The following is a 272,306-nucleotide window of genomic DNA, read 5'->3' as shown; positions in this document are numbered from 1 at the left end:
TGTCTCCATGCTGCCTTTGCCCATTTGTAAAAAGTGGGCAATAACATTTCCTCTCCCGCTCTCTGACTGTGTCATGCCATTTCCCGTGCGTGGTGACTGGGACGCAGCCAGAGGGTAATGAGTTTGCTATGCCTTTCAGAAGCAGACGGGGGTGTTGCTTAACTCAGGCAGTAGGGGCTCTTCCATGTTGATTCCTGGAATCATCACTCTTGCGGATACCCACAGAGATATCACTGCAAGCATTTTCGCTTGTTCTCCAGTCTGACCCCTTGTGCTGGGAAGATGAGCCCTATGAATGTCTGCAAAGCTAGCTCATTATCCTCCCTCAAAGCCTTCCCTTAGATCTGTCCTCTGCCCTGAGTCCTGCAAAAAAAATCTGAGCAACAGCTAGGCTGCTGGTGTGCTCAAACTACTGTCTCCTTGTATGCCTCCGTCCACCAGTCTCCCTCTTGTTTTAGGCTCCTTGTGTGGGGGGTAGAGACTTATTTTTGTTTTGAGTTTTAACAACACCTCAGTCCTGGTCCTTGGTTAGGACACTCAGAGCTACAGTAACGCAACTAATAAATAATTATAATGTCGATCAGAGGGGTAGCCGAGTTACAGACAGATGCCATGTTCCTCTCCAAATGCTGACAGGTAGCCGTCATAGCTTGGTGTTCACTACTACACATTAACCGCCGATAATGGGCCACATCCACCCTGACTGAATAGACCTTGTCTGCTCTGGCCGTCCCCTTGACTTGACTCTTTAAATCCTCCTCTGAACTCCCCCCACCCACCCCATGCATTTTACGAAGTGCATCTTTGCCCATGAAAACTTACGCTCCAAAATATCTGTTAGTCTGTAAGGTGCCACTGGACTTCATTTTGCTTATAATGTCTATGTAGATGGCAGGGCCTGCTGATCAGGGGCTTCTTTTGCCAAGTACAGCACTTCGCGTTCCAGTCCCAGTTTGGCTTGTAAGTGCTACTGCCAGAATACCACCAGCAGTAATAGTAAACCAGCTCATAGTCTGGAGTTCACACCAGATCCACTCTTTGGCACTCCAGCTTTGGTGTTTGTTCTGAGCTCATCACTATGAAAACCAGAGATGGCTGTAGAATGGATCTGCCTGGGTGGATATTTACTTTGTCACCTCTATGAACAATCCGTTCTTCCAGCTGAGGAATATCTCTGTCATTAGCAAACTTGATCCTCGAGCCATATGGTTGGGGCGGGGAGTTCCCATCCACCCTCCCTCCTTCCCTTTGGAGAGAAACAAATGTTCCATCCGACCGGATTAATATAAGCAATGTATGCAGCTCAAGTCCCCCAAAATCCTTCATTAACAACCTTGTTACAATACAAGACCCGGGGGGGGGGGGGGGGTGCGCAGGGAGAGAGATCCTGGAGGGTTTTTAATAAACATGCCAGCCCCAGGCTCCTTAATCAAACCAGAGGGTAAATGAGAGACAACGGCACTTCAATATTGATGCAGGCAGTTAAATACGAGCCCTTCTGGCTCAGAGTGGTGAGAATGCTGATATTTCACCTCCAACAGACACAGATTGTAATTTATATGCAGGGAGAAGTGCATACACTGCTGGGTTTGTAAACTCATTAATTAGAGATGTCAAAGGCTGTGTTGCTGGCGGGACAAGCAGGGCACTGCACTGCTCATTAAAAGTTCAAAGGAAGCTATGGCTTAAAGTGATGGAGCTGATTAAATAATCATCCCACACCAGGGTCCCTAATTGGTGTCCAGTAGTAACAAGCTGCCTGATTCAGGGACCGTCAATGGCTGTTAGCCAAGATGTTCAGGGACGCAACACTGGTAGAGAGACCAAAGATTCAGCTTTGACTTTTGACACTGACTTTTCTAAGGCAGCTGGACACCAACGGACCCTGTGGTCCACCTGTAACCAAACAGATGGCTTGAGAATCAAGTTTGCCAATGACAGAGATAGTCCTCAGCTGGAAGAATGGATTGCTCGTATAGGTAACAAAGTAAATATCCACCCAGGCAGGGCCATTCTACAGCCATCTCTGGTTTTCTTAGAGATGAGCTCAGAACAAACACCAAAGCTGGAGTGCCAAAGAGTGGGAGAAGATGGCTCTGGATCTGGTGTGAACTCCAGACTCTGAGCTGGTTTATTATTACTGGTGGTGCCTGTACTACCCAACGGCCCTTTAAATCCTGGCCTGCATTATGGATGAGACTGCAGGCTGCACTTTGGGGACACAGTCACCCAGCTTTCCTCAGTGCAACCGCTCTGAAAAGCTCTGTTGGGGAACGGCCACCATGGCTCCCTCCCTGGAGCACCACCCAGGAACCAAAAGACCCACCCGAAGGTGTAGAACTAGAAAAGGAGCCGCTTTTCTCGTGGGGTTGGAGGACAAGGGAACTTTGAGCTGGCTGTGCCTAGCAGAATCCAGCTGGGAAAAGGAGACAGAACTGGGAACCTCTCACAGAGCCAGGCGTCACATTGGAGCCGCACTGGCCTGTGGAACACGAAATCGCTTCAAAGCACCTGCCGTTCTTGGCCCTGGGTATTTCCATACAAGAGGGTTACATACTTGGCCTACCAGAGGCTTCTGCAACCCACAGAACATTACTCTTTCCACCGGGTTTACGCCGGTCCCACTGTCATCCTTGCTGCTTCCCTGGGGATAGATCTGCAAAACAAAGTGCCCCAGTGTCACAGCCATTACCAAGGCCTGTACTCTGCTGCTTCATCGAATCCTCAGGCTGGAAGGGACTTCAGGAGGTCATCAAGTCCAGACCCCTGCTTCAAACAGGATCAATTCCATCTACGTCATCCCAGCCCGGACTTTGTCAAGCCAGGATTTAAAAACCTCTACGGCTGGAGATTCCACCACCTCTCTAGGCAACACATTCCAGTGCTTCACCACCCTCCTGGAGAAGTAGTTTTTCCTAATATCCAACCTCCAGGTACCAACTTCTCCAGACTCCACTGCACCCCAGCTCTGCTCTCCAACATACCTACACCCACGGCTAGCACAAGAAGGCACAGAGACAAATGGAGGAAAGAGTTTAGGGTGCAAAGAGAATTTATCCCTGAGGGAATGCGTCCTTGCCCTTCAACCCTTTCAGTTTCTTAGATCTCTTGAAAACGCCTTCCTGACCACAGCAAAAGGATTTTGCTGACACCCCAGTCAGAGTGGCTTCAGGGGAGCAAATTTTTCCAAATTAAAAACTATCTTCAGCCACGTTCCGCCTCATGTTTCCCCACCTGTGTGTGATTCCTTCTGCCCATATGTGGACTATTTTTTTCTCTGCAACTAGGCATGTGAGAATGTGCACCACTAGCAGAAACAAAAAAACCTACGGGTGGGTGTCCGTTAATCGGCTGGGAGGCACCTTAATAGCTCGAGAGCAGCCACACAAGCGCATGGCTTGCAGGAAACATAGCCTAGGGCCCAAGAGAAGCCGGGTGGACTTACCCTTCTGTGCATTTAGAAACCAGTAGCATCAAACCTGGATTTCCATTATGGTAGCAGAGTTTGCTGCAAGGAAGTCAAGGAAGATGGATTTCGGAATGTAAGTGAGGCTTTTGTTTTGTTTTGTTTTGTTTTGTTTTGCTTTGTGTAAATTGGCTTTCATGCTGACATGCTGTACATGGACCAGGAGGCGAGAGAGGGTGTTTACTATGAGAATATAATGGAGGAAGCTGAAGTTCCATCTCACAGGAAAGCCAAATAGCACATCTTTTGTATTGGTCCTGGATGGGAGCTGCGGGCGGGGGGCGGGGGGCGGGATCAAAGTCGCAAAAATGTTCAGGGACTGAAACAATCCAAAAGAATTGCTGTTTGGAAAATTTACAAGGAAAAAAGTCAATATTTTCCATCAGAAGGACTTTAGCTCATGCAGATCCTTTGCTGATCATTAGGAGAAAGTAACTGGCTGGGTTTCTTTTTTTTTTTCCCCTAACCAGTCACATGACGATGGCTAGGGAGGAAAGCATCTGTGTTGACAAGGACATCATACAAATCATTAGCTTTTCCTCTAACATTCTGCAGTGCCACCCTCAGATGGCTGAGAAAGTGAGGGGGGTCGGGGGGCAGGTCTGGCAATTTTACACAGTTGTAACTTGTCCTTGCAAGTGGCGTATTAGTTTTTCTAAAATAACTGGCTAAGTCAAGACTGGTCCCCAGACCCTCTTCTGTAGGCAGAGGCAGGAGCAGCCCAAGAATTCCTGGCTCCATCTGCAGATCTTTGTATCTTCGTATAGACCTTTTTGCTTGTCCATAGTCATAACTGAAATTCAGCGGCGAAGTAGTAGTGTCATTTCTATGTCATCATTTTTATTTCCCACTATGCCAGTCCTGGTCTTCCCACATTCAACTGTGCGACTCTTTGATGGGGTTCAGGGGGTCCCCAAGCACTGCATCCTGCCCATGAGAAGGCGTGACAGCAGGTAGACAAGGAAGTTTATTAGTCGACAGAGACACAGCTCAGTACAGAGTCAAAACAAAAAGCAGTCACGTAGCACTTTAAAGACTAGCAAAATAATTTATTAGGTGAGCTTGCGTGGGACAGACCCACTTCTTCAGCCCATCGCCATACCAGAACAGACTCAATATATAAGGCACAGAGAACCATGGTTTGTGGAGCTCGAGTGTGTTTTGTGCCCATTAACCCTTTGTCTAAGTGAGGCAGACGTCTGTCCACTATACAAAGCATCTGGGCATTGTTGGCACATGATGGTATATATGGTGTTAGTAGAGGAGCATGAGAAAGGCCCATGATTCTGTGAATAACCTGGTTAGGGCCAGTGATGGTATTTCCAGAGCAGATACGTGGACAAAGTTGGCAGTGGGCTTTGTCGCAAGGAAAGGGTCCAGGACTAGTATTCCTGTGGTGTAGACTGTGGCTGTTTATGAGGATCCTCATAAGGTTGGTAGGTTGTCTGTAGGAGAGAACAGGCATGTCACCCAGGGCCTTCTGGACTGTAGAATCCTGATGAAGGAAAGGTTGTAGGTCTTTAATAATTCGTTTCCGTGGTTTGAGTTGGGGGCTGTTGGTGATGACCAGTGGTGTGCTGTTTTTGGCTTTTTTTAGGCCGATCTCGGAGTAGCTGGTCTCTGGGTATTCGTCTGGCCCTGTAGATTTGTTTTTCTACTTCTCCTGGTGGGTAATTCAGACTTAGGAATATTTGGTAAAGATCTTGAAGTTTTTGGTATCTGTCAGTTGGCTCAGAGCAAATGCGAGTGTATCTGAGAACTTCACTGTAAATGGATCTACTTATGGATGCAGGATGGAAGCTAGAGGAGTGTAGGTAAGTATACAGCAACGAAGGGTCCTGTGGCACCTTATAGATGAACAGAAAAGTTTTGAGCATGAGCTTTCTTGAGCACAGACTCACTTCATCAGATGCATTGAAGTGAGTCTGTGCTCACGAAAGCTCATGCTCAAAACTTTTCTGTTAGTCTATAAGGCGCCACAGGACCCTTCGCTGCTGTTACAGATCCAGACTAACACGGCTACCCCTCCAATACTAGGTAAATATAGCGATCAGTAGGTTGTACCAACTCAAACAGCCACAGTCTATACCCCAGGAATACCAGTCCTGGACCCTTTCCTTGCCAGCTTTGTCCGAATATTTTCTCTGGAAATATCATCACTGGACCTAACCAGGTTACTCACAGACTCACGGGCACCTTCTCATGCTCCTCTACTAACATCATATATGCCATCATGTGCCAACAATGCCCAGATGCTTTGTATATTGGACAGACTTCTAACTCCCTTAGACAAAGGGTTAATGGGCACAAAACAGACATCAAAACACTCCAGATCCACAAACCAGTTCGTCAACAATTTAATGGAATGGGGCATTCTGTCAATGACCTAAAGGTATATGTATTACTGAAAAAGAACTTTCCCACCGTTCTTCAAAGAGAAACAGCTGAATTGGCTTTTATATTCAAATTCGGCACAGTAACACGTAGTTTGAACTGGGATGTGAACGTTCTGAGGCACTACAGGGGGCTTATCTGCATACTTGGCTTAATCTAATTCTTGACCTTCCCCCTCCCCACCCCTCCACTCTCTGATTTGCTCACCTTGATTTTTTTTTTCTGATTTGTCCTCCTTGCTTACTGTTTTTGGTTCTCTGTGCCTTAAATATTGAGTCTGTTCTGGTCTGGCTATGGTCTGAAGAAGTGGGTCTGTCCCACGAAAGCTCGCCTAATAAACTATTTTGCTAGTCTTTAAAGTGCTACTTAACTGCTTTTTGTTTTCATAGTGTTTTCATAGCACGGCTTCCTCTCTGTTTCTACACAGTACAGAGGTGTCAGTGCAGCAGGCAGAGACAGTCATTCCAATCCATCCTGGGGACAGGAGCCCGAGGTGGTGTCCCATCAGGGCTGGAGCTTCCACCTCAGGCCAGGCTGGCTGCCTTCTCTCTCTCTCTCCCAGCTTCTAACTGCCACCTCCAATTCAGACCACAGCTCGGCTCCTCCCTGGTCTTTGTTCAGGTCAGAGGTGTTACCTGCCAGCTTAGGTTACAGCCCCGGGGGGCAGGGGGTCATCCTTAGCCACTGAGCTGCTCCGCCTGTCACACACACAAACACACTCACACACAGCTTGACTGTCACACACGCACTCCCCAACTCCATCACAACCTGGCCTCAGATTTACCCTGCAGCCATTTAGCTGTTCCCACCTGGGCTCCCCCAGAGTTTGGTCAATGCCTTATAGGCCCATCCTCCAGAGTCCCACCCCTAAGAAGCAGACATTTCCAGGAACTCAGCTGTTTGCAGAGCCTTTTAGTGCTTCAAACCCAAGAAAACGAAGCCAAGCGCGCGAACAACGGCCAGTGCATTTTCTCCTTTAGGCACCTGGGGTCAGGCATAATCAGAGAAGCCCTATGACGGAGCATACTGGGCCCAGAAGCCCCCTGCTGGAGACTCGTGGCTTTGCCACACCCGGTCCCAGTAATCGTAGAAAAGTCCAAGAGAGATGCTAGAACAGCCACTGGAGAACGTAGCCAATCACAGGCCAGGGAAGTCCTGGATGAAGAACTGCAGGATAAGAATCCACTCAGTGCAGTGGAAGTCCTGAAAAAGGAGAGGTCTCCCAGGACCAGCTGCGAGAGTTGAAGCAGCAACTTGGGGAGGTCACTGTGACGAGGTGGTGAGACTATAGAGCTAATGATGAGTGTTGGTAGACTGTGGGTACAGCCCTAATCCGACTCTGCCTCTGGGGGGGAAGATCTGGAGGCACTGCTCCTTGCTCAAGTGGAGAACGGACTGTGGTGGGACCTTAGTGAGGGCACCATAACAGATCCCTGTTAAACAGTTACCCCTGGAGGGACGGGGGGAGTTGCTGTACATCTGCGTGAGGGCTGCGGTGTCTAATAGGTATCTAATCCTACACTTTCCTATAGAGCTCCTTAGCTGGCAAGCATGACCAGGACTCCCCTTTCCCCACACACAAACTGCTAGCTCGCAATTCCAGCAAGGGCCTCAATGCATCACATGACGCTGTAATCACAACTACAACAGCCACACGCTTTCCTGCAGGCCCATGCCTTCTCAAGACAGGTGACTTCCCTCTGAACCTTTTACTTTGCAAGACGTGATCATACACAAATGTCCTTTGCAAACACAATGTGCTCTTTTGTCCTATCTTATGATACAGTTTCATATTAATAGCCTAGTTCAATTCCGGTAAAAAAATAATTGCAATTTAAATGCGAATAGTGATATAGTGAAAATGCAACAGAATAGTCTAAATCATCCTGCTCCTTTCTCCCTCTGGTTAATAAGTCTTCAGAATTTAAATGTATATCTTACTTATAATGTTTCAGCATATAAATGTGTTTCTTCTTTTCTGAAACAATGCAGAATGCCCAGGGATGAGATTAGTGAAGCAGGCTTTAAATCTACATACACTTCATAAATGAACAAGTATCTTATTCACAGATAAGGCTGTATGCCAAAATGGCTGTGAAAGGCCAAGAGCATCAGGAGACTTAGCAGAAAACAGGCACTGAAGCTGGACTGAAATTCTACGCTTTGGCTGGAGACTCTACTTAGTGCGGGAAACCGTCTGTCCTGCCAGGGGAAGTCAGGGTTGCTGCAGCTGATACGGGACCCAACTCCCGCTCTTCGAGACAGGCACCACCCACAGGCAAAAGCTTGAATGTATACTCAATTCTGGCCAATATATCCTGTAGCACCATAGCGACTAACAAGCTTTCATGGGTTAAAACCCACTTCTTCAGCTGAATTGAGTAGAAAAACAAGATCTAGGACATTTGGCCTTTTGACGGCTAGGTACAGTCTGAGTGCCGGTGATACTTCTAAAAGTCGCTCATAGTCCACCTTACGACAGCTTCATTCATAAATATATTCAAATGCAGCGCTTTACCATGTAAGTGGTGGCTGGGAGCATTAGCTGGGCTTTTCTTAATCCACAGATGCTGTGGTTTTGAGCAAGCTCCTGGCTGCATGGGGGAGGAGAAGCAGGGCTGAATTCCCACCACACATGCCAGAGAAAAGCGGCTTGCATGCCACGTGCTGGGGGTTGCTCACCCCAAGCTAGGGTTTTATATAGCAGGGCGGGGAGGGGTGAGAAGGGTGAAGGAAGTCAATAACAAAAAAAAACGTTACCTGGCACTACTTGAAAGCCTAAGTTCAGTTCGGCCAGGTGCGCCCTTCGCATCAGAAGAGATCAGAAAGCAGGACAGGCCCAAACTGGTCTCTACTGAAACACATTCATTACCCTCCGGTTTTTCCCTCCCAACTCACACACACACTCAAATCCTTAGTGAAATTCATTAGGTGGTGCACAAAGCAAGATGGGGTTGATCCTGCTTGGGGCAGGGGCTGGCCTCTATGACCTCCTGAGGTCCCTCCTAGGTCTGTGATTCTATCTGCAATACCTGACCAGTGAGATAAGCTAGACCCGTCCCATGGCTGCTGTACCTGACATGAGGGCCAGCACAGAATCAAAAAGCATGGCAATGCTCCTCTCTGCCTTAGCCCAGAAGAACGCAGCAGCTGTGCTTGATTAAAGAAGTGTCACACTCGAGTTGCCTTATTGCGTCTGAGCGGATTAACTGGCCATTTCCACTCGTGTAACAGCAGTATCTGGGCCTTGGCAGGGGAGTTTGTCTGGCGCCATTTCATCATTATCATCATCATCATCATCATTAACTGTGGGCTCAGTGGCCATTGGTGTCTGATGCCTCTCTCACTATGGCCTTCCATCTTTCCCTGTCCAGCGTGGAGTGGCTTAGTTTCTGTAGATTAGCTCCGCACCAATCTACTACATCATCTATCCATTCTCTGTGGGTGTCTGCCTCTCCTATTCGAACCATCCATTATGCCGAATACCAGGGTCTTAATTTTTCGTTGGTTGTTAATGCTGCAAATATGCCCAGATAGTTGTAGCTTCCATTGTATAACCTTCTGCAGCAGGTTCTCTTCTGGCTGTGTCTTTCTATATAATTCCTCATTCGTGACCTTCTGCATCCATCCTATTCTCAGACTCTTTCCAGAAGAACGCCTTTCGAGTGCCAATATTCTGGAGTCATTTGCCTCCTGGCTTTTAAGGCAGTGTGGCGCAGGATGTGAGTGAGCAGGCAGGACATGTGGCAGTGGCAAGGTTTGTTCCTTGTTGTATACAGAGAAGAATTGCAGGTCTGGCTTCCTGGGACACAGGGCACTGTGCTGAAATGCCAAACTGTGCAGAGTTTGGCTTGACATTTGGCTGCTCGATGTTGTCTGGTGCCTAGGAATATAACACAGGGAGCTGGGCGCCAATAGCATCCTTTCACTGCACACATTAAATTCCAGCATGTCCCAGCTCCCACTCGTGGCATTGGTAATGCCTTGGAGGCAACGCCAGTTTTAACCCATTACGCCACATTTCTAAAGGTGAAGCTAAAAACCTTGTTGAAAAATGGTCAGTAGAGATCCCATCGCGAGGGATGTATGTATCCTCATGCAGCTCATACTTGGATATGTCTCCAGTGTTCTCTGCGAGCTAAGTGCTTGGCAGGCCAACCAAGAGAGACTCAAATGCTACCCAGCTAATTAGCTAAGTGCCCGCTGTGGCCAGCGTGTGTTTCTACTGGTGGTGCACAAGCCTTAAGGTGTGTAACAAAATTTATTCTGCATGTGGATGGAAAAAATTACAGGGAACATTGTAGCTGCATCTACACGTGCACGCTACTTCGAAGTAGCGGCACTAACTTCGAAATAGCGCCCGTCACGTCTACACGCGTCGGGCGCTATTTCGAAGTTAACTTCGACGTTAGGCGGCGAGACGTCGAAGTCGCTAACCTCATGAGGAGATAGGAATAGCGCCCTACTTCGACGTTCAACGTCGAAGTAGGGACAGTGTAGACGATCCGCGTCCCGCAACGTCGAAATTGACGGGACCTCCATGGCGGCCATCAGCTGAGGGGTTGAGAGACGCTCTCTCCAGCCCCGCAGCTCACTGGTGGCCGCGTGGAGCGGCCCCTTAAAGGTCCCCTCCCCCGCCCTGACTGCAGGAGGCTGAGGCAACGTGCAGGCTCCTGCCTGCACACGCGGCGGCGAGCCTGCACAGCCCTCAGCCCCTGACAGCAGCCATGGCTGCCCAGCAGCCCCCCCAGCGCCCCCAGGGGACCCCCCCCAAGAGGAGCCACAGCAGCCAGGGCAGCCAGAGGGCCACGCAGTCTGGGAAGCGGCAGCGGGGCCCCTCTTGGACGGAGGCCGAGCTGCGGGACCTGCTGGGGCTCTGGAGCGAGGAGGAGGTGCTCCAGGTAATGGGGAGCAAGAGGCGGAACGCGGATGCGTTCGCTCGGCTGGCCGATGGCCTGGCTGCCCGGGGTCACCCTGCCCGCACTCCGGACCATGTCCGGAGTAAGGTCAAGGAGCTGCGGCAGGGTTACGCCCGGGCCCGGGATGCGGCCAGCCGATCTGGGGCCGCCCCCGTCACTTGCCCCTTTTACAGGGAGCTCAGGGACATCCTGGGCTCCCGGCACACCTCCTCCCCTCCGGCCACCCTTGACACCTCGGCTGACGAGCCCCAGCAGGCCCTGCAGCCGGGCTCCGCCCCGTAGGTAAGCCCCGCACCCCGGGGGCCCCCCCCGGAGGCCATCCCCAGCACATCGCGGCAGGAGGAGGAGGAGGAGGAGGAGGGGGGCTCCTCCTCCACCGATTCCAGCCTGCAGATCCTCCTCCTGCCATCCCGGAGCAGCAGCAGGGCCTCCGACCCCCGGGGATCTCCGGACCGTGGGAGCGGACCCACAGGTAGGTACCCCTCTCTGGTGGACACCCCGGGGCTTCAGGGGCGGGGGGAACAGAGATGTGTCCAGGGCCCCCCACACGCTCACATGGCCATGGCCCCAAGGACACCAGGGCCATGGCCCTCACAGCACTGCAGCCATCAGCCCCTGCCCCCCGCCACCCTGCATGACAGTGCCATGCCCCATCCCCGGGCCAGGGGGGAGCGGAACCTCAAGGGGCCCCTGGGAGGAGGGGGTGGGACACCCCGCAGCAGCAGCATGCGATGGAGTGGGGGGAGTGCCAAAGGGAGACTCAGGCTACATATGAGCCACCCGAGCCGAGGAGCTCCCAGGGCCAAAGGAGGATCCTGGCGCTACAGCTGGCAGGTGACACCTCTGCCCTGAACAAACAGGAGGGAGGAGCCGAGCTGGCTTGGAATTGGGGGGCGAGGGCGGGGGCCACAGGTAGAGGCTAGGGGAAGGGAGAGCTGGTAGGCAGCCAGCCAGAGGAGGGGGAAAGCTGCATCCCAGAGGGGCCCCCCTTGGGGTCTTCTCCCCAGGACGGGTTGGAAGGACTGTCTCTTCCGACAGCTGGTGCTGTCACTCCTGCCAGAAACTGGCCATCTGTGGCCTAAGAAACCTCTCCTGCTCTCAGACCCTGCGGGGTGAAGTGAGAGTCGCTCCCACCAGGGGACGGGCTGCAGGGCAGGGGGACCCCTGAACCCCATCCATCACAGCAGCATCTCCCGGGGACGGGGATGGGGAACCTGCAGCACAGGGCGGGGGGGACAAAGGCCACGGCTCGGGGCCCACACTAACGCCTGTCTCCATTCTTCTTTCCCCCCTCCTCTCCTGTGTCCTGCACCTGCACCTGCACCATCCGAAGGACCGGAAGAGAGCGCCGGCGAGGCATCGGTCGTCCCGGAGACCCCTCCGGGACCCTCGCTCCAGGGCAGCCCCTCGGCCGAGGAACCACCGGCCCCACGGAGGGCCAGACGGCGGACCCCGCGCCTGCTACCGGCAGTGGCCACAGACCCCCAGCTGCTGGCCATCCTCCGCCGGCAGCTGGAGGTCTCGGAGCAGCACCTCCGGCTGCAGGAGCAGGCACTGGCCTGGCGCAGAGAGGCATGGGGGGCCTTTCTGGATACCATCAATCGGCTGATTGATTCCCTAGCCCCCCCATGCCGCGCCGGCCGCGCCACTGCCCGCCATGCCCGCTCCTGCAGCCCCACCACCGGCTGCTCCAGCCGTCGCCGGGCAGTCCGCCGTTGCCCCACCACCTCCCCGCGAGGGCCACCACGCCGAGGGACCCCTGGAGCCACCCAAGACTCGCTGGCGCCGCTACCTTCCGGTGGAGCCCACTCCCACCCAGCCGCGCACCAGACTGCAGGCCCAGCGGAGCTCCCGGCCGGCCACGCCCACTGCTGGGCTGTAGGGGCGAGGGGCCCGGGACGTGGCCCCCCCCTTGTTGGACAGACTTTGGGGACTGGGTGGGTGGTGTGGGTGTTTCCCCTGTTTGCCCCGTCCCCCCCTGTACATAGTTCTCCCCATTCTCCTCCCTGCTTTTTGTTTTTCTTTTGATGGCGCACAGTGCTTTCATTTTTATTGTTGTACATAGTTTTATTTGTGCCCATCTTGGTTTTGTTGAATGTTTGTCCCTCCTTTTTGGTTTCTGTTTCACATATATATATTTTTTTATTTAAAAAAAAAAAAAAATTCGTGAGGACAAAAAAAACATTTACGTTCACCCACAAGTTCGTGCTGTCATTTCTCCTGGACAAGTGGCGGGGGGGCGGTGGGGTGCTCCATGGTGTGGGCGTTGGGGCAGGAGTGTGGGGGAGGAAGGGGCGGGCAGTAGGGGGCCTGGGCACAGTTCACCCCGCGGCCTGGTCGTCGAAGTGGGCCCGCAGGGCCTCCCGGACCCGGGTCCCCTCTGGGTCCACCTGCCGACTGGGGGCAGCAGGTGGCTGGAGGTGTGCCCTGCCGGCCTCGGCGGCCCAGCCCTGAAGAAAGCTCTCCCCCTTGCTCTCCACGAGGTTGTGCAGGGCGCAGCAGGCACCCACAATCTGGGGGATGTTGTTGGGGCTGGCATCCAGGTGGGTGAGGAGACATCGCCATCGTCCCTTGAGGCGGCCAAATGAGCGCTCCACCACCTGGCGCGCACGGTTCAGGCGCTCGTTGAAGCGCTCCTGGCTGGCGGAGAGGTGGCCCGTGTAGGGGCGCATGAGCCACGGCCGGAGGGGGTAGGCCGCATCCGCGATGATGCAGAAGGGCATGGTGGTGTCCCCCAGAGGGATCTCCCGCTGGGGGATGTAGGTCCCCGCCTCCAGCCGGCGGCACAGGCCTGAGTTGCGGAACACCCGGGCGTCGTGGGTGCTGCCAGGCCAGCCCACGTAAATGTCCTGGAACCGTCCCCGGCTGTCCACCAAGGCCTGCAGGACGACTGAATGGTAGCCCTTCCGGTTGAGGTATCGGCCTCCACTGTGGTCCGGGGCGCGGATGGGGATGTGAGTCCCATCCAGAGCCCCGAAGCAGTTGGGGAAGCCCAGGGTGGCAAAGGCGGCGACAGTGGCACGTGGGTCCCCCAGCCTCACGAGCCTGTGCAGGAGCATGGAGTTGATGGCACGCACGACCTGCAGAGAAAGCACATGGGACAGCCCCAATGAGGGGTGAGCAGGGTGTGCATGGCCCTGCCCTGCCCTGCCCTGGCCCCCCTGCCCTGCTCTGCCCTGGCCCCCCTGGCCTGCCCTGCCCTGGCCCCCCTGCCCTGGCCCCCCTGCCCTGCTCTGCCCTGCCCTGCCCTGCCCTGCCCTGCCCTGCCCTGGCCCCCCTGCTCTGCTCTGGCCCCCCTGCCCTGGCCTGGCCTCCCCCTGTGGGTTCTCTTACCTCCATGAAGACAGCCCCGACGGTGGCCTTTCCAACGCCAAACTGCTGCCCCACGGATCGGTAGCTGTCCGGAGTGGCCAGCTTCCAGACAGCGATGCCGACCCGTTTCTCCACAGAGAGGGCACGCCGCATGGCAGTGTCCCGGTGCCTGAGTGCGGGGCTGAGCCACTGGCACAGCTCCAGGAATGTCTGTCGGGTCATCCTGAAGTGGCGGACCCAGTGGTCATCGTCCCACTCCCCAAGCACCAGCCGCTCCCACCAGTCGGTGCTGGTGGGGTAGCTCCACAGCCGCCGGCGTGTGAGGCGGGGGGGGTGGAGCGGGGTGCTGCAGGGGGAGGGGCTGAGCCCTGCTGCCCTGGGGGCATGTCCTCCCCTGGGGCAAGAAGGTGCTCAGCTGCCCCCAACATGACAAGAGCCAGGGCAAGCCCTGTTCCTGCCGGGAGGGCTGGGTGGACCTCTAGCTGCTGCTGCTGCTGCTGCTGCTGCTGCTGGGGGGTCCATGACTGCGGCGCTCGGGGTCTGTGTGCCTATATGGCTCGTCAGACCGCGTGCTGTGCAGGCTGAGTGTATGTGGGAGGGGCCCTTTAAGGGAGCAGCTAGCTGTTGCCCCGGAAGCGCTAGTCCACCCGTTGACCCTGTCTGCAGCTGTGCCTGGCATCCCTATTTCGATGTGTGCTACTTTGACGTGTAGACGTTCCCTCGCTGCGCCTATTTCGATGTCGGGCTGCACAACGTCGAAGTTGAACATCGACGTTGCCGGCCCTGGAGGACGTGTAGACGTTATTCATCGAAATAGCCTATTTCGATGTCGCAACATCGAAATAAGCTACTTCGATGTAGGGTGCACGTGTAGACGTAGCCTGTGTGTGTCATCTGCTGTTTAACTTCTGAATCTCAGAGCGGCTGTATTTTCCCACCACAGCCTCCAATGCTGCAAAACCATTTTGCATTTTGCTCCATCAGCTTGTGGCCTCCTGTCAAACTGAACTATTGCAGCTGGCACCTTTCTGAAAGAGACACCTCCATGGCAAAAAACTAATGTGCATCCCAGCACAGCTACGTCATGCTTGGAGGACAGGCCCATCAGTGGCTGTTAGCCGAGGTGGCCAGGTACAGACCGCACCCCCGCCCCCGACCCTAGGTGTCCCTGACCCTTTGACTTCTAGAAACTCAGCCTGAATGACAACAGATGGCTCGCTCGATAAATTGTCCTGTCCCGTGCCTGAGCTATATTGGCCCATTGGTCTCATCCAGGGTGGCTGTCATGGCCTTCTGTGCTTGGGCAGCTGGATCCCTGCATTTGTAACAGTTCCTTTCACGTGGTTCAATTACGTAGCCTTTTTGGTCCATTCAGATCACAAACTATTCGCCCTTCAGCTTTCACCGCAGCGACTATCATGTGCTGCAGGGAAGAGCATTAGCCAGGGTGTGGGGAGGCTCAGGTTCCCCCAGGCTCCATTACTTACATGCTACCCTGGGCTGATGTATTCATCCAGCACACCCAGGCTCACCAATTATGTCAGGGCCCAATGCACTTACAGGGGCCCAGGGCTGCCACCACCACCACAGCTGCTGTTGCCCTGCCCTGGCTGTATTAAACAGCGCTGCTTTAGCAGCGAGGTAGGCCCGCAGGGCACTCCAGAGCTGGGCTCCATGGAGCTGCAGGGCGGCAGGGACCCCCCGGAACTTGTAACCGTGGGAGTGAGTGGGGGCAGAGAGCCGGACAGGGAACAAGGGGGATGGGCAGCCAGCTGGGAAGAGAAGGAGGGAGCTGAGTTGTGGTGTGGAAACTTGTGGGCGAGCAGGGAGTAAGGGCTGAGTTAAGGTGATGGAGGGAGAGGACCTGGGCTGGGACGGGTAAAGAGGGGGCAGCGGCAGGTGGGGATGGCTGGGAGAAAGGATCTGGGGGCACAGAACAGCTGGGGACAAACGTGGGCTGGAGAGGAAGGTGGGTTAGCTGGCACAGGACATCTGGGGGGAGAGCCGAGCTGGGTACAGGGGTAGAGCTGGGCAGGGGTGACAGTGGTGCAGAAAGTGGAAGGGGCACCCTCAGGATGCAATGGGTCAGGAAGTCCTCTGCTTGATGGGCGGTGCTCAGGGTTTGCCTGGGTGGGAAGTGGTTGTGGCACCGTCTGTGGGAGGGATCATGCTGCCTCAGGGCCCAGACTTCCTGTCAGCACCACCTAGTTCCAGCTAAGGTCACCCCCGGCTTCAAACAAAGCAACAGGGGACAGACACTTGCCCCCAAGCCCTTCCTTGGTTTAGGGCTTAGCCAAGGACACCGCTGAGCTCGATCAAACTTTCTGCCCTGCACACCCAGCCTGTGTTCCTCAACCATCCGGAAAACCACTTTGCTCCCAGGGAGTCCTCTAGAAGTGTGCCGGGCAGCTGGTGTGCAGAGGCCAACGCCAGAATGCAGCCCAATAGTCTCCCATTGTTCCCCTTCCACTGCCCACCAGCCTGTCCGTTGTCTCTTATAACTGGCTTGTTTGAACTGGGGGGGGGCGGGGTGGACCATAGCTTTGGGAACTGTGTCTGTGACGTGCCTGGCACAATGGGGGTGCTGGTGCGCCTCTGAGATCCCTGGAAACTACCGTAATGCACCCAAGAGCACCACAGATGCACTGCACCAACCGCAATGGGGACCTGGTCCATGATGGGGCACTCTGGCATTATGGTACACGTTGAACTTCTCTACTCCAGCACCCTCAGGACCTGACCAGTGGCAGAGGTCAGTATTGTCTAAGCAGCATTTCCAACACTTCCACGGCTTACGGGTCTCATGGAAGACATTGAGGGGTAAATTACAGCTAAATACTAGCACCCTGGGCTCTGAGAGTCTGGCCATTCTGCTCTGCCTTTTTAGAGTGTTGGAAACAAAATCAGGACACCGTGTATGACGCAAGCAGGAGGGTTTATCACAAACAGTGCTGGTGGATGCCACTTTGCCAATCAGGATTCAGTGGAGCACTGCCAGGCAATAGGTTACAATTGATTATATAGGTTATTGACGGGGGGGGGGTGAGGGGGCGGCTACTGCAGGGGTGCAACCAAAGCCTGGATAGATCCTGGCAGCACAACAAAATGAGCACAACAAACCAATAATCTGCAAAAGAGTACAGAGTGTCCCCACCCCTGGCTTACAGTACATCTTATCTCTAATACAGGTGTTTTTCCAAACAAGTTATTAGAACAAAACAGATAGACAATAACGTATTTATGTCGGATATGATAGATGAGGCGTCTACAAGGGTAATGATGGCGCCTCCATACCTGCACTTTCAGAGGTGCTTATCTAGAGGAATGAAGCAAAAGACGTTAACAGCATAAAGCACTGATATATTTGTTTTGAGTAGCACTCTGGGGTGGCAGAGGAGAAAACAGCATATTCAGGGTCTCATATACAGGACCTCTCTGTGGCATGTGGTTACTGAGGCAACTATCCCTCTCTTCAAACTCCACAGTCCTGACAAAGCTGGGACAACCTTCCCTGGGTCTGGTGAGTGGGGGGGCGGGGACGGGGGGGGAGCAAGGGATCACTCAATATATGTCGGTTTCTGAACTATAGGATTATAGGCCTACTCCAGACTAGGATTCGAATAGGGGGTCTTAGCAGAACACCATACCCTGACACAGAAATTTCCATCCTACAAGAGGGTGCCAGAATCATGCCTCCATAATGGTCAAGTTGCAGCCCTGTATTCACTACAAGGAAGGGGTTAGCTAGGCGGAAGTTTGTTAGACAGGCCTGCGTCCAGTGTTTTGGCAGGGGAACACCTACTGGATATTAGGAAAGATATCAGCTTGTAAATGCTGCTGAGCAAGAGCAGAATGTCTGCATTGTCTCCAGCCCAGTTCATGAATAAGTCTCTGGGTCACTCCAGTAAACAGCTGAGGAGGTGGCCTTAGGGGCTTGTGACTGGGGAAAACCCACACTTTGCATTAGATGGCCATTGGTTGGCTGCTGCCAGAGAGCAAATGTAAGCACCAAATTCAAAGGCCTTGTTCTAAAAATCAGCACCCATGTGTAGTCCGCTGGAGGTAGGCTGAGCACAATTTCTGATTGGATTGAGGCGAGCAGGGAGTGCGTAGCTAGGGTGGGGATATGAGCTGACAATGTACTGGAAACTAAAAAAGTAAAAAAAACTGTTCTCCATAACACAGGGGAAACAAGGCTGCTTAACATGACCTTAAGAAAGGAGTCAGTGGGTATGTGGGCACACAGTGAGAACTGAATTTAGAAAGCTGCTTTAGACCAAACCCAGAGTGCCAGTGGTTGATCCACCCTCCAGTGTTCCTGGTATCTGGCCTGTGATGACTTGTAGTAGTAGTAGTAGCATCCTTCAGTCTACGTGGACTATGGATCATGCCCTACATAGTTCCATTTGGGATCATCATTTGCAGCGTCGACTGTGACTGGTGAAGGCCCAAATGAGAGTGACAGTCCTTGCTGCATCTCTAAAGGGTGTCTGGCAGGTCCTTACTGTGCTTTCTGTGGGCTCACTTCTCCTCTGCTAGCTGTCTGATCCTCATCTCACCCTTCTGAAGGCCCTTATGTCGTTCCTGCCTCCATCTGCTGTGATTGTCTGCCAGCTCCTCCCAACTGGCTGGCTTGATGTCGCCCCCCCACCCCCCGAGGTCCCTCTTGCAAACATTTTTGTAGCACAGCTGGGGGCGTCCGGGAGGTCTTTTGCCAGAGGCTAGCTCGTCATACAGGATGTCTTTTGGGATCCTTCCATCATTCATCCTGTGGACGTGGCCAAGCCAGCGGACCCGCCGCTGCCTGAGGAGGGTGTGCATGGTTGGGAGTCCAGCTTGCTCAAGTGCGTCAGCGTTGAACTCTCTCTGTCCTTCCATGATATTCCAAGGATGCGCCTGAGGCAGTGCAAGTGGAAGATGTTCAGCCTCTTTTCCTGGCGGGCATACAGGGTCCAAGACTCGCTGCTGTAAAGGAGGGTGCTGAGGAAGCAGGCTCTGTAAACTTGCATTTTGGTGTGGGTGTACAACTTCATGTTCCACACTCTCTTGCTAAGTCTGGACAGAGTTGTGGCTGCTTTTCCGATCCTCCTATTTAGCTCAGTCTCCAACAACAGGGTATCAGTGATGGTGGACCTGAGGTAAACGAACTCGTGGACGACCTCTAACGAATAGTTGTCAATGCTGATTGATGGAGGGCCAGCAACGTCCTGAGCAAGTACATTTGTCTTCTTTAGGCTGATGGAAAGCCCGAAGTCCTTGCGTGCTTTGGAGAACGGATCCAGCAGTTTCTGAAGCTGGTCTTCTGTGTGTGACACGGCAGCAGTGTCATCTGCGAACAGCATGTCTCTGATGAGGACTTTCTGCACCTTAGATTTAGCTTTCAGCCTTGCAAGATTAAACAGTTTCCCATCAGATCTTGTGTTCAAAAAGATGCCCTCTGGTGAAGATCGAAAGGCATGCTTCAGGAGGAGCTTGAAGAAGATCCCGAACAATGTCGAAGCAAGGACGCATCCTTGTTCGACGCCGCTCCTGATGCTGAAAACATCCGATAATGGGCTGTCATATTGGATGGTTCCTCTCATGTCTTCGTGGAAAGACTGGATTGTCTTGAGTAACAGTGGCAAACAGCCTATCTTGAGCAGCGGTTTGAACAGTCCATCCCTGCTGACCAAGTCGAAGGCCTTGGTCAGGTCGACGAAGGCAATATAGAGTGGCTTCCTCTGCTCCATGCATTTCTCCTGCAGCTGCCTCAGAGAGAAGACCATGTCAACGGTAAATCTCTCTGCGCGGAATCCGCACTGTGATTCAGGATACACCCTCTCAGCAGTCTTCTGGAGTCTGCCGAGGATGACGCGAGCGAACAGTTTACCCGTGGCATTTGGGAGGGAGATTCCACGGTAATTGTTGCAGTCGCTTCTGTCTCCTTTGTTCTTATACAAGGTTACGATGTTAGTGTCACGCATATCTTGCGGAACCTCTCCCTCTCTCTCTAGCACAGGCACAGTAGCTCATGTAGGGGTTCCAGGAGCGTGTCTGTGACGCACTTGATTACCTCTGGTGGTATACCATCTTCGCCCGTAGCCTTTCCTACCCCAATGCTGTTGATGGCTTTCTTCAGTTCATCCACAGTTGGGTCCTGGTCCATTTTGTCCATTACTGGTAGGAGCTCGACGGCATCGAGGGCTGCGTCAACCACAACATTCTCGCGTGAGTACAGCTCAGAGTAATGCTCGACCCAGCGCTCCATCTGTTTGGCTTTGTCAGTGTTGACTTCACCAGATTTGGATTTCAGAGGTGCCATCTTGTTCTGGGTGGGTCCTAATGCTTTCTTGATACCTGTGTACATTCCCCAAAGATTACCAAAGTCAGCACAGGTCTGGATACTGCTGCATAGCTCACGCCAGTAGTTGTTGGCACAGCGCCTGGCCATCTGCTGTACTGTTTTTCTGGCCGCTCTGCTGTACTGTTTTTTGGCGAGCGTTTGTACTCCAGGATTGCAGCACGCTTCTTTTCGATGGCTGGAATCATCTCATCAGTGTTAGCTTCGAACCAGTCATTTGTGTTTCTGGCTCTTCTTCCAAACACCAACAAGGCCAAATTGTAAATTGTATCCCTCAGATGCTGCCATCTGGCTGTCACATCGGCACCCCCAGGGCTGCTGCACAGATTCTCCTCAAGGGTCTCTCTGAACTTTTCGGCTCTTTCTGAATTTGTCGTCTTTCTGGCATCGATGCGGGGCCTTCCAGTTGGTTTAGAGTGGTACAGCTTCTTAGGAATCACCTTGCGTTTGGTGCAAACTAGCGAGTGAGCTTTATCGCAGTTTGCACTATGATAGCTGCGTGTCAGAAGGACATTTTTGAGGTTATCACGTCTAGCGATGACCACGTCTAGTTGGATGCCAGTGTTTTGAGCGTGGGTGTCTCCATGACACTCTGTGCTGTGGCTTGGTTTGGAAAAATGTGTTTGTGATGCACAGATTGTAGTACGTGGAAAGGTCGAGAAGACGCTGTCTGTTTTTATTCATTTTTCCCACACCAAAGTGGCCTAAGCAGGAAGGCCATGAGTTACAATCAGCTCCAGCTCTTGCACTGAAGTCACACAAAATGTACAGTTGTTCGCGAGCAGGTATTTGCGCTATGGCAGCACTTAGCACATCATAGAACTTGTCTTTTACTTCCTGTGTGGCGTACAGGGTTGGAGCGTAAGCGCTGATCAGGTGGACAGGACCAGCGCAAGTTTGAAGTATGACCTGAAGGAGTCTTTCTGATCTGCCCATGACTAATTCCACCATCTGTAGAAGGGTGTTTCTGATGGTGAAGCCAACACCCTGCTCCCTGGGTTCTTCTTGGGCTTTACCCTGCCAGAAAAAGGTGTAGTCCCTTTCCTTTAGAGATCCCGAATCTGCAAGTCGCTTCTCTTGCAGCGCAGCAATGTCAACTTGGAGCCTCTTCAGTTTCTCATTGATGACAGCGGTGTTTCGGGTATCGCTGATGTCCTGAAGATCTTCAGTCAAACCAGTCAGCATGGTCCGCACATTCCAGCAAGCGAGCTTAAAACTTTGATGGTTTTCTTTTTTTGTTGATTTTCTTATTGGTTTGCCTGGTGACGACTTGACCACCCCAGCATCCCTGTGAGATAGGGACGGAGCATGATCCTCATTTTCCAAAGAGGGGAAACTGAGGCACAGAGCATAAGGTGGGATCCACAAAGGGAACATAGATTCAGTGTTGCAATGCCTAGCATTCTGGAACCCTCATGCTGTATTCCTCACTGTGTTAGGGGGCCAGTGCTGTACAATGCATGGAGTGAGTTCAGCACTGGAGACAGAGGCTCACATAAGCCAGCACGCTCAGCAGGGAGCACCTTATGCCAGGCAATAGGAAATGCCAATGAGGGGGTGTGGCCTAAGCCCCACCCCTCAACAGAAGGGTAGGGACTTACCCCTGAATCAGCAGGAGGTACCTGCAGCTGCCTGGGAACTGCAGCTGTGGAAGTTCTCCTGGAGTTAAGTGCCGAAGCTGTCTTCTGAAAAGTACTGAGAACGAGGTGCCGTATGCAGAGGCAGCTGCTTAGTGTCATTCAGGGGCAGCAAATTTTAAATGGCTACAAGGAAAGCTTTTCACACAACATCCAGCCAGTCAGTGGTCTCATGCTATAGGGCAGGCCAAACACTCATCAGTATTCAGACCTGGACATAGCCATGTTTTGGAAGAGAGACAAATTCCTGATGTTTCACAATGATGCACATTGGAAGACATTATCCTAGCGATACGTGTAAACTCATGGGGTGTTAATCAGCTGTTGCTACTCAAGAGACTGCTCTGGGAGGCATTGGCGAGAGTTCTCTGAAACCACCCACTCCATGTGCAGTGGCAATCAAATAAACAAACAGAATATTGGGCATCATTAAGAAAGGCATCACCAAAACATAAATCTATATGTGACTCTATGGTACGCTCACCTCTTGAATACTGTGTGCAACCATGATCACCCCATCTATTAAAAAAAACAGATAAATTTGAACGGGAAAAGGTTCAGTGAAAGGCAGCACAAGTTATGACAACAAGAGTCCTGTGGCACCTTATAGAGCACCAGATATTTTGGAAAATAATCTTTTGCAGGCAAAGACCTGCTTTGTCAGATGTATGAAATAGCTTCTTGTTTTTGAAGGTACTGTACAGACTAAATCAGCTACTCCCTGATACTAATTATAAGAGGTATGACAAACTTTCCGTATGAGAAGTTAATAAGAGTAGGGCTTTTCAGCTTGGAAAAGTGACAACTAAGGAGTGAAATGATAGGGAGCTATAAAATCATGATGGTGTGGAGAAAGTAAATAAGGACGTGTTATTTACTCCTTCTCAGAACACAAGAACTAAGGGTTACCACATGAAAATAATAAACAGGAGGTTTACAAGAAACAAAATGAAGTATTTCGTCACACAATGCATGGTCAACCTGTGGAACGCCTCACCAGAGGATGTTGTGAAGGCCAGATTTTAACAAGCGTCAAAAAAGAGTTAAATACATTCATGGAGAATAGATCCATCAACAGCTAGGGATGGATGGTGTCCCTGGCTTGGTTTGTCAGAAGTTAGAATTCGATGACAGGGGAGGGATCACTTGATGATCACCTGTTCTGTTCATTTCCTCTGGGAAATCTGGATTTGGCCACAGTCAGCAGATAGGATAGATGGGCCTTTGGTCGAACCCACTCATGGTTGACTTATGTTCTTATAATGCTTCGCCTATGTATCTTAAAGCACTTTTTTAAACACTAAGGAAAACTTCCCAATCCTCTCCTTGTGACACAGTCAAGTATCAATGATACCAGTCTTGTGAGAGCTGTGAAGCCAGTTCCTAACCCAGTGCGTTTTTGCTGGAGGCAAGTCAGATGCCAGGAAGACAAAATAAGTGGGGAATCCCAGAGGTGAATCCCAACTGGTCATGAGAAGGCTGGACTCACCCAGCTAGACTGCTGTAAAACATTGGTGCCTCTCCTCCACTGGGAGAGTGAGTGTCATGCAAACCACACCTAGCCACGATTTCAGTGCCAGGAGGTGAGGCAGGGGCCTGGGTGTGGGTGTGAAGTGGGGGGGGGTGGGGAACGGGACGACGACAAGGGAGGCTGGTGCTACAGTTATTGCAGGAGGCTATGATGGGCAGCTCAGAAAATGCCGGCCAGAGCCAGGGTGCACGGGCAGAACTAGAATCAAGTTGCAGGTTGGATATGAGGAAAACTTCTTCACCAGGAGGGTGGTGAGGCACTGGAATGTGTTGCCTACAGTGATAGAATCTCCATCCATAGAGGTTTTTAAGTCCCAGCTTGACAAGGTCCTGGTTGGAATGACTTAGTTGGGGTCGTTTCATTTTGAAGCAGGGGGCTGGACTTGATGACCTCCTGAGGTCATTTCTAGCTCTTCGATTCTATGAGTCTATGCCTTAGGGAAGTGTTGGAGTCTCTGTTTCTTGGAAAGTATCGGAGGGGTAGCCATGTTAGTCTGGATCTGTAACAGCAACAAAGGGTCCTGTGGCACCTTATAGACTAACAGAAAAGTTTTGAGCATGAGCTTTCGTGAGCACAGACTCTGATGAAGCATCTGATGAAGTGAGTCTGTGCTCATGAAAGCTCATGATCAAAACTTTTCTGTTAGTCTATAAAGTGCCACAGGACCCTTTGTTGCTGTTTCTTGGAAATGTGTCTATTTACAGCAAGATCAATGCCCTGGAGGTCAAGCTTCCAGGTTCGACCAAATGTTGAGGGGGTCTCCCATCAATTCCATTACTCGCAGTGAGGCCTCACAGTTTCTACCATTGACCACCTGGAGTGGGATTGGCCCACGAATTCGACGTATGGTACATCAACTCCAGGACTGCAATTCTCACAGTTGGAGTTGAGTATATTCAGTCAAATGTCTTTTGTGGTGTAGATCTTCAATGTCTTCAGATTTGGGTGGCTTGCTGGAAGGGATGCTTTTGCCGGCCACAAGTCCTTGGCCAGCCTAACCTCTTGAATGTAATGCGAACTGCTGGAACTGTCAATTAGGGTCATATGAAGGGGGGGAAAAAAGCCCTTTTGGCACATATACAGAAGTAAGTGTGTAGAATATAAACACGTTATATAAATGTGAACACACAGACATAAAAACAGTCACATAGAACAGCATTTTTAATGAAATAGACAAAAATGCAGCCCAGCAGGTGATTGTGCTGCCCCCCCGGCCTTACAGAATTTAACGCCCCACCCCCCAGAGGAGCCCATCCTCTGTTTCGAACACCCCTGTAATCCCATATGGCTATGGGAAGATGGCTCATCATTACCCGGAGGGCGGCAGGTGGGCTGGGACCTATGCGGCTCTGTTTTCAAACCGTGACTTCGATAATTATTCCAGATGAATGCCTGCCGGAATTGCAAATCAATGCATGCCAGAATCTAAAAGACCTACACTTAGAGCAGTTCTTAAGGAAAGTTAATCCACCACAAGGACACCTGGTCAACTTGCCCTAGTTGTAGCTGACAGAGCGGTGAGGGCCACGACCATGGCAGTTGTCTTGCGCCACACTTCTTACCTACAAGCCAGGGCAATACCTAAAGAACTGCCTTGAGAACCTGCCATTCCATTCATCTCCACCCCAACTGCAATGCAACCCATCCATCCACCTTTGGGGACCCCCCTCTCACGAAAACATGCTAATGCGAGGAGGAAGAAGATCATCTCCTTTCTATAGGAGCAGTGGAATGAGTTCCCCATGACTTCAGAGGCAAAGGGTGCTGCTCTCACTACTTCCTTGTGCAAAAGAAAAGTGGTGGTTGGAGGCCAATACTGGATTTATGCGTGTTGAACTGGTATGTGCACAACCAATGCTTCAAAATGGTGATGCTGGCCTCAATAATTCCAAACAGAGACCTGCTCTCCACCGCCAAGCCACCTAACTTCCATATCACTATTCACCCTGAGCACACACAGTTCTACGATTTACAGTGGGGACAGATCATTTCGAAGGCCCCGTCCTCCTCTGCGGACTCTCAACAGCCCCCAGGGCGTTCTCCAAAACCATTGCGCCCCACTTGCCTCGTCAAGGGATCATGATATTGCATTGTCTCCACGACTGCTTCATAAATGTTCCTTCTCCTATGGAGACCGCATACCACAGAGTTGGCCTTTCACTCCCTAGGCTTTCTTATAAATGAGAAAAAGTCAACCCTTCAATCTAGAATTCATTGGGGTTTAATTTGATGTGACCATGGTGAGACCACATTTGTCCAGCCACTGGTTCCAGGCGATCCAGGACCTTGTTGCGCTCCTCAGGGGCAGCCCCACCATAGAAGTGGTAGTATATCTTAGACTCAAGGGCCATGTAGCGGCAACTGCCTTTGTGGTACAGCACGCCAAACTCCATTTTCACACATGACAACACAGGCTGACTTCTGCACACAACAACACTCACCGCGGGCTTCGGCACTCTGCCTGATGTCCTCACAGCTCTACTCTGGCAGCAGAGCAGGGAGAACCTTATCTGCAGGGTCCCCTTTCACCCCAAACAACCATCCCATCTTATTTCCAGGGACGGCTCCCTTCTAGGGTGGGGAGCCCACATGGACACTTTCGCCAATCAAGGGTGAGGGTTGTCCAAGCGCGCCTCTTATATACCAACCTTCTGGGACTCAGAACCGTTCTCCAGGCCTGTCAGCACTTGGGCCACCATGGTGAAAATACTAACAGACAACATTTTGACAACGTATCACAAAAGCGCGAGGGAGGAGCCCATTCACATCCTCTCTGTGCAGAGCAAATCTGACCATGGAATTGCTGCATTCGCAACAACATCACCCTTGTGGCGTCTTACTGACCTGGACTCGGCAATGTACCTACAGACTCTTTGAGCAGACACTTTGCACCGGATCACGAGTGGGAACTCCACAGTGGAGCAGTCCGCGCCCTTCCCGCGCTGGGGCACATCCCCCATCCGAGCTTTTCTCCACCTGTTGCAACAAAAACTGTCTCCTTTATTGCTGCAGGATGGGAGTGGAGCAGGGATTGTTAGACGATGCATTCTGAAGGTTGTGGAAGAGCCTTCTTTTGTACGCCTGTCCCCCCTATGGTTCTCGTTCCCAAAGTAATTCAGAAAAAATCAGAGCAGATGGGGGTACCTTGATCTTAGTGGCCTCAGCGTGGGCACAACAAGGGTTGCCATCATACCCTCCATTACCCCCACCACCTTACCAGACCTGCTGACACAGGAACAGAGAACCCTACAGCAACCTCAGAGACACACGCTACATGTACGACTTGATTCCCAGCTGGGTCAATAAGTCTGAGCTCCTTTGTTCCACCCCAGTCGGGAACATTTTTAGAACACTGCCAAAAGAAAGCTACTAAAACTACTTATGTCTCCAAGTGTGGCGCAGCTTTGCCAGGTGGTGTTCAGTACAATTGGAACCAGTATTGTCTCCCCTTAATGCAATTCTAGACGATATCTTCACCTAAGAGGCTTGGGTTTCACGCTGACCTCCCTAAGAGTGCACCTTTCAGCAATTACAGCATTTAAGAATCACATTGAGGGGTTCTCAGTGTTTGCTCACCCAATTATTAAGAGCTTCCTTATGGGGCTCATAAATAAGTATCCCCCACCCCCAGACCACCTTCTTCCCCATGGCATCTTGATCTAGTTCTATGGGAATTGACGAGACCACCATTTGAACCCCTGGCTGCTAAGCTCTCAAGTTACTTACCATGAAGGACAAGCTTATACTTCAAAACATCTGTTAGTCTATAAGGTGCCACAGGACTTCTTGTTGTTTTTGCAGACACAGACTAACTCGGCTACCCTCTCTGATGCTGAATATCAAAATATCAGCAAAATATCAGCCTTCATGGCAGGGCCAATGTACATGAGCTTCACCAAGGACGGAGTAACCCTCAGATACCATCCAGCTTTTCTTCCTGAAGACTCCTCTGACTTCCATGTCAATGAACCTATAGTCTTACCTGCCTTTTATCCTAAACCACATTCATTGCTGCAGGAAGCAACACTGCACACTCTGGATGTCCGCAGGGTGTTTGCTTTTTATATCAACAGGATAAAAACCTCACGCAAAACAGAACGCTTGTTGGTCTCATTGTCAGGGTGCTCCATCACCGTCTGCATCACCCAGTGCGAGTTTGCCAGCCAGACACCTCTCCCAATGCAAACATGAGCGCATTCCATGAGAGCAGTGGCTACCTCGACAGCCTTCCTTAAGAGATATCTGCAGAGGGGCCACCTGATCATCCCACGATAACTTCGTGAGACACTATGCTATCTGGGACAGATTGGCCGCAGACACTTGGCTAGCCACAGCAATCCTTTCAGCTCCATTGATATAGCGACTCCTATTTACTGGGGGCTCTAAACCAACTGGAAGGCCCCGCATTAATGCCAGAAAGACAGCAAACTCAGAAAGAGCCGAAAAGTTTAGAGAGAGACTCTCAAGGAGAATCTGCTCAGTAGCCCTGGGGGTGCCGATGTAACAGCTAGATGGCAGCATCTGAGGGATACAATTTACAACTCAGCCTTGTCAGTGTTTGGAAGAAGAGCCAGAAACACAAATGACTGGTTCGAAGCTAACGCCGATGAGATGATTCCAGCCATCAAAAAGACGCGCGCTGCAATCCTGGAGTACAAACGCTCGCCGAGCCAGAGTACCCTGCAAGCACTCAGAATGGCCAGAAAAACAGTACAGCAGATGGCCAGGCGCTGTGCCAACAACTACTGGCACAAGCTATGCAGCAGCATCCAGACCAGTGCTGACTTTGGTAATCTCAGGGGAATGTACAAGGGTATCAAGAAGGCATTAGGACCCACCCAGAATAAGATGGCACCTCTGAAATCCAAATCTGGTGAAGTCATCGCTGACAAAGCCACACAGATGGAGCACTGGGTCGAGCACTACTCCGAGCTGTACTCGCGAGAGGGGTGAGATGAGGATCAGACAGCTAGCAGAGGAGAAGTGAGCCCACAGAAAGCACATTAAGAAACTGCCAGACACCCATTACGCATGCAACAGATGCCTCCTCAGGCCAGTCACTCTCGTGTGGGCTTTCACAGTCACAGTCGACGCTGCAAATGATGATCCCAAATGGAACTACGAAGGGCGCGATCCATAGTCTACGTCAGGCGTGCCCAACCCACGGGCCGCATGTGGCCCTGGACAGCTAGTAATGCGGCCCCACAAGATCGTAAACTTTTAACAATAGTATGTGATTTATATACGTTAACTGCATTATATATTTTATATGCGGCTCAAGACAATTCCTCTTCATTCAATGAGGCCCAGGCAAGCCAAAAGGTTGGACACCCATGGTCTACATAGACTGAAGGGTGCTACTACTATTTTTTGGGTAACTGCTAGAAGGTCACCTATAGCCGAGCACCCACGCGGACGTCCCTGGAAGAAGAAAGTGAAGTTACTCATCCATCTCCCTGCTTTGGAGTCTGCCTCTTCTGTCTGGTCTTTTTCACAGATTCCGGATCGATTTTGAGGAACAGGCTCAAGCTGGTCCACGCACGTGATTAAAAGAGCGCGAACGGAGAGACGTGGCAGCAGCGCATGCACAGATGGGCTAGACACCGCTATGATGAGTCTCCAATCTGTGGCAACAGGATGGGGTCAGCACCCACAGTGGAGCAGCCACAGGGACCCACATCTCAAAGAAGGACGATTGCCGCACCAAGGTGCGTAACTTCGCTTTCTCTGCACGTGGGCCATTTTCACGCCACGGAAGAAATGACTGGAGACTTGGTGGCTGGAAATTCACCCCTGCATACAAAAGCCTACACAAGCCAGCAATACATCGCCATACCTGGCAAGAGATTCCAGTCACTCGCTCTCCACCTCAAGGGCCCCTGGCTGATGCTCAGTGACCCTCAGCTGGGTAATTTCTAACTGTGGCTTGCCATGTTGCATGGCTCCAGCCTTCCCAAGCCTTGGATTGGGCAAACATCCCAAACCAAATTTCTAATTTTTCACATAGTCCCCTTGTGCTGTATGGAAGCAGTTTCCCAGCTTCAAATGCTTATTAGATTTTCATGAGAGCCTGGAGGGCTTCTCCACCCACGCAGCCATTTCCACACACACACCCCCGCCCCCTGCAAGGCAGCAGTGTAGCTAAACTTTGGCTGGCAGGAATTTTTATAGTGAACACATTACATGATGATTAAACATCCCCAGCAAATGCCATCAGTTGAAAAATCGGGGGGCGGGGGGCAGGGAGGAAGGATAAATTAGGTTTATTAGATAAAGCAGGCAATGACATAAGCAACAAATCATTAAGGATGGTAATTATTCTCTACATTATACGCCCCTCTAGGAGGACATGAAACTACTGTGATTATGCACACAGTTAAATTATTTTCATTTCTGGGCTGAGGCGGTTTCCAGTGGCTTTGTGAGTGGCCCCTCCCCCAATTTTTATTTTACTGGTTTCGCCCTACAAACACAAGAAGGGCTTTCTGCCTACTTGACCAGATTCAGCACAGACTGGAAGCTCAATAGGTCAGATGGGGTGAACTGGTGCTGCCCCACTGAAGCCATGGGGCCACTCCCATGCTTCAAGCTCAGCTCTGAGTGCTTTGCTGGAGTGGGGCTAGAGCACTGCATATGCTGGACTCTGGGAAGTTTGGGGGGGTGAAGCTAGGGGGGCAGTACATGAAGGAGGAGGTAGAGGTGTTGCCCCTTGTCAATCCAAGATGCCAGTCAAAGTTCCGGGCCCCATTGGCATTCCAGCTGGGAGTGGAATGGATGGACGTTCTGCTTGTGGGAGGCAATCGGAACAGTGAGGTGGGGGCGTGGTGAGCCTCTTCAGCCAACCACAAAACCCAGCAACAGGCTCTCTCGTTCTTCCAGGGGCACACACCGGCCCCATAGGCTGCTGCCTTGATTTCTTTGTTCCTCTGCCAGTCTCTCTCTGCTGTGTGTTCTGCCTTCACGATCGTCCCACCCTCATGCAACCAAACAGTACTCAGGCTACAGCAGCCACGATGCGGCTGTGCCACCATAACGCTGCATGCAGCGGCAACACACCCTGCAGTGACGTTCTTCCACTGCTATAGCTATTACACCTTCCCAGAGGTGGGCACTAGATGGACAGATGAATATCATCTTCTCGCTATTCTGGGGTTCAGTGTAACACAAGTCCGCCTCTTGGGAGGGCCAGGTTTTCTCCTGCAGGCTGAAAGGCCTTGCAATGCCAGTAAAAACCTGGCCTTAGCAAAGCTCTTTAGGCATACATGGCAGCTTGAAATTGATTTACCCTTATAGTTATCTTAATTAAGGTCTCGATTTGTGTCCTCAACAGGTGGAAGTGAACATAGGACCTCTGCAGCTTAGTGCAGTAGACTCTACAGTTTGAGCTACAAGCTGACTGGCTCTCAGCTAAGGCTGTGGAGGAGAGTCATTCTTTCTCTCTGTAGGTGGTTTGAGTGCCACTACATCAGAGGGGGTAAGCCCCCACTTTTCGTCACTGCAAGTAGCAGGGCCTCCCCAACCTGTCGAAGGAAATATAAAACCAAGGAAATTTTTGTTATATTCATATTAAAAAAAAACGCTTTGGACATGTATAAGAAAATAAGTCTGGAATGTGAAAACTTTATTAATTTGCATATAAATGCATTTAACCAGTAACAGATTTCCACATTTTAATGAGATGGCTGAGCCTGAGATCCGGCAGCCTGTCACGCATGTACACACTTTAATCATCATCAGCATCAATCAATAACCGTGGGCTCAGCGCCTGTTGGTGTTTGATGCCTCTCTCACTATTTCCTTTCATCATTCCCTATCCAGTGCAGAGTGGCTTAGTGTCTGTAGGAAAGTTCCGCACCAATCTCCTACAGGTGTGCCTCTTCTATTTAAACCAACCACTATGCTGCATACCAGGGTCTTGATTTTTCATTCGTTATTCATTCTGCAAATATGTCCAAGTAGTTATGGCTTCCGTTTTATAACCTTCTGCCGCAGGCTCTCTATGAGCTGTATCTTCCTATATAATTACTCATTGGTGACCTTCTGCATCCAGCCTAGTCTCAGAATCTTTCTATCACAAGTCCTTTTGAATGTCAATATTCTTCTTTTCGAATCTTTCTTTATCACCCATGTCTCACACATGTAAACATGCTTCTGACTACACACGTTTCAAGACGCTCAGCTTCGTTCTTAAGTTAGTTGCTTTGCCTTTCCAGATCTTGTCCATCACCTTCAAACTCACTCTGACTTTTGCTAGTATAGTCGCTATTTCCCTCTTACAATCTAGATCATACTTTATGTTGCTCCCCAGATATGTGAACTTCTCTACATTCTCTAGTTCAATACCATGAACACTGATCTTTTTTTTTTTTTTGCACACCACTAATGTGAGACAGTGACCCACAGCTACACTACTAGTTATTCCAAAAAAAATCAGTTATTTGGAATTAACTGAACTGCAAAAGAATCATAGAATCAGAGAGCTGGAAGGGACCTCACGAGGTCATCGAGTCCAGCCCCTTGCCCCGAGCAGGAACAACCCCAACTATGTCATCCCAGCTATGACTATGTCAAGACAGGACTTAAAAACTTCTAGGGTTGGAGATTCCGCCACCTCTCTAAGCAACGCATTCCAGTGCTTCACTATCCTCCTGGTGAAGTAGTTTTTACTGGTATCCAGCCTATGCCTCTCCTGCTGTACCCCTTGCTCTGCCTCCTGTCACCACTGCGAACAGTTTCTCTCCATCCCTTTTACAACACCCCTTAAGGAAGTTGAAGGGTGCTATTAAATTAGCTGCTACATTATTACAAAATTGATAACCCTGAAAGGCTATGTCTACAGTAGAGAGTTTTGTTGACCTCAAAATCCATGGAGTGTCCAGATTCCCATGACAGTAAGCGGACAGACCTCACTTCTTTTCTTGACAGCTATACTCTGCTCCCCATGAGGAAGAACGCCTCTGTCCTGTCGACAGAGAGCTGTCAATTTCTTTCCTGTGTCAGCAGTTTACACCTGGGAAGCTGCAGGGAAGTCATCCATCCATTGCCAGCTGTGGTTATAGACAGAGGGCTAGAAAAGCCCCAGGCCTCACGTATTACACATCCTGGATCCGATCCACATGCTGCTTTCAGTCTTGTTGGAGGTAAAAAGTGCATGCAGTTTGTCATCTGGGTAAATAGTCTGCTAAAAAAATGTGCATGCATGTGTGTCTTCCCAGTCAGTCGCTGACTTTCATTGCATCTTTAGTACCTCAGTGCCCAGCTGACTTCATCGGCCGTTAAAAAGCTTCATTAAGTCCTTGCGCGCCAAACCTCCCATCCGCTACTTATCTAGCTTTTAGCTTACAGAAAAAGTCGCTGGGAACACGTGATTTCTGGGCTTCTGGAATCTGAGGGAGGATGAACGCTCATGTTGTGAGTCTCTGTTGTCTGGAGACTAAAAGCATTTTGTGCAATGTTTGAATGAGAGGTTTTTGGGAGCAAGAGGAACTCAACAGGCATTTTTCTGAAGGATCTGCAGAAAAAAAAAATCACGTTGTGCTGTAAAAAGCCTGATTTGGGAATTGCTGGCCAGGTACTTTATTTCCTGCAATGAACTGAAACCCCTGCTTAATTTTTCACGCATTCCTTTTGGCAATTTTGTCTGGTCTTGAGGAAAATCTCCAGGCTTGGAAAATCAAAGATTTAATTGAGTGCTGTGAAACGAGGCTAGCTGCAGAGTCACAGTATAAATTTCCTACCAAATACTGAGGCAAGAAATATAAGTTCATAGGCTCATGCTAATGGGATTCAAGTCAAATTCCAGCATGAAGCCTATGCGTCAACTAAACCCACAGAGGAACGGTGAGTGAGTCATGAGGTATAAAAGTGTAGAGAGTAGCCTAGTTTTCCCAAGCATCCTACTCAATGAACTGTGTGTGGCTGAGTTATGGATTCCAAAAAATGTCTTTGTGTGTAAAGACTGAATGGCGGCTCAGGAGACCGTCTCACGTCTATCCAAGCCTCCGATGTCACCTTAGGTAAGCCACTTCATCATTCAGGGCGCAGTTTGCTCCGCCTTTGTCTGGCCCGCCTGTTTAGATTATTACTCAGGCTATGGGTTTTGTCATAGAATCATAGAATGCTAGTACTGGAAGGGACCTTGAGAGCTTATCGAGTCCAGCTGCCTGCCCTCATGGCAGGACCAAGTGCTGGCTAGACCATCCCTGATAGACATTTATCTGTCCTGGTCTTAAATATCTCCAGAGATGGAGATTCCACAACCTCCCTAGGCAATTTATTCCAGTGTTTGACCACCCTGACACTTTTTCGTCATGTCCAGCCTAAACCTCCCTTGCTGCAGTTTAAGCCTCTATCCTCAGAGGCCAAAAAGAACAGGTTTTTCTCCCTTCTCCTTATGACACCCTTTTAGATACTTGAAAACCACTATCATATCCGCCTTAATCTTCTTTTTTCCAAACTAAACAAGCCCAATTCTTTCAGCCTTTCTTCATTGGACATGTTCTCTAAACCTTTAATCATCCTTGTTGCTCTTTTCTTAACCCTTTCCAATTTCTCCACATCTTTCTTGAAATGTGGCACCCAGAACTGGACAAAATACTGCAGCTGAGGCCTAACCAGTTCAGAGTAGAGAGGAAGAATGACTTCTCTTGTCTTGTTCGCAGCACATCTGTTAATGCATCCCAGAATCATGTTTTGGTTTTTTTTTGCAACAGGATCACACTATTGACTCATATTTAACCTGTGGGCCACTATAACTCCTAGATCCCTTTCAGCCTTGCTCCTTCCTGGACAGTCACTTCCCACACTGTAGCTGTGTCTACACATGCACGCTACTTCGAAGTAGTGGCACTAACTTCGAAATAGCGCCCGTCGCGGCTACACGCGTCGGGCGCTATTTCGAAGTTAACTTCGACATTAGGCGGCGAGACGTCGAAGTCGCTAACCTCATGAGGGGATCGGAATAGCGCCCTAGTTCGACGTTCAACGTCGAAGTAGGGACCGTGTAGACGATCCGCGTCCCGCAACGTCGAAATTGCCAGGTCCTCCATGGCAGCCATCAGCTGGGGGGTTGAGAGATGCTCTCTCTCCAGCCCCTGCAGGGCTCTATGGTCACCGTGGGCAGCAGCCCTTAGCCCAGGGCTTCTGGCTGCTGCTGCGGCAGCTGGGGATCCATGCTGCAGGCATGGGGTCTGCAACCAGTTGTCGGCTCTGTGTATCTTGTGTTGTTTAGTGCAACTGTGTCTGGGAGGGGCCCTTTAAGGGAGCGGCTTGCTGTTGAGTCCGCCCTGTGACCTTGTCTGCAGCTGTGCCTGGCACCCTTATTTCGATGTGTGCTACTTTGGCGTGTAGACGTTCCCTCACTGCGCCTATTTCGATGTGGTGCCGCGCAACGTCGAAGTTGAACATCGACATTGCCAGCCCTGGAGGACGTGTAGACGTTATTTGTTGCTACATCGAAATAAGCTATTTCGATGTTGGCTTCACGTGTAGACGTAGCCTGTATGTGTGAAACTGATTGTTCCTTCCTAAGTGGAGCACTTTGTATTTGTCTTTTATTAAACTTCATCTTGTTTACTTCAGACCATTTCTCCAATTTGTCCAGATCATTTTGAATTTTGACCCCATCCTCCAAAGCAGTTGAAACTCCTCCTAGATTGGTGTCATCTGCAAACTAAATGTGTGCAGAGTCCCGAGGGCATTCTGGCAGCAGTAAGGTGAGACGGTTACACTACAGCAATCTGGCGACAGAAGGGTCTGGCACAACAGCTGTGCCAACAAAACTTCCCTCTTGTGCCTGATGTTTTGCCCAAGGCCCATGCAACTGGCTGTAGTTAGGGAAACCAGTGCACCAATATGGGTGCAGGTGGCTCCTGGTTCAGAGAAGCTACCGTTATACTAGGGCACTCTGTCAACAGAAGCCACAGTCGGAAGCGATTTCCTGACAAAACCTCCATTGACAGAGTGCTATCACGTACAAAAGCAAATCAGGAGAGCGTGCCACTCTGTCTGCCTGCTCTCTTGACAAAACAGGCACCGGGAAACACAGCAAACAGGGCTGCCTATGGTCATGGATCCCCGGTCTTTCAAGAGAAGCCTCCTGGCGGGGGGGGCATTTGCGCACTTGAGCTGTCAATAGAAATTTGTCAACAGCAGCGTTACGCCTCGAAGTTTTGAGGCTGACCAATGCCGGTGAAAGAACTGAGTTTTTGCCAACACGCTGGCGACGTCTACCCTTAGAGAAAACTTTGAAATGGCCATTAGAATGTGTCATTTGAAGCACCAGCCGTGGCACTTCAAAATTCCACATTTTGCTCCCACGTGACTCGTCCAGACAGGGGTCCTTTTCAAAAGCCCCACCCCGCCCCCAACTTCGAAATCCCCTTATTCCTATCTGCTGCTCAGCAAAGCTATTTCAAACGGTTCTCGCAAGTGTAGACGTAACCAGTGTGTTCGCAAAAACATTATTTTTGCTGGCAGATAGGAATAAGGGGATTTCAAAGTTGGTGGGGTCTTTTCAAAAAGTACCCCTGCCTGAAGGAGCCACGCAGGAGCAAAAAACAGCAATTTCGAAGTGCCTCGGTGGGCAACATGCTAATGAGGTGCTGAATATTCATTTCAGAATCTCTTTAGTATTCTTCAACATGGCCATTGGCATGGCTAGTTCGAAGTGTTCTCTAAGGGTAGACCCAGCCAATGTTGACAAAAACCCATTGTGTTCCACCGGCTTTGCCGACATAGCTCTCTAGTGTAACGGTAGCCAGAGAGGCTCTGACCCAGCATTAGTGAACTAGCTGGGGCGGGGGGAGGGGGCCCTGCAGTTCCCCTTGACTCTGGAGCGTCAGTGGTGTGAGCCCACCACTGACATGCTTCCTAGAAGTAAGCTGTGCGTTATTGTTTCATAGTCAGATCAGTTCTCCTCCAGCCCTCTCACAGACTGTCTCTGGTAGGACGGCCCCCTGATACAGGTCTCTGGCTTGGCTGTTGTTTGTGTTGACCCAAGATTTAGCAATGACATTTTCCAGAAAAACATACATTAAGCTGAAACAGCACTGACCCATACAGCGAGCTCCCTCATCACTTTGCACTGATGTAAGTGACCACATAAGCTGGCGGGCAGGGGCGGATCAGGTCTTCCAAGGCTTGGCGTTATTTTTCAAGCATGTTTTAAAGCTGCTCAATCCCTTTCTCAGTGACCATGCAACTTCCTCCTGTCTGACTGCAGGCCTCAGACTTCTTAATCCTGCCTCTTAAAAACTTCATGTCAATTCTGCAAAGCTGTTCTTTACTATCTTGCGTTTGTATTTCTTGCGACATCAGCAGCTAACCCGGCTCTTCCTATTAACCGCGATACTTCTATGCTCTGGCTGAGAAGGCGCTAACTCCTGGATTATGAAATAGTCAATGTAAATCAGGAATCTCTCTGAATCATGCTTAGCTATATTTAGCTGTATCTAGTGCACGACAGATATCTTGGGCGATTTGACCGGTAGAACTATAAGCAGTATAATTATATACCAAAGCAGAGTTTAATAATGTATTTGTATCGTACAGTATAACTATGCTAGACATAAGGGCACTTTTATTCTGTCTCTTCTGTACAGGCTGTGGTGCCACAATCATCTCCATAGTATCTGAACTTCTAATAAGGCAATAAGCAATGCGATTCTATGCATCTCTCACATGTTATCTGTTCAGCACATCCTGCGGAGGAGAAACCTGTGGAATAGAATGTCTTCACAGGGAGTTAAATCAGCATAGTTACAGCTGTAATAACACTGCAATATAATGACACTGCTATAATTTGGATGGTCAATTTTCTCCATGTAAACCAAGTATGTAAAAAATCTCTCCTGAGCACAAAAATGCTGTGGCATACAATTGCAACAACCACATTGTCATGTGATGACCCAACAGGTGTGGCATGGGGTGTTTGGGCACCTTTGCTTTCGGAAGCATGAAATAATTGTAGCAGCTACAGGCTAGCGAAATAGCCAGTCATGCAGAACACCTCTCTGTGAGCAAAGCCACAGTAATTATCAGTTTTTCTGAGAGCCAGAATATATTTCAGGCTCCTCTGGAGAGGAGGAGATTTGCCTGAGCCATCACCAGGGAATCCAGAGCTACCCATTTACATAACTGTAATTATGAAGTCAGTCTAGACTTGAGAGTCAGACAAAGGAACAGCTGGTTGTATAATTAATTGCATGTTTAAGAATGAAGACTGTTTCATTAGGGTTCGCTAGCCAGTGGCTTAATTAAAAAAATAATTCACAAATTATCTGCAAAAGCAGAGTCGATCTACACTATGATCACTATACACAAAAGTATACCTAGGTCTATGCACAGCTATGATATGTCTCTGTATGAAAGTTGCAGCTAATGTGCACCATTTGCAAATTCGCTTAGGGTGACCACCATGCCTTACAGCAAATACAGGACACTGCCCTCCAGGCATGGGGGGTGTCTGTGCCATATCACGGCTCCTCAGTCTTTGGGAGCAGTTGCCCCACCGTGAGCACCAGGGATGGGTGGGGCTCTGCAGCCTCCTGATGGGGGTGGGGGGGTGAGGATGGGGGCTCCACAACATCTGGGCGGGGGGGGCCACCAAAGAATGCAGAGGGCACCCCGTGGCAGAGTTCACCTGGAATCATCGAGTCCAGCCCCTTGCTTCAAGCAGGATCAACCCCCAGTAGATCATCCCAGCGAGGGCTTTGTCAAGCCACGACTTAAAAACCTGCAAAGGATGGGGATTCCACCACCTCTCTAGGCAACGCATTCCAGTGCTTCACCACCATCCTGGGGAAGTAGTTTTTACTAATATCCAACCTACTCCTCTTCCTCTGTAACTTCAGACCATTGCTCCTTGTTCTGCCATCTGACACCGAGACCAGTTTCTGTGCATCCTCTTTAGAGCAGACCCTTCAAGAGTGTTGCTATTAAATCACCCCTCAGTCTTCTCTGCTTCAAAGTAAACAAGTCTAAATCCCTCAGCTTCGCCTCATAGAGCATGTGCTCCAGCCCCTTAATCATTTTCATTGCTCTCTGTTGAACCTGCTCCAGCACATCCCCATTCTTTCTATACTGGGAAGCCCAAAATGGGACACAATATTCCAGGTGTGGCCTCACCACTGCCAAATATAGGGCAACAACAACCTCGCTAGATCTGCTCCAAATGGTCCGCCTAATGCACCCGCAATAGGCCGTTGTCCTTCTTGGCTACAAGGGCACACTGTTTACTCATATCCAGCCTTTCATCCACTATAACCCCTAGGTTGTACTGATGCTTAGCCAGTTGGTCCCAGGCTATAACAATGCTTGGAATTCTTCCATCCCAAGCGCAGGACTCTACACTTCTCCTCGTTGACCCGCATCAGATTTCTTTTGGCCCAATCCTCCAATTTATCCAGGTCACTCTGGATCCTCTCTCTACCCTTCAGCTCCTCTACCTCTCCCCCTAGCCTGGTGTCATCCACAAACTTGCTGAGGGTGCAATCAAGTCCCTCATCCAGGTCATCAATAAAGATGTTGAACAACACCACCCTAGAACCAAGCCTTGCAGCACTCCGCTTGAAACCGACCGCCATCCCGGTATTTGGCCATGGACTACTACCCCTTGGTCTCAGTCATCAAGCCTGCTTTCTAGCCATCTTATAGTCCATGGATCGAATCCAGACTTCCTTAACTTATGGGCAAGAATATTGTGAGATACTGTATCAAAAGCTTTGGTGAAGTCAAGGTATATCACATCCACTGACTTCCCCATGTCCCCAGAGCCTGTTACCTCGTCATAGAAGCCAATTAGATTTGTCAGGCAGGACTTGCCCCTGGTAACGCCATGTTGGGTACTTTTGATCACTTTCCCCTCTTCCAAGTGCTCCAGAATGGATTCCCTGAGGATCCCCTCCATTATTTTCCCAGGGACTCGGTCTACAGCTAATGGTAGCTTCTGCTTTTTTATTCTATGGCAGAAAGCACTAGGACTGTCAATGTGGTTGTAGGAAAAAACGTCTTTGTTACACTGTGTCTAGCCAACTTACATAGAGAAAGAATGGGTCTCTCCACCCCCACGTTACCTAAGAGGCAGCTGTATTTTAGCTCAAGCTGTTGGGGGCTCGTACACTAAGTTCCAGAGTTCCCAGATTCAAGTTCCCCTGTGGGCAGTCACACTGGCATTAGACATAAACAGATTAAGCACTCGCTGGGGAGAAGAGCTGAGGAAATGGCACAGAGAGCTCACATTCACATGTCCAGCATCCCTGCCCCTACTGCATCGGTACATCAGTAGCAAGTATTCCAGACCTCAGAGCTCCCACAAAGGAATAGACCAGCCTCACAAGAAAAGAAGCGAGACAGGAACATGGATCCCACAAGTGAACGTACCCTGCCCAGAGATGGGTGGAGTGAGTTCTGTCCAGACCCACATTAAAGTAGCCTCATGTTGCTATTGAATGCGCAGCTGTCAGCATCCCAGTGGTTGCTAGGAGCAGAGAGAAAACCCAGCCACTGGTAAGAAGCTGGGGAATACATTCTATAGTTCTCTTACATCAGAGATTTTTCAAAAAGAGGCTGTGTTGCAGTCTGGCTCGGACATCTTCGACACAGCAAATCCTGCACCTTGTCAGGGGTTAGCCTGTCTCCAGATGAAATCATACCCCTGGGCGTATGAAATCACTCTTTAGGGGGTACTCAAGAAAAATCCTGTAGTGCTGGACAGGGCAATTAATTCAGCAAGACTTGAAAGTGTAATCAGAGGCACATTATGACCTTATCACAGCTGGGGCGTGGGGAGCACATGAAGTAAACGACATTTTTTTTTTGGCAAGGGGTATGCAGCTTAACAAGGCTGAGAACCACTAGCCTGGAGTCCCTACATATCCCTTATAACCTTATCTATGCTCCCTCAATTCTCGGGGGTTGATGGTATTTTACCGAGTGGCAGCACAGCTGGGTCAGAGCTGATACCCCGTTAACAAGCAAGAGGCGTGCTAATGAGCTCCAGAAGCCAGACAGCCCCCTCCGTGCTGCAGCACACTATTGTTTTAATAAGCTAAATAGAGATTGTAACAGTCATTTATTTTTAAGGGGATTTTAATTAAATTTTGCATTCTAAAGGACATTTCACTCTCTTAAAACAGGAAGAGAAAACTCTAACAGACTAAGATACTACCTCAAGCAAGAAAACTAGTGATTGACCATGCAGATCACTGCCCTTCTCTTTTAGACAGTACATTCTCCACTTCCTGTATTTCTCCACAGAAACCACTACTGCGTCTCATAGTTGAAAGCTGTGCTACCTTTGAAAAAGGCACAGAATGATTTAGGGGGAAATAACCTTTAATCAGCATAACTTCATACCACACACCATGGAATTATCCGGCTTCCTCTGCTGCAGTGCTCAGCAGCGGCAGTAGCCGGAGCAGCGGGAAGAGCGGGAAGGTTTCCCATTGTCATCGCAGAACTGGAAGATGGGCCAAAAGGCGCTTCTGTTTTCCAGTCAGCCTTGGCAGGAGGAAAGGGGCTACCGCCACCCTCAATCAAATACAATCGCATTCATTCCCCTGGCATTCCTGAACAGCTGCAGTAAGTGCATGCTGGGCTGGTGAGGACAGAAATAAAAAATCACATATTTGGGAATGAAATACCCTGAACTACAGCCGGTTCCTTTGCTGCCTACGGCTTTGAGCTTATCGATTCACAAAACTTTAGGCCCAGAAAGGAGCACTGTGCTCTTCCAGTCTGACCTCCTGCTTAACGCAGGCCAGAGAAACCCTGGAAATTCCTGCATCAAGCCCATCAAGCCCTTTCTGCCTGAGTTAGAAAGGAGATTTTATCGAACGACCGGGAGCAAAGATAAGTGGGTCCAGAGTTTAATGGAAATAGCAGCAGTACCTGTCGCCATAGAAGGGGTACCAGAAACGTCAGAATAGGCACTTATTTCCAAGGTCAGTCCTGTGTGCATGGCACCAAGTTCAAAACCAGTTAGCTAGAGGGAGGGACAGTACAGTGGTTTGAAAATTGCTTTGCTAAGCCCAGGCTTGTGAGCTCAGCCCTTGAGGGGGGCCATTTAGGGTTCTGGGGCAAATGGATTTTAAAAAAAAAGAAGTCAGGACCAGGGGACTGGTTTCAATGACATTCGCAGGCCCCTTCTAGCTCTATGAGCTACATATTTCTCCATAAATTGAACAATTTGCATAATACAAATTGCTCAAGTTAATTGACGCTACAGCGTAACAATAACTTTAGTGTTTAGCAGCATTATTTCAAACTAGCTCTTCCAGAATAGGTTATTTCAGAATGAGGATGTTGTGCGCTACGATGAAAAGAGAAAGCCCCCATCCCCCACCCCACCCCCCCGCGAGGTGATGGCTCTGGGCCAGATGTTATTTTTAAGACAGTTGTCAGGCTGCCTGGGAAAAGCCATACAGGTGGGGAGGGGAGTCCTTTGATTCCAGCACTTCCATGCCAGACCAAACCCAGAAAATGAAAGCGGTTGAAGACCGTGCAATAACAGAGAGGCAGCAAATGCTCTTGTAACTCAAAAGAATCCCCATTTTACACAAGCTGGGTCCAGGTCTATATTTACCGGAAGATCAACACACTGACATTCAATTTTCCAGTGGGAAGAGTGAGGATGGCACTGTCAACCCTGATACTCCGCCGAGCTGCATCTTGTAAATCAATTATTTTTTTCCCCCCAGTGTAGACATGTATCAAGACTAGCCCATGCATGCAGGAGGAAGGAAGGAGAGCAGGCGGGAGAGAATTTTATCCCTGCTGTTGAACTATAAGGGATTGCCCATTAAAATCGTACAGCAAAGGTTAGATGCTTTCTGAAATTGGCTAGGGAGCTTGGGTGCCCAGCTCCAGTCCTTAAAGAGGTACCTCAGAAGCTCTGAAGATCAGGCCAGATTAGCACAGATTCAAAAACAACGACACAAAATATCTTGATCTCATGCCCTGGAAGTTTTTAATAATCATTTCTATAAAACTCCTTTGAGGTCCTCCCTACGACATATTCTAGGACAGGACTGAGGGGGTGGGGAGAACAGTAGGCTGCATCCACACAAGTGACTATGGGAAGATGTCACCAAAGTGCAGGAGTTGGGGGATTCAACTCGAGACAGGGCGGGCAGCATGGATTCAGATGCCAGCAGAACTGCGGGCGGGGGCTGCAGGCTAACTTGCTGAGCCATTTATAATCCGTGATTTTAGGTTTCCACCTGTTTGTATAGTGGCTAAATAGCAGCTCAAGGGGGAGACGCACCAGAATTATCTCCACAGTGCATCATGATCCTACGGGAGGGATCTGAAGGCCCTCGATAAAGAGATCAATTCTATGCTTGCAGCTGGGCAGCTGCTGGCACCGCTCCTGGACTGTGCAGGTTCACCCCAGAGTACTTGCAGAAGCAGAAAGAGCCTGGTGCTGGTGAGGCTATAGGATCATTTTATTAGCCATGAACTGGCCACATGTAGCAAAGTGTAAAAGCAGTTGTCAGGAGGCATGTGCCCAAACCCACTGAAACAGAACAAGACCAGGGCGGTTGGCATGCCAGCCATTGGCTAGACTGGGGTTCGGGGGGGTGGGGAGGGCACGCTCAGTATGGCCAAACCTTTTGGCATAGACGATTAAGATGGGAGAAGTCACAGGCAGGAGAACAGTTACTCCCAAGCTGGCGCCGTCCATGTTTCTCATTGCAAAGCAACCCCCGATAGTAACATGCTATAGAAGCCACGATAGTGAAAGTGGCTCTGTGACATCCAGAGTTGCACCACTATGCGAGAAGAAACCAAAGAAAATAATGCAGATAGCAAACAATGTGGTCCCGTATTGTAAAGGGCTCCCAGACCTTGGCTAGTTTGTAGCCTGAAGCATGAGGCTTGGGAATCACAGAAGTTTTACCTTTGAGGAGCATCACTGGTGTCACTACCATGGGTTTGGTCCTGCTTAGAGCAAGGGGGTGGACTTGATGGCTTTTCTTCGGTCTCTTTCCAGCTCTAGTGTTCTATGATTCAACTAGTGGAGGGAGAGGCTCCTTTGCCTCAAATAGCACTTCTGCTGCTAGGTTAAGAAGCCATACCATTAGTTCAAACAAAAAAGCATCAGGGGGTTTGGGTTGAGAACCCATTGTCTGCACAGAGTAGCAATCAGGGCAACTACTACAACAGTTCCTTTTGGGACCTGCCCAAACAATAGTAAAACGTTCCATTATCCTGCATGACTGAGCTCCACGCGGTAACTGTGCTGTGTTTTCAAGAGCTCAGTTTTCTGTGCTCTGTCCTAAATCTGCTCTGAGTGGCCTCCTTATCTGGTACCAGTGCTGGGCCCACAAGACAGTGAAACCATCCCTGGCCATAATCCCATTCAGCCCGCTGTCAGATGACGTAGTACTGTCCTTTTTAGCTTCCTTACTAGGGGAAGCCACCATGAGCATGAGCCTTGGAGGTGGGGTGAGGCCAGTGATACGGTGTGTCAGCTCACGATGGAACATTTGCTGCACGCTTGAGAACCATTCTGTGCCCATAGCTGACACACAGCAGTGAGAGCAGCCTTCTGCTGCAACCAGTGACTGGAGTTACTCCTTTACTTTGACAGCTGTATTGAGGTGCCAGAGATGCAAAATTTAAACCCTCTTAACAAATTTTGGCTGTAGCCTGAGTGTGTTGTTCCAGTCACAGATTGCCAACAAAACACCGTCCTCTCCCATGCTAGATAAGGGACTGTGATGCAGTGGCTGTAAGGGGAGGGTCTTTAACGCGGTTCATGAACACAGGCAGAGCCTGGGCTACTGTCTGTCTACCACAGCCCATCCCTGCATGTGGGTGACCATATGCAGGGATACGAAGCAGTATGGGCTGTTATCGGGCTTATCTGAGCCCAACGCACTGGTAATCGATTTCTGTTGTTCAGGATGTATCAGGAAATCAATCAGCGGCGGGGGCACACCACCTCTATCTCCTGGGGTGGGATAGGCCACTGCTCCATGGAGTGGCATTTAGACCACTTACAGGGGGATAAAAAACAACTCTCCTTGACAGCCTTAGCTGGGAGGGCCCTGGCTTTCAGCTCAGCCTGGAGAGGCTCCTGCACTAAGCTCCAGAGACCCCAGGTTCAAGTTCCGCTGTGGGTGTTTACGCTTGTACTTAAAAATCCTTCTTTCTATTTAGTACAAAGCACGTAACAAAATTAGCAACAGCGTAGGTGCACCCCATTGTTTTCAATTTATTTATCCAAAGTTTAAAGTCATACGCAAGGTCCCAGAGACCAGCCTCATTCCTAGACAATGGGGAACCTGGAGCCAGCCTCCTCGTTCACAGAAAATCCAACATCCGCCTGCAAAGCTCTTCAAAACTCTTTAATATGTCCCTCAAAACAAACCACGCATAGGAACTTCTAACAGGCTGCCGTTTCCCTAGCAACAGCAAAAAATTCCTAATTTCGCCTTATCTGCAAAGCAGCTAATAACACACAACCAAAGGCGCCCAGACTGAAGGTTAATTTTTCATATGCCTCCCTCCCTTGCCACGAATTGCCGCTTGCTAGGAACATGCTTCAGCTGTATCTACCTACGTGAGGTCCTGAGGTTTGTGGCGGTCTCACTCCTACCTTACGGGGGCGAACGGCACAAGATGGCCACAAAGTGCATGCATTCCAGCTCGCTCACAACCGTCTTGATTGCTCACCTAGGATGGAGCTAGAGGTGGCTCTCCCCTCCAGGTAGGGTGACCACGTTGCCCCATGGCATATATGGGACACCAGCCTCTGGGGATGAGGGCGGCTGTTGGACTGTGTCAGGGCTCCTCTGCGATAGGGGCTGCTGTCCCACAGCGAGGCACCAGCAATGCGGTTCTGCAGCCTCCTGAGGTGGGGGTCAGAGAATGAGGGCTCCACAAACTTTCGGTGAGGGGGGGGTGCTGAGAGTAGGCACTTTTCAGCCTCCAGCGGGGGGGGGGGGGGGCAGTGGACAGCTGCACTGTGGCAGGGGGACAGGTGTGCCAGGGAATGGGCAGCTGCCTCACAGATGAGCTTCACTTCAGTAGCAGCTGCCTCCCCAAAGTGTGGGGCGCTGGGGAATGAGGCATCTGGCCCATGGCAGTGCTCGCCGGCAGCAAGGGCTGCCACATTGGGGTGCCAGGGAATGGGGCAGCTGCTCCACAGAGGAAGGCCCCAGCAGTGGTGGCTGCTGCCTTGACACAACGTGCCGGAGGCCTGCAAAATAGGGGACAATTTGCTCATTTCCTTAAAAAGTTGGGGACTTCTGTAAAACAGCTTAAATAAGCGACTGTCCCAGTAAAAACCCCTTTGCCCCTCCTCCTGCACCCACACAACACATCACCCAAACTCTCTGCCCTTCCTTCTGCACCTCACCTCAAACCCCAGTCCCCTGCCACAGGTCACAGCCAAAATCCTTGCACCCACCGCCCCAGCTCATAAACATCCTCTTTCACCCCAACCCCCCGCCCCCGCCCCGTGCCTCCTGCACCCAGCCTCCATCCCAGACTCTATTAATAACACGGACGGGTGCAGCCCTTGACCACTTTCCAGATTCTTGGACTGGCCCCTCAGCAAAAGTTATTGCCCACCCCGGCTTAGCGCCAATGGGTCGATCCTGCCTGGGAAAGTTGCTGTGGCCATCAATGGAGACCAGGGGACAGCTACAGAGAAGCGTTGGGTCCCCCCCGTGAGTGAGCCACAGTGTGTGCTTTGGTTTTTGCTGTCCATGAGGTGGAGGGGGCCTGGGTTCCCCCCAGCTTACAAGGAACCTGAGCATCCCCTCGCTGCACAGTCTGCAGCAGCCTCACATTAAACTGAGCTGTTGTTCCCCCCGACGGAGACCATAAAGTAACAGGCCCCCCCCCCCCCCCAGTTCTCATCCAAAACCCAGTGAAGGCAAAGATTGCAACTGCCCTCAGCATAGTGTATGTGGACCTGTGGCTGCAAAACCTGAAGCCAAGAGCCATACAACCAATAGGCACCTCTTCAATCAGAGCTGCTGCATCACGTCCCCCACTGGTGCGTGCTCCCACGTCAATTCTCGTCCCACTGCCAAAGTACCAACTGCTACCTGCCAGCCTGATAAAGAGGAGCCTCCCCTGCTCACCGCCGCTAGCTCTCTGAGCAGCTGCAGCCTCCAGTCTGAGAGGCAGGCCAAGGCTGGTAACAGTTCTGGTGAGCTGTTTTGTTTCCCAGCAGTCAGTGACCAGCCAGGAACTGCTGCACATTCAGAAAGGGCAGCGCTTTGAAAAGGCAAGCACAGATCTAATTGCCTTGTTACAGGTCCCTGCTGGCTGACTCTGTGCTAATTAATTATTAGGGAATTAACCCAAGTGCAAGAGGGTTTCAGCCTTCAATCAACACAAAAGACTCGCACCCGCAGTGAGTTGGCAGAGGTGGATAAAGTACCACAGAAGTTACTTGAGTACAAGGACAACTACTTCTGGAGGGGTGTACTTAAGTACCAGCACCCATGGCTCTCTGGAAAACTACCTAAGTACACACATACTCTTGTACATACAACACAGTTTGATTGTAGTCAATAAACAGACGTGAAAGCCACTCAAGTAACTTTTGGGTGCTTTTCCACGTTTGCACCTATGGTGATGGTCACACCTCCACATTAGCTGCTGCTAAGGGACCACATCTCCCCACTTGACTTGATTTCTCCTCTCTTGATGTTCACAACTCCACATGAACTGCTGATAACGGGCCACACCCACCCTGCCTGAATAGACTTGGTCAACTCTTCCTCCCATTGACTGAGCCTCCCTCTTTAAAGCCTCCACTGAAACCGCTCCACTCACGCCTCTGATGCAGCGGGTCTTTGCCCATGAAACCTTATGCTCCAAAATATCCATTGGTCTCTAAGCTGCCACAGGACTTCTTGTTGTTTTTGAAGATACAGACTAACTCAGCTACCTCGCTGATTATTTTCCACCTCTGTTAGTCAAGCCCAGAAATGGCACCAAGGCTCAGATGCACAAGGGCAGTGAGCTGCCTAATTCCCACAGGCAATGGGCTTTTGATTGATGAGATACCACAAGCATCACTTACTACCTTAAGCATCATAACCAGTGGTCCCAGCCACTGAGCATTTCTTGCACACCTGCTGAAAGTCCCTTTGTGTGCAGGCACATGAGGTTTTTCGATGGGATTCGCTCAGCCAAGGCGGGTGCAGTTTTCAAAGGGCTGCGTTAAAAATCCCAAGTTAAAATTCTTTCCAAACGCAGGCTTGTTCAAGGAAAAAGTCTTATTTGCTGGGTTAAAACTAATTCAGGGCCCTCTCTTTCAGCTGAGTCCCAGAGTGTATCCACCGTGACACAGCACACCAGCGGCACAGGGGGAACAGAAGCACAGTATCCTGAATGCCTCTGTGCAGCGATACTACGTCGGCCTATCACAATCAGAAGTGAAGGTCCTGTCCAAGGAGTGACATGGCCCAGTCAGAGAAAGGGACTGGGGGACTTGCCACTTCCTGCTCCCCATCTGTGCAATGGGGCACAAATTCCACCATCATAAGTGCAGTGGTGCAGAAACTGTCGCTGACAATTGGCACGTACAGCTCCCAGCAAACCTGAGCCCTGAGCTCATAGAATCATAGAACACTAGAACTGGAAGGGACCCTCTAGAGGTCCTTGAGTCCAGTCCCCTGCTGTCACAGCAGGCCCAAGCACCATCTAGAGCCATAGGTTTCAGCCAGTGTGCCGTGGCGCACTGGTGTGCCATGTGATCTGTCCGAGAGTGCCAGGAAATTTCCTCAATTTCCTCTCTCTGTGCCTCTTTGCAGAGCCACCATGGGGGCGGGGGGGGGGCGGGAATTGAATAGCCCCATGCCAGCTGAGACTCCAGCAGCAAGGCTACCAGAGTCTCATCTGGTACGGCAGGGATTTGTCATTTCAATCTGGAGGCAGCTGAAATGTTGCTTCTCGGCCCGAATGAGCTGGCAGGGAACCCACCTCCACTCCTTGCTGTGGCAAAGGAGAAGGAAGTACAGCGAATGCCTATTGTAACTTGCAGACAAGCTAAATGCCTGTCCTGGTGCAAATGGGCTGATGGGCAGGGGAGCCTGCTTTCAATGGTTGTTCCTTTCCTCAACATCCCTGGTATGGTGTTCATCAGATTTGACAACGTGGCTGTGCTAGGTGTATGCTGTGGTGGATTTAAAACATTAACACATTTGATCCTTTTTTAGCTTGTTGCATGCAAAATTACCTTGCAAACCTCTCTCGTAAGGCTGCAATGATAGTAAACAGAAGTAAATGTGATGTTTATGAACATTCACTTCAGCTGAAAAAAGGGGGTGTGCCGTGGGATTGTTTGTCTCACTGAAGTGTGCCGTGTTACTGAAAAAGTTGGGGAGCACTGATTTAGACTGAGAGAAAACTAAGATGGTACGGCCAGTCATGATTGCTGACCTGGAATGGAGTAGTAATGGAGCTAGGTCAGCAACTCAGCCATCCTGTGTCAGACCAATAGCTGGTCTATCCCAGAATCCTGTGGCTGACCTTGACCAGAGCCAGTTGCTTCAGAGGGCAGCGTGTATGACAATCCCTTGTCCTCCAGGCACAGATTCTTGGCAGCTCATCTGGCAGCCTGCAACCCACTCCCCTCTCTCTCTGCACAACAAAGTTAAAAACAGATGTATTTCGCTCCCCCCACACCCCTCCCCGAGCAAGGATGGCAGCCTTCACCATATCAGATCCCTGATAGCCCTGATCTCACTGCTGGAGGGTGACCAGAAGTAGAAGGACTCCCCAGCAGAGAGACAGCCAGGTTGGTCACTGGTTTTGTAAGCTAAACTGACCAAGAACATGCCTCACCCGTTCCATCATCATCTAGTGGATGTGTCAGCCTCATAGAGCAACAGCCTAGCCCCAACAAAGCCAGCGGCAAGCCTTCATTGTTTTCAATGGGCCACAATTTCTCCCAAAGATACGTAGGCCAGTTGGGAACCCTATTGACTATCTGTTCTGACCTCCCACATGGCATAGGTCACAGAACTATGTCATGAAACCTCCACGCTCAGGAGGGTCACGCTAGGCCAGAGAAGCAGCTGCTCTCTTCATTTCCATTCACTCCATGAAGCCATCAGGCTCTTCAGCAAAATGTTAGAATCATAGAATCCGAGGGCTGGAAGGGACCTCAGGAGGTCATCTAATCCAGCCCCCCCCGCCTGCCCAAACCAGGATCAACCCCCTCCTAAGTCATCCTAGCCAGGACTTTGTCAAGCTAGGACTTAAAAAACCTCTAGGAATGGCAGAGCCACCACCTCTCTAGGCAACGCATTCCAGTGCTTCACCACCCTCCTGGGGCAGTAGTTCTTCCCAAAAATCCAACCTGCTCCTCACCCTTGTAACTTCAGCCCATTGCTCCTTGTTCTGCCGCCTGTCCCCACCAAGAACAGTTTCTCTCCATCCTCTCTGGCGCCCCCTTCAGGAAGCTGAAGGCTGCAAGTAAATCACCCCCTCAGTCTTCTCTCCTGCAAACTAAACAAGGCCAAATCCTTCACCCTACCCTCATTGGTCTTGTGCTCCAGCCCATTAATCATTCTTGCTACCCTCCACTGAACCTGCCCCAGCACATCTACATCTTTTCTACACTGGGGGGGGGGGGGCAGAACTGTACCCAATACTCCAGGTTGCCATGACAGAAATCAGTGGCTGGGTGCATTTCATGTTTCCAGCTACACTTGCACACAGGCCAGTTCAAGGCCAGATCTGTAATGAGGTAACAGCTTCCCTGTGTGCTATGATCTCCTGCACCAGGACAGGCGCCTGCACTCTGGGTGCCTCCCCCCAGAGCCCCTTGTACTGGAGCAGGAGCTTGTGGGAGATCTCAGAAGGCTGCTGTGTAAGAGACTTGCTGCCCAGAGGCTAGTGCAGGGCAAGAACCCAGTCAAGGGCAATGGCAGTGGTTGGTTCCAGCGAGTGCTGTGCTTTAGACACCTCCCCCGCTGGCTTTGGAGATGGGCCTTGCTACGAGCAGCCCTTTCGGGGCATAGCCAGGGCGTTGAGCCAGCCTGGACCAGCCCTCTCCCAACACACCTCCCACTCCTTATAGGCCCCTCTGCACATAGGAGCTTCTGCCTGTTACTGGGAAGAGCCGGTGCGCTGCAACACGGCTCTAGAGACAAGTCTCATGCAGGCACTGGTGAGCTGGGCAGGAAGCTGCAAGCAGCTGGGAGAAAGGAGGAAATGGAAGTTTTCAGTTCCACCCTGCGAGCTTTGTGCTGCGTGACTGGATCCAGCCATTCTCTCCACCCACCTCCAGCTGGGGCTCACTGGGAGCTCCTCACACACCCAGCTGTTGCCTTCTTGTATATCCCCCCCACCCCGGAATGGGCTGGAGGAGGACCCAACCCTGATTCACAACCATGGTGGCTCTTCCCACAGGCAGCAGAGTCAGGTGGCAGGGGAGTCTGTGTGAGTGCTAAGGCACCATCAGTCCAGCTGGGCCAGGAGTGGGCAGCCAGCTTCCCCAGGACTCTCTTTTTTCCCCTCATTTCAGCAGTTCTTTTGTTGGGTGTCACACTGGAATCCATTCTAGTCTTGCATCTTGCCAATGACATCTGCCTTATATATGCCCTTCCCCTTGCCAGCCTGGTGAGGTTGGTTTTTGCATTACCAGCTCTTTTGGTAGCCTTTGCCTTGTGTTAGCTTAGCACTATGGCTCCACTGCAGGCGGTTTCCGAAATACTTTTTTGGGAGATGTTCTAACATCAAAATAAGTTATGCCGGAAAAAAGCGTTCGCACAGCACGAGCACCTGCAAATGGAGTGTTCACACTAGCCCGCCCACTTTCAAAATGACAGCAACAACGGGAGGCCTCCCTGGAGCCCAATTAAGTGATAATTATCTCTGCTTAGTACACACGGAGTCTGTTTTGAAATTGCAAGGGGGCGGGTGGTCGTTCGCTTTGGTGCAATTACTAGTTTGAGTTAAAGTCCCTGTTATGCCAGAATAACAAGCTGTGCAATGTGGACAAAGGGGTGTAGACAAGCATGTAGTAATCACCATCTTGCTGGGATGGATTCCAACACAGACTGCTGGGATGTTGGCATGCTCCCACCATGTGTGTTTGATGTAGGTAGTGTATTTTTTCCTGTTCACCCAGACTACCTTGCCCATCTGCTGGCCCTTGTAAAGTCCCTGGATGACCTGGACTTCATCTCGAGCGTATGTCGGCGGTCTGGCTTAGCTCCTTGGCAGGCAAAGACCTGATTTCCCTGGAACGTGAGAAGGGGCATTGAGGTGGTTCTTGCTGTGCTCTGAAGTCACATGGGTTGAACGCCCTTATGGCCCCGCCGCCCTTGCAGAGACTGATGGCACCTGGAGCAGGTCAAGCCCGAGGTGGGGGGGACAGAATTCGGGTGCTGTCCATCCTTCTTGCTCCCCAGTAGGCACAGCACTCTGCACGTAGGGCTGAGCAGGGTGATCCCACTGGCCTCGTGCACAGGCTGAAGAAGGGACCCGCCAGCCCTCAGCCACCTTCGTTTTCTCTGGCTGGAGGACTTTGTCGGCAGTAATCTCTCTGGGTAGACCTGGAGCTGTGGCAAAGGAACAGGGGGCAGTACGCAAAGGGGCTCCCTCCCATGGCACAACACCCCCCAGACTTGTCTCGTGCAATTCGAGCAACCTCCGCACCCTAACCCAGCCTTCCACCAAAGGGATCTCTCTGCCTTTGCATCCCTCCAGCTCCTTGCTTTCGTCCTGCCACTTGCCACGGCTCTCTCCCTGCTTCGCGCTAACCAGTGCTGATCTGTTTGTACAACAGTGGCACCTAGCGGCTCCTGATGAGTGCCAGGCATTCTACGCCCAGAGTGAGAGACAGACCCTGCCTGAAACAGACATGACAGACAAGGGGTGGGAAACTTGAGGCACAGGCAAGGCTGTGACCTGGCCAAGCTCTGTGGATAAACTCAAGCCCATATCTCCTGAGTCCCTGTCCTCCAGCTGGCTCCTTTTGTGCAATTCTGCCCATTAATTCTCCCTTGATAACCTGGGCAAGTTTCTTCCCAATACATTAACATCTCTGGGCCATCTGAGGGCCAGTTTCTGCCACTTACCACGCTGTGTGGCACCCGCTCAGCTGACAGTCAGCGGCTGTTCCACTTGCACACACAATATCAACCTAGGATGGTGTCTGGACTCCTGCTCCTCCTCCTTGGGGCTCTGGGTCCACCACTCACTTAGCAGCACACCAGCTATGGCTGGAGCCGAGAACTGGGGCGGATCAGTGGCCGGCTGCAGTGGGCTCCCCCTTCGCCAGGCTGCGTCCCTCTGGGAAGTGGCTGGTGCTGCTCCATTTGTTTACAAAGAAATCTAGGACGAGCTCGGTGGGGGAGGGGGGGCAAGCCCAGCCAGACTCAGCATGCAGCGCGTGGAGCCTATAAAATATCTGCAGCCAGCTCCTGCTACCATGACTCCATTGCCCTGCATGGCCTCCATCGGTATAAAGCAGTCGCACAGCCCCTGCTCCTAAAGCCAGGCTCCTGCAGAATCACCTGTCCAAAGCAGAGCCTGAGCCACAGGAGGAATTCTTCACTGCGCCGGACGTTACCTTCCCGCACCTGCACTCCCAGGACCAGTCTGCGTCTGGGGACGTGCAGCTCGGATAGCTCAGGCCCTGTCCCCAGCCACGTAGCTGCCCGACCCTCTTTCACAACATTGCTAACATTTAGTCATGGCAGGTGAGCTGAGCTGTGCATGCAGCTGACAACAACCAGACCGAACAGCTCCAATACCCTGGTGCTGCAGTCTGTACAATTCAGTGACTTACTGCCAGGGCTGCTGACCATCGAAGTGCAGGGGACATGGGTGAATCGCAGGGTCCCCAGTAATTTTTTCCATCCTGGGTGGACTAAATTTTATGTGCCCCAAGGCATGTGCAGATGTACACCAATGGAACCACACACTGCCGGCTGCAGGCTCTCTGCTGGGCAGCATCTGACTCTCTCCTGGGCAGCCGCCCAAATGCTCCAGGGAACCCTAGTGGAGGGGAGACACGATGCAAGCGGAGACCCCCTGCACCCTGCCTCCTCACCAAGAGCCTTCTCTGGACCCTGGGCAAGCCTGACCCTGCCTCTTTCGTGACAGGCATCCTGAGTGCCTGCTTAGAAGAGGCAGAGGGTTCCCAACAACGACCCCAGCGGAGGCCAACCCATTGCCCATGCCTCCTTCCTTCCAAACACACCCCTCCCAGGAGGGGGCGTCCCAAAGCTAATTCCTGCCGGCTGGACTGAAGCTAAGAGGCACCCGCTGCCGGGGAGAGCCTGGATGGCGCAGGGGCCTTTGCACCGGTGGCAGAATTGGGGCCTCTTGGGGGGGCGGTCAGGCATGGCTCCCAGATTCCACCAGTCACACTGCCCCTCCCTCTACACGCTGCGCCACCACCTTTGTAGAGCCCCCCCACCCCCCAGTGCCATGGGTGTGTGTTGCTGCAGCTCCATCTACCTGGGCCATTTTCTAAGGCAAAACCTCTTGCGTTCTAGCAGATCCAGCTTGGGCAGGAAGCACAGCAAATCTCTCAGCGAAGCCTGGGGCTGCCCCTTTTCCCCTGTGGGCTCATGTGCCTCTTGCTCTATTAATGTCCTAAAGCTCCTTGAACTGCTGGGTGAAAGCAGCAAATTGCTGGCTCCAGGTGCTGGGCTTGGGACTCTTCTCTGCTTTTTGGTGCCTTTGTGTGGCCACACCCCAGAACTGCATGTGAAGAGTCTTACCCCCCACCCCCCCCCCGGCCTCCCAAAGGAGCACCGGGGAAATTTTTGGCCGCACAGACCATGGAGGGCTGGAGACAGCAGAAGCTGAAGTGACTGACTGAGTGGCTGCTGCTGAGCCAGAAGAGGGTTCATACCAAACCTGGGAAAGCCCAGACAGACTTAGCAGCAGCAACACCCTCTGCCAGCCTGAATCTTCCAAGTCTGGCTCCTCAACAGTGGAAAGAAACTGCAGGTGCAGACCCCACTGCTGCAAGAGCCACGCTGATTTCCACAGCTGCAAATCCAGCCCCACCTCTTTCAAGATGAAGCACCTGCCCCTCGTCAATACTTACCACAGCATCTCTACTCCTTGCTCCAACTGCTGCTAAGCCCAGTGAGACTGGCGCTCAGTCAGCCACAGTGGGGCAGGAGGCCCTGAGAAGCTGGCCTGCTCCTGCCAGGATTGCTGGCAATGCCGTAGCCTGGGTGTTTGCATGGGGGTGGGGGGTCAGGTCTAAACCGGTGCCAGAAGCCACTCAGAGAAGCTGCTAATCTCCACTTTCCCCCTTTCAAGAGGAGCCAAGGGCAGGACCAGGCGATTGCTCCATTAGGCCCCCACTGCTTTAAGAGCATGCCCCCCGCATCTAAGAAGGGGAGAGGCGGGGGGGGTCTGCCACCCCTTCAATGCTTTGAGATCCCAGGTGACAGGTGCTGAGGATGGCAGCTGGTTTTGTGGGGTAAGCCAGCCAGCCAGCCAGACGCTTCCCCAGCACCGCGCAACCCAAAGCAAATCACATCTGCTTTGCGGCTGGGCTGTCATCACTGGGGAGAACAGGCCTGCGGCAGCTCCCTCAGCCTGACTCCTTTCCCCAGTGGAAAGGCCCCAGCTGGGGGGGCGGGAAGAGAAGTGGAGACAAGCCAGGCTGCCCCAGGAGAGGCACCACGTAGTGTAAAAACCTAGACATGAATGCAGCAGCCATTAAACGGCTTGAAAACAGGCAAAATAATAGGCCTCAAAATTCAACCAGATCCAGGACTTGTCCTCCAGGGCCAAATGTGGGAGGGGGAGGGCTCACTCCTGGAAGGGGCCAGGTATTCTTCTGAAACCCATTTAAAAATAAGACTCCCCAGCATCCCATCTGCTTGTGGCAGGAAATCAATTTCTTACACCTACTGTTGGGCTGGGACACCAGCATTAGGCTCATGCTTGGGAAAGGTGCTTTGCTCTCAACAAGATAGGATGGGGTGTGTTGTCTCCTGAGTGCTGGCATGCGGGAGAACCTCCCGCCTGAGGAGGAAGGGGCATTTACTGGAGTAAAAGGCAGGGCAGGCTGTGGCCACAAAATTGGCCTCTCCTTAGTCAAGTCACTCACGTTTCCCAGTCTGAGGCAATCTAGAGTGAAATGCAGAGAACAGCCCTAGGCTCTCCTGCCGCTCTGGGAGGCAGGGACAGATGGATTACTACAGGTGTAGATCACGGGAGTGGGGTGCAGGGGATGACAGATTACCCAAGGCGGGTGTTAAACCTGTCAGCCCCATACCGCAAACTCCATCCTGACTCTGGGTCTGTGCAGCACCTGCTACGAGATCCTGATCCATCACTGACGTGCCTCAGCATCATTGTCATATCCAACCAACCCCAGAGCATGTGGGACCCAGGACTGGTGGCTCCCAAGCCCCACCCTCTCCTCTAGGATGCATTGCTGCTCAAAATGGGGCAGGGTGTTCTCAGAGCAGGACCATTTCAGTCAGACCAGCTAGGAAAGAGCTGTCGCTGGCTTGGTTTGCGGCTGAAGGAACTGGAAGCCATTCCGGTTCTAAGGCTGTTCGTGCAAAGAACCTGCTCCAGCAAAGATTTCATGGGACGATGCCCAGACACTGATGCCCAGTGATGGGCAAGCCTAAAGAGCCCCACCGAAGAGAGAACACCAGGAGGGTATTAGCCTGTGCTACCTTTTCCAGTCAATATTTCAAAGGCGGACGCCCAGGGAAGTAAAAGCCAATGGCTCAGCATTAGCTCTGCCATGCTAAGAACCCAAGAGTTAAACCAGCCCCATCTCTCCTCTTCAATCATGAACGAGACCAGGTGTTATCAAAACTCGATTTATTCCAAATGTTAAAAGTTTCCTGTTTCTGTCTCTCTTCCCCACTCGACCCGCAAAATATTTTTAAATTCTTTTTTCTTAAAAAAAAAACCAAACATACCTATTTTATGAGCCACTGTACAATTTCCCACTCTCCCTCCTCCCCGGATATTGCTAGAACAGGTAAAACAGTTCCGTGAAGGACGGCAGTTCTCGCTCATGGTGTTTGGACTACAGCAGAAGAAGACAAGGTGGGAGCAGGGTAGGAGTCAGGCTGGCGAGACTTACACACACAACACTCAGCCAGGGTTGTAAATCAGGCTGGTTACTTGGAGGGATCTGATGCATAGTTGGAACTGGGGTGTCTTCCTCCTTCCTCTCAGGGCCTACATAGCAAATTAAAACCCTTACGAGGTGGCCCTCACCAAACGTGGGCCCTTGCGGCAGGTTCCCAAAGCCAGTGGAGACAGGAAGTCAAGGCAGTTGGTTGAAATTTAAAAAGCAAGTGTAGAAGAGATGGAGCCAAGTGATGCAAACATGCAGCTCTTCCAAGAGCTCGTCTGCATGTGCCGGGGAACCTGAACAATCTGATTTTCTCTTAACTTCACTCTCTTGAAGGGTGTCCAGGATTAGTCTTTGACAGGTAGCCTGATCCTCAAGGCCTTGAGTGCTCCTGGTTCCCAAGGGAAGTCAAGATTGTCTCACCTCTCTGACGCTCTAAATGAGGCCAGCGACTTTGGAACTCGTTGGGGTTTTGGGACGCTGGCCCAAGTCCCACCTCCAGTTATTGCCTCTGGGAGATGATTAGAAAACCTCTCTCAAGAAACCAGAACTCTCCCTCACACCTCTCTGCCCTACGCCACCAGCCAGCTCAGACCCTCTGCCTCGCGGACGCTGGATCGTGGTGCAGGTCCGCGGTGAGCAATTCACACGGAAAGCCGAGGGAGGGGGAGCCTCAGATGGCTACACTAAAAAGAGACTCGGCCAAACCGAGACATAAAAATGACTCAAATCACATGGGAGAGTTCCGAAGAAACAGGAAGTGGGGAAGGCAGGGGGCTGGGTTCTGGGTGCGGTGGCCTTAAAAAGCTTAACAGCCCCAAGGCCAGCGGTGTATAAAGGGGAGTGCCAGCTTGGCTGGATCCAGAATCCATTAAAACGGGGAGGGCCCTGCGTCACCCCCGTGCTGGAAAAAATCAGGGTTGGGAGTGCCTGAGCGAGGCTGAGGGGGAGGAAGGAGGAGGCTGAGCCCTGAGCTGGCCAGCAAAGCCACAGGCATCCAAGATGGGAGCCGAGCCCCTGAAAAGCCGCACTCCAGCCATGCAGATGCTGCCTTGAGGATTAGAGGAACAGGCAGTGGGGTGACAGCTCCCCCCCAAGGGCCCCCGCCACTCAGGTCTCTGGAGAGTGCCAGAAGCCCTCTCCCAACCCCTCCCCTGAGCCGCATGGGGGCTGGCGCCCGGCTACTGCTGTGCAATGCCCCAGCATCAACTCTGCTCATTGTCTTTGACCAGCAAGACGGTGTGCTGCCCCCCACTGGACACGGCCAGCACGACGCGATTCTCCAGCTGCTTGCCGGTCATCTCCACAGGGCTCCAGACGTCCTCCTCTTCCCCCGTGCCCAGCTGGTAGTTGGTGCCCATGCCCCAGGCAAAGGCTTGCCCTGGGAACAGAGAGGGGAAGAAGCTGATTGCTTGCCCAAGGCAGGGGGCTGCACGCGCTTGGCACAGATCTGAGCAGGCCCCCAGCTCAGACAGGGAAGGGGGTTTTGAACCCAGAGCTCAAGCACGGATGCAGGGTTCACTTCCTATGGGCAGCCAGGCTGGCGAGGCACAGCCTTGCCACTGCTCCAGGAGGCTTGGACTCCAGCTGCAGACAGGCTGCTCTGCGCCCGAAGGCAGCATTAAAGGTGGTTTAATATCTGGTTAATCAATTGCCGGAGGAGCCACGAGATGCTCAGGGTGGACAGTGTCAATGCCCCCAGCCCCTTACAAACAGCACCTTCACAGCAAGGCACTTCAGCAGCATTTGTGCAGCCTGACCCAGGTGCATGCAGTACCAGGACACCCCCAGCCAACGGGGGGTTGTGCAGGGAGGCTGCATCAGTCACAGCCTATGGAGCCTTTCCCACTAGCTTGGTGCTTCTAAAGCCAGGCCAGGGAGCACAGGGTTGTTAGGACCTTTGCTGGCAGATGGCTGGGGAGCAGGAGGCACAGAGCAATTCAACTGTCTCAGCTCCCAGCTACTCGAGTGCACAGATCTGCCTCGTCCCCCCTCAGTGCAACTGGTCCGGATTGCCTGCAACTGCCGGAGGAGTCGGCCACTCACTCTCCTGGGGGCTCTGCAGATCAAGGCAGGGCCACAACAGATGGGCACGAAAGCCCAGAGCTTCCCTGGCTGGGGTCCGCTCACTGGCCAGGGACCGGCACATGTTAGTTGAATTCCTGGCATCCGAATGGAAGCACCAGCGGACCAGTCTGTGCTGTCGCACACCCTCTGCTGGGAGATCCCCAGAGCACGAGGCCATGCACGGCCACTGCAGCGGTCTCTCCACACCAGGGGCTGGTTCACACTTGCTCCCCATGGGGGTGGCAAGACACCGAGCGCAGGGGCTGCCAGCCCACCAGAAACACCCTCGTGAGCTCAGCCCCCCGCTTACCTTCCTGGGTGACAGCATAGCCCACGGAGGCTCCGCAGGCGACGGAGGAGATGCTCGGCAGCCCCGCGATGGGGGTGGGCACGCTCTTCTCTTCTGCCCCTTCTCCAAGGCCCAGCCGGCCGTACTCCGCCCGGCCCAGGCTGTAGGCTTTCCCTGGCACAGGCCGGACACAAGAGACACGTCACTCCTCAGGTGCAGAGTTAGACTCCTCAGTCCCCCTGCACCCCCCGCCAGGCAGACCGGGCTAACCCCAGGCACAAGTCCTTCCCTGCCTGGTGCCAAGCAGCTGCAGAGCACCTCAGGCCATCACATACACACTGAGCCATCACCAGAGGACACCAGATGGAGACCAACGTGCCCACTGAGACACCAGGGTCCAAAGCTCCTAATTCCCATTATCTGCTCACCCCCATCCCATCCCCACTGCCTGCCGAGGAGAGACAAGCTGTGTTCCTGGATCAACCCCAACTAAACTGTACCAGTCCGGACCTTGTCAAGCCAGCACTTAAAAACCTCGAGGCACAGAGATCCCACCACATCTCTAGGCAACGCATTTCAGTACTTCAACACCCTCCTGGGGAAGTAGTTTTTCCTAATACCCAACCCACTCCTCTCCTTCTGTAACTTCAGACTATTGCTCCTTGTTCTACCATCTGACACCACTGAGAACAGCCTCTCTCCATCCTCTTTAGAGCCTCCACTTCAGGACGTTGAAGGCTGCTATTAAATCACCCCTCAGCCTTCTCTTCTGTAAACTAAATAAGCCCCAATCTCTCAGCCTCTCCTCATAGGTCATGTGCTCCAGCCCCTTCATCATTTTTGTTACCCTCTGTTGAACCTGCTCCAGCACATCCACATCCTTTTTGTACTGGGAGGCCCAAAACTGGACACAATATTCCAGATGTGGCCTCACCAGTGCCAAACAGAGGGGAATAACGTCTCCAGATCTGCTCCAAATGCTTCTCCTAATGCACCCTCGTGTGCCGTTCGCCTTGTTGGCTACAAGGGCACAATCTTGACTCATATTCAGCCTTTCATCCGCCATAATCCCTAGGTCCCTTTCCACTGCACTGCTGCTGAGCTCCCCAGCCTGTGACAGCGCTTGGGATTCTTCCGTCCCAAGTGCAAGACTCTGCACTTCTCCTTGTTGAACCACATCAGATTTCTTTAGGCCCAATACTTCAATGTATCCAGGTCACTCTGAATTCTCTCTACCCTCCAACATATCTGCCTCTCTCCCTAGCTTAGTGTCATCTGCAAACTTGCTGAGGGTGCAATCCAGTCCCTCATCCAGGTCATTAATAAAGATGTTGAACAACACCAGCCTCAGAACCAAGCCTTGGGGCACTCCACTTGAAACCAACCACCATCCAGATACTGAGCGACTGACCACTACCTGTCAGGCCCGACTGTCAAGCCAGCTTTCTGTGCATCTTGTAGTCCATGCACCCAATCCAGACTTCCTCAACTTATGGGCAAGAATGTTGTGGGAAACTGTATCAAAAGCTTTGCTGAAGTCAAGGTATATCCTATCTACTGACTTCCCCATGTCCCCAGGTTCCTGGATTCTGCATTCAGTGGAGACAGACTTGTGTCTGCAGCATGATGTTCTCTCATTTCCCAGAGGAAGTGTGATCTAGTGGCTTCCTAGCTCTGCCCCAGCCTGCTGGGTGACCTTGAGCAAGTCTCGCCCGCTCCGTGCCTCAGTTTCCCCATCTGTAAAATGGGGATACCACCACTGCACTCCTTTGTATGGCACTTGAGCGCTAGATGTGAAAAACATGACAGACAAGCCAGGCGTGACTCCACAACTCTGGTAGGCAGGAGACCGAAAAGTCCCTCTTGTACTCCCATTTGGGGATTGCGACGAGCACCCCAGCCGTCCAGTGCAAAGGGACGCAACAGCAGCCATGCCCCATGTGCCAGCTCAGTGCAGAGAGCTGTCCGGCAGCGAGGGAGCTGAAGTGCCCGCACCACCCAGCGCAGGGCCCAGGAAGCTGCAGCTGCCAGCAGCGCTGTTTGCATCAGTCCTTGTGCAGTGTCGGAGGTAGGGACCCCACAAGGACCTTTGCAAATTTAATATCCAACTAGAGCCCTGAGTTTTTCCGCAACTGCGCAAAGACATGGAATCAAACCAGAAATAACGACGGCAAACAGAATAAAACAAATAACCGGCTCTTGTACCACACGGCTTGGCCAGGGCTGCATCGCAACCCACTGCACAGGGTCTCCCTGCCGCTCACGTTCGTCTTCACCGCCCGTCGGACAGAGGGGCGGAAAGGCCCCAGTCTAAGCAGCGCTGCTGTGGCAGGCCCAGACCCACAGGGTAGGAAATAGTGCTGCAAGCTAGGCTCACTCTGCAACCTACTAGGTAGGGCCTCGTACCGCCTTCAGGCAAGACCTGGCCCTGCCCCTGCTCCCAAACCCTTCCCTTTCCAGAGGCAGAACCAAACCCGACAAGAGGGTAATAAAAATATGGATCAAATGAGAAATTCCGAGGGGAAAAGCCCCTGAACCATTATAAAAAAAAGATGTACAGTCCCAGTTCTTTCCATCTAACCTCCAGAACACCAACGACCTGGGACTCAACCCTGAGCTCGCAGCCAGCGGGCCCAGAAACAAATGACGGCAAGACCCCTGTCCCGCTCACCTTCCGAGTCCAGGCACACAGTGTGGTGCTGGCCGCCCGAAAAGCCCACCCAGGACTTGGTGGAGTTCTTGAAGGACGTCAGGTTCTGGGGAGCGAAGCAGGGCTCGGTGCCCTGCGTCCCTGCAGGGGGGACAGTGAAAGCCAAGGAAGTCAGAGACAGGCAGGCAGACGGCCCCCAGCCCGCTGCAGGAGAACGGCTGCCCTAGCGCAGGAGACCGATCCCAGGACACTTAGCTGGGACAGGGAGCCTCAGGAGTTGGTTTAAGAACGTCCCACATGTTCTGCAGCACCCTGCAGCTGTTATTACTCCCACAGGCCTGTTCCCTGCAAACTCTCTGCTAAAAGCTTTTCGGGTGTCCTTGGGAGGAAGAAGGGGCTGGGCCAGAGCCTGGCACAGCCAGAAATAGGCACAGTCTCCTCCATTGCTTCCAAATACGCCTTCCTGCAGGGCCAAGGAGCCGAGAGCGTCGGTGCCCAGCGGTAACTGGCCATGGGGGAGTTTGCAACACCGGAAGCAACAGCACAACAGCTGCTCAGGAGCCCCCTCACCGCCCCGGCTGTGCCTGCAGCCACTTCCCAGCCAGCCAGGGAGCAGGGTGCAGGCGCCTTGCCTTAATGGCAGCGTTTGCCCGCTGCTGTGACCAGCTGCGCATAGCTGGACAGAGCGCTTAGCCGGGCAGCAGCACAGGGCCCACCGACACCACGGGACAGCCCCAGCAGGCGCCTTCCCACTGGGAGTTCAGCGGCAGCTGTGGGACAGCCAGCACATTCAGCACCTTTCCAGGGTACACGTCCCTGGCGGTCCCCTCACTGCAAGGGGAGGGTATATGACCCAGCGGCCTGGCCCATGCAGCTTGCGGTGGCTGGGCTAGTTATCTCGGCATTTTCCTTCACCGGCTGGACTCAATGCTCAGACCTCAGCACGACAGACAAGGGCCAGGCTGGCTGGGGATCACGCCGCTGGATGGGGCTGAGAGCCAGACTCTACTATACACTTAGGCATGTCATTCTGTCTCCCTGCCCCTCCTGTTTCCGTCGGTCAGACGTGCCTAAGCACCCGCCTCCTCCCTCTCCAGAGGCTCTCATGGAGACTGGCTCGCTCGGCAAACATACAGCACCTAGCACAGGGCACATACAACACCTCACCCAGCTGGTGGTAGTTGGAGAGACCGAAGCCATAGACGTGGCCCTCGTGGGTGACGGCGAAGGTGAAGTAAGCCCCGCAAAAGGCGTCCTGGAAGCGCACCCGGCCCTTGCCGCCTCTCCCCTTGAGAGGGACGCGCTGAGGCACAAGCAGGCGCTCTGGATGGGAGACAAGACGGCAGCTGTGGTGAGGACAGCCAGGGACAGGTGCCGCTGTCCACCCGCCACACACTCACTGGGTACATCTGGGGGCGGCGGCACCTGCCTGGCTGGCCCCTCTCATGCTTCAGTCAAAGCCCAGCAGAGCTCCCAGCTGGCCAGGGCTCCTCTTATAAGGGGGCCTTATTCTCTCAGCGCGCTGTGGGTGGAAGCCCCTGCCTCAGGACGCAGACTGAATAACTGGAGCCGTTCCTCTAAAAAGAGCCCTGGGGCAATCACGCTAAGGCGCTCAGCAGAGCCAGCGAGGGGCTGCCCAGTGCCCTCTGCTCGCGCCCCGCCCGCCCCACAGCCCTGCCTCTGCTGGATCATCGGCAGCCAGGGCTCACCTCGGCCGCCTGCACCAAGCATGGCCCCGGTACGTGGGGGGATGCAGCGGCCCAGGCAGGAGGGATGGTCAGCCCCAGGCACAGCATGTTCCCAGGCCAGGCAGGAAGAGCCAGTGTGGCGGCCCTGGAGACGGCTGGCACCACACCCCGCAGCCGGTCAGCACGTGTGCCTCCGCCTCCCTGCCCATGCCCCGGTCTGGCCCGTGGGAGGACATCAGTATCTCTAAGCCCCCCGCCCGGAGCTCTCAGCAGGTTCCAGCACCGCCGCCACGCCCCACCAAGGCATCCAGAGCGACTCACGTAACCCCTTCCGTCCTCCCCGGTTGGCGAAGAGCTCCGGCACTCTGCCCAGCTGGCCCTGCTCGCCACAGCCACACGTGTACAAGTCCCCGTCCACCGTCAGCAGCACCAAGTGATCGTTCCCTGGTGGGACACGGACAGCGCTAGCAGCAGGCTGGGGCTCCCAGCTCCTTGCCGCCTGCCCCACTCCAGAAGCAGCAGCACGGCTGGGGCCCGGGGGGAGATTAAAGCCTTGAAACGTACGAATGAGGCAAGACCCCCAGGAGTTTTCCTCCCTCACTCTGGGCCAGCCAGAGGACCGTTCCTGTCGGTCTCTAACACGGGGGCTAAACTGCAGCTCGTCAGCCACATGCGGCTCTCAGAGCCCTGCCAGTTTCCACCTCGCAGACTGCTGGGGGCCACTTTGGGACTCCTGCCCTGTGGGAAGGCGGGCGGTCTCAGCGCTCCAGCCCCACAGGAGAATCCTGGGGGCATCTGGGAATTCAGTGGCTGAAGCCTGGAAGACACGCCCCGGATCTCAAACTTCTGAAGAGTGTTGCATGTGTCTTGGCCTCCGAGGACAGGACAAGGAGCAACGGGCTTAAACTGCAGCAAAGGAGACTTAGGTTGGACATTAGGAAAAACTTCCTACCTGTCAGGGTGGGTAAACACTGGAATAAATTGCTTAGGGAGGTCGTGGAATCTCCATCGCTGGAGATATTTAAGAGCAGGTTAGACAGACACCTATCAGGGCTGGTCTAGATGGTGCTTGGTCCTGCCAGGAGGGCAGGGAACTGGACTCGATGACCTCTTGAGGTCCCTTCCAGTTCTAGTGTTCTATGATTCTATGCAGCTCAGGGGGTCAGTACGTCTGGCTTCCCTGGGGTATGAGGCTTATTGCCTCTAGCTACTATACCAATAACTGCCTCCACCTTGACTTAAGCCGAGTTCTTCCCACCCAAAAGGGACGTACCAGGAACCTTAAGGCCAGAGTCACTGATAACGCCCCATCTCTGCTGGGGGCAAGTCCCTTGCCTGCCCTGCCTATCTTCCTACCAGAGAGGGATAATATTGCTACTGGGCAAGGCTGCGAGGATTCGTTAGTTCATACGTGCAAAATACTTGCAGAGAAGTAGCACCGAGAACTATTACGACTAATGACCCGAGGCGAGCGCTGGGCTCTCAGGGTCTGGCTACACAGCAGCCTTATTCTGAAATAAGCTATTCCAGAAGAGACTATTTTGAAATAACTCTGCTGCACACAAAAGGCATTTCGAAACAGCCCTGAGCTATTCTGAAATACACTGGCTAAACACAGAGCCCCTATTTCAAAGCAGAGCCTCTGCACACACAAGGGCTTATGTCGAAATTGGCACTATCCCTCGGCTTCAAGCTGACTGTTGTTTCAAGTAAAACCCCCATTATCTGACACACTCAGGACCAACCGACCAGATAACCGAAAGAGTTGGATAAATGGGGGGAGGGGGAAGGAGGCCCTTCCGCAGGACAGGCTGCCAGTTGTGCAGGGCTGGTGGAGATTATCTGAACCTTGGTTATCCAACATTCGGTTTTATCCCACCCTGCCTGGGACGGTGTAGGATAAAACAGAGGGCTGGATAATTGGGGGTTTACTGTATTTCGAAATTGCGGTTACATTGTGCAGCCGCTGGCATATTTTTCTCCTCAGAGGCGGAGGGCAGCTGATAGAAGAGGGCTAAATCATCCGTCTATTCTGGGCCCGTTCGTTCCGACTGCAGGAGCAGGTTGGGGTATGTCTGAGACCTCGCTTACCTGAGACAATTTTAAGGACAGGCACATCTAATGGGACTGGCACGGGCACTGCACTCTTCTTCATGGGCTCCAGCAAACCGATGACTCCATTGTTATCCTGCAGAGAGAGAGAGCAGCAGAAGTTTAGTGGCAACGTCCAGGAAGACACAGCCGAGCTCCCTGGTCCAGCACAGACCACGTACCCGGAAGGAGCCCCAGAGGAAGACCCTGCCATCTTCTGTCAGTGCCGCTGTGTGACTGTCCCCCGCAGACACCTGCACCACCTTCTCCTGCAGCTCCACCAGCCCTGGGGTGGTTTCTGAGCCCTCCTCAGAGGTGTCGCGTCCCAGGGCACCTTCATCGTTGCAGCCAAAGGAGTAGATCTGGAAATAGAAACATCTCACTGTGGGAAAGGTGCCCGGACAAGGACAAACCCAGTGCTGGAGAAGCCACGTGGCTCTAACAACCACCTGTGTACAGCAGCTGGCACGAGGCTCAGCCACCAGCATTAGACTCAGGAGCTGCTGTTGCAAGGTGAGGGAAGTTGCCCCTTTTGGCTCAAGGCACTTTACAAGCGAGAGACTCACAGTGCTGAGGAACCAGTCACTGCAGCGGGAATCGGACACGCCACAGCGTACCGGTGAGGAAAGGGGAACTTGGGACATGCACCCCTTCTCCTACAAGGCACCAACGGATCTTTAGTGTCCCTGCAGGGCAGAAAAGATCTTGGTGTTGCCACCATCCCACGCAAAACATCTGCTTGGGAAGCACGAGAGACAGTTCCCGTTGGATGCTGTCTGAAGCAGAGGTGTCACGTACAGAACCATCTCTGTCACACAGCAGTTGACCGCCGGTCCCTTGTGGCACCCGAGTAACCGGGAACAGCCCATCGCTGCCTTCAGAGCAGGAGCCCCACATGAGCTGGGACAGATTCCCACCCAGCCCTGAATCCAAGGTTCATCTGAGTCAGTCAAGGGCAACTCAGGCAGCAATGGAACCAGAGAGGGGGGGCCCATGACAAAGTGGTTGTGTGTCCTGCAGCTTGGTTTACTGCCGGGCAGCGTTAACTGCAGGCGTCCCAGAGCAGCCGCATCCCCTGCATGGATGTTTGAACCAGAATTGTTACCAGTTCCCAGAGACCGTGCTGCATGCTCCCAGCTGCTGCTCCCAGCGAGGGCCCCCTGGACAGCCCCCTTGCGCCACCCCACATGTGCCGGCTCTGCTACAGAAGCTCAGAAGGCTGCAGAGTGCACAACCGGAATAATTAAGACTGTGCTCACAGTCCAACGCCTGTGTCCCTGTACTCACCGCGGCACCTGAATAAGCCCTCCCATCCCCCCATTCGAGCTCATGCCCTTGCGCCTTCCCCGCCAGCGGGTCGAGGGGCTGCGGACTCACTTGGCCTGTCTCGCTGAGGCAGACGGTGTGCATCCCCCCTGCCTCTGCCTGGACGATCCTCTCGGGCAGCTGCACCAGAGCTGGCTTCTTCCTCTCCATCACGTCCTCCCCCAGGCCCAGCTGCCCGACATCCCCTTGTCCCAGTGTCAGCACCAGTCCGGGCTCTGTTCGGTGCGATGAATGGCAGACTAGAGCACAGGAGACAGAGGGGGGAAACGGTCACTCAGCAAGATGCCAGAGGCACCCTCCCGCAGTATCTTTCTAAATGCTCCCAGGCCAAGAGGCGGGCTAAGCAGAGAGAGTACACCTGGGCTGAGCTCACAAGTGAAGGAGACCGACAGTCCCAGTTGAGCCACACACGGGGCTCCAACAAGCACCGACAGGAACAGCAGCGGGTCAGAAGTGAGGGAACGCCAGCTCTGAGCTGTGCACCAGGAAAACAAGCATGGTTCCTCACACAAATCCCAGGGGAGGTATCATATTGAACAGCAAACAAATCTGAACTCCTGGGATCTGCTGTATGTCATTCTTGGAAAGACCATGGGCAAATGAGCCCAGGCCCTGTCTTGCTTCAGACACACCATCTGTATACGGGGAATACTGCTTCAAATCGGGGTGGGATGGTTTCAGGCCCTCAGGGGATAGGTGTGAGAGAAGCACTTGGGTTCTCTACTGTCTACCCAAGATCTCACAACCTTTTCAGGCTAACAACAGCTTATCCAACATCAACATTTTTCACAGCTCTCCTCCCCGCGCGGCTTATATTTACTATTAGAGTGAGAGTGAAAAACCCCAGCAATGCCAAGTCTATATTGTTTATTGGCGTATAAATGAGGTGCGGACAGAGCAGGCTCAATTTTGAAGAGGAAGGGTTGTGGGGGTTGGGAGGAGTGAAGTGATCTTTGCTTTAGATTAAAAGCAGTAGAAATGCAGCACTTTAGAAACTAACAAAACGATTTATTGGGTTATGAGCTTTCGTGTGACAGACCCATTTCATCAGATCAATTTCATTCCCAATACAGATTGATCTGAAGAAGTGGCTCTGTCCCACGAAAGCTCATCACTGAATAAGTCATTTTGTTAGGCTTAAAAGTGCTACGTTTCTGCTGCTTTGTTTTGTTGGAGTACAGACTAACATGGTGACCCCTCTGTTACTATTTTGCTTTAGATTGTTATACAATGTTTGACACTTGGCAATCCCCAACTGCCTTTTGGGAACACCACCACCCCAGGTTGCAACCTACAGGCTGACATACAATGAGTTAGTCTATTGCGTGCTTGGATGCAATTAAAAATGTAAATAAAAAGTAAAAGCTGCTCACGCATCATTGGAGGAAAGCATAATGAAATCTATCAGCTTGGGGTGGCATCTCCTCCCCACAACCCCACATTCTCTCCTAGGGACACTGGGATAACTGAGTAAACTGAACTAACCTACCAAAAAGTCACAAACTCCAGAGCCAGAGCCTTGTAAGGCACAGTCAGAAGAAACTTCTCATCAACACAAACCTCCTATACAGTGTTCTCTGCAAGCCAAGTGCTTGGTCAGCCACCCAGGAGAGAGTCAAATGCCATCCAGCTGATTAGCAAAGTGCCTACAGCCATCAGCATGCATTTCTATGGTAGTGCACATCCGCACAGGCCTTGGTGCAAATAAAATTTATTCTGCACATATGAGGAAAAAATTAGAGGGAACACTGTTCCCAAGCATGAACTGAAAATTGAACCTTGAAAAAATAGTAAAGTACCCCGATGTATGGCGGAATTACACAGCGTAACCAGCCGTTAAGTCATCTTCCCCGCTAAGCTTGCACTCAGTACGAAACAGAGCTCAACCCACGGTGGATGAGAGCTCTAGGAAAAGTGCGGTGTACATTGGGCAACACTTCTGGAAGATGCATTTCTGATGCTGAGCAGCAGTGAGCACCCAGTGAATGACAGGGAGCAATCAGAAACACAGCAACTGCAGTCCAGGGAGCGGACAAGTCCCTCTGGCCTTCTTCCCAATGGGATTTGCTCCAGTTGCTACATCTGTTCACACTCAAACACAGACCGAAAAAGCCACAATCTACAGCCATGGAGCACAGACCTTGGTTCCAAGCGAGGATAAACTGTACTGGCACATAATGCGATTTGAAACTGTCTACCCAAGAGCTCACACCCCAGTGCAGACACACATTGGCTGAAATCTGCGCAAACCCTCAATGTAGACAAGAGCACGACAGAACCATGAGATAGGATCCTGGACCACAGATCTGATCCAGTTTGTGACACCAGCCAGCAACAGCTGTTTCAGAGGAAAGTGCAAGAAATCCTGTAAAAAAGACATTTTACCTTTAATCTTCTTCCTTTCGGGAGACCCTTCTTCTGGTGTTGGGCTTTTCTTGGCTGTGCGCTTTCCCGGCATATTGCTATGGAACTAAACAATTGAGAACACTCCATGTTAAGGCATTTACTAACCCACAGTGTGGGAGAAAAAGCAGGAAAACTGCAAAAGACAAACTTCTGGAGTGACACCATCCAGTCCTGCCCAGCCCCCTTTTCCTTAACAAATCATTGACACTGGGTTTTGTAAGATGTTTATGGGAGATAACATTAAAAGGGAAATTGGGTCTCTAACTACCTCCTCTTTTCCCCTAGTACAATCCCACTGTTGCACTAAAACCACCTGGAATTTTTAGAATCTAATTTACTTTTTGCTATTCCGCCCACTAATCCACCTCGGGTGCAATCATGAATTCCCATTCGTTCATCTTCCTGCCAAGGCCTCTGCTGGTAGACTTGAGCTGGTGAAATCAATCCATATGGTGACTCCCAAACCCCGATTCCCCACTCTCAACCCTCAACAAAGTGCTCAACTTGTTTTCAGAGGATAACCAAAAGGCATTAGAAAGTCTAAGCACCTAATGGACTCATGGCTCTATTTTCCCAAAACACTGCTTTCTGGAATGTTGTTACAAGAAATGTCAGGGACATAAATAGACCTAAGTCCTAAAAATACCCATTAACCCATTACAACAGATCATGACATGTGAAAACCTATACCTGAAAGCTTAAGAGGAAGATTCAGGAGTAAGGTGATGTTAAACAAACAGCACACTACTCCACTTCTGCTCTCTAGAATCATATTTATTGTTATTATTTTCTGGCCTGATCCTACAATCCTATCTGAGGCAGTGTGGTAACACTCACAGAAGCAAAGGCTCTAAGAAGGAATCTTGGACTTTGACACCTTAAGAAAAGTTTAAAGTGACAAGTCAGGATTTAGGCCCAACATTCAGGGTGCATTTGGAGCATTTTCCAAAGCTGCACTTAAAAAAAAACAAAAACAAAACCACTTTTTAAAAAACATAGTTGCTGTTTAAAGGACCCAGGCAGAGCAGACAACTCAACTACTGCAATATTGTGCAAGCAGTAAGAGAAAACATGAAACTGACTAGAAATTCAAGTGCGATCAAATCCTCAAGTTTTCATTGCCCAAGCTAAGGTAAAAGTTAAATCAATCAATCAATCAATGGTGAAATGGAGATTCAGATTTTCCAGTATTCTGTTTTAACAAATTAAGAAGTTATTAACAATGCAGGTGAAACATATGAGGTTTCAATATAATCATTTCTATATTGCATCCCCCTTAATGTTTGTATAATGCTTTGAGATCCGCCCATAAGATGATACATGCAAAACGATACACTCCAAAGCACCCGCATCACACTATAACCCAGCACAATTTTAGCTTATTTGGTGTCTTCCATATAAAATCTGCACTCCTCAGTTTTACTAACAGGAGTTCCATAGGCTACACAAATCACGCCAGCCACTTCTGAAATGCAGCTATATCTAGGGAGTAACACCTTCTCCCCCCTGACAATTTGAGGCCATAACACTTTCTCCTCATGACAATTTGCAAACCGTTGTGCAAAAACAGGCAGTTCTGAGGATACCTAGAAAGGCAGGAGCAATCCAACAGGTCAAGAGGTCGGAAGAGCAATGCAACAGGCAAACCCTCCCACCTTTGTCCACGTGTGGCCTCATTGCTGGATGGAAGGACTAGGTGGGAGAGGCAGTATCGTTTACTGGCCCTCACGCACCCTGTCTAACAGCCCCATAGCCACAACAATGCAGGCTGCAGGCAACCCTGACAACGCTCTCGGGAAGCCACCAGAGAATGACCCCCACCTCCAGCCTGCGCCCCATCGCACTCCTGGAGAGGACGTAAGGAATGCTTTGCAATCACCCCCCCCAACACGCTGCCCCCACCAGCACCCGTTCATCAGAGCCCCCCAAGGCCTCCCCCACCCGCTGCCCCTCCTCCCGCGCCAGGCCAAGGACTGGGATTTGAAATTCCCGCGCTGGCCCGCGACCTCTCCGCTGCATACGGCCGCTGCCCCGCGCTCGGGGAACTGGGCGGCGGGGGGCGGGGAGCGGCCCGAGCAGCTCCCGGGGAACATTCGGGGCGCGCCAGGTGACACTCAACGTTCCACGCGTGGAACCTTCGGACACAGCCGCGCGGCGGCCACGTGGGGCCGGCCCAGGCCGCCGCCGAGCCCGGGGGCGGGGATCGGCTCCCCAGTCCGGAACCCCGCGTTCACCCGCTGAGAGGGGCTCGGCCGCTGCATCGGGGCTCTCACCTCCCGGCCGCTCCGCCACCGCTCTTGCCCGCTCGCTCCTCTCTGCACCCCCACCCCTCAGCCGCCGGAGCATGCGCGGGAGCCCCAGCTCCAGCCGGACCCCTCGGCGAGCGGCAGAAAACGGTGCTAGCGACCCCTGCTGGCCACCGCGCGGAAAGGCGCCGGGGTGGGACTATGAGGTGGGGGCGGAGAAATCGGGGTGAGAATGGGGGCTAGTGCAACGTGCGCGCTAAAGACCTCGATCCAGCCGGCGCTCAGCCCCGAGCGCAGCGCTGGGGCATCACAAGCAATGGCCGGGAGTGCTCCTCCGCGCCGCCGGCTTTGCAGGATCTGGCTGCGGGTGTCCGCAGTTCTGCAACTGCACCAGCGCACAGAACGCGGTGGAGACCCGCTGACACCAGCGAGCGTCCACCCCAGACGGTGGCAGGATCTGCAGGGGGTCTGTTTTGCGCAGATGCAGTTGCAGCAGCGGACGAGGGGTAACTTTATACGAGTCCATGGACTCGTACGTGCGCCGGCGCTGACAGAATCGGGGCCTATGCATGTAACCACTCACAGTATTGCAGAACAACTTACATTGTTCACGGAACTGAGAATTACAAATTTAAAACTTAAGAATAAAGATGTTTTAAAAATTAAATTTAAAACTTTAAGAATTAAATGTCTGCTTACACGTTTTGCTAAGATTTTGAATTTCAGGCTGGGCAGTGAGTCAGCTTCTAAGCAATGTCATTTGCCCAAGCCCAATGCTGCAGCCCACTACACTGAAAAAGAAGATTTATTAAAAAAAAAAAATCCTGCTGCTGGAGATTTGAAACATTTACATAACTTACACAAGTCCCTGCAGCAGCCATGGCAATTGCCCGTTGAGTTCCCTCAAGATTAACTATAGTGCTGCACTGATTTTGTATGGTACGGCACGCAGGCAAGCCTCTTCCACTCCTACATCTCAGAGCATAGGCCACTAACCACCATTTGCCAGTGTCCCCTGTCCTGGGAGATCTTTTCCAGTTCTAACCAGGTGTATCCCCAATTTTAGTGTCTGCCTGTATGAGAAAGGAAGAGGGTTGGGTGCAGGGCTAACACCTATACCTCATAAAACAATCCCAGCTACAGAAACATTGACAACAGTTGTACTGTGTATACTGATGCCTATTGCTCAGAATTCAAAACCACTAGGTGTAAACTAGCCATAAATAAATTTGGATTGGAAATGTTAATGTCCTACTATCAGAGAGGAGTGAGGCTCTAGCCTAGAGCAACCTTGTAATAGTAGAAACGGGGCAAACAGCCTAATTAGTTTCAAGCTAGACCTTGACAAACATAGGGATTATGACAGGATGAAAATTGAACTAATTGACTCTGGAGATCCTTTCCAGTCCCATTGTTCTTGAGTCAAAACTCCTAACCCTGATGATTATTGGGACATTGGGCAAGTGATTTCTATGTCTGACTTCCATGTCTTTGAAAAAGTGGGGACTTACGCATCAGTCTCAGGGGAGTGCTGTCAGATGAACCAACTCTGGTAAAATGCTCTGAGGCCTTTGATAGAACAGCCTCATATCATGTTATTAGTCATAATTCAGCAGAAACTGTACGTTCAAAAACTTAGAACAAACACTGAGGCAAAGACTGTCCAAAGAGCGGTGTAGGCAACAGAGTTTCATAACCCATTACACACATCACTGCATATGACTGCTGAGTCATGCTTCATTTTCGGGCTGTGTTCATCGGTCTTATCCAAAATACCTTCCTTACTTAACAGGAAGCCATTTAATGCTTTGGTTGCATGGCAAACGTTGAGGAAATGTGCTACAATTATGACATCTTTGAAGCAAATAAGAGCAGCATGTCAAATGCATTAAGGAGACACATTCTAGAGCAACAACTTGGTTATAAAGTATCATACAACTGCCTGTTTAAACAAAGATTTTGTAAAGTCGATGAATTGTCAGAACAATTGAAAACCACTTTACCCTACTCAAGCATGTTAAACTTGAAGCCCACAGGCTGCTTGTAGCCTGATCAAACTTTTTTGCAGCCCTGGGGCTGGGAGCCGGCCTGGACACAGAGCCCCACTGGCAGCTCCAGCCCTGGGCACCCAGCCAGGCCCGGGGGGACCCTGGCAGCCCTGGGGCTGGGAGCTGGCCAGGGCACAGCAGTACCTTAAATTTATATGTAAATTAAAAATTATTTTATATGAGCAAATAATTTCACACATCACATTTGATGAGCTATTAATAAAATTATAAAACATTACAATTAAGTACTAAATTCTCAATTAAATTTATTCTATTATATACAGACAGGAACTGAAAAAAATATAAAATATATCTAAAACATAATTTATAATAATAAATAAATACAACTTTCCTATAGAAGTACATTTTCTTGGTGGTCCTGAAACCTATCAGTTTTCATTTGTGGCCCTCACTAGGCTTTGAGTTTGACACGCCTGATTGAAAGACAGCTACATGGCAAAGAGGAAATATTGTGAGAAATGTTTCCTAGCCTAGGAAGAGAAAACCAAAGGTAAACTGTCTAGGGAAGAAATAATCTTTGTTAAGTCCATCTTTGTACAGCACCTTGTGGTACAAATACAAAATCATATGCATGGAAGGAAACAGGTTTGAGAGACCAGTCTAAACGAGAACACAACGAACAGCCTGCTGCACTGAAGTGGTCTTCAACAATTTCAGGTGTCTCCTAACAGTTCAGGTCGGCAAGCAGTCAAGGCCTTTTAGCCATGTCTTTAAGTTCCAAACCATCGCTCATCAAAGTAGAGAACATCCTCCTCACCTCCCACCCCAGCAGTTAACTGTTGAGCTTAGTCCATGCCCTGGAGGTTTAAAATACAGGTTGGTTGAGTTTTGTACTACCACGTTGGGATGCCATCTCAAAGTCTATTCCCCATCACACATGAGCTAGGTAGTGGGCACCTTTGGGACATCCAGAAGGAAATGAATGCTCAGACCACATCACCCCTGGTTCAAGCCAATGCTTTTAGTTTTTCTTCACCTTATAAAAGTCATCCCTCAGAGTATTAGAGGTAGTACAACAAACCAGCAGTCATGTAGCACTTTAAAGACTAACAAAATAATTTATTAGGTGATGAACTTTTGTGGGACAGACCCACTTCTTCAGACAAAAAAGACAAAAGCCCTGTTTTTTTTCTTACCCACACCTCTAAAATTTCAAGCTATTAAAACTTATTTTAAAGATCCAGCTTCCCCCAGTTTCATGTCATAACTAGTCCTGGCACTCATGGGGTGGATAAAAATTACTTTTGATAGCTCATACAATGTTTCAATGATTAGGTTACTCATACAGCCCGGGAATCTTCAAACTCTCACCCAAACCAATTTAATTAAAGTCACATAATGCCACAGGTAGTCATGAGAGACAAGATGCATGAGGTAATATATTTTATTGGACCAATTTCTGTTGGTAAAAGATGTTTTTGAGCAACACAGAGCTATTCTTTTTCATTCTTTTCCATTTTACAGAGAAAGAAAAATGTAGAAAATTAACAGAGAGGTAGCCATGTCTATATACTATCAAAACAAAAAAGCAGACCAGTAGCACTTTAAAGACTAACAAAATCATTTATTAGGTGGTGAGCTTTCATGGGATAGACCCACTTCTTCAGACCATAGCCATACCAGAACAGACACAATATTTAAGGCACACAGGACCAAAACTAACTACTGTTTTGGTATGGCTATGGTCTGAAGAAGTGGGTCTATCCCACGAAAACTCACCTAATAAAGTATTTTGTTAGTCTTTAAAGTGCTACTGGATGGCTTTTTTGTTTTGAAAGAAAAATGCTGATGTCCGTTGCAGTATTAGCAGAAGTATTTTCATTAAGCTATTTCAAATGCTGTTTTAGAGTAAAAAGTGGAAAACCATACACTTTGGGTCAACTAATAACCTGTAAAAAGAAAGTTGCCAAGAAAGACTGCATCAGAAACACAACCACCACATCTGCTGGAATTTCTACCAGGAAATTTGGCATCAGAGAAGCCTCAAGCTGATCCACCAGTTACTCCTGAAGAGTTGATACCATTCGAGATTAGAGGATTAATCCCCAGACACCCAAGACAGGGAGAGCCCCAGGGCATACAGCTATTATGAGAAGCAATCAAATGTCCCTGAGTTTCAATCTGAGTCAATGGAACTTATTTAACTAGCCCCATCACTGAATGACAGCTCAAGAGTCAACCATCACTGTTGAAAAGCAAACCTTTACAATTAGTATCTCTATGTTTTAGCATTCATCTGTCTGCACTGTTTGTTCAAGAACTTGTAAAGCACTCTGACCACAAAATTTGGTATGCAGCTTCCTCTCATGCTATCTTAAACCAAGGTCATGCCTGGAAAGTGGGAAACACCACAAAGCCCAGGATTTCTCATGGAATGGGAGGGGGCAGAAGGAGTGAGGCAAAAGGGAGGAGCACAAGACAGGAGGGACACGATACGGAGAGTGGCCGCTTGGGGCACCTACAGCACCAAAAGAGAGGCCAGCAGGGCTAAAGTGCCACCCTCTTGCCCATCAAAGACCGGATAAGTAACTCCCCTGTCCCAATCCCAGAGCCTGCCCTCCTGTGAACAGCAGAGGCCACTGGAGGGAGGTGCTGGAAGCCAGGGGCACCATCTGGACCCTCACCCCACCCAGACAGCCTGCAGGCAGTGGGTGGGAAGCCATTGCAGCCTGGACCTCCCCAGACAACCTGCAGACCATGTGGAAGTAATTGTAAGGCAGGCAGTTGCAGAAGGGGCAGCCTTCAGACAACCTCTAGAAGGGGAGCATGCCAGGGAACATGGCCCTACCCCCACAGCCTGCAGGCCACAGGGAGGCAATTGGAGGTGGGGAAATAATTGGAAAGGGAACAGCCTCCAGAGCCTGTCCCAAGGCAGCCTGCAGACCATGGGTGGGAGGAGGGTAACCCCTGAGAGCCTGGATGCCCACAGACAGCCTGCACACTGTAGAGGGATTCTAGAAGGCCACAGCCCCACAGACCATAAGGGCAGCTGCAGAGGATACAAACACTGGAGTCTGATCCCTCCCCAACAGCCTGCACATTTTAGGGGAGCCTACTGGAGGCAGCTCCAAGAACCTGCTTCCACCCACACTGCCTCTCAATTTCAGTGCCCCCTGTAGGCTAATCCCAAATCCTCACCCCCACTCCAAAAGCCTACAGGCGGCTCCAGGAGGTGGGTTACAGTCCCCAGAGCCTAGTCCCCCCACAGCCCCTAACAGGCTGTAGGCCACAGCAGGAGCAGCCCCTGGAGTGCCCCACCAAACAGGCTGCAGATGGGATTGTGTGATGGGGTTCAGGGGTCCCCCTGCACTGCACCCCATCTGCTGGCAGGACTCTCACTCAGCAGGTACAACAGGAGGCTTATTAGGCAACAGATGCCCAGTTTCTCACAGCAGTGTCAGTACAGCAGTCAGAGACAGTCCTTCCACCCCGTCCTAGGGAGAAGACCCCAAAGGGGTGCCCCTCTGGGGTGTAGCTTCCCCCCTTGCCAGGCTGGCTGCCTTCCCCCTCTCTCTTCCCCTAGCCTCTAACTGCCGTCCCCCGATTCAAAAAACCCAGCTCTGCTCCCCCTCCTCTTTGTTCAGGGCAGAAGTGTTACCTGCCAGTTGTAGCCCCAGGGTCATCCTTAGCCACTGGGAGCTGCTCTGCTTGCCTCTCACATCCAGCCTGACTCACACATGCACTCCCACCACTCCATCACAGAGTGGGCTGAGGATAGCCCCAAAAAGTGCTTCCCTCTCCAGATGAGTGCAGGACAGGGTGGACCAGCTGGAGGCCAGGGTCAGCCCACAGGTCACCTCCAACAGGCTGCAAGACAGGGCAGCAGCTACCACAAGCAAAGATTCCTTGGAGAAGATGCACACTTAGGAAACATCAGAATGCTACCCACCCTCCACAAGCTGCAGAGGCAGCTGAAAGCCAGGACCAACCAACAGAGCATCAGCCCCAGATTCATCCCTCCCACAACACACAGGACAGGGAGCGCCACACCCCAGACCCCTTGGACATCACCATCACTGCCACCAATAGCCACAGTGCCTCCCTACCCACTGCCCTAACTTCTGCACCACCCCAACACCTTGACCCCATTCCCTTTCCCCACCCTCACTCCAGCCTTCATTTCTGAAAAATACAATTAAAAACAAATTTGTACATTCATTTATTTTCAAAAAATTTCAGCTAGAGAGCTGAGCAACACTGGGTCTGTCTGTCAGTCACTCATACAACAAAACCTCCTCAGTGATCATATTCTTTATGAATATTAGATTTTCCTTAATACAGTGCACCTGTGGGACCCTGGATCCCAGCCTCCCACCATCTCCCTAGAGGGCAGGATGATGTGAATTAAAGACCAGCCTCTGAGAACATTTCTTTTTCTTCAGAATTAATCTTTTTCCTTCTTACTAAAGTGTGCTGGTAAAACATAGTAGCATTTTGGATTTTAGCGTGGATACAGAAGAGTGGTAGACTTCACTGACTGGTGGACTTAATGTACCCTCGCCCCAGCCAGCCAGCCACCCAACAAAAAAAAAAAAAAATCTATTTTAATGAGCTACGGAGGTAGAGCTTTCAAGTGTTGCTATTACCATAGCAATAACATGAGCACACCGAAGTGGCCATTTTGAAACACACAATGACTCTGCATTATTTGAAGACCTAAAAGCAGATGTGACCTTAAACCACCACAACAATTTAAAGGGTGCAAAAACTACCCATAAATTTGTAAAGGTATAATTGAAATTTAATAGCACAGGTGACATTTCTAGTTAATCTCATTCATTATGATCTGTTGAAAGTGCATGGGTTACTGTTAAATACTGAGTGCAACTGAGTGGCACCTTTGCGTATTCTCTGAAGGATGATGCTCATTGCTGGCTGAAGTCAAAGGACAAATTCCTCCATCAACTAGGACACAAAAGTACGCTCATCCCTCACTTTATGAGTACAACTGGTTCCCAACTTTCTGCTTGTAGGCAGAAACTCTTAAGACAGACACTAAATTCCTACTGAGTTACACGTAAAAGTCTGATTAGTTCCTAGGGCTCCCAACCCAGGGAAGGAGTGGCAGCAAGTGGCACTGGTTTTGAAAGGTGAGCAAAGCTTAGGTTGGGGCTGTGAGTAGGAGAGAGGGTTAAACCCTAGCGGTGGTGGGGAGGGATTCAGGCTGCTATGGTTTGGGGCTGGTGGTCAGGCGTTAGGGGGCAAGCAGCAGGGGGTGTCTGGCTGCAGGGCCCAGGGTGTACAGGTGAGGGGGTTCTGGCTGCCATGGTTTAGGGCTGCAGGGTCACCAGGCTGCTGCTGTTTGGGGCTGCAGGGAGTACAGGCAGCAGTGGGGTGTCAAAAAACACTTGAGTCCATCATTTTGGCTAAACAGAAAAGCACACTATAATGAAAAATATTTAAACACTGTTTTTACACACGCACACTTTTTACACAATATAACTTTACCATATTAGAAAATGCTGAGTGATATATTGCTTATTTATAAATTTTTTATTCACAATTTGTATCAAATTGTGGTTAGCATGATAACCAGAATAATTTAAAAAAGCTTTTATTACTTTTTATTTAGCAAAATCAAACCTTTAATACAGTACACCATTATTGTGTTACAACTGATAAAGCTTGACTTCTGAAGTAAGATTTTTCCCTGTTTCTTTATATAGAAAAGCAGCCTTTACATTTTCTGTATAGGTTTCTGGACTCAAGATTTCTTTTTACAATAAATTTAGGCCCTAAGGTATTGTATTAAACTCAGATTTCACTCAACACATTGAGAAAATTTAAATTAAATCCAATCTACTTTAAAAACAATTATCTCCTGGCTTGTGAATTATGAATCTGATTTTGTCAAGTAATCACCCACTCTTCTTTCAACAAAGATCAAATCCTGGTATTTAGAGTTAGCATACCAAGTCAGGAGAACAAGAAACCAACAAAAGGGACTACAATATTTCTAAAATACTATCTGGTCAAGAGAAGATCTGGACAGGAACGTCAAATGGGACTGCAGTTAGCCTGTAGGAAAATGGATGCAAAAGAGAACCCGAAGACAGGACCTGAAACAATGAGCCAGTTATCCATCCGCTTCTTCATTTTACCTGGAAAGAGAATAAAGCTCATGGTCAGTGGTGGTGTTTTATGGGATTTGCCAGGTATTTGAGTAGGGACAATACCATGATTAAACCCCTGGAAGAGATGTGGATTCTACTCCAGTTATGGCAGAGTTCTTGGGCAATGCCTGTGCCTTAGTCCCCACCCAAAATGGAACTCAGGCTGATGTTGATTTGAGAGAATGTAACATGGCTTAATTTGGGTGTAACTGCAGAGGGCTTCGAATTGGGATAAAAATGCGTAAGCGTAAATGATTTCCAAAAGACAAAGCCATATTACACAGTTCCCCTACCAAATCTTGCCCTGACATAATATGCAGATCTCGGTCAAGATTTTTTTCTTCCACCACTCTACTATAGTAGTCTTCCACAACTTCCAGTAGAGAAAATGCTCCAAGAGTTAAGGGACAAAAGACAGAAGTCACAGTAAGCTATTCTGAACCAATTTAAACACTATGGGAACAACCCAAGCTCACATATTCTAAGGTATACTCAGTCTAGGCTCAGTAGTAATTTATGAAAGCCTCAGATTCTCACACTTTTCAGAAAAGCAGCTGTCTTGCAGTTGCATTTTCATATTATAATCTGCCATTTGAGGACCACTCTCCAAGAGAAATGAAAATCCCACCTGCTCCAAATGCTCTAGAAGCAACAAGCCCTGAAGATGAACCATCTGCGGAGCAGAAAACTTCGCAGCAATTTCTTTGGATAGCTACAGCAAAGCGAAATTTCTATGCACTGTATTTTACATTTGATTCCATACACCAATAAAATAAAGAGCTAATGCTAAGGACCCGTTATCAATTGTAAACAACAAAGGAAAAATAACCTGTTTCTGAACAACAAAAGAACATTACTTACCTTTTCAACTCATGCAACATAGCAGAAGCTAGAAGAAAACAAAAGGTTTCTGGTGAATAGGTAAGTCATCCCCATTACAACAGATTTCCTTGCAGTTTACTTTAATCTGTTCTAACGCTCATATCCACAACCCTAGCATTAAAGAAGCTATCCGACTGATGCAATGTTTCCTGCATGGTTTATCTCCTCAGTCACTGTCCGAAGACTCAGAGAAGCTGTAGGAATATGCAGGCTGCAGACCAGAGGCCCAGCTTGTTCTCCAACGGCGTGGAATGGGACTGTACGTCCTGGAGCCCGAAGGCCTATGCTCCCATACGCCACACGAACAGAGCCAAGAGACAGCAACTTCTCTGGATGTCCCCGTTGGATTGTTACGTCAATATACTCTTGTACGTGGAGTAGACTGAAAAAAATGGTATTTAAAAACGAGAAGCCTTGTGACACCTTAATAAACCAACAGATATACTGGCACCTAAGCCTTCCTGAACAAAGACCCACTTCATCAGATACATGAGGTGGAATTTCCACAACTTTTATCTGGTGAAGTGGGTCTTCCCCATGAAGCCTTATGCACCAATAAATTTGTTAGTCTAAAGATACCACAGGACTTCTCGTTGTTTTACGGATACAAACACACCGAGCCCTTTAATACCATTAATCATCCGCTCACCCAGCTAGGCTCTCATATGCTAAACTGTACTGCATGCTCAACCCATTTTGTCAATGGCTCAAATGCTTCAGTGGAAAAAGCAGATATGCACCAAACATCAGTTACATACATGGACATCTAGGAAAACTACCTGCAATGCTGTGAAAGGCCATACACACACAGAGAAAACTGTTGCAGACACAAGATTTCAAATACAACACTCCAGGACCCACCAAAGAACCTGATCCTGCAGCCAGACAACAGGAAGCAGGATCGCCACCTGCGCTTTCTAACAGGGCTGCAAGTTTAAATTTAGTTGCAGTGCATATGGAGCTCTGCAGTCCTTGCTAAGCAATTCTACGTGTCCAAATGCAACGTTATTTTGGGTAAACAAGGCTACCTTACAGACACAGCCCAAGTGTACAAGAGAACAGTATTAGGCAGCAAAAGGGCACCTTTAGGAACCCACAAAGTTTTACACGACAAGTACTCACCTCTGGACAGGTGTGGACTACTGCTTGAAAACCTGTTGAACAATAACAAGCAAAAAAAAATACACATGAGAACAATGTCCAAGCACGGTTTATGCCACTTAGTGGATTTGACAGGGCTGCAGAGCGTGGCGCCCCAGACAGCGGCTCACAGCATAAACCACTCGGAATAAGGAATGTTTCCTGCATGGTTTATCTCCTCCGTCACCGTCCGAAGACTCAGAGAAGCAGTAGGAATATGCAGGCTGCAGACCAGAGGCCCGGCTTGTTCTCCAACGGCGTGGAATGGGACTGTACGTCCTGGAGCCCGAAGGCCTACGCTCCCGTACGCCACACGGGCAGAGCCGAGAGAGAGCAACTTCTCCGGATGCCCACGTTGGGGTGACGCGTAACGTGGCGCGGAGCACGGGCTGCCAATGCTGTTTAGCCACCCGCCCCGCGGGCCACAGGCACTGAGTTCTCAGAGAGACCGGGCGGCGGGCTCAGCCCCCACCCCTTCCCCGGGCCAACAGCGGAGGCCAGCCGGGGCGCGGCCCCCTCGGCGGGCAGAAGACAACGGCCTCCCGCCGCGGGACGCCCAGGGCGTGTGCCGGACTCCCCCGAAGAGAAGGGGGCTGCACTGACCCTCAGAGACCGAGCGGGGACAGGACCCGGCCCCAGCCCTCTTCAGCGAGGGCCAGCGACACGGACCCGCAGGAAGCAGCGAGCGCCCACCCCGGCCTCCCCTTGAACGCGGAAAGCAAAGGGAATTGTGACCCCAGCGGCCCCCCATCCTCCCATAACAAGCACCACGCACCCACCTCGCTGAGAGGGAAAAGGCCGTAGACGGCGAGACCACGAGAATTTATAGGCCCCAGGGCACGACGGGACGAGGTGAGCCACTGCGCATGCGCTAGAGCGGTAACCAATGGCTTCCCTTGGCGATGGCACAAGCGCAGTAGCGATCTGATTCAGCGCGTGCGCAATAGTTCGGGGGGGGGAAGAGGAGGGGCTGCCTGAAGCGCATGCGTGAAATGGCTCTCAGGAGGCGTTTCCTTTCCCAAGACCCCAGCACCACGTGGGAGGAGACTAATCGGCGCCCCCTGCCGGAACACTTTGTTCCTGCAGGATGCAACCGGGGAGGACCGAGGCCGGGGGACCCGCACCAAGGGCAGGTGCCAGCCCCTGCCTCGGGTGTCAGCAAAACTTGGGGCAGTGCTGCCTGCCAGCTGAGCGCATGGGAGGCCAACCCCGACAGATTCACTTGTAGCCCAGCTGATTGGCAGAGCGCCCCCAGGGCCTTGGGGGCTGGGTGCAGCTAACACCTGAAGTCCTGGGGCACCATATAGACTAACAGATATTGTAGAGCATCTTTTGGACCCGCTTCGGGTCTGTTCCCACGAAAGCACATGCTCCAAATGATCTGGTAAGTCTAGAAGGTGCCACAGGACCTCTTGTTTTTGAAGATACAGACTAAGGAAGCTACCTCTGATACACAACAAAACGTGAAAAAGCAGTCAAGTAGCACTTTACAGACTAACAAAATAATGTATTAGGTGATGAGCTTTCGTGGGACAGACCCACTTCTTCAGACCAGAGCCAGACCAGAACAGACTCCATATTTAAAGTATAGAGAACCAAAAATAGTAATCAAGATTAACAAATCAGAAAAAAATTATCAAGGTGAGCAAATCAGAGAGCAGAGGGGTTGGGGAGTCACGAATTAGATTAAGGCAAGTATGCAAAAGAGCCCCTATAGCGTCCCAGAAAATTTGCATCCCAGTTCAAACCACATATTAATGTGTCAAATTTGAATATGAGAGAGAGTTCAGCAGCCTCTCTTTCAAAGCACAGTGAAAATTCTTCTTCAATAAGTCACAAACTCTTAAGTCATTCACAGAGTGGCCCACTCCATTAAAATGTAGACTAACTGGTTTGTGAATCAGGAGTGTTTTGATGTGTGTTTTGTGCCCATTAACTCTTTGTCTGAGAGAGTTTGAAGTCTGTCCAATATACAAAGCATCTGGGCATTGTTGGCACATGATGGCATATATGATGTTAGTTGAGGCAAAATGTGTTCCATCCAGGGCTGGAAAAAATGAGGGGGAACCCTGGAGGCTGCATGAGCACGTTTTCCAAAAACACAAGCTATAAAAACCCTATACACACCCAACTTGCTTCAGTTAATGGAGGTAGGGTGGTTTTGTGTTTGTCTGGTTGGGTACAGACTCAGCAATAAAAAAATTTGACCAGGAGTAATGTTTGAATAGTTAGTACAAAGGTAGGGAACCCTGGCACACGGTCCGGATCCAGACCGAGCCTCAGAGCTCCTGTCCCCAGCATCCAGCCCGAGGTGGGGTTGGGGCTTTTGGGCTGGATCAAGCCACCCGGGGAGGAGCAGCAGCAACAGCCTCAGCAGCTGGGAGGCTTCATATCACTGCTCTAATTGTCTGGAATTGTAGCCACTCAGAGCAGTGGAGGGTGGTACCTAGGAGCAGGGGTGGAAAGCCATGTGCATTTTGGGCTGCTGTCCCTGGACTGCACCTGCACTTCCTCCCACCCAGACCCCTTCCCCCCACTCTGACCCCTCCCTTCCAGATGCCACACCCTACATCCCTTGCCTGCACCCCACTCCCACCCAGATCCCCCCATCTGCAATCCACTCCTGCACCGCACTCCAGCACAGATCTCACACCCTCAGCCTGCTCCTGCACCCTCCCTCCCACCCAGACCTTAAACCCCAAGCCCACTTCACAGCATACCCCTTCCACACTGAACCCCTCATTTTCCGTTCACATCAGCCCCAGAGCCTACGGGGCCCACCAAATGCCCCATCCCCCAAGGCTCTGGTGCTGGTGTGCAAGGAGAATGAGGGGATGTTTTTCCATGGGGGACCACATCAGAGAGGGTTTTTGGTTCTCACTTGTGTGACCTCCAAAAAAGGTTCCCCGCTCCTATTTCCCTACATTACTGAGCCTGGCGACCATCTGGGATGCCAAGCTTGGGTAGTGCCAGGTTTGGGGGACTGCTTTCATAGCTCAAGGAGAAAACAGAATGCTTGAAGTGAAATGTTTCAGGTATTCCACACATGGATTTGTTTTTCATTCATCTCCTAGAATTTCTGAGTCTTTGTAGAATCTCCTTGGATCCTTCCAGACTTTCGGAGAACTGCACCTCCTAGAACATTATCAGACATACCTGAGCATGGAAGTGGGGAACTTTTTGGGGATGGGGGGAGGGTGTCACTGAACCACAGAAACATCAGCTGGGCCACACACAACTCAAAAGCATAAAAAAAAAACCACCTTCACTGATGTGGGGCCCTGCCAGACACCTCAATGCTCTTGCACTCCAGCAGATGAATCAAGGTTCAGGGCTTCCCCCAGGCCAAATTCACTCTTCTGGGGGTCCGAGGGTCATTGATTTTGTGCGGCCCCAACTATGGGGCCAAAAATGAGTGGTTCAAGGTGTGGGATGGGGATACAGGGTCTGAGCAGGAGGGAGGGAGGGTGCAGGAGCAGGGTGGGAGGATGGGGGTGGAGGATCCCAGTGGAAAGTGGGATGCAGGCGCAGGCTGAGGGTGGAGGATCTGGGCAGGAGGCAGCGTGCATGATGGAGGCAGAGCACTTACCTGCACATCTCCCTGGGGGCACATGTGGCTTCCCCCACCCCCATCAATTCTGAGCAGCAGGTGAAAAGTCTCCAGGCGAGCAGTTCCCTGCATTACCATTCCCCAGCCAGGGGGAAGGGGAAGTGAGTAATAGCCCACAGTGCTTCTTCTTCCCCCTGCCTGGCAGACCCCATGGGCCACATCCAGACCATGAGACTTGGGCCTTCCCTAGCAGGGAGCTGGCACTGGCATGGAGGGGGCTGGGCAGCTGGAGCACTAGTGCAGACTCCTCAGCATGAGGGAGGAGGAGCCTCAAGCTTCGCAGGCTGGACCAAGGCAAGCTGGGCTGTAGGTGTCCCATCCCCCCAACCCCTGCATGCCCTAGCATGATAACTAGGGTTAGCATTCTAGGGCTGTCACTTAACTGTAACATTATTTAATGCAGACCCATACTTACTGCTGTGTTGGTGCACAGTTCAAATTCTTGGTGTTTGTACATTTTAGTTCTTCTTAAAATTAGAAAGTTTCTGTAAGCCTAGAGAAAACTAAATTTTATTTGCTTGCCTACGGCATGAATAAACACAGATGTATAGAGCCTATGTGCAAATTTACCATCTTACACAACAGGGACAAAACACGTTTGCAAATGGTGCATGCAAGCTGTAAAATGAGCTACAAATAGAATAAAAGGCATTCAAAAGTTCAACAAATGGGGGGGTGCAGAAGATGCTCCTCACCTAGAGCACCATTTGGTCTAGGGCTGGCCCTCTACAAAGCTGCAGTGTAGACAAGGAGACAAAGTCAGCAGTGGGTCTCAAAGAGCAAGAGATAAGCAGGCCTCAGTAAGAGGGCACTGGCAGAAATCAATCTCCATTTAATTCCACAGAATTTCAAAGCAGATCCCTAAATCCTGTGAGCTGATGTGAATGCAACCATAAACCACAATCTCACCTGACAGACCTGCAAAGCATAAAATCATACAGACCTTAATTGCTCTTCCTCCAGAGGATGGAGGCTGTGTTGCCTCTGCTAGTGGCACAAATGTACAAGACAAGTTGTTTTATTTACAAAAAAATCCTAAAATACTTTTATTTAATAATTAAAATTTGTCAACAAGCAAACCGATATACAATGCAATCATGTAGTCTACAGAGATTTTGTACATCAGGGAAGCAATCTGGAAGTAAAATGCACCAGTTGCAATTTTTTTTTTCTGTAACGGGAATGTCAATCTTTGCTTCTTGCTTGCGAGTCCTTGTTTCCGAGGGAACACTGAAGAACCAAGAAATTCTCCTCAGTGCCTCCCTTGCATTAAGGATACGACCGAGATGAAACAAGAATTAACCTGATCTCCTGGGGTGTGAAGGCCGCAGCTGAGGATGCCACGCTACATCTCATAGGACTGGCCCAGAAGATACTTGGCACATTATGGAAGAAGCAGTTCCAAGAGCATGAAAAAGCCTCCACGTAAGGCAGGCATACATAGGACTCTTGAGCACAGACCTCAAGCTCCACTAGGCCATGAGTGATCTCCAGCAAAGAGACTGAACAAGTAACAAACAAGAGAAGCAAGTGATCCAACGATACAGAACGCTCCACCCCCTTAAGTTACCCAAACCCCCATATTCTTAACATCTCCCCCGCCCTCCCGATTCCCCATCTCATTTCACTCCCATGGGACAAGTGCTGTGCACATCACTACAGCGGTAGCTTATGTCCACATTAAAAACATTCAGTAAGAACCGATATGAGAACATTCTTAAAAGACTGGTTTTAAGGTCACTTTTTACAACCTCCTCCCCGCCACAGTGTAATTCTCAGAATTTCCAGTAGGTTTCGCTAGGAGAATAAGAAAAGGTAAGTTTCACCCTGATTTGGGAGAGTTAAAAAAAAAAAAAAAACAACAAAGGAAGCCGCAATCAAAGAAAACTTATCACATGCCACAACTTCCTGATATTAAAAACAAAACTTTAAAAGGCAACAGTCATTTCCTGTGTCTGCAGCTCCTATTAAATAAGAGCTTTATTGTCCTTAATAGTCTCACGAAGGTCTATTAGCACAGGCGCAGATTTGTGGGTTTGGTTTTTGTAAAGTCAAAATTTAAGTTTACAAGATGCAGCATCTGTGAGGATCTATACATGTCACTTGCAGGGTAACATACCATTGGTCAGTAGTGATTCAGAATATTAAGTACATTAAAAAGAAGCAAACACAACCAAAAATAGTCACATCAGTCAGTTTCCCACCAGGACAGCATTTTTTAAAAAGGTTTCTTTTGTACACAGCAAATATACATAACATGTTTCCCAGCTCTCTGGAACATCAGAACTTATTTTTCCCCCTCCCCTTACCAAAAAGGGAAAAGCTAAAAGTTCCAACCAGTTTGGAAGAACTATTTACAGTGGAGAACAGGGTCCATCATGAGCAATAACGAGAGCTGGGGGAGGGGAGGTAGAGCTCAATTCCAATGCCAGAGGCGTCCCCAGGATGCCCAGATACCACAGGGAGTTATTGCTGTATCACACGAGGTATAGTGTTCAGTTCCAGCCTGATGGCACTTGAGATGTGTTTGTTCCAGTGAAATGCTACATTCAGATAGGATCCCCCTGCGCCCCAGTTCAGAGCCCTTTTCTGGATATGTTTTCAAGGCAAAGCATGGATGAGTCACCAAGGTTCTCCCTCACTACACTGACCAAGAGATAGAACTAGCACAGCTTTCAGTCCGCTCCCCTATGTCTGGTCCTCTCACTCCCTCTTTGGAGGATTATGGCCGATGGTACCTAAAATAGAAAAGTAAAAGCAGTGTCACACCTGGAATTGGGGCAACTGTAAGGAAGTGTTAAAATCAGGCAGTCTTTATGTAACTGTTAGAGGGTCCATGCTGACAGTTTGTAATCACTGGGCTCTTAGTGATACTTTCACAGGCATTTCACATCCCTGTGCGCCAATCCACTCCAGTGGGTAGTGAAAGAACTTTCTCGGCACTGCCAAGCCAACACACTCCCAACTCTAGCCTTGAGGGAGCAGCTTTTCAGTCTCCATGCTCCATTCATTTCTATGCAGAGACCAATGAAATTGGAATGGTGTTTTCTGTGATACAGGCACCTGGCTATTTGGGGATGTAACCACTACAGGTTGAACTTCTCTAATCTGGAAATCTCTCATCCAGCCAACCCCGTAATCTGGCATGATTTTAGTTAGCTGGACGACCACTTATGGTGTCGCCAAGTTTCCCGTGGTCCCATAAAGTTCGTTTACAGCCAGAAGTCCTGACTCTATGTTCAGAGCTGTTATTTAGCTGTAATCTTCCCCTAAATGTTTTCTAAGGGTCCAGTAAGCAGTGGAGGAGGAGATTACTCACCTTGCGCAATGATGATGGTTCTTTGAGATATGTCTCCCCCAGGCGTGCTCCCCTCTGGGTGTCCTCACACCGGCATTCAGAGATTCTTCCATAGCCATGGTTTCCTGCACCACTCATGCGTAGAAGTGCCTCCTTGTGCTAACTGACAGGTGCACAGCACAAACCCTGGGTTCCTTCTCTACCCTAGCAAATAGAGCAGGGTGCTCCAAGGAAAGGGAAGGAGGGAGGGAAGCGGAGCACCCATGGGGACATGCATCTCGAAGAACCATTGTTACTGCACAAGGTAAGTAACTTTCCCTTCTTCGAGTACTGTCCCCATGCGTGCTCCACTCTGGGTGACTATAAAGCAGTAATCCCACTTCGGAGGCTGGTTTGGAGTCTACTAAAGATTACAGTCGACAGAACTGCTTGTCCTACCAGAATGGAGGAAGCAATGGAAGACAAGAGAGTGCTGTGCAAACATGCTGCTGGAAGACCATGTTGCCACTTTGCATACGTCCGTAAGGGGTATGTTCTTGAGAAAGAAAGTGGTGGAAGACACAGTCCTGGTCGAATGGGTGGTGACAGCACATGGAAGATCTTCCCGGTGAAGTGTGCAGCAGGTGTGAATATAAGCAGAGAAACAGGCAGGCCCTTGGATCACTTCGCAAAGGACAGGAAGCGCCTAGGAGACTTGTGCCAAGGCTTTGTGTGATCAGCGTAGAAGGCCAACACCCGATGAACATCCAGAGTATGGCCACGCTGCAAGCGCAGGATCAGAGTGTAGCTTTGGGAAAAACGCAGGTAAGTGGATAGGTTCGTTGATGTGAAATGATGAGGGAACCATAAGGAAGGCAAAGAGCGACTCTATCCTTGGTAAACACTGTGTAGGGAGATTCAGCCAAGAGAGTGGCAAACTCCCCAGCCCTCCTGGCCACCATGATTGCAACTAAAAACAAGACCTTCATCAAGAGATGGCGCCAGGAACACAATGTCAGAAGTTCAAGGGGAGCTTCATGAGGAAGTTGAGCACAGGTTAAGGTCCCAAATAGCGACTAGTGGGCGTACTGAAGGAAAAGTGTTTTGCAGACCCATCAGAAAGCATTTGGTGATGTGATGGGCAAGGAAAGAGATTCCATTCTCCGCTTGGTGGAACACTGCCAATGCCACAGCATGCTCCTGGACAGTACTGATGGCTAGGCCTGACTAATGCAGGTGCAGCAGGTAGTCAAGGAGGACAGGAAGTGGTGCAGTGTGAAGAGGCATGGGATGATTAATGCCCAAGCATTGGGAGAACCGTGTCCACTTGTAGAAGTAGGACTTGTGTGTGGACTTCTTCTGCTGTTAACAGGAACTCTTCACCCCTCAGAGCATGCGATTTCGACATTCTGGAACCATGAAGGCGCCACACATGGACGTAGTGCCTGAACGGATCAGGGTGAAGCGTGTGGCAAGGAGAAAAGGAATGCAGAGTTGCCACTGACAGGCAGCAGAGGTATGCATATCAAGTTTGTCTTGCCCATGCCGGGGCTATCAGGAAAAGACAAGCCCAATCCAGTCTGACCTTGACCAGAAGCTTGTGAATCAAGGGACTGGGGGGAAACGCATAAAGAAGGGGCACATCCCATTTGATGGAGAAGGAATCCCCAAGGGAATGTCTCCCCAGACCTGCTCTGAAGCAATACTGATGGCACTTTCTGTTGTAGTTGTAGTAGTAGTAGTAGTAGTAGTAGGCATCCTTCAGTCTGCATAGACTATGGATCGCGACTCGGGTTGCAAACAAGTCTATGAACAGCTGGCCCCCAAACTGGAACACATGCTTGAAAGACACTGTTGATTTCCCACTCATGATGATCGCTGAATGAGGGACTGAGGGCATCTGCAGTCATGTTCAGGACCCAGGGGAGATATGTGGCCACCAGAGTAATGTGGTGCTGAAGGTACCAAGTCCACAGTTTTATGGCTTCTGTGGACAGGGATGGGGACTGAACCTTGTCCTGACAGTTGATGCAGTACATACAGGTGGTGTTGTATGTCAGGAGGTTGACTACTCTGCATGCAGGTGCTGGCGGAAATGCCTGCATGCATAGCAGACTGCTCTGAGTTCCAGGAGGTTTATGTGGAGCCATTGCTCAGTGAAAGACCATTTGCCCTGGTCTGTATGGGAAACCAAATGGGACCCCCTCCCACGAGGGAGGCATCCATACTAAGCGTGGTAGATGGGCCAGTTGGTGGAACAGCTCCCTGGTGAGAATGTTGTCTGGATATGTCCACCACTGGAGGGAGGTGAGAACACGCGGCGATATGGCCACTGATTTGGAGAGCGGGTCCCTGGCTGGGGGATAGCAAGAGGCCACCCAGGACTGGAGGCACCACACGTGTAGTCTAGCCAGCTTGACTAGGTACATAGTGGTGGCCACGTAACCCAGCAGCTTTGAGGCACATGTGCACCGTGATGGTAGGAGACAGTCACACTCCCAAGATGAGCTCACCGGCAGGGCCTGGAATCTCTGAACCAGGAGAGTTCCAATTCTAGTTCTAGAACAGGCCGTAGTGTTTATGCGAGCCCCAATGAACCCTAGGGACTGCATGGGTTGAAGAGTGGACTTCTCGTAGTTTATGTGGAAGCCAAGGCTGATCAGGTCTGTGGTGCCCTTCACCATGCGAACAGCCTCCGGAAAGGAGGGCCCTTTTATGAGGCAGTTGTCCAGATATGGGAAGATGATCACCCCATGACAAGGTAGGTGGGCGACCATGACCACCAGTTTTGGAGAACACCCTAAGTGCGGTCGAGAGCCCAAATGGGAGGTCCCAGTATTGGTAGCGGCAGGACCCCACTGTGACGCGACGCATCTGTGCATCAGGTAGATTGTGATGTGGAAATAGGCACCTTGTAGGTTGAGAGCTGAGAGCCACTCTTCTCTGTCCAGTGCCAGGATAATGGTCAAGAGCCTCCACATCTTGAATCATTGATAGAGGGCGTATTTATTGAGTCTCCATAAGTCGAGGATGGGCCTCCCCCTCCCCCCCGGTTCTTTTTCTGGGTTAGGAAATATATGGAGTAGAACCCCCTGCCCTGAAAGTCCACTGGGACCAGTTCAATGGCACCCACATGGAGGATGTGCTGAACCTCTTGTTCCAGCAGCTGCTGGTGAGAAGGGTCCCAGAAGAGGGACACAGAGTGGGGAGAGTAGAAGTGGGAAGAGGTAAACAGGATGGAATATCCCCAGGCTACTAGCTCCAGGACCTACTTGTCTGAGGTAATGGCAGCCCAGCACTGGAAAAAAGGGAGGAGGCGGTGATGGAATGGATGGCAACCAGGCTGTGAGGTGGCTGGAGCAGGAAGATTTCTCAGGCTCCCAAACAAACCCTCAAAACTGCTGCTTAGGCTGTTGAGGGTGGGACACCGCAGGCTGTTGGTGTGGTTGTCAGTGAGGTTTTCGCCAATGATATCTGTGCCGTTGGCGAGGCTTGGAGCACTGTGGTTGTTTCTGGAACTGCTCCAGTGGTCTTTGGTAGGGACAGTACTGAGCCTGCCTGGTTAAGGTTGGGATGTTACACCCCCAGCATGTGCAGCATGGTACGAGAATCCTTTGTTGAGTGAAGGACCTTGTTTGTTTTCTCCACAAACAGGTGTTGTTTGTCAAAGGCAAGGTCCTCCTCCTGCTGCTGCAGGTCTCTGGGGACCCCCGAGGGCTGAAGTCACGATGTGCGCCCCATGACCCCTCAAGAGGCCATGACTCTAACTGCCATGTCTGCCACGACCACTGAGGACCGGAGTGCTGTGCAGCTGATGGTGTGCCCTTCGTTTATCATATTCATGGGGGGCCGGGTGTTGCTGCTCAAGTGAGGGAACCAACTCCTGCAGTGTGGAAAAATTAAGATGATCATAGTCGGCCAGCATGGCTGCATAGTTCACCGCCCGCAGGAGCAATATGTCCGAAGAATAAATGCTGTGCCCCATTATATCCCACTTCTTGCTCGCTTGTCCTGAGGAGTAGAACAAAAGGACTTTGTCTTGTTACGGATGGTGTCAACCACTACTGAGTTTGGTTGTGGATGGGTGCATAGCAACTCTGCATCCTTGGAGGCTACGAAATACCATTTGTCAGCCCTCTTGTTGGTGGGAAGAATGGATGTTGGCATCTGCAGGATGAAGTTTGTGGGGTCCATTATGGCTTCGTCCACAGGCAGCACAATTGTGGAGGAGTTGAGAGACTGCAGGACGTAGAGAAGCCTATACTGTTTGACCTGCCCCTCCTGCAGGTCCTTCTCCAGAGCCTGGGTCACCCACCAATATAGCTCATGGAAAGCCCATGGAGGGGGAGGCAAGACCGAGATTACTACAACATCTGGTGAAGATGAAGAGTGATGCAAGGAGGACCTGTTTTCACTCTCCGACAGGGAATCTTCCACCTCAGAGCACTGTGATGGGGGACACATCGCTGCCATAGCAGACTGAGGTGACACAGGATGCTCCCTGGACACAGTGGACACTGCTAGCGGAGCATGACCATTGAGAAACTGGCTCTTGAGGATACAAGTAATGGTGCAGAAACCATGGAGAGAGAGGTTGTGGGTAAGCCACGGTAGGTGCCACGTCTTCCCAGTTGGAGTGCTTTCCATCAGAACCTCCTGAGCTGGGCGGTTTGGCCAGAGCCATGTGATGACACGGCTGGGGCCGTGCAAGAGTGGGGCAGTGCTTAGGCCCTTGACTTGCATGGTGCAGCATCCGGTGCCTATTGCAAGCAGTGTGGAGACTTGGTACTCCATTTCCGACACCGAGGGCAGGTCTTAATTTTGGATGACCTCTTATGCCCAGCAGTAGAGGCGACCGAAGCCAGTGGTGCCGGCTTAGAGGGTGCCGGGGACATCACAGCAGCCTTTTCAACTGGTGCGCTTGTGAGGATGGTGCCAGAGGCTAGGAATGCACCAGGGAAGGACCCATCTTTGCGGTTAGGATGCTGACAGAGGTAAAGGGATACACAGAGCCCGTACCCTTAGTCTTCCGTGCCAGTTTCTCGTGGAGGGCTGCTCTGGGGCTGGTGGTTGGAGGAATGTCTCACATAGATAAGTTTTGAGCCTGTTGTCTTGGTCCCTCCTGGCTCTTGCCATGAGGCTGGAGCAATAGGTGCAGGATTGGGTTTGGTGACTCTCACCCAGACACCTAATGCAGGATGCATGGCTCTCAGAGATGAGCATGGCTTCCCTGCACATTGAGCATTGCTTGAAGCCCGGTGAGCTCTTTATGGCAACAGCAGAGCAACTAATTTCAACACGAAGCTCATATTAAAACTTTTTTGTGAACTTTAACAGGAAAGATAACTTGGATAAGGGAGAACAAACTCTTCTTTTGCCTTTCAGCAAGAGAGAGCGCGAAGCTCCATTCTGCATATAGCCAAGGACAGTAGAGAAGGAACTGAGGGGACTGTGCTGCTCGCGCTGTACACATATGGGAAACCATGGCTATAGAAGAATTGCTGAGCACTGGTGTGAGGTCACACTGACACCCAGAGTGGAATATCCATAGGGGCACTACTCCAAGTAGTAGTGCTGGTAATGTGCTAGAAAATACTGACCTCCCATCATCTGGCAAATTCTCTACTCCGAAACCAGTCAGGTCTTGAGGGTGCCAGACAAGAGAGGTTCAACCTGTAATTAATAGCTGGTGAGTGGTGTGTCAGTTTTGGACCATTATTGACTTACCGAGATTTGAACCCATAATGTACCAGAGAAAGGCTCAATAACTCATTACCCAGCCGCCAAGTCCACCACTTATGGCAGGTGCACCCAAGAAGCTCTCCCACAATGGGGAAAGTGAAGACAAAAGTCTGTGAAAGCTCCATCTGGTCACTTTTGTCAGCCAGGATTAAAGCTCAGATCCCCTCTAGGACTAAGAGGCTCAAAGCACAGCTTTACAAGCAGGCTCCAAAAGCAGCCATGGTCTGTACTGAGGCAAACATACAGGCAGATGGAGAATTGTGTCACTCACCGTGTGAAGTGTCTGCTGTCTTCATGCACTTCCATTTCAGAGCTTTTAAACTCGTTCAGCTCCTTTCGGATGGCAGCCTGCATGGAGGGGAAGAGAAATCCTTTCAGCTCACCCACATGGCACATTTCCCTCCCACCAACCATTTACAGTGACCCAGAACACACTGTGTGTCCTGATCGGCTTGTGGCTGGTCCGCACCATCTCAATTACTGATAGTAGTTAAAACAAAGGGCGCAGGTAGCTTTGAAATGTACAGGACTGACCACAGCCTCCATTTCTGCATCGCTGGAGAGGGAGCTTGCAGACAACTACAGCACAAGTGAGGCACTGTATCAAACTTAGCAGCATCCTCATTTTTTCTTCAGCAACTCCACTCAGGACTCAGATGAACCCTAAAATCCTGCTAATCCCCCAGGTGCCCGAGACTCTGAGGTCTGCCCAGTTCTTAAGGGAAGATGGTGCATGGAACTGAATTCATATTGTGATCCTGATCAGGCCAGCCTCAACCAGCCAAGGATATCTCCCTTACCTCGGTCTTCCCAGCATCTGCACCCTGGCAGAAGCAAGAGGTGGCAAGTTGGGCCAGGAATGTGCAGAAAGCAGCAGACAGCCCCAAGGAACCTTGGGGTGTAGGGAATGGAAGTGGTTAGAGTTCTGGTAGCGGGTGGTACACAACAGACAGGGCTGGGGATATCTGGGATGCATCATTCAGAAGAGCGGAGGGAGCTGGAAGTCCCAGCCATGCAGAAGAGTTGAAGCAAAAGGAGAAAGAGCTAGTTTACTTTGCTCACAATCCTGACCATGGAGTACCCACTGCTGGGCTTCACGGGTTGGGAAGAGAGAGTTCTTTGACATTACCTTGTCGGCAGGGGTGAGTTTTGTCCATGGCTTTTCTGCTCGTCGGTCATAGTCCTGAGCATCGGTCACTTCCACGTATTCGTTAAACCTCAGGATCTTCCTGGCCTGCAACTCAGCCACTGTAGGCCTTTGACTAAGCTGAAAACACAGAAGCCAGGTCAGCTTCCACTGTACTTGTCAACACTGCACACTCGGGTCAAAGACCCCATCCTTTAATCTTTATTGTGTATACATGGGAGGTAACTCTGCTGGACTGTTGCTTCTGATGTGACATGCACACAGATATTGTCCTTAACAAAGAGTTAATCACTGCCACATCAGTGTAGTAAGTCTGTGGCAGGATTTATCGTGTAAAAAGCCCACAAGGCCAAGCTGGCATTTCAAATGAGAGCTACAGGAAGAGATGGAGGGAGGGACCTTGATACAGCTATATAATTTGCCATGCAACTGCAGAAACCTGACTGTGTGGATTTCACCACCAATCTGATCACCACCTACTGCCCCAGTGAATGGCAACGTGTACTCAAGCCCCAAGACACAAGTATGGGACAAGTTTAACCCTGTCCCAATGGGCTAGACCTATCTGGGATCACTAGCTAATCCCATTGGTATATGGGAGGTGACAGCGTTAGACTCTGGGACTGCCTGTCCTTTTCTCACCCCATTCTGGCAACAATTGTCACAATTCCTGACCCTGTCTGCCAAACGTTGGGAACTTAACTCTAAGCACTGGAACATAAGTGGCTTGTTTTTCAGGGGAGGCACATGCAGCTCCCACGGAACTTGATTTCAGGCCACCCACTTTTAAAATCCCGGTCGCTGCTGTTTTAATATAAAACGCCAACATCCCAGTCATAGGTGCAGACAGATCACCTCCCCAGATGAGACCAATTCCCAGCTGGTTACAGCCACAGGGCGCTCAGGATAAGCCCACAGCGAGCCTCAGGACTTCTCACCCCTCTATGCTCTCTTAGGTGCCACCATCTCTATGAGCTGAGAAAGACAGGAAGCATAACATGGAGCACCGCAGTACCTTTCTGGTGAGCCGGCGTTTAATCTCCCGCTTCTCAGCCTGACGGTCAGCCTCGTTTTTTTCTGCCAAGGGAGAAGAAATGTTTCATTTAAACAGTGCCAACATCACCTGGTTTGGAAAACTACTTTCAAGAGCTGATCAAGGAAAATTAGCATTTCATGTCAGGGGACTGTCCGCGTGCTGTGTGTCTCTCTAGTAAGTGCCGCCACACTCAGAGCGCTAGGGAAAGGGTGTCTGCATCATTGACACCCTTACTCAACCAGTCAGTCCTATAGACCAAGGATGGCAGACTGGGCCTTACCTCAGGATGGTTCAGTAGCTAATCAGTGCCCTCTTCAGACTACCAAAGGAGTCTGGCCCTGAGTTACTTTTTTAAATGGGTGCTTTAAAATCCCCCAATCTGTTATACTACCAGGTTAAAGAGCAACACAGAGAAGAAAACTGGGGTTTAAAATCATTACTAACCTGACCTATTCCTTTCTAAAACTGATTTTTAAAGTCTTGTCTCTTTTCGCCTTTTTCAACTCAACTCCAATTGCACTCATCCGGGGCAATGAAGCTAGACAGCCCATAGCCACCAGCTGGGTTTTATGCCCTAGTGTGACGCAGCAATCTGTGGGCCGCTCATATTGCTGTCAAGTGTTTACCTCCAAGACAAACACCTTTTCTTTAAAAAAAAAATAACAGGAAGAAATCATGTATTATTTCACAATCCTTAGCATGTAAATTACTGAGCAAGGTCCTTTGAACTATGCTCAAGCATTCACTCTTATTCTCCAGGAAACTTCAGACAGGACAGCATTCATTGGTGCCCCACAGATGGGATATGGAACAACACTCACTCAGTTTGTAAACACAGGCCTAAAAGCCCAACTCTAAACCCGCTGAAGGCATAGGTTCTTCCTCTGAACCATTCTGATGCTAACACTCAGAGGCAGGTCCTTCTACTGCAGGCACCTGGATTTCACAGAGTCTCATTAATTAATCGATCATAATTCAAATAATTTCTCAAGAGTAAGAGTGTAATTGGGAAATCTAATGGAACTGTTTTCATGAAGTGATGTAACCTGACCACAGAATACCTTGTCACCACCGTACCAAGCAGTGGCCCAGTTGCATTTAGCCTAATTGCCCAGGAGAGCTCATTGCATCTGGAGTGAAGTGAAGCGTTAAGAAAAAACTTTAAAAAGTCCAAGCCCACCAGCAATGTTTTTAAATGTTTAGGAGCTTTAGAGCAACTTTACTCACGCTGAAGTATGTTTCTTTGCTCCAGTTCTTCTGCTGTGGGTCTCTGACTTAGTCGCCTAAATAAGAGAAGGTAAAAACCATCACACTGGCCCACACATATTCCTGTAGGACACACAGATGCAAACTCTCATTTGGAGGCATTAGGGTATAGTTTTCCAAACTTGGGGGCATGAAGAAATTCCAGGGGGGCGTGAGGCAGCCGAGCTCTCCCCTCTGTCATTCCCCTCACCCCAAGAAAGAGCCAGCCCTTGTTTCCAGCTCTCAGCCCCTGCCATTTCAGGTGCGTGACCCGGCACAGCTGCTACAAAAAGCTGGTGAAGGCCCACATGGAGTTAGCTGCCTCCTGCAAAGGTGAGTGTGTGTGGGTTGCAGGGGGAGGAGGAGGATGGGGTTAGACGGAGGGCTGGCGGTGCCTGGCTTTTGGGGAGGGAAGGGCTCAGGTGCGCAACTCGTGGCAGCTGGCCCTAGCAGGTCTGGGCTTGGGCAGCAGGCTCTGAAAGTGCCGGGGGCTTAGGCAGGCGGCTTGGGCAGCTGGCCATGGGAGAGCATGCACTTGAGTGGCTGGCCCTAGCAGAGTGGGACTAGGGCAGCTGGCCCGTGGCTGGCGGATGGGCAGTGTGGGGGCTCGGGTAGCTGGCCCTGGCAGCGTGGGGGGCTAGCTCCAGCAGCATGGGGGCTCGGGTGGACAGCTTGGGCAGCTGGCCCATGGCCGGCCCCAGCAGTGTGGGGGCTCAGGCAGTTGCCCTGTGGCTTGGGTGGGCGGCCCCAGCAGTGTGGGACTCAAGTAGCTGGCCAGCTTGGGCTGCATCAGGCCCCTACATTCGGTCTCGCAGGATTTCCCAACTTATGAAGAAAATGCAGCAACATCTTTCACATTAAAATCATTTGTTTCTGCTGTTTAATTACCTTTTTATTACATTTTTGGGCCAAGGAAAACTGTGTGTGCTTATTTTTAATTTTAAATAACATTTTTATATCAAGATTTTGTGTTTATTTTAAATTACAAGTTGAATTTTTTGTCAAAAGGGGGGTTGGATGATGAAGAGGTGGGGGGCGTGAGGGTTTCTCAAAAATCAAAAGTGGGGGCAGGAGGGTGATGCTGAAAAATTTGGGAACCACTGCACTAGGGAACAGAGTTAATACAATGTTCCCTTTAATCACCTTTTGCACCTTTTTCGGATTAAGGTCATTACTGTTCAAACCAGACAGGTATGTTGTACTCTGACCTCCACCCACTAGCACAGCTATTAACTCCTCCAGCCCAGACCACTACACTGAATGTGCTGTTCTCTCACGGCACTATCTGGACCAGACAGCTGTGGTGTAACATAGGAGGGGCCAGCTGGTCAGATGTTGGGTGTAAAGGGTCTCACAGTGCAACTTCCAATGCACCTGTCGGCATTGCATGCTTCAAGTGAGTTTTGTTGCACATCTGGGAGTGCTGAGAATAGCAGGAAGACAGCCCTGGTGGGAAGGTCAGATACAGCAGGGCACAGCATCAATATCTGTCACATGATAACAGGGCCCTGGCTTCTCCCTCAAACACACCCCAAGGATGGCAGAAGCTGACCCAACACCTAAAGCTCTGGTCACCTCTGTCCTATCTCTCCTGCCCCCTAGTGCTGTTTGGACACTGCAGAACACCGGCGCTGGCCAGGCTGATGATGGACAGGGAGGATGAGGCGGTTGGTGAGGAGTGGAGCTGAGGAAGGCGAGAAGTGGATGATGGGGCAGATGGTGAGGCAGGAGGATAGGTAATGTAACCTGGCTGAGGTGAAAAGGAGGGCAAGGGAGCAGTGAGTGGAGGCCAAGAGGTCTGTGAAGCATTTGGTGTTGGCTGCTGTCAGACTGGATAGCAATTCCTTTTCTTACAACAGCTGGCACAGCAAGGGCTGAAGCACCCCAGGAGAATCCTTGCAGGGGAATCCCGGCGGGGGATGATTGAATCCCACTCAGCTGCGGGCAGCATGAGAGGGGCTTCAGGTGCAACTCTAGGGCAACATTCTAAGCCCTGCTGTAGTTCATACCTACGGAACTTCCACTTCTCCCCAGGTCCAATTCAGCCCTTGGGTAAGCCAGCAGTGCCCTCTAATGGCACAAGGTGCAGACCAGCACCGCACTGGGCCCCCAGAGCGCATACTCACAACAAGCCAGGTGACCTTGCCACTTAACCGTGCTTTCCAAATTACATCCACCAAGTGGCCCCAATCACTGTTCAATGAGGCTCCTGGAGAACGTTGTTCTTCCAGTGCTCTTCAATGGAGGAAATAAAAATGTCTGACAGATAATTGGGGTATGAGGAATTGGCTCTTCCATCTCAGTGGAATTTCCTCCCACCCAGTGTCCTGCCTGAAATGTACGATGCCTGTCATTACATTATTCCCAGGGAAATGACACTCAGTCCTAACACCCCAGGCCCAATGCAACAGGGAAAAGCTTCCTCCTCTTCGCCACATTCAGACAAGCAGATTCTTGGCTGACGCACAGATATGCTGAAGACTTGAGAGGCTTTTTCTTCTCCTCTGCACTTCGTACCTGATCAGTGTTGTCCCAATCTGCTGCCGAATTTCGTTCCACTCCTCCTTGCTCTTCCGAGGGAAAGCGTTCTTCTCCTCCAGCTCCTGCCGGAGGCCCACGCTGCCTAGTTTCATGGCCAGTGTGTCTTTCCTCTTCACCTTGTTAGCCAGAGTGCCTGTGGGAAAGGGAGGACAAGAGCCTTGCTGGAGTAAAGACAGCTGTGCGCTGAGGTTGTAAAAGACAGGGGCGACCCACAGGCCAGGCCTGGAACCTCACATACACAAAGGTCAAGTATTACTACTTCCCTGTGGGCAAGAGTCAACACAAAGGTAACGCAGTTGCAGCACAACCTGCAGCATGATAAATGGTGGCACACCAGGCTGCCTAGAGAGAGGGGGCTCGGGGTGTGGTAACTATTTGGGTGGCATCCTCTGCTGGAATGTTCCCCATCAGACAGAGAAGTACGTGAGCTGGGTGGCACCTGGAATATTTGATGGTGTGAGTGAGGCGGGGACATAACACAAAAATGGTCATACTGGGTCAGACCACGGGCCCACCTAGTGCAGTATCCCCTCTGCTGATGGTGACTGCTGCTGCAGGCTGCAGAGGGAATGACCACAACAGGGCAGTTATCAAGTGATTAATCTCTTTTGGCTCTCACAGGCTTAGGGACACCCACAGCATGCGGGCGCATCCCTTAGCAGCTTTGCTAATAGCCTTTGATGGCCCTGTCCCCCAGGAACTTATCTGAGCCTTTTCTGAACCTGTACTACTGCTGGTCTTTACAATATTCCCTGGCAACAAGCTCCAGTGGCTGACTGGGTGCTGTGCGAAGAGGTATTGCCTTGCGTTTCCTTTATACCTACCGCTCACTGATTTCATTGGGTGAACCCTGGTTCTTGTGTTATGTGAGGGTTAGTTCTGCTGACTTTCTCCATAGCATCTGGGATTTTATAGACCTCTATCTTATCCCCACACTTAGCTCTTTCTTATCTAAACTGATGAGCCCCAGTCCTTCTTATCCTCTCATCAGATGGAAGCTGTTTTATTTGCTGACTCATTTTTGTTGCCCTTCTCTGTACTGCTTCCAATTCTCAAACATGTTGTTTGCAAAGTTTGGAGGGGTGGGGACAAGAACCGCACACAGTATTCAAGGTGTGAGGGTACCATACATTTACACAGTGACATTATGATATTATCTGCTTTATTATTTACACCTTTCTTAATGGGTCCTAGCATTGTTAACTTTTTGGACAGCTGCTGCACACTGAGCAGATGCATTCAGAGAACTAGTGATCATTCCAAGAGCTTTTTTGGCATAGTAACAGCCCCTCATCAATCTGCGCACACACTTGGAATTATGTTTCTAGTGTTGAGTATTTCGTGCATAGTGGGTGTGTAGCTTGTTAAGAAAGCCAAGATATTCACACTCTGGAGTACTGCACCCACTAGATGAGGGATCAACAACCTTTCCGAGGCAGAGTGCTGAAATTTTGACCTTTTGACCTCTGTGTACAGTCCGAGTGCCGGTGATACTTTTTGAAGTCACCAATAGTCCCACTTACAACAGCTTCATTCATAAATAAATGAAGATGCAGAGCTTTACTGGTTAGGTGGTAGTTGGTGTCATTAGCTGGTCTTTTGTTAATCCACAAGCTTTGAGCAAGCTTATGGCTGCATGATGGAGGAGGGACAGGGCTGAGCTCCTGCCTCACGTGCCGATGAAAATCGGCTTGCGTGCCACTCTCAGCACCCATACTGGGGACTGCTAACCCCCAACTAGATCTTTGATTTGGTTCTTGATGGGGCTAAGTGCAGCTGTGTGTGTATATGAGTGAAGCTGCCCCTCCTCCAAAGGTGAAACCTTACTGTTATGGCTTTCGTCTTCCTCTTCGTCATCCTCATCCTTATACAGGATGGGCCCCTCTGAGTCTGAATCACTCATCCCCACCTCTTCTTCCTCTTCCTCCTGCAGGGGCTGTGGCATTGGCCTAGGAATGACCGTGACCGATGGCGCCTCACCAATGTAAACACGGGGACCTGAACTCCGTTCACCTTCCCGGTCTCCTTCCTCCTCCTCTTCGTCATCATCTGGACTACCAAAATGCACACAATTATTATTTCTTTTAACAAAGATAACAATTCACTCTGAGGTCAGGGATTGGTTCCCTCTCCAGCACCAGTGACAATTTCAATCGAAGCCTGTCCAGGGAAGGCAGGTCATTAGCACTGTAACGCTAGCCAATGGCTGTTCACCTGGGACTGCTTCCCCGTCCACCCCCATTTTACTCCACGCTCATTTGTGGGAGCCCTGCTGAGATATTAGCAAGAGTATTCAGACTTCTTTGCCCTCCTATAGATCTTCTAAGCAGGGACGTCAAAGTGCTTTAAACTAGAGATGGGGAACCTGTTTTGGGTTGGGACCACTGATCTACAGAAAAATCAGCCAAGGACCACACAAGTGGGAGGCAACCCCCTCCAAACAACCCCCGCCAACCCTCATGGACGCAGCCCCATCTGAGACACCATACTCCCCAGCACTCCAGGAGCCGGGGTGGAGTGGAAGGACCAAGCTCCAGGGCTTCCCACAGGCCAGATTAACTCTTTTGGAGTCCCAGGGTTTAGTAGAATTTGTGAGGTTCCCACCCCAGGCTGTGGGATGAGGCCAAAATGAGGAGTTCAGTGTGCGGGATGGGGCCAGAGAGCAGGAGAGGGATGGGGGTGAGGATGCTGGAATGGGCTGGGAATGATGGTGCAGGAGAGGACTGAGGGTGGGAGGTCTGGAAGACAGGGAAGGTGCAGCAGGGGGCTGAGGGGTTAGGGTGTCTGGCCAGGAGCGGGGGGTTCAAGAGCCAGGGTAGGTTCAGGAGCAGACTTGAGGTGGGTGACGTGGTGGGATAGGGGTGCAGGAACAGGCTGGGAGTAGAGGTCTGAAGGAGGGAGGTGCAGGAGCAGAACAGTGGGGCGAGTGCAGGAGCAGGCAGGAGGGCTGGGGGAGGTGGGAGGCACTTACCTGGCTCCACACTCCCCACTACTGCCAGGTACCGCCCTCTGCTGCTCCCTTTGGCCAAAATCCAACCAATGGGAGCAGCAGGGAAACCCTCCTATGAGCTGTTTCCAGCACTGCATTCCCCCAGCCGGAGGGAGGGGCAGCGGCAGTGCGTGGTACCATGCTTCTTCCCCCTGCAAGCCAGATCCACCCCACAAAGGACAGAGCCCTGAGCTCTGGGGCCCAGATCCAGGCAAGCTGCAGTCTGGATATGGACCATGGGCTGGGGGTTCCCCACCACTGATTTAAACATTCATGAACTGCAGCAACTGAGACAGAGATTATGGGTAGGATTTTCAAAAGCACCTAAAGGAGTTAGGGGGTTAACAGAACTGTCAAGAAGCTTGCTTGGGTGCACACCTCGCCCAAAGGCTAGGTCAAGACAGTGACAGTCTGAAGGAGATACAGGAGATCTGTTCCCAGGTCCCTGCCTTAATTGTTGCCCCATCCATCCTTCCTGAAGGGTCAGGCAGACTCTGGAATCACCAGTTCAAGGAGATCCATTGTCTGACGCTAGCCCCCTTGCCATCTATCACCAGCCAATCTCATCTGGGGCTTCAGGGTTCAAACCTGCTGCCAAAAACTGGCAGAATTCGGGGGTGGGGGAAACTACCACATCAAATCCCCAGCAGTCTCTCTAGGCCATCCGGAGGCAGATCATGGATGAATGAAGAAACCAAGGGCCTCACTGTGCCTCATTAGTGAAATCAGATACTTAGGCTCTTCACAGCTGTTTTTGCTTTTTCTGCCCAGTGTACCAAGGTGATCACAACAATTCCCATGACTCTTTCCACAAGCCTAAGTCTTGCCCTAGGACATGGGGCGCAGCGCTCCCACGCCCCCATGCAGAGCATTGTGTGCCTGGCTGCCCTGCTCCTTTCAGATGCAGCTGCACACGGAGTCTGTACTCACACTTTCAGCATCTCGATGGTGACTGGCAGCGACTTGGCCCGGCCAAGGGTGCTGTTGTCCTCGCAGGTGCTGTCATTTTCGAAGAGCAGGGAGTGAGCCCTGTGTGACCCCTCTGCAGGTGGGGTAACTGGCAGGGGGCTCGTCAATGCCTGCTGGATCCGGATGTGCAGTGGAACTGGGGGCAGCCGCATTGGCACGTGAGGCTCTCCGAACCCCTGCTCTGCTGCCCGCTTGGGCGCTTCCCCTGAGCCAAGATCTTCCTGTTGAGGGCGTTCCTGGGGCAGTTCCAGGGAGAACTGGGCTTCTGCTGCAGGGATGGAGGCAGACAAGGGTGTGCGCGGGGGTTCGGGAGGTACATGGCTGGGTAACGGTGGAGAAGGCGAAGGTGGCGGGTGAGACACAGTGATACGCACTGGTATCGAGGCCGGACGCGTGGTTGCCACTACCCTGTCACTTGGTGGTTTTGAGGGAGCCGGTGACTCCAGGAAGGGTGCGAGGTTAGATGGAAGGCCCCTCTTGGGCGGTAAGGGTGGGGAAGGCTTGGATAAGCCTGCACCGCTGTTCACTGCTTGAGACAGTTCGGCTGGAAGACAAGAGAGGTACCACATTGTATTAGAGATCTGCCACTGCCCTGGGCCCCTCGCTCACACACTGACCGAGCACAGAGAGCCCTTGGGATCCAGAGGTCAGAAACAGGCAGATTCTGGCCCACTCGAGACCTTGCTCAGACTGCACAACCTGCTCTCTGATTCTCACTGCCCAAAGCAGATACCCGCGGTAATGGAGCAACAAAGCTTCTCACTTGCTCTTGAAGACAGCCACCAAGAGTGAGCAGGGTGGAAGAGTTCTGCACATCCCCCTGTACTGCATGCAAAGGCAGCTCAGAGACAGTGAAACGGCAAGGCCAGATCTGGGAATGGCAGCATTCCTCGGACTGATGCAGGTCAGCACCCGGCTCACTGAGCGAAGGAATGAATGCAATCGGGGCACTCTGTGCCTGTACATACAGCCGTCGCCCAACGGGTGAATTTGATACAACGACCCCAAGAAAACCCTGCTCATACAGCCCTTCCTCTCATACGGCACTGTCAAGGTACTGCTCTTTGAGGACAAGGGATTGGGACTGAAACACTGACATGCTCACACTCAGTGTACCTGTCAGAAAACATTACTGCTCTTCCCTACTCCCTTCGGACCCAACACTGGGTCACCACAAGTCCTGTTACCAGTTTACCCTTCAGCTGTGGTTCTCCTGAAGGCACTAGCATCTAAGGCAGAGCTGATGTCAAGAATTCTCCTGTGTCCAGAGGGGTTTTCACAGAACCCAGGAAATCTACAACTGGAAAAGTCCCTTTCCAATTTGGGAGGCAGATCTGAATTTCACTTAAGGGTCTGTGTCACATGATGTTGATCAAGGAGAGAATGAGAAGAACAAAGTGACTAGGGGAAGAGGGCTGAGACTCAAATGTAATGTACCCCAGGCAGAAAATTGTCCTTGTTAATGGCTCCCAGAATTGGAGACCTCATACTTGGTATGTCACTTCCATCCTCTAGGGGAGCTTCCTGTGTTTAGAAAGGACATTGGACTCCTGATGCTGCAGAGAACTAGTTTGTAGCTCTGCAGCAGGACTGGAATCCCATGGATCCCACAGGACCCAGTGGAAATGCAATTTTAAAAAGTCCCACACCAGGTTCTACTGCATTGGCTTTTTGGCCTTTAATATCAACGCAGTAGCAACTTCTTAGCGTTGAAAGGTCAATTTTCCTACTACCAAACTGCTTGGAAAACATCAGTTTGATTCTGTGTCAGCAGATGTTCACTGGTGGGTTCATATCTGTTTCAACACATTCCCCAGATGCGAAACGAGAGCTACCCATCTTTTATGCCAGAACCACAAAAGGCAGCAGCAAGATGTCAGGAGACAGTGCTCTCTGGGGAGACCGCAGTAATAGAGAGGTGGACATTTTTCACATGTTTACAAATTACAGACTTTTGCCTTACAGATTGTGGGCCAGGATCCTGTTTAGTGCTGAGTGTCCTGTTTCCATTCACTTCAGCTTGGAGGGGCTTCAGTTGCCACTTAAAGCCACACAATAGTAGCCACACAACATCAGCTGTGGGTATTAAGAGCCTGATTCTCAGAGGAACCAAATACCTGTCACCTCTCATAAACAGAAGTTAGAAAAGGAGACCACCCTCAGGACTAGGCCCAATTGCAAGCGACCTGTGAGTCTACTCTGCCTCCCTTCATAAGTAAGGCAAAGGAGGAGGCTCTCTCACTGGGATAAATATTAGTTTCACTGCAGCCAGGACAACACAAACTTCCCTGAGCCAACATAGAAGCCAATGTATTACTCCAGTTAAGGATAAATTACCCAGTTTGCTATGAATGCCACAGCTGCCCCTGTCCCGGGCATGGCCTTGACAGAATCCACACATCCACTATGAACTACTGTAGGGTAACAGTGACAGAGAGTAGCTGTGTTAGTCTGTGTTCCATCAAAACACAAAAGCAGTCACGTAGCACTTTAAAGACTAACAAAATAATTTACCAGGGTGATGAGCTTTTGTGGGACAGACTCATGAAAGCTCATCACCTAATACATTTTGTTAGTCTGTAGGGTAAGTTAGTTATATGAAACTTAGCATTTCCAGAGCCTATTCTGCTCTGAAGTGGCTTTTAAGAGGCCAGCTGTCTAGGAGCCCAATGTACAGAATGAGAAGGCAGAGATGGAAGAGACCTGTTACATTAGCCATGTTCACTTCTTTCCAGTACTAGGCTGTTCCCTTCCACTGTGTGTTTGTCACCTAGTTTTTATATGCTCAATCAATGGGCTTTCACCCTTTCCTTTGGGCACTTATTCCCCAATCTCACCATTGGGAAACACTGATACTATACGTTCCTTTGCCCAGTTCAGTCCCATCACTCCTAGTTATGCCTTTACTCTCCTGTTAAATATTTTCTTCCCCTCCCCTGGTGTGTTTATACCATGCAAACACACCAAACACACCTTCTTTCAGTTTCACCCTTTAGTGAAACTATGCTGGTTTGCTAATGCAGAATGACTAACTCCAATCCCTCTTTCAATGCTCGAGTATCAGAAACAACATCACTGTGTTTAGGTTTGTATGGTGTAGAATTGTGAAACTGGTCACTGTTTGGATGTCAACTCTCAACAGGCAAAGCAGGGAAAACAGGTGCAGGCGCTCATCAGCTCTACTTACATTTTACCCCCCTCATACACTCTGCTGTAGCTGTCTGAGGCCCCACCCTACACGGCTGGGGAGAGCAGTAGTATGACAGTTTGCTGTCTTTAATGACACTAATTGCAGATAATGTAGAGAAAAAAAAGAGTATTTCAAATTCCACCCATGCTGCATGCAAGCAGCTTAAGCATGCAAAGAGGGTGCTTCCTGGCAAGCACAACAGGAATGGTCAGACTAGTTTCATCATCTGGCAAACAGCAGTTTAATTAACATGAAAAATTCCGTCGTAAAACCTGCTAGAGCAGAGAGCATCCCAGAGCAGAAATACTGAATGATTTTGGTTCATATTCATTTTTTAGCCTGGAAAAGTAGTGTTATTTGCTTGTGGAAATGAAAACACCGATGCTTAATGCTGGTAGGTCCTGCACTGGCTCTCTTTATACAGCTCTTGTATTGCCTCCCAATAAGACCTGCATAAGTCCACCCTCCTCTGTTCCAGTGATGGACTCATTCCACAGCCCCATCTCTACATCTCAGTCCTGGTCTGTGGCACTCCTCGCTACTCTGGTCTGAAGACTAGCAACAGAGCTGTGTGGTAGTCGTCCTGCAATGGCTTGATTCAGTCCACTTAACACATTTCACTTGTAACTTACTCAAGACTTAACTAAGGCAGGGACATGCAAAGTGGGGGGTGGGCCCCCTCAGCGGGGCACGAAATTTCATAAGGGGGGTGTGGCATCTTGGCTGCTGGGTCTCCGGCTCATCCATCTAATTAAAAATATTGAAATATGTTACTGTTTTGCGGTCTGTGTGTTCACATTTATAGACCAATTCATGAAGTTTTTATAGTTTACATACTTATTTTCTTACACCTTCCAGAAGATTTTTTTTCATATGAACATAAGCAAAATTTCCATCGGGTTGGATTGTGTTAGACAGATGGGGGGGGGGGTGCCTGCTAAATGCTGGGATGAAAAATGCAAAAAGTTTGCTCACCCCTGAACTAAGGCACTTAACCTAAACAACCAATACTTAATACTGGGCTAATTGGACGGCCAGAAACTCCCTCCCAACACGTTCTGTTAAAATGAGTTTGGAAATGAACGGATTTTTGTTTTTTAACTTAACCAGCACAAGGAAGAATCAATTTCTAATTTACATTTTAGTGCTGGATGGGCATCCCTGCAGCCTGAATGTCTCCATTTATCCACAGCAGTGGGAGTGGGGTGGTGGGAGCGACACTCTCCCAACACCCCTTGGCAGCTTTGCCAATGCAACTTTGAGGAAGCATGTCAAGGAGCAAGGGGGTAGTTCAGACTCCACAGGCCCCACCCCCCCAGATGCTTTGCCTCATTGTTACAAGTAGCAGCAAGGGCACAGATCCATGCCAAATACCACAGTGATTTGTCACATGGATATTTCCCACCTATTTATTAGGATGCCAACAGCTGCAACCAGAAACTTCCACTGACCATATAAACTGGTGATTTAGAGGTGAAAGCCTCTTAAGACCTACGAACAATCCCCAGCCTTTCAGTCCAGCGCAGCTGATAACTTTTTGCCTGGGTGAAAGATACAGATGCTTTATTACAACAGTTATTTCTAATCTCCTCACCACCCTTAACAGAAAAAAAAAAAAAAAAGAGAGAGAGAGAGAGTGAGAGAGAGAGAGAGAGAGAGAGAGACTGCCTAACTTGATCAGCTGCTGTGGATACATCTGTGCTCGGCAGAGGGTTAGGTCTGAAGTGCCACGTGAAAGGACTTAACATTAGCCCAGTGCTGATGGGACCAGAACCAAACACAGCTCACCCAGTTTCCTGGCCCACCCAGAGTTCAAGCCTTGAAGATCCTTGATTGTTTCACAGGCATTCAAGATGTGCTACATATGAACACAGCAACCCAAATCTTCACTTCCCAAAGAGACAGACAGGGCAATCTCAAAGTAAGAACGGAAGAGTACCCTATGTCTGACATCCACTTGCAAGGAGGAAGACACTTACCAATTACAGGGTTGCTATTTCTGTTCACCGGCTTTGGAGGTGGGATGGGGGGCTGTTTGGCCAGTGTCCCGCTGGTTGTACTTGTGGAGGCAGTAGTGTTAGTGCTGGCAAGAAGAGGGAGCACAGTCCTGGGGGCTGGGCAAGGGGCGACGGTGGAATTGACTGTTTTTGCTACGCTGGTGGTGGCAGTAATAGACGAGGAGGATGGAGTCCTTGTAGTGCGGCTGGCTGGGACAGGATCCCTCGCCTGCACATCGCTTGCCTCCTGAGAGGAGGACAAGGGTCTTTTTGGAGGAAGCAAAGGCTGTTTGGGTGCATGTGGCTCATGAGAAGGTTCCATTTCTGAAGTCGGATTGCTACTGGATGAGCCTGCAAAGTGAAACACAGAACACTGCTTACTGGGCAATGAGGGAACACGAGAAGAGACTTCAAAACAGGCATTTCCTTGTGATAAATTGAAGCAAGCCTGATTTCTAACCTGGTCTTCTCTTTGGGTCCTCAACAGGAACAGACTTCCTAAGGCTTGATCTCTTTTCAGCCACTTCCTCCACCTGGGCCAGACTGGAAATCCCAGGGCCACCAATGGGAACTGTATGCCCATTCTTCAATGCAGTATGGCTGAGTTTGTCCGGCTCCTCTTCCTCTGCAAGGGGGTGGGGATGGGGAATGAACAGAAAATGATCAAAAGTGACAAAGATTCTTAAACCTTAGTCCTGCCACGACTGCAGGGGACTGGACTAGAAGACACCTGGAGGTCTCTTCCAGTTCTACGATTCTAAGAGCTGAAGTTTGAGAAGATACAAACCTATTGGTAGGCAGTGAACTGACGACAGTTTGCCTATGATCGTCTATTTAAAAATCTGCAAGTATCCGTAACACCCCTTTCACTTCTGGAATATATGATCCCAGAATTACTATCTACATAAAACAGCACATGGTAACATCAGCACCAAGTGAGTCTGGAGCTCTTGATTTCAATGACGATGTGCTAAAAGACGGTACAGGGTCTGATCACCTGTAACTTTGGTGTGTATTACCATTATGCCTTCTGCCCCCCACTCTATGGGCTCAATTACAAAGGACCATATTTACAAGGGTTAAAGATAGGATGGCCTTCAAGGCCAGCACAATCTTGTGATCAGTAAGTCAGTGGCAAGCTCCAGCAGCCTTCTGTACCAGCTTACTTTTAAGGGCTTCTAATGAACCTGGACTAAGCTTAAAAAAATATGGAGATCTATACCTCTCACAGAATAGGAAAGGACATTGAGAGGTCCTCAAGTCCAGTCCCCTGCACTCACAGCACGATTTATCACCATCCCTAACAGACTTTTTTTTATTCTATTTGCCCTCTTTCCCTAAATGGACCCCTCAAAGACTGAGCTCTCAACCTTGGGTTTAGCAAGCGAATATTCAAACCACTGAGCTATCCCTCCCTACATTAGAGAGCTCAAAATGCTGGCCAGCTTTCTAGGTATAATAGATTTGTTCTGAAGACAAGAATCATTCAGTGCTTCCAGTGCACCAACACCTTCCGTATTTGTCTGGACACAGTGCTCCTGCCACATTTGCTCTGGAAAAGAAGAAGCAGCCTCAAACATCTGAACAATGCGGAAGAGGATTTTCCTTAAAATTGTCTCATTTCTCCTACCTCTCTTTTTGATTCAGGTCCAGAATGCATTTCCCTAACCTTCAACAACTTTAATCCTGACTACTTCTTCCCATGTTTCCTTGAGCATTGCTCCCTAAACTCTGAAAGGTCAATCTCCCTTCGGAAAACACAGGCATCCGCACACTTCAGCCCTGACGTTACAAGATTACAGAAGCTCTCCTGCCAGCCTAGTGCTGTGCACGCAAGTGCTTGTGTCAGTGTAAATGACGTTGCTCTGGGGGGGATGTAATTTAGTCACACCCCCGAGTGATAGGAATTTTGCTGCCATAAGCTGTAGTGTAGACATAGCTTGAGCAATCACCCATTTGATGGATGAGACACATATTCTTACTGTCAGTAATTTTTTCAAGCTCCCTGAGAACTCAGGCAGATGTTGCTGTGTTGGTTAAATTTGACAGGGTTTGGTCTACACTTAAAAGTTAGGTTGATAAATCTACCGTTCCTCACACCCATAAATACTATGCTTATAATAACGTAACTCCCAAGCACAGGCCTGGCTAAATCAATGGAAGAATTCTTCCATCAACCTAGCCACCACTGCTCAAAGGTGCATTGTCTATGCTGATGGAAAAACCTCTTCCATCAATGAAGGAAGGGTCTGCATTATGGCACTATAGCAGCAGAGCTGTACCACTCTTGCATCCGTAATGTCGACATGGCCTTAGCATTTCTACTGTTTTCTTTGCAAACATTAGAGAGAACCTTAATTTTAAAGTAAAGCGACGACTGTGGAGAACAATCCAAAGGGCCATCTCATTAGTTCTTTGTGCCTTCCATCGTCTCAAAATCTAGTTCAAAATGGTCTTTGGTCTTCAAGCACTCTATGAACTTGGGCCAGCCTCTCTGAGGGACTGGGTCTGCTGTCATGGCTCATTTGATGTTGGTTCCCTACATCCCCTCCCCACTGTGGATAAATCATCTCCTCTACACCTCTTCCCCACACAGCCTTCCTGTATCTGCCACAATGCTACCTATCTTCATATTCCATCTGAACATATCCCTGCTACCCCTATCAACTGCTCTCCTTTCTTTACGTTACAATTTAGTTTCACATGCACCGTTTGCATCTGTAAGGAAAATACCAGACACAATGCAGCTGTCTAGAACTGAATAAAGGATAGCAAAGAACTTCATCAAAATGAGCCACTGAGACCTGAACGTCAGAACTCAGAGCGCATGCAAGGGGGCAAAACCTCTCTCTCTCTCCAGAACACATCTTTCAGAAAATATGCTGATCTTCTGTGGGCAGAATTTAAAACTGCCACCAACAGTAGAAACCTTCCACTGACTTGCAACACAAATATCAAAGCATCAATCTCTAACTTCTGTGATTTAAAATCTATCCACCCTGACCCCATATTTTATTTCTAGCACTTTGTTTAAACTCCACCACTTCCTAACCCAGCATGGGACTACAGCCAAAACACAAAATTCCATCTCTTACCAACGCTGCCGTCTGCCACACCCTTGTTACACTCTCTCTCTCTCTCTCTCTCTCACACACACACACACACAGAGAAAATTTACACTGAGCCTCTGTTTTCCCTTCCTAAGTTTCATCCCATGACTTCTCATCACACATCTCTGAACGCACAAAATTCCTCCCCTTAACTTGGTGTTTACAAGGCTCAGATACTTGCGGATTACTTCAGTCACATTTCACCCTGTTTCTCTAGAATCTTTCGTCCTGGGTTGTGTTAATCATTTTTGCAGCTTTTCCTATAGTTTGGCTACAATGTTCTGGTCAGGAGGAGCCCAGAAACGAATGAACCATTACAGGCCTGTCTGAGAGGCGTGCGAAGGGCACCTTTCACCTCCTTGATGGAATGCTTCGACACAAGCACTTCAAAAGCTGCACAATTTTTGTTTCCTTTTATTTGGGCTTGCAACCCTAGAAACAATTAAATTCAACATTTCTCACTGGGGCTAGGCTATAAACTGAACTATCATCAGTGCAAACTGATTTCAGCAAGCAGGAACACCAAGGCGAGGAGTGTAGAGGGACAGGACAAAAGGCTGGGCAGGGATACAAATACGACAGAGACACAACAGGCAGTGACAATGAATCTCCCTGACAGCCACAGACAAGAAGATGCACAAGAACACGGAATTCAGGAATTTCTTCCTCGCTACACTGCTTTCCTAGCCAGGTACAGGAGCCAGACAGGGAGCGTGTGCAAGGGACAGACAAGGGAAGAGAGATCATGTTTAGCAAACAGCCTTTAACTTATTTTATTTTTAAAAGGTGCAAAACAAGGGTGGGATTATGGCAGCAGCAGACCAGCTACACAGAACACAGATAGGTGGATGACAGGTTCTTTTGCAAACTCACCCTTCTCAGGGTCTTCCAACAGAACCCCTCTTTTAACCAGCTCCTCTCTTGGCTTTCGCATAGAAATCTTTCGTTCTAAAACTGATATTAAATTGAAAAAAAGCACTCAGAAAACAGGGCACGGGGAGGGTTTCAGAAGAATGGTTTGCAAAGGGTTTGGCTCTGGGGATGAAATAGCTCAAGTTGCTGCATTTTATCTGGAGAAGGAAGAGGGAGAAGATTTTAAAATTACCTCTTCACTCAACAGAATATAGTGCTAGAGCACTGAACTGCCATTGCTCCAACCCAAGGTTCGATGGGGGAAGTCCCTTTCAATAAAAGAATGCTGCATATTTAAGACTCTTCAGTATAGGTGTTTTCCTCAGTTCAAAAATATTTTAGCTGCTGTTTTAAGGAGCCAGCGGCGGAGGCTTCTGTGGTCCCATCACCGGCAAAGAAATAAACTTTGATCCCAAACATGCCAGAGTTGGACACAAGGCTGCAGTCAGCCTCTGCCACTCAGCCAGAGAGGCCACTGCTCTGATTGCTAGTTGTAAAAGACGGAATGACTTGGCAGGCATTTCCCCAGTGGGGAAAAGTGTTTAACCAAACTTCAAGAGGAGCAGCAGCAAGCCTCATGCTTTACCTTCTGAAGTCTCCTTAAACTTGTCACTGCTTTTCTTTTTCCTCCACTTCCAAGGCTTGAAGATCTTGCCAAAGCCTGAGAACTTGCTTTTCCTCTTGGTAGGGGGTGTGGTGTCTCCAGATTCCAGGACGTCAGCTCCCATCCCCATGTCAGACGATGGATGATCCACTTCCTCAGCTACACAGAAGAAAAAAAAAAAGTAATGTCATGGATCTAATCCAGTGAAACTCCTGAAAGATCCCTCCTTTCCCACCCAGCCAGCTCCTGCCAACCCACCTGTGGATACCCAGAAAGTGATAAGCAGTGATGCAAATTCATGCAGAAGAGATAGCAAAACTCCATGCCATCACATAACCAGTCAGTACTGAACACAAGTAGGGAAGCAATCAAGTGAAGTTTTCAATTACAACAGACTAACGACATACTGAGATGTGCGAAGGGAGACTGGTCAAAAATCCCTCAAGTGTAACTGTGAATTAGTTAATATTCGTACAGTGCTACAATTTTGCTGTAGGAGCACAAATGAAAAGCTTTATTGCAGTCTCTTGGTCTCAGCTGGAAGCAACTGCCCTAGCCACAAGTAGTTACATGAATAAAATACATTCCGTACTGTAGAATGGCAGACTTCCATCATTGTATTTAGACAGATCCTGCTGAAGTTATCAGCCCATCTTGAGAGTTGTAGACAATGCAACTAAGCCATTCTGATTTCTACTCCCTAACCTCTTAACAAGCCAATAGTACCCAGCCAAGAGTAACAAAACTCAGGAAAGCAACACAATGCAACCTTGCACTCCACCTAGTATACTCGAATTCTCAGGAGGGCGCAACAGGACAAGGTGGGAGAGGGAAGGTGGGGGAGGGGGACAACGGGGAAGGGGTGAAAGGATATACCTACACAAAATTTTTCTGCATCAGATAAGCCTTGTTCTGACACAGGCTGCGAAGAATGATTTGAACGCAAAGCATCAAGATATGTCAGTCACCTTTCTTGCCTGCCTGGAGTTTGCAACTTGTTGGAACTTACTGAGAAAAGGGAGAATTCACAATCCACACAAGCCAGCAGGGACTTACAGCAACCTTGCATCACATTGCATCCCTGATACACATCTATCGGGGATGGTCTAGACAGTGCTTGGTGCTGCCGTGAGGGCAGGGGACTGGACCCGATGACCTCTCCAGGTCCCTTCCAGTTCTAGTGTTCTGTAAAGATAGCTAGTGACCCACTTCATGGTCATGATGAGAATCCCAGGCCTCTAGCTGTGTGTCTTGGCAGCACTAGTTGCTCTACAGGCTGGTAAGCAGTACGGAGAACAGAATGCCTTATTAATGACATATCTACACTTTAAACACTATAGCGTAGGCTTATGTACACTCACAAGAGGGGTTCTCTGTCAGTCTCCACAATCCACCTCCTCACAAAGTAGTTGTTAGGTCTATGGAAGAATTCTTTTGTCAGTACAGGGATGTGTCCAGAGAGCCTCAGTTGTGTGGATTTTTCAACCCCCTTGAGCAAGTGAGTTATGCTGATGTAATTCACCAGTGTCAACCAGGCCTAAGGATTTCTGTAATACACTGGGGACTCCATTGTGTGCGCCCCAGGTTATAAATCACACTGGTGGGCCTTATTTTCTGAGCAGCTGTAAAACAAAACTTTTTTGGCATTTGCCGCATACTTTTTAGACTTGGGAAGTCCTTGAGCTATATAGTCTCAAACCAGGGATAAGTGACATGTCTCCAGAAAAGGCAATGCTTCAGGAGCTGACCAGGATGACAATTCACTCATCCACTATTCATATGCAGGCAGTTCAAACCAACAGTCCCATCACCCAGAACTACAGGATTTTAGAAAGAGTCATCTTCTAGGTCCAGCCCACCCCAATTACAGTATCATACAATTAATAACATGCAAGTAACATTAACCAGATGACACAGCACCAGGTAACAGAGAGGTCTCTGTGTCAGTCTGTGTGCCAACAAAACAAAGCAGCAGAAACGGAGCACTTGAAAGATCAATTTCATTTCCAATACAGGCTGACATTTTTAAGTACAGAGGACAAAAAAAACTATTAATGACGAATCAAACAGGATTGAAGGAAAGGGGTGAGGAGATGTTTATTGTCCTGTCTGAGATAATTATGAGCATCAAAGAAAGGGTAGTCCTTGTAATGTGTGAGGTAATTGAATTTGAATATGAAGTCTAACTCACAAATCTCTTGCTCTAATCTGTTGTTAAATTCTTTTTGTTCCAGGACACAAATTCTCAGGTCTTTAACAGAATGGCCCACTCCATTGAAGTGTTCACTGATCAGCTTATGTGTATTGAGTTTCTTGATGTCTGCTCTATGTCCATTTATTCTTTGGCAAATACACCAGCTGTCAGAAGTTGACGTGTTTAAACAATATGTGGGAGGTCAAGTTTGCAGAGACGGAGGAGCAAACAGGAAAGATTGATGTATTGTAGTTCACTTGATAAATTTTTGCAGGTCAGGTCCATAAATGGCTATTAGCCAGGGATAAAGTATGGTGCCCTAGCCTTCATAACAAGGGCAGGAGATGGATGGCAGGAGATAAATCACTTGTCTTCTGTTCTCCTTCTCTGGGGCACCTGGCATTGGCCACCGTCGGCAGATGGGATGCTGGGCTTGATGGACCTTTGGTCTGACCCAGTATGGCCATTCTTATGTTCTTATGTTCACTGAGATGCTTGGATCTTCATGCTGTGACGCTGTTCATCAGACATGTCTGCATTGCAGCCGGGCTGTGTGATTTACAGTTAATGCACATCAGTGAGGGTTTTTAACCCCCACTGTGGCCCCCGACTGACATGTCTATGGGTCAGTGACCACCGACCTGAAAAAGGTTCCCGACCCTGATGTAGATAGATCGGAGCTAGTTTTAATCAAGCTAGCTTGCTAAAAATAGCAGTGATGACATGACAGCAAGGACTGCATAAACTTCCATGTCACTCCAAGAATTTGATAAGTGGTCAAGACCCAAGTACGGGAATGAGCAATGTGTAATGTAGGTAAGGGAAGGCATAGCCTTCCCAAAACTACCTACGCTGCCCAGCCACCTGGGAAGGCTGGGGCCATGGTGCAGCAGCCCTGGCCTTCCAGGCGACCAAGAAAGACCAGGCTGGGGTCAGGAGCGGCATGGCGGGGGGGGTGGGAAGGAAGTTGTTGAAGACGTGTGGCCTCAGGGCAGAAGGGGCAGGACTGGGATTTGTCCCACCCAAGAGAACAGAGGGCAGTTCTGGGTGGATGATTCTATTGTGGGGCAGGGGCAGGCTGAGGAATAGAGTTTGGGTGAAGGAGAGGGTTATGACCTAGGGCGATTGTGTAAATGGTTTGGGTTATGACCTTAGGCAAGGGATTGGGGTGCAAAAGTGGGTGCCAGGTGCAAGCTCCAGTTGGGAGGCATTTACTGGAGGCAGCTAGCGGCCAACAGCCCATCGGGATCCTTGGGCTGGCTCCCTGGCTGCCAGTTGCTGGGGCCAGTGTGTGTGTGTGTGTCTGTGTGGCGTGAGCTCAGGGTGGGGTGGAGGACTCTGTGTGCACTGCACGTACCTGCAATCCTGGCCCAGGAGGCTTCCACTGTCTGCAAACCAAGTGTGCTGGTGGGGGTGGGGGGGTGCAGGAGTAGCGCACGGAACCCCAAGGAGCTGTCCACACAGACGCACGCACTGGCACCAGCAGGCGGCTGCTTCAAACAGTGTGTGTGGGTGCAGCAGGCCGGATGCACGTTTGGCAGGCCATATTTTGCCTACCCCTACCCCGGGTTCATACTGTCTCGTGTAACATATGGCTCCACACCTCCACTGCTATTTTTAATGAGCTAGTTAAATGAGAGCTAGCTCATGTCTGTGTACACGGATTACGAATCACACATGCACACAAACCCAGCTGCAGTCCAGACACGCTCCTAAAAAAAGATTAGATATGAAGGAGCAACATTGAAAACAGGTTGTTCCCCATGCTGCTATATAGGCAAAGAATGCCAAGTATGCACCTCAGCAGTTACTCCGTGATCTAATATGCTCCTTAGGAGCAGCGCTGATGGGTCCCTAATAGCCACTTCTTGGGCAAAGAAGTGACAGGATGCAAATCCAGACCTTCCCAATGGGAGAAGGCATTTTAATAACTCACTGTGAACAGGACGAATACTCGAGTAGGCAGGTGCAGGACTTAAGGATTTAAGGACAGGGTGCTTTTCAATGTCTGCTAATGGTAGGTAGGGGCATGGGGGATAAATGATCAGAAACCAAAGTGACAAGAATTGTCATGCAAAAACAGGAGTTATGCATGGGAGTCAATTTCACAGAGACAAGGGACTCAGGGTGGATTGATTTAAATCGAGGTAGCCTCATTGATTTAAATCACGCCCCCCACGCAAAAAAAAAATCATTGGTTTAAATCAGGTTACCAAATAAGATAAGACTGACTGTGCTTAGTGTGCACTTCATTTTGAATAAAGCCTCATTGAACTCACTGGCACCTATTTTCTCAAAAAAATATAAGATATTATATAAAATGGGGCTCCCTTGGAAAAGTTGAGTTATGCTAAAGTAAAATAGAGAAGAGACTTGTGGCATCACCATTATGGTCTGTGGCCAGGATATTCCAAAATAAGGGGCATATATTATGTAATATAAAATTAAAAAATGACACACAGTGGCAACTAGGAACTTCAGATTTCTCTTACTGCAGTTTTCTGTATTGTATACATAAGTGATGGGTTCTAAGCCTAGTTAACTAATTAAACAAGCCATAAGGATTAGCTACGCTAAACCTTTTTTTTTTTTGTACCAAAATCCAACACAGCAAACTGCTTGGAAATTTACTCGTCAAATCCCACTTATGCTAAAAGGCATTGAGAGGGTTTTGAAGAATGATTGATTGCTAAGTGAATTATTTAAGTTATTAACCAGCTGAGCCACATCTTCATCCACATTTTCTCCCAGTAAACAGTTTTCCTTATGTGGTTTCATCTTTGCAACTAGGCTCTGAATTATCTTCTTGTACTACTTACACTTGACATGCTTTTCCTTTTTTACTCAGGGAACTAAATTCTTCAAACTATTCCCACACAGGGTCTGTCTTAGGCCCAGAAGCCAAGATAGTTTGTCTGGGGCAAAGTTGTGGGGGAATGTAGGACTCTGTGTGTGAGCTGAATTGTGTGCTCCCTTTTTCCTTCCAGCCCACTCTATTGTTCTTTTCTACATGCTGCCTCCATCCTTTCCTATATATTGTTTTTCTGTCTTTAAGACAATCTCTTAACTAAACTCCCTTGCCATGCTTGGCCAAGGTCCACCACTACATAAGCACAGAAGAAAAACAATCCTATTTGGATTCTGTCTTTCTTCGCACGTTACTTTTTAGTTTGCTGAGAAACAGAAATTGAAAGCCCAGAACATTAAAAGAAACAACAGCTAGTAGTTTGGCAAGATAGACTAGGGCCATTAATTAATTTTGATGAGACAACATGAATGTGTAGCATGTGTGTGATGAGATGTATTTGCACCTTATTTTAAATGAGTATTTTAGTATTTTATTGATTATTTTAAGAAATAAAAAATGATTTTTGTAATTTTTTAAATAATTGATTTTTATCCACGCTGCAGGGACAGGAAAGGGAAAAAAGGGATCAACCAACATAAAGGCATTTTTCAGTACTTCTTTGCCTGAACTAGATGGAACACATTTTAGAACCTGACATCCTAGCCCCAAAGCTGGGTCAATTTGATTTTACCTACAAGGCATTTCTTATGGCTCTATAAAGAGTTCCTCCTCATGACTCACTGGAGTTCAGCTTCAATGCAGTAATAATCTACTTTCTCAATTAGAAAAGTTTTATTCATTCAGCCTCTAAGAAGAGCCAAGGCCACAGTCATAGCTAGGAGCCATTTCAGCAAGGAAGGTAAGTTCAAAACTTGATACAAATAAAGTTGATGAATTATTGCAAGTATGTAAACAGGCTAAGATAGCCCCACACCTATGTAAAAAGCAAACACACACAATACCCGTTTTAGTTTAATTCAGGCTCATCTAGGTCAGCCACAGGAAAAAATCAGACTGGAATTTTAAACCTTATGTCAAATATGGATTGCCTGGATGTTTAAAAGACAGTTTCTTCAGAGACCAAAGCATTAGTTCTGGAATCGTGAGTGTAGTTTTAAAGAGCTGCATTCATTTTGCTCAGCAGAGTGTTTTGCAAGTTCACAGGGCAAGCAGCAGCTCTTGCCAGGAACAAACTGTGAACTGAATTTGGAACTGGAGTGCCACGAAGCCATTTCACCACACTGAATGTGTAACATCAGGTTTACAGAAGACCCAAGTCAAACGCATTTCAAATACGGCTCCATTGAGGACCCATATAAGGAATTTAAACTTAAGTGCTGTCTGCCACCTGAGGTTTCACAGCACCACCCCTAAGCAAAATGGGCTGTTTTCTTTTAATAAGCTGTCAGGTCCACAGATTAATGAACTGAGATCACAGTTCAAGAAGCCGCAATTTCTCCACTTTCAATTAGGAGGCAGACCATATTTGTTCTTCTGCAACCACCTCTGGGGAGGTCAGAGGGAGGAAACGGCAAACCAGCAGACGGAGCAAAATTGTAGGTGCAGACAAGATTCCAAACTAGCCACTGAGCAGCCAACGCACAAGTAAAATAGGCATACACCCAAACAGCTTTAAGCATGAAGTTAAGAGTTTGTCCACTATTTAATGCTTTCACATGGCTCCCTTCTGGCCATCACAAACACCTTAAATCAAACTCTACCCTTAAAGTGGAGACTTCGCCCATCAGCTCATGATCAGCCTCTCTCTGAGAATTCCCAGCTCCCAGAGTATTTATGTCATGAGAGCAGCTCCCTTCCTCCTTTCTCTGAAACATGACTCATCATGACAGGCTCAAAGTTTGCAAGCATCACAGGGAAATGCATGCAGTAAACTCTTTCATATCCGGCATGCTATCATCCAGAACTCTCAAATCACCAGCATTTTAACCGCAAGTGACATTTTAGTTACATTTTCCATACCTACAGCATAGTTAAATACAGTCTAAATTTACAGTGAACAAGACTGTTAGTAAATAAAGTACTCTGCCTACATTTTTGTTTGTTTCATAATATCTAATCTTGATTTTCTTTAGTGTTGTGCATTGCAAGGTACACCTCTTATTATCCAGAATATTGAATATCCGACGACCTCCAGTCCCAGGGCTGCCGGATGTGAAGTTTACGGTAACCACGTACACTTGGGTTTGTAAAGTGCCATGCTCACCAAGGCTGTGTCTACACTCCCACCCTCCTGTGAAGGAAGGATGGTAATTAGGGTGTTACGAGGAGTAAAGGGACTTCGAAGTTGCCCCGTCACTTAGAAGTACTGGCGGGTGAGCCACGGCTGGACACAAGCCAGTACTTCAAAGTTTAAAACTACGAAGGTGCCAAGGGGGGGAATTTGCTTAATGAAGAGCTATGTATGCAGCGCAGCACTTCATTAGTAAACTCCCAACACCCTAATTACCATCCTGCCTTCAAAGGAGGGTGGTAGTGTAGACAAGCCCAACAGTGCTAATTATTAATGACTGGGAGGAAGAGCATGTGCACCCAGCCATTCAAAACAGCAATCTTATGATGCAGTTAAGAGCTACATTCACTTGTACTTCTCATTACGGGGTGGATCAGCAGCTGCCGATATGCTTTAGAATGACGTGAATTTCAAGTTGCCTTGCTTACTGAGCCATTGTTCTGATCAATGGGTACTCATTTGGAAGACCAATGAAAGAACCCAGACACATGTGAGCGTTCAGCTTCAGCACAATTCCAGTCTGGACCAGCGAAGAAATTTCTCAAAGTGGCACACAAGGGGACTATATTTTGGCATCAGTTTCTCTTACTGCCTCTCCTTATTCTGCTGCATAATGAATGAAGTGTAGGAAGTCTGCAGGCTGTTTTGTGAGAAATGAAAAAGCACACGGCTCTCCTTACTTGAGTCATACAGCTGGGAAACCACAATTTAGTACCTGTGGAAAGAGACTGGGGAAAACAGGATCTACAAATTAGTGCAAGTAGGGTGTGAGCTTCTGCAGGTTGAATCTCTCTAATCCAGAACTCTTATCCGACAAACTCTGGAACCCAGTATGATTTTAGTCAGCTGGACAACCACTTATCATAGGTGCGGCCAAGTTTCCAGTGGTCCCATAAAGTTTGTTTCCAGCCACCAGTCGTGGTTCTCAGTGTTCTGTGCTGTTATTCAGCTGTAATTTACCCCAAATGGCTTCTAAGAGCCCAGTAAGCAGTGGAGTGATGGCAATGTGTAAGAAAATATTGACTTCTCGTCGTCCGGCAAATTCTCCTGTCCAGCACTGGTCAGGTCCTGAAGGGGCTGGTCGAGAAACGTTCAACCTGTACTAGTGCCTCCAAAGCTCTCCCCAGAGCACAGTTTAACATATGGAGAGATACCTAGTGAAACTTAACACATTTCACTCAAACACATTTAAAACAAAATAAAGATACCTGAATGAGATTCTCCAAAGTTAAAAGCAATTTTGCCAAGGGCACTTGTGATGCAGAGAAGAGAGCTCACTTTCGTTTGCACTTTTTTCTTTTTTGCACTTTAAAATTGATTTAACCTTGTTTTACACTCCTGTATCTTGTTTAGGGGGCCAAAGAGCTGTACTAAAAGATAACAATGCCCTCAAGATGCCTACAGAACTGTTCACCCAACAGAAACCATGGCACTGACAAGAGTCAGCTTCTCAAATTCTTCACAGCCTAGATTTTCTAACACATTCTAAGTTGACCAGCACACTGCACTAGTGCCTTAATGTTTTCCTGTAAAGTGTCTCTGATTCCCAAGAAGTTTGCAGGGCTTGGTGATGGAATTTCTGGGAAAGGTAGAAACATTTTTGTCACAAGTTAGCAGGTAGAACAGGGGCAGGTCAAGCAGTTAGGGCAAAGAGCCACTGCTAGAGCACAAAGAGCCACGTATTATACATTACTTTTATCTATACATAAAAATAAATATATAATATGTGGCTCAATGCCCCTTGCTCTAACCCAATCTCAGGCATCCTTAGCTTCCACCCTCCCCCAACTTCAACTCAATGCCCTCTCCAAGAGCCAGCCCCCCCCACCACCACACCCTGCTCTAACTCAATACTGGAGCCTCACCAGAGCCGCCGCCATGTGCTTCTCCCACCAAGCACTGGGGGGCATGCACAGAGCAATGGACGGCACTCCTAGTGTGTGGCTCTGAATAGGAGCCGCATTTAATGGCTCAAAGAGCCACATGTGGTGGGCTAGCCACCCCAATGTAGAGTGTCTGATATCCTGATGAATTAAATCCTGTCACAGAGCTAGGATCTCTGGGTTTTACTAAAAACTAGCAGACGGGGGAGGGACAGTTCAGTGGTTTGTGCATTAGCCTGCTAAGCCCAAGGGTGTGAGCTCAATCCTTGAGAGAGCCATATAGGGAGCCATGGCAAATAGAAGAAAAAACAGGGGGGTGGTGCTTGGTCCTGCCAAGAGGGCACGGGACTGGACTCAATCTGTTGAGGTCCCTGGCAGGTCTGTGAGATGTGTAGCTCCATATGCTAAAAAATGGAGACAGCCTTGCTCAGCTCTGAAACTGAAGCAACTCAGTTCCTCAACCCTGTCCACGTGCTCTGGTTTAACTAAACTGGCACAAGTTTCTATGTTGACCAAGCCTAATTTGATGGCATTTTAATCTTTTTAATGTCACGTTCCTTATATCGAAACCAACACATCTTGCCTTAATTCTCCTGGATGCAGCTGCAGCACAGCTCTCAGTGCATGTAATCTCATCGGCGCTAATTTTTGTGTGGCACTAGAAAGACTGTTTAAAAAGCCTTAAATCAGAGGGACCACGCGCAGTGTTCCCTGTAAGCCACGTGCTTGTGCGGCCGCTCAGGAGAGACACACATGCCACCCAGCTGATTAGGTTTTGTTTCCAGCTCTGGTGCACATTTGCATGTGTCTCAGTGCACATAAAAATGTATTCCACACATGGATGGAAAAAAGAGGGAATACTGACCGTACGTATTCATACTGTGAGCTAAGGCCTCTGACTGTCGTCTTAATAACAGTGCTTGAAAACCAGCTACTGTGCTTATGCAGTAACTTCATTACAACTATTAAAGCTGAGCATAGATCTGTGGAACATTCAAGAGCCCCACGGGTGGATGGAACATGAAGTACATTCGTTCCAGGAGTGGGAAGCTTTCGGAATCGTTTAAGAGGTCTTCTGTGCCTTTAGAATCCCCAAGGAATGGCCACGTGGATGAGGAAACATCTTTTATTGGACCAACCTCTGCTAGTGAGAGAGAGAAGCTTTCAAGCCACTCGGAGCTTGTCGGTCCTACAACAAAAGTGAGGCAGTTGTGCCCACGTTCTAGGCTAACATCACCCCCACACCTTACGCTCTAATAAATCTGTTAGTCTTTAAGTGCAACCCAACTCCTGGTTGTTCTCAACCCCACTCCATGCATTTGAGCAAGTAGGATTGATGGGATAACCTCCCGAAGAAGAACTCCTGTAGGGCCACAAAGCACAGCCACCAGACTGGGCCGACGTCACACACTTGAGGATCAGTTGTAAACATTTCCATAACGCAGGAAAAAATAAATGATAGAGTAAAAAATACACTGACATTTTACCCCATTCCCTATATCCACTCTCGGGGAATCCAGGCCACCATACACAACACATCCCAGCCTTTTACTGTAGGGGAAAAACCTCAGTTAAGAAAGGTGCCCCATTTACCATCCCTCAACAACTCCAGAGTGAGACCATATATATCCCTGGGAGGCTACAGTAGAATGCCACATCGGGAAAGCACTCCTACAGTGGATGCCATTTACACAGGCAAAACTGCTTCTCTAATACAGTTTACTCCAGTTCCAACCTCTACCCCACATGAAATAAGATATATTGGCAAAACTGGGGCTTTTTCTAGTAGAACTCCATCTTCTCTAGGGGCTTTTGCTGGTTCAGTGATGTCAGTCAAGGTTAGGATTACACCTCTTCAAGCCCCAGACAAACACAGGTCTTCTAGCAAAAGTCTGGAAATGCAGAATAGACCGAAGACCACTTAGTTTACATTTAAAAGTATGCCAGCCTTCCAAATTCACCCTGGAATCTAGAAGCCCCGTCCAGTATAGTGCCATTATCCAGCGTAGGCAGGGCTTCAGTTAACAATTTTGATGATTCTTAATGGTTAAAATCAGACTTGAATCCACCTGCTTTCCCTCCTTCCCTCTTCTCCTCCTCCCTCCCCACTCCCCCAGGCAGTATGCTGTCTCTGAAAACAGCCAAGCTAAGTGTTTCAGGAAAGCAAGTGGATACAATATCCGAAAAACCCCAACAACAAAACACGTCACCATCTTTTATCTATGGAAATGCTGTTCCGATAACCACTTTTCTGACCATAACAAAACCTTATAATAGGGGGCTAGAATTTCCGGAGGGAGGGGGAGAGGTATAGAGGGTATCTATCTATCTCTGGGAGGGAGGAAAGGAGCCGATCTTCACCTTGACTGTTTTCACCTTCAGAGTCACAGACAGGAGCCGTGTGAGCCTGTATCTTCAAAAAAACAAAAAAGCCGTCCTGAGGCACTTTAAAGACCAACAAACTAACGTATTGGGTGATGAGCTTTCAAGGGGCAGACCCAATTTTTCAGAGCTGCAATTCCGATCACCTTAAGAGCAATAACAAACTCTGCTTACAACACATGCTGCACTTCCCAATCTCTTCCACCACAACAGGACATGCAAGGACAATGATAGGCTAACTTCCCTGACTCTCTTGTACATCGCTGGCCATCATCGTCTTAACAGGTACTTAATTTTATTCTTATTTTATTTTAAAAGAACATCCGGTCTGTGTCAGTCTGTGCAAGCAGTCCCTTAAAAATTCAGGACCTATGCAATGGGCTGGCAGCTATACTCAAGCTGTGCAGTAGGAGGAAGGGGTCTGCATCAGGCCCGTGAGCCTTGGGGCTCCAAGCCCTCCAACGTGCTGTGGGCCTGATGCTACGGAGGCAGGGGTCAGTACATTGCCTCTATGCTGCACAGCTGCCTACCAGGCCCTGCTTAGGGGCTGAAGGCTGTGGAAGAGAGCTGTCTCTCTCCCCGCTGGCTCCCGAATGGACCTGCCCTGGACTTGCTGTGGATGTAGAAGAGGCACCTCAGCCCCAGCCCAACTCTGGAATGAAGCAACTGCAGCCATGGAGGGGTGGCTCTTGTCTAGCCTTGAGCTACTGCGCTGAAACAGAGCTGGTAGGAGTCCTCTCTCCCCAGGCAGCCTGCAACCTAAATCCCTCATCCCCAGCCCCAGCCCAGAGTCTTCCCCCTCCCACACACCAAGTCCTGGTCTCACCCCAGAGCCCACATTCCCAGCATGGGCCCTTGCCGCTGTCACACCCCAGCCCTGAGCTCCCTCACACACCCCTGACTCCAGACCCCTCAGCCTCAGCCCCATCACACTTCACCTCCACGGTGTTCGTAACACCATTCATTCCTCACACGGACATAAACTGGGGGAACGCAGGCAGCATCACTACCCCCTCCCTTCCTTCTCACTCAAACCTCCAAAAATCTCTGGTGCCTGGTCAAGAAGACAGCCCAGCCAAGATTGAAGGGATCTGCCTTCCAACACCTTGTAAACCCAAGGGGAAAGCACTATGAATCTCCACTGAGAACTGAAAAGGCTGAAAAGTTTTACAGCCCTCCACCATTTATTTTTAGCAACTCTTGAAGTAAGTCTAGTAAGAAAAAACATCACTCTCTTAATCTAAAGCTAACTATTCCCCTAAAGAGCACCTGCGACAGTGAACGTTCCAAGTCGGAGAAACCGAGAAACAGGTTCATTGGAAACGAGTATAAATAATTTACACTTACGTACCTCTGAATGTCAAAGGGCTTTTTTTTTTTTTTTTTTTTTTCAAAATATACCCTATCATACAAACAGGAAAACAGAGACACAGAGGGCTGAAATGACTTGTCTAGGTCACACAGAACTTTCCCAGAGCTGGGAAAAGAACCGCAGGCTCACTCCCAACGCTCATTAGTGTACTGCAAACAAAATAATCAAATTCTGCTTTCAAAATGTGAAGTACTGATTAATAGCCAGATATCTAATAGTCTATCATGTAGTCCTGAAGTCAGAGCAGCAATACCCAAGAATTCAAGATCACAGATGTTCCTCTGCATAAAGCAACAAAGAGGTGGCCGTGTTAGTCCGCATCTTCACAAAACAAACTAGCAGTCATGTAGCACCTAATTTATTAGCTTTCGTGGGGCAGACCCACTTCTTCAGATCTGGGAATAGTCTCTGACTGTATGCTTACAATAAAATAATATCAATGGAATATAAATAATATAATAAATAATATAAAATTATATTAACAAGCAAGAAATGGCAGACAGACAAGCATAAAGGAGACTGCTGATGCCACTTTTCAACATATTATAGCTCCCCCCCAAAAGCTGACTGATGTCATACACAAGGTGGCCATCGGTGTCATTTCCGTATGGCAGATATTTAATTGCAGTCAAGTCTGGGGAATTTTAGCGGGCTCTGTAAACCAGCAGCCAGGCACGTGACAGAGAGCAGGATCAGAGACTTTCTTAACTAACGCAGCACAGACCCTGACTCTGGTAATCAGCAAGGACAACGTGTGGCACAGTAAATAAGTTTAAACGCGGAGAAGGAAGACGGGAAGGAGACAAAGTAATTCCACTGTAATTTCTGCTGTTTTGGTTTGCTGGAGTACAGACTGACATGGCCATCTCTCTGTTACAACTCCACTACAGATCCTCAGAACAAACCCAGACACTTCCCCAGGTTTAACTGGCTCTATGCAGGTTACACAATCCTTGCATTCCATTCCTGTGCACTCCGCAGCTTCACCTGCGATCTCTGCCTCACCCCCAACCGCAAATCACTGGGCTTCTCTTGCACTCCATTACTCACCGATGGTAGCCGGATTGATTGGTCGTGAGAACAGTGTCTGCCCCATGCTTCAGTTCTTTTCAAAGTAGTTTCCCTGAAGAGGGTGGCAGGGACAGGAGGACACCACTGCCCTGGCAGAGCTCTTTAGCCTTTTAAAAAGAGATAAATCCACACTGGAGGGAGAGGAAAAATCCAGAGCCTTGAGACCGGGGACTGTAAGAACTCAGGAAATCGCATGGGTGTCAGCCAATCCACCGCAGTTCCCGTTCTTCCTGTATCCCAGGCCCAGGCACTTGTGAGCCTCATAAATAAGCTTCCATGCCAGCTCCCTTCAAGCAGGAATGCCTGTCATTCCAGAGCACGCACTAGTAAGGGCTGAGGCTCAGGAGGGGGTGGAGCCTGCCAACCAAACTCTACCCGCTTAGCTGCATAGTCCAAATGATTAACACCCTCTTTGCTCCTTGCATCAAGTTTAGTAGGAACACGCCAAGCAGCTGCAGGCAGCGAGAGGTTCTACCAGGGAACTGTTTTCACAGCCATTTCAGTTCCCAGTCAAAATCAACTAGCTTACCTGGGCCTAAAACAAACAGAAAACAAAACACACAACACCAAAGCAAGCTATTTGGAACCATCAACAGGACCTGATACTTGTACAAAAACTCTTAAACCTGGTATGTGCTAACGCAGCATCAGGAGGTTAAGAGCATACTTTTAAAAGTCTATATACTTGCGTAACGAACGTCTAGAACTAAGGAACTGTAAAAAAGCTGTGTTTGCTTTTCATTATTTATGCCGTTTGGTTAGTTTTTGTAACTTCTGCTTGGGCAGTAAAACAAAATTCATCTCTGTTCTGGTTTTTCAAAAACAACAAGAAGTCCTGTGGCACTTTATAGACGAACAGGTATTTTGAAGTATAAGCTTTCATGTGCAAAGATCCACTTCATCAGACGCAGGAACTGGAATCCCCGCTCATGCATCTGATGAGGCAGGTCTTTGCCCATGAAAGCTTATGCGCCAAAATATCTGTTAGTCTGTAAGATGCCACGGGACTTCTTGTTGATTCTGGTTCTCATGCACTAGAAAGATGTGATGTTTTATGCTGCAAATGCTGCAGGGGATGGGACGGGGGAGATACCTGCATTGAAACAAAACCATCTTTTATTCGAGTTCAAATACATTTATATCATAACAGCTGGGGATTTTTTAAAATAGAAACCTACATGTGTGGCCGGCCTAATGTGACCGAGCTCCCTGAAGGGATCAGCTACCACCATAACAAGGAAGAATCTCCACATTCAGATTTTTTTTAAAAGAAAAATCTATGTTTCATAAACAACGGAAACAATTTGGTAAACCCCTCAAAAATTTCTCTGCAGCCTGGAACCCAAACACTGCAGCATAGTGAATGGCATGCAAAAAGTTAAAACGACCTGCTGTTCTCTGTGCTCCAAGGGAGCGAAATGCAGAAGCCAAGCAGCACAGTAAAGTTATTTTACTAATTCTGTTTGAATAATCCAAAATGACATCTGCAACCCAGGTAAGGGAGGGTTTTTTGAACACTTAATCTGGCAATGTTTTTTTTTAAAATAACAAAGTGTGCTGCAGCATCCTCCTGCAGTGTGGCATTCTGTTCCCAGCCCAGCTCTCTATTTTAGTTCTAACCATCACTGAAGTCCAATATGGACAGACCTATGCATCACAGCTCTTCTATTTCAAGAAACAGAAGTCATCCTCCCAGCACTCTGCTAGACAAAATGATCACATTTCCTAATACAAGTACTGGTCACAGGCAGCTGATTCAGGTGGACAAAGGATGGAGCCATTTTCCAAATGAGGTCTTAGCCAAGGAGCCAGCCAGAACTGGCCACCAAGACTTTTAATCTGGCCTGCTGAAGAGGGGGAAAACTTCAAGTGTTACCCCTGTCCCCAGCAAAATCTCTGAGCTCCCACTGGCTGGTTTCTTGCACTGCCCTCCAACCCCAGCAAAATCTCTCAGCTCCTATTGGCCCGAAACTGGCCAACAGGAGCTGAGGCATTCTGCTGGGGATGGGGCAGGGCAGAAAAATTATTAAGCCCCATTGGCCAGTTTCCACCCAACAGGAGCTGAGAGATTTCGCAACAGGCAGGGGCAGCACCAAAACCAGCTAAAGGGAGCTTGAGAGATTTTGCTAGAGGTAGAGGAGTGCAGCACAATGTCTCAGGTCCCATTGGATGGCTTTCAGCCAATAGAAGCTGACAGATTTTCCAGGGGGAAGGGGCAGGGCATGAAAATGGCCAATAGCCAGTGAGAGATTTCACTGGGGGCTGTAGCAATGTCCAGAGCCCTCCCAGCGTAGCTCAGAGAGCCACATGAACCAGCCAGTGGGCAGGGGCTGCTGGCAAGCAGAGAAGCCTGTCTGAGTGTGCTGCTGGTCAGGAGCTACTTTGGTAAGTACCTCCTGGCCAGAGCCTGCTTCTGCCACCACACCCTAATTCCCTCCAAGACCCTGCAGCTGCTCCTACACCCCTCCTCCTGGCCCAAATCCTCTCTTGCACCCATACCCACTCCCGGACTCTGCACCCCAAACCTCTGCCCAGGTCACCACCTGAACCCTCTGCACCCTCCTCCACCCAGCCCCAGGCCTCAGCTCTCTCCCAGATCCTGAACCCAATCCCACATCCCTACCCATGTCAGAATCCTCTCCTGCAGCAGGGAGAGATCTCCCCACCAGCCCCAGCACTGAGCTATCAAAGCGGGAGAAAAGGGGCCCCCTCCCCTCTGCCCAGGTAAGCCCTTCCTCACTCCCTCCCTCCCTCCAGCCCATAGCACCCTCATGCACCCAAAGCCCCCATTCCCAGTCCGGCTCAAAAGCCCACAAGCCGAGGTAGGATATGTACCCAAAAAAGTTACTTGAGTAAAAGTGCAGCTGCCTTCACTTCCGGATACTTGAGTACAATAAAGAGGTGACGTGTGCATGCATGCATGTGTACTTTCACTCAAGTAGTTTTTTCAGAGGGGACGCCGGTGCCTTGTACTTATGTACATACCCCTCCCAGCAGCTGTACTTTATCTCAAGTAACTTTTGGGGTACTTTTTCCAACTCTGCCCACAAGCCCAGCTGACCAACCCCCTCCTCTCTTGCACATGAACCGCCAGCCTCGAGCCACTCCCTAAACCTGAAACCACGCTCCTGCACCCAACAATCCGCATTCCCAGCCCCACCGCAGAGCCTGCACCCCCACCTGAAGCCTTCACACTCCTGCATCCCACCCCTTTGCCCCAGCCCTGAGCCCTCTCCCACGCTCAGGACCTCTTAATCACACTCCGCACCAATATACAGGTGACTTGTCACACATCCCCTCCACATCCCACATTGGTGCATGTAAGAAAATTCATTCTCACTCAGAGTGGAAAAAACTGGAGGGAGCAGAGTTTGGCAGATTTTAAAAAGAGAAATCCGGACACTTGCGCACAGGTATGGCAGATCATAAGGTGCACTAGATTTGTTAAGGATACACTCAGCCATACAATTGGCTGGCACATCTATAGCCTGGGGACAAGCTATATAATAAAAATTCACCATGTAGGTTACAGTAACAGATATGAGAAAAGGTGGTAGCACATCCGGTATCTGCACTGACAAGTCGCCTGTGAAATCATGTGACCTCCTCCCCTTTTAAGCACAGCTGTAAAATAGGCACCAAGGAAGGTGTACACCTTCTGCTCTACCCGCTGGTGTAACTCGCTTTGCATTACACTGCTCCTGCTCAACAAATGGTTCTTATTTACACGGATAGTTTCTCGACAGCAATAAGACTAAAAGGAGCAAAGCAGGGATGGGCAACCCCAAATAGTGGGTGGGCAGCATAAGGAGCCCTCCTTCCCCTCAGTGGGTTGCAGCAGCCCACAGTCCACTGAGGCTCCACCTGCGGCCCCATGTCCCACCCCTGACCTAGCTGGACCCCTCACTCACAAGCCTCTCATGCACCGGAGCCCTGCACTGACCTGCTCCTCCCTTTTAGCTTTTTTGGGGTAGGTGACGTGCCTGATTTGTGCTTTGTTCCCACTCTTCCCCTTCCCTTCTAGAACTGGAATGCCACAAACAGCTGATCCGTGGCTCTTCCAAGCTCTGTGAGGAAGTGGGAGGGGCAATTCGTGGCTCCAAAGCCTAGTAAGGAGGGGGAGGCAAAGGAACTGCAGGGCTCTGTGCCCCGGCATGTGAGACGTGCATAGGGGAGAGGGATAGCCAGATGGGTCCAGAGGTCACAGGTGGCACCGCGGAGGTTGCATGCAGCCTGGGGCCCGCAGATTGCCCAACCCGGAGTAATAAAGATATATGGCTAAAATGTGCCTGTGGGGGGAATTCCACTCCTCTCCCCCCCCATGGAATTGATTCAAAATCTTGCAAATACTGTTCTTATCTTCTTCCCCACCCCTCATGCATCTTCATACTCCAATTAAATGTATTTTGGTTTACTCTTGCTACTGAGTAAGAAGCATTCTGTCTTTACAGCCCTCTGAATCCATATTACAGACAATTAAAGTAGTCTGATTTTCCAAAAAAAAAAATATATATATATATAAATATATATATTTATATAGCTCCAGCTCATGAAAGAGCCATTTACTTTGAAACACACAGAAAGCTTTTTAAATACACAACTGTGCGAAAGTGACAAAGTCCAGAGGTAGCAGGGCTGCAAATTCTCTGAGTTTTCTGGCTCGGTCTGGGAGGAATATCCCCGAGAGAGAGAAAAATGCAATAGAAACCAAGCACTGATCTACTCTCACATTAGCAAGCTGGGGGATAAAGTCTGAGGCTGGAGTCTCTGTTGGCGAGGGTTAAAGAACCAATGCTCTTTCCTTTTTGAAGCAAAACAGGAAAAGTCTTCATATTTCAGACAAAAAACGGGCCACATTCAGGAGGACCAGCTATGCCTGTTTGAGATTCCACCACAGAACCTGGATGCCAAGCACAGGCATGCCAAAGGCAGGAGAAGGAATCTTGAGTAACTGTGTATGTGTATATTTCCCATTAGAGTGATGTACTGATGGCACCTCCAACTCACCAGGATCAACTTAATTCGCACATATCCAAAGAGACAGTGGTACAAAGGAGGTAATATTACCTGCTTGTCATTCCATGGTAGACTTGGGTTGGTTGCTGGGTGGGGGTACATATGAAGCAGTTTGTTAATGTGAAATGGGATGTCCCTTGATCTTCATGAGTGATCTCAATGAAACTTAAATGGAGGTACCCTGAAGTCTCTCCCAAAGGTTTTTAGGTACCACAGCTTCACGAAATCTTGTACAAAGCCATGGTTGCTGCATCTGTATCTGAAACGGACATGAATGATCTTTCCCCTCATTCTGTTCTATTCCATTAATTTCCCACAGTAAATTTCCAGCTCCTAAATGGTAGCACTCTGGCACTACACATTTCCACAATGTGATGGCCACTCACTTTTCTGCTGTCGGTGCTTCTCTCATTCTGGCACGAGTGCACTGGAAGGCTACAGCAAGCTCGAGACACAGATCCAGGAACATGGGCTTGTGCATCTGAGGCCCGGTCTACACTAGACCTTAAAGTCGCTTGTAGATACACCATTCCAGCTACGGCAATTACATAGCTGGAATCGACTTATCTACAATTGACTTACTTGACTGTCCTCACTGAGGGAGGTTGATGGACGAAACTCTCCTGCTGACTTCCTTTACCCCTCAATGAGACTGAGGAGTAGAGGGGTTGACTGTCAACCTCTGATAGTTTGATTTTGCACATCCCCATGAGGCCCATGAAATCAAACTCCAGATCACCCCAACCAGGTCGATCTCCTGGATATTGAAGACATACCCTGGAAGTTCTACAGCCGCTGCTCAATAAACCATGTCAGCCATGTTAATTTCTCAGACCCAGATGTAGCATTCCATCACTTGTACTTGCTCCACACTTGGCACAAAACAATCTTAATTTATTCTTTGTCCCACGGCAATCTGCCCTCCACAAAACCACCCTGCTCCCCGTGGCTCTTACTGCGACTCTGCAAATACCAGAGGTTTGCCCATACGGTGCTTGCATCCCTAACACTACTCCATAACCCCAACTCAAAACTGTTGTGTTTTTTTTTAAAAAGTCCCATTGACTGCTGCTCTCCACTTCTCATAAAAGCACGGGACCTGCACAGATTTCCAGTATCATCATCATAAGCATCACAAGCATAGAATGTGCAAAGCATTACGGTGACCCACATCTCCCTGTCCCAAATACAGGACAGGGAGATATGGAGCGGAGGGGTGGCTCTGCAAGCCCTGAGGGAAGCCGGAAGGAGGCAGCAGCCACTGGCACTCCCCAGGAGCCTCAGAGAAGCAGCAGCTGCTGGCACTCCCAGAGAGCCCTGGGGTAGCTGTCAGGGAAGCAGTGGGAGCAAATAGTCCCTTTTGAAACATACGCTGAGAGGCCTTTTTGGCATGCCAAATACGGGACCGTCCCATCAAATAGGAGATAGATGGTCACCCAAGAAGCCTGGGATGGCTTCTAGGAAGCTGACCCCTTGCTCTCAGTCACCCTGTGAGACTCATTTCTACCTATGTAGCATCAAAACTTCCCAGAAGACAGTACATTGGACAGTGGCAGGTTGCACACTCCGATAACTAGACTGCACATTAATGCAAGCATGTCTGGTGAATACACAGAGCACCAACATCAGGAGTCAACTATGAACGCGTGACCCACACATGTCCTGTATTCTGTCCCACATAGTGGCACCAACGCCACTTAAAGAGAGAGATACAAAAATTGTGACAGCTTTATACTGATGTATCTTCCATCAGCAAAAGTTTGCAACGTGGGCATGGCTGAAGTAATAATGACTCCTGGTGCTTGAGTGGGAGTTGCAGGGCTCAGTTTAGTTCCAATAAAGTCTCAGGTGACAGAACAGCAAAAGCAGCAACAGCCAACCTTCAAGCCCTTTTATAAAAGCAACAATCTAATGAAATATCCCTGGAGCTTTTGGCAAAGAACAACGATATAACTTAGGAGACGGAGAGAGGAAAAGGAGAGAGAGATCAAGATCTAGCTACTTTTGTGCAATTCCTTAGTATAGGTGCAGTTATGACAATATAAAAGCACTTCTACTGGCACAGAGTTTTCCATATAGTTTCTAAATCAGTCTAGTTAAAGCATTACAAAAACTGTGCATAGATTAGCTCTTATAAACTGTAATCAGGGAGGTGGGCAGCACTGCTTATAGTAAAGCAGAGGTGGCCAACCAGTTGGTGACCAAGAGCCATGGATAGAGTGCAAAGAGCCACAGATATAGATAGATAGATAGATAAAAACAAATAGATAACAGTGGCTCACTGCTCTCCCCCTCACCTCAGAGCCAGGTACCCCCAAGCTCCCTGATCTAACCTATCATCCCTCCGAGCCGCTGCCGCCACCACCACCAGCTTCTCTCACCAAGCACTGGGGCATGTGTGCAGAGCAGTGGACCGCACTCCCGGTGCGCAGCTCCAAGGGGGAGCTGCATTTAATGGCTCAAAGAGCTGTGGGTTGGCCACCCCGTGGTAACGCTTCACAGGGTGGAAGTACTGATCTCTGCTCTCTAACATATCAGTATATTGATCACACGGCAAAGAACTGCAGAGTGTGACTCGGGGTGGTCTGCAGGGAGGTATTAGGGACATCCTCCCCAGAAAAACTTTGGAAAGTACTTTTTACTTGGTGCTAGATAAAGTAAACTACTTTGACTTGGGAAGCATTTTTATGAGTCCCATGGGGTAAAGTCTCTCTGAATGCTAAATCACATTTGCAAGAGGAAACGGGGTGAAACAAAGCAAAAACCACTGCAACCTTCCTGACCATTTGGTAGTAGTAGAACCTTAATCAGGCAACTCCCATAAACCCCATGTAGAACTGGGCCCTAAGGGCTGTCCATCCAACTTCTTTTGAATCACCAGCACTATATCACAGAACCACAGAAAACCAAAACTGGAAGGGACCTCATGAGGTCATCTAGTCCAGTCCCTGCCCTCATGGCAGGACCAAGCACCATTCAGAGTCTCTAGATCATCCCTGCTAGGTGCTTATCAAGCTATGGCTCTAGTGGCGCAATGGGTTAATGCATAGTACTTCTAAGACACTAAAACAGACATGCTGAGGTTGAGAGCTCAAGCCTTACCTAGAGCACGCCCTTGGGGGGAGGGGTAGCTTAGTGGTTTGAACACTGGCCTTGTAAACCCAGAATTGTGAGCCCAGTCCTTGAGGAGGCTGTTTGGGGCAAACAGATTTAAAAAAAAAATCTGTCAGGGATGGCCCTGCCGTGAGGGCAGGAGACTGGACTTGATTACCTCTTGAGGTCCATTTCCTAGTTTGTCACCTAAACCTCACTTGCTGCCATTTAAGCCATTGCTTCTTGTCCTATCCTCAGAGGCCAAGGAAAACAATGTTTCTCCCTCCTCTTTGTAACCACTTATATCTACTAATGAGATGAGGGGGAAAAAATCTGCCACTGGAAAGCCTGACAGGAAGATATGTGCAAGTTCTGCACCAATGCTCAACACTTCTTTCCTAGGGGAAGGATGCCTCATGTCCCCATCTAATTGGAAGCTCCCAACTGAGGACAGAACATAGAAATAAATATTAAAATCACACACAGCACTTCCTCCCAGGTATTTTATATGTCAGATAGAGAAGCCAAGACAAAGATGAAGCAACCCAGCCCAAGATCAAGCTGGTCAGCAGTAGGAATGGGTACAGAACACAGGTCTCTGGATAGTTAATTACTGAACGTTTTTAGCACCCATTAATCCAAGTGATGGCACAACACTCTCAGTCTATAGCTGCATTTCCATTACAAAGCCAGCTTCTGAACCACTCTAATCCAGAATTCTCTCATCCAGCAACATCCATAATGTGGCACGATTTTAGTTAGCTGGACACCCCTTCATCACGTTTCCTGTGGGCCCATAAATTTTGTTTACAGCCACCAGTCCTGGCTCTTAGTGTTCTGTGCTCTTATTTAGCTATAATTTATCCCTAAATATCTTCTAAGAGTCCAGTAAGCAGTGAAAGGTTGGTAATGTGCTAGAAAATACCGACCTCCTGTGGTCTGGCAAACTCTCTTGGTTGGCACCAGTCAGGTCCTGAGGGTGCTGGATGAGATAGGTTCAACCTGTAACAATTTGTTTATTATGTATCTCTAGTGTAATAGGCATTCAGAATTACTCTTACAGTTTGATACCCATTATGATCCTAACACAAGCTGTGCTTTGTGGACACAGACGTTCACACTCTGCATTCTGACTGGGATGTGAAACATAATGACGATTCTGAAATCTGTGCTCCGTGATTCAGCCCTAGCAGAGTTAGAGGAGGAAGCATCGCATTACCCAATCCACGCAAGGTGGAGCTGCCCCTTCAAAACAACTCAGTGAAACTGGGTGGTTTTCCTTCCGATTCTGTCAGCAACACAGTGGCAGCATGCCTTAAAGATGACAGTACGGGTAGGTTAAAACCAGGTCTTCTGACCCAAGGTAAATGTACTAACTATAAAAATATTGGATTTATAAACATCCTTTTAGGGCAAAGATTGGTGGGGAAGAGGACGTGATAACACCTCTGTTACATTCTCTCTCATACACACACACCCCAGCCCGTCCTCAAACCGCAACCATTTGTTCACTTCAATTGAAGCACAACATTTTATCCGCATGCTAGACAGTCTGCAGGCTTTTGTATACAGTCAGAAGAATCCACAGAAATTAACTAACTAAAAGCCTTCCAGAGCAGAATATCAATACAAAATGCTGTGTTCGCTTAGCCACAGCCTCAACCTTCGGCTTCCTGGAATGCGCTTATGAAAGCCATTTGACTTGATTTCCCAATACACAAACATTTGGAAAAGATAAGGCATGACTGACCAAGGGGAAAGGCGGGTAGTAAATCAAAAAGGACCCAAGTTAATACAGCATATGACCTCCTCCTCTTCTACCAGATCGTGATAAATCTCAGCCCATTACCTATGTTCCCTCTAATTCAATGGTTCCCAACCTTTTCACTAGTGTGGACCCTGAATCCCGCCTCCCAAATTGTCTGCAGACCCCCAATGGCCCCCCAAAACCATTCAGCCCCCCAAAGCCAATTCTAACCAATGCTTACACTGCATTAAATGAAAAAGTAAACCACAACATAGCTTTTCAGAGACCAATTAATAATATTATTGGAAGATATTTAATTTAAAAATAATTGTAACTTTGCAATTTATTCAAAACTTATTTTCTATGATCACTTTTATGGACTCCCTTGCAATAACCTGGCAGATCCCCGGCTGGGAACCACTACCCTAACTTTTTCCATCCATCGCAATGGAGACATAGATGTGCTAGTCTGTATACTATCAAAACACAAAAGCAGTCAAGTAGCACTTTAAAGACTAACAAAATAATTTATTAGGTGAGCTTTCGTGGGACAGACCCACCTCTTCAGACCATAGCCAGACCAGAACAGACTCAATATTTAAGGCACAGAGAACCATGTGTAGAATAATTTTTTAATGTGTCCCATGGCATGTGGGCATGGGCACCACCAGTAGCAACACGTGCTGCCAGCTGTGGGCACCCTGCTAATTGGTGAGACAGCATCTGTATCTCTCCTAGGTGGGCGCCCAAATATCCTGCTTAGAGGGAACACTGCCCATTGCCTTCTATGAAAATTGAAAGCTTCTATTCGCCTCCTGGTTAGGTTTGGCTACACTGACCACACCCTTCTGCTCCGGAGGTACCCTAAGAGGTCAGTGCAGGAAGCTGTTACTGGCCAACCGCTTCCCTGGTGAACTCCCTGTAAGTTTCCAGCTGGGAAACACCTATTTCCTGGAGCATTTTGTAACCAATGACTACTCAAACCTCCAACTTCTTCCTGATCTCAAAGTGAGAGGGAAGGAAGATAGCCATGGTGCTGCTGTTCTCCACTTAACACACACTGGATCCCAGTGCCAGCTAGGCACTAAGAATTATACTGACCGGATGGCTAGAGAACCACAGATGCTTGCAAGCTCCCATCGCAATCCCAGCTAAAATGCTTACATGACACATCTGAGCAGAGACGCTGGGGTGCCAGCACAGTGGTAATATGGCCACAAGTCTGTTTCTGCTTAGAGAATGAAGCTGGTGCTCAGAAATGCCACGCAAAATATGAGATTTTTTTTTTTGTGGATTAAGACTCACACCTCCACCCATCTTAGTTATAATGTACATTAAATATTATTGATTGACTATCTAGCATTCCTTTATATTCTGGAACCGATAAACAAAATTTGAGATGGAGGCACATTTTGGCTAACCAACGATGATTTCAGGGACTCATGACTATCTCTAGGCAGATCACCTGCTCTTCACAGTATTCTCAAAGCAGTCGGGGTAAGTAACAAGCAGCCCATGAGAGGGACACAGTTGTCCAAGATTAGCTCCCGGTAGGCCACTCACAGCTCCCATGAGCTGCAATTTGCTGTTCCCTACAGGAAGTGGTACAGGCACCTCATTGCCCACCCATGATTAAAGTAAATCACATGGTAGGTACTTTACTGAGCACAAAGTTCACGAGCCATGGCCTGCTCTGAAGCATTTTTAATCAAATGCCGAAAAATAGCAAAACTGAAAAAAGATTTCACTAGCAAAGCTACTTGACTCTCCTTGTAACCTTTAGGATACTAAAGGGATGTATGGCCAGGCACTAGATATACAGAAGTTATAAAAGCTAATTATTACTAGCAATGTTTATGGCTACAATCCTCTGTACACTTCCAAAGATGATGGAAATATTGCTTTAAATTTAGAAGTTAGTCAGCATAAATACAGCTTTTGGCCTACTGGCTAACAAGCCTGCTTTGCACATCATACTGGAGTACTTGAGGCACCACCCAAACCAACGTTACTCTAATCCAGTGGTTCCCAACCAGGGAGCTGCGAGGGTATTGCAGTGGGTCCATGAAAAGTATTAAAGATAAATAAAATTATCATGGAAAATAAGTTTTAAATAAATTGCAAAATTATAATCAATTATTATTTTTAAATTAAAAATCTTCCAATAATGTTATTAATTGCTGTCCGAAAATCTATGCTGGGGTTTCCGCTTTCAGTTAATGACGTGTACGTAGGCTAGAACTGGCTTTGATGGGGGTCCACAAACCATTTGGGGAGGATGATTCGGGATCCGAACTAGTGAAAAGGTCGGGAACCACTGCTCTAGTCTGGTGCACTAAGGTGGCAAACTATCAGCTTGAGAAGAATGCTCCCGCCCATGGTACAGAGTGGTAGGAAGAGTTTCTACACAAGCTAAAATCTCATTTCCTTCTTAAATTACCACAAAGGCTCAACAATTAGGTTCTCTTTTTGCTGTAATGCCCTAGAAAAGGTCACCCCATGAAACTTTATAGTACAGTAAGGTCTCCACATGCACAAATTTAATGTTCACGAATTCAATTATTCACAAGCGGCTGCTTGAGGCCACTGCCTCCCTGGGGCTATGAGGGCCCACCCACCCGTATCTGCGAAAATGAAGATTTGCGAGGGTTCTGAACACGGAACCCCACGCGAATGTTGAGACCCTACTGTATGTACTCTGCTAATGTTAAATGCTTTTGTTATAAGCATACTTCAGAGAAGAAAGCTTTGCCATCCCTCATTCCTACAGTTACCCAGAATTTGATACACTTTTTTGTAAGTTAATAAAACTTGGAGAAACTGAACCAAACAATGCAAGGGACAAACGCTTTGTTAAAATACAAGACAAGTTAGGCATAAACTGTGTCTATTTCTGATCATTTGGGGCATCCACATTTAGAAGAGAAGCCAAAATTTCCCACCACAGTTTCACTATTAAAAGGAACTGCACATAGATTTGGCTAACTTCCATCACTTGTAAGAGTCAGAAATCAGGGCGAAAGATACTTTTTTACTGAGGTAACTCAAAACATCTCTAAAACACTGATATTTCACAACTACAGCATAGTATTTTAGAGACACTCAAACACAACATTTAAAAATGTCCTTGTGTAAGTGAAGTAAGTTTGTGCAAGGTATCTCCATCAGCATGAATCTAACACATAATTATTGGTTTAATCTCCCTGACTATTACACAAATATGCCTTCTGAAACAATTCATGGATAAATATTTGACTAATACAAACACAGCTCCAAAAGGAACCATTCCAGTTTATCAACTTTGTGGTTCAAGTTAATACAGGTCTCACTTCATATTTACCTGAGGAACCAGGTGACACTTAAGGGCTACGTCTACACTAGCCCAAAACTTAGAAATGGCCATTTCGAAGTTTACTAATGAAGCACTGAAATACATATTCAGCGCCTTATTAGCATGTGGGCGGCTGCAGCACTTCGAAATTGACGCGGCTCGTCCAGACAGGGCTGCTTTTTGAAAGGACCCTGGCTACTTGGAAGTCCCCTTATTCCTATCTGCTCATACGCATAAGGGGACTTCGAAGTAGCCGGGGTCCTTTCGAAAAGGAGCCCCATCTGGACGAGCCACATCAATTTCGAAGTGCCGCGGCCGCCCGCATGCTAATGAGGCGCTGAATATGTATTTCAGTGCTTCATTAGTAAACTTCGAAATGGGCATTTGCATGGCCATTTCCAAGTTTTTGGCTAGTGCAGACACGGCCAAGGAGATGATCTAGCCACTCAAATCTAAACAGTTTATAAAACTATTAACAATTATCTTGGATGGTGAGTGTCCAGAGCATCTCACATACAAGTGTAAGAGTGCACAAGTGTACACTGTTACACAGCCATCAAGTCACTTCTGCCTAGTAGCAGTGAAACAACTCAATGGCTTGCTTAAAGTGATGCTTAATCTCACATCCCCACTCTCTAGACCCTGTTTGGCTGGGATTTCCAAACAGACCCAAAAGAGTGACAGCCGTATGCGAGTTGCGTGCCTAACCAGGCATGAAATCAGACACCAGACTTACCAATGTGCCCTGCACTGTGCCTGGCATCCTAAGCAAGGTGGGAGTGGAGCAGGAAGCAAACACTGTACCGCCACCCCCCAGCCCGACATTCATGGCCACCAATACCACCAGGGCCAGGAGCTCCAGGGCTGCTGGGGTAAAATCCAGCTGTCCCTTTTGCTATCTACCTGTTGATGGCCCTTCCAGGAGTGTCCAGCAGATCCACAGGCAGAGGGAGCAAACAGTTGGCCTGCCCACTTTCACTCCTTCAGTCCCTTTGAAAACCACAGCCTCTACCCATGACACATTTCTTTCACCTCTTCCTGCTGCTGGCAGTAACAGTGGGAACCTTCAACCAGGTCTACAAGACAGACCCATATCAGTACAACTATAACGCTGAGCGAGGCATGTGAAAAATCCATACCCGTAAAGCAGTGCAGACTACCCTACCCGGAGCACGCCCCCACATAGACAGGGCTGTATCACTGGTAGAGTTCTCCCCAAAAGACCTAATCACTGCCTACTGGGGAGGTGGATTAACTCAGCTTTCACCAGGGTGCAGTAGCAACTTCACTAAAAAGCCACAGGGGTGCTGCTGTCACACTGCGTAGTGTAACCAAGACAGTGGTGGATACCACCATCTAACTCAGTCTCCGTACAGATCCAGGCACCATGCTAGGGACAACCAGGCCGGCTATTTCAGGAGATTGCATTTGATTGCAAAGTGGGCTGAACTCGGACTAATGAAAACAACTGCTGAGGATAACAAATGATCCTATGCTATCGGAATCATTTCCTGGCTTAGGCTCAGAACTTCACCATATATGTTTCAAACTGACCAAGGCAATATTTAGAGGCTTACACACAGGACTGGAAATTAAGAGGTGCTGACCCCAATCCCATGTGACACCAAACGTTCTATGTCCTTTGACAAGTGATTACTACCAGGAGAAAATGGAGCTGCTGAGGGCTTGTCTATACTAAGCAGAAGATCAACCTGGTCAGGGTCAATCTTCCAGAGTTCGATTGTGTGTGTCTGGTGAACACCAGGCAAAAATCGATCTCTGGGCTTTGCAGTCAACCCCTATACTCCACGCTCTCATGTGGAGTAAGGGAGGTTGATATGAGAGTATAGAGGCTAGGTCTTTACTAGGGAAATAATTCTGATATGTTCATTCTAGCTATGCAAATGCAATAGCTTGAACTGCATATCTGAAATAGACTTATTTCCCCAGTACAGACCTACTCTTAAGAGAGGAGGATCAATGTCTGTCAAGCACCTTGGAGATGGAAGAATGTTATAAACGCCAAATATGATGAAGACATGGCCTCCGTGGCCAGCACTGTTTATGTATTGTGCTTCTGAGACAATGCAATGGCAACTGTTTACACTGTCAAGGCCATTCTACATAATTAAAGGAAGCAGTCAAGAGATGAGATAACACTGATTGAGATCAGGAGATTTGGCTGACTACGTCCTTGCAAAAGAAAAACTGGCTATAAAGCTGCCCATTCTCCAGATGCTACCATACAGGTTTTCCAGTAGCGTCCTGGATCCTCCCCGTCATTCCTCATCAGCCTTTCCTTGTCTCAGTAGAATATGGCTAGGTAGTTAGCACGAACCACCACAATATTTGGGTGACAACAGTATCAGACCAAAGCAGTAGCCACCTGAAGAAAGCAGATTTTGCACAGGTCACATATGAGGCTGAAGATATTTTCAGCACTGCTCATGGATCCTGCTGGCCAATGGAAGAAGAGACCAATCAGAAGCATGGATACTGCAGTGCTAGCCCTGCTGCTGTGAATTTACCTCAAAGACACTGGACTGGTTAGAGTAGTTCAACATCTTTATTAAGGACCTGGAGGAGGGGATGGATTGCACCCTCAGCAAGTTCACGGAGGACACTAAGCTGGCAGGGAGAGGAAGATACGCTGGAGGGGTGGAGACAGGACCTAAGCGACCTAGAAAAATTGGAGGATTAGGCCAGAAGAAATCTGATGAGATTCAACAAGCACAAGCGCAGAGTCCTATATTTGGGATGGAAGAACACCAGGCACCCTACAGGCTGCGGACTGACTTGCTAAGCAGCAGTTCTGCAGAACAGGACCTGGGTATTACAGTGGATCAGAAGCTGGATATGAGTCAACAGTGTGCCTCTGTAGCCAAGAAGGCTAATGGCATATTGCACAGAATCAGTAGCAACACTGCCAAAGGGACTAGGGAAGTGATTATTTCCCTTTATTCGGCACTGGTGAGGCCACATCCGGAGTACTGAGTCCAATTCTGGGTGTCCCCACTCCCCCAAAACAGAAAGGATGCAGACACATTGAAAAAAGTACAACAGAGGACTACAAAAATGATAAATGTGATGAAGCACATTACTTATGAGGAGAGGCTGAAGGATTTGGGCTTATTTAGTCTACAGAAGAGAGAAGTGAGGAGGCAGGATTTGATAGTAGCCTTCAACTACCTGAATGGGAGACTTGGGGGTGTTCCAAAGAGGGTGGAGAGAGGCTGTTCTCAGAGGTGACGGATGACAGAACAAGGCCCAATGGTCTTAAGTTGCACAGCGGGAGGTCTAGGTTGTCTGTTCGGAAGGACTATTTCATTAGGAGGGTAGAGAAGCAATACAATGGGTTACCTAGGATGGTCATGGAATCTCCATACCTAGCAGTTTTTAAATATCAGTTGACCAAAGCCCTGACTGGGATGAATTAGTTGAGAATGGTCCTGCTTTTTGCAGGGGGGTTGGACTTGATGACCTCCCGATGTCTCTTTCAACCCTGTAATTCTATTCTATGATTCTAGTCGCCTTTGAGTCCCCTGGCTCAGAGCATCTTTTGTAGCTGTTACACTTTACTGTTAAGGTCTGTGTGATACAGCAACTCACACTTGCATCGCATGCAGTGATTAATCTCCTGGGGAGCTCTGTATGACACTTGGACACATGAAGTACATGCCATATAGCACAGCTACCACACACAGTCTTCCCCAGAGTCAGACAGGTCCACAATGGAACGGCCGCAGGAAAAGGCCGAGAGATTCCACACTAACATATATTGTACGAAACAAAAAGCAGTCAAGTAGCACTTTAAAGACTAGCAAAATAGTTTGTTGGGTGATGAGCTTTCGTGGGACAGACCCACTTCTTCAGACCGTAGCCAGACCAGAACAGACTCAATAGTTAAGACACAGAGAACCAAAAACAGTAAGCAAGGAGGACAAATCAGAAAAAGATAATCAAGGTGAGCAAATCAGAGAGTGCAGGGGTGGGGGGGCGGGGAGGTCAAGAATTAGATTAAGCCAAGTATGCAGACGAGCCCCTATAGTGACTCAGAAAGTTCCGGTCCCGGTTTAAACCATGTGTTAATGTGCTGAATTTGAATATAAAAGCCAGCTCGGCTGCTTCCCTTTGAAGAACGGTACGAAAATTCTTCTTCAGTAACACACATACCTTTAGGTCATTGACAGAATGCCCCATTCCATTAAAATGTTGACTAACTGGTTTGTGGATATGGAGTGTTTTGATGTCTGTTTTGTGCCCATTGACCCTTTGTCTAAGGGAGTTAGAAGTCTGTCCAATATACAAAGCATCTGGGCATTGTTGGCATATATGATGTTAGTAGAGGAGCATGAGAAAGTGCCCGTGATTCTGTGAGTAACCTGGTTAGGTCCAGTGATGGTACTTCCAGAGAAGATACGTGGACAAAGCTGGCAGCAGGCTTTGTTGCAGGGAAAGTTCCAGGACTGGTATTCCTGGGGTATAGACTGTGGCTGTTAGTGAGGATCCTCATAAGGCTGGGAGGTTGTCTGTAGGAGAGAATAGGCATGTCACCCAGGGCCTTCTGGAGTGTGGCATCCTGAGCAAGGATAGGTTGTAGGTCTTTAATAATTCGTTACAGTGGTCTGAGTTGGGGGCTGTAGGTGATGACCCGTGGTGTTCTGCTCTTGGCTTTTTTGGGCTGATCTTGGAGTAGCTGGTCTCTGGGTATTGGTCTGGCCCTGTCGATTTGTTTTATTACTTCTCCTTGTGGGTAATTCAGGTTTATGAATATTTGGTAAAGATCTTGTAGTTTTTGGTCTCTGTCAGTTGAATCAGAGCAAATGAGATTGTATCTAAGAGCTTGACTGTAAACAATGGATCTAGTCATGTGTGCAGGATGGAAGCCAGAAGGGTGTAGATAAGTATAGCGATCAGTAGGTTTTCGGTACAGTGTGTCACTGATCAGGCCATCCTTGATTAATACTGTAGTGTCCAGGAAATGTATCTCTTGCATGTTGTAATCGAGGCATAAGTTGATGGTGGGGTGTAGATTGTTAAAATCTCTGTGGAATTCTTCTAGAGTCTCTGTACCATGGGTCCAAATCATAAAGATGTAATCAATGTATCTTAAGTAGAGGAGGGGTAATAGTGTATGAGCTGGGTCTTCAGTCAGACAGTTTTGAGCAAAGTAGGATGAGTTATGCTTCTTCTGCCTTTGAGAGCCTGATTTTTCCCTGTGCATTTTTAGTTCTGGTATGTTAAGGTTCTGGATTTTAAGAAAAAGCAGTGCTACACTGCAATCTTCCAGAAAGACAGTATTTATTTTATCTGGTATGCATGTTGTGAATAGCCTTTTGGGTCTTCCATGTTCCTGACTAAGGCGTGCCCATGCCAATAGATCAATAGTCTCATAATTCAAAAAAAATCAGCAAACGTGCTATACAAGCCATTGAAAGAATATGCCAATCTGGGAGGATCAGATGTGAGATTAATGGATTTTGGGTTGAACATTTACAACATGGTTGCAAACACTCTTCTATGCACCACATCTTATGCGAAGTGGGCTAAGTGAGGTGTCTATTGAAAGCAGGTGACTCACTGAATCTGTTTATACTGCTCATATGTTTGTATGTGGAGTTATAAGTATTGGCTCCAAGCTGGTATTTGAAATTTTAGTTTCTGTGAGACCACAATAGGAGGTGTGATCACCTATTGTGAAAGGGTTCCAAAGTCCACTGAAACAGTACTTAACGGACAATTGGCCTTACCAGATTCCAATCACCACCTGAGGAATTTGGCCGTAAGGTGCAGCCCAGCAGAGGGGTAATGGCAGATTGCCTAAAAAGGACAGACAGGTGACCTGTTCATGGGACAGGCTCTATCTCACACTTGCTTCCAGAGGAATAATGGAATTCCCTCCACATGAGCAAGGGTATAAGAGGACCCTGAGAGCTCCTCCATCTTTGTCTTCATCCCAGCTCATTACTTCAGGAGCAACTTTGCTATAAACTGAGCCCAGAAGGACTGATGACCGCACGCTAACCCAGGATGTATTCAAAAAATTTTTAAGATAGCAGCCTGCTCCATCTCTGCTACAAGCCTGCATCAAGACCTTTGTATTTGATACATGTAATTTGTTTGCTTTACCAATTTTATTCTCAACCTATTCTTCTTATTAATAAACCTTAGATTTTACATTCTAAATGATTGGTGCAGCCTGCTGTTTTTGGTAAGATCTGAGACAGACATCGATCCGGGAACATGGCTGGTCCTTTGGGACTGGAAGAATCTGTTTGGACTTGGTGAGATTGGTTTTCATAACCTCTCATCTCTGTGAGGGATACTGGTTGTGGCACAAGGGAAGCTGAACTGTGCATAGGAGTTGCTTGTGTGACTCTGGCTGCCCAGTGTGGTAAGAGAAGTGCTCTTTGTGACTGGTTGGTTGTGCTTCATCGTGGAGGACCCCCAGTCTTGGGCTGTAAGTAGCCCTGTCTTAAGTAATTTGCTCTGGTTTGTCTCTCTCAGCTGTGCCAGGAAAAACCTCCAATATTACACTAGGCAAACGTGTTTCCTGGGCTGTGTGTGCTGGTGCTGTAGGGGGAAGGGGATAAGAAAATGCAAATGGAGAGATATCAGGCACACCAGACTCAGTGGAACAATCCCATTACAAAGGGCACAAGCAATTTGCTCAACATTTCAGAGAGATAATGGGATTAATGTAATGTTCAACAAAAAACAAACCTGAAGTAGTGGGTCTTGCCCACAAAAACCCATACCCTAACAAACAAACTTGTTAGTCTTTAAGGTGCTACAGGACTGCTTCTTTTTTGTGAAGCTATAGACTAACACGGCTACCCCTCTGTGACTGTTAATAGTCAACATCATTTGATCCTGCTAATTGCAGAATTTCACTTCCAAAGCCCCTATATCATCGATTTAACAGGGAATCCCCTCCCCCATGATAAAGCTTAGGTAATTCATTAGCATCAGCATTTTCAACTTAATTAGATTCAAAGAGAATATTTTCCTTTCCTCCCCAAAGCAAAACATTAACTAGTCCCTGCAACCCAGTACAGCATCTGTCTTCTCTGCATGGAGGGACTGAGTCCATTCCTGCTTAATTAGCACTAATGGGAGTCTAAATCCTTCCATGCTTTACCCTTCCCTCAGTCAGAAGGGAAGAACAATCACATCTCATGCTGTGATTTCTCCATTGCCCAGCTGAGCAGTCATTTAGGTAAGTGCAAAGAGGATAGCACACACTCTTCACTGGTGTAAGCCTCTGAGGAGGTGCAGGCCAATGGAGGAGCAGACCCATACAATTTAAAATGAATCGTTAAAAGCGGCGGAAAGTAGAGCTCTTCAGTGAGTTTCTTCATTTTGCATTTTGGTACCATGGTATGGACAAAAGAGAGAGAAGACTGACAAAAGCTGCACCCTATCTCCTACCCAGATCCCCCAGCCCGCTCCTGCTTCCTCCCTCCTTCCCAGACCCCATACTTGCTCCCCAGTAGTCCCCTCCTGCACACAGAACCTCACATTTTTGGTCCGATCCTGGTCCCCCGCAAGAATTAATCTGGCCTGGAGGAAGCCCTGAACCTCAGTCTCCCTTCTCCACCCTCCTGCCCTTGGTGCTGGAATGTGGGGGGAGTAAGGTGTCTGAGTCAGGGACCACAACAGTGAAGGTTTTTCGGTTTTGCTTTTGGTTTGTTTTTTTCTCACTTTTATGTAGCCCCTGACTGATTTTTCTGTGGGTTGGTGGCCCCCAACTCAAAAAAAATAGATTCCCCACCCCTGCCCTAGATGGACTGTAAGGAACAATCCCATGTTTTCAGACTGATTTAGCTGGTCCTTATCCATCTGTATCTTCCATGATTCCATTTACCTTGTTTTGTGTATTAATGCTGATGGGGAAAAAAACAGTGCACCACAGGAAGCACAATGCCCTCGCACACAAAAATTAGAACAGAGGACCTCAGGTCTCGTTTCCAGGCTCCTAATGTCCACAAACTAAGGTTTATCTTTCTGTACTTTGAAATTTTTTGAAACATGCTGTAGAATGAGCTTGTGTTCATTTGACAGGTCTGAAAAATCAGATCCTGCACTAGCAGAGGTTTTCACAATAGACTGGCCTATCGATGTAAGTACCTGTCACAGAAGAGGACTAACTATGCAGATGGGAGAAACTTCCCTGTCTGTGAAGTAGCTTCTTCACTAAAACAGGAAAGCAACACAGCTGCAGCATAGCACCATAGACAAGCTCCCAGGCTGTGTTTACTCTTCCTTTAAGCCACTCCTAAGGCAGAGGGCATGGAGGACGTCTCTTTCATTTTTATATGAACACCCAGAGATGAATACACAAGGCAACATGTATTTTTGCTATTAAAGCATTTCACAAATTGGAGGATTCTTCAGAGAAAATGACAAACACCTCCCTGTGGAAGTTAACCTGCCCTTTGTGACTTAGACTATCACAATCTCATCTAATGGGGCTCACTCCCTCATCTTTCAAACCTGTTCTCCCTGCCAGCTGATGACTCACTGGAAGGCAAGCCTTGTAAATTAATCCCTTATTGCAGCCACACCACAGAAGCAGAGGGGAAAAAACAAAGCAAGCAGTGCATGTAGCCATTTCCTACTCTGAGGGAGGGTAACCACAGGGGACATATAAATCGCTGAGCCTTGGGTTTTTTTTTCTGTCAGATTCCTGTTCAGAATGTGCAGAAATTAAGTTCTGCATTTTGAAATGCAAGGGAAGATGGCTGTTGTTTTAGAGCGCAACATGGGTTATGCCTCCCTTACTCTTCCTTCCTAATCCTCAAGTAATTATAGTCTGCTTTCAAACCAGATTCAAGATTTAATGCTGGCTTGCAAGCCAGCAAAATTCAGCATCCATTGCCACCATTGTCTGGCTACAACTTCACTGCAGATTTGGTTGGTTAGGGTTTGTTTGTTTATAATCATAGTCCAGTTTCAGCTAAACTCTTTGTTCATGGAGCATAAGTTTAGCGGGCAAAGACCCAATTTGTCAGCTCTATCTGATGAAGTGGGTCGTTGCCCATGAAAGCTTATGTTGGAAAATGTCTGTTAGTCTATAAGGTGCCACAGGACTTCTTGTTTAGGAAGATACAAACTAATTCGGCTACCTCTCTGATCTTTGTTCATGGAAGATGAAAACAGGCAGATCTACAAATAAGGGTCCTGACCTCCTTGTTTGATCCATACAAGCAGGCCTTTAGAAATCAGTGGGTGCTCTGCAGGACCAGGGTTTGCTTGCACGTATCAAATTCTAGGATTGGGGCCAAGCTACCAGCTTTAGTATACTCAATCCCTTGTTTTGCAGGAATTACTATAGTTCTTTGATAAGCAGATTCTGAAATGCAGACCATCAGTGACTTTACTTCTCATGAAAAGGAACACAATCAAAAAAGCAAAAATTCAGGAAGCAAATATTAGGCAGACACGAGTCCTTTACTTCATTCAGCAGCTATTTTACAAAGCAAAGGGACGAGTCTGACCCACTGACAAGCCACTAATGGTAAAAGTAAAACTTTGCATTACAATCGGAGACCTCATAAGAAAAATCAGACACGAAACAGGGGCTGGACTAGATAACCTCCTAAGGTCCCTTCCAGCCGTAGGAGTCTATGATTCTGTGAAATCAGTCTCACTCCCCAGTAAATATACCTATTCCACTTCTGCATCCTGCAAACTAAGTCATGTCTGCCCTCTAGTGGTCCAACTGCAGTTACCAGCCTATAAAATGCATACAAAAAAAGAACATTTTGTATGCATACCACCTGAGCCTTGAGCATGTTTGCATAGACAATCACTGAATGGATGCTGCAGGCTTTATTCTAACTGCACAGATGTCATGCCAAGTCCCATCGCTTACTAACACTAGATTACAAGAGTGAAAGGAAAGCAAAAGGGCAGCACAAGATTCCCAAGTAAACTAAAGATGGGTCTGTCCCACGAAAGCTCATCACCGAATAAATAATTGTTAGTCTTCAAAGTGCTACATTTCTGCTGCTTTGTTTTGTTGGAGTTCAGACTAACACAGTGACCTCTCTGTTACTAGATCACGTTATGTTACACTTAATAATTTTGCACTGCAAGTATTAAAGGACGGCCTGGTGACCAGTAACAAGGATTCTTAAACTATTCCAATAGCGTAAATTGTATCTTGAGTCCGGTTAGCCACTTCCTCTCCCATTCATAAAATATGATCACCATGTGGCACCCACCTCCATTTACAGATACTTTTTCTACCTAAGCAATTGCCAAGAGCATTTAACTGAATGATTCCCAAACTATGGGTTGCAACCCCAAGCACGACCACCCCATCCACAGATAGGGTCACAAACCTGACTGACAATACAAACCACCTACAAACATGTCAGGGCCTGCTCTGCAACCTGGCATGCTCTGTGTGCAACCTGGCACGCAACACAAACATGGTCATGATGTATGGAGGGGGCAGTTTGTAGGGCACATATTCCTGGCTGGGCACCGCACTGTGTTCAGCTCAACCTCCAGCAACAAGTCTAGTGACACGTTAAGAGTGGGGGTTAAGGGATCAGCAAGTCTGAAAGTGCAGGTAAAGTTTGGGAACTGCTATTTCAGAAAGGATCAGTCGCCTTGTGCTCTTCATTTCACTTCCTCGCCTGATTTTTACAAGGATGGGGAAGACTGTGCACTGAAAGCCCTGGCCTAGCATTCAGCACATCTGAATTATGTTTCTAGGTCTGCCAGACTCCCCTGGGCAAGTCATTTAATCTCTGTGACTCCGTTTCACATCTACATGATGAGGACAGTGGTAATGATCTACCTCACTGGGGTAACTGCAAGAGTTCATCCATTAACACTTCAGGTGTTCTGCTCCTATTGTAAAAGGAGGTAAGTTGAATAATGCCTGCTGCTGGTCCCCTTTTCCTTTCCCTCACCAAACTTGTCTGTCCTCCTCCCTGCACATGCAGCCCAGCTACTGGCTTTGCTTCTCCCCTGGGACATGATGTCCAGGCTCCTGTTCATCCTCTCTCTATCCCCTTGCGTATCACAGAATCACAGAACACTAGGACCGGAAGGGACCTCGAGAGGTCATCAATTCCAGCCCCCTGCCCTCATAGCAGGACCAAGTACTGTCTAGACCATTCCTGATAGACATCCATCTAACCTGTTCTTAAATTTCTCCAGAGATGGAGATTCCACAACCTCCTTAGGCAATTTATTCCAGTGTTTGACAGTTAGGAACTTTTTCTATCTTGTCTTCGGACTTAGAACTTTTTCTGAGTAACTTAAGCTCTCTTGTCTGCTGCTCCTCTGGGACATGAATAGTAATCAAACCACAGGTTGAACCTCTCTAATCTGGAAGTCTCTTGCCTGGCAACATGAATCACCTGGCATAATTTTAGTTAGAAGGACAACCCTTTATCATGGATGTGGCCAGGTTTCCTGTGGTCTCAAAGCTTGTTTACAGCCACCAGTCCTGGCTCTCAGCGTGCTGTGCTGTTATTTCACTCTAATTTATCCTTAACTGTCTCCTAAGAGTCCAGCAAGCAGTGGAAGTGCTGGTAATGTGTTAGTAAATACTGACCTCCCATCATCCGGCAAATTCTCTCATCTGGCGCTGGTCAGGTCCCCAGGGTGCCAGACAAGAGAGGTTCAACCTGTAGCACTATGAATGTGCATTAATGCTTTACAGACCAGCTAGAGACCTAGGCAACAAACCAGGATCAGCAGAAGGACAAAGACACATAGAAAGAATGTATTTGCCCAGTTCACAGCATAGCTCGTTTTCTTCCAGCATCTCCTCCCAGGGGCAGATAAACTGTATGCAGCCTCAAAGCCAGCCCCATGGGACAGGCTTAATTTGCACAGACCAACACCAGGAAGTGCTCCCAAGAAAGTGACCATCCCATGCTCACAGAACATTGCTCTCCACTGTGGCACAGGGCTTGTCTTCACTGCAGAGCTAACTCAGGCTCTTACTTGGGTGTTGCCCTAACCCAGCTCTCCCATTCACACCTAGAACCCTCTCACCCACATGTGACAGTATGTTCAATCCAGACCAGCTGGGGGTAGAGATTACAGCCAAAGTGCTGCTTACAGCCCTCTTTGCAGCAAGGACACAGGCTATGTAATTTGAGCGCTGATATTACTCCGGTGCCCATTATCTCCCATGGACCCAGAAGGAAAGAAGAGTTCTCCCACGATTCACTGGGAAAGAATCAGAAGGAGTCGGCTTACCTGCTACTAAGAACCATGAGCTACGCCCCAAGAAGTTCTAGCAACACACCAGAGCGCACAGCAAACGTGAGAACACTGTAACTTGAGTCTTGTTTTCCAGTGTCCACTCACAACTGAGCGAGGCTAACCTGTGTGCTGATCACCTGGGCTCCTCTCTAGAGTGAAGACATACCCGCACGAGACAGAGGACAACTTCCAGGCTAAATCTGACTTTCTGCCAAGATAGCCCATTCAGATTCAGAGAGGGGAGAGAAAGGAACAAACCCAATGAAGTAAAGACCAGCGCTGACAGGCCTCAATTAAGATAACAGACAAATCTACAGGGCTTCAAGACAAGATCAGATGGATGTAACAGCCCCACTAACCATTAACATACTCTGTACCACAGCTACGCTTCTGTAACCTTCACTATCTCACAAGAGTGTTGCTAGGATGAAATCTATTCATGACTAAGGCACTTTGATACTATGGAGGAGAGTCAGATAAATATTTAGATAGGAGTCCACAAAAGGTCCACAGCCCTCTTTTGTAATAGACTTCGCAGCCTCATGTCTGAAGCTTGAGTCAGGGCAAAAAAATCATTAAATAAAGCTGAATTTAAGCACTCAAATCAATATATAATTGCTTTGTAGAGCAATAGATTAATAAACCCTTGACTACAGTCCAGCAAAAACAGCATCACCTTCCATTTTCAATAGTAACAGAGAGGAAGCCGTGCTAGCTTATACATTATCAAAACAAAAAGCAGTCAAGCAGCACTTTAAAGACTAGCAAAATAGTTTATTAGGTGATCTTAGGTCATTGACAGAATGCCCCATTCCATTAAAATGTTGACTAACTAGTTTGTGGATCTGGAGTGTTTTGATGTCTGTTTTGTGCCCATTGACCCTTTGTCTAAGGGAGTTAGAAGTCTGTCTAATATACAAAGCATCTGGGCATTGTTGGCACATGGCATATATGATGTTAGTAGAGAAGCATTTATTTTTTCACAGCTGCCAGCACCAATGGCATCATAAACTCATCTGACGTTTTCTTTGTTATGTAGAGGTATATACACAAAGGAACAGCAAGAAAAACACTGGCAGCTACATTTCAAGTGGGCACAGAAAACATTTGTATTTGCTGTGTTCACTGGTTTTGTTATTTCCAATAACAGATTATCTACCTGTCCAGAGTGTTCTGTTCTACCCTGCCAACCACCTGTCTTACCTGGAGACATCAAGCCTGCCAGATTAGGTTTTCAGACAGGAAACACAGAGAAATCCCAGTGGTACAATAAAACCACACACATACAATTCATGTCCCAGCTGATGACTATCCAGCATTGAAGTCAATGTTATTTTTAGCTACCTGTGGTAGAGGTTGCTGGAACACAACTGAAACATCTTCCGTAATGGAGAACTGAGCGATCAGGCAATTCTGGCCACCATGGTGCCTTTGTTATAGCACCCAGTCTTTCAGCTAAATCTTTGGGGGAAAAAAGATGAAAAACAGTCCTCCTGGCAATCTAGTGCTGAAATTCCTCACCATGCTCCTGTAATCACAGCTTCCTTGCAGACCACTCAGTTCTTAGACAGGAGGGACCAGTGTTCGTGTATTTAGAGGGGCTTAGTTTCTCCAAACACACTTCTTAAACAGGTGGACTAAAAATACCATCGAAAGGTAATAACGAGGCTCTCAAAGTACGTGAAAATATTTTCCCCATTTTTGCAGGCCAAGACAGAGGAACGAAGTGACTTGCCCAATGGCATACACACAGAACTAGATGTGGGTGTCATGACTAGTAGCTTCTGCTTTGAACCTGACTCCACTGCCTCGCGGAGAGTTTGAACTCCCAACAGCAACAGAGGATATATATTGTACAGTTTCTCACTAGAAGACAGTTAGTCATGACTCCAGGAGTAAGTCAGGAGCAGCTACAATGGCACCTCAAACAAATTACCCATTAGACAACACCAGGCAGGAGGAGGGAAGTGGGGGATGCTGAATACCCACTAGCAGCTATTGCAAACACATCATAAAAATGGGGGCAACTGTAAAGAGCAGGCCTGCAGGAAGTGAACGGGTGGGAAGTAAATCCTGAATGAAGAAATAGGACAGAAGTTTCCCCAGCAGTGCCTCCAGTGCCACCTCTGAGAAAGCAAGCAGACTTCTTGGAACAAGCCTGTGGATATAAAAGAGCCTGTTCTGCTCCAGCATGCATTATCTGCTTAAAAAACAACCCAACGCTACCGCTTCCCAGCATGCTTCACTGATCCTGAACACAAGATTATAGCCCGGATGGTTAGTTCACAGCTGAGTCGGATGGCAATACAATCCTTAATCAAGTTCTAGTCAAACGTCCAAGCACAGCAGTTCCATCAGCATCCTCTGTTCCCAACAAAGGGAAGCCACAAAAAGGTCAGCCCAATAATTACCAAATAAATTCCTAATCTCAGAAAGAAGCAAAAATTCTGACATCAGCAAAACAAAGGTTTTCAAAGGCAGCTGTAGATCCAACAGTGATGCTGCCCACAAACACTTCCTCATGGAAAAAAGATGGCAAATAAGGACTATGCAAGTGTTCAAAATGGTTAGTTCAAGTGCTATTAGAAAGCGAACTAGAGGTTTGTTCCCAAGTTATTTCATCCCAGCATCACAGCAGTTTCCAAATAGCCACAGGCTTAAGGTGAGGTTTCTACTGCCAAACAACTTGGATACTTAAATTATTTGCTTCTTAAGATCATACTCATAGAACTACTACAGGTGAAAAGATTGCTACAACAAAAAACCAGAGGATCCCACGCCTGCTATGTTAAGAGCACCCAGGAAATTAAAGTTAATGCTTAACCGGTGGCATTCTAGCATCCGAAACTCTCAAATAGCTGGCATTTTAACCATAAGTAAATTTTAGTTACATTTTCCAGAAGTACAGTATAGTGAAAGTAAACACAAATAAATACAGCAAATAAAGTATAAGTTTAATGTACAATACCACTGTTGGTGGTAAATAAAGTACTCTACATGTTTTTGTTTCTTAATGTTTAATATTGTTTTTCTTTAGTGTTATGCACCGCTAGGTGTACCTCTCTATTACCCAAAATATCTGAATATCCAGCAACCTCCCAGTCCCAAGACTGCCTGCTATGTAAGAGTTCACTGTATGCTACTTTTTGGGTGTGAGGGACTGGATACTGATGCAGAATGGGTTGGGAATGGAACAGAGGAAATATACTCTAAAAATATCATATGGACAGTAGCTAAACTTCGCTCACAACGTGTTGACAGGAAGAACCTGAGAAGGGAAAAAGTAGTCCAACAGTATTTTCTTTGGCAGATCATTTGCATAGATGGGATCTCTCCAGGACCTCACAAAGAAGCAGTAGGCCTTTGCCCATTGTTTCCTGTGCATACTGTTACATTTCCCTTGTTAGCACCCACGCTCCTGCCTCACTCATGGAGTTAAACCTGGAAACTAGCATGCTTCCCACAACCTCGACACATGGAAAATGAAGGCACATATGAATTTAATACCGCTCTGGTCACCGGCATGCCTTAACACCTCCATAAAGCCATGTTACTGCCATCACTGCAGATTCTTCTCTCTCTTTGGTGGGTTTCATATCACCTTTCACCAGTTGGTAAGAGTACCAGTTGACCTGTACATTCCTTTCCCTCTAGACCTCAGTGGATGAACTGAGCTCAACGTTTTCTGAAACTCCATTTTGTAGGCATTATGTACAGGGGATGTTTGCAGTAGCCTTTGCTGATGGTCATAAATTAAAATGTAAAGGCTACAGCAAATGTCTTATTTTTTTCAAATTGACCAGGGCAGCCAGCCAAAGGGAGCTTGCATCCCTACCCATGCACAGGTAGTGAAGCTTGGGGACCGATAGGAATTCTGATTAATCATACAGTCCTAAGGGACACCTGGATGCATTTCAATGCTGTTCAGAGCACAACACCTGTGAACATGTGCCAATACAGTTCAAACAAAAGCCAGCCATGCAGCATTGTGGTTAATATACAACTGGTTAGGGACAGGAATCTACCAAGTCAGCACGCTTTGAAAGCACGAGGGGAGCCAGCCTCAGCTCAGCTAGTCACACAGCTCCTCTACTGAAAAGCTCAGCCTTACCTCATCTCCAGTCACAGTGCCGGGAACAGAACCCAGGAGTCCTGAATTTAGTAGCACCTGGAGAATGAACCTCCTTAAAAGCAAAGCAATTTAAAAAAAATAATCAAAGACCCACCTGTTTATTCTGCCTCTAAATGTTTCCAGCAATGTTACTATAAATCAGTAGGTTTAAAGCATCCCAACAGGCTGAAACAAAACACAGCCAAGATCTTTCTGAGTACAAGAAGTGCAAAATATAACCATTTTCACACTTGCATGGATGAGGTGGCTGATTCTACAGGGCTCAGGAAAATGGTAATGAAATGCAGAGCTTTCTACCTCCAGGTCACTAGGTCAACCCACAATAGCAGTCAAGGTCAAGAGTGAGCTAGATGGCTGTAAGCAGCTGGCTGCTTACTGGTCTCTGTACAACACATTTGTGGACTAAAATCAGTTGCCAGCAGTCAGATGATGGCTTTTGTGACATGGACACAAACTTGGTGGCAGGTAGGCTCATCAGAGAGGCTCAGAATTAAAAATAAACACAATCTGCATTGCTGCCAGCCCCTGAAGAGTCTGAGACATACAGAGGGGTGACAGAAACTTGCAATGCTGTGCTGTGTATAAACAGAGATTCCATCCCAATGGCCATCACTCCAGTATCTATTACCAGCACTGAAGTCATTTACTCAAAAAAGTTGTCAGTTGTCAGGTTAGTTTAACATGGCCTAAAGCAACTTTTTTTGGAAGAAAAAGGGAATAGCATGAACAAAGCATTCACGCTGCAAGCTATCACAGTACACAGCAGGAACCTGCTACCAGGAATTTCTGCCCAAGCAGTTTCTATGCATATTCAGATAGGAGGTCGTCACTGCTCCAACTAAACCATCAGGGTCCAGCAGACCAGTTGTTCACAAAGTCCTACCCTGGCCTTCACCACAGAACTGCTGTCATTGCTGCATTAAAACAATGTTGCTGTAAGAGCAATAAAGAGTGACATAATGTGTCTCCATGAGGACAGCCTCACAGGCAAAATTTGTGGTCACAGAACTTCATTACTTCACTTATGCCTGAGCTTACTGAAAACTGCAAGTGAGCCAATTTAGACGTAATTTAATTATAGAGACTATTTAAAAAGGGCCCTTGTAAATCCAAGACAAGCTGAGGATAATCTTTGCTATGATTTCATCTTAAGTGATTCATCATTCAAGAAGTTAGCTGGCCACCGTGGAATGAAGTCACACCATACTTCAGCAGGATATAAGGCGAAATACACCAATTCGGGTGCATGCCCGCATGAGGGAGACAGAGAGAGGCACTCTTTCTGATGAAAGGAAGATGAAATATTTGCAAAAAAAAAAGGCAGTTTCTAGCCAGGTGGCTGCCTTTTTCTATTTCCTATTGAATTTATTTTTAGACATTCAGAGAAAAGCCATTAAGACCTTTTTTCTATGCAGGTCTCTGCCACTTGAACTGTGGCCAAATCTAGTTTGCACCATACATTAGATTTAACTACCATGTTGATCACTTAGCCTCAGGACAATTCATGCACTGACTATGTTACTCAGTCTAAAATGTTTTTTTAAAATTAAGGAGATCTACATCTTTCCCATGGCAGTACTGTCTAGAGAAATAAATACAGAACTAAACTATTGTATTCCAAGCCTTGTCTTCCCAGCAGAACTCTAGAGAAGCTTCTGTTTCACCATCTGCAACATAACCGCCTGTGAGATGCAGAATAAAGTTAGTCCAGATTTACAACACTTTACTGATCAACATCTGGTCTTTGCTACAGGCCAAAGAGCATTAGTATGTTTGCATGATCATGCTTATCTTTCCGGCTGCCTTTTATTCTACCATTTGGGCATGTATGGTTCAAAGCCCAGAGAAAGTAAAGTACCACTATTTCATTATAAAAATATAAGAGAATAAAAGCTGGCGGTAAAAAAGACCAACAAACTGTGGTGTGGGAATCCAGGAGAGTACTTACAAGAGTTTTCTTCCATTCCTGTGGTATACTAATTTTCTGGGAAATTCCTGCAGAGAGAAAAAACAAAATGTATTTGCAAGTTGATAGCAGAAAATTCTGAGTTTTTCCAAAGCCCTTGTCTACTTCAGCCTCAATATCCAAGGTGGCTAACCTAAGTTTTTAACTAACAATCTGGAAACTATGAGGAGAGGCTGAGGGATTTGGGCTTGTTTAGTTTACAGAAGAGAAGACTGAGGGGTGATTAAATAGCAGCCTTCAGCTTCCTGAAGGGGAGCTCTAAAGAGGATGCAGAGAAACTGTTCTCAGTGGTGTCAGGTAGCAGAACAAGAACAATGGTCTGAAGTTACAGAAGGAGAGGAGTAGACTGGATATTAGGAAAAACTACTTCTTCAGGAGGGTGGTGAAGCATTAGAATGTACTGCCTAGAGACGCGGTGGAATCTCCATCCTTAGAGGTTTTTAAGTCCCAGCTTGACAAGGTCCTGGCTGGGATGACTCAGTTGGGGTTGATCCTGCTTGAAGCAGGGGACTGGACTAGATGACCTCCTGAGGTCCCTTCCATTCCTGGGACTCTATGATTCTATGAAACTGAGCCCCATCGTAGGAAACATGATCTGGCAATTTCGGAACAAGACAGAAAAACACTGACATACCTTTTATGACATACTGACATAAAAAACAGAGGACATACCACTCCTCTCCCCCACCGCACCATCCCTTAGGTGCAACAGTGTGACAAGTCCTGTCATGGTGAACTAATTCAAGGGAGCTGCAGATTTCTAAAAACTTTAGGCTTGAATGGTTTTCTTTTATTGCTGTTCCATGCCAAGAGGCGCTAGAGCACAGAATGCACCAGCATCATCTTTGCCACCCCCTTCAAATATTGCAAGTCAAACCAGGAGTCAGAAGTATTGGCGGGTTCTGAATCTGTACTTGGAGAGTGCAAGTCTGAGGGTATGTCAACAATATGAAATTAGGGCGAATTTATTAAGGTCAATTTTCTAGCGCATGATTATACAAAGCTGAGGGTGCATATCTTCATTGGCACAAAGCTGAGAGTGCCCCCAGCATCAATGTTGCCAGCTTCGACTTTCTCAGCAATGCATGGGGGTATCTTTCCCACACTCCCTGCTGCCCTGTTGCCTTGTGGGTTTCTGTCCCACTATCTAACAGGACAAACACGTGCAGTGGGTGTGTGTTGCTGGCATCTCATAGTGCACTTCTCTCCTCCCCCTCCCTTTGGAAAGCAAAGGCAAAAAAATATTTTCACACCCTTTATCCATACCCGTGCAGACACCATTGCAAGGCTAGCATGGAACCCGTCCTGCTTAAAACTGTTGTGGCAGACGTTGTGAGCACCTCATGCATTGTGCTGCAGTATGTGCAGAGCCTAAGCAGCTGTGAGAATGAAGACGACTCAAAGGAGGGGATGGACATATACGAATGTGACAAACTGGCGAGGAGGAACGGGGAGATGCTGGCCGCACTTGATGCTTTGTACACCGTGGAGTACCGGTTCTGGTGCTTTGAAATGAACTCAGGCAGGTGGGGCTGTATTGTTCTGCAGGTCTGGGGAGATCAGCAGTGGCTACAGAACGTCCGCATGCCTAAGACCACTCTCGTGGAACTTTGTGAATTGCTTTCCTCCACCCTGAAGCACTGCAATACCACAATGAGACGTGGTATCCACCATCCACCATCGATATCATGTGGTGCTGCTGGGAGTCCTCAGTACACCCTTTTTCCTCCATGCACTGTGAGATCTTGGCATGTATATCTGAATATCTTTGGCTGGTTCATAGTTTTCCCAGCATAGACTCTTCTCCCTACACAGAAATGAGGTCCTAGATCTCCTGCACACTCCACGCTGCAGCTCGTCTGCGACACTGGGAGCTCATGGCCAGATGTGCTGCTGAGGTGCGCTGCCTGCTCCGCTCACCACGTTGGTCAAACAGGAAATTAAATTCAAAATTTCCCAGGCTGATTCCTGCACAGCTGGAGAGCAGCAGAGTTGAAAGTGGTGGCCAGAGTGGCTACATTGGGGCGCTGTGGGACACTTCCAAGAGGCCAAGATTGTCCAGTTTCACAGCAGCCTGTCTGTTCTACCCTACGGTTGACCATGCAAAGTCAAATTTGTACATTACTCCTTCTGAAAAGCAGGAGTACAAAAGTCTACTACAGGTGCCCTTAAAGTCACCAGAATGGACCCTGTAGCATGGACTGAATCCTGAGAAATTCGATCGAAGTCACCCACATTTGGCCGAATCTCCTAGTATAAAACAAGCCGAGAAACCTCTCCCTTTCAGAGCTAATACCAAAGCATTAGCCACCCCATACACAATAACAGATTTGTAAGATAAAAATGTAAGTTACAGCCAACTCTTTCACATCGAGCATTCTATTATTCAGAACTCTCATATAACTGGCATTTTGACCATAAATACATTTTACTTATGTTTTCTACAAGTACAGTATACTGAGAGTAAATACAAATAAATATAGCAAATACAGTAGAAGATTACAGTGTACAATATTCTTGTTTTTGGTAAATAAAGTACTCTGCATATATTTTTATTCATTTCTTAATATCTAATCTTATTTTTCTTTAGTATTATGAATTGCTAGGTATGCCTCTCTATTATCCAGAATATTAGAAAAATCTGGCAACCTCCCGGTCCCAAGACAATTGGATGTGAAAGAATTTACTGTATTAACACCACTTTAACCTCCAAATACTATGGATATGGTATGTGTTTTGCATACGGAAGCTACTCTGCAGCAGACAGGTTAAAATAACAAACCAACAGGCTAAATTAAAATGGTTTAAAAACTGCAACTTTATTAATAAATAAAAGTGTCAAATGTTTTGCCCATCGTGGCTGTATCCAAAAGACAGTATGAATAAAATTAAAAATTAAAATTGAGTTTATTTAAATTACCTTTTTAAATAAATCTATTAAATGTAAAATTGACAATTTAGGTAAGATCTAAAATTATCATCTATTAAAATAATCTAAAAGAAATGCAAAAAATAATACTAAGCAGTATGTGCTTGCTGACAAATTCTGAAGTAAGTCAACCACTGACTTGATGGAAGCTACTTGATAAGCACCTGAAACCAGTTTGTTGGAATTCTAGACCATATTTTGACAAAAGTAGCCTCTTTTGCAGGAGGAGAGAGAATATTTTCTTCATTTCACTTTATTCAACTAGTTCAGTTCAATAACTAATTCATTCAAAGTTAAGGGACAAATACAGCGTTGAAAAAGTAGGAAAGCATGTTCTTCTCTTCTAATCCACAAATAAAAATTACATGAGAGGATGAGATAAATAAGTTCTAAAACCTTAAATGACATGGTAACCAGAAACAATCAACAATTCATTACCTACAGATATTTCCTCCAATTAAACTAGTCTATTCTAAATGCAAAACATATGAGTAGCTTTACTAATTTTTCTTACATACCCAATGCAATTAAGGGAGTTTTATTTAATTTTTAAAAGAATGATATTCCTCTTCATTTTTAATTTCATTTGAATTTCCATCCAAATTGTGCTTATACAAATCACGAGTAAAAATGTAAACCTGCAAAGAATATATCATTTCCTATCTTCTAACATAATAAAATGGAAAAATTAAGACGCTAAATAAAAAGAAGTTAAGCTATATCAATGGCCAAGTTTCCTGTGGTCCCATAAAGCTTATTTACAGCCACCAGTCCTTGCTCTCAGTGTTCTGTGCTGCTGTTCCAGGGCAATTTATCCCTAAACGTCTTCTAAGAGCCCAGTAAGCAGTGGAAGTGCTGGTAATGTGCTAGAGACAATATTGACCTCACACGGTCTGGCAAATTATCCTGTCCGGTACTGGTAATGTCCTGAGGGTACTGGACTAGAGAGGTTCAACCTGTATAAGGGCAATTTTTATTACAAATCAACACGGTTTAATGGTTACTAGCAAACATCAACTTCAGCAGGAAAAAAACCTAAATAGTACAAGTGCAAAACACAATTAAAATGATTTAAACAAGGTTTTCTGCTTGCTGATTTAAATACAGATTAAAATCAGTTAAAATTAGCAAATTAAATTCTTTTGATTTAAATCCACCTACCCTGCCTATAAAAATGAAACTATTTTAGTGCTTACCTAGGGAGAATGGGGAAACATCATGTTCATAGGACTCGTGAGAAAACAGAGGAGGTGGTACCTTTAGCCGTGGCACTTTAAGTCTAATTTTATACTGCCACTTTACTACACGGCCACTTTCTGCCTCAGGAGTATGAAAACACACCCTCCTGAGCACAGCAAGTTACAACGCTCTAAATCACCAGTGTAAACTGGGCTACAGTGCTGGGAAATACCCTTGAAGAGGGGATTTACCTACAGTGCTGAGAGCTCCCCTTCAGCTTTCCCACTGTGGCACCACTGCCACGTTAAAATACTGCCGTGGCTGCACTCTAAACTTCAAATGTTGACAAAGCCTGAGTACGTTTCCCAGTCCTGAAGGAGAGCTCTGCAAAAGCATGAAATTTGCACAACCATGTTTAAATTATTCTCACCACCGTCAGTGGGTGGCATCTGTCCCAAACCCACCAGGCAGCAAGCAAGATCCATATGCAGCAGGCCGCATTCAACTACTTTATAAAAATCTCATGGCACATCCAGCCAACAGAGTCCCCTAGCATTAAGATTTATAACAAACTCCCAGCCCCATGTCAGACAGCTGTTCTGGAAGACAGTTTCATGATACCACCTGTGCAAAAACTTAGAATGAAAGCTATACACTTCTATCAGAGGTAACCTTTGCTGCTTTACAAATGCCTAACCCTCCAAAAAACAGATCCAGCACTTTCATCTCAGAGTGCAAACTGCAGCTAGCAAGGACTAGACAGCAGAGAGCATTTGTAGTCAAGTCACCATATCTGCTGCCTCCCTGAGCTTTGTAGAAAAGGACAGAGGAATAGAAACAGACATTTCAGCCCTACTTTTACCATTGCCTAGAAAGGTTATAGCAACTTTCCAGTCACCCAGGGATTTCAATTTCATTTCCTTTTCGAGGATGTTCACTAACTGAGCTCTGCTTACTCCATAGTGTGTGACTGTGCTTCAAATATTAATCCTGTCAGGATCCTGCCCCTTCTGGATGCTCCAAGAATATACATCACAAAGCCTGACAAAGCACTGCTGGAAGTCACATTTGCCTGAGTCAGGGGTCTGCAAACTGCGGTTCTGGAGCTGCATGTGGCTCTTCAATGATTTCTTTGCAACTCCTGACACTATAACTGCAAAGTTTAAAACAAAAAAAAACCTCCTGATTATTTTTGATAAATGGTAAACCTCTAAAAGCCCAAATATGACAACTCCTATCTAAATAGCAAGCGATATGCGATCTCAAAACTTTGAATAACTCCCCTTCACGTCCTCCGGGTGGGGTGGTTCGGGAGTGAATGTCAAGAAGACAGCGGTACAAACACATACACGTAAAGTGCGAGGAAATGGAATATGTAAAAAGTTCATGAATGTGCTTCAGTAAACATGTATCACATTACAAATCATTGTGCGTGCACTGTTCTTAAATAGGGGTTACAAAAATTATAGTTTGATGTTATTTACTAAGGACTGTCTCATATTCATATGCATTGCTGCTCTTGAATTATTGAGTGTTTTACTGAATTGGAAGAATGGCTCTCTTGCTATTTTGGTTGCTGACTCCTGGCCTAGGAATAAGGAGAATTCTCCCTAGTATAGCACTGGAGCTAAATTCTTATATTATTACCGTTCAGGTATAAGTAAAAGCAGCTATATTAGAGAAGGGAAATGTGATCTAATAGAGCAAGAAACAGGGAGTTGGGATTTCTAGATATTACTCCTGGCTCTGACGCTTGACTGCATGAGCTGGAAGAGGTCACTGAACAGCTAAGCTTCCATTTAGGAACACAAAATTTGCCACAAGGGATCAGAAAAGTAGTTCTGTGTCCTGTTTGCAAGAATGGCCAATTCCAACTACTTCAGACAAAAAACTTAATCAGTAAGCAATTACTCTATAATCTGCCCAGTAGGAAAATTTCCTCCTAGCCTGCTGACAGCTCAGTGGTTTGAGCATTGGCCTACTACACCCAGGATTGTGAGCTCAGTCCTTGAGGAGGTCAGTTAGGGGTCTGGGGCAAACAGATTTAAAAAAATATGTCAGGGATGGTGCTTGGTCCTGCCAAGAGAGCAGGGGACTGGACTCCATGACCTCCAGAGGTCCTTTCCAGTTCTATGAGATGTGTATCTCCTTCTTCCCTTTTTTAATGCTGATACCTCAGAGTACATACTAAGAGGATTCTAGATATTCTTGTTATCCAGATAAACATTAAAGTCCTCTTTAGAATCTTGTTATGGGCGTCAGTGATACTCTCAGGCAAAAGATTCCACAAGATGAAGGTCGGTTAAGAAGGGTTGCTTTATTTTTATTAGTTTTTCTAGCAAGCAGTACGGGAATAAAAATTTAAATATTTAAATATTTTAATTCAAATATTTAATTGGTATCACAGATGCAGTTTAAGTCATGTGGCTATTGGTATAGACTAGAATACACATTATGCTGCATGTTAAGCCACTAATTTCCATACAAATTTAACACTCTGATAATTGGCTTTCCATGCAAATAGTACAATAAATTTCACTTTACTCCAGTAGCATGGCTATCTGGGTGTGGTATAGAAGAGTAATGCAATGAAGACAGATTATCAAGTGTAAATGGCTTACAATCTAAACTTGCTACAGTTTGCATTTTGTTAGCCTCTGTCTCCAGTATAAAGCCAAGATAGTTTCTCTAAATCAGGCCTATCAGAAGGGTAGAGGAGTTAGTCTGTATCTTCAAAAACAAGAGTCCTGTAGAACCTTATAGACAAACAGGTATTTTGGAGCACAAGCTTTCATGGGCCAAGACCCTCTTTGTCAGATATATGAGCTGGTCTTTGCCCAAGAAAGCTCATGCTTCAAAATATGTTAGTCTACAAGTTGCCACAGGACTCTTGTTGTTTTAGAGGAAGTAGTTAACAGCCTTTCACTAGAAACTAAGTTGTGCAGGTCTCTGTCTCAACATACTGTAACTCAGTAGGGATGGACGCTTTGTTAACTGAGGGCAGGTCTACTCTAGACCCGAAAGTTGATCCTAGATATGCAATTCCAGCTACAATAACTGCATAGCTGCAATTAACTTGTCTAGGATCAACTTATCTGGCCATCCTCATTGAGGGAGTTTCTCCCCTTGACCTATCTCCTTCATCTTCCTTACTCCTTGTGATACTGAAGCACATAGGAGTTGACTGATAGCTCGTTTTCATGCATTCCACTAGGTGCACAAAATCGAACCCCAGAAGATTGACCCTGACAGGGTTAATCTACTGATAAGTGTAGCTGTACCCTTAAGCAGCCACATGTACACTCTCACATACAACTGTGTATCAGAATCAGATTCCCTTCCCTCCTGCCAAAAATATGACCTTTTGGACTTGTGCATGGTGGGTTTTTGTAAGATACATTGGCAATGTAGAGGAGTCTGACAGTCCAATCTATGTTTACAAAGCCTGAACATAAGAAGCTGTCAACAGTCAAAATAAAATCACGTCACAGAATTAAACCTTAAACGTCTCATCACCAAACTTAGCAACCTTCACCTTAGACCAGATGAGTGAGTGAGCCAGATGAGTGGCCCTCCTTCGCCTCAGTGCACCGCAGGCAGGCAACCTGTAGCCCTCACCCCCTTTGGGTCCCACCTGTGGCCCCACAGATCCCCTGTCTGCTCCCCACCCCCTACACACTGGGGCATTGGAGTCCTGTACTTCCTACCCCTTTCCCTCCCTGCAGCACTTCTGGAATGCCACGAGCATTGGTCTGCTAAACCCAGAGCTGTGAGTTCAGTCCTTGAGGAGGCCATTTAGGGGCCTGGGGCAAATAGATTAAAAAAAAAAATGTATCTGTCAGGGATGGTGGTTGGCCCTCCAAGAGGGCAAGGGACTGGACTCGATGATCTCCCAAGGTCCCTTCCAGTTCTATAACATGTGTGTGAGAACAAGTGTTTGCACTCCATCCCTGCTCCTCCCCTACTCCCTCCTAAAGCTGTGAGCATCCATAGCTCTGAGAGGGAGGGGGTGGAGTGGGAACAGAGTGCAGATCAGCCTATTGACTCATGGCCCCCCAAAAGTGCTGGGAGTGAGGGGAAGAGCAAAGAAATGCAGGGCTTCAGTGTGTGAGATGTGCATGGGAGAAAGGGGCAGACAAGGGGTCTGCAGCCTAAAGGTGAAACCCCAGTGGGCAGCAGCTTGCCCACCACTGCTCTAGACTGTTTTATTCCACGCTGGCTGCTGCAGGACTTTGCAGTTCCCCATCCCATAGCTAGCTTGCTCTTGCGTTTTTTGTTCAATTGTTTTTAAGTCCTTTTAAAAAAAAATTTGCAAAATACAAATTATCTTTTGCAAAAAAATAAATTGTTTAAAAAAATGGGTGCTGTGAACTCTGACAGACTGACCAACCTAGATTTACCCGCAAAGCAGACGTGGCCTGAACAACAACAGTTTAAGCTTCACTACACAGTGTCCAGGGAGCGTGATTTAAATCTCTTCCTGGAGTGACTATATCCAGGAGCAAGAGTTACTGTCACCTCCAAACTCATTTAACCCTTTGTCTCTCTGCTTAGAAGTCTCCAACTGCTACGGTAATTGTACACTACAGACAGCTGCACAATAAAAATAGCCTGATTTTTCACTTCATGTCTCAGGATTGGTCCTGCTTTAGGCAGGGGACTGGAGTCAATGACCTCCAGAGGCCCCTTCCAGCCCTAGGCTTCTACGAGTCTATGACTTTTAAAGAGTAGCCAGTGGGAAGCAATCCTTTTGGACAGCACCACAAGCTGCTTTCACGGCTTTTGAAGGACAGTTATCATCTGGATTCCATTTGAACGACTGATGTAGATATGAAAGGCTTCACAAATCCTGGACAATCGAGACCCAACAAATCCTTTCCAACCAATACATCTGAAACCCTTCTTTGACCTGCAACAAAAGGATCATTTAATTCCAGTCACAAAACTAATTTCTGGGGTCCTTTTTCTCTGATAGTCTACAAGAAACTTCAAGTCAAACACACACAAAAATATCAACGTTACCTCAACTGCTACTGCTTTTGCTAGAAGATTGTTGCGTAAGTACCAGCAGTTGGCAGGTTATCACATGTCCAAGAATAATGACGGCACAAAGACCACATTCTTAAAGTTCTTCCTTAAGTGGTGAAAAGACAAATAGTAAACAGAAATTTTTAGGAAGGAAAAATACTTCACAAAGGACTAGATTTTAGGCTTCCTCAGCAGAGAATGTAAAATCATACGAACAATGAAAAACCTTAAGATGCAGTACTCAAAACAAGACCCCCTTACACACCACAAAATTAAGTTTTGCAAAATGATAACTCCCTAAATTAGAGGAGCATAGGAGCATTAAAATAAAACAGCTGGAATGAACAAATTGGTAGCCTGATAGCAAGAAACAGTGACTAGAACACAAACTGAACTACAGTCTCAAGTAGTAGACAAAACCCTGATTAATATATTAAGATTTGTTTAAGATGTAGTATATTATTTGACAAGTTTGGTAGCCATAAAACTATGCGGGGTTGGCTCAGGGTATGGGGGCAAGGAGCAGCCAGACTGGTGCCAAGTCGGGCCAGGACAGGGGTCTGCAACCAGCACTTCTTTAAGGACTTATCTGTGGCTCCCAACACTATAATTGCAAAGTTTGAAAAAAAACTGATTATTTTCAATAAATGGTGACCATCTAAAAGCCCAACAATGAACAACTGATGTCTAAATAGCAAATGATGTGTGATCTCAAAACGTTGGCTAAATTCTCCTTTAATATGAGCAGTGCATTGTGGGCTGGGCTACTGTACTGGTATTTTGATTGTGTTGTTAATGAAGTCTTGATTTTGAAAAGGAAACTTGCAGCATTCCTGCTGCGAAGGGCAACGTGCATTTTAAGAAAGAAAAATTATACGTGAAAAAAATTGGCATAATTAAAATGGGGTTGGAATGGCTTTAAAAATGGGGAAAATCTAAAAATTTCAAACTGATGGACCCAGTCCTTTGCATTTATATCCAGTTCAGCTGGGCTCTCTTTATCTCTCACTTCCAATGAGAAATTTACCACCAACAAAAAATGCAACCTCGAGAAAATACGTAAAACATTTGTGAACATCCTACAGTAAACATGTATGACATTACAAATCATTGTATGCACTGTTCTTAACATAAGGGTTACAAAAAGTATAGTTTGACATTATTTATTAATAACTGTCTCATATTCACATGCATTGCAGCTCTTGACTTATTGATTTTTTTTCCCTGAATTAAAAAAAAGACAACTCTTCTTGCTATTTTGTTTGGCAGTCCCTGGGCCAGGGGACAGTATGGGTAGCCAGAGCCCATAGGCAGCATGCAGCTTCATTATAATCTGTTCTGCCTTGCAGGACATGCGAATAACTACTACCCAACATATGGTGGCATGTCTTGTGTTCTGAAGTTAGGTATCCTGTGGGTCCTAAAAGCTACATCCTAAAAGCTTATGGTACGTCCAAGGGAACTGACAGAGAAAGAAGCTGTAATTTTTACTTAATGATTCCACGCAGAAACCCAGATATCCTACTGTCACCCTCTCTTCTGCATGGTGGCTCTTAGTGAAATTAATCAGTGACATCTGCTTGTCAATGGCTGTCTGATTGTACTTTAACACCAGGAAATAAATATTTCAGTGCAGCTTATTTTCCTGAAATCTAAGTTGTGCCTTCCATGCCTCCCCTCTTACAAAGAGCATGAATCACACATCCATCTCTAGAGGTCAAGGGACTCTGAAATTACATCACTGTTGCTTAGGAGGTGCCTCTGGGAAATGGCATGTTAAGTTGGCAAGTCCCAGGAGTGATGTTATAAACAGGTATTTTTCTTTATGTGAACTCCACTTCTGATGGCAAGAACCCAGCTCTGTACCAGACAATGCTTTCTTTATATTAATTAATGCAGGAAGACTCAGCAACTTTGCCCATTCTCAGGGCCATCTCTACTGGCCCTGATGCCCTACCCAGCCCAGCAACTGCACCCCTTCTCCAGAGTGGTGGGAGCAGGACAGCTAAAGCAGTGGGGGAAAGGGAATGTCAGCTCTCCCGGAGCAGACACCATTTACTGTACAGTTGTCCCCTGAGTTACGTGAGGGTTGTGTTCCCACGCACCCTCGCATAACTTGAATTTTGCGTAAGTCGGGAGGGGGCTTTTTCCCCAGCAGAATGCATGTTCTGCAGCTGGGGAAGCAGCAGGAGCATCTGGAGTTCCTTTTGAAAGGTAAGTCCTGGGACTGGGGGAGGGGGCAGTTGGAGAGGGTTAAGCCTGTCGATGGGTTGGGGCTGTGGGAGGGGCCAGGGTGTTAAGCCTGGAGTGGTTTAGGGCTGCGGGGGGGGGGGACAGTGAGCCAGGACCACAAGGCCCTTTGGGGGGTTTAGTTGGGGACGTGTGGGGTGGTGAGCAGGAGCTGGGTGCGGGTGAGCCGGGTGTGGGGGGGCAGTGAGCCAGAGCTGGGGCTATGCGGGTGGAAGGGTGAGCCAGAGCTGGGTGTGGGGGGAACGGGTTTGAACCAGGGTGCCCTACGTGGCTGTGCGTTTTGCCTGCCAGTAGGGACAGCCCTGCCTGTTCTTCTGTTCTACAAAAACTCAAAATGCCAAGTACAGATTGAACCTCTCTAACCTGGAACTCTTTCGTCTGGCAACACCCGCAGTCCGGCATGATTTTAGTTAGCTGGAGGACCACTTATCATGCTTGTGGCCAAGCTCTCCAAAGTCTCAAAGTTTGTTTTCAGCCACCAGTCCTGGCTCTCAGCGTTCTGGGTTGATATTTAGCTGTAATTTACCCCTAAATGTCTTCTAAGAGCCCAGTAAGCACAGGTAGCGTTGGTAATGCTGGTAGACAACACTGACCTCCCATGATCCAGCAAATTCTCTCATCTGGCACCAGTCAGGTCCCAAGGGTGCCAGACTACAGAGGTTCAACCTGTAGTGCCTGGAAAGTTGCTGTCTGTGAGGTTTTTAAGAAATGAATTTACAAAGGTGAGCTGCAACATGAAGATTATAACATTTCAGATTCGAATCTGAATATCATTATCCAGGCAGCCAACCTACTGGTTTATTGTATTTCATTTTCCCATCAATACTGCAGTCTTTGTACACAAACAATGCAGACTTAAGTCAAACAGCACAAGATGTGTAAGGATTTTCTTGGAAGTTAAAATTTCTTGTTTTAAATATTCAATTTCATATATAATAATTTGTCATTATGCCACACCTTTTGGAGAATTTTAAAGTGGTTTACAAACACACCACTCCACAGTCTGTTGGTGCGTGTAAGGTAAGTGGAATAATAATAATGCTGTAAAAGCATAAAACAGAACCATGGGTAGTGAACATGAAATGCCATCTCCAGTTCAGACCTCCCTGGGATTTAAGTAAGCAAAATTTAGATAGGATACTGGCTCTTCCACACCAAGTGGTCAGACACTTGATTTTATATCTCCTCTGAAAGACAGCAACAACAGCTGCACAATCCCATAGCATCACTGATGCATCAATTCAAAAGGAAAAATATCACCCAGTAAGATACAAGATTACTTCCTGTAGCATTCTAGGGTGTTGCTCTAAAGCATGGGTGTCCAACCTTTTGGCTTGCCTGGGCCGCATTGAGTGAAGATAGTCTTGGGCCGCGTACAAAATATAGAATATAGTTAATGTATATAAATCACATAATAATGTTAAAAGTTTACAATCTTGTGGGGCCGCATTACTAGCTGTCCAGGGCCACATGCGGCCCGCGGGCCGCAGGTTGGACACGCCTGCTCGAAAGTCCCTCACCAAACCACTGATCTGGCCTGACCCCATATAGTGTATAGTTTGGCCTTATTTCACGGCAAAAAGCAGCATGGGTACGTTTTAAATACAATACGCATACTAATATCTGTTTACAAGATTTCAGTACATTCATAGGTGTGGCATCACATCTGTGAGTTAAGAGACTGACCCAGATAACACTACCAAAGGCTGCAACTTTCCTGGATCCAGCCCCCAAAGCTTGGGGCTCCCCTCACCAGCATGCAGCCTGCTGCAGTGTGGCAGATATGGAGTTCCAAACCTCACAGGCCAGAGTCAGGCAAGCTGGGGCCAGATCTGACCCACAAGCTCATCCTGGTGGGAGCAAGCAGAAGTCCCAGGCTCTGCTCACCACTGCTATGCCTCCCTGTCCCAGGCTGGGGAAAAGAGCAATGCACTGCTGTCTGGAGAGGCTCCCACGCCCTGCAATTCCAGCCAATCAGGTCAGCGGGAGCAGCGGGGTAGAGCAGTAGAGGGAAAGCCTCTTCAGGGAGTGTTTCTCTGTACTGCTGTTCCCCACTGTCCCGATCCCCACACCCCCTGCCCATTCCTGCATCCCCTTCCTGCCCTGACTCCCAACCTCAGCCCATCCCCAATTCCCACGTTCAGCCAGCTCTCACTCAGACCCCCAGCTTCAGCCTGCTCCTGCACCCTCCCTCCTACCCAGATCCCACACTTGCTCCCCTGCAGCTCCCTCCTGAACACTGAACCTCCCATATTTAGTCCCACCCCAGGCACCCAGAAGAGTTTATCTGGCCTGAGGGAAGCCCTGAACCTCGATATTCCTTTTCCACCACCTAGTACCCGAGGGGCTGGAGTGGGATGAGAGTGAGGTGTCTCAGCCAGGGGCCACATCACTGAGGGTTGTTTTTGTGGTTTGTGGGGAGGAAGATGTTGCTTCTCACTTTTATGTGACCCCCAAATAATTTTTCTGTGGGTGAGTAGCCCCCTGATCCAAAAAACTTCCACGCCCCTGTGCCAGGCCCTGTCTAGACCACCACATTATTCTGGAGTAAAGGGAGGGTGTGCATTTGAAGTCCTAGAGCTGTTGCAGAATAGGAGTGTCCACACACAGGCTGCTATTCCAGCTCATGCTAGACTATTTCCCCTTGTTAACAAAAGTCCCTAGGCTGGGAGTTAAAGAGGAGATGTTAAATCATGCAAGCTAGCCCGTTCCAATTCAAACCTCTCCCAATACTAGTCAAGCCAAGGTGAGTTGTACTTCAATGTGTGCTCAGCTAGTCATGTTAAAACCTACTTGACTTTAGCACACACTAACATACAACATGCCTTCACCTGACTAGCTTTATCAAGGATGTTAGCTGGAGCCATCTAACACAAACAATACGCTTGAACCACCTTAATTTGGTAAGCCTGGGAAACAGGCTTAAGGAATTTTGCAGACCACGGAGGGTGCTGGGGCAGGGTCTGGGAGCGAGGGAGGGTGTGTGAGGGTGATGGGGTGCTTACTTGGTGCCCGGCTCCCAGAGACACGGTGACTCTGCACCACCGGCCATGGGAGCTACAAGTGAAAAGCCTCCAGACAGCTCTTCTTTGCGCTGCTGTTCCTCCAACTGGTGCAGAAGGGGAGCAGCACTAGGTAGAGCTGCTTCTGTCTCACCCTGCCACAGTCTGAATCACAGGTGTCTCCGGATCTGGGGCATCCAGATTATAGAGGTTCAAGTATGCAACTTTAAATCCTAGTTTAGACAAACTCGTAGTTACCAAGCCCAACTCCAGAAGGAAACACCAAGCAGACGGCACAGCTGCCCATTTACACACATTTTTTTCTAAATAAGCCCTGAGGTAATCCAACTGCGACTTGGCACACCCATTATTCACTAGTAACAGAGAGGAAGCCGCGCTAGTCTATACACTATCAAAACAAGAAGCAGGCAAGTAGCACTTTAAAGACTAGCAAAATAGTTTATTAGGTGAGCTTTCGTGGGACAGACCCACTTCTTCAGACCATAGCCAGACCACAACATAGAAAAGTGCCGCTCTTGACCACTTTCCAAATTCTTGGAACAGGCCCCAGCAAAAATTATTCCAGTCAAGGAATTACTAGGTCTTAATGGGGGGTGGGAAAACTAACAATGTAAACATTCAGATTCCCCATCTGTGAAAAATAGATAATGCTGTTGGCCTCCTTTGTCAAGTGCTTGGACAGTGAAAGATAAGAATCATCACAAAGGAACTATTACAGTGGCGTACAGGCTCCTGGAACAGGGACCATCTTTTTGGTGTGCCGTAAAGTATCCAGTAAAACAGGGTCTTGGTCTGTGGCTTGCTCTGCTAGGTGCTACAGCGACAGTAATACAACCCATATTTTGTATACACTTTGCTGTAACCCTTAAAGGCACTCATTCGAGCAGTTTGCTGCATGAGGCTAGAAGTCAGGACTTCTGGGCTCTATTTCCAGATCTTCCCTAGACTCCATATGACCTCAGTTGAACCACTTTATTCACCTGAGAATATGATTCCTATTTCGCTCAACCACCTCACAAGGCAATTATAGAGCAATCTGTAGCATGCGTAGAGATCCTTAGAAAAAGATTAATTAGTTCAAACCCAAATATGTAAGATTGCGAAGTAACCTTAAAGAATTGATTGGACTAAAACTATAGCTAAGCTTTTTAACTTGATGCCTGTTATCCTATACTGGAGTCTTCAACAGGCCTTTTACTCTAATTGACTGCTGTGCCCTTGTACCGACAGCTGGTTCATAATAAAAAATAAAGGAGCCCAACTGACCCATACAAGTTCTCTGTAACAAACTTATCAACAAGGCTGGAATCTGGTCAGTAAATGAGGTCATTCTATAATGGACAGGAGGGTGATATAGGGCCAATTGAGGTTGCGGGGTGGCATTTGGCCTGGGCCTCAAGCTCAAAGGAGGCCTCAAATTAAATACTTGTTATTTTTTTGGCATCCAGTAAGTCCGAAAAGGATATAGAAGCATTTGTTACACAAAAATATTCAAATTCTGCCTCACTCTTTTTGGTGCCTTATTTTGTTTTTATCTGTTGTGGTTTTTTGTTTTCATCATGGCAAGGGGCTCAAAAGTTGGAAGGGGCCCGGCCTCTCTGGACCACTTAGAGGGAAGAGTTAAATATGCCCCTCTCTCCCAAATTATTTTAAAACCAGAAGACGCTCAATGTACTGGTAAGACCATCGCCTCGTTAGAATACCAAAATCGGAACATTCTGATCAGTGCGTGGGTCCCACAAAAGGAAAGTTGAGCCATACTATGGTCCACGGTAAGTGAATTCATTCCGAGTTAAGTAAAGGCAGAAATTAAGCTCCATTTCTCACCATTTCCTTATTTGCTTTTTAGAAAGAGAACGCAATGTATGGTAAGAGAATTCCATTTAAGGAGAAGAGTGAATAGTTCCTGGCGTGATGCGTGACACCGTCTACTGCAGTGACACATTTTATACGACTATCGAGAGTATCCTGCCACCTGACCTGCAAAGTGAAATCTCAGAAACGACTTTCTAAAGTGCCCAGCATATTAACCACTGCGACAGGATATGGGGGAAAGAATCAGTCTCGCCAACAGATTTTATTTCCACTTTCTATTTCAGTGCTTTGCGTTCTTAGAAGCTTCAATAATGTCCACAGGAAGCTGCACAGCTGACTCTGATTGCACTTTGAGCCTCTCCATCCCCCATACCCTGAATACTAACTTTTACGAGGGGACAGAACTGCAGCTACATGATTTCAATTGGCACTACACTTGACAGATTAGCTGTCTGCTCAAGTAACAGTGGTCATTCAAATTTCTTGGAGAGTCTGTGTCCCTGTCCGCTTCTTGTCGTCTCCTATCAAATCTGCTCCCACAGCATTTAGACACCAACTGCATCGTAGTTTCTCACTCCCCACACACCAAGTTAAACTGCCCCCACCAAAGAGGGAGAAGGAAGGAACAGAAAGAATGAGGAAGATTGAAAGACCTAGAACAGCGGTTCCCAACCTTTCTGAGACGGGGTCCCATTCTGACAATTCAGGAAGACTTTGTGACCCAAGGCAATTCAAAACAGGGGTGGGGGAGAAGGTTCTCCCCTGGGAAACACACACCCTCTGCCCCTCCTGCCCCAACCCCTCTCAGCCCCAAAATGCTTTCCTGTCCCACAGCTTAAACCCCTCTCAGTGTCCCACTACCCACCGCTTCCAATCTTAAATCCCTCTCAGCTAGGGTTGCCAGATTTTTGGAAAATGTATGCAGGACAGGCAGCCCTGGCTGAAGATCCCAAAAGTGGGACTGCCTGTCCAACATAAGAGTTCCAAAAACCTGGGTGGGGATCCTTGCAGCCCTGTGGATGGGAGCCAGCTTGGGCACAGAGCCCTGGCCAGCAGTGCCAGCCACGAGATCCCTGGCCAGGAGAGTAGGGGAACCCCTGCAGCAAAGTGGCTGGGAGCTGACTGGGGTGCAGAGCTCTGGCCAGCAGCAGCTCCCTGCGCCCCCCAGCTTAAACCCCTCTCAGCCCCCTGCCTCCCTCATATGGGAGTTCCGCGCTGCTGTTGCTGACCCTTACTGCTCCTTTGCCAGGCCGCTACCACCTCCTTCTCTGCCCAGCTCCTCCCAGCCCTCCTACTCCCTTCCCACACCTGCAGCAGGACACTTCCCTGCCCTGCTGCATTGAAATGAGACTCCATTTAATTGGTTTAAGGGCAAGATCCCTCCTGATGGCTGTGAAACCAATTAAACTGAGTTCCATTTCAGCATGGCAGGGCAGGGACTGGGAGCCGGAGGAGGAGTCAGGCAGCAGCATGAGGAGCTGCAAATGACTCCTTTAGGAGACACGCGGCTCAGAGCCATCCAGCCAACACCACTTAGAAAATCTAATGGCGACCTATGTTTGGGTCATGACCCATAGGCTGGGAATCCTAGAACTCCTCACCTCCATGGCACAGCCTAACACCAGAGTTGCCAAGAATCCTCTGCTATGACATGCAGCAACTAGAATCCAGGCAAGACTGCTCTTGCCTGGCCAACAGGGGAAGTTCATCTGCTATAATCAGGATTGGTGAGCATGGCACTGTGTGCTTAGCATGTGTATTCTGCTTGCTTGTTAATTGTTAATAAATAAAGAGTAAAGGTACTACTGGGTAAAGGTCTTTCACTGGTCAAAGGTCCTGCAAACCCACAGGAAGTTATGCCCTGAGCCCTAGGAAAAGGATAAAGGTGCATATTTAAATTAACAGGGTTACATCTTGAGCCCTAGGAACTGTGTAAAGATGTACACCCCTAGAATGTGGGCATGAAAGAATTTTATGCAGGTAACAGGCCCCTACCGAAAACTAAACACCAGAGATATTAATCCTGTATCAGCAGTTCCTGCCAGCTTCCTCATTCACTCCTTTCTTGTAGCCAGCAAGTTCAAGAGCTCACTGTAAAGCTGTGGTTTTTAGATCCTCATTGTCTTATAATGAGGCAGTTTGATACATAAGGCACTGGAGTAGGAGTCAGGAGCAGCATTCTAGTAAAATGGAGACAGTGCTTACCAAGTTGGTCAGGATTACTGTGAGCTTTGAATGGAAAGTCCTAGAGAAGTACTGTTAAATACATGTGAGAATACAAACACCTGATGATAATCTGGAAAAAAAAACCTTCTAAGGACTTTGTGATGCTATGCCCCCATTTTTTATGGAAATGTTTTTGACTATGAATCTGCATAATTCAAATATGTTTTATGGAAAACAGGGCAAGTAACCTATCACTCAAGAACTTGTAATCCCCTGAATGTGTATATTCTGCTTGTCCCTATCAATTTTGTATGTGAAATTAGAAATATTTAAGTGGAAACCTGTTTTATTAATTCTAAATCTTCTAGTGAAAACCATTATTGGTAATTAAGGACCTTAACGACCCAGTGCTCAAGACAATGATCTGTAAATGGTTTGGTTTTTCCTGTAAGCCCAAACTAGGGTTTGTCCTACAAAGACATGTGTCTATGCCAGCCGGTGCTGGAATCTATCTTTAATTTGGTATTTTTCCATGGGGATGGGGAGAATTAAAGGATTCCTATGCTGGGAAAATTCTATTTAAGGAAGGGGATAAAACAAAAGATGGTCTCCAGCTGACTTTCGAAACTGCCTCCATATCCTAAATGGATACACAAGAACACCTGGAAAAGGAAAGAACCATAACGAGAAGGATGGAAGAGATTGCTGGTCCCAGGTCTGACAAAAAGACCAGCTCTGGCTTGTCAAAAATTGCAGCTGAGATTAGAACTATGATGTGTAACACCTTTTCCGACAGCGTGTCTTCACTAAGCAGAAGACTGATGCTCCCACAGTCAATCTTCCAGAGTTCAATTTAGCATGTCTGGTAGGGACATACTAAATAGACCTCAGAGCCTGCTGCCTCCTGCCCATTGCTTCCCCGCTCCCCCCACCACACCAGGACTTACTCCTATTATTCACGAAGAATGAGGGAAGTTGACTGGACCGTTTGCTCCAATCGACCTCCCGCAGTGGAGACTGCACGGACACTCAAATTAAGGTACATGGACTCCAGTTATGTAACAGCTGGAGTTGTGTATCTGAATTTGACCTTCCCCTCTAGCGTAGGCCTGACCACAGTGTATTGGCTTGTTTTATTTTTACGTAGTAACTTTGATCAATCTGTTTTCATTTGCAATCGCGTAAATACCACTTCTTCATGCTTAATAAAAGCACTTGTTTATTACCAAATGCAGTGTAAATAATTGTTACCTGAGAGCTAAGGGGAACAACAGCTGTGTCTCTCTCTGATAAAGGGAACAAACTTCTTTATGAGCTTGCTCTGTATAAAGCTTTTATGCAGAGTAAGGAGGATTTATTTGGGACTTTGGTCCTATTTGGGAATGAATGAAGCAACTGTGTTAGTTTAGGAAAGACTACAGGTTGTGCATCCCTGGTTCAACACCCTTGGGACCTGAGTGTTCCTGAATCAGGGATGGTCAGTTGTCTCCTGCCTGCCACTGCCCCGCCTGGCTCCCCTCCAGGCAGCCAGCGAATTAAAATGTGACTCAGACACCAGCTTTACTTTCTTTTTAAAGGCCCCTGGCCACCGCTGGCTTCCTAGCCCCTCCATAGTTCCCACTTCCCAGCCCCCACCAGTGTCCCGGCCCCACCTGCAGCTCCTGCTCCCCGGCCCCCCGGTCGCCACCCAAGCACAAAAGATTTTTACCATACCAATTTGCAATTATGACAGGTGTGGAAAGGGTGAATAAAGGAAGTTATTTATTTGTGCCCATAATACAAGATCTAGAAGACACCAAATGAAATTAATGGGTATCATTTTTAAAACTAATAAAAGAACATTCTTCTTCACTCAGCGCATAGTTAATGTATGGAACTCCTTGCCAGAGGAGACTGTGAAGGGTAGGACTACAACAGAATTTAAGAAAGAGCTTGAGGTTAGGTCCACAAAAGGCTATTAGCCAAGGGTAGGAATGGTGTCCCTGGCCTCTGATTGTCAGAGGCTGGAGATGGATCACAGGAGACAAATCGCTTGATCATTGTCTTCAGTCCACCCGCTCTAGGGCACCTGGCACTGGCCACTGTTGGGAGACGGGATGCAGGGCTGGATGGACCTTTGCTCTGACCCAGTATGGCCATTCTTATGTTCTTATAATGAAAAATAATGATATGTTACTTGCACTTCAAGTAACATTTGCCAGCCCTTTGCCATACTGATTCATAATGAAAAATAATTATAATTTACTCGCCTGTCAAAATAACAGCACTCAGCTGGCATGAGTGGGCAAGTGGAATTGCAGAGCAATCTTATCACTTTCAGTATGCAGCCTTCTGAAATCTCACCAGACTGCTAACACGCCATCTGTGCTGAATTCACACAATGTCTGAACACCACTCTGCTAGAAAGGTGCAAACATGATTTCCCTGGCTTGTATGAACAGGGTCAAATGGTGATTTACCATATGGCTCCTTGTAGTTCAGCCTTTTTAATACAAGTGAACAAAAGTGCTCACATCTTGCTATCACAAAATTTTTTTCCAAACAGATCTGGATCACACACTTGTAATTATGCATCGTGGTGGAACTGTTGAACCGGCATCACAGCCACCAGATTTATCATGTGAACATGATAAAACCATACTGGGACAAGTACTTACCCCACCCACCATTTGCATACAGGCAGGTTCCCCAGGAATCCATGGGGTTCTCCCCATTTGAGCTGCTGTACGGAAGGAAGGTATGAGGATCCCTACACTTGCTCAAAGAAGAGTGGGTAGGGACGGCCTCTCCTGAAGGGGAGTCAGTGCAGCAATCGGAGACAGCCAGTCCAATCCATGTTGGGAAGAGGCGGCCCCAAGGGGCCCCTAGAGCCAGGGCCTTGCCCCCCGCTTGATGAGGCCCACTAAACATTGTTCCTTTGTAAACAAAGTTTCCAGAGTCTTCAAATAAAAATTTAGACAGCCTGTCTTAAACTACAGGTTGAACTTCTTATCCAGAATTCTGTGGTCCAGAAACATCCGTGGTCCAGCACAGGCATTGATTCCAGGGGTGCAGTGGGACTGGAGCAATCATGGGGAAACTACTGGGTGCAGAGCACCCACCAGTGCCAATTTCCTCCCCTGTCCCTTCACACCTGGCCGACGACCCCTTTGTTGGTGCCTGAGGTCCCACCCATCAGCTCCCGTTCGTGACCCTTGCTGCCCCAGGCTGGGACTACAGCAAGAGGCAGCTGCAGAGCCCAGGTCAGGAACAAGAGCAGAACCCCGTGGGCAGTGGCTCGGACCCCAGGCAGGGGGCTGGTGGCTGAAACAGGTGGCCCATGACACAGCTGGAGTGGCAGCAGAGGGTTCAATGTCAAGATGTGTGGTTTACTGAGAGTAAGGGGAGTCACCAGACCCTGCACCCACATCTGCAGTCAGGCGCAACTCTCCTTCAGCAGGTAGAACAGAAGGTTTATAAGTTAACAGGGACACAGCTTAGAACAGACCTGCCAGCACAGCACCCAGAAGCAGTAAGTACAATCCACCCCGGGGCAGAGGGGGCTGCAAAGGGGGCCAAGGCCAGGGCCTGGCCCTCTCCACCAGCCTCCCAAGCCGACCGAGACTTCCAGCAGCTCAGCCCAAACCAAAGCACCTGTGCTCCCCCCGCAGCCTTTGTCCTGCTTCCATGGTCAAAAGGTATTTTGGCCACAGGCCCTCTCATGCTCAAGTTATGAAGGGCCTGGCTGCTGTGTGCCTACGAGAAAGTGACCGGACCCAAAACTCCCATCCCCATCTCGGTCAGGGATTGGCAACCCCCAGCACGTGTGGGGAGCTCAGTCCCATGCAGCGGAGGAGCAGAGAGAGACGGGCAAGCCCCACCCCTGAGCCGCCAGAGGAACATGCACTGTGTCTCCACCACGCTTCCTGCCGGCTCTACGTCGAGCTCTGGTAAATCACTGAGGGCAGGGCTGGGAGGGGGCTGTCTCTAGGGCGGAGGGGTCTGTGGGAAGCAGCTGCAGATCTGCCGGCGGGGTGGGAGGTTGTCGTGAGCTCCCTGCCCCTGGGCCACAGTCTGTTCCTGCCATGGTCCCCAGGGCTGTCAGCAGGGCTCTGTGCCCAAGCTGGCTCCTGAGCCCACGGGTCAGCCCTACACCAGAAGGAGGTTCCTGGGGCTGCCGGCAGGGCTCTGTGCCCCAGGCAGCTCCCACCCCCAGCCCTGCTGGGCTCCCTGACCTGGCTCCCTGCCCTGGGGATCCCTGCAGGGTTCCCTGCCGCCATCAGGGCTTTGCTGCACCCTGCACAGCTGGAGCACTGCCAGACGAGGGATGCTGTCGGAGCAGAGATCCAGGGTAAGAGAGGTCCAGCCTGTATTAAAATCCTAGACATTTTTAGATATTTTAAAAAACCCAGCCAGAGAGAGATTTAAAGACAGGAACATGTTCCAGCGCTCTGCCTCACAGAGGTTGCTGACCCCTGATCTAGGAAAACTGAGGCACACACGGGGCATTACTACAGGACAGCAGAAAACACACGCAATGCAACAAAGGGAATAAGATCCCCACTTTGTCACAGTGCGACCCTCAGCAGGGCTGGGGCTGAAAAAGCAGGGCCAGGACCCAGCAGGGACACCTTGGCAGGCAGGGCATCAGGACCCAGAGTGGCAGCGGGGCCACTGGGCAGGATGCCATGCTGGGCACAAAGCCTGGGGGCACTGCATCGTCCCACGCCTTCATACTTCATGCACCTATGGAGACACTGGCTCTCTGCATTGACCTCCCTTGGTTTGGGACATTCTTGGGTTCAACACAAACTGTACTAGCCCTGCCCCCTGGCTCTGAGGCTGGTGTGCGAGCGGAACGAGGAGAGTGTTTTTCAGTCGAGGACCACATCAGATTTTGTTGGGTGGGGTTGTTTGCCCTGGGGGGTTGCCTGCTTCTCACGTACGTCGCCCCCAAATGATCTGTGTATTTGTCAGTGGCCCCTGACCTGAATAAGACCCCACCACCACCCATGCTTTAGAGACGCAACCCACCACAAGCAAATGACCAAATGGATGTGGACAAGCAGGAAGACACATGGAGTGAGAATTTAGGAGAAACACCAACAGTGGGGGACCAGGGGACAGACTGCAGGCAGAAGGGGTGAGAAGAGCCCCAGCTGCTCTGAACCAGAGCCCCTCAAAACCTGATTCAATCTCTCAGTAAGGGAGGAGTGGCAAGAGGACCTCAGAAAGTACACGGGAAAAAAAAGACTTGTGACCCTGAAGGCTTGTCTACGCTTCTGCGAGATTGAGCTGGTCAGGGTGGATCTTCCAGAGTTCAGTTTTGTGGATCTGGTAAAGACGCGTGAAATCAATCTCTCTGGGGTCAGCAGTCGACCCCTGAATTCCTCGCTAACGTGAAGCGTAAGGCAGGTCGATGGGAGAAATGCTCCCATAGACCTTCCTTAGCAGACCGTCAAATAGGTCATTTCTAGCTACACAATTGCCGTAGCTGGAATTGCGAATCTGAATTCAACTTTCACGTCAAGTATAGACCTGCCTGAGTCTCAGAGCCTGAGCCACTAACTGGGGTTTGTGGGGTCAAGCTACAGAGATAAAAATGGAAATACAAGTATTTGGGCTAGAATGGGCTTATCTGGCTCTTCTCTTCCGCCTTGTCGACACTTTCAGAGGTGCAGCAGTACAGCTCCATTACTGTAGCATGTCTGGTGAAGGCAACAGTTGCTAGGAGAGAGCGCTCCCATTGGCTTAATAAGTCCATCTCTAAGAGAGGAGACAGCTGTCAGTGGGAGAAGCCCTCCTGTCAACATAGCACTGTCTATACCAGCAATTAAGGCCGGCCTAACTAGAGGGCTCAGGGTGTGGATTTTTCACAGCCTTGAGCAATAGAGTTACAGTGACAGCATTTACTGAAGACCAAGCCTAAGCCTCTAAAACAGCAGCAAATTAAGAAGTGACTCAGACACCAGCTTTACTTTCTTTTTAAAGACTGGTGGAAATGACTGCTCATTAAAAATGAGAAACTACAAGCACTGGATATCACCACAGAGACAGAATTCTGATTAGCCCCATGCAGACAAACCCCAGCCCTTACCACTACAGGCACTCTTGAGCAGAGTCAGCCAAAAACTGGGCTGCTTGTGGGAGATGTGCAGAAGTCAGAGGGCTGTCATCCAACCCACCCATTCGAATTTTGTAAGCACAAGGTCAGTGATATTTACGAAGTGCCACTCCATCAAAGCTCTTGGGGAGACACACAGCCATTAACACACAATAATTCTAATGATTAGCCACGTTTACAATGAATCACCATGAAGCACTCAGGACTGAACCTCCTTGTATTGTCTCATGCAAACATCCAAACCACAGATTTGTGTTTCACAACTCCACATTGCCATGGGCAATCCACATGCATAGCACGCCCATTCTCTCAGAGTCTGGATTTTTACTAGTCCTCCAAAAAACTACACTAAGGCCATGTCTATACTGCCACTTTACTACGCTGCAACTTTCTGGCTCAGGAGTGTGAAAAAAACACCCCTTCTACCCAAATGCAGCAAGTTACAGGACTATAAAGTGCCACTGTAAACAGGCTCACAGTGTGGGGAGCTACAATCTTCCTTTAGGTGGTATACATAGATCGCAGGGAGAGAGCTCCTTCATGCTGGTCATATTTCCAAGAGTAGACATAGCCTTAGGTTTGTTTGTTTGTTTTTCAAAAAGCTTTCTAGCCACTCAGGTTCAGCGGGGACTTCAGAATATATTTAGCCCAGTGCAATGGTGTCTGCAGACAGGTGGACTGAAACAAAGGTCATGCTGGTCATACCACACACTGACTCACTTCACAGGTGTTACTGTTGACCTTAAATTCAATTTAGCATTTAATGGCTACCACTGTTAACTATTTCAGAGTAGATTATAGACTAAGATATTTTGGAGCATAAGCTTTTGGCTTTGCCCACAAAAGCTTATGCTCCAAAATATCTGTTAGTCTATAATGTGCTGCAGGACTTCTTCTTGTTCTTGAAGATACAGACTAAGACGGCTACCTCTGTGATACATTTCAGAATAGGTGCCTGTATAAAAAAAAACATACAGCTCCCTTCTCTCCAAAACGACTGACTGCACTGAGATACAGCAATACTATATATTAATATATTATATAGCATAGGATATGGCATAATAGTATCAGGAATGCACCATGGTTTTGATAGACCAACATTCAGAAAAAAGGCTGTATTTGGTTTTGAATACGCAAACAATATTTGAGTCAATGGATTATCTTGGTTATTTTGATACGCTTGTTACTGTCATTAAAAATTAGGGTTAGATACAGAGTGGCAATCTAAGACCTAAGTGACTTCAGAATGCAGTTTGAAGTCTCTGACATTTGATACTGCAACAGATTTTTAAGGTATCCCTAGAGATTTACAATCAAGTATAAGAGGTCAAGTACATCAGACAAAAGAGAGGAAAAAAATTTTTGATTAATGGAAAACCTCTCACAATTGGCCAAAAGCCTACTATTATGTTTGCCAGTCTTACACTTGTGTAAGGAATACTAGACTCTAGTGTTTGATAGGAAGGGCCACGCACACCTTCTCCAAGTAATTAACTGCTCATACAAAGTACTGGGAAAAGTTAGAACAGAGGTCAGCCACTCTCAGCACGCGTGCCAAGAATGGCACATGAGCTGATTTTCATAGGCATACAAGGTGGGATCTCAGCCCCGCCTCCCATCTCCCGTGCAGCTGGGAGCTTGCTCAAAGCCAGGCCGCCTGAGGCTTAACAAAAGACCAGCTAATGCTACCAACCACCATCGAAACAGTAAAGCTCTGCATCTTTATTTATGAATGAAGCTGTTGTAAGTAGGACTACTAGTGCCTTTAAAAAGTATCACTAGCACTGGGACTGTACACAGAGGTCAAAAGGTCAAATTTTGACCCTCTGCCTTGGAAAGGTTACTCACCCCTGAGCTAGAAATTACTAGCAACATCAGACCAGGTCTACACTATAAATTGCACATTAGTAGAACTACTTTGATCAGGAGTGTGAAAAATCCACACCTCTGAGCAACGTACAGCATCAGCCTTTGAAATCTGGGACTCTCTGGTCCAGCAACACCACCTGTAATTCAGGGAGAGCTCTGGCAGCCAGGGAGCAGGGGGACCTCAGGTCACCGGCAGGGTCAGGAGCAGGGGCTAGCATCCAGGACTGGCCAATGCCCTCCCCTGGTCCAGCAAAACCCTTGGTTCAGGACCACTCAGGTCCTGAGGGTGCCAGACCAGGGAGGCACAACCTGTAGTTATACTGACCTAACCCTTGGTGTACACAACACTATATCAATGGGAAAGCTCTGTCGACACAGCGATCATCTCACACAGGTGGTTGAAATACGCTCATGAGAAAAGCTCACTGTTAGCATAGAGCATCTTCATTAAAGCCCCGCAGTGGTGCCACTGCAGATTTTTAATGGCAAACTTGCCATCTCACGTTTAACATGAATGCAGAAAAATTTCTGAAACAATATTCTTGATAAATGGGACTCTGATTAACACAACACACTAAACACCTATAGATAAGCCAGAAAATATACAAAAGATGTTTCAGTGAACTGGCAGGGAACTCCACCCTCTTGTCAAAGGTTTTGCTGCTACAGAAACTCCGATTAAAGGTGCAGTGCCATGAATCATCTACCTGAAACAGAGGTGTGCCTCAGTGCTCAAGGATGGAAGGGCCCAAAGGACAACATTTCATGTGTAACAGATCTTAAAACAAACATTCCTTCATACAGAGACTGCCCAGAAACTAGTGCTGCAGGCTTTTATGGGAACTCTCTTGTAGAAATGCAATGAAGTTTAGCACCTTAATCAGTTTTTAAAATGTAACAGTAATCCGGGTATGGAGGCTCCCAAAATCATGTATGCCCACTTAATGATGCAGGAAGAGTAAATTTCTATTTGCAAGAACAACCACCTGGATTGCTAGATCTATAAGGCATTCTCTCATAGAATCACAGAATTCTAGGGCTGGAGGGGACTTCAGGAGGTCATCTAGTCCAGCTCCTGCCTAAAGCAGGATCATCCCCAACTAAATCATTACAGCCAGGGCCTTGTTAAGCCGGGACTTAAAAACCTCTAGGGATGGAGAATCCACCACCGCTCTAGGCAACGCATTCCAGTGCTTCACCACCCTCCTGGTGAAATAGTTTTCCCTAATATCCAGCCTACACCTCCCCCTCTGTAACTTTAGACCATTGATCCTTATTCTGCCATCTGTCACCACTGAGAACAGCCTCTCCCCATCCTCTTTAGAGCCCCCTTCAGGAAATCGAAGGCTGCTATCAAATCACCCCTCATCTTCTCTTTTGCAAACTAAATAAGCCCAAATCCCTCAGCCTCTCCTCATAGGTCATGTGCTCCAGCCTCCTAATAATATTTGCTACTCTCTGATAAACCCACTCCAATGTGTCCACAGCCTTTCTATACTGGGGGGCCTGGAACTGGACAAGGGCACACTGCTGACTCATGTCCAGCCTCGCATGCACTATAATCTCCAGGTCCTCTTCTGCTGCGCTGCTGCTTAGCCAGTCAGCCCCCAGCCTGTAACAATGCTTGGGATTCTTCTGTCCCAAGTGCAGGACTCTGCACTTCTCCTTGTTAAACCTCATAAGATTTCTCTTGGCCCAATCCTCCAATTTGTCTAGGTCACTCTGGACCCTATCCCTACCCTCCAATGTATCTATCTGACCCCCAAGTTTAGTATTATCTGTAAATCAGTTTCAATCTGAGGGGCAGAGAAGAGATGCAATTTCTCTCCAGGTTTTTTTCTTTTCACGTTGATATGTTAAGATTGCAATCAAAGTCTCAATTTGCAAGAATGTTTACTATAAGGAATGAAATGGAATGGTTAACATGGTCCCATCAGGGTATGTTTCATACAGAAAGCCTCCTAACTGCAGACTGAAACTATGAAATCAAAATATGCATCATGACACAGAAGTATAATCCAAGGCAAGTAGAAAAACCAAAAAACGAAACCTGTCCAAGAATTCATACTGGAGATTTGCTAATAAACATTTGAGAACTGAATACAGTTATTTCAAGTTTCACAGGGTTTTAGCAATTTAAATACTTTGCATTAACATTCTAAAGCCCCATTTCAACAATACATATATTTTTGCAATTTCTACCATGGTTCTGACTGAAAGTGTGCAATATATGGAATGATGGGGCCCAAAATATATACAGACAGGCAGGCCAAGCGAAGAAACAAAGGCAGGGGGTAACGTCGAATGTGTCAGCATCAGAACTATTAACAGAAGCAGGACTAATGGGTCCTACAGCATTGTTTTACTTCACAAAGCTGTGATATGTTTGCAAATATTATCTCCCTCCTTATAGCAACTTTCTATAACTAATGACTAGACTTAGGTCTTCTTGAAGATATCTTAAAATGTCCATTAAATATGTCACAGTGATGAAATTCCATATTTTACAATAATGATCTGCTTTCTCTGTATTTGTAATTATTGAAGTCCACCAGACATACTCAGCATAAGCCCCATATTCTCTACACATGGAAGCTAGATACTTTAATGTTACAGAGTAACACTCAGTCTTCAGTGAATGTGCTATAAAAACCAGGCAACCAGGACTGAGACGTCAGATATGTACTACCCATGAATGACCTAAAGTTTCCACTTCCTCCTCATACTAGTTGTCTCTCATATTCAGCAAAAATAATTAAATACATATCAGACAAAATGTCACAAAATAGCACTTCTAAAGTAACTTATAAAAATACTGCAAAACCTGGACTCAGGTCATAAAGAGCAATCATAGAGTTTGCAAGTATGAGCTTTTCCCAAAGCAAGTCTGTTGTTCGCTCTTTGCTGACACTCCAGCACAAAGTGCAGAAAGTTAATAGAAAAGCCAGTGGCCTGAGGCCACCAGCTTATTTCTCTACTGTATAACACAGCTGCCAAGGAAAGCATTGCTCGTTGGGTAATTTCAAAGAGAAAGCCTGATGTTGCATACCTACTGTCTCAATGAACCCAGGAGAGAGTTCAGGAATCAAGAATAAGCATGCCAGCTACCCTGGCATCCTAACCATTTCATTGGCCAATATACATGGGACTACACTGTCGGAACCAGGGTTGAAACATGTTTCAGCATCTTTATAATTATATTTTAGTTATATTGGTAACATGACTGATAGTCTGTACCTCTATGTTTGCCCTTTTTATAAAACTATAATGGATTTTGTACAAAATATGCCTTGTGAAGTATCATATGAAAGCTCGTAATGGGCTAATCTTTACTGTAAAACAAATGTGAGGCAACATTGTATGTAAAGTTTTAAAATTCTGCTGTATGGCATTGCTGAGACATATTCCAAATTTAGAAGAGCAGGCACAAACTAGGTCCTCAAAGGGGAAAAACAAACAGTCCTCTCGGCCATGTGTTAAAAAAAAAATCAAATGGACTATCACCTGGGCAAGCAGCCATTCTTTGGAGGAAAAAGATAAGAGCAAGAAATGTACATGATGATAAAGAAACAGCTACAAATTTCACATACCAGACTTGGCTACCTGAACCCCAGCTGAAGGTGATTCTCAAAGAAGAAACTACTATAAGAAATATACTATCAAAACTCTTAGAGGCTCTTATGCATACATCTAATTCTTGACTCCCCCCTCTACTCTCTGATTTGCTCACCTTGATCATTTTTTTCTCTGATTTGTCCACCTTGATTACTATGTTTGGTTCTCTGTACCTTAAATATTGAGTCTGTTCTGGTATGGCTATGGTCTGAAAAAGGGAGCTGTCCCATGAAAGCTCACCTAATAAATTATTTTGTTAGTCTTTAAAGTGTGACTTGACTGCTTTGGTTTTGATAGTGTATTTCTTATAGTAGATTCTGTGAATAAGCTGACATAACAGAATCACAGGTACATTCTCATATTCCTCAACTAACATCATATATGCCATCATGTGCCACCAATGCCCAGATGCTTTGTATATTGGACAGACTTCAAACTCTCTTAGACAAAGAGGTAAGGGGCACAAAACAGACATAAAACCACTCGATCTACAAACCGGTCAGCCAGCATTTTAATGGAGTGGGCCATTCTGTTATTGCCTTAAAAGTCTGCATCTTACTGAAAAGGAATTTTCACAACACTCTTGAAAGAGAGGCTGCTGAAGTCTCTTTTATATTCAAATTAGACACATTAACACGAGGTTTGAACTGGGATGGGAATTTTCTGGGTCATTATAGGGGCTCGTTTGCATACTTGGCTCAATCTAGTTCTTGACTCCCCTCTCCCCCTTCTGCCCCTCTACTCTCTGATTTGCTCACCTTGATAATTTTTTTTTCTGATTTGTCAACCTTGATTACTATTTTTGGTTCTCTGTGCTTTAAATTTATTGAGTCTGTTCTGGTATGACTTTGGTCTGAAGAAGTGGGTCTGTCCCATGAAAGCTCACCAAATAAATATTTTGTTAATCTTTAAAGTGCTACTTTACTGCTTTTTTGTTTTGATAGTATATAGAGTAGCATGGCTTTCTCTCTGTTACTATTCAACATACAAGGCACTACTATAAAAAAGGGGAGCAAACTCCAGCAATTGTTTCTCCTTTCATCTGTACTCATGGCATCGACTACGTCTGAAAAACAAAGGAAGCATCACTGGACTGGAAAGGGATTCTGGCTAAACGATTTAGCCAGTAAGATGACAAGAACATGTGGCAAGAGACCCCTTTTGCTTCAAACTCACTTAGTTTGCTAAAGTTTGATGATATTCTGCATTTTACCTTTTATTTCTTTGTAACCAATTCTGACTCTTATGTCTCATTATTTCTAATCACTTTAAATCTGTCTTCTTATAGCTAATAAACTTGTTTTATTGTTCCATCTAATCCACTGTGTGCTTGGATTCAAGTGTTTGAGAAACTTCATTTGGGACAACAAGACTTGTGAGCATAATTTTCTACTAATCAAATGACTGATTTTATATGAGCCTACACTGTCCAGGAAGGGCTGAGCAGAACAATGCATATAGTTGGGGGCAAGTCTGGCACAGGGAGTTTATCGTTGCCCTGCTGCCGCAGTTCATGGTTGGCTAGGAGTGGTTTGGAGGCTGTACGTGGGCAGACCAGGAGTGGTGGCTCTCACAGTGAGCAGTGTAAAAGGCAACCCAGGGTAGAGAATTCAGCAGATACCACTGTTCCAAATTGTATCCTGTTTAATGTCACAATGATACAGTCCTGTCAACACTGGCAGGCCAAACAATGGGCTAGACCTTGCCACCACTGTCACTGAACGGATTAGAATTGAGCCCGTGTTAGAAACAGAAATGAAACCTAATTTGGCTCACAGGCCAGTGACAATGACGTTTATAAGACCCAAAAAAGTGTTGCGCTTACCTAAGGAGAGCCAAAACTTTCTAAACTGGGGAGAAGGAAGAGAAGCTGTGCATCTATTTCATTCGGGTTTGGTTTTTGTTTTTCTTTTTGTTTTTTTTGGCTCTGTTAAAGACTCCCTTACCAGGAAGTGAACCCAAAGTGGCTAAAAAGGTATTTTTCACTTCTGAACTTTTCTGTGGAACACTAGGCTAACCCCTGCTTACAGGAAATGATGTGTGCAAACATCTATGACAGTAAGAGAACAACCTTGTCTGCATACACCCCTTGACCCACTAAGTGATTTCCAGCAATCATCCTAACAAAACAAAAAAGCAGTCATGTACCACTCAAACAAAATAATTTATTAGGTGACAGGTCATTAGGTGATGACCTTTCCAGCATAGCACTATCTCCAGATCCATAGAAGTGGGTCTGCCCCACAAAAGCTCATCACCTAATAAATTATTCTGTTAGTCTTTAAAGTGCTACAAGACTGCTTTGTTGTTTTCTTAAGATACAGACTAGCATGACTACCTCTCTGCTACTATTAATCATCATCGTGTTATAGAGCCCAGCAGAAAATGACATACATCTAAGAGGCAAGACCATTCATACTTTTACATTCCCTTTACTGAAAGGGTGAACTGCAATTAAAATTCTATCACCACATCCACAGTTTCTGCGTAGCTATGCAAGCAGAACAGCTTTTAAAAAAAAGCCCACAAGTTAATAGTGCAGACAAAAAATGGTTTGACACACTACGCAGTCAGCAAAGAACAATTCTAGCCTTCAGGAATCATTTTTTCTCCAACTCATTTAATGGTTTAATTTTATTGAGGATAGGTTTACACCAGGAAAAGTTTTCCCGGTATAACACAATTTATACCAACAAAACACTTACTGTACCTAGTTTGCACTGGTTTGAAAAGCGAAATATGCTATACCAGCAAAAGCACTTTGATATAAATATAATTGTGTCTACACCAGGGATTTTGCTGATATAGTCATTTGTTTTAAATTATCATTCCTCTAACACATTGCTATCTGCCCTGACTTTAACGGAGTTACACCTGATTTGTACCAGCACAAGGGAGAGGAGACTCAGACAGTAGAGGTAAAATTTGAAAATAAGCATAAATGGATTAGCGTCTGGCTCCTATTTCAAAAGTGACTTAGGCATTCAAGAACCTAAAGCTTGGTCTACACTACCAACTTATGGTGGTATAGCTACATGGCTCAAGGGTGTGGGAAAGAGCTACAGGCCATGTTTACACTACAAAAATAACTTCAAAGTAGGGCACTACTCCATTCCTGGGAATGGAGTAAAGACTTTAAAGTTGGGCTCCCTTACTTAACTGCAAAGTCAAGGAAAAGGTGTATAGACGCTCTGCAGGCTACTTTGAAGTAGTGCCTAAATTCAAAGTTAAATTAGAAGTTAGTTCCTAGTGTAGACACACTTATATAGTTTTACTGACACAAGCCCGGTGTGTAGACTGCACTGGGAATAGGCGGGCCTCTCCTGTCAAAATAGCTACCACCTCTCTAAGAGGTGGCCTACCTATTCCAGTGGCAAAAGCTAAGCCATCACCATAACCAGGGACTTCACTAACCTCTATAGCAGTGCAGCTGCATGATGCAGCGGTCTCTAAGTGCAGACCAGCACTTCATGGCATTGAAAGTCAATGAAGCTGTTAAGTAAACAGTTCTTAAGTGCTTTTGTTATCAGCATACCAAGATACAAATACAAAAGAATGAAGTTAGCAAACTGCTCACCCAACCCTTTCTCTTCCACATTCTGGCAGAAGAGTGTTTCCCAAATGGTGTTCCGCAGAATCCCAGGGTTCTGCAAAAAAATTCCATTGCCCTGTCGCCACAGAAACAGTAGAACTAAATTTAATTGGTTTAATGGACGGCAGAGTGCCTGTTATTTCAGTGGCAGATGGGCAGGGAGCCACAGAGAACCCCTCACTCACCCTGGTAACTGAATGGCCACACCCCTCCAGTGGGCATGGCTCAGCTCACCCCACCAGCAGAATACCTCCATTCCAGCTTTCCTTATGTTGGGTGCACATGGCCCCCCAGCACCAGCTCCCCAGCCAGCACCGTGGTCAGTCCCAGATGCTAGTTTGGAGCTCAGAGAGGTTAAGCTTTGGGATGGAGAGGCAGGTCTGGGGGCCGAGGTGCACAGAGCCTGGGAATAGGATTCTGAAAAATTCTTTCAGGTTTAAAAGGGTTCCTTGGCTAAATAAAATTAGGAAACACTCCTGTAGAAAGCCAAGCTGTTTTCAAAAAGTAGCAACACATTAGGTTCCTGTTTGCAAAAAAGAATTTTTTTTTACTACCATCAGATTCCCTTCACTTTTGCTGCTGATGTTTTCCATCATTATTTCACATAAATAAAAGTAAAGTCTTCCATATCCAGCAACCCAGGACCCAGAGTTTGCCAGATAGTCAAACATTCTGGATAATAGAGAGGTGTTCCTAGCAATGCATAACACTAAAGAGAAACAAGATTAGATATCAACAAACAAAAATGGAGACAGAGTGCTTTATTTACCAACAACAGTAGCACTGCACACTGTAAGCTTACACTGTATTTGTGTTTACTTTCACTATACTGTACTTATGGAAAACATAACTAAAATTTACTTAGGGTTAGAATGCCAGTTATTTGAGAGTTCCAGGTGACAGAATGCTGGATATGATGGAGTTTACCGTATACCCTCCAGTTAAGATATGAAGCCTGTTCCGTAAGCTGATACCAGGACACAATTAGTTTCCTTCAGCTGCTTTGGAAAGGGCTTGAAGTAATCTGTAAATAGATTCAAATAAGCTTATTGTGTGCACAAATATTTCAGGGGGTACAAAAGGTGCCTATCACATTAGTATCCTTACCCCAATCAGGTCTAATTAGAGTCAACAGAAATGCTATCTGCAGAACAAGGTTTAAACAATCAGAAGTGTAGGGCTGGAAAAGCCCTCAACATGTCATCTTGTCCCCTCTCACAAAGACAGGTTTAAGCAGACCTAACACCATCCCTGATCCATGTTTGGAGAACCCAGGGGTCCACAGCCAAAATAGCAAGAACCGTACTTTCCAATTTCAGTAAAACCTCAATAATTCAAGAGCTGCAATGCATGTGAATATGAGATGGTCCTCAATAAATAATGTCAAACCATACTTTTTGTAACCCCTAGTTTAAGAACAGTGCGCACACAATGATTTGTAATGCGATATACATTTACTGAAGGACATTCACATACTTTTTACATATTTTATTTCCTCACACTCTACATGTATTTGTATCACTGTCTTTCTGACTTTCACGCCCAAACTTTCTCTCTCTCTCTGGAAGGCAGTAGGGGGAGGTAGCCGTTTCAAGATCACATATCATTTGCTATTTAGACAGAAGTTGTTCATATCTGGCTTTTACACGTTCACCATTTATCCAAAATAATCAGGGGGGTTTGTTTGTTTTACCTTTGCAATTATAGTGTCGGGAGCCATAAAGAAGCTAAGAACAGGTTACACCAGGGGTCTGAAGAACTACCAATGACCAGGATTCCACAAACTCCCTAAGTAACATGTTCCAATGATAAACTTCTATCTTGAAAGATTTTCCAAAACCTCCCTTGATTCATACTTAGATGATTATTTCTTTGTTGATTTCTTTAAAGCTTGTTAAGTATCCATGACACAGACTCAGTAGAAGAACAGCGCCTTATCTGGATGAGGCTTAAGTACCAATAGGTCATACCAGCCATATCAGTTGGCTTGTAAGCTCGCTTCCCTATCCTCATGACAAGTCTTCCTTTAAAGTCACTTGTAAATTAGTCCTCAGGAGACCAGGAGCACTCCATGAGCCAAAGAGTCAGACCAGATACCACAGTGGATTAATGCACAGGATGGGGGAAAAGATGATCTGGGCTCTCTCTTTCCCAGTCCCCCATCAGCTTGTCATGTGACCTTCAGCTAGTCACTTCTAACCCCTGTGCTTCATCTTCTTATAGCAGGGATTCCCAACCTATGGCTCGGGACCCAAACATGGGTTGCCATTAGATTTTCCAAGTGTCGTCAGCTGGGCGGCTCCAAGCTACACATAGCTCTTTAAAAACAAATAGCAGCCAAGTAGCACTTTAAAGACTAGCAAAATAGTTTATTAGGTGAGCTTTCGTGGGACAGACCCACTTCTTCAGACCATAGCCAGACCAGAACAGACTCAATATTTAAGACACAGAGAACCAAAAACAGTAAGCAAGGAGGACAAATCAGAAAAAGATAATCAAGGTGAGCAAATCAGAGAGTGGAGGGGTGGTGGGGAAGATCAAGAATTAGATTGAGTTAAGTATGCAGATGAGCCCCTATAGTGACTCAAAGTTCACACCAAACCATGATGTGAACTTTCTGAGTCACTACTGGGGCTCATCTGCATACTTAACTCAATCTAATTCTTTATCTTCCCCCCCACCCCTCCACTCTCTGATTTGCTCACCTTGATTATCTTTTTCTGATTTGTCCTCCTTGCTTACTGTTTTTGGTTCTCTGTGTCTTAAATATTGAGTCTGTTCTGGTCTGGCTATGGTCTGAAGAAGTGGGTCTGTCCCACGAAAGCTCACCTAATAAACTATTTTGCTAGTCTTTAAAGTGTTACTTGACTGCTTTTTGTTTTGATAGTGTATAGACTAGCACGGCTTACTCTCTGTTACCATAGCTCTTTAAGGAGCCATTTGCAGCTTCTGCCACTCACTCCGGCAGCTCCCAGTCCCTGTCCTGCTGCACTGAAATGGAGCTCAATTTAATTTGTTTAATGGCCGACAGTAGGGATCTGGCTGTTAAACCAGTTAAACTGAGCCCCATTTCAGCACCACTGAGCAAGGGTAATATGAGAAATGTAAGTAAACTGCTACCTGCAGCAGCCATGTTACGCCTCGCTCTTTTTAATGAAACTGCCCATTGACTCTTTGACAACTGTTTGAGAATTTCTTCAGAGCAGCATTTACATTGGTTTATGCTGCCACTACTCCTCCAGGTGAGTCTGTATAATTATGCAGGACAAAAAGTTATCTTCCTGACTCTTCTGAATTAGTTTTATTACACCAGGTTTTGACAAAGACCTATAGAAGAGGAGTTCCTTAGCTGGATGAAGCTTAAGTACCAATAGGTCATACCAGCCATATCAGCTGGGAATCCCATAGGTTGGGAATCCCTGCTATAGGAACATGAAGCACAGAGGTTAGAAGTGACTAGCTGATGGTCACATGGCAAACTGATGGGGGACTGGGAAAGACAGAACCCGGATCAGGGCAAGGCTGCAGGTTGGGGAAGGGAGTAGGAGGGCTGCGGGGGAGCTGCATGGGGAGGCAGCAGTGGCTTCACAAAAGAGCAGAAGAGGGCAGCGGCAGCAGCACTCGTGTGAGGTTGGTGGGGAGGCATTTTGAGACTGCGACGAGGTTTAAGCCAGGGCAGAGGGAATCAAGATCTATAAAAAAATTTAAAAAATTCCCAGGAGAGAACCTCCCTGCACCCAGGGTTTTGAATTGCCTTGGGTCACAAAGTCTTACTGAATGGTCAAAATGGGTCACCATCTCAAAAAGGTTGGGAACGGTTGTCTTATAGGAATATTTCCATGCCCTGCAGACATGGAGTAATTTCTGCATGTTCTTAGAGCATTTTGAGATCACCCAAATGAAGGCAATATGAAAATCCCAAGTACTTACATAGCTACAATTTTTTTCTTTGCTATGCTGAGGCTTGAGATCTCTTGAGAGAGATGCACAAAGGATTTGGAGAGCAAGACTGTGGGCAGCTGATTTAAAGAGCGCTCTCTGAAAAGAATTAAACGCCTACACTAGAACCAGTCAGAGAGGTGTGACTGCTGGTCTCCCTAGGCACTGACTGATGAATGTGGGATCCCCCAGTGTGCAGAAGAAAACTGGAAATAGTCATCACAGAATACTGACAAATCAGCAAGAACTACTAATTAACTGATAAAAATAGACATTTGAAAAAGCATTTTTTCACCCCTTTACACAAAGCCAAGCACCAAGCTGCTGCAGCCATATAGCATTCCGTTTTCCAAGCACTCTGAAACACACCCACAAAAGAACACTCTCAAAGCCACAGGAAAAGAAAAGAGCATGATACAGAATGTCAGAACCTCTCTCACCACAAAGAGGAAACAGGACCCCGATCCTATAAAACCCTGAGCGTCTCTAACTAAGCACCCTTTCAGGCTACACTGGGATAGAAGCGCTCTGCACCTCACAGAATGAGGTCCTTAATCCCCATCACTCCATACTCAGCTTCCTAACTAATTCATAGGACTTTCCTCCCATTACGATCCAATCCTTACCTACTGTTTTGCTTGAAATAAATGGCTGGATGCAACTGAATACATTATCTGTATTCCCACACAGGTGGTCAACAGCTGCTGAGCACATGTGAACAATCTGACTAAAATGCTTGAAGCAATGTCAATATTCCTTAATTATTAATACACATAATGCCTAAATGTGTCTTCAGCCATCAAGTTTGACCAAAATAAAAGCTGTTTGTTTCAATACAGATGATTTGGCTGAGATCATCATCAAATTAAACTGAAGAGCAAATTAACCAGTGATTGAATGAAGCAGGGGTCTGTGTAATCACAGATTACTGACCCAGCAGCATGGAAACAAGGATGCAATCACATTTTACCCATCTGTGTAAGCCCCTCCACACTGATCTATATTCCCACGAAAAGCAAAACGTCCTGTGGCACCTTATAGACCAGCAAATATTTTGGAGCACAAGCTTTCAGGGGTAAAGACCCGCTTCGACATCGGACTAGATGGCAGGACACACACATCTGACAAAGCAGGTCTTTGCTCCACGAAAGCTTATGCTCTAAAATGTCTGTTAGTCTATAAAGTGCCACAGGACCTCCTGTTGTTTTTGAAGATACAGATTAACACACACACACACACACACACCCCTCCCGCCTCTCAAGAGATTCAAGTCTGCTCCAGGGCTCAGAGCAAATAAACCAGGTATGTCCTAAGGGAGCAGGAGGAATGTGTATTCTCTTTTAATCATATTTGCTCACGATAGCCTGTAGCTTAATACAGCTTTTCTAACAAGTATAACGCTGTGTTATATGCGCACATTTCAGCCTAAAAGGGGACTGCTCAACCAACACTGAGTATATTTTAGAAAATAGACTCCTTCTGTGTGTGTTTTGGGTCCTTGTGTATTAGGGTTCTGATTTCTAAGTATTACTGTTAAAGTACAACCTTCCACAAGAGTATTTTTCATTTTTAGCTAGCATTTTTGTACACATGGCCTGAACATACTACAGGTGGAACCCCTCTAATCCAGAAGACTCTCATCCAGCAGCATCCATAATCCAGCATGATTTTAGTTAGCCGAATGACCATTTATCATGGGTGTGGCCACGTTTCCCACTGTCCCATAAAGTTTTTTTCCAGCCACCAGTCCTACCTCTCGGTGTTCTGGGCTGTTTTTTAGCTATAATTTACCCCTATATGTCTTCTAAAACAGTAAGCAGTGGAATTGTTGATAATGTGCTAGAAAATATTGACCTCACATGGTCCAGCAAATTCTCTCCTCCAGCACTGGTAAGGTCCAGAGGGTGCCAGGACAAGAGCGGTTCAATCTGTACATGAACTTGTAAATGCTGATTCTTGGGTATATTAGGAAAGCCCTAGTAAAGCCTTATCTGCACAGGAAAGTTTTTTTTGTTTGTTTGTTTTTGTTCAATCCAAGGTATGCACTTCAACCAGTACAGTGATATTAATATTTTGCTATGTAGACACTTATTCTAGAAAACAGCGTTATGTCATTTCAACTCTTGTACTAGAAGAAGGTTAAGATAAAACAAATTTAAAACCCCTCCTATACTAGAACATACTGTACTGGGGAGAGGAGGTATAATTTCAGTGTAACCAGTGAAACTTTCCCACCTGGACAATCCTCAAAATGCAGGCTGACTGAACTCAGTTAACAGGATTGAGAAACATCAAGTCAGAGCCCCAGGAAGCTTTGCTCTTTACCGCCCACTCCAAACAAACTAGAGTCTATCAAGATCTAGCAGTGATAAGTCTCTGATGTTTATATTTTTAAAAAGTGACTAACATTTAAAATCCATGATCAGTCTGTCAATAGGCCTACTTAGGTTTCTCTTCACCTTTTTAGAAGCAGACAGAAAGAATCACTTCCTCTTCTATATTTTGTTGGAGAGGTACATTTAAATGGCTGTCTCTCCACACTACTGTCAATATTTGCACAGCTGCTTTTGTATCTTTGAAAATAAAAATTTAAACTGAACAGAAAGTTTGAGAAAAGGAATGTTTTTAAGACCCTTTAAGACCTGTGATCACGAGCCTGTCCTTTTCTGGCCATTACTGAGAGGTTAGCTCATTTATACTTTTTCAGTTAATCAGGCACTTCCAGACCTCACACTCTGTCCCATGGACAAATACAAGGCACTAGTGTTAAATACTTCAGAAACATAGATAAACAATAAAGGGAAAGGAAAATTTAGTTGGAAGTGAAGGACCTGTGCATTTAAGATGAGATCTGAAGCAAGACGGAGCAGATCAAACACAGACACCCCAAGAAGGCTGTTCCAACCAGCACAAGTCACAGAAACCAGTCTTGTAGAGAAGGGTCCTGCATGAGCTACTGAATTAGATGACCTCTCAAAGGTCTCTCCCAGTTCTATGATACTATGAACAGTGGTGTTATACCAGGGTAGTTAAGGCTGTACAACTTGTGCATGCCTAAGTATTCCAAAAGAACAGGGAAGCACAGCAATAAAAGCCTTGGCCAAGTTTTTTTAATAAATGGGGCATCTAATATTAAGCTCTGAAATCTATATCCAGGCACTTCAGTGGCCTGATTTTCAAGGAGCACTCAGTAGCTCCCAACTCAGCTGAATTCCATGGGTGCTGCTGCTGAACATGCAGCATGACTGAAAAGCAGGTTTCTGAGGGCTGAAACAGAATTCTAAGACCCCTGTCTGAATTCTTCCACACCGAGGTTAAACAAACATATGAGGCTCTCCCCCTTTCTGGGACAGAGAAATTTGGAAAACAAAGCATCACTGCCCTAAACTTTAGCTATACCACAATTTCTCTCCCTCTTGTTCACTGTAAGAGAAGTTAGCGTGCTAGAAAAGGAAGGCTGAAGCTCACTGGTCAGCGGTTTAGAGAAACAGGCATATGCCATCCCTCAACAGCCCCGCACATCAAACTTTCCACTTTCCCCGCACATCAAACTTTCCACAACAGAGGATAACCCATCTCTACATGCAGGGCAGTGTGGATTAGATCAACATGGCAGGGGCTTTTGTCCCAGGATGCTGTCTTGCACAGATATGTACAATGTGACATAGGATATGGAGTTAGATACTATGCACTAAGTAAAGTCCTGGAAGTAAAAGGCAAGTAAGGAAAATAAGGGCTTGTAGTTGGGGAGGAAGGGAACTGAAAGTGAACACAGAGAAAAGGTTTCTGCACATGAAATTGGCAGCAAGCAGGGAGAAAGAGAGGGAACATCTGGGACGCTGCATGGGGAGGGGGAGGCAGCCCCAGACAAAAGGGTGCGGGGGGGCAGTCAGCCCCTGGTAAAAGGAGACTGGGAGACAGGGGCCAATGAGGGGCAGGGGGAGTGAGGGAGGTAGCCCCAAGCCATGGGATGGGGAAGGGTCTGGAAGCGGGGGTGAAGGATCTTGAGTGGCGATGGGGGGCACCCCGGGTGACAAGAGGGCAAAGAGGATGGGGGCTGACTATGGGAGGGAGGAGCCACCCCAGACAGTGGAATGGGGAAAGGTCTCCAGGGGACGTGGGGAGAAAGTGGCAGGGAGGGGACACTCCAGGGGGTGGGATGGGGAAGGACCTGGAGGAGTCCAGCTGTGGGGGCGGGGAAGGGGATACCCCTGGCGCGAGGCTGGCGAAGGGTCTCAGGGAGGCTGGAGGGGGGAGCAGCCCAGGTGGTGGGATGGGGCAGGGGGCTACGGAGAGGAGGGGGCACCGCCGGAGGGGGGCAGAGCAGGGGGCGCACCGCAGGCGGAGGGATGGGGGGGGCAGAGCAGGGGGCGCACCGCAGGCGGAGGGATGGGGGGGCGGGGGGACACCGCAGGCGGAGGGATCGCGGGGGTGGTCTGGGGAGCCGGCAGCGAGCGAGGGGGAAGGGAAGGGGAGCGGCCGCGGGCACCCGGCCACCCCCAGCCCCAGCCCGGGGGGGACATGGCCTCACCTGGCTGCGTCGCCTCCCGCCCCGGCTCCAACCCGGCCCGCGCTGCTCCGCGGCCGCCCCCAGCTCCGAGTGCGGTCGGCGCGTGCCCGCCCCCCGCCGCGCCGGAAGCCCGGCAGGCAGCCGGGAGGGGCGCGCGGCGGATGCTGGGACTCGTAGGCCGGGGAGGGGGACCTCGCGGGAGGGGCCGGGGGTGTTCGGGGGCGGGGGGGGCGGATTTGTGCTGTGAGCGGGGCCGGCTGGGGAGCGGCGCGGGGCTGTCGGGGAGCTAGGCCCGCTTGCGGGTGGGAGATGGGTCATTTGGAAGGTTGTGCGCACTGGAGGGATTTAGCAGGAGGAGATAATAAGCAAACTTGGTGAATACTGGGGATAGCGTGGGGGCCATTGGGAGGAGTTCGGGAGAGCGGGGGTGCAGCCAGGCTCCCGCTATTTTTTTTCAGTCCAGGGGTGGAATGAATTTTGGTCCGTGCGCCGAGGCCTGTGCGGATGTACACCACCCATAGGCATTCATGCTGCCTGCTGTTCTGTCAATCAACTGGGGGACGCCTAAATCTTCCTTACTTCACTGCCCAAGTGCTCGGTTCACAGGGTACACCAGTGAGGCGACAACTTGGAGGGAGTTGAGGGTAACTTGGGGAGAGCGGATGGAATTATTTGGCAGAGAGGCCAGGAATTAGGGGAGTTGGCGCTGCACATGGGAGAACTACCAGTAATACACATAGGCCATGTCTACATTTGGCCAAAATTTTGAAAGGGCCATGCTAATTGCCAAATTGGAGAATACTAATGAGGCGCTGAAATGAATATTCAGTGCCTCGTTAGCATGCTGGCGGCCGCGGCACTTCGAAAATGCTGCGTTTCAGTCTCGCGCGGCTCGTCTACGTGGGGCCTTAAAGGGATTGTGACTTTTGCGGGGTCCTTTCAAAAAGGATCCCGCGTAGACAAGCCAGGTGCGATCCACTTTTGAAGTGCCGTGGCCAGCTGTATGCTAATGAGGCACTGAATATTCATTTCAGAGCCTCATTAGTATTCTTCGATTTGGCCATTAGCATGGCCCTTTTGAAATTTTGGCCAAGTGTGGACATGGCCGTAATGTGTGGATGAAGAAATTACCTTGTAAGTGTAATAAGAGAAATGTGGATAAACTGCTACATGCAGCAGCCATGTTACGTGTGGCTCTTTTTAAAGAAAGCGCCCATTGACTAACAATGATTTGAGAGTTTCTTTAGAACAGCATTTACATTGGTTTATGCTGCCACTACACCTCCAGGACAAAAAGGTATCATCCTGGCTCTTCTGAATTAGTTTTATTAAAGGAGGTTTTGACAAAGACTCATAGAACCATAGGGCTGGAAGGGACCTCAGGAAGTCTTCAAGTCCAGCCCCCTGCCTAAGCAGGATCAACCCCAACTAACCATCTCAGCCAGGGCTTTGTCAAGCCAGGACTTAGAAACCTGTAGGCATGGAGGTTCCACCACCTCTCTAGGTAAAGCATTCCAGTAAATTACTATTAGGCCATACCTCTCAATTATATTTTCTTATATAATATAATCAGACACAGAAAGCAAGGGAAAGGGAGATAGGTTTATTGCTACTCAAAATTCAGAACTAGCTGATCACAGTTATTATTCTTTCTTATTATTATAATAGCATTAGGAGCTTGAGTCATGGATCAGGACCATAGAGTGCCTGGGGCTGTACACATGTGTACAGCATAGGACGAAGAACACACATCTTACTGTTCAAAACATGGAACTTTTCTTTCACAAGAAAGGTTGATGTTTCAATATTACTTTCCATTCCAAATCTAAACAAAATAGCAAAATATCAAAACTTTGTGACATGGAAAATTTGGAAATGTTTCATGTCTGAGGCATTGAAATGGAAAATTTCAACACCTTTGGTTGCACCAAAATGATTCCGCACTTCAAAATGACATTTTTCATTGCCAGTCTACTGAGCCAAAAAGCAAAACATATTGACAAAACCTACATTTTTCAATTGGAGGATTTTTTTTTCTGTGAAAAATTTAAATGGGGTTGATTACAGCCAGAAATATGTTACACTCAGGAAAAATCATGAAAAGCAATTTGTGATAACTAACCATTTACTTGTCTACTCATAATAGCATAAATGGAAACCCTGAATCCACGTGGAAGTCCTCTGGCATGACTAAACACAGATGAACCAGTTTCCCTAAGATGGATTTATTTGTTTGGGTTGAGCTTTGGCAATAAGAAATATTCCTTCTGGCTGTATTGCAAGAGGACCTGTGCAACCTGGGACTCCACTCCTTTCCTCGAAGCCTGCCAACCCTTCCGAGTGCATCCCACACAAATATCCTTCCACCATGCAGTAGATTGGAGCATGTCTTCACCTGAGGGCAGCTTCCCTATGAACTCTGTCATGCTAATACTTAGACAGAGTGAGTCTAATGTCTTTTATTGCAGCAACTTCTGCTGGTGAGCAATACATGCCTTTGGGCCACATAGATCTCTATCGTGACGGGAGAAGGCCTTTCCAGTGCTGTATGATGTGTCTACACTGCAGTAGAATAGCCTCAGTGCTGCAGCTAAATCCCTTTGAGGACTGAACCTGTGTGCCTCAGCTCCCCAATGCGTAAAATGGGATTATTAGCCCTTACCTACCTTACAAGGGCTGGTGAGGGTAAACACAAACAGAATGGTGAAGTTTTCAGATACTACGGCAATGTGGCCCATACAAGTACTATAGAAACACACCAATGAGAACATCTAAGGAAGCCCTTCTATGGTTCAGTTCTGCCATAGACTTTTTTTGGGTATCACTTCATTTTACCATGCCTCTCTGGGGCTACATCTACACTAGGCAAAGTAAGTTGACCACAGATATGCAATTCTAGCTAAGGCAATGGCACAGCTAAAAATCAAGGTAGCTGAGCTCGGCTAACTTGGTTGTCTATACCAGGGAAGGTCAACTGGAGAGTTTCTCTCTTTGACCTCCCTCACTCGTTCTGTCTCATGGTCTGTGTCTACACTAGCCCCTTCCTTGTGGAAGGAGCCTGGTAATGAGCAAGTTGGGACAATGCTAATGAGATACCATGAATAGGCAGTGCCTCATTAGCACAACGGAATCCACACGCGGTTCAAAAGTGTAGATGACCCCCCCCAGACTTCGAAAGCTCCTTCTTCCTAAAACCAAAGAGGAAGAAGGGGCTTTCAAAGTCTGGGGGGGGTCCTTTCAAAAGGCCTCCATTTACATGGGCTGCAGGCCGCTGCCATTATGCTAATGAGGTGCTGCATATTGATGGCAGCCCCTCATTAGCATCTTCCCAACTTGCTCATTACCATGCCCCTTCTGAAAGGAAGGGGCTAGTGTAGACATAGCCATGAGGAGTACAGGGGTCAACTGCGACCCCTGAGAAGTCAATTTCATATGTCTGGTCTTGATGCACAAAATTGAAACCCAGAAGCTCGACCCTGAGTAAGTCGATCTTCTGGGTTAGAGTAGACATAGCCCAGTACTGCTTCCCTTCTTTCTCTTCCTACCCATGCTTGTGCACAGTATTTGAACTGCAAACTCTTCGGCGCAGGGACAATGCATGAACACCACACCCAGCTCAATGGGCCCCAAACACCACTGGGAACTCCTGGGGCTCCTGTAATACAAATCATATCAATACAAATACTTCCTATAAGTGACCAGAGTGTTTGTATGACCCCCAGCACTGTAGCAGTGAACGTACCTCATGGGACCCCTGTGTGCCAGGGCAGTGCTTCCCCAGATGAGGCATTGAGGCACAGACAAATTACAGAATTTTCCCTAGGTCACCCAGGAAGAAGTAGCAGAGCCAGTAAATGAACCTAGGTCTACAGGGCTCCAAGCACAAGCCTGGCTTGCCTCCTGTAGGAGACTTAGGTAGGAGTAGTGCCTTTCACACGATTGATTGCTTTGCAGATTTCCATTTGATTCAGGACGATTTGGATGCTGTAGAGCAGTTGGATCTAATCCTGCCCACAGCTGAGGCCCCTCCCCTCACCTAGCGGGCGGGGCTGCTGGACCGAGGATCCAAATGATTGCTCAGGACAACTTATGAGAAAACGGGCTGGGGTGCAGGTCACAGGTGTAAAATGAAGGAACTAGAGAGGGACACCAAGCAGAGAAGCCCGGAGAGCACCTACTGCTCCCCAAAGCCGTCCAAGGAGCCAGTGGAGGTGCCCGGAGGAACTCCATCCAGATGCATGAGACAAGGCAGGTGTGCGTAAATGAACAAGTGAGGGGAAAAGTGCAGCCAGCCCCTTGGGAAGAGGTTCCAGAGGAAACAGAACAGGGGCTGCAGCAGTTGAAGTAGGCATGAGCCAGGTTCGCTGCAGAGGGGGCAGGTGGTGGGGATGGGGGTGAACCACACCAGGTACATGCCCATGCTCACGGCTCCGTGCAGGAACAGAGGCTGTGCATGTACCAACATGAGTGAAGCCAGAGCACTCTGGAAGTTTCCTATCCCATGCAGTAAATGACCTGAGCCTGAGGCAATAGCTATGCTCTGGGGTGTGCTGTACCTACACTGCACTCCCTGTCTCCTCCCGGCTTTGGTCTAAATAGAGTAGATGATGAGGCACTGGATAGGTGAATAAAGACACGCCAGAACAAATATAGGGTATATGTACCACGCATGGCTTACTTTGTGCCCAAGCAGTGCCTGCCTGGACTGCTACCGTGCTAATTTTAGCCTGCTGCTGGAGCCTTTCTCTACAACCCTGAAACAGTCCAACAGCCAAAAAGGCTCTGACAGTTCCCCATTGCAGCAATCTTTCCCTGCTGTCCTCTCTCCTCCCACACACACACCAAAGCCTCTCCCTGTCATATGTAGCCGCACACTTCAGCCTGGATCTGGCATGCGTTGCACTGCCGCATGTCATTACCCACCCTAAGCCCACTGCTGGAGTAGACAAGGCCTTGGGAAGGCCACTGGAGGGACGTTTGTATGATTTTTGGTGGTGTCCTGAATGGGTACAAGCCCCTCCCCCACCTGCTTAAAGTTCTGGGAGGGAGTTTGAGTGCAGGATGGGAAGAGGAGTGGGATGCAGGCGGGAGCAAGGGGTGCAGGCTCTGGGAAGTTTGGGGGCAGGAGCCGGGGTGAGTGGGATGAGGGTTGTGATGCTTGCCTGGGGCAACTCTGGTAATTGACCTGCAGCCACTCAGGAACTGGGGGAGTCACACTCAGGATGGGGGTGTCACCCAGAGGCTGGGGGGAGTCACACTCTCAGGGGCTGGGGTGGGCTGGCAGAGTCATGTTCAGGGGCTGGAGGGAGAAACAAACAGAAAAATGAAAACTGACAAATCAGGTACATAGAACAGCAGTGGGGGTAAAAGGGGAGGGGGGCAGAAATCACTTACCGCAAGTCTGTTAAGTGGCTTGCCTGGGATAACTACGAATATCAAAGGTGGAGAAACTGTCTTTGTTATAGTAACAGAGAGGAAGCCGTGCTAGTCTATACACTATCAAAACAAAAAGCAGTCAAGTAGCACTTTAAAGACTAGCAAAATAGTTTATCAAAATAGTTTATGTCCCACAAAAGCTCACGTAATAAACTATTTTGCTAGTCTTTAAAGTGCTACTTGACTGCTTTTTGTTTTGTCTTTGTTATGAGTCATTGCTTCTCTGTTGATAGAGACAGTGGCTGGATGTGGCAGCCTTAAGGAGCTCCAAATGGCTCCTGTAAGAGCCACATGCAGCTCTGAGCTGCAGGTGACCCTTAACAAATGTTTGGGTCCCTGACCTGTAGGTTGAGAATCCCTGTTCTAGATGTACCCTCTTTGCTCTGTGCTCTTTACAGCTGGTCTCTGACACATTAATGTGCTGGGTTTCCAATGCTGTGCCCACCTCCTGTGACTCCTCTACCCAGAGACTCCAGTGCCCTTTGCCCCCTACTCAAAGTCTCCCTGTTCACTGGGCTGCACTATCACCAGGCAATTTTAAGCACTTCAAATCCTGGAGACCCATGCTACTGGAATCTCTTGTGGGGGAGCAGTAGGGTTATTTCCTGCATGGGAGAATCATTTATCATAATCAAAGTGGTGCTTTTTCTACCTTGCACCCCCTCTCAAGCCTTATCTGTATCCTAGCAGCTTCAGGAATTCAGATTTATGGAACCGCAGGTCATCTTGCCTGGAGATTCAGGACAGCTTACGCTCCAAGGTGAGTCAATGAATAACTTTCTGCTGTTAGCAGAATTAAAGGAGCTAGGAAACAATTTGACCTTGTTCATGCCAGAGTGAGGGCCATGGACTCCAAGGACATTGGCTTGCAAGAAGAAACAAGCTGGAAGCTAAAGGAGTTGCCTCTGGGCAGGAAAGATGGAAAGGAAGTCATTGAACAGAGTAATGAAAATAGACGCATGCCGGCCACTCGCTGGTGCACAAACTTTGTGAAAGAAATGGCCAAGCTCTTTTGCTTTGCTTGGCGTCTAAGTTACAACCATATTCTGGCAACAAGGCCAGATCTGATGGAGATCTTTTTGCAGGATTTCTAAAAGCCTGGGCTCTGGAGATCGTGAATCTTAACTATGTCCACGTGGTGAGTGGTGTTACCAATTTTTGTGATTTTATTGCAACTTTTGTGCTACTTATTTTTCCTAATGTTCCAGCAGCTGGAGTCATGTGATTACTAAGACTCAGCCTTCATTTTTTTTAAAACAAGGATAAGGTTTCATCCCTCAGGCTTGCAAAGAAAAGCTTGAAAAACATGACTCAGGTAGATCCAAAAGGTTCAGAAGCATGAAGGCAAATAAAAATCCCTTCCAACATTATGGTTTAAAATCTCATGACCTGACACTGTTTGAACACTTGGGATTAGCAATACTGAGGGCATTTCCATATTCATAGAATCATTGAATCCTAGGGCTGGAAGAGACCTCAGGAGATCATCTAGTCCAGCCCCTGCCCAAAGCAGGACCAACTCCAACTAAATCATCCCAGCCAGGACCTTGTCAAGTCACAATTTAAAAACCTCTAGGGATGGAGATTCCGCCACCTTTCTAGGCAACGCATTCCAGTGCTTCACCACCCTTCTAGTGAAATAGTTTTTCCTGCCATCCAACCTAGACCTCCCCCACCTAGGAGAAAGAAACAACCAACCCATGCAACTCCGAGCAACTCAGTCCATCATCTGTGGAACACCCAGTTTGTGGGATGAGGACATGCCTTTAATCAAAGTAAGGAAAGCCAATTAGATGACGTATGACAGAAGCTAGGAAATGTTTGCGGGTTCCAAAGCTCAACCGAAAAGTGAGTCTTTGCACCCAATGAACATTGCTGAACTAACAAGGAAAAGCAATGATAAATGCTGTGCAGCAAAGGTCCTTAGTGACTTAATCCACATGCTGGTAACATAGATAAGGACTATCCCCATTTTGCACATGGGGGAAATGAGGCAGAGTGAAATCCTGGCTTAACTGAAGTTAATGGCAAAAATCCCAGGATTTTACCCAAAGTGACAGTCACAAAGGAAAAGTCAAGTGTGCAACCCAGATTTCCGCACCATTCTTCCCCTCCGGCCTATAAGTGAGTGTGGGAAAATCCACAGTTTTAGGGATTCTAGGTCTGCGCTATTTTAAGTACTTTGACAATCTCCATTCCCACAGTGTGTCACATCACACACTAATTAACGCATTTACTCTCACACACTCTCAGGAGGCAGGGCACTGCAACATTCCCATTGACAAATGGGGACGCTGAGGTGCAGGGAGGCCGTGTGATTGGCTCAGGGTCACACAGGGAGTCTGTGGCAGAACAGAGACTTGAACCTGGGTTTCTTAACATCCATGCTGTCATTCCAAAAAACCAGCTTTCTGCCATGAGCCTTATGGGAAAAAGCTATCCCTCGAGAAGCAGGAGAAAACACTGATGTAGGCTATTGACTGACTTCCTCTTCCTCTAACAGATCTTCTTCTGGATCTTTAGTGCCTTTCAGTTGTTTTTGTTTCCTTTCATCTTTTGTAGAATCTTTTTAGAGCCACAACAGACCTTTGAATATAGCATAATAGAGGGCGTCCTTTTAGAGTGAGCTATGTTCTTTTGAACAGAATACTAGTATCTGGATAGAGGCATTCAGTGCTCAAAGGAAAATTTCAATGCCTCTTTTCTAGTAACTTTACTATGTATAAGTCACACAGATTCTCTGGTGATATTTGGGTCACCATGGAAATACGATCGTCACATGAGCTCTTGAACACCAGCACCTAAGGGTGACAGTAAGGAAGGCAGTAAAGGTGTAAGGTCCATAGGGAGTTAGGTACCCAGAGATTACTTTGCAGGGATGTAAAGTTATAGAAGTTTGGAGAAGATCCACATAGCTAAGTAGTCTGTACCTCCCATGCTAATGCAATACACGCTCTTGGAGTTGATACCTATTACAGATAATCTGCTATGTTTATTAACAGTAATTATATAATTACCTTTTCAATAGTGGTGTTTGTTTAGTGTTCTCAGGCAAGAAATGTTAGGCCTGGTCCATCCTTGGAAGTTAGGTTGAATTTAGCTGACTTAGATCGATTTTCTATGCAATCAGTCCACACTACAGGGTCTGTTCCGCCAGCTTTAAGCGCTTCTGAGGTCAATTTTCGTACTCCTGCTTTTTGGGAGTAATGCCAAAATCAACCTTGCATAGTCAACTTTCATAGAATCGTAGAATACTGGGACTGGAAGGGACCTCGAGAGGTCATCAAGTCCAGCCCCCTGCCCTCATGGCAGGACCAAGTACTGTCTAGACCATCCCTGATAGACATTTATCTAACCTGTTCTTAAATATCTCCAGAGATGGAGATTCCACAACCTCCCTAGGCAATTTATTCCAGTGCTTGAACACCCTGACAATCAAGAACTTTTTCCTAATGTTCAACTTAAACCTCCCTTGCTGCAGTTTAAGCCCATTGCCTCTTGTTCTATCCTCAGAGGCCAAGAAGAACAAGTTTTCTCCCTCCTCCTTATGACACCCTTTTAGATACCTGAAAACCGCTATCATGTTCCCCCTCAGTCTTCTCTTTTCCAAACTAAACAAGCCCAATTTTTTCAGCCTTCCTTCAAAGGACATGTTCTCTAGACCTTTGATCATTCTTGTTGCTCTTTCCTGGACCCTCTCCAAATTCTCCACATCTTTCTCAAAATGCAGTGCCCAGAACTGAACACAATACTCCAACTGAGGCCTAACCAGAGCAGAGCAGAGTGGAGGACTGACTTCTCGTGTCTTGCTCACAACACACCTGTTAACTTTAGGGTAGTGGAGACTGAGCATTAGGAAATTCAATGTTCTTGGTCTCCCAGTGTCCCAGTGAGACCACTCTAGCCACCACTTTCAGCTCTGCTGCTCTCCACGTGTACCGAAAGCAGCCAGAGAAAGTTTGAATTTCATTTTCCAGCATGGTGAGCAGAGCAGGCACTACTCTTCAGCACCACATCTGGCAATGAATTCCCAGGGTTGCAGACGAGCTCCAGCATGGAGCGTGCAGGAGATCCAGGACCGTATTGCTGGGCGGGGTGGGGTGAGGGAGCTGAGCTGGCAGAGCTACGAAATAGCAAAGGAAACACAGACATCTATGCCCAGGTCTCACAGGGCCTGGAGGAAAAGGGATAAAGGGGAGACACCCAGCAGTACCATGTGAAGACAAAATGGCTCAGGCAGGTGTACCAGAAGACAAAGGAGGGAAGCAGAGGTTCTGGGTCATCTTCACAAATATGCCACTTCTATGAGAAGCTGCTTGATATTCTAGTAGGGGACTCGACCAAAGTCCTCAGAGAGTCTCTGGATACCTCCAGAGAGATTCCTCAGGCAGCCGCTGGCAATAGCGGGGAAGACATGGTGGATGAGGAAGAGGAGGAAGATGACCATGGTCAGCAGGTGAACTGACCAGCTGATCTCACTGACAGACAGGAGCTATTTTTGATCTTTGGATCTCATCCCTTCCTCCCAGGATGTTTCGCAGCCAGACCCTGATGGTGGGGAGGGAGCCGCTGGTGAGTTCTTATTTTTAATCATGCTACGAGTCAGCTGAGGCAATTAATTGAGTGTGATCTGTGGCAAGCACTGTATCTGCACAGCCCAGGGTCCCCGGAACAGCTTGTTAATGGGTTTGGGACAGAGCACTGACCCTCCCTGCACATCTCCATAAAGCTCTCAGACAGGTACTCTTTAATCCTCCTCATAGGGTTCTGGAGAGGCCTGCCTTATTCCAACCTCCATGACAGGCTATCTTTCCCCACCAAGCCAGCAGTAAGTAATCTGGCATCACCGCACCACAGAGGAGTGCAGAATAACGTCCGGCCTTGTGCCCACATTCAGTGAGCATCCGTTCCTTATCAATGTGCATTATCCTAAGGCTAATCTCTTGCATCGCAACCTAAAGGAAGAAGGGGAAGGAGCATTAAGCTGTGATAGCACAAGCTGCTCCACCATGCCTGGTTCACCCCCATCTTCCCTTCCATGACCCAGGCTCCTGGTGCAAAGAAAACCTTCACAGTCCCAGCACAGCAGGGAGGAGAATCTTGCAGTGACCAGGAGAGCCTTGAGAAGAAAACACAAGCCACACTGCCATGCCTTGCTCCCTCTGCCTTGCTGGGCGTCTGGGGGAAGAGAAACTTTCACTGTCCCAGCCCAGGAGCGGGGCGAGCACAAGGCAAACGGGAAAGCCACGCAGCGCCAATACACAAGAGGCACTGCCATGCCTGCGCCCTTCCCCTTCCCTTTTCTAGGGTCCTGGGGAATGGAAGCAGGGACAAGCATGGTCACAAAGACTGGGTAAGTAACTCCCCCACCCCAGAGCCTGCCCTCCACCCCATGGAGAGCCTACAGGCCCCCAAGGGAGCTGCTGGAAGTGGGCAGCCACTGAAGCCTGGCCCTCCCCAGACAGCTTGTGGGGGAGGCAGAGCCCAGTGGAGGCAGCTCCAAGAGCTTCTCATCCAGTCTGCAGGTAGCGCCCAAAGTACCACCCCCCTAGACCAGTGAAGGGCCAGGTGGGGGTAGCCGGAGGCTGGGGGCAGAGCAAAGCCCTGTCCCCAACAGGCTGCAGGACGGGGCAGTCACTACCCCCAGCAAAGACACCCCCTCCAGAGAAGCTGCAGGCCTGGGTTGGCAGATGGACTCCAGGGCCAGCCTGCAAAGCCCCAGCCTCCACCTGACACGTGTGTAGCCTCAGATCCCCACAGCCCAGGAGGAGCTACTGGGCAGGAAGTGCAGCCCTGGCCCCCTGGGATGAGCTGCCACTGTTGCAGCATCACCACAGGTGGCCCCAGTAATGCCTCCCCCACCAGACCCTCTCCTTAGACCCCTGCTGTAAATTCTGCACCTCCCACCTGCCTTAACAGGTGCACCCCCATCTCTGCCTGGAGCTCCCACCAACCAGTGCCCCTCCTAAGCCACACACCCTACCCCTCCTCACCCCGAACCCTTCATTTTTCTTCACTTTTGAAAAGCACTATCACCGAACACTTGAAAATAATTTTTGTTTGCATATTACAGTAATCGTAAAAATGCATTATGTTAGTAAATACAGAGGTTCGATGACACAAAGTAGTTTGACTTAGGTGCCTGTGCTTAATTTGTGTTTTCGGTGAATTACCTTCCAAACAAATCTGGCCTGGTTCACACCCCCCAGAAAGGGCATCACGCACCCCAGGCTAAGAACCACTGCATTGGACAGAGGGGGAGTGGCGGGTGGGAGCGGGGGCTGCTAATTGCCAGGACAGAAAGTGGGACCCGACTTAAAAAGTTTGCTCACCCCTGAACTATCTTATACCGAAGGCCAGTGCATAGCCTACACTCAACTTGCTAAACACTCATTTAACAGCAAAACTATACGGAACACAACTGATGAGTCAGAAGGCACTTCAGGATTTTGCAGTGCCTCAGGGTCATAATTACCAGCGTCAATTATCCCTGTAGATGTAGAAGGTGTAGGAGATTGGGCTGAATCTGTAATACCCAATGACACACACTAGCAGCTGCTTTTTTGGCTAACTTGCCTTCTGCCTTGTTTTTGCATAAAAATAGAGTGCCGAATGCGTAATGGCACAATGTTCAGGGTGGTATACTAGTCCCATCATCAGACTGAGGATATGTATTGGGAGATATCAGTAATGCCATTTATACTGAGCTTTTTGGTTAATTATGTGCCAGATAAGAGAGCTTTCACTGTATCTAAATACGAAGAAATTAGAACAGTAGATGAGACCCCCTATGGAGAGAAGCTGTTCCCATTGGTCAGAGATGACAGATGGAGGAGCAATGGTCTCAAGTTGTGGTGGGGGAAGTTTAGGTGGGATATTAGGGAAAAATCTATTTTACTAGGAGGGTGGTGAAGCTCGGGAATGGATTATCTAGGGAAGTGCTAGAATCTCCTGCTCTTTTGGTTTTTAAGTCCCAGCTTGACAAAGCCCTTGGATGATTTAGTTGGGATTGGTTCTGCTTTCAGCAGAGGCTTGGATTCAACCTCCTGAAGTCTCTTCCAACCTTTTAATTTTCTGAACAGCAAATACTCTATACAGAAATGCTTATTAATTCTTTGTAGGATGGTAGCATAGAGGTCTCACTGGGGATTTCATTGTGTGAGGTGCTGTACACACACAGTGCAAAAGTTCCTTCTCTGACGATTTTAAAATCTAAATTATGCTGATCTGGGGAGGGGAATCTTTTGCCAACATTTCCTGCAGTATTCCATTTTCCTTGATAATTATCCTGTGTGTGTGTGGTACTAAAGGATACCCAGAGAGTCAGCACACTAGCTACAAGTAGCTACCAAGTGATCCAGTGTAAATGACTTCCTCATGCTTTGTGCCTCAGTTTTCTCACCTGTAAAATGGAGGTGATAATATGTCTCTAAAGCCAGATAACGGTAATGGGATTTAGAGATATCTTATGGCTAAATATTTATTTTCTTTGTTAATTTCCATTTGTAGCCCTAGGGAGACAAATTCCTTCCTGATGTTAGTAGGCTCAAATCCTTTGCCTTCTATAAAATGGCATGGTTACAGCCCACTTGTGCTTTATTGAAAATTGGCTTATGGCTATAAATGTGCATATCTCTAAGATGCTTTGTTCGAAACTGGTCATGTAACAGCAATTTTATATGTACAATCTGCTGAAGCTGTATATCCAGTCTTTGTGTATGTATCATTCTTGTATGTGAAGTTAGAAATAGGAAGTGTGGATCTGTTTATAGTTCTAAATGTGCTAATGAGGGCCATTACTGGTACAGGTTGAACCTCTCTAGTTCGGCACCTTCAGGACCTGACTGGTGCTGGACGAGAGAATTTGCTGGACCATGGGAGGTCAATATTGTCCAGCAGCATTACCACTTCCACTGCTTACTGGGCTCTGAGAAGATATTTAGGGGTAAATTACAGCTAAATAACAGCAAACTACAGCCAGACCTAGGATGGGTGGCTGTAAACAGACTCTGTTGGACCACTGGAAACTTGGCTATGCCTACGATGTGTGGTTCTCCAGCTAACTAAAATTCTGCTGGATTGCAGATGTTGCAGGTGAGAGACTGACGAACTAGAGAAGTTCAACCTGTACTTAATGACCCAGTACTCAACATGGTGCCTTGTGAATGGTCACGTTTGTTCCATAAGCCTAAACGGTAGTTAGTCCTAGAAAGACATGTGACCATATCACCTGGTACTGGAATCCATCTTTTTCCATGGGGATGGGGAGTGAAGAAAAAAGGTTTCATGCCCTGGAGAAAAGTGTGTTTGAGCAATGAGAAATAATCAGTCCCTTTGTCTCCACCTGACCTTTGGAACTGCCTGGCCCACCCTGAGACAATACTTGACAATGAAGAATTCTGAAAAGCTGTAGACCAGACCCGGGCCATGGTAAACATCAACTCTGAAACTTTTAACCTGAGATAAGAACAGCTATTTAGGGTAAGAATTGGCATGTAACAAGTGTCTTAGTGGATTAGAACTAGCTAAGTGTTTTTTGTTTGTTTTAATTTAGTACCTTACTTTGATCTGTTTTCACTCATAACCACATAAATGCTACTTTTTGTACTGAATAAAAACACTTTTGCTTATTATCAAGCCAATGTAAATAATTGTTACCTGGGGCGTAGCAACCACTGTGCATCTCTTTCTTTCATGGATAAAGTGGGTGGACCTTATGAGCTTTTACTCTGTAAAACTTTTACACCATGTTTGGGGTTTTGGTCCTGTTTGGGGATTGGATTCCTGGGGGCTGAGCCCTCAAAGCTGACCCCTCCCAGAGCTGAACTAGTTCAGCATCTGTGCTGCTCTGAAGAGGGGCAGTAACTCCAACACTGTACCTTGGCTGGGGGGAGACCAACAGAACAGGGTGGTAGTGTCATGGAATGTTGGGGGGGGGTCACCAGACCCTGCACCCCATCTTTAGTCAGATGTGACTCTCAGGCAGCAGGGAGAACAGAAGATTTAAGAGTCAACAGGGACACAGCATAGAACAGACTTGTCAGCACAGAAACCAGAAGCAGTTAGTACAATTTATTTTGGGAGGGGAGCCCAGAGGGGGTACCCGAGTTGGGGCCCTGGCCCTCCTTTCTCCCTCTCCAGGCTGCCCCACTAAAAGCCCGATTCCAATTCAAAGCAGCCAGGCCCCTCCGCCCTCCTGACTGTGTCTATGCTAGCCCAAAACTTCGAAATGGCCATGCAAATGGCCATTTTGAAGATTACTAATGAAGCGCTGAAATACATATTCAGCATCTCATCAGCATGTGGGCAGCCACGGCACTTCCATCCGCATGCTAATGAGGCACTGAATATGTATTTCAGTGCTTCATTAGTAATTTTCGAAATGGCCATTTCGAAGTTTTGGACTAGTGTAGACGTAGCCCCTTTGTCCTGTTTCCTGGCAAGAAAGGAATCACTGAGGTTACAAAGAGTAGGGAGGGCCAATGCCTATGTGTGAGAAGTCAGCACATCAAAACTCTCATCAGCACTATGCACTGATGCTGCACCTAGGGAAACTGAGGCACCCGCCTTGCGTTACTGTAGGACAGAGGAAACCCATGCAACCTAACCAGGGGAATAAAATCCTCACCCCCCTGGCCCCCGCAACTGCATCACAAATGGAGAGTTCCAGGGAGCAGGAAGGCGGATGTCAGTGGCGTAATCAGCACACTGAGGGACAATCCCAAGGGGACTTCTGTAATTCAACCTGTCATGGGCCCCGGCTTGCACAAAAGCTGGATATTGTTCAATATCCCTAAGCCATGGATGTGGAGATGGGTCTCAGCAAAGCTGAGCCAGATCAACTGTTTGCAAAGAGGACTAACGCCTGCATCACTCTGAGGAAATCAATGTACATCCCATTGCTGTTGTTCCCCGGGAGTAACAGCACTATCTAAAAGCTTAAATGCACAGAGAAATTAACCAGAACAACGCATGCAGAAGACACTATTCTTGAGTCGCTATTTCAGACTTACACCCCCCCACTCCCCGTGGGCACCCTACTGAAGCACACTAATTATTGTGGAATAAAGTAACATTTATTCTGAAGTAGTGTATCCGCCCTGAGAGGCATTCTACAAAGCTATTGCAAAATTGTTCATTTCACGTCAGCAATTCTGGTCGAATTCCTGTGTAGACAAATCCTAAGACTCTGAAGAATCCCTGAGAGAGATTTCATTCTGAGGCCAACTAAAGTACATATGCTCCCTGCACAGTGGCTTACTTTTGGCCTATAGCAAGTTAAAGACTAACAAAATAATTTCTTAGGTGATTAACTTTTAAGGTCCAGACTCACTTCTTCAGATCTGGAGATAGTTATTTTGTTAGTCTTGAAAGTGATGCATGGCTGTTTTGTTATGATACAGACTTACTCTGTTACTATTGGCCTGTGTTCACTAGTTATTTCTTTGGCTGAAATTCAGCCAAGAATTATCAAACTTAGGGAGGCCATCAAAATTAAAAGGGGGAAAGACATACAGGAGTACAGGAGCAATCAAGGAAGAGGCACACTGGAGCGATTAGAGCAGTGGGGCCACAGGCAACAAAGGCGATACAGTCCTAAAATAAAGGAAATCCCTCTGGAAATAAACAACACAGACACAGGACAAAAAAGCGGTCCAGTAGCACTTTAAAGACTAACAAAGTAATTTATTAGGTGATGGGCTTTCGTGGGACAGACCCACCTCTTCAGATCTGATGAAAGTAAACCGGCACGGCGAAAATGTTTACTTTCATCAGAACGTCCAGATCTGCAGAGGCGGGTCTGTGCCACAAAAGCTCATCACCTAATAAATTAAATTGTTTGTCTTTAAAGGACTACAGGACGGCTTTTTAGTTTTGTGATGATACAGATTAACATGGCTCCCTCTCTGTGACTATTCGACACTGACACAGAGTGAGAGCAGGGATATAGCCAGACAGTCGAGCCTGTCACATTAAAGGAAGTGCTTGTTTCCTTGGTGCTGTCTTCAGATGATTTTGTGAAGGGGTTGGAAAGAAGACCTGTTTTTTCAAATTCACTAAAGAATGCAATAATTCAAGAGCTGCAATGCACGAGACGGTCCTTAATAAATAATGTCCAACATATTTTTGAAACCCCTGTTTCATGAACAGCGCACCACACACAGCCACATTTCACTGCACATCTTAAAGGAGGAGTTATCCAATGTCTCAAGCTCATGTATAATTTGCTATTTAGATATGAGTTGTTGATTGTTGGGCTTTTAGATGTACACTACAATATCAAAAGTAATCAGAAAGGTTTTTCTCTCTCTCTTTTTTTTCTTTACAATTATGGCATCAAGAGCCACAAAGAAGTCCTTAGAACAACAAGAAATCTTGTAGCACCTTATACACTAACAGATATTTTGGAGCATAAGCTTTCGTGGGCAAAGACCCACTTCATCAGATGCAACAAAGAAAAGTTGCAAAAAAAGATGCAAAAAAGAAGTCCTTACCTGGAGCCACAGGTTGCAGATCCCTGACTTTGTGTAACCAAGTCCTGGAACATGCTGCAGGGATGGTCGGGCCTCCGAACTAGAGGATAAAGCTTCCGGGAGAGGAGGGATCTACCTTGAAAAGTCTGAGAAACTCTGAACTAGCTTTCTTCAGTAGCACTAAGAATTAGCTAGAATTTAACAGATCATTAAGACTCATATTTAAAAGTCATGCAGGGCTCGCTGCTCTTCCTGTACCCAATATGTGCCTAAACTGCCAAACATTCTAACATACCAAGAAGAGGGGAATGCAGCATAAAAACCTACAATAGCTCCTAAACACCAAGTTGCATCCTCTCTCTCCTGCTCTCTCTACCACACAGACATTCATTTTGGAAGCACAACTGTTTTAGGTTCTCAAAAGGTAATCGTCAAGATGCAACACAGAGGATTTCCAAAAATGTAGCAGTTAAAGGAACTCCACTGAGCTGTCAGTGACCAAATACGGAGCAGCCACTTTCCCTCCTCATCTGTATAGATGCAGCAGCTACCAAGCAAAAGTGATCATCTAGGATAATGAGCAGTGCTGGAGAGACACCACCAGCATCCAGCAGGTGGCTCTGCTGAATCGGGAAACCAGGACCCTTGCAGTCTTGCAGCACCTTAAAGACCAACACATTTATTGGGTGATAGAGAGGTAGCCGTGTTAGTTGTATTCCAACACAACAAAACAGCAGAAATGCAGCACTTTAAAGACTAACAAAATGATTTATTTGGTGATGAGCTTCCGTGGGACAGACCCACTTCTTCAGATCAATCTCATTTCCAATACAGACTGACATTTGTAAGTACAGAAGACCAAAAAAAAAAAAATTGCAATAAAAACTGACACAAAAGCTCACCACCTAATTATTTTGTTAGTCTTTAAAGTGCTACTGGACTGCCTTTTTGTTTTGACAAATCAAATACATAGGAGGGATGTTAATTGTCCTGCCTGAGATAATTATGAGCATCAAAGGAAGGGAAGTCCTTGTAATGCGTGAGGTAACTGATGTCTCTGTTCACAGTGCATGTTAATGTGTCAAATTTGAATATGAATTCCAATTCACAAATTTCTCACCCTACTCTGTTTTTAAATTCTTTTTACTCCAGAACACAAATTCTCAGGCCCACTGCATTGAAGTATTCACTGACCAGCTTATGTGAATTGAGTTTCTTGATGTCTGCTCTGTGTCCATGTTGGGGAGTAAAGGCACTGCAAAGTAGCTGGGGCACTTTGAAGTGCCCGCAGCTACACATATGCCGGCACTTCGAAGTTTGACACTTTGAAGTTGTCACAGGGGAGAATTTGCCTAATGATGTGCTGCGTATTCACCACAGCACTTCATTAGTAATCTCCCATCACCCTGATTACCATGCCCTCTTTGAAGAAGGGGGCCAGGGTAGACATAGCCTGCGACTATGAACCTTGCTGATTTGCAGTGACTGGAGCTAAATAAGCGAAAGGCAGACAGCTGGTAACGATTTCTATCCACTCCTTGGAACTCAACCAAACTACCCTTAAAGTGAATGGAAAGTTCCCCAAAGGCTTCTGTAGGAATTTAATTGAGTCCTAATAGTGTGATTTTTCAAAGTGCCTAGACTGATCAGGTGCCTAAATCCCACTGAAACCAATGGGAGTTAGGCACTTGTGAAAAATCCCACTTATAAATCTAAACTTCAGCTCACCATCACGTCCAGGATCAGAGCCCTGCACTCAGTCCTATGTTTGGGTCTGATATTCATTGTAGGGGTCTGATTTCTCTCATGAGTCCCACGGCTCCTTAACTGCAGGATTCATTTGTAATATGGAGCAGCACACAAACACTTAAGTCGGTTTTCCACGACCTTCTGACTGTACCATGGCTTAAAAGACATGGTAATGAAAAGGGAAAAAAGCAGGATTGTTGAGAAAAAGGAGCAATACTTTGAAGTTACTAGCACTAAATGCTAACACAATTAGCTTCCCACGCTTATGTCAGTTTCTTCCTGAGACTTCTGTTTATTTTGCACAACCCACCTATTCATGAGTTTCCTTAGCTTTCTTATGTTCTTACCTAGATAAATTCACGGAGGTTAGGTCCATACAAGGCTATTAGCCAAGGGTTGGAATGGTGTCCCTGGCCTCTGATTGTCAGAGGCTGGAGATGGATGGCAGGAGACAAATCACTTGATCATTGTCTTTGGTCCCCCGCCTCTGGGGCACCTGGCACTGGCCACTGTTGGCAGACAGTCTATTGGGCTGGATGGGCCTTTGGTCTGACCCAGTATGGCCATTCTTATGGTCTTATGTAGCAAAACTAGAGAGTTTGCTACTGAGTCCCTCAACCCACTTATTTTGGATTTTCTTACAGTGACTGCTCTAAAGTTGCTGAGCAGGCAGCAAGGCACAAAAGAGACCCATGTCAATAGCATGTAGCCATCTAAATGCTGAAAGGTAGAAATGCCACTGACAGAATAATCACACGCAACACATGATAAATTACAGTCTCCTCCCGATACGCCCCAGGAGATGCTGAGCATCACTGTGTCTAATTTTAGATGTCTAGAAAGCAGGAACAGCACTGACATCCACAAAGCTGAATTAGGCTCTCTAGCCAATGAATGGGAAGAGATGGGCACCTCAGAATACAGTGCACAAAAGCCAGCGTGCTAAGTGCAGGGTCACCTAGACTAGCCAATACCTGATGCTGATCTCACATTGTCTGAAGTGGTTCCAGCCCCAAAGCTGACTGTCAAAAAGTGGGGCAGACACCCCAGCCTGGATGTATGTTCTATAATTAGAGTTCCCCCACCCAGTAACAAACGTGAACTCCTGAAGCAATATAACAGCCGGGCCATGTCTATCATGCCACCCAGACAAGTGGGATGTAGTGATGGTGGCTATGCATCTAAAGATCAAAATATTCAGGTTGCTCCCAGTCCCGAGAGGTGGGTCACTTACCGCAGGTCAATCGGTACCTCAGGTCTTGCTTGTAGTCTGTAGTAAACCAGCTACGGGTTCATTAGCTAGGAAAGACAAAGGAGAGGGGTAGGTGAAAGAAGGCAATTACATAAACATGCATAAATTGCAGGCTATGGTTCCAAAAGATGACAGAGTTGTAGCAATCTATCTGCAGTGTTGTCTTTTAGGCCAACCCCGCTCGTTCCTGCGGATCCTTGCTTCTGTTTGGTCATTTCAGTCCTGTGGGAGTTCAAAGGGAAAAAAGAGAAATGAAAAATATTCTTGTTAGCTCTTTTTATTTCCCAGCTGCAGAATTCAAGCTGATGGGAGGAGCGGTTTTTACATGTAGCTTCTTCATGAATGTGAAGGGCAATTAACAAGTAGTGTGATGTCCCACCAAGACTCTTCTAGTTTTGATAATCTTGTTGGTATTTAAGACAGAGATTCTCAAACTGTGGGACTTGGAACGAAGTCAGGCTAGGGCAGCGTGAGAAGCTTTATGGGGAATGAAAAAAGTATTGTGGACATTTTACCTACAGTGATTAATAGGGGACTATTTAAATCATGGAGAAGTTGTGCATTTTTTGTGGGTTCGTCAGGGCATAAAGAGGAAATTTTGCAGATGTATTCATATAGTTGTATATTCCATGCCAAGCTCACTTCTGTGCTGCTGCTGGCAGTGGTGCTGCCTTCAGAGCTGGGCTACCAGCCAGCAGCTGCCCCTCTCAGGTTGCCAATCTGAAGACAGCGCAGAATTGAGGCAATACTGCAACTCCCCCACCCCACCCCACAGTAGTCTTGTGACCCCCTTTTAGGTGAGGAGCCTCAATTGGAGAAACATTGCTCGTTACACCAAAACAAACAATGATCTCATCGTCAGGTAAAAGGGGATGAAATAGGTTTGAAATCAAATAAGAGCAACAAGAGTTATGAAAGGTCTAGAGAACATGAGCTGTGAGAGAAGACTGAAAGAACTAGGTTTGTTTAGTTTAGAAAAGAGAAGACTGACAGGGGACATGATAGTGGTTTTCAAGTACCTAAAAGAGGGTTGCAAGGAAGAGGGAGAGAAACAGTTATCCTTGGCCTCTGAGGTTAAGAAGAAGCAATGGACTTAAACTGAAGCCAGGGAGGTTTAGGTTGGACATTAAGAAAAATTTCCTAACCGTCAGGGTGGTTAAACACTGGAATAAATTGCCTGGGGAAGTTGTGGAATCTTCATCACTGGAGATATTTAAGAGCAGGTTAGACAGACACCTATCTGGGATGGTCTAAATCTAGCTGGTGCTTGGTCCTGCTGTGAAGACAGGGGACTGGACACAATGACCTCTCGAGGTCCCTTCCGGTTCTGGTGTTCTATGATTCTATGAGAAGCTTTGACTGAAGAGATGATCCCAGCTGATTAGGTTCACAGGTTCATTGTGAACATATTTTATATTCATAAAGCAAAAACTCTGGTTTGAGCCCCTGCTGCCCACGTGGGAAATGTTGGGTCCAGTTCCACCACAGCCTTAGTTCCAAAACAATCCTTATCCACCCACTGTGGAACAGTTTCAACAGGAGAGAGTGGGGGAGCGCCACCTCAGAGCACTGCCTAGCTCTGTGCTGGGAGTGCCCTTCAGAGAGGTGAGGAAACTTCAGCTTTTGTGTCCTCAGCTCAGGTAAATGCTTGGAGCACTACATTCTAAGGTGGGCTTCCCCTCTGTGTGGAGAATGGGACCTGAGCCACTGGCCTCTGAGCACAGCTGCTAGATTAGGCCCCACTGCTGAACACCTGCCTCCCCTCACTTTGTGACTTGCTGTGGGGCTGCAGCAGGAGACAAACAGTTGGATGCTAGGGCGAGGCTGTGGTGCATGTGCCCAGGGACAGACACATAAGCATCCAAGGAGCTTGTCCCAGGAAAAGTATCAGAGAGGTAGCCGTGTTAGTCTGTATCTTCAAGAACAACAAGAAGTCCTGTGGCACCTTATGGACTAACTGATTTTTGGAGCATAAGCTTTTGTGGGCAAAGATGCATCCATCTGATGAAGCGGGTCTTTGCCCATGAAAGTTTATGCTCTAAAATATCTGTTAGTCTATAAGGTGCCACAGGACTAAGTACTCTTGTGGCGCCGGGCTGGAATATGTATATCCCATTCGGTCATTTTTCAGCCAATGCCAGGCACTGCTCCCTATTGATATAGGAGCCCAATTTCATAGCCCAGGTGCGGTATCTCAGCATGAAGTGTCTAGCGACTTTTCCAAGGAGTCTCAGAGAGGTAGCCATGTTAGTCTGCAGCTTTGAGAACAAGAAGTACTGTGGCATGAGGTTGTGGGGGGGGGGGTGGTTTCAGAGGGGTATTTAAAAAATGGGGTCCCAGAAAAAGGGAGGGCCAGAGCTGACAAGGTCTATTCAACAAGGTGGAAATGGCCCATTATCAATAGTAGGTATCGAAAGAGGAAAAAACAAGTCAGAGGAATGTTTAGTGTCACAATGTCAATAAGGTGCATGGTGTTGTAAACTGAAATAGCACATATGTGTTTATGCGGAATGCTGGCACGCACAACAGAAATTATTTAGTGACACAGCTGTGGTGCTGACTCACAGATCCAGCTCTCAGAGGATAAGGCTCATACTGATTACATAAGGAAACAGGCATATTTCTTCTATGAGGTACAAAAGATGCTGCAGATATATTCTGGGGCCCAGCAGAAAAATACATTCCACGCCTATGAAATAGTGAAACAATAACATACCCATTGTGCATGTTCCTATTTTAGGTATATACCGCCAGCTGTGTTGTGAAACACACCTTGGAGCATTTGAGTGCTGGAGTATAAGAGTACTTCTTATTCAGATCTTCTGCATAGCAGTGGATGAGGTCTTCATCTGTTATGCAGATTGTAAAGCCAGAAGCCATCATTGTCATTTAGTCTGACCTCCTGTGATTCACAGGGCAGAGGACTTCTCTGATTTAATTCCTGTGTGAACTGGAAAAAACATCCCATTTACATTTCTACCAATGGAGAACGCATCACAGCCCTTGGTAAGTTGTTCCCATCACCCTCACTGTTAAAATTTTGGAGCATAAGCTTTTGTGGGCAAAGAACCGCTTCGTCAGATGCATGCCACAAGGCTTCTTGTTGTTCTCGAAGCTACAGACTAACATGGCTACCTCTCTGATACTTGTTACAATTTTGCCTTTTATGTTGAGTCTAAATTTGTCTCACTTCTAGTCATTGGTTGTCAAATGCCTACTTAATGACACTTGTGCAAAACAAGCATTCGCAAGGCATCAACAGCTCACAACCAACAACAGGAATAATTTACCTCAGCTCAATTCCCATGTAGGGCATTCCACTGTCGACTTGAAAATTCTTTTTGTAGTTTTCAGCTTCATGCCATATGCTTCCGCAGAGCTAGTCCTAAACTCTTGCATAAAGTTGTTGTATACTGTTACAACAGCTGCAAAAACTCTTCACCAGAGGTGGGCGCATCTCAATAATGGATGAAACACTTTCCTTGTGCCATAGGACTCCTTGTTGTTCTCAAAGATACAGACTAACACGGTTATCTCTCTGACACTTTCCTTGTGACAGTTTGTAACATACACATTTGTAAAGCACTCTGGGATCCTTCCAAGTTAAAGCAACTATTTACAAATTTAATCTATTACCACCATGCCTACTGGTATTACTGAGTCACTCACACTAGAAGTTTTTAATGCCGTTAACATTTTTTTAAAGGGAGGAAAGACAAGTATAAGTAATTTTCACACTTCATGTAAATGATATAACTATCAGCCCTAGGCCATAGGGAGGTTATTAAATCTCATTGTGGTGTGAGGGAGACAATGAAAACTGCTAATAAATTATAAACATTTATACTAATTGTAGATCTGGGGAGAAGGCATTTATTAATTTATAATTATGGACTTTTGAATAAAGAGAAGAACTAAGCCAGCAAAATGATATAAGTCAGTTAAAAGACAGCTTTGGCACCTGCTCGGTTACAAATGGTTTGATACTCCACTGTTACCCAGCACAAAACTGGAAGACAAAAGCAGAAGTCACAGTGCCCATCTGTTGTCTCTCAATATAGACCACTTAACACCAGCTGAAGACACGTGAGCCAATGGAGTAGGATCCAGTCAGGCAACATCAAGGTGCTTAATTGTTACTGATTTATTTGTTCTAAGTCTGCAACAGGAAACACTGGGAGGTGAATTTGGGGTGAAAAGCTGGGTATTTCTCACGCTGAGATTTTGCAATATTTTAACTCAAAAGAAATGTTTGTATTTTGTTAAACTCCACTAGAACATTTTCATGTCACCTGCAGCCTAAATGCTATTGCGTTAATTTAGTAGGCAAGAGCCTGAAAGTCTAGACTATTTTTATGGTCCAAGTTTGGCAAAATGCAGGAAGGAAGCCGGCAATAATGGTAAAAAAATGACATCTTCAAAGCTCTTTCTGATTTTAAAAAACAATCTCAGGTTACATTAATAACAGAACTGAGAAATCTGCTTTTATACTTTGATTTAAAAAAAAAGATGCTTCATAACCCTTTACTTCCCCTTGAAAAATTATACCTACTCTTGTGCCCACTGGCATGCTAATTTGCCCTAGGCATTATCATGAGATCACCTCTCTCAGGCATTTGCTCTCCTAGGCTACGTCTACACGTGCACGCTACATCGAAATAGCTAATTTCGAAGTAGCGACATCGAAATAGCCTATTTCGATGAATAACGTCTACACGTCCTCCAGGGCCGGCAACGTCGATGTTCAACTTCGACGTTGCTCAGCCCAACATCGAAATAGGCGCAGCGAGGGAACGTCTACACGCCAAAGTAGCACACATCGAAATAAGGGAGCCAGGCACAGCTGCAGACAGGGTCACGGGGCGGACTCAACAGCAAGTCGCTCCCTTAAAGGGCCCCTCCCAGACACACTTTCATTAAACAGTGCAAGATACACAGAGCCAACAACTAGTTGCAGACACTGTATATGCAGCACGGACCCCCAGCTGCAGCAGCAGCAGCCAGAAGCCCTGGGCTAAGGGCTGCTGCACACGGTGACCACAGAGCCCCGCAAGGGCTGGAGAGAGAGTATCTCTCAACCCCCCAGCTGATGGCCACCATGGAGGACCCCGCTATTTCGATGTTGCGGGACGCGGATCGTCTACACGTCCCTACTTCGATGTTGAACGTCGAAGTAGGGCGCTATTCCCATCCCCTCATGGGGTTAGCGACTTCGACGTCTCGCCGCCTAACGTCGATTTCAACTTCGAAATAGCGCCCAACACGTGTAGCCGCGACGGGCGCTATTTCGAAGTTACTGCCGCTACTTCGAAGTAGCGTGCACGTGTAGACGCAGCTCTAGAGAGATTGCTGCCAAACTTGGGGAAAACAAGCAGATATTTGGCTCCATTTGGCTTGGCATCCTGACTTCCTTTTTGCTTGTTGGGGCTTTTAAAGCTGCGGGCAGCTTGTTGCTTTTTTTGTTTTCGGAGGGGCCAGGGAATTTTAGGGTTAGGCCCGAGAATTCAGACTTCATGCCGGGCTTCCAGGCACATAGAGCGTTAGGTTTTTGTTTTTTTTTAAAAGGCTTGTTTTGAAAGCTGATTAGCTTGGGTTTGGGCTTGTTGCGAAAGCCAGGGTGCTTATTTACAGTGGAAAAGTTGGCAATGGTTCTTAGCTCACCAGTAAGAGCAGCAGCAAAGATGCAGCTGACAGGCAGGGGCAGACACAAACACTGGAAGAGCTTGGAGGGTCCACAGTCCAAGCACAGGGGTTTGATCTCAAGAACATCCACTCTTGCCGGCTGCTAGAAAGAATTTGCAAACATGAGAAGGGGTCTACAGTAAACAAACAATGTGTATTTCCAAACCGATAACTTAAAGGGGGCTCAGTCAGAAACCTAAAGGGTTATAAATTTGTCTGTGTTGACCATTTCAAGCTGACAGCGGCTCTTGCGGCTGACCACGTGCCCTTTATTCAGTTGAGAGCAAATGATCCGACTATGAATTACTACAGTCACAAGACAAGGATGCTGTCATGTGAGCTTGATCTCCATCCAAGATGCCTCCTGCAGGAGCAGAGAGCAGCCTTGTCAGGCTGGTCAGCGAAGCTATTGGAAATCAGCCTCTGAAACAGAGAAGGAAGGACTCAACATTAGCCTGTTGGTGGTATTTTTCTCCAAGCGAACAAAAGATGCAACCGTGCAGAAAAGTTCCACCTGTCACGGGATTCATTATTTAATTTCATTAAACTTTTCAGGGGCCAAACCCAGTTCTTCAGGAGCAACATTGAAGCAAGAGGTGCTACCAAACAATGGTTCTGGTGCACAGCAATGTGGGAGAGAGGCAGGAAAACAAAACAGAATTGCAAAGTGCCTCATTATCTAATATCTTCTACACACAGAAGGTGAATAAAAATAAAAATACCCTTGCTGTAAGGTTGTAATGTACCGCTATTTTATTTGTCAGCATTTTGAATAATAACACACAAGAAACCCCCAAACCAGACAGAGACAAAACAGGCTGCTCCCACAAAAGAGAGAGACAACTCATCCCACTTTACTCTAGGCTGACTATTTAATGAACTGACTCAGATCACAGGTTTCCCTATGAAATCCCCTCCCCCGCACGCAGGATCAGTGAAAAAACTTTAGGCTTTAATGTGACCGTTGGCAATTTTTAAAGTTTTCAGTATATGACAAGAAAGGTTTCTATACACAGTGCAAAATCCCCCTGTGTGTCAAGAACATCAGACCTCAGTGCGGAAGTAGAATTGCCCAGTGATTAGACCACTAGCCTTGTAAATCAGGTGTGTGAGGTTGGGCTGCCCAAGTATGTCATAATGGCTTTCAAGTGCCTGGGGCAGGTTAATAATCTCAGATGAGTAGCTGTATTAAAAAACAACAAAAGAAACAAGTAGTGCTGTAGCATTGAAAGACTAACAGTTTTATTTATTAGGTAATGAGCTAGCATGGGTAAGACCCACTTCTTCAGCGCTTACCCTTGAAAGTTCATTACCTAATAAATAAAACTGTTAAGCCTCTAAGGTGCTACAGGACTGCTTGGTGTTAGGGGCAGGTTAGATAAACATCTGTCATGGATGGTTATATGTCTTCCGTCAGGGAGCAGGAGAATGCACTTGATGGCCTCTCAAGGTCCCTTCTACTTCTATTATTTTATTCTATCTTCTGTGCAAGAGAAAGGCCCTTTCAGCTCCAGGCCTGGCAGCTTTGTCACAAAAATGATGATGGGTTTGGGCTTTTTCCTTCTAAAGTCTCATAAGTTACCGGGCAAACTGTGCCTGGGACCCCTTTCGGTTCCTCCCAAGTGCACCCCTTAGATGACAGGCCCAGTCACCTCCCCCTCACCTTGGATGGAACCACCATCCAACCACTGCCAGACTGGGCTGCTGACCCCAGTTGTACGCAAGACACAGACACAACCCGGTTTGGCCACCACTAGAAGTTTCCCTTTCAGAGCCTGGGACAGCTTCCGTTTGCAGTGACCAATGTCTCCGAAGCAGCCTGTTTATTCCTTCCTCAACGCAGCAATGCATTAGAGTCGTGGTGTTCAACATACTAGCCACTAGTGGCTATTTGGCTGGGTGAGTGCGGCTAGTTGGCTGGAACAATAAATACATTTTCAAAATAATGTGGCTAGTTCACTATAGCGGCTGCTGTTTCAGAACTAGTTGGACACCACCATGTTAGAGCAAAGGGTAAGGACAACCTTTGCAGGTTCCCCTCAGCCAAGCTGCGGCCATCTCTGGCCCAACTGTTTACAGGAGCTGTGTCTCCCTGGTCCTCTGGGTAGAAGTCAGGACTGTCAGCTTTCCACTGACACACCCTTGGTAGCTTTTCACCCTCCCCTCCCCTCCCTCTCACACTCCCTTTCTCCCTCCCCTTAAAATCTCTTTGATCACTGTCAGGCCTTGGGCCAAATAACCCTGTATGGAAGCAGCTTTTCCCACACTTTGATGGTCCAGCCATTGTTGTTAGTTGCTTTGAAGGTGTGTACCGAAAGCTGTCTTATCTTTGCCATTGTTCCTAGCCTGTCTGGTTTCCTCCTTTACAACTTCCTTTGATTTAACTCCACAGTAATCCTTCCTAGCCTAACGCAGGGAGGTCTGCACACATTCACAACACCTGGCTGATTTCCCATTTGGTCATGTGGGGCATTTACCCTGAACATCTTTGACTGATTGGACTTGTTTGCTAGGAACGGGACTGGGCTCAGTTCGGACGCACTGGAGAGGAAACCCAGAAGTCCTACTCCAGATCTTCTGAGTCATCCAGGCCTGCCTGACTGACACCTTAGTTCCCCTGCTGACTGCAGGACGTTATCATTAACCCAAACATACTATGCAAAGTAATAGAGAGGGAGCCGTGCTTGTCTATACACTATCAAAACAAAAAGCAGTCAAGTAGCACTTTACAGACTAGCAAAATAGTTTATTAGGTGAGCTTTCATGGGACAGACCCACTTCTTCAGACCATAGCCAGACCAGAACAGACTCAATATTTAAGGCACAGAGAACCAAAAACAGTAATCAAGGAGGCTCATCTGCATACTTGGCTTAATCTAATTCTTGACCTTCCCCCTCCCCACCCCTCCACTCTCTGATTTGCTCACCTTGATCATTTTTTTCTGATTTGTTCTCCTTGATTACTTTTTTGGTTCTCTGTGCCTTAAAATATTGAGTCTGTTCTGCTATGGCTATGGTCTGAAGAAGTGGGTCTGTCCCACAAAAGCTCATCACCGAATAAACTAGTTTGCTACTCTTCAAAGTGCTACTTGACTACTTTTTGTTTTGATACTATGCAAACTATTTAATCCTGCAGGTGAAGGAGGATGTTGCAAGACATGTGACTCAAATAGAATGTCATCTATTCATTTGTTTTGCTATCCAGGGCCCCAATGAGCCATCTTGTGTACGAGGCGGGGAGGAATTGGCCACAATACACATACATGAAGGATTAGCTTGCCACACATTTGTTGAACTTGTAACAGGCATCAGCTGTTGTGTGTTCTTTGCTTCCTAGGCTGACAGTGTTTCCAGGCATTGTCTCTGCTGTCCACAGGGTGGCAGAGGCTCCCAGTCTTTGCTGGCTCTTGTGATCTGTTAGGGAAGCTGCAGAAGAGGGTTGTTTTTGTAAAGCTCTGGCTATTTACCGCCAGTGGAAAGCAGGAAAGGACAAGACTGACTTAACCAGTACTACAAGCAAGACCAACAACCTAGACACTTCTGCAGTGCCTGGGAAGCTAGTTCCTTCCTTAGTGGCTAGGAACAGCCAGGCTTGTAGCTCCACTGGGCTAGGTGGCTGATCAGACACAGGATAATAGTGATCCCTGCTCCAAAGAGATAATAGTCTCAAGACAGACAGCGAGTTGGGGATGGTGGTAGAACACACAACTGATCAATGAGATGGTGGCAACAGTCCTGGGAACGTCTGGTGTCTGTAAACAAACTTTATGGGGCCACAGGAAACTTGGTCAGTCCCATGATAAGTGGTCATCCGGCTAACTAAAATCATGCTGGATTACCAATGTTGCCAGACAAGAGTTCCAGATTACAGAGTTTCAACCTGTAATTATTTCTATGGCAAATAACAAGAAAGCGGGGGGAAACCACCTCTGAGTGTCAGAACTGCACCCCCTAATATACAGGGGATTTCAGGGTGTGGGGAAGGGTTGCATAATTTTTATACATCGTAAAGAAATCAAAAAGACTTGGACAAATAATTTCCCAGCTCCGTGCCTCAGTTTCCCCAGTGGTAAAAGAGAGGTGGTGCTATCTATCCTCTTGGTGAGTTGGTAGGTAAGAAGGCAATATTGCTGAGCCAATCATTAGTCGCTTGTTAATGTCAGGCCCAAACCCAGTGCTTTGTAGGGCAAAACTAATCAGAGTGATGAAGAAAGAGATTATGGACAGTTTAACGCATCCCTTATTGTACCCATTGCAGAGTAAGCTTCACTTAATGCATTAAGACTCAGATCACCTTAAACAACCTGCCCTTGCAGCTCCCATTTGTATCAGTATCTGCTCAGGTGTCTAGAGCCATTGCAGGGACCTGTGGATTGTTATCTGTTGGCTGGCTCTGGCTCGGTCATGGGCGTTTTCTCTCCCTGGCTGGGGCCTGACAAAAGTCTCTGTCAATGGCTGGTGCTGCCATCAGTATTCAGGCAGATTTGGCTGTGCTGGGTTAGAAAAACAGGTTGAGAAATAGTTGAGGGCTGTGACTAGGAGAGCTGCGCCCCAGATGGCTCCTAGCCTGACCAGGACAGTCTACCAGGCCTGGGGGGCTTCCAAAGGAGGTGCCAGGACACAGCCCAGGCCTCCCAGTGTGGGGACAGAGTGAGGCCAGCAGAGCAAACTGGAGCATTGCACGCTCTTGGGCAGAAGCCAGAACCAAGGTGCTGCTTCTCCCTGGGGGAGCCCTCCACTGCGATTGGTTCTAGCGTAATGCTAGAGGGAGTCTTGTGTTCCCAGCAGGGTCACCAGGGACAGCCAGGCCAAGAGGGAGGGTCCAGATGAAGAACGATCTTAAAAGTCCTAAGTGGCAGAAGAGGTGGAGACTAGCCATGGTAACGCTCCAGAGCTGTGAAGGCGGATGAAGGACAGGAGACTCCCAGGCATTGTGGATCCCAGGCCGCTGGACCTGGGCCTCCTATCTAGCAAGGATCTTGTGGGTGCCGCAGTGCAAAAGTCCCCCCGGTTAAAAGGAGTCATGTACAGGCATCTCCCTGTCTCCTGAGCTCCTGAACTTAAGCCCTACGTCAAATGGCGAGTGGCAAAAGAAGCAGGGCTGTGAAATGCGGACCAACACCTGCCCCCTCTGGGATAAGACCTGCCGCTCCAGAACTGGGCTGATCAGCCATCGCTGGACTCACAGATGGGGGCGGGGTGTTGTGAAGACCAAGACTCTAGTAAAGTTTAAAAAAGAACTAGATAAATTCATGGGGGATTGGTCCGTCGACGGCTGTTACCCAGGATGGGCATGGAGGGTGTCCCTGGCCTCTGTTTGCAAGAGGCTGGAAATGAGCAACAGGAAATTATCACTTGATAATTCCCTGTTCTGTTCATTCCCTCTGGGGCACCTGGCGTTGGCCACTGTCGGAAGACAGGACACTGGGCTTGATGGGCCTCTGGTCTGACCCAGCAGGGCCGGTCTTATGTTCTTATGAGGGTGACATGACAACGTCCTACTCGTTACCGAGTGACCACCAAGAGGAGGTTTCCTACTGAGGTCACAGGATCCCACAAAGCTCCTTGTCCTCAATCCATCCTGGGCTGTGCCCCTCCCAGGTGCTGAGGTGTCCCTCAAGCACAGACAGCCAAGGCCGCCAGCTGTGAAAGGCAGAACAGCAGCAGTCAGTTCCTACAGTGCTGCAGACCAGGTCTTCTCCTTCCCCATCTCTCCACTCGCTGGGATCAAGAGAGCTGGGACCCCAGTGCCTATTCAGCATGATGACAAGGACAGGGCAGGAGCTGCTCCCTGCTTTGTGGAGGGTCATGAGACCCAGGGCATGGAGCCACCTGCATGGGGCATGAGGGAGGGGACGCATGGACACACAGCAATGCTAGCACTCGAGCAGAGTGACCCCAGACCTGGAGGGTGTCCTTCAGCAAGGCCTGGGCAGGTCACCTTTGTCTGAGTCCACTGGGCTGGAGAGCTGGAGATCGCCCTCCTTTCCAGTACAAGCCAAACCCAGCAGCCCCATGCCCCTGCTCTGAAGGCAGAGACGTGTGCGTGTAACCCACGCACCTACTGGGGGTGGGTTGCTGTCCCATGGAGCGGCACCAAGACCACTTACACAGGGAAAAGAAGGTATCTCCTCTCCAGCCTTAGCTGGGAGCCAGCTGGCTTTTAGCTCACACTGTAGAGGCTCCTGCGCTAAGCTCCCGACAGCCCAGGTTGGGTTCTGCCTGTCAGGGTTACGTGAGCACCGGGCAGGGCCTCACTCAGCTGAGACATAATCGCTGCACTCTAGACTTCGGCCTTGACACAAGCCACCAGCCTCTCTGCCGTCTTCAGCACTGGGGGAGGGTAATCTCCACCAGCACCTTGGGCTCTCCAGTTTGCTGAGCCAGGCAATTTCTTATCAGCTGCCAAGAATCCCAAAGGTCCTGGCCCTGCAGAAACAGTCTGCCGAGCTTCCTGCTCTGGAAACTAGCCCAGGAGTCCACCTCTGACTGTGCCTACCTGGGGTAGATGGGCGGGATTGTGCCACAGGCCAGGAGGGGTCCTTGCTCCAGCCTGATGCAATCAGCTATATAACGTGTCATTCAACTCCGGCCACATTTTCGCCAGGTGAGGCAACCCTTGAGAACAGCATCAGCCTTCAGGCTCCAGGACCACAGGCTCCACCCTGCCTGGGGCTTCCTTGATGAGAGTCAACCCTGCAGTGGAGTTGCCAGCCACCCAGGATTGTCCTGGAGTCTCCAGGAATTAATTCACGAGCACTTCATCTAATGAAACCTGCAGGAATATGTCCAACCCAAGCCAGCAACCCTCGCGACAAGCAGCCGCCTGAGTGGTCTTGGATGTCTAGTATGTTGCCCAGATGCTATGGTGAGGGGCTCCAGACCCACGTAGTAATAAACAGAGGCATCTAATTAATTGTAATAACAACAATGCCTCATTAATAATTGAGAAAGGCCTGCTAGGGAGCACAACAGGGCAGCTGCATTGGCTTACCCCACATGCCTGTCTCTGGCTATTCCCAGGAATGTGCTGTCACATAGATTTGGCTTGACCTGGGCCAGTCCCAGCCTGGATGCAGACCAGTTCCACCCGTTAGCACACAGCTCCTGGTCTCGCACTGTCACACAGCTCAGGGACCCAGCTAACCCCATCTGCACTGCAAGTGGCTGGGCTTTAATTGCAGCAGAGACAAGCAGGTGGTAAACAGGTTCTCTGTCTGGGATAGGCTGAGTCCTTTATTGAGGTCTCTGAGCTGGTGTGGGAGACGGGCAGTGCTCAGCCCCATTTTACAGGTTGGAACCCAAGACCGAGGGAGCTTAAGACCCAGATTCGCAAAGGGATTTAGAGTCCTGACTCTCTTGGATTTCAACAGAAGTTAGGAACCTAAATACAGTGGTGGATCTGGGCCTCAGTGAGTGTAATATTTAGCGGGGGTTCTGGTCTGAGAGAACCAACCTTGGGGAAAATTGCTTAAAACTGGGCCACTTACAGCCCAGGCTGGGGGGGTCCCTTTCTCAACAAGGCGAACCAAGCCAGCCACAAAAGTGCTTCTGCCAGCCCCTCTGGCCAGCCAGAAGTGCCACAGGCAACTCCCACAGGTTCACCAGCAGCAGCGCTGCTCAGACCAACCCCCTTGCTATGCAGATAAGAGGTTAGGAGAACCTACTTTGCCAAATTCACACCGATTCTTCCAGTCCCCAAAAGGTCCAGCCACATTCCCAAGTGAATCTGTACTTAGACCTTACCCAAACCAACACGCTGGGCCGAGCCTTTAGAATCTAAAATCGAAAGGATTATTGAGAAAGAAAGAATCGGGTGTGAGAGGAAAAAACCATTAAAATGGTTAAATTACACATATCAATTAAAACCATCGATGTAGCCCACAGTGACGGTACTAGCTGATGTCTTGAATGTCTCTGTAAATACATCCTCTGAGGAATGGAGCCCCAGTCCAAACCGGCTTATTTATTCTGGGGATACCATCACTGGACCTAACCATGTTAGTTACAAGAGCAAGGGCACAGTCTCGTGTACTTTGACCAATATTATCTATGCTATTATGTGCCAACAATGACCCCTGTACAATGTACATTGGACAGACTGGGCAAAATCTTCACCAAAGAATGAATGGACACAGAGCAGACAGCAGGAATCCCCATACACATAAGCTAGTCACTGAATGCTTCAATTGAGTGGGCCATTCTCTTAGAGACCTGAGAATTTGTGTCTTAGAACAAAGAGACTTTAAAAACAGATTACATAGAGAAAGTTGTGAATTGGAGTTCATATTCAAATTCAACACATTAACATTTGGGTATGAACAGAGACAACAAATACCTCACACATTACCAGGACTGCTTCCCTTCCTCTGAGGCTTGTAATTATCTCAGGTGGGACACTTAACATCTGCTCACCCCCTCCTTCAGTCCTAGGTACTTGATTTGTCAGTTTTTATTGCAATATTTTTGGACCTCTGTACTTACAGGTGTCAGTCTGCACTGGAAATGTGACTGATCTGAAGAAGTGGGTCTGTCCCACAGAAGCTCACCACCGAATAATCATTGTGTTAGTCTTTAAAGTGTTACATTTCTGCTTTGTTTTGTTGGCGTACAGACTGACACGGCTACCTCTCTGTTCCTATTCATGAGGACTGAAAGCCAAAGCTGGCCACTGCCCAGGTCATCTGTGCAGTCTTGCCATTGAGAGGGCAACTCTGTCCGTCTCAGTAATGTACTCGGTGGAAGATCACCTGTGGCGGCATTTTGCCATTGGCCACTGGGTTAGACAGCATGTCTCAGTCAAATGTGGATCTGAACTCTGCGTCGCTGTTCCTTTGCTCAGCCCATGTGACCTGACTGGGAAGTGATCACCCCTTCCTTCCATCGGGATCTTGAGCTCTAAAACATTTCTAATACAGATGTAGAGCCCATATCCGTATCTTCACATACAAACAGGGCACAGATATACAAGTAGCATAAACAGATTCAGTGAATCACCAGATTTCCAAGACCAGCATCTGATGAAGTGAGTCTGTGCTCACGAAAGCTCATGCTCAAAACTTTTCTGTTAGTCTATAAGGTGCCACAGGACCCTTTGTTGCTGTTACAGCTTTCATTAGACACCTCACTTGGCTCACCTGGCACAAGCTTTGGTGCCCGCTTAATACAGTGGTTATGGAATACAGTGGTTTCCTATTTAATTTAAAATCCAGTAGCAGCACCGTGAGTCGCTTCAGGCCACACCGAGAGTTTTGGCAGAGCAGGAACCAGAATCCACATCTGCCATGGCCCCTGCTACCACCCTGCCCCCTGAGTCAGGCATCCTCACGCTCTGCAGGGCAGACCAAGGAGGGCCTGCTCACAACCCGGTTTTGTAACACAGCAGCTGGAACAAGCTCCCTGCTCGCAGGGGCCAGACAGGCTTGCCCAGGCTGAATCCAACCTCCAGCCCCAGCCCGCCAGACTCCCAGCCTCAACATTGTAGCTTGTGTCTGTTTTCCAGCTAGAACCCAGTTAGGAGATGTCCAGAACGGTCTCTCCTATCCTGCCCCGCAAGGGCCTGGCTCCTTGGGGGGGTAACAAACGTGATGTGAAGCACCCAGTGCAGACAGGGGCAAGTCCTGTTTGATGTTATACCAGCTGGTCATGGGCAAACCCTACCAGAGCCAGAGAGCAACCCCCAGCCTGCTGGCCTGGCATCTAATCTAGCTTGTCCTAACCACACTGCCTGCAAAGCCCTGCTAAGGTGACTCCTCAAGGTAATAGTTGAACGTGACCTTTGCGCCCAGCAGGGAGAAATCGCTGGGGTGATGCACAGGGCCTTGCAAATGGAGCCCTGGAAAGATGCAGGGCTGACTCAGTAGTTTAGGGCCCTGGCCAAGACAGCAGCTTCTGGCTAGGAAGCAGCCGCTCCCATGCACCAATTCCCCAGGTGCCGTCGTGCCCACTGGGCTTTTGCCTGACTGCTGCTGTGACTTCTGCATTCCTGCAGGGGTGGTTTTCAGTGGAGACCGGAGCAGCTGTGCTTAGCCCAGTGCCCCTGGCCCTCAGGTGTCTGGGTCACAGAGTCACCCTCCAGCAGCCTTGCTCCAGCCCAGCAGCTGCTTTAGAGATTCCAAAGCTGGAAGAAAGCTCTCCACTCATCCAGTCGCCGCCCCGATGATGCAGGGAGCTCTGCATCTCACCTGCCAGGGCTCAGGCCAGCTCAGCCAGCCCGCGGGTGCCCATGCTCTGCCCTCCTGTCCAGCAGCGCCTGAGCCTCATGGCTCCATCTGGGGAGGGAGGGCGATAGGCTGAGCCCATTCCAGGAGAGCACTGAGACAGTCGCAGGCCCAGAAGAGGCCTATCCTGAGCCACCTCAGGCCTGAATTGCAGCTCCAGCTGCCATGGGGCCTGCCCTGCCCTGCCCTGCCCCTCCCAGGCTCCTAGCTGGACAGACAGAGGCACCCACCCTTTGAGAGGGCACGTGGGAGCCAAACCTCAGCTCCCCAAAGGCTTCTAGGCACCCAACTCCCATTGAAACCCAGGGGATTTAGGAGATGAAATTCCTGGGGTGTGTGCTGGGGCCCCTACCCCATTTGTTCTCAGCTTGCTGCCACCCAGAGGGGGGCTGAGGCACTCCTGGCTTGTCCCTGTGTTGCTCCGCAGGCCCCCGTGGATTTGCTGGGAGGCAGTGGGATTCAGGTCACCTGGCTTGCTCCAAGCAGGGGCCTCCAAGCTAGTGGGGTGGGGTGGGGGGTGTCAGGAAGAGGGAAGGAGGCCTCCTCCTTTGCTCCACCCCAGCTTTCAGCAAACCTTGGCGCTCACCTTGGAAAACTGTTACACAGGGGGCAGATGGGAGCCCATGGTGAGGCTCAGCCCATCCCCCCCCCCCCAGCTCTTGGAGCCAGGAACTCTGTGCAAAGATTGAGAAGCTGCTGCAGATAACAGCTCCCCGGGAAGGACAGTTTGTCTGGAGTTACTGAGGGAGAGAGAAAGGCAGCCAAGGTGGCCTTGAACTCCAGCCTGGCATAAACAAACCCTCCCCTCCACACTCAGCTGGCTGGCTGGACAGGGGAGCTGGCTCCGAGCCCCCGCCCAGCACTGGGACCACTTCAGCTACTACAGGGTGGTCCTTCTGCAGTCTTGGGCTCAGCTGAGTTAACTCCACCCTGCTGCAGCTCTGCTGTGCTCTGTCCCCATCTGCTTACCCTGGAGCTGAGCCACAGGCCTGCTCTGGATGTCTGCATCCCAGGGAGCTGAGGGAGATGCTGTACCAGCATCTGGAGTTGCAGAGCTCAGTAGTGGAGTTGGGCAGGGAGCAGCTTTCCTCTCCCCAGGCCACTCCCATTTCAAAATGGCCCCACTCTCCAGATAGGGGGAAACTGAGGCATGGGTGAAGTTTGAGGATGCTCCAACCCATAGCAGCCAGGTGCCCAGTGGTTAGGATACACCTCTGGGCTACCAGAGACCCACTTTCACACCTTGGCTCTGACAGATAGGGGCCTGGAAATTCACCTCCCACATTCCAGGAGAGTGTCCCCAGCCCGTGAGTAGCTGCTTGGAGGTCCTGCTCTCTCCCCTCCCCCAGAAATTCCATCCTGGACAAGAGAAACCTTCCAACAAAAGTTTTTGCCGGGCAAACCTTTCCCACAAAACGGTTTGGGTTCACCCTGCTGCATATTCCTGACCAGTCCCACTCACTTCTCCTGGGTCGAAGCTAGGGCAAGGCTTGGTGCTAGGAGCTGGGTTTTATCTAGCTGCAATTAGGGCAAGGTCATTAAGGTGAAACACATAGTGACAGTAAACTAGACTGGGACACTGGAGAATTGGATTTATTCCTGGCTCTGCCAGCGATGGGCTGGTCGGCCATAGGCAAGTCACCTCACCTCTCTGCCCTTTCCCCTCCCCCCCTTGGGTTGTTTAGACTGGCCCGGCTTTGGGGCAATTGGTGGTTATTCAGTGGGCAGCCAGCACGGGAAGGCCATCGGGCCCCTTTGGCAGCCCAGGCCGCTTGCTGGTCCAGTCAGACCAAGGACGTTTATTGAAAAGCCCCCTTGACAAAGGGTGCTTTGCAAAGTGCTGGGGCCCTGACCCTACACTGATAAACCACATCAGCAGCTGGGCTGATGCCCACAAAACCACATGAGACCCCTCCAGCTCCTAGACTGTGTTCCTCTGCCCCAGTGATCCTCAGCCACACAACCCCAAGGCTGAGGGCCCCTCCCCTGCCTCAGCCCTACCCCCGGCCCCTCAGAGCAACAGGCTTTGCAGCATACCTGGAAGAGGAGAGGCCGAGGGCTCCAAGCAAGTTTGAGCTGCACGTCCCCGCTCCCTCTGGTAGCTCCAGCTGAGCCTCTCCCCGTGCCCTGCTCATCAGTAGACATCCCGCCAGTCACTGTAGCAGGGAAAAGGGTGCAACTTTGGCCCCACTGCCCCGCCCTGAGGAGCTGGAGCCCTACAGCAGCTCACATGGGGCAATGGGGCCATTGGGACAGCTCCTTTGGGCTCTGCTCTTACCAGCTCTGGCAGCTGTACCCTGGCACAAGACCCTGCACACGCTGCTCACCACTGATAAAAGCTGCTACTCGCCAGGAGCTGGCAAAGGCCCTGTCAGCAACAGGCCAATCAGCCCATGCTGGCGAAATCCAGCCCACCACGCACTGGCAGGGAAATCTCAACAGCTCTGCTCTCCAAGCCATTTCCTAAAGGACTTGTTGAGCCTTTGCCACCTTTCCCTGATCCTCACTTCCCTTCAATCCCATCGCTCACCCCTTTGCTGGTATGACACCGTGGGCCGATGGGGCAGGCAGAGACTGTGCCAGCAGGAGGAGGGACACAGCGAGAAGGGGATGCTGGCTCTCCTCGGTGCTAGCCTGAACCCTTCCCCACCCTGTGGGAGCACGAGCACCTGGTGGCCAGGCCTCACTTGCAAGGCAGAATGACCATACACTCCACCTTGGAACGCTATCATGCAACGGCGGGAAGGTCTGAAGCCAGGCCAGGAGAAAGAAATCAGAACGTTGACAAGTAGTTGGAAAGTCCCCAAAGACAACATCCTGACAAGTAGACAGTAAGTCCCCAAACAGAACAGCTGGGGCAAGTAGGTGGAAGCCCCCCAAAGAGAACATCTTGGTTGTGCAATATCAGAGGGTCCTGGGGGGGAGGTTCGGAAAATGACCAAGGAGAGAGGAAATCTTGTAACATGTTCCGACAGGCCAGGAGGATGGAAAGCCCAAATTAGGTAACAAACGCTTTAATTGGCCAGGTATTGAACCCCCAATTAAGAAACAGTATAAAAGGTGATTTAGCAGGGAGAAGGGTGTGGGCTCCTGGACACCAGGCAGAGGCCAGCAACTTCCAGTCCAGACAGCAGACCCCAGCCTGATCACCCGGACGTCACCACCACGAAAGGTCCCAGCCAAGCCGTATCTCTGACTTGAAGGGCCGCTGTAACGTAGTTGTTGGTGAGATGTGGGAGCACTGGATGTTATTGGTAAGTCACGTGTAATTATATACAGCTGTATGTAACCTAGTGTTTAGCCTATGCCAAATATATATATAAGACAAGTGTTAAGTAATTGTAGTTACAAATAAATGAATCAATCACTATTGGTAAATACCACTAGCTGGACTAGCTGGGGCTGTATAGAGAATTATTGGGACTTAGAACAGCCACAGGGCATTGTGGTGTTCACAATTGGAGTGTTATTGTTCCTGGTACTCATAATACCGTGGAAACCTAGGTTTTAAAGTAGATACACTGAATCACATATTGCTGCTACACTATATAAGGCTGCTATAAAGGTGGGGTGGTCGGTCCCGGGCCACCCAACTCCCCCCCGCTGTATCAAACCTCATGCGCACCCATGGGACCCGGAGTAGGTCAGCACATCGTCACACCCCAGGCAGTGTCCCAGCATAGGAAGCACAGCCTGACCTGGTCTGTCACCAGCAGAGTGGTGAAGCATCAGAAGGTGTTATCTAGAGAGGTGGTGGAACCTCCATCCCTGGAGGTTTTTACCTCCTGGCTTGACAAAGTCCTTGCTGGGATGATTTACTTCGATTTGGTCCTACTTTGGGCAGGGAGTGGGACTCGACCTCCTGAGGTCCTTTCCAGCACTAGGAATGCATAAGGTGGCCTTTCCTGTGAACTTCACAAGCCGTGAGCCATCACAATTCCTGCCCCGTCATAATACGTCCTTGACGAACTGACCCTGTACAACGGCCACATGCATCAGCACGTTAATGGCCAGACCTGGTCTCTATCAGTGATCCTTGATCAGCGCCCCCTCCTCAGAGAGCTGGAGGCTCCCCCCGACTCTTCGTAGTCCGTAGGTCTTGTAAGGTGGAAGCTGTCTCTCTGTACACTAGGGCCCCGATCCTGCCTCCAGCTGCCACCACACCACTGAAAGTGCAAAAGACTTTTGCACTGTTCCTCCTGAGTTCACAATGGCTGACAGCCCTCTGCAGAGGGGGCACATGGCTGCTGCACAGCTGGGGCCCAGGTTCCAAGAGCAACCATCACATGGCTGCCCCCACAGCTCAGTTCCTGTGTTAGGCACTGACACAAGTGGCCAGATTTTCCAGTGTGCTCAGCATCCCACATGCATCACACCAGAGCCTGTGGAGCAGAGGCTTAGTACTGGCTTGCTGCCCTGGGGTGTGTTTCACTCCCTAGGCAGGCAGAGCAGACTCCCTGCAGCCATTGCTGGAGTTCATTTCAGACACAGGAGTGGAATTGGAAGGGCAGAGCCTGGGGAAGGGAATTAATGAAGGGTTTGGGGGAAAAAAACAAAACAAAACTAACTTTATTTCTAATCAAAACAGAATTGGCAGCAAAGTCACAAGAGTCAGCATTTTCATGCCCACTTATGAGGAAACACATCCAAAAAACAATAACTTACACAGAATTCAGGTTCAGCAAAACCGAGCAGAGCCCTTCACCTGCAGCGACCGGCGGCCTGTCAGTTGCTGACCAGCAAAGCTCTGACAATGGGCATTTCACAGTGACCTGCACGAGCGTGAAATGCTCTGGCACAACTGAATAAAGCTACAGACATCTGCTTTACCCCTCCCCGCTTCCCCAAGTCATACACAGCCACCTTGTGGCCCTCCCTAAGAGCAGGCAGGACTGGGCAACTGCGCACGAGAACACCCCTAGAAAAAGGGATGCTGCTGTCCAGACCTCACCCTGGGCAAACCTGTCAGCAGAGCAAGAGCATTTCACCTCACACAAGGGTGCAGGAGAGAAGCCAGCTTGCATAAGAACATAAGAATGGCCATACTGGTTCAGACCAAAGGTCCATCCAGCCCAGTATCCCGTCTGCCGACAGTGGCCAATGCCAGGTGCCCCAGAGAAGGAGAACAGAAGACAATGATCAAGTGATTTATCTCCTGCCATCCATCTCCTGCCCTTGTACTGAAGGCGAGGGGCACCGTACTTTACCCCTGGCTAATAGCCATTTATGGACCTAACCTGCAAAAATTTATTGAGCTCTTTTTTAATCCCTAATAGAGTCCTGGCCTTCACAGCCTCCTCCGGCAAGGAGTTCCACAGGTTGACCGTGCGCTGTGTGAAGAAAAATTTCCTTTTATTAGTTTTGAACCTACTACCCATCAATTTCATTTGGTGTCCCCTAGTTCTTGTATTATGGGAAAAGGTAAATAATTTTTCTATATTCACTTTCTCCACACCATTCATGATTTTATATACCTCTATCATATCGCCCCATATTGCAGGAGCAGCCTCTCTCATAAAACAGGGCCAACTGTCTCTTGGGTTCACAGTGCACTCAACAGCTGCCAGACCAGGCAATGCTGTAGTAGAGTACAGGACTCACTACAAGGTCCCACACTTGTGAAGAGAGAAAGAGAAAAGGAGGCACAACACATTACGCTGTAAGAGCAAGGCAAATGCCTGGGCGTGTGTAAAAATAGTCTGTTTGGACACGAGCCTTGCTTGGCAATGGAGTGTGTATTACACACATGCATTGTACACCAAGAGCGTGTGCACAGTCCTTGCTTTACAACAGAGTGCATAACACACACCTGGTCACGCTGTCCAGAAAAGTGCCGTGGCCAGAGGTGATCTGCCCCAGGCAGAAAAAGTGGGTCGTAAGCATCACATGTTCTAAATGGACATCACTGCATAATCATTGCCCCCTTCAAAGTCTCTACAGGTGGCCGTCAAGTCAGATTAGTTACATGTGTGTTTTGAGTGAATCAAAATATTGACTGCAATTAAGAGGGCTGCTGAAAATTCCCACACTGTTTGACTCCTGCGGAGAATCTGGTGTGGCATCCACAGCGCAGGGCTCTGGGATGGACTGAAGAGGCAAATGGTGCTTCTGTCTTTGGTACAAGGAAGGCAATTCCCCTCTGTGCATTGATGCCAGGGTTAGGCCTGGGCACTTCTTCTACCCTGCTTCAGCAGAGAGGATGGTAAGTGGCACAGAGCCCTAGTGGGGTGTAAGCAGTACTATGGAGTAAATTTACCCTGAGGGCCTCCTGAGAGCATCCATGGGGCGAGACAGTCACATAGGAAAAAGGATGCATGCCGAAAGTGTCACATGGCCCCATCCCTCTAGCACAGACACTGCCTACTTCCAAGGACTATAGCAAGGGCCAGTTCTGAGACATGACTTTTCAGCAGGACAAAGCAGGGGGAGGCACTAGATGCGGAAGAGATACAGGGGAACTCGGGTTGAAACGGGATGCTCCGGAAAGAGAGCTGAGGCTGGATTCAGGACTAGGCCAGGTACGCAGCAGCCTTCCAAGATTTCTCCACCATTGAGCGCCTCGCCCATCTCCCTGGGGTGCTAGGAGTGGCAGTGATGCATGTTCTGGGGAGGTTTGACCCAGTTTAGCTCCCTGGATACAAAGGCAGTGTTGCCCCAAGCAGAGGAGGCTGGAGCCAAACTACCTCAGGACCAAGAAGGAGCAGGATGTGCATAAGATTAACTCAGCCAGGGGGCATCTGGGCACTGCAGTCTGCCCCCAGCAGGCAATATCTGCTTCTCCTAGGCACTCCCAGTATAGGAGACACCCTTGGGTGCTTCCTGCAGGTGGCTCACCATGGCAGGGCCTCACCCATACAGCCCAAGAACCTGCAAAGTCCAATGTCCAAGAGGCCTGGAGGCGGCGGGGCCTGGATCATTGTCAGAGGCTCCCCCTGCTTGACCCCTGACAGCAGGAGCTTGTGGCTGAAGTTACAGCAAAGGTAGAGAGATGTTCCCACACAGCACACGGCCTAGGTGTGCGCCTGCAGGGCTAGTGCTGCACACGAAGGCGTTGGCTTCAGGTTACCCTGTGAGGACAAGCACTCGCCAGCCCTCCAAGGCAGGGCTGTACAGAACAGAAACACAGCATTCCCCCCCACACCTCCCTCCAGCCACAGCCCTGAGGCCTTCAAGGGAGCAGGCAGGCTATTGCTCCTCAGCTCAGCATGGTTTTAAACCCCTCACACACCACAGCTCATGGCCACCAGAGACCTGGCCAGCTCCTGTAGGCATTTCAGGAAACAAGGGCAGCAGGCACAGGGTGAAGAGAAACGGCGGGTGGTGGCCGTGGCAGCCGCCAGGTGTATTTGTGCCCTCAGCCCTCCCGCCCCTGGCCCCGTCCTGACTCATGGGCAGCACCAGGAGGGCTGGCTCCCAGGCTTCCCGCCCTATGGCTGTGGAGAGCGGAAGTACACTGGCGGTAGCCAGGTAAACGCTGAGGAGATCTCTTTGGTAGGAGACAAGGCCCGTCCCTTCGGCAGGGCCCTGGCCCCAGGCCCAGCAGCTCAGTTCTCCCGGTCCCGTGCAGTAGTCACGAGGCTCAGAGAAGTCGTGCATGGCACAGAGGAGGGCAGCAGTGGCCCCCTGAGGGAGCTCAGTCCCTGTTCATTACACACTAACACTATAAAGGCACATCAGCTTCGGTGACCCGCCCCCACGTCCAAGGCAGCAGCAAGAGTCCTGGCATGGAGCCTGGCCCCCGGGAGGGCACAGGACGGCTCCTGCCAGGCGGCCTCTGTGGGAACACTGGGACGGCAGAGGAGGGTCTTCATTGCACAGGGGAAGGGCTAAACAACGGCTAAGGGAGGCACGGCCCCCGGAGAGTGGGGAGGGGAGGCCCCTGGGTCCCAGGGCCCCCCCCCGCCCCAAGTCTTTTCTGACTGATTCCAAAGCCAAGTCTGGCTCCCCGATCCCGCACAGCGAGGTGTGTGCCTGGCAGGGTGTGGGGAGCGCAGCCTCGTCAGGTCATGTAGCGGGTGACAGCTCTGAGCGCGTACAGCAGGGCTGCCTGCATCCGGGCCTCCAGCAGCAGCAGGTTGACGTGCACCTGGAACGGCCAGAGAGACAGGGGTGGGGTGTTACGAACAGCCAGTCACTGCAATGCACAGCACGGCACGGCACGGCACCACAACCCTACCACCGGGAGAGAGCGAGGCGGGTGCCAGGACTCGTCAGGGCCTGGGGAGAGCCCAGGGTAGCCATTGGCTGCAGTGGTCAGAAAAGGAGGTCTGCCCTCCCTGCATAGGGCAGGGCAGCCCAGCAGTGCATTCTGGGTAACCCCTTCCACAGGGCAGGGCAGGGCAGGGCAGCCCAACAGTGCATTCTGGGTAATCCCCACCCCACAGGGCAGGGCAGCACAGCAGTGCATTCTGGGTAGTCCCCCACACACCTTCCCCAGACCCTCAGCCACTGGGGCAGGCTGGGTGCTGGACTGGACAGAGGGATCCCTCCCCCCGAAGACAGCGTCATGGTAGTGGGCACAAGACAGGCCCAGGGGGCTGGGTCAGTGCTGATTCTGGCCCTGTGGGGGCTCTAAGCAAGAACATTTTCATGCCCCGCAGCAATTAACAGGTGGCCCTTTGAGCTGCTTGGGACCCTAAGCAATCGCCTTGGGCTGGTGTGACCCAGCTCCTCCTCTTCTGCTTCACCTCAGCCACTGCCCGCACTGGAGAGCGGATGGCGGTGCCCAGCCCGCGCAGGAGACGCACCTTCTCGGAGTGTTTGAAGTGTCTCCAGAAGTGGGTGTACATCCGCTTGGTCACCTTCTCCGGGTAGCAGGCCACCGTTTTGATATAGACTTTCAAGCTGCGCTCCAGAAGCTGGTTCACCTCCCCATAGTCATAGTCGTCATACCTAGGAGGGGATGGAAGAATTCACTTTACCCTGAAGGGAGACCAGGGCCTCAGCCCAGCTCTTGTTCCCTCCCTCCCTCTGCGGCAGCCCTACAGCTTGAACTCTTCCCCTCCTGCCCCCACATCAAAACATGGGCCCTGTTGTTGCAGGGCAGCCCAGAGCCATGAATGAGGTGGCCCCAGGCAGGCCAGCCATGCACAATAGGACCCAGAGCGACTGCATCAAGACCACCACTCTGTTGCAGACGGGCAGGGCTTAGGTCACGGCTGCCTCTCAGCTGGATTACAACCAGGCCCCTCACCTCTTCCCCCGAGGACAATTCAGCTGGAGAATCTAGAACGGAGGCATGCAGCAACCCGGGGACAGAGGAGAAAAGAGGGAGTGAGTATCTGAAGGTATGACATGGCTGGGGAGCAGGGAGCCTGAGCATACAGGAGTTCAGGCAACCCCACTGTGACCACAGGAATAAAGTCAGCCATATTTCCCCTGCTCAGCATAAAGAGCTGTGACTGAACTCAGTTCTGGCCTGTTTTGAAGTCTGGTGCTCAGCACTCAGGCCAGGCTGGAGGAGGGGTTGGAGCAGAGAATCGGAGGGAGTAAAAAAAGAAAAAAAATCAGAGGCAGGAACATTTTGTGCCATCATCCATCTTCCCTACGCTACAAAGGGAGTCGCCAGTGCAAATACATTCAATTTTGTTAAACCAAAAAACGAAGTTCTCTTGTACCATCATTTATCCTCCCTACAGGGCAATGGGACGTGCTGCGGCCAGGATAACTGTTCCTAGTACATTTCATTCGTGGATAAGCAGAAACTTTCAGATGCAGCCAAAGAACCGACAGTGAAGTACAAGAGTTTTGCAACATTCTGGGCTTGTCTACATGACCACCTTCCTTCGAAGGAAGAATGGCAATTAGGGTGTTGGGAGTTTACTGATGAAGTGCTGCCGTGCATAGGCAGCACTTCATTAAGCAAATTCCCCCCTGCGGCAACTCCACAGCACTTCATTAGTAAACTCCCAACACCCTAATTACCATCCTTCCTTCGAAGGAAGGTGGTCGTGTAGACACAGCCTCCGAGTGATAAGCTGTATCCTAGGCATAGGCAGAATAGACGCCTTAGATAATCAGTAGTTGATTGGTAGATGCTATTAGAGAGTGACCCAGTCAAGTGTAAACGTAGGTAAAGAGAAATAATCAGTTGGAAGGGATTGAATAAGATAATCCGCCACCGTATTCGCCGTAATCCGTTCTTAGCGGCGAATACATTGTGGATGTGTCTGTGCATGGGAAAGGAGTGAGGCCAAGACCTTCTGCTTGACAACTGTAAGTTTGCGAACGGTAGAACGGCGTAGGAGTTATAAAATGAGCTCATGAATAGTCACACTGCTAAAAACAGAGCACCTTGTACACTCTCCAGTGTGTGAGCATCACTATATTACCATTGTCACTCATCCTCTGTACTGAAACAAATTTACGTAACTCTGCATTTACTTGCCTGTACTGATCTGGGCATCAATAAAGGCTAAAATAGAGTTTGTCCCTGGTGTCTACTGGTTCCTCCTGAATCTAAAGCCATGAACGCACGACACCTACCTGATCCCAAAGACACAGTGAATGTAGTTCCAGATGGCCCTGCGGAGCATGGTGGTGTCCACCCCACTGTGCATGGCGATGGTGTTGTAGGTCAGGTTATAGACCACCTGGAACTTCTCGTCCAGCAGCTGCCCCACGTCTGGGTACAGGCGGTTAATTAGCGAGTAGCCGTGGTCCTCCCAGGTGTAATCCTGCAAGGAGATGGGTGCTGGGACAGAGGCTCCAGAACTGATACAGGAGCAGAGGACCTGGCCACAAGGGAGCCCCTCTGCAGACCTGGGCTCAGACCGCCAGAGAAAACACGGGCCTGGAGCACAGTACCCAGCTGCCCAGATGGGGACCCGCTGGTGATGGCTGAGAGAGGGCCAGGCCCAGAGTGTACAAACCGCTGCCAGCACCAAGCATGACCCCCTGGGGTCAGGAGCCGGTCACCTGTTCTGGCTGAGCCTGCCCCCCTCTGACTGGGGCGGCAGGGTGACTACCATGGGGAGGCATCACAGGCACCGTGCAGACGGAGCCGAGGCACAGCCAGGAGGTAGGAGAATCAGCTCTTCCCCAGCAGGCTGTGACACTGCCCCAGCCCCTCCCTCACGCTGGGCGCCCGACACAAGTCACTCTCCTGCTACCTGCCCTGCTCAGGGCTGTGCTCACACCGGCTCTGGGCCAGCAGGTGTCTGCGCAACACCTCTGCTCTGCACCCCGTGTGCCTGGCCTGCAGGGAGGGCAGCGGCAGCAGAGGCGGCCAGGCCTCTGGTTCAGGAGGGAGCGGAGGGACCGGAATGGCCAAGAGCAAGACGTGCAGGCAGCTGCCCACATGCAGGCCGTGGTGCCCGCCCCCCCCGCAGCCGAGAGAAGTACCTGAGCTCGGAAGGTGGGCGGGGCCTGCTCGCCCTTCCTCGTGAAGTCCTTGTACCCGAACTCCGGATCCTCCACGAAGCACAGGATGTTGGGAGGCAGCACGTGCTCAGCACTCTCGACTGCAGGGAGACAAAACCACCGGGAGAGGTTCGTGCCCTGCGACGCCCCCAGCGGACGCAGCCACCCCGGGAGTGCAAAGCCACCTCCCCACATCACTCCTGAGCCACCAGCCACTGGCACAGGCCCCGGCAGAGAAAGCTCCTGGGAGGTGCAAGTCCTGCAGGCTAATTTTCCTCCAATGAACCGTGAGACTGGAACTCGGGGCAGGGCTATCGCCAGTGCAAAAGAGCCACCAAAGCCTCAGATCCCGCTTGGGATGCGCCTCTGCCTCCCGCTCGGCCCATCCTCCTCCTCACCCGCGGGGGCCACAAGCAAGCTCTCGGTCTTCTCCAGCTCAAAGCGGGTTTCCATCTCCTCCTGCGTCACCCCCTCCTCCTCCAGCTGGCACTCCTGCAGCAGCTTCATCCGGGCCATCAGCACCTCCACCTCCTGCATGGCGTCTTTGCCCTGGGGACGGGGAGAGCATGCAGAGGTCAGCAGCACCAATGGGGGCTTGGAGAGGGATGGGCCAACTTTGGTCCAAGCACCAAATGCCCCCTTTACCTGAGTGCTGAGAGGGGTCCTGGCAGGGACCACTGGCCTGTTACCCAGCAGTCAGTCGCTGGCCATGGGCCGTACACTGGGGTTCAGGGTATCCCTACGGTGTGATGTTAAGCTGGCACTGTGCCCAACCCTATTCAGGTGAGAACTGGGGCACTGTGCCTCTGATTGCTGCTCCCCTCAGGAGGCACTGCAGCCAAGGCACAGCCCAAGGGACCAGGCAATTCTCCTTTGCACCTCCCAGATTTGGCACCAGGCTTTGGTGTAGCCCCAGTATCTTAGAGCAGCCCTGGGGGTGCTCTAATTTATGCTTTGCCTTCCCATGCTTCCTATGGGTTGCTGAGCCCTCCCAAAGAGCTGCAGCGCAAAAGACCACTTACTTCTGTCTGCCCACTGAGCATCACTCCCCAAGCCACCCTACTCTAAGGGCAGCGAGGAGGGGACAGCGGATGGCAGACCATGGCTGCTCCTCTTGGGGATGGCTGTAGGGGCCATTAAGAAACCACAGCAGCAGAGCGGGCCCTGCAGCGGCTTTCGCTTGCTGCATTCTCAGCAGCAGCACACGCAGTCCATCTGTTCTCCTGGGGAAGGGTTTACAAGGCTGCAAATCTCATCCCCCCCACACCCAGCCCCAGCAGCCGTTGGCACCAGGGTCTGGAAAGACTGGCAGCTGAGTCTGTTACAGAATGGGAGAAGCCAAAGCAATTCTAGGATGGCCAGCTTCAGGATGGCCCGCTGACATCCAAGGGGGTGTGGGGAGAGAAGACAGGCCTCTCACCAAGAGCCTCCCTCACCCTTAGCACTCTGCCGCCCCCATCCCAACTCTGCCCCGGCAGCACGGGCAGCTCTACCAGACTCCAAGAATGCCTGGAGCTCAAGGGCCCTTGACTTACGCCAGAGCCGCTCACTCCATCCTCAGAGGCCGGGCTGCTGTCACAGCTGCGTGGCGACGGCGGCTGGAAGGCCTGGCCCCCGTCCTGCTCGGTCTCGGGGTTGATGCCGCAGCCAAACACGAAGGAAGCGAGCGAGTGGTAGTGTGTGAGGAGCACCAGGCCCTGAATGAGCTCTGCAAGGGACCAGCTGTTCTCACCAGTCTTCAGCAGGGCCTGAAAAGAGCACACACATTGCTCGTGCAGCTCTTCCCCAGAGAGGATGCATGTGGGGAGTACGAAGCCTCCCCAGCCCTCGTCCGAGTGTGGGCCTCTTGCACCAGAGACCTCTGCAGGGTGCTGGGGCAGGCAGAGGGGAGCAGGGCACAGACCACTGCAAACCCTTAGCCCCCTGCCCACGTCAGGGCCTTTCCGCCGGCCGGTTGCAGGATGCCAAAGGGGAGGAGGAAGGAGAATGACTGGAAGGGGCTTCAGGAGGGCAGCGGGCCACCATTCCCGCACCCTGGGAAATGCAGCAGCTCGCTCAGCTGAAGGACAGCCCAGAGCCACAGGCCGCCCGTGCGTCCATCTGCACACCCCAGTTGAGGAGCATCCCACCATGGGGCTGCACCTGATTTATGGTGACTGACACAGCAGAAGGATGGGGGGCGGGGGAAGAGGGGAAAACAGCCCTGGGCTTGCTTATCACTGGGCGTCCACCACTGCTCCCTCCAGCGCTCACCTCTATGTGCTCCTTGGTGATGAGCCAGGGTCGGTGCGCTAGGATCTTGTTGATTTCATTGAGGTTCCGGAGTTTCTGGGAGGCACAGTGCAGGCCCTGCAGCCACTCCGGGTTCCCCCCGACCTTCAAGAACTCCGCCATGTGGAAGCCAACCAGGTAGGAGCACTGGTGCCTGGCCGCTGCCTGGCCACGGGGCGGAGATTATGGTGAGGAACACCTCTCCCACCCATGGGGGCCGCCCATCTACAGGGCCTCCAGTGCAGCATGTCCCCAAGCACAGGGCGTGGGATGGACAAGAACGCAAGCTGCCCCCCTCGTGACAACGGCACCAACTCACATGCCCACAGCAGGGGCCAGGCCAGCCCCATTAACGTGGGGGAGGACGCATGGTCGGAGTGGGAGTGTCGGCTGAGGAAGGGCCCTGCGCATGGGGCTGCTCCTGACGGGCCAACCAAGGTGGGGGCAGGCGTAGAGATCCCAGAGAGCTTTTAGCAGTTGCATGGGGCTGGGGCAGGGGCAGGGAGTTTGTTTTCCAGACGATGGGCTCAGCCTGCAGGCTGGGAACCAAGATGTAGTGCTTGGACCTGTGGAGTCAAGTCAGGGCTGTCCTGATGTTCCCTCTGGTTCTTTCCCCACCCGGGACATCCCAGCCGAGCTCATCAGCCCAGATTTGCCTCTGCTGAGATCTACTCCCCTTCTCCCACCCCCAGCAGTGCTCTGCTAAGGCACCGACCCCCTCCCGGGGTGCCCTGCCCCACCGGGGCCAAGTGCCCGCCTCCTGCCCAGGCCACGTACCATGATGGCGATGTAGTGGCGCTTGTGGTAGGGCAGGGGCCCATCCATGTGTAACAGCAGGTACTGTGTCTTCCAGAAGCTGGCCAGGTACTCCGGGTGCAGCCCCATCACCATGGTGACGTTATCCACCCTACCCGTGGAGACGAAGGCCTCGATGAAGAGCTGCCGCTGGGCCCTCTCCACGCCCTCCTGCAGGATCTGTGGGGAGAGAAAAGCTGAGGAACCAGCCTCCTGCACGAGGCTTCCAGCCCCCCAATGAGGCTCCCAGCCCCATTTGTCAGTGGGGAACATATAGGCAATGACAGGATTCATGTGCTAACAGCACAAGCATCGCAGCTCACCGCCCAGACCTGTCCCCAGAGGGCACTGTGTGCTCTGGGGTCATTTCAACACCCCACATTTCCCTACCCCTCCAGCAGTCCCACAGCCAGGCAGGGGCTCAGGAGGTCTGGGCTACAGAGAACAAAGACTTTGCTCAGGTGCTTTTCTGTACCAAGCATAGAAAGGGTGGGAGGGATAGCTCAGCGGTTAGAGCACTGAGCTTATAAACCCAGGGTTGCGAGTTCACCCCTTCAGGGGCCTTGCAGAAAACTGGGGCAGGTCAGATTTAAAAAGTCTGTCAGGGATGGTGCTAGGGGGCTGTGACTCTACGACCTCCCATTCTAGGAGACAGGTATATCTCCATGTCTCAAGAGATACCCCTTGGCTTTCACAGTGCACCAGGCTTTACACAGGCAGCTCCTTAGGCCTAGGCTCTAGAGGTGCAGTACAATCCTGAGCCCATGATGCCCCCACTCCTGTGCTAAACCAGGGGGTAAACTACATGCCTAGAGTCCTGCTGAGGCCATGGCAGTGCTGGGGACAGAGGTCCCCTAAAGCCAGGAGGAACTAATACTCCTATCACAAGCTCCCTGGAATGAGGAGTCCCTTGGTTTGTACAGCACCTGGCGTAACAGGGCCAAGCTGAGGGTCCTAGGGCAACACACACAAGACTCAGAATCGGCCTGCATCAGTTGTGAGGCTAACTGTTATCTCCTGAGGCGATCGCTCAGCTCCCCAGGGCTTGGAGGAGGAACCAACAGAAATCTGCCTGGCGAAGGGCTTGATCTGTTTCCTGCAGCAGGCCTGGCGCCCCGCCAGCTGATGCAACACAGCTGTTTGTTCACCCCACCCTCCCCATGCCCTCTCCTCCCCTGTCACGCCCCCAGCAGCAGGGGTTACAACAACAAGAAAGCCCTGATAAGGAGCAGCAGGTGCCCAGCTCTGCACCCTGACGTCAGTCAGCAGGGGAAGAATTGTCCATGCAGCCAGCCTGGGAACACGGCGATACAGTTGCTGGCCAGTCGGGACTCTGCTGGGACGTGCCAGCCGTGAGTCAGACAGAGGTGGCTACCTGCCCAGAGGGTATCCAGCCTGGAGCAGTTCCAGGAGCAGGCCAATGGGGAGTTGCTTAGTCCCTGCCCCAGGGCTAGAAAGGCAGATGATGCAACTGGATGGGCATGACCAGGCAATGAGCTCCTTGTTTGTGAGCCCTGCGGTGAAGGTCATGGGCTAAATAAAGCAATGAGACCCAGAGGGGGAGGAGGAAAGCCCCTGCCCTGTGGCCTGACGCAAAGGGAAGCCAGGACTCAGCCGGGGCCAGGCAGCCCCCTTTGCCTGGAAGGTATTGACAAGCTCTGCACTGGGATGGAGTCACCACCTAACTGCGCCTGCTATCTGAGCTGGCGGGGGACAAGGCTCTGTCTCTGCAGGGGGCCCACAGCGGATCCGCCAATGCAGCGGGAGGCAGAGGGAAATCCGGAGCCTGGCCGGCCACCCAACTGGGCAGCCCCCCTGAACGGTTCTGACTGAATCCCCCCTCATTCGTGGCCCCCCGCCAGGGGAGGGGAGAGAAGAAATTTTCTTCCTGTGTGTAGCAGCCCAGGCAGGGCCCATGCAGCCTGCCAGCAGCCAAAGCCACGGAGACCAGCACCCTCCTGCTCCTAGAGTCCAGCCGGACTTTGGGCCCCATGCTGGGGGCCAGCAGACCTCTCTCCCTGCCGGCCTGCCTGGGGTTTGCTGTCGCAAGGGCCCCTCCCCACCCCATGTCCTGCACCAGGACTATGCCCCTTCCTCCACAGCCACCACCCGTCTCACCATCCGGAGCAGCTCACTCACACCGAGGTTGAAAGTATGGGCAGAAAGCAAAGAAAAAGGGAATTTTATGCCCCCTTCCCTGGTCCCATCCCAAGCTCCGGCACACCCACATATCCACACCAGCTCTGATCCGCAAGGCCACACTCCTTTCCACCACACTCAGCTGGTTAGGGTTTGGAGCCTCCCCTCCCCACCCCTGCACTACAGTGTCAGACAGTTCCCCTTCTCCAGGGCTCTCCCGCCCTGGCAAGCAGGGGCTGGAAATCAGATCTTCATCTCCCCTCCAAGTCCCAGCCACAGGAGCCTCAGGGAAATCGATTTGCTTTACACCCTTACCTCTTCCACAGGGATGAAAGAACTTGGGCCTCTTCCCAGCTGCCGGGGGATTTTGATTTCTCTGTCCTAGGAACGAAAGAAAAGCAGTCGACTGTAAGATTTTGCCCCGTGTGGCACTGACAGAGCCAGGGCCCTCCCAGTCCCACCAGCCTGACAGCTGCTTGCCTTCCCTCCAGAGCTGGTGTCATGCCCCCTCCCAGGGGAAGGCAGTGGGACAAGAAGGGGTGACTCGTGCAGTTACCTGGCTACTCTGGGGACTTGTCAGATGAGGCATCCGGAGCTGCTGGCTAGGTGCACCCTCCCAAGCAGCCTGCGGCAATTCTGCAAATGACCCTGCATCAGGCACACCTCCCTGCCAGCCAGGGGTGCAGGAATTTACCAGCCACATCCCACAGGGCATCTGGGGCCAGGAGGCAGAAGATAGCCTTGTAAGTGTGGCAGAAACACTTCTTGCAGGGCTGGGCCTAACGGGCACCTGGGCTGCTTGATGAAATAGCATAGCTCTGTTGCATGAAACGTTTCGCTTCTCTGTGCTAGTCTGACATCCAGGCAGCTTCTATTGTGTTTCACCTGTCAGTGAGCAGGGCTGAACTCCTCCAGCCCCTACGTTCTGGGACACACAGAAGGGAGCATAAAGGTGGAAGATTAAGTTGCAGCTGCCAGTTCAGCAAGGGGTGGGGAGACCCAGCACCAAGACATCCTGCCCAGGGCTATGCGTCCAGAAAGAGGAGAACAGCGTTACCAGCTGCCCTGTGCACGCTGGAGCCGACAGCAGCTTCAATTATTTATGTAATATTGGGTCTTATGTTACGGGGAGCTGGGGGAAGAAGAAGAAAAAAAAAAAAAATCAAGACACAGATGTAGCCCTGCTCACGTCTGGCCTGGCAGGATGGCCCTGTGGCCTGGCATGTGGGGGTCAGAACTCACTCAGCTCGGGCACCTGCTGCTGATGGCAAAGCTCGCCAGGCCCAGCATCCCCATCGATCTCTGCTAACGAGTGGGGAAAGAGCACAGGGGATGCTTCTGGATCAGGCGGGCATGGGGCTGAGTGAGCGCGGGGCTGGGGGGAGCTGTTTGGAGGGTCACGTTAGCGGTTCCCAACCTTTGAGACAGCGACCCACTGTGATGATTCAGAAAGACTTTGTGACGCAAGGCAATTCCAAACGGGGGGACAGGCGGGGGAGGCTCTCCCCAGGAAGTTGCTAATAAATCTTGATTTCCCTTCCCCCCAGCTTCAACCCCTTGCAGCCCCAAACTGCCCCCCCGGCCTAAAACCCCTCACAGCCCCAAACCACCCCCCTGCCCCCCGCCTTAAACCCCTCACAACCCACAATGCTCCCCCCACCTACCTCACACGAGCTCCGCTGCTGCCCCCCGGCTGCTCCTTCACCAGGCCACCGACACCTCCTCCACATGGCTCCCCCACCCTCCTGCTCCCTTCCCTCTCCTGCAGCATGGGCAGTTCTCTGCTCTGCCACACTGAAACAGGACTCAGTTTAATGGTCGGCAGGAGGGATTCGGACATTAAACCAATTAAATGGCCGAATCCCTCCTGCTGGCCATTACACTAATTCAATCGAGCTCCATTTCAGTGCGGCAGGGCAGGGACTTGGAGCCAGAGGAGCGAACAGTGGCAGCAGCTGCAAATGGCTCCTTAAAGAGCCACGTGAGGTTCAGAGCAGCCCAGCTGGCGACCCTCAGAAAAAAATCTAATGGCGACCCATTTTTGGGTCCCAACCCACAGGTTGGGAATCCTTGGAAAAGCTGCTTGCAGCAGGAGTTATGAGCAACAGGGTTTAAGCTTCCAGCCAGCGAGGCAGGCGAGAAGGTGCCAGACAGGGCAGGTTTGGTGGTACAGCCAACACACAGGAATACAGATTCCCATCCAGATGGGCCAGGGGCCCTTAACATAACACAGCAGAAGAGAGGTGAGAAACCAGCAGCCTGCATGCGGCCTGTCAGAGTTGTGTGCATAACCCGTGAGACACTTTGTTGACTGCTGCCCAGGCACTGAGGTGCCAGGTTCCACCAGTTTCCCTCTGCGAGTTTTATTCCTACCAGTATTATTGAGTGACAGGCATGTAGAGCGGCAGCACGTGACGAGAGGCGATGGAGAGAGCCATGCACTCCTATGACCTCCAATCAAGGCACTGCTATGGGGCCACTGGCGCAACCCAGCATTTCTAGGTATGCCAGGTAGTTAGCAAAACTTCCCTACCAACAGACTGTCTTTGTTACAACAGCCTTGTGGCCCATGGAGGTGAAGGAGGGGCACCCACTAGCCTAGGTTGCCCATCATAGCACCAGAAAATGAATCCCTGCAACATGGAATGTACACTGCAGCAGCCAGGGAATGCAGAAGCCCAGATCTTCACCCCTAATACACAGGAGCTCACCCTGGGGCCATGTGGGAGTGAATGACACAGCCATTGGGCCCTACAGGACAACTCCCTGGCAGTAGCTTTGAATGGGCGCGAGCATCAGATGCAGCACGTGGGATGCAGTTGGTATGTGAGAACTGGGGGTGTTGTGCTTGTGCAAGGGGAGGAGGAAAGAGGAAGGGCAGGACCCATGGTGGCACTGTGAGAACTGGCATATTCCAAACAGCTGCTTTTTGGCAGCAGATGTTCCAACAATGGCTGAGTTTGTCCTCCAGGTGTGTAGAGGAGGGTGGGGGTTTGTGATCAGGAGGGGCTGTTTAATGCCTAGCTATGTTTTTAGCAACAATATATGGAGATATGCATCTCGGAGAGCTGGAAGGGACCTTGGGAAATCATCAAGTCTAATCCGCTGCCCTCTTAGCAGTGCCAAGCACCATCCCTGACAGATTTTTTTTAATTTGCCCCAGATCCCTAAATGGCCTCCTGAAGGATTGAACTCCCTGGGTTACCAGGCCAACACTCAAACCACTGAGCTACCCCTCCCCCTGTTGAGGCTCTTCCAGTGCCTCAACAGGCATTACTGGTACAACACTCCACAAGGTCCTACACTGTACTGTCACCCCATGCCAAATGCAGCCACGGCTGGGGCAGAGGATGGAGGCCACAGAAAATACAGGGAAGAAAGGAAGGACAATCAAGCCTTGACCAGGAACTCTTGGGCAAAGCCCTTCAACTGCTGCAAGGATCTTTGAACTGCAGTTTCAGACACACAAACTCAGGTTCAGGTCGCTTCCCACATGCTGTTAACTGCATTGTAGTCAACTGCTTTTTTTCACCCCCCGGGAGGAGGAAGACTTTGAGATCTGGTCCAAGGGTCAGTAACAAGAGGAATGTGTACCTCTTGGACAGGCTGGGTAACTGTCCCTGCCCTGCTACACAGAGCCATTCCAAGGCCTCCATGGAGTGGCTCCAGAATCAAGCCACAAACCCATCTCAATGGTTTAAAGCTGCAACTTGTTACGGCCACTTGTGCCACTGGGAGGGCAACTGAAAAGACCATTTTCTGAAGCTGGAAGAGCAGGAGGACATTGGGAAAGGGAGGGGAAAAGCTAAGAACTAGAGAGCTCAAGAAAGAGGATTCAGTTAAAGCTGCCACAGGCAGATCCCTAACTACACACCAACTCGGCTCCTTGGTGCTTTCGTCCCCCTTTGTGATGTTCTCTCTTCTGTATTTTACTCAAGTCAGCTAGCAGAACTGGACTCCCTCACTTCCCTTTCACACACACAGCACTGTACCAGCATCCCCATTCTCACGCCCTAGGGGGAAATGCATTGCTCCAATTCCAACAGTGCCTAGAGTTATCAGCCTATGAGCTACAGGCCAAGTGAGAGGCTGTCCCTACCTCCAAAGCACGCTCAATCCACAGGCAGGATGGAGGAAAGAGCGCGTGGGATGGGAAACTGAGGCACTGTGGGTAAGTCATTCCATGATCCATCTCCTCGTTCCCAGAGCCTTAATCAGCAGATGCACAGATGGCCCTAGGCTGCCTCCTTCCGTCTACTCCTTTCCAAAGATCATGCTCTGAAATCATTTTTCAAGAGCATTTTAAAACCCTAACGTTGCCTGTAAGGTCCCTGAGGGGGGAAACCGTCTCGTCCCATGAGTCTGCACAGCACCCAGCACGGGACTGATCCATTCTGTAACAATGTCACCTCATCTGCCTTCCAACTGCCCCAGGGAAGCTGGGCCTTTGGAACAACCGCTTCAGATAGCTGGCTTCATGCTCCAGAAGTAAAAGGGCTTTCAGGCCAGGCCATCAAACCAAACATGCGAGAGAGGTTGGGCTGCGGGCATCTCCAGACGCCAGGTAGGCCACGCTGAGGCGGGGCTGAGTACTCAAATCCTCCCTAGGCAACCCGTTCTAGTCCAGAGCTCTCCTGGCAGTATCAGAGCCGGCTACAGACCCAGTGGAGAACAGGCATAAAGGATCATAGTTTGTTTTGTTTTTATAAATAAAGTACCTCTTTAAAAAAATTCTAAGTATCCCCCAGTACCGACAATTTTCCGGCACACAATTTTTTTTTTCTACCACTGCAGCACATTAGTTTAAACAACTGAATTGTAATGGGTTGGTTGGAAGCAACTGGAGGCAATAAACTTCTCATCGGACTTGTGACTCTGCAAAAAGGATAAATTTAAAAACAAAGTTTTTTTGATGAACATAAAAAGTCCAGTTTTTTTTTTTAATTCATAAAACAGGTCAAGAACACTGAGTTACTGTATCTCTGGAAGAGCTCTGAGTAACCCCAGGGGTACACACGTCCCTGGCTGAGAGCCACTGGTCCAGACTAATCCCAACTCATGCCCATCAACAGGGAGAACATGCCCACCCCGCCCCCAACACTCGAAAGGCAGGTGGGCCTGGCGCATGATCTTTCCCACTAGTTAAGATTACCTGAGAGCCACACACTGAGGCTCCTTGGAACTAGGCCTAGCTAGAAGGGAAGAGGGGGGCAGGGAGCCAGAACAGCTGCTAGAGAACACGGCCCCGGATGGAGCCAAGCCAAGCCCTTGCTGAGACACCTGCAAGGTGCTTCTGCGGGCTAACATTTACCCTCCCCCATGTGTTGTAGCTGCACTAGCAGCAGGTCTTTGGGCAAGTTCCCAGCCAAGTCCAAAGACAAGAGCAGGCCTGGGGAAGAGGAAGAAGACAGGCCCAGCCATGAGAGTGTCAGCCCACACCGCGACACCTACTCGAACCAGGCCGTGGGTTGTCACCAGATATTCAAGTCAGCCCGTCGCACCAGGCTGGCACCCCAGCCCACGCGGGTTACTGAAGTTCAGGGTGACATTACCAATCTTGTCTTGCAGACTCTAGGTTAAAAACCGGGCTGGAGAATACCCAGGGCAAGGGCGGGAGGGGCAAAGGGCCACATCGCACAGGGACTCAGGACAGCAGGAGCCAGCGCTAAAAAAGGCGTAACCGGGTGTGTGTGTGTGTGTGTGTGGGAGGGGGTTCCACACTTGTGCCCCACCCCTCTCTCTCCTCTGTAGAACGGCCTCGCCAGAGGAGAAAATCCCCATGGGCTTTCCCACTCTGGAAATCCACCTCTCGTCCAGGGTCTCTCACTCTTCCCTCCGGGGGCGGAATAAACTGTTGTGTGCACTGAGGCCATGTGGCGGATGTGCACCACCAGCAGAAACAGGCTGCTGCTGGCAGGCACTCGGCCCCTCGGCTAGGCAGCACCTGAATCTCTCCTGGGCGGCTGCCCACGCGCTCGGCTTACACAGCACACAGGGTCAACCCTCGGAGAGCTTAAAGCTCCCTGCCCATGAGGGTTGGGGCTTGGCCCTGCCAATCCAGCTATGCAAGCCAGTCACAGGGGCTCCGGGGTTGGCATGCCAGTGCTGTCTCCCTGGGGTGGGGAGGGCGTGCGAGGGATGGAGCCTGAAGCCTCCTGGGCCTGGCAGAGGGAGAAAAGGGCTTCTGTGCTCCACAAGCAAGTGCTCCATGCAGGCAGGGTTGTTGGGTGGTGGGGGATGCCTGGGGCAACCCCCGCAGTGCCCTAGGTGCCGCCTTACCCTTACCAGCCCCCCGGCAATGGAGCTGTTGGATTACTTGGGGAAGGGTGCAGCAGCAGCTGTCAGGACCACCTCCCCTTCCCTGGCCACATGCCACTCACCCGGCGGGAGCGGCAGTCTGCTTGGCCTGCTGTACTGTGCAATGCTCTCCCAGCCCGCTACAGCCTGCTGCCTCCACTGCCGCCTGAACCTCGGCCCCAGGAACCGCGGCCCCCCACCCCGGTCCATAGGATGGCGGGGGCGGCTGCTGCAGGGCCCGGGGTAGCTGCTCCAACTCGTTTTAGGGATGGGACAGCTCTGCATGCAGGCGCAGCCAGTGGGAGCGAAGGCAGGTGGTGTCTGCATGGAGCACTTCCCTGCAGCACGCAGATGCCACCTAAAGCTGCCTTGAGTTCCCCCTGCTCCCCATCAGCACTGCACCAGGAGGTGGTGATTGGAGCCCTTCCCTTCCAGGCCTCCCGCCCCCACCCACTAGCTCCAGCAGCCCCTTTCCACACACTGAACCCCTCACTATTGTGCCCACCCCAAAAATGTACTTGTCCGAGGCCTCCTTTCGGAGGAGTTCATCTAGCCAGGGGGTAAACCCTGAGCTGCAGCACCTTTCCTACTGCACATCTTCCCTGTGGGGCTCGAACTTTAGGGGAGTGAGCTGAGGGTCTTCTCCCTGCTTCTCAGCTGGGGGCAACACCGGTGAGGGGTTTTTTGGGGCACTTCTCACTTCTCCAGAAAGATCTCTCGGGATTGCACAGGTGAGTGGCCCTGCCCCCAAACAGGTTCCCCATCCCTGCCCTATGGAGACCTGAGAGCTCAGGAAGTCCCCCAACTTTCAGTCCCTTCAGACGTGGAAATAGAGGAAAAGAGTTTATTCAACTGTGAGGAGGGGACCACGGTAAGCAGGGACTCCCCCCTCCAGTGGGTAACTCCACGGCTCACAGAACATCCATGGACAGTTCACAAAACTCAGCTCCTGCCACACACAGCCTCCAGCAACAGCTATAAACCACACACAGAAAAACCCCTCCACGCCACACCACCCTGGTCAAGTACCCGGAGACAAAGTGAAGCAGAACTACATTTTAAGGATTCCATTCTGAGCAGGGCTCTGCAGACAATGCCCCACTGCATTTCTGCCATCTCTGTGCTGCAGATTCAAGTTGAGATTTCATTCCTAAGAGCAACTGAGTTTCCAGACCATGTTGGCAGCTTTGAAAACAAGCCCACCCCATAAATCTGTAGGAAAAAACCCCAAACCTTCTCTGTTGCCAGCCTGTTCCAGGCAAGGGAGTAAACACGTCCTGGCAATAAACTCCAAATGCCAATCAGAAAGAGTTTCTCCTGCCTTCCAAAGGCCAAAGGGCTGCTCCAAGTACAGCTTGGCCAACTTTGTATTTACTTCTAGAGGAAACACAGAAGAGAATATAATCACAGCGCAATCACTCTGCTTGTAAAAGCCAGACACCATGTTCACAGGAAAGGTGTGGACCTGTCTGGGAGGCAGATTAAGCGTCCCAAACAGGGCTCTGCCACAGGCCTGCTGGGTGCTTTGGGCAAGTCACTGCACCACTCTGTGCCTCAGTTTTACCATCTGTAAAATGGGTTCTTCTACAAACCCCTCAATACCTCCTCTGAGCTTTTGTTGATCAAAGCTACATACCACAATGATAGGCGTAGCATTAGATATTTGGAATGGACAGCCGTCTTCTATAGATTAGTTGCTTTTTAAAAACAAAAACAAAAAAAAGACAACTTTTCCACTGGAAACCAATCCAGCTAGTGACAAGCAGGTGCAACATGTTTGCAGCCAGCACAGTTCTGATCCAATGGGGCCTGCATGACCCAATAATTCTGGGACATTATCGTCCTGGGACTTCCATTATTATCAATGTTCTAACTGACCCAATGTGCACACAGGGAAACAGATGCCACCTAGAAATCTCTGCTAGTTCTGGTTCTTCTTCAGGAATCCAAGGTGGCCAAGATTATACCAGTCCATTCCACGGAGAAGTCTGGCTGGAGTGAGTTCCTACCAAGGAAGCATGCCAATCAAATTCCAGCACTTCCTTGAGACACAGGAAGTTACATGGCCAGCCTGGCATGGCAGGAAGCAATGAAGGTTGGTAGTTTTCTGAATGCCGGTCGCTGCACATCAGCCGCCGGAGAGAGATACGTTAAGAGGAGCAGCAGAGAAAGGTGGTGATCGGAGTCTATCCAACCAGTTCTGGCAAGCTAGTCACATTATTCTGAAAATATATTTATTGTCCCAGCCAATGAGCCACACTCAACCGGCCAATAGCCACATGTGGATTGTGTGCTGGACACCAGGTGTCTATAAGGCCCAAAGAACAAACAGCCAGCCCCATGGTCAAGGGTAACCAAAGGCATTAGGCTTCCAAGACCCACTGAATTCCAGTGGGAGTTGGGCACTGGCTCCCTGAGGCTCTCAGCGAAAATTCCACCAAAAATAAAAGCACAAAGCAAGTCCTTATCCTTCCAACATGGTTGCCAAAAACCAACTCACCTGAGAGCAGAAAACACCCAAGGAAGGATTATTGCCCTCCCCCCAATGTTACTCAAGAGCTACTAGAGATGCTCTGTGCATCCTCCACCCCCAGCCCAGAGCCATGGAGCAGTCTGCTCAGAATGTACCCCTCAGCCATAGCTCAGACCCTTTAAACACAGTGAGCTCTGCTCCTGGCACCCTGTCTCCAAGAAGCTGCTCAGTAAGTACGCTTTGGCTCACCCCCTGATGCCCAGCCTGTCCTAGGCAGCTAGATTTTACCTCCCCCCGTCAACTGCCACCTTAAGGAAGCAACCCTCTTATACTCCCACCTCCCCCCTGCAGCCCAGCCAGTGAGTACCCAATTCACTCTGCCAAACTCCCCTGAATGCTCCCCTAGCTCAGTCCCATTCAGCAGCCATTCCCCTCTGCAGCTTTAACAGTCATAGCCTGTCCCTTCTTCCTTCCCTATTTACAAGGCTGCCTCTGCACCTGGCCGCTCCGTGTTACGCGCACAGAGGTTTCCTGTGATGCAACTCACCCTGCATATTTCACCCTGGGAGGTGTTGAAACACAGGCAGGCAGAGGAGCCAGATGGCTCTTCAAAAACAGAACATTCTGATGCCATGAACAGATCCCTCCAAGATCCCACGGGCAGTCAGCTGCGCTTATTTTAGCTACTCTCCACCCGTGAGTTCGGCACAGTTGTGCCTTGCCCCTGCCTAGTCACTGGTAAAGTTGTATTTTCGTCATTGCTCAGAGCTGCCGAGCGTGGAGATCTGATAGTTTTGTTGTTGAGTCAGAACGTGGGTGCACTGAGATTCCCTTTGGCCAGTTAATTCTCAGAGCTCCCGTTAGTGTATTACCCCCGTTCAGCTCATGGGGAAATGGAGCATGGAGTCACTGTCCTATTTCCCCGAGGCCACAAGAATAGCTTGTGCCAGGTCTCTTGACTTCCCGAGGCCCGTGCAGCAGCTACTCAGGAGTCCAGACTCCATCCTCCACCGAGAAGTTCAGTGTTGGTGCTCCTGGAGACAGGATAGGCTGCAACAAGAGCTAATGGTTTGACTGGGTGTGGCACTCCCTGGTGCCAATCTGTAGGCATTGGCAGAGCTTAGTCAGGTTAAGGACATCAAAATAGTGGTGTTAAAGGTTAACTGGTTAACCAATAAGCCTTATCCACTTTGGGATAAGGACATAAGAACGGCCATACTGGGTCAGACCAAAGGTCCATCCAGCCCACTATCCTGTCTGCCGACAGTGGCCAGTGCCAGATGCCCCAGAGGAGGTGAACCGAAGACAATGATCAAGCGATTTGTCTCCTGCCATCTGCATCCAGCCTTTAACTAAAGGCTAGGGGCACTACACTTTACCCGTGGCTAATAGCCATTTATGGACCTAACCTCCAAAACTTTATCAAGCTCTATTTTAAACTCTGTTAGAGTGCTGGCCTTCACAGCCTCCTCCAGCAAGGAGTTCCACAGGTTGACTGTGCGCTATGTGAAGAAAAATTTTCTTTTATTAGTTTTGAACCTATTACCCATTAATTTCATTTAGTGTCCTCTAGTTCTTACATTATGGGAACAAGTAAATAACTTTTCTGTATTCACTTTCTCCACACCATTCATGATTTTTATATACCTCTATCATATCGCCCCTCAATCTCCTCTTTTCTAGACTGAAAAGTCCCAGTCTCTCTAGCCTCTTTTCATATGGGGCCCTTTCCAACCCATAATCATTTTAGTTGCCCTTTTCTGAACTTTTTCTAAACGCCAGTATATCTTTTTTGAGGTGAGGAGACCACATCTGCACGCAGTACTCAAGATGTGGGCGTACCATAGTTTTATATAGGGGAAGTAAGATATTCTTAGTCTTATTTTCTATCCCTTTTTTAATAATTCCTAACATCCTATTTGCTTTACTGACTGCTGCTGCACACTGCATGGATGTTTTCAGAGAACTATCCACTCTAATTCCAAGATCCCTTTCCCGATCTGTTGTAGCTAAATTTGCCCCCATCACGTTGTATGTGTAATTGGGGTTATTTTTCCCAATGTGCATTACCTTACACTTACCCACATTAAATTTCATTTGTCATTTTGCTGCCCAATCACTCAGTTTGCTGAGATCTTTCTGAAGTTCTTCACAATCTACTTTGGTTTTGACTATCCTGAACAGCTTGATATTGGCAGCAAACTTTGCCACCTCACTGCTTACCCCTTTCTCTAGATCACTGATGAACAAGTTGAACAGGATTCATCCCAGGACTGACCCTTGGGGAACACCACTAGTTACCCCCCCTCCATTGTGAAAATTTACCATTTATTCCAACCCTTTGTTTCCGGTCTTTTAACCAGTTTCCAATCCATGAAAGGATCTTTCCTCCTATCCCATGACCACCTAATTTACATAAGAGCCTTTGGTGAGGGATGAGGCTTACCTGTTAGTTAACTGGTACCCTGGCCCAGCGCGGGCAGGGGGTTGCTCCAGCCAGAGCAGCCTCCATCTACAGCAGCCTGGAGGGGCCAGCCACCCCCCGTTTAATTGGTTAACCGGTAGGTTGGCCTGTTTAAAATTAAATGGAATTTTACATCCCAACACCAAAAGAAAACAAAATTACAGCCTGTGCCAAATTTTATATAAGTCTATGACTCTACTCATACAGAAGAGATCCTGATGTGTTTTTAAAGCTAGCTAGCACCTATACAGGCAAAGACACAGTGCAGGCTACCCACTCACAGCATCTGGAAAGGAGGGAACAGTGATAGCAGAATCAGTGATCTTTTACACTAGAGGCCCTACATCCACACAGCTGTAACAGCACTATGGTGACTGGAGAGAGCTCTCCCAATGCATAGTAAATCCACCTCCTTGAGAAGAGGTAGCTAGGTTGGTGGATGAAGCTCTCCTGCCAACAGAGCTGTCCAAATCCTCAGTAGCCCTTGCTGTGCCAGGAGCGGGGGCAGAGCAGACCTGGCCTCAGACATAGCGGTGAGTTGGGTGGAACATTAAACAATGTGTTGGCATTTTCTGCAAAGGGAGAGGAAGTGTTTCTGCTGTATCTCAGCTCTCTTTATTGGACTCTGCCTCCTTGGAAGTTCCGCAACTGCCAATTCAACTAGTTACAGTATTCTTCAGTTGTAGGCCTGAACCACTCACTGCCCGATGGCTTCATACACGTGATGTCCAACCCCAGAGATGGCTGCATAGTCATTGCGGGCAAAGCAAAACCTTAAATAACCCTAAATAATCTGTACCCACCACACCAGTGCATTTAGCTAGTCTAGTTCCCATCCACAAATCTTAATGGACTTTTCAAATGAAAGGTGATCTGTAGATGTTGTGAGAAGTGTGTAGTTGCAGAAGTGATTGGTTCCAGGGTATCAGAGACACCAGGTTTGGTGGGAGGGGTAGGGGAGAAGATTGTGATCTCATTTATAGGATCAACTTCCGTAGGTAAGAAACAAAATTTGGAATCACCCAGTTCTTCAGGTCTGGGGAAAGTATTCCAAGAGTCACAGCTAAGTACAAGATGGAGCAGATTTAGCATAAGTAGTTAACTCATATTCTAAGGGACCATTCAAGGCAGACACTCGATTTATGCCTTATTACAACAATTTATATCACACTGACCCCCTTTTTGTCCTACGAATGCAGAGATGCTAGTAGACTCTCTCTTTTGAGCAGTCCCTTACTAAACAATCTGTTCCACCTCACTTTTAGCTGGGATGCTCGAATACCTCTCAAGAAGAGCTCTGGCAGCTTGAAAGCTTCTCTCTTTCCCTAACAGAAGTAGGTCCATAAAAGACCTCACCTTACCTGTGTGTGTGGTGTGTGTGTGTGTGTGCGCACGCGCACGCACATGCACGCATGTGTGTATGTGTGTACAAGGGGTGGTCTTACACATGCACACACACCCCAGGGCCACCTCACTCATCACTATGCCACGACTGATGAGACAGTCAGCAATTTGTCAGCAACAGGGTGCTGCTGTGACACTTTTGTAAGTAAGTCATCTTCAGGGAGGTAAAACGTGGGACACTGAAAGGGGTATGGCAGCCTGCAAAGGTGGACAGCCACTGTTCTAAAGCACTTTGCAACCCTCACGCATCCCCTTTTCCTTTAAATATGCCCTCTCTGCATGAAACAAAAACCATGGAATGAACATACAATTTGCCTCACATCACATGAGCAGCGGGAACAATGTTTTCTCCCTCGTCTGCCACCCTGTGTCTCCTGTATTGAAGGCCGCAAATGCTTCAGGACAAGGATACTCTGTACAGCATCTAGCACATTGGGGAAACATCTTGGCAAATCCGTAGGCAATTTATCTGCATAATTAACCAGATAAATAATAAAGCCTGTGAAGCACTTCAGGATCTGACAAAGTTATTGCTGCTTTAGAGGATTCCCAAACCCATTTGTGGACTAGTGTCATGTAGCAAGCGTCTCCATTAAAAAAAAAAAAAAAAGTGAAATGCCAATCTATTTTGAATATTCCATAGCACAGTCAAGGAAACAGAAAGCTTATACTCTTTCCCAACCTCATCCAGGTCTAGAGGAGACAAAATTTATCTGCACAATGAAGCTCTGTTCCCACCAGGATTCAGTTCTTCCATCTTCAAAAACAAGCACAGTGGCTGGATGTAACCCAGGTCTCTTTATATAACTACTGGACCTTACTAGTGAGACAAGAAGGATAAAAGCCATGTGCAAAGAATCACTCAACCTGGGTATTGCATCATCTTTTCCCTGCTCTGGCACCAACCTGCTGCCTAGCTTTCCTCCTTAACTCCTCTCCCACCCACCTCTTCTTTTCAGGTTGTTAGGTTCCTGAACGCATAAAATTATAGAGCCCCTGAAGTGTCCAACTTTTAAGAGTGCATGAAAATCAAGAACAAGAAGAGTCCTGTGGCACATTATAGACTAACAGATATTTTGGAGCATAAGCTCTCATGGGCAAAGACCTGCTTTGTCAGATGCATGCATGGGGGTTCCAGAAGAGGGTCCAAATTTATAGGTTCATGAAAAGGAATACCATAGCGAAACTGCAGCAGGCCCAGTCACACATTCTCTTTGGTCTTATCTCCCCCTGCCTCCCCCACCCCCAATTTATTTTCCCCTAAACAAAAGATTATTTTCATTCACTTCTTTTCTCTCCTCAAGCAGCAGAGAACTGGTCATCTTTTATCTGCAGCACAGCCTCAGGGTCCTCACCCCCAACCCCTCCCCTTCCCTGAGAAGGCTTTTAGTTATTGCATTGTCCTCAGCACCCCAGGAGGAGCAAGCCACGTTTTAACTTCTAGGGAGCACCTCTTTGTGTGCCATTCCAAACAGGTGGTCCCCACTGCCTTCGCAAAGGAAGCAAAGAGCCTTTAGAGGGCTCTGAAGATGGCAGCTGTGCCTTCAGGCAAGGATGCGCACAGTGGGGGGTGCACCTCTTTGAGGAGGGGGCATGAACTTTCATAAGGGGGGCCCAGAAAGATCAACTGCTGGGTCTCAGGCTCATCCAGCTCATTAAAAATGTTGAACTATGACTGTTTTTATGCCCGCGCATTCACATTTATAGACAGATTCATGAAGTTTTTACATTCCCCAGACGTTTTCTTACACATGCTGAAAGTTTTGTTTTGTTTTTTTAAATTTCCCCATATGAACATAACCCAAATTTGTGCCAGCGTGGATTACATTAGACAGGTGGGGTAGGGGAAACTGCTAACTGCAAGCCCAAAGAGTGAGACCCCAGGTAAAAAGTTTGCTCATGCCTGCCTTAAGGTAGCAAAACACCCTGCCCAAGAGGCAAGTGGGTAAAAGCCATGGAAGGGCCATTTCAAACTCCAGGAGGCTGAGCATCACTACGTGGAATTTAAAAACAGCGAGAAGTCCTGTGGCACCTTTTAGACTAATGGACAGTTTGCAGCATAAGCTTCCGTGGGCAAAGACCCACCCCGTCAGATTGTCACTGTTGCGTCTGATGAAGTGACTCTTTGCCCACAAAAGCTTATGCTCCAAAACATCTGTTAGTCTATAAAGGTGCCATAGGACTTCTTGTTGTTTTTGAAGATACAGACTAACTCAGCCACCCCTCTGATATCTGCAGAATTTAACCATGGAGAGCCAGTCAAATGAGGTTTCTGTGACCTAGGGAACAGGCTCATCTCCTTCATACGACTCCTCTGTAGAGGAGGGAAAAGGGGAGATTTTCTGAAGCTGAAGTTAAGGCTGGAGGCTACAGAAAAAAACTTACTGGACCCTGCCGGGTTTTTAACAGTGTGTCCCTCTGTATTAAAGCCAAGAAATGTAAACAATCCAAACACAATAATGACCCGTGGCCAGTCGGGGTCTGGAAAGCGCCTGCTGGGAGGGACCTCAGAGGTAGTTTTTCTAATTCTGCTTCTGCCCTTCGCTCAGTAAACGTGATTCTCAGAAGGGGCCTCACCCCCGGGTCTGCTGCCGCATTAGGTAGCCACCCACCCCCTCCGCACTCCTGGGTCAGCCCCGGGGGCGAGGGACGCGCCCACCGCTTGGGGCATGTCCGTACTTGCACCCGTTCCGCCCAACAGCGAGTCAAATGAAAACCTCGATTTGCCTCCAATGCACGAGAAAAGTCGAGAGAAAGGGGGGAGAGAGAGAGCTTGGCTGGCGGCACAGGCAGGGCACAGCAAAGCTCTTTGCCCCGCCAATTCATAGCCCCACGGACGGAATTCGCCTCGGGCACACAAACCTCACGCCCTTCCTGCACCCCCGGCTGATGCAACGGGAGTAAAACGTACGGTGGCAGGATGGTTCAGCCCCCGACGCAAGCGGACTGGATCTGGAGCGCCCCCCTCCCCAAACCGTTTAGACTGGAAAAGCGAACAGCTCCGAAGTTACAGACCTGGGCAGGAGAGAGGCGGCCACGAGAAGAGGAGCGAGGAAACCCCACCCCCGCGCGCTCCCCCAAATCCCCCCCCCGCTCTTACCTCCTTACTCCTCAATTCGCCGCACCCCTCGCAGGGTAAATAGCCCTGGATGGCCCTGCAGCCGCAGCACTCGGAGCCCGCGACGAGCATGACGCTGTCTGGGGGCGGGGGTACGCGGGTGGCGGTGAGGGAGACGTGGGGCGAGCTCCGCACTAGCGCTTGGTCCAAGGAGCTCGTTATCTGTCCGGCAGGTGATGGTGCATAGTGGGTCGGGCAGCCCCCGGGGGCGTCAGTTTCCCGGCAGGTCGGTGTCCCGGGGTTCTATGGTGGAACGTCCGAACGCTGCAAGGTTCTGGAACGTCCCGGCGCATGAGGGTTCCAGAGCGCCGCGGGAGTCAGCTGCACCCGCCGCACCACACGTAAAGCTGACCCGCGACTCGGACCCAGTCTCCCAGCTGCTCTCTCATAAAGGTCTAGGCGGGGGAAACGGCTTCCAGCGGCGGCCCACTGACCCACTGGCCCAATCACCTTGCAGGAGGTGGAGCGTCCTCCAGAGCCCTGACTCACTCCCCTAAACTTCTCCTCCAATGGGAAAGGACAGAACCGCTGGGGATTTTGGGAATGCTGGTTTCAGTCGCTGGTTGCTTTGGGGGCAGAGGCAGACGTGCTTGGGAGAGAGGTGGGTGTCAGGTTTTTTGACTTTATGAACAGGGCGTTTAAATGCAACAAAAACACATATCGGACTGTAGAGCAAAAAGTCTTGTGGCACCTTATAGACTAACAGATATTTTGGAGCATAAGCTTTCCTGGATAAAGACCCATTTCATCAGATGCATGAGGGGGGAGGGTTATAGAGGGGTGTTTAAAGAGTGGGGTCCCAGTAAGAGGGAGGGCCAGAGCTGACAAGGTCTATTCAGCAAGGTGGAAACGGCCCAGTATCAACAATACTTATGAAAAGAGGAAAAAACAAGTCAGATCAGACAGGGGGATGTGAGCCTTTGTCAGCGTCTAATGGGGAGCTATCAACACCCAAAGCAGAGAAACTGTCTTTGTAAGCTGCCACCCACTCCCAGTCTCTGTTTAATCCATGGTTAATGGAGTCAAATTTGCAAATAAATTGCAGCTCAGAGATTTCTCTCTCCATTTGATTTCTGAAATTTTTTTGTTTCAGAACTGTCACCCTTAAATCTGCCACTGAGTATCCAGGGAGATTGAAATGCTCTCCCACAGGCATCTGTACATTACCATTCCTGATGTCTGGTTTTATGTCCATTTATTCTTTTACAGAGAGACTGTCCAGTTTGGCCAATGTAAATTGCAGTGGGGCATTGCTGGCACATGATGATATATATTATATTAGTAGATGTGCAAGTAAAGGAGCCCCTGATGGTATAGTTGATGTTAGATCCTGTGATGATGTCACTGGTGTAGCTATGTGAGCAGAGTTGGCAGCGAAGACTGTTACAGGGGCTGGTTCTAGGCCTAGAGTCACTGGTTTATGATTTGTAGTGGCTGGTGAGGATTTGTTTAAGGTTGGCAGGCTGTCTGTAGGTGAGGACAGGCCTGCTTCCCAAGGTCTGTGAGAGTGAAGGATCATTGTTCAGGATGGGTTGCAGATCACTGATGATGCGCTGGAGAGGCCTTAGGTGGGGGCTGTATGTGATGGTCAGTGGTGTTCTCTTGTTTTCTGTGTGAGGCCTGTCTTGTAGCAGGTGGCTTCTGGGTACCCGTCTGGATACTGGACTGTAGTAAAACAAAGCGAGCGGTCCTGTATCACCTTAGAGACCGACAGTTTTATTTATTAGGTAATGAGCTTTTGTGGGAAACACCCACTTTCTTTCTTTCTTTCTTCATCTTTGTGGAGGAACAAACTGAGATAGAACTTGCTCCTCCTTGGCGGAGGGTTAGAGTGGATGAAGGACAAAGGAAAAAATAAAAGCCCTTGCCACTCAAACTGTATCTGAAATGTCCTGCTGAAAAGGTGCTTGCATGTCTTTGAGATCCAAATCGATCTACATACTGAACTTAAAGTGCTGTGGGATAATTGCATATATGTGTGTGTGCAGGGTCCTAACCTGGGAGAAAAATCTTAGAGGGGTAGCCTAGTCTGTAACATCATAAATCACAAGCAGTCCTGTGGCACTTTAGAGATTAGCAAATGTATTAGCTTTCATGGGTAAAACCCACGTCATCAGGTGGGATTTAGAGTGGAAATACAGAATCCAGTGTTTATATAGCAAGGAGTGGGGAGCGAAGGAAGTGACTGGTAGCTAGTAGGACCAGATAACGAAGCAAATTAAGGTGGACGTTTCTCATTCCTGCAAATATCAAAGGTGGAGAAATTGCCCTTGTAATGCATAACTCAGCTGAGATCTCTGTTCAGGCTAAGGATAAAGGTAGGAGAACACTAAATCCGGGAGAAGAGTTGGTAAAATTGCTTGACTTGCACACCTCAGTGACGTGAATTCATTTTTAAATACACCTACCCCTCGAATGACAAATGTAATTTGTTTAACGAAAACTGTTCGTAAGATGAAAATTCATAAATCAAAAATGGAGCTGTCCTCGGAGCCCTGGCTGTATGGTGGATGTTCGGATGAAGGTTGGTTCTTCGTTGTAGCAAAAAAAGTGTTTGTAAATTGAAAAATAGGTATAAATGTATATGGGTCATTGTAGCAAAAATTTGTAAATTGGAAGTTCACAAATCGAGGGATA

At 48.6% G+C, this 272,306-nt stretch overlaps 3 protein-coding genes and 2 non-coding genes across 12 annotated transcripts; all 5 read right to left on the bottom strand.

The window, feature by feature from the left end:
* Nucleotides 1-56,384: 56,384 nt before the first annotated feature.
* Nucleotides 56,385-82,345, bottom strand: RCC1 (regulator of chromosome condensation 1). Of its 3 annotated transcripts, none has more exons than XM_074976308.1 (11): nucleotides 81,607-82,345; nucleotides 80,464-80,866; nucleotides 69,154-69,238; nucleotides 66,820-67,007; nucleotides 65,625-65,804; nucleotides 65,443-65,539; nucleotides 63,673-63,795; nucleotides 62,831-62,986; nucleotides 61,685-61,804; nucleotides 59,035-59,187; nucleotides 56,385-58,038 (listed from the first exon to the last, which is right to left on the bottom strand). In XM_074976308.1, the coding sequence occupies exons 3-11, from the start codon at nucleotides 69,224-69,226 to the stop codon at nucleotides 57,863-57,865; spliced, it is 1,266 nt and encodes a 421-aa protein (XP_074832409.1). In that variant the 5' UTR covers nucleotides 69,227-69,238; nucleotides 80,464-80,866; nucleotides 81,607-82,345; the 3' UTR covers nucleotides 56,385-57,862. The 3 variants fall into 3 exon arrangements, with proteins under 3 accessions (XP_074832409.1, XP_074832411.1, XP_074832412.1); XM_074976310.1 differs by having other exon boundaries at nucleotides 80,464-80,491; nucleotides 81,607-81,655; XM_074976311.1 differs by lacking the exons at nucleotides 80,464-80,866; nucleotides 81,607-82,345 and adding an exon at nucleotides 71,448-71,467.
* On the bottom strand, nucleotides 80,625-80,830 carry LOC142001446 (small nucleolar RNA SNORA73 family). The gene has a single exon (XR_012642490.1). It is a non-coding gene; the product is annotated as a small nucleolar RNA SNORA73 family (small nucleolar RNA).
* On the bottom strand, nucleotides 81,778-81,983 carry LOC142001447 (small nucleolar RNA SNORA73 family). The gene has a single exon (XR_012642491.1). It is a non-coding gene; the product is annotated as a small nucleolar RNA SNORA73 family (small nucleolar RNA).
* Nucleotides 82,346-86,819: 4,474 nt separating the features above from the next.
* PHACTR4 (phosphatase and actin regulator 4) lies at nucleotides 86,820-201,636 on the bottom strand. 5 transcript variants are annotated; one of them, XM_074976426.1, is made up of 15 exons: nucleotides 201,556-201,624; nucleotides 159,499-159,545; nucleotides 157,530-157,602; nucleotides 113,976-114,152; nucleotides 113,351-113,431; nucleotides 109,828-109,992; nucleotides 109,350-109,718; nucleotides 104,142-104,724; nucleotides 102,050-102,276; nucleotides 100,199-100,355; nucleotides 97,664-97,719; nucleotides 96,416-96,477; nucleotides 95,383-95,520; nucleotides 94,525-94,601; nucleotides 86,820-87,972 (listed from the first exon to the last, which is right to left on the bottom strand). In XM_074976426.1, exons 4-15 carry the CDS (start codon nucleotides 114,121-114,123, stop codon nucleotides 87,957-87,959), a joined length of 2,079 nt encoding a protein of 692 aa, XP_074832527.1. In that variant the 5' UTR covers nucleotides 114,124-114,152; nucleotides 157,530-157,602; nucleotides 159,499-159,545; nucleotides 201,556-201,624; the 3' UTR covers nucleotides 86,820-87,956. The 5 variants fall into 5 exon arrangements, with proteins under 5 accessions (XP_074832527.1, XP_074832526.1, XP_074832528.1 ...); XM_074976425.1 differs by lacking the exon at nucleotides 157,530-157,602 and having other exon boundaries at nucleotides 201,556-201,636; XM_074976427.1 differs by lacking the exons at nucleotides 157,530-157,602; nucleotides 201,556-201,624 and adding an exon at nucleotides 157,645-157,715 and having other exon boundaries at nucleotides 159,499-159,532.
* A 40,256-nt stretch (nucleotides 201,637-241,892) lies between these two features.
* SESN2 (sestrin 2) lies at nucleotides 241,893-270,052 on the bottom strand. 2 transcript variants are annotated; one of them, XM_074976429.1, is made up of 10 exons: nucleotides 269,652-270,050; nucleotides 254,229-254,294; nucleotides 251,757-251,954; nucleotides 250,962-251,144; nucleotides 250,244-250,456; nucleotides 249,107-249,257; nucleotides 248,691-248,809; nucleotides 247,833-248,023; nucleotides 246,095-246,239; nucleotides 241,893-245,433 (listed from the first exon to the last, which is right to left on the bottom strand). In XM_074976429.1, the coding sequence occupies exons 1-10, from the start codon at nucleotides 269,739-269,741 to the stop codon at nucleotides 245,347-245,349; spliced, it is 1,443 nt and encodes a 480-aa protein (XP_074832530.1). In that variant the 5' UTR covers nucleotides 269,742-270,050; the 3' UTR covers nucleotides 241,893-245,346. The 2 variants fall into 2 exon arrangements, with proteins under 2 accessions (XP_074832530.1, XP_074832531.1); XM_074976430.1 differs by lacking the exon at nucleotides 250,962-251,144 and having other exon boundaries at nucleotides 269,652-270,052.
* Between the last annotated feature and the right edge of the window lie 2,254 nt (nucleotides 270,053-272,306).

This window comes from Carettochelys insculpta, chromosome 24 (genome assembly GCF_033958435.1).
Source record: "Carettochelys insculpta isolate YL-2023 chromosome 24, ASM3395843v1, whole genome shotgun sequence".
Classification (NCBI taxonomy): domain Eukaryota; kingdom Metazoa; phylum Chordata; order Testudines; family Carettochelyidae; genus Carettochelys; species Carettochelys insculpta.
Note: the sequence above shows the minus strand (reverse complement) of the source record. Positions and strands in the feature narration are given on the sequence as shown.

Coding starts and splice junctions, on each gene's coding strand:
- RCC1 (XM_074976308.1), bottom strand. CDS start 69,226: ATGCCGGGAAAGCGCACAGCCAAGAAAAGCCCAACACCAGAAGAAGGG. Junction 62,987..63,672: donor GGGAGGACGGAAGGGGTTAC/GTGAGTCGCTCT, acceptor TCTCCCATCCAG/AGCGCCTGCTTGTGCCTCAG. Junction 61,805..62,830: donor CTCCAACTACCACCAGCTGG/GTGAGGTGTTGT, acceptor TCCCCCCTGCAG/GGACGCAGGGCACCGAGCCC.
- PHACTR4 (XM_074976424.1), bottom strand. CDS start 128,019: ATGGGGCAGACACTGTTCTCACGACCAATCAATCCGGCTACCATCG. Junction 113,432..113,975: donor GTTTAAGGAGACTTCAGAAG/GTAAAGCATGAG, acceptor ATTTAATATCAG/TTTTAGAACGAAAGATTTCT. Junction 104,725..109,349: donor AAATAGCAACCCTGTAATTG/GTAAGTGTCTTC, acceptor CTTGTCTTCCAG/CCGAACTGTCTCAAGCAGTG.
- SESN2 (XM_074976429.1), bottom strand. CDS start 269,741: ATGCTCGTCGCGGGCTCCGAGTGCTGCGGCTGCAGGGCCATCCAGGGC. Junction 254,295..269,651: donor GCGAATTGAGGAGTAAGGAG/GTAAGAGCGGGG, acceptor TTTCGTTCCTAG/GACAGAGAAATCAAAATCCC. Junction 248,810..249,106: donor CTTGCTTGTGGCCCCCGCGG/GTGAGGAGGAGG, acceptor GTCTCCCTGCAG/TCGAGAGTGCTGAGCACGTG.